The following is a 236,230-nucleotide window of genomic DNA, read 5'->3' on the forward strand; positions in this document are numbered from 1 at the left end:
TAAACCCTAAACCCTAAACCCTAAACCCTAAACCCTAAACCCTAAACCCTAAACCCTAAACCCTAAACCCTAAACCCTAAACCCTAAACCCTAAACCCTAAACCCTAAACCCTAAACCCTAAACCCTAAACCCTAAACCCTAAACCCTAAACCCTAAACCCTAAACCCTAAACCCTAAACCCTAAACCCTAAACCCTAAACCCTAAACCCTAAACCCTAAACCCTAAACCCTAAACCCTAAACCCTAAACCCTAAACCCTAAGCCCTAAGCCCTAAACCCTAAACCCTAAACCCTGAAACCTAAACCCTAAACCCTAAACCCTACGCCCTACGCCCTACGCCCTACACCCTACACCCTAAACCCTAAACCCTACACCCTACACCCTACACCCTCCAAAACCTACATTAAAAAATATACACATAAACCCTAAAAATAAATCTAAACCCTAAACCCTGACAAAATCTTGAACCCTAAACCCTAAATATAGTGCCATTTGAGTGTACACACATGGTGGCAAGAGTTCAACACAGTCTACCATGTTGTCTTCAACATATTGAGTGCAAGTGTTATTCCTAGAGCCAGGAATCCCATAGGAGCTAGTATAGTGTTCCACTATGTCTTTGGCAAGATCCCATGGCCATGATGGTTTCTAAAGTCAACATATATTGTAATTAGTCCAACCAAGTGGTTGGGAGGGGAGCGGCACGGTTTCAGTCACCTTGTGCACAACATATGGATGCATGGCAACTCCTAGAGCTCTGAATCCCATAGGAGCTAGAATGGCCTTGCAACACAAGTGCTCACATCCACAAGCTTCTCATAAACATTTGTATATTAATTTGATAGTCATGGTGGCTATTGTTGAGATTTAGCAACCTGTATGAAGGTTGTTGCAATAGTCACTATCCTTAGAGTGCATGAAGAGGATAATCACTATCCTAGGCAAATTGGTGCCACAATAGTGACTATCCTGCCTGTAGCATAGTCACTATTCTACCAGGGCATGACACAGGATAGTCACTATTGTACATAGGCACCAGCCAAAATAGTGACTATCCTGCCGGTAGCATAGTCACTATTCTTGCAGGGCATGACCTGGGATAGTCACTATTGTACATAGGCACCGGCCAAAATAGTGACTATTGTGCCTGTAGCATAGTCATTATTCTACCAGAGCATCACCCAGGATAGTCACTATTGTACACAAGCACCAGCCAAAATAGTGACTATCCTCGCCTGTAGCATAGTCACTATTCTACATGGGCAGAGTTCAAGATGGTCAAGATAGCTTCAAGTTTGCCTTCAGCACTTGGACAAATTTTGGATCCTGGTCCCGGGAGAATAGTCACTATCCTGAGCGTGCAAAATAGTCACTATTGTACACAGGCACCAACCAAAATAGTGACTATCCTTGCAAGTAGAATAGTCACTATTCTACATGGGCAGAGTTCAAGATGGTCAAGATAGCTTCAAGTTTGCCTTCAGCACTTCGACAAATTTTGGATCCCGGTCCCGGGAGAAAAGTCACTATCGTGAGCGTGCAAAATAGTCACTATTGTACACAGGCACCAACCAAAATAGTGACTATCCTTGCCAGTAGAATAGTCACTATTCTACATGGGCAGAGTTCAAGATCCTACTTGGCAGCATCAAGTCTACCTTCAGCACTTGGACGAATCTTGGAATATTGGTTCCGGGAGAATAGTCACTATCCTAAGGCGTATTAAATAGTCACTATTCTAAGCAAGCACCAGCCAAAATAGTGACTATCCTCGCCTGTAGCATAGTCACTATTCTACCAAGGAATCACCCAAGATAGTGACTATTCTGCCAGCCACCATCCAGGATAGTCACTATTTTCAGCTGCAGTTCGTCACCGGTTACGCTTCCGGAACATCCCAAACGACTCCGACACGAACCTCCGAGCGTCGAACACTTGCCAAGGCAATCCTTTGGCAAGACAAACAAGCTTAGTGATCCATGCTACAATACAACCAAGTCCCCTTTGCTCACCACCCTATGGATCTACCTTGGATTGGTTTGCACCAATTACTAGACCCCAACTCCTTGATCACTTGGGGGGACTTTAGCTACATTGTAGCTTTGATCAGAGAGCCATCTTTAGCAAATGGCCAAACAATGACCTTGTATGACACCTTTGGGAACCTTGTGCAGCAAGCGGCTGTGGCAGGAGTGTGGAGCAAGGCCACCTTTGACATTGCCACCCCTCCTTTGAGCAAGGGAGTGGGCAAGGTATTGGCCAAAGCCTACAATGGCATCCTTGATCCTCATGGATGGGATCAACCCCTGGACATCCAGGATCTAGCAATGAAGCAGCCCATGGAGCACTGTGTGGGGGTTAACCCTGGGAACCTACCATGGCCAGTGGCTGTCTCCCAAGAAGGATACCCATACTTGCTCTTTGGCAAGTGGAGACACAAGTTCAAGGAGAGAGTCCATGTGAAGGGAAAGTGGGAATGGGTGGACAAGAGAGATGAGCAAAGGATCAAGATTGGAGTACACAGGCTGGCGTGTTGGCTGGCACATGGGGACCCACCTTCACCAGCACATGAGTGCTGCCATGCTTGCCCCAACAAGCCATGGTGTGTGAGGCCATCTTGCTTGAGTTGGGGGACACACCTGGAGAACAATGCACCCCCTAGGGCCACAAGGAAGAGGAGAAGGTGAGTCATGTTGCACCAGTTTGGCCAACTTTTGATTGCCAGCTCATGGAATCATGGAATCTAGGAGTGCCAAGAGTTTCATTTCAATGTTTGGGGTCCCTAGGCAAAGTCTACAAGAGGCCAAGTGTTGTGGAAGCCTTAGCTAGGAGCACCTCTTTTTCAGGATAGTGACTATTCTGGGGTGTCACTATCCTGAGGATGATCCAAGGATAGTGACTATTTACCTGCATCCCTGAATAGTCACTATTCTGGCCGTCACAGGTCCTCCGGATTTGCCAAGCCCTTGGAGCCCGACAACGACTCGGGGTGAAGCCTCCTTGTTGAGATGAAGGTGAGCACTTTGTTGTGTTTCTCCCAAGCTTGGCTAGGATAGTGACTATTCTGACCTAGCAAGCAACCTCGTGAGCACTTAGGCGAATTCTCATGCTTCGGGGGCTGGGCAGAATAGTGACTATTCACGGGTGCCAGAATAGTGACTATTGCATGCCTCACCCTACAATAGTCACTATTGAACATGGCCAGAATAGTGACTATTGGAAACCAAGGTATCTTGGAGCTATGCAGAGCCTCTCACTTGACTGGCATGGTGTAGGGGGCATGCCTGGAGCTCATTGGGGTCCACAAGGATGCAAAGGGGGTGGGGCCAAGGGGGCACACCTCCAATGATTGCCTTAACCATCATGGAAGGCCCACCATGGGTCATTGATCATCATCCTACCATCATGCCTAGCCATGCTTGAAGTATTGTGGGCCTTGCAGAGGCCAAGCCCCCACTTTTATGTCAAGTCGGTGTCACAAGTAGAGTCCTTGAGCCTGAGTAGCACTAGGACAAGGTCTCCCTTGCCCACTTGTGGCCATTTCAACTTGGCTAAACCTCACACTCCTAAATATAAAGGGCAAATCTCAGATTCACAATTTGGTAGCAGGTTGAAAACCTGTCAAGAACCGGTTATGATGGCACACGCTGCGGATGACAGGTTCACAACCACTGCTCTACCACATCGGCATGCAACATCATTGAACTTATATATGACCCGTGTGGGATCTCTGTGTGATGCATGTCGACTTCCGGCGTGCTTCATGGCAACTTCCTGGTCGCTTCCCATGTCCTTCACACGTGCCCCTCAGACTTGCACGTGAATGGGTTCATATAGTTCATATAGTTATTGCACAGGTTATGGAGGCGTGTTAGCTAGCAGGCTCCATGTCCCGCGCAGAAAGATAGCTGGATACCCCAGAATTTTCTGCTCTGGCAGTTGGGAAGGTGTATAACGTGCTGACAGTAATGCTTGATTGTCCCTCTGCTTGCAGGTGAAGCGCCTTGCGAAAGGCATGCTCAACACGGAGAGCGCATGAGGGTCTGGAGGATCCCGACAGCTCGGTAGCTACTCTGAGTTAGAGGATGCTCCGGGCGAGAACTGAGCATGCGCAGCGCAGCCACTGCCGGGCTCTTTAGCAGCGGATGCAAGAAGGAACTAGATTGGTGAACAAAATGCAGGAATATGAATGAGTGTGGAATACTGTTAACTGAATGGTTGTAAATATATTTTTGTTGAGCATGGACTGAATATCTGTGGTTGTAGGCATGGACATTTTGTTGTTGGTGAACAGTGTGGAACCTTTCTAGGAAGTTCTGCGCTGCGGCGGAATTCACAAGTGCTTCACGTTGTCTTCACTGTGACTTGGTTGAGAATTGCTTATTGTTGTTTTAGGACACGCTTGTGATACTCTTGTGAAGCCTGAATGCTGCAGACCGCGCGCGGTTGCAATTCCTGATCCCTTCACATTGGGGTCACAAATTGATTGTATGGGAACTGGTAGGGAAGTTGTAATGAAGCCATTACGACATCACACGCGGCGGTTACCTTTTCACATCCAGTTCCCTTCCACATCAGCATGCACCTTTTTCGGATCCAATTGTGAACCTTTTGAGATCTTCACGGGATGCCTGCCGAATCCGGCGTTATTCCCCATCACGTCATGGCCACTTCACACGTCCTTCACACGTGCCCTCAAACTTGCACGTGGCTGGGAAGTCAATAGGAAGTGAGTGGTGCGGCCGTAAAAAAGCCATATACGCGTCACAATGACGTCACAACCGCGTCGCAACAGGGTCACAACCAGCATTTCAAACTTGGTTGTGAAGTTAGGCCGCTGGTGGCCTAACTTCACGACGGCGTCCCAACCCCTTCCTTGTGACTGTAACAACGGCTTCACGTCCACGTCACCTGACTTCACAATCACAACACAAACGCTTCACCACTGGCATCAGATGTGAAGTTCCTGGGAAGCATGTGTGAAGTTTCTGGTCCCCATAGTGTCAAGCTTGCTGCCTTTTTTGTGCAGAAGGTTGATCACACTCCGTTTCACTTAGTACGGGACATGCCCAGCAAAAAATTTGCTTGAAAGGCAGAGTTCAAAACTGCAGCCAGAGCGGGGGCGAGGACTCTCTCCGGAGGAGGCATGCCTGGCTCTGGCTCGTCCATGGCATACTGTGACAGCTCAGCAGGCAGACCTTGGACACTTGTGACACGGCCACAATGCAATTTTTGAAGCCCATCTAGCACTTCCCCAATAAGAAGGGTGCATTCAAAGCATCAGCATGGACGGCAGGATGGCTGCACAGGGTATTCCAGCTGGGGCAGCTCTGCAATTCGGGCGATTGCAAATTGCAACCCTCGCACAATAGCCATCCCACATTTGGACTAGCTTGAGCTGCTCGGGAATGCCAGACGGCTGGGCCCAGAGCTGCTTCCAGTAGGAACGGGGGTCAATGTGCAATTCATCTAGCAGGCGCCGCAAGTGTGCGAGCCGGTGAGCGCGCCGTTTGGTGCGGACGGTGTTGTGGTAGAGACGCTCCTGAGCATGAAGTCGGAGGGGTCGCGCCCGCGCGCGGCGCGGGCGCGCCGCGCGGACGTCCCTCTTGAGATGGCGCCACTCCGCATCAGAAGGCGCATCGACGCGCGCTGGCCGCCGTTGGCGCCCAGGATAGGCGTGCATATTCCTTGCGGCGGCCGCCTGTCGAATACCCGCATCAAGAGTCTGGAAAATTGCATCAACTGGCCCAGTCACTGCAAGCCCTTGGCAGGCCTCAAGGCTAGCACTTGCAACAACGCGCAGAGCATCAATCAATGCATTCCTGCTTGTTGGCTGCCACCTCACACGGGACGGTGGCTGCCCAACACATGACACAGGATCATCCTGTGATGGTTCTCAACCACATTCACTTGCAAGGTCATCTTAGTTGGGTGATGATCAGAGCCGCGCGGACGTCCCTCTTGAGATGGCGCCACTCCGCATCAGAAGGCGCATCGACGCGCGCTGGCCGCCGTTGGCGCCCAGGATAGGCGTGCATATTCCTTGCGGCGGCCGCCTGTCGAATACCCGCATCAAGAGTCTGGAAAATTGCATCAACTGGCCCAGTCACTGCAAGCCCTTGGCAGGCCTCAAGGCTAGCACTTGCAACAACGCGCAGAGCATCAATCAATGCATTCCTGCTTGTTGGCTGCCACCTCACACGGGACGGTGGCTGCCCAACACATGACACAGGATCATCCTGTGATGGTTCTCAACCACATTCACTTGCAAGGTCATCTTAGTTGGGTGATGATCAGAGTCCCGCCTGCCAATATTCACAACAACACTAGAAATCAGGGGCAACGTGCCAACCGAAACGAGAATATGGTCCGGTCTAGTTGCGTGAGTACTATCCCATAGTATGGGTTTTAGCCTTAAAGGTAGGCACTGCCTCCAGGTCCCCTGGCACTCTGCCAGTGCATAAGAGCATGTCGGTACCGGTGTCTTTGCAAAGATCTAGCAGGCGCACACCATGAGCACATACCCCTTCATCAGTGCAACCTCAAGCCACTATCAAGACTATCAGAATCAAGCAAGTTTCACACTCCAGCATTGAAATCTCCTGCCAGGAACACACTGCCCTGAGCACGAGCAGCAAGGAGCGGTGCATTGAGCCCATGTAAACCGATTGGTTAGGTCTAAGGGTTGCAATTGCCGTGAGCCTGCTGGGGGTATATAGCTCGAAGCAATCAACAAAGGTGTGATCATACAGCCAAAAATGGGAGACAGCTTGCATTTGAACTTGGATAGGGTATTCATGAATACCCTATCCAAGTGATCACTAACCTCGAGGGGATTACCCTGTAGCCCAGTCACATTGCCATCCCAACATGCCGCTAGATTCTTCATTTGAGTGGTCTAGACTGTTTGCTGTGAGCTGGCATTTACTGACTGGCCCGCTGGTTGCTGTGGTGCGTGGCGCAGCTGCCTGTTTAAGTGAAAGGAGCGCTCCCTCTTTGTAGCATCTCCGACCTGCTGAGCCAGGTTTTCCGTGTTCCTACAGCGGAAAATTTTGCCTCGACGAGACAGGATGGCTTCTCCAGAAGAGGTTGCGAAGGTATGTGAATGATCTCGTGGCGTTCCTGTTATAATATTTTGCCATCACGCATGTCCAGGTGCTGATGTGCCAAAACAATTTTCGCTTACGTGCAGGCTTTTCAGGAGCATTACTACAAGACATTTGACCAGAATAGGGCAGCTCTGCAACCGCTTTACCAGGACAACGCCATTTTGAGCTTCGAGGGCCAAAAATTCCAGGGCCAGGCTGCTGTCATCGGCAAGCTTACCTCTTTGCCATTTCAGCAGGTGAGAAATACAATTACTTTGCTTATTTGAAGTGATGTGTGGCACGCATTATGTCAAGATCGGACGTTTTTGGTTGGTTTCTGTTTTGATATACTGCGATGACACAAATGGGGAAGTTTACAAGTTGGGCGGGTGAAGATTGATCATGGCTTCAGCCATTCTGTGCTTGTGGTAGGTGAGGCATCACATCTCTTCTGTGGACGCACAGCCTTCGCTGAGCAATGGCCTCATCGTGTTTGTCACTGGCCAGCTGCTGGTGCGCACCCTCCACTCGCTCGCCTAGTGCCTGCCATGAGCCGACATAGCAATGATTACATTCGGTTTATACAATGCTGAAGACTGCCTTATGTGATGTGCAGGTGGATGGCGAGGCAAATCCTCTGAAGTTTAGCCAGGTCTTTCACCTAGCTGCGTCTGGTGGCTCCTTCATCATCACCAATGGTATGTTACGGTTTTATGCATTCCCTTTCAAAGCATGTCAGCCGCACCTATTTGCTAGGATTCTGATGCCTGCTGCAGAGGAATTCATTGGACCTCTGGCTTCTCACCAAAATTTGTACAGGAAGTCTGGGCACAGTAGCTTTACTGCATATATTTTCTATATGGATGGTGGAAATCTAGAGTAACTGTTGGCTTGTTGTTGTGCAGACATCTTCAGGTTGAACTATGCTTGAAATTTTGGCGAACAGCGGAGGCGTTGTCAGCAGTGCAACAGATCTAATCGCAAGCTCCATCAGAAAGGGCCCGGTTGAGATCATGAAGTGTGCGGAGACTTTGTTTCTATCTAGCCATCAAACGCTGTCATGTACTCTGCACTGAGACAGCCTTTCTTCAGCTGGCAGAGATCTCTTCCGTTTGTCTTTCTCATGAGGACAAGGGCTTGTGAATTGGCGTAGCTCTTCTACCATGCAGGCACTGCCGAGAGCTGGTGTGGTGCAGCGATGGGGATTTCATGTACAGATCATAGAAGCTTGAAGGCATGTAACATGTACTGCTGCTTCTGCGCTATACACTCACAGTGTGATGCCAAGTAGCGCAGCCCAAATGTCAAATCATGCCCAAGGCAAAGGATATGAGACCTCAACGGCCAAAACGAAGCCATTGCAGTGTCATCATTATGATCGACTTGATCATCATCGGATATCGTCATTTCGGTGCCGCCAATCTATTGAGCGGATCACAGAGGTGATATCCAGTGGACTTTCTGCATGGTGCCAGGCAGCTGCCTTGTGTGCACAGTCCATATTGAGCAATTTGCACATCATATAATTTTGAGACTATTTCCAGTTGTACTGTAGGCTCTAGCTAATTTCTCTATGGCTAACTGCAGCCCACCGTTCTTTACATGTACGGCCGATCGATCGCGTAGCCACATCATGAATGGCCCTGCTAAAACTCAACAAGATTCTGGTCATCAAAGATGCTAATTTTCCAACAGCTCTGTAGTGCAGATGCTGAAAGGACAGCACTGATCAGATCGAGCCACGTGTCTGATAGCCCACCAGCTCTGTGGCATTCCCTCCTGCTGGCGGTTCGGCCATGAATCGAGCTCTCTTCATCGCAGCAGCGCCTCTTGTTGTGACAACTTTGCGTATTCGTTCTGTTATGTGACGAAATATATTGAAGATCACACATTAAAGAGATCGCCACCATGAAGATTGTAGACAAAATGAACGAGTCTATAAAGGCGGGGAAGACTTTTTTCTCCTTTGAATTCTTTCCACCCAGGACTGATGAGGTGACAATCTGTTTCAATACTATTCCTTTTTCACGGAGAATCTTGATGAGGTTGTGTTAGCCTAAAACTCCCTCTGTGCCCTGAACACCTTTTTTCCTTTGAATGCAGGGGGTAGAGAATCTATATAGCCGCCAACATCGCATGGCAGCCTATGGTCCAACCTTCTGCGACATCACGTGGGGCGCTGGAGGCACTACAGCAGACCTCACCTTGGACATCGCTGCTAAGATGCAGAATACGGTGTGTAAACGCCTTTGATGAGCACTAGACTTAAGATCACAGGATTGTGGATCGTCTTAAAAATAGCATCACAAACCTTCGTTTGAATGCAGGTGGGTGTTGAGACCATGATGCATTTGACGTGCACCAACATGCCAGAGAGTCAGCTGGAGAATGCTCTGGACAAGGTGCGTTTGTCCCAGAGACCTGCGTCTGATCATTTGCATGGTAATGCTACGCTAAGCAGGTTCTTTGCAGGAATTCAGAATGTTGCATTGGTTGTTGCAGGTCAAGAGCTATGGCATCCAGAACATCCTGGCCTTGAGGGGTGACCCACCAAAGGGGCAGGAGACCTTCACAGTGGTGGAGGGTGGCTTCTCCTGTGCGCTGGACCTAGTCAAGTACATCAAGGCGAAATACGGAGATTTCTTTGGCATCACAGTAGCAGGCTATCCAGAGGGTCACCCTGATGCCATTGTCAGCAACCCAGAGGAGATGGACAAGGCATACTGGGCTGACCTCCACTATCTGAAGGAGAAGGTGTGTTTTGCTTTCAAAGTTTCTTCAGCAGGGCTTGCTAAATATCCTGTGGGCACGTAGCAGGGTTGCTTTCTGTGCAGTGGCACCTGAATAAGACAGTTGTGTCGTGCGCAGATTGATGCTGGTGGCGAGATCATTGTGACGCAGCTCTTCTACGATGTGGACCGCTTCTTCAAATTCGTGCAGGATGTCCGGTCCCTCGGCATCACCTGCCCCATCATCCCAGGTATGCTCAGCAGCATGCACAGCTCACAGCAAGCATGTCTGTCGAATCGTCCTCACTCTTAATTGACTGGGGGTGTGAACTGCGCAGGCATCATGCCCATCATGACATACGGCGGTTTCAAACGCATGACCTCCTTCTGCAAGACGGCCATCCCTTCCGAGATCAGCGAGCACTTGGAGAAGATCAAGGACAACGATGAGGCAGTGAAGGCCTATGGAATTGAGCTGGGCACCCAGATGTGCCGCCGCCTGCTGGAGGCCGGCACGCCAGGCCTGCACATGTACACGCTCAACCTCGAGAACGCCAGTGTCTCAATTTTGCAGAACTTGGGCCTCATAGAGAAGTCACAGGTAGGCCATCCTCCGTCACATTCTGCTCTGCTGGCAAGCCTCCCCTCCCTCGGTGTGAAGTTTCCTCATTGTGCTGTATCTGGTGCAGGTGTCGGCCACCGTCCAGGTACAAATTAGCAATGACAGCAAGGTCAAGAAGGGCACCGAGAAGGTGGAAGAGAGCCTGTCAAATGGCGCAGAACTAGCTGTCGCTTAATCTAGCGTGCTGATGTCCAGATTGAATCTGCCCTTAACATCTGTTAAGGGTTCCTGACCGCCGTACACATCGGCGGGCTCTTTCAGCTGGTTCTCATATGTCTTGCCGGCCCGACGCTTAGCGCCAGCATGGTTGCAATGACATTTGATTCCCTAGCCAAGTTGTTGTAGACCAGGGAATGACTGCAATTGTAACATTCCAGCAGAGATCTGCACAACACCGTGCAAGTGTCCAGGCCGTCAGAATTTGCATTTGGTAAAGGCTGGAGAATTATCCCAGCATGAGGCAACATTATGAGTGTCCAGACTAGTCCTTTGTGAAGCATGGCAGGATGCATTAGGTGCATTAATGTCACCAGGTGGGCCACAGCTGGGAGAATGCGGGCCTCGAGGCTGAAATTTATGATCATAAAAAAATCACGTGTTGGGCCTAGCATACTCGGCACAAATTACCTGAAGGGTGCATCAATTTGAGTGATTTCAATTTTACATGCTGCAACTGCAACGGTGCTGTTAATGTCAACATCAGCTCTAGCTACCTCTCTACCTTTGCACACATGCACTTGCATGCCAGTCTGGCTAGCATTGATGTCACCTGGTAATATGCAGGGTGCTCAAGTTGTTCAAACACTGTATTCAAGGGGACATGCCTGCTCTGCATGTATCTCGACATCACGATGTTCTCTCTGTAGGATTGGTGTCAACAGTGCTACAGGGTTTTAAGTCGATGAAATAGACAGCAACTCTATGCATGACAAGTACATCGCCTCTCCAGTGCAACATGCGTTAGTGGGCGCATTACTTGGGAATGGCATTCTGTAAATACTGCACATAGTCGTAGAAGCCGGTGGTCCACTGCAACCAAACGAACAGATGTCAGCAATTGTGCTCAATGGCACGCTCCTGAAAAAGGTAGCAACAAATATAAATAAGCTAGATCTGAGGATTGAAGATCCCTTGCACAGCCATATAAAAGACACCTGTATGAGCAGATGAAGGCTCTTCAGGATTTCACGCTCGCCACAGCGTTCCATCAAGCTTCAGAGAAGCCTGCATTGCGGTGGAACAGCACCGCACCTTGTCATAGGCATCGCGGATGGTGGCCTGCATGAAGGCAGCAGCCTGCGAGTCGCTCATCTCCAGGTGGAAGCGCTTCCTCAGATTCTCCACCGGCCGACCGCGCCCGTAGCAGGGCAGCCCGCTCTCAGCCATCAGAGCCACCGTAGCTATGATCCCCTCTGCCACGCCCCGAGCCTGCACAAGGAAGCACCCATTCTGCCACACAGATCCAATGAGACACAGTCTTGTGGACTGCTGGCAGGGCAACACGCTAAATTTTCCAGGTGCGTAGTTCAATTGTGAAGCCTCCTTTATGAGCTTATGGCATCAGTGTTCACAGCCTGCACCGTGCCAGAATATACAGCAGGAAGCATTAAGGCTCTTATTACCCTAGAGTCATGCGCCAACAGGTTGCGCATACGATGAGGACAAAATGAAAATCGGAGGAACTGATCTTGAGTTGCAACTAGGAAAAGTGAAGTGGGCGCCCACCGCAAGGAAGCCGCGCACGCAGAGGTTCTCAAACCGGCAGAACTCGCGCGACGCGCGGCTGCCGCCAGGGTCGACAAGCAGGGTCATCTCGTGAGACAGCTTGAAGGCGGCCGACTCGAAGCGCATGTTGCCCCCGGGCGAGATCTCCAGGATGAATCCAAAGTCGATGTGCACTAGATGCCCATCAACATCGATCAAGATGTTGCCGTTGTGGCGGTCCTTCGCCTGCAGCAGGAAGCACGCTATCGCGTAACTGCGCGCCAGACCACACAGCTGTGTTAGAAACCTCTGTTAGGGTGAAGAGAGAAGCTGCAGGCTGTAAGCAGACATTGATGGTTGATTTTAAGAAAATAAGATGTTCAAAGAAACATGACGGAAGAAAAGCAATATACAGCATGCCGTGCCAATTAAAGAACGTGAGGGATTAAGGACCATCCATCACAACAAGCATTATTTATGTGACTGCCTTTTGGAGAGGGTGAGACACGCACCCAGCTTCGGAGACGATGAAGTTTTGGCGGGCAGCCTCAAAGCGAGGGGTTCCTGGTGCCCCAAACTCGCGCCTGAATATATCGTAAAGGCCCCCATCCGCTGTCTCTCCCAGCCCGCTGCGCGAGTTGCAGTTGGGCACCACCTACAGTTTGAAGTTCCTAGTCAGTCTCTGCATTCCGAGCCAGCAAAGCATGTTCAAGGTGTGAGTCCCTGGGCAAACATCCTAGAGCACAAACAAAGGAATTTAGGACAGCAGCCTTATGGCTATAGGGCATCAGCGCAGGAGCAGGGTGAGCCAGGGGTATGGTGGTCTGTGAGCTGGAGGTAGTGCCAATTTAGGCGCCTATGGAAAATATGATTCATCTTGCTGTAAGGTGTGCGCACCTCGATGATGCCGCACTCGTAAGCAGTGGGCAGGACGCCGTAAGGCGCCAGGTACAGCGGCAGCCCCGCCTTTGCCAGCGCATCCTTCAGCAGGCCCACCTGCACGCATGCACGCAAGCTCTCATTTTTGCTGACACTCAGCAATCGTGCCCCTCAAAGCGTGCTCAAGCATAACCTCTCAGAAGAGATTTACACAACCTGCATGGCCCATGGACAGCATCGGAGCTGCATGTGCCCGAAATTGTGTCGACCGAGCGTCATCACCTCATCAAACATGGTCCTCAAGACCTTTCCAAGTCACACGTATTCTGACCAATACTGCACTGTCAGCGGTCACCACAGTGAGCACTTTGGATATGAGGGAGGCGGCGCACCACTTGCAGCGCGAGGACATCCTGCCGGCAGTCGTCGCCCACCTTGAAGATGCACGCCTGCACCCGCGCACCCTCCTCCTGCCGGTCCATGTCCTCCACCTGTCATGCAACCACAGGCTGCAGACCTCAGATGTGATGAGCAAGATTGACTCAATATTTGGATTTTACCCGCTTCAATCAAGTTGTGAGCGAGCACCCAATGGGCCAATAGCAGTGTAGATGGAGAATTACTCAAGATAACTTGATAGAGAATATGAGCACGGAGGGCTGAAGCTGCAGCAATGGCAATGATGGATGTTAAGGACATGCATGCATTTGTATGGGAGACAGGAAGTCGAGGAGTTGCACCTGAAACGCAACCAGGATGGGTACTTTGGCAGCGCTCTGCATCGGAGTGGCCGACTCGGGGATGACACCCTTCACGCGGTAGTGCGGGCTGGTGGGCAGGTACAGGTCATCCCGCTGTAGCTTGAGCTGCACAATACATCGCGCACATTGTCAGCATAAGTCGGAGCAGGACCAAGCATTCTCACCATAACTTTCAGCAGGACCTCCACACTGGAGAAAAAGATTTCCCAGACACTGCGGAATTATGAAGTGCAAAGCAAATGCAGCAGCCATGGTACAATTAGTGCATCAGTAGCGCACCTCGCGAGCAAGCCTGACTGCCCCGGCCTTGCGCTCGTCCTTTCGCACAGGATAGAGCGAGCCGCTAATGTCAGTCACGGCGTCAAAGAAGCTCAGCTCGGCCTCCAGAAACGCCAACGCATCCTCCGGCATCTGCTCAAACACCTGCAGCATACACAAAAGATAGCATTTAACCATCAAATATGGAAGAGAGCTGGATGATGCAAGGGGAAGCATACCATGGGAGCGCATGCGCAGACATTTGAAGAAGTACACACCACAATATCAGTCAATCACTAGGTGCTTGAATAAGTGTGGCCTAAATCTCAACCCGTCAAAAACCATGCAAGATGGCCACATGGATGCGTCTGCTTACAAGGGTACGCACCTGCTCCTGGACCTGGCCGGCAATGTCCCAGAGGCCGGTGTCTTGGGGAGGCTGCCAGCCAGATCGCTTGACTGCGGGAGAGAACGCCTCTTCCGACGGCTTTGCCTCGCTCCTCAGAGTGCACACCTGTTGTCAGGAAGCAAGATGTTGGACGTTTGAAAACCTTATCCCACATCCCAAAAATGTCATTCTCCCCATATATTGGACGACATCCTCCAGGCAACGCACCTGTCCCTACTCTCGGACCAATTTCGTGAGCGCAATCACACTGGAACAGTGCCAGAATGTCCAGGAAATAATGGAGACTGCATAATTACCGTAACGTGTAGGACATGATGACACAGCAAACGAATCTGCATCCGTGGACTATACGCAAACAATATATCTGTAGCATATCCAGGCAGAGCCGCACCAGGTGGTGTGCAAAGAGCATGGAGCGCTGCGCAGCGTCCAGCAAGAAGCTTCTGATCAGGCCGCCCTCATCGCGCCGCAGCTGCTGCACCAGCTGTGGCAGAAAGAACGCCACCTGGCACACAGGGAACATGCCTGAATTCCACAGTCACAAGTAGCCTGCGTAGGAGCCTATGCTGGCTTGGCAGAGGAACAGGGATGGTAGAGTGGTATCATCGGAAGGGTGAGATATCACTGGACTGGAGAAATTTGCGCACCTGTTCAGGCGCACAGCCCTGGAGGGAACGCAGCGAGTATGTGCGCACAGCCGCCGCCTGCCCTGCAGGTCCGCCCATCATCACCAGAGCCTGCACGTGCAAGCAGAATAGTAATGGCATTTTGTGAACTGCCACTTGCTTGACCATCAACTGATGACACTCTGTGAATGCACGGCTGCATGCTTCCGACTGTACACCTGGCCTCGCTAATTCTGCACAGGGATGATTAGCGGATTGTGTTTCTGCAGCATTATTACAATGCAGTCAACCAATTACCAGGAGGTGAGTGCCAGGGCTGAGTGGCAGAATGAGCATCGAGGGGCCAAAGGCACCTGTAGTAAAGGTGCAGGGGCCCAGTGCTTCAGGTTGGACAGTGCGCCGTCGCCAGACTTGGCAGCCGCAGGGGTGGCCAGCAGTGCTGCTGCCTCTGGTAGTGCCTGCAGCCGAGCCTGCGCCGAGCACTGTACCACTAGCACCTCCACTTGTTGCCGCAAGCTCGCTTCCACAGGGAACCTGTCATATCAGACACGAGTCCCATGAGGTGTACACATGGACAGCAGAGCACCCTTGTAATGCTGACGAAACCGCCTCCTATCAGGTACGGCTTTCAGTATTTATGGTTCCAAATAGGCTTATGATTCATCAAAACGAGCCCTCAGAGGCCACCTGTGTTCCTGACAAGTCAGCCTGAGCAAAAACTTCCTTGCAGAGTGGCACTGAAGATATGGGCTTTACCGGTCAAGGAGTGCAAGGGCGAGTCTAGGGTGGGTGGCCCATGCAGCTGCCGAGTGTGCACTCCATTGCCCTGGGTTGTGGCGCCTCTGGCGCGCCTCGAGAGGTGCCGCCCAGGTGTGCAGACGGTCGCTCTCATGCTCCATCAGGAGGCGCAGCAGTGCAAGTCTGTCCTGCAGCGACACCTGAACATACCCACACCTCTTCAGTGTACCATCAAGCCACACGTCATCTTAGTCACTGGTTTAGATCCTGAAATTCTGGTTGTATGATGCTTTGTGTGTAACTCAGGATGAAGTCATGCAGGACGATGTGATGTCAGAGAAGGAGACCTGTGATGAGCTTTTGGCTGGAGCCTGCTTTGACTGCCCTGTGGCACTTGGGGCCGGCCAGGTAGGCACAGCAGCCTCCAGGAGGGAGGCAAAGTCGTCCACAGCAGCTGCTTGCTCCCTGCATAATGCAAGATCATAAATTCAATACGCAGACACATCCTTTGCAGGTGTGATCAACGAGTGTCACTGACAGGTCGGGTGTGAGGGGGGAAATAAAGGAGATATGTCACACTCACCGAGCTTCTTCAGCACTCCAGCCCCCGAAGTATCCCACAGGGTGGCTGAACCACATAAGCGCTGACACCAGCACACTCTCATGCAACAAAGCTGCTGTGTCCCGCCTGCCAGTCTCCTGCCGGAACAAAATTTGCAACATAATATGGCAGTGTCCGCGATTGCACAGTGGTACAGAACGACTGGAGTCATTGGCAACCAGGTTCTCATGTTTATTGCATATGCTTGTGGCAGTGTTGAGCATTTCATCATGATGTAGCAAAGACCCTTGCCGATGACAAGCAAACAAACCTGCAGGTACCGAGCATGCTTGAGGCCCAGAAACAAGAGCCTGAAGCGTCCGCCAAGGGCCGCCGGATGCTGTGAGAGAGCATCTGGGTCCGCAAGAGACCGCTGGAGAACCTCGTGCAACGACTTCAACACAGTCCCTCCGGCAGAGCTAAATTCCTCAGTGGCCATCTGCAATTCAAGTGCTCACACCATCAGTCGATGAATTTCCCTTCAAGAGCTACTGCACTAGTCATGGCCACCTCCAAGAACGGTATTGAGTCAGGCATAAAACCAACTTGCTTCTCGTCCAAGGCATTTGATTCCAAAGCACGGGTTCAGGTCAGCAGCATTGCCTACCTGCCATGCTTCCAGAAAGAACGAGAGCCAGAGGTGGTGGCAAGCAATTGCGTCGGTCATCGCTGACAGGTCTGGCGGCGCGCCCGTGCTGTTCCGGAATGTACCGGCGTCGAAACTCGTGTCGAAGAGGCCAGTTCTTGCAGCAGCAGTCGCATGCCATTCCGCTGCCACATGTGAGAGCAGTGCCACCTGCCCCAAACATCATGTCTTTAATTCTGACCAACTTTGACTTCATCCATTTCTGTGCACAAAATATGAGCACAGGCGTCTGGCACACTCAGTAAATTGCAGCGCTGAGATTTCAAACACTTAAGTATCCACTGAGCCATCTCAACTAGGACTCTTTCTGAGGGAGACCTACAACGACAAAATTGCGGCCACAGCTGTGCGCCGATACCTGAAGAGAGCGGGCAGCAGCTGCGACCCAGTGCCAGGACACAAGCGCCACACGAAGCCGGTCCAGACGCAGGGGCTCTGCGCAGCCATGGCACAAGGCATGGAGCAGCTCTTGCTGACTGGTTGACGGGCTGCCTGCTGTAGCTATCAGTGCAGCTGCAGCCCTGAAGCACCTGCACTCAATTCATGCAGTCGAATAAGTCTCTTGAGAGACTATTAACCCTTGGAAACCTTCCATTGATCCTCCAGCTGTTTCTGCATGGAGTAAATTCAAGCATGCCTGCATGCACATGCTGTTCACGTGTGAACTTGAACAGACACTGACGCAGAAGTCCTAGCGTTGAGATTGTGCACGGTATATCGTGTCAATAAATAATGCCACTTGCCGGTTTGAGAAGGCAGGCTCGTCAAGAGATGGTCCTGCAGCGTCCAGGTCATGGGCTAATTGCCGCTGCAGCAGCTGATGGTCAGCTTTGTGTCCTGACCCCAGGCTCCCATTTGCACCCATAGCTCCCGCTATCAACCCCGCAATGTGTGCTTTTCTGGTGACTGTGAGCGTGCCTGTGACATAACGAAATACTTCTATTAGAAGTGCAAACCTAAACAGACCAGAAAATTGGGGAATAGTAAATTTGGACCACAATAGCGCAATGACATTCTAAGGCACAACCCCATCTCAAATCACCATTGGAAACCAGTGAAGACCCATGAGTAAGGGTGAGGACGCTCACTGGAATGGCTCTGCAGCAGCGAAACCATGGGGAATGCGGCGCGGCCTGAGGCCAATGTAGCCGCCAGATCAGCTGACAAACCGGGTGCATAGCCTGCCGGACTCTCCTGTCCCACAATGTAGAGTTCCTGCAGTAGAGCTTCTGTGTGGCTCGGAGCATGCACTGCTCCTTCAAAAATCACCTGCAGATTGCAGAGTATGGAGTAATGCGCTTGCAAAGAGCAGCTTTGCGTGCAGAAGTAATTGCCTACACAAGCATTTGACCACTCTCAGAATATGCATGCAGCATTTCTTCTGCACAATATAGAGCCCAAATGCAATGCTTATTTCTATTACCTGCTTCAATCTGTCGGTGAGTGCTGCCCTCGGATTAGCATGCAGGCTGTCATCTGAACTTTCCAGATTGCCAAGTGAGAAGTATATGGACCCCAGCAGCCTTTTCGACCACTTCATCCCAGAGAAGATCTGGAGTTGGCGCCCCAATAGCCGCCCTGTGCACCAGGTAGTCATTCAGTGTTCTGCAGTTAGGTCAGCTGATATTCTTGACAGGAACATTCAAGGGAATCTGTGGCTTAGCATTGACCAGGATGAAAAAGACTGGGTGTGCGTGTGCACACCAGAAATGGATTGGGTTCGATCTGTGCCAGACACCATTGAGTCGACAAGGCTGGTAGCCAAAGACTCTGCCGCATGCTTTCTCCCTTCAGGAGTGTCGCCCTGCGGAAACAAACAAAATCCTTGCATTGTCATATGTTGATACAATTGCAATGTTGGGGATGCAATGTGGGGTGAAGTGAGGTTTCTAATCCTTTTTGGAAATTGGACATTGGCTAGCAGTACACGTCAGCAAACACATATTGACCTCAAATTTTGTTTGCCACACTGAGGTGGTGGTGTCTCACCTGTATTGATGTCTGGCTCTGCAACCTTCTGGTGTAGGAATGGAAAGTTGCATCCAGAATGCTCTCAAGGAGCCTAGCTTGCCAGCCTGCAGGATCCACGCCCTGCATTGCAGCATTCCACACTATAGTCACAAAATCTGCTGAATGCCAGAATGTGAGATTTTGCCGAGAAGTCCCAGACCATCCGAAATACAGGAGCGCTGCCAGCATTGATGCATTTTGAAGTGGAGATGCCCTGATCTATTGTCAGGCATGAGTGCATTATAATGAAGATATGGGCATATCCATGTGTTCCATTTACTAGAAGGAGGCTGCCCTTACCTTCAGCCCATTCAGGAGTGCGTCCATTGGCTGTGGGTCATCTCGCCCAGGCAGAGGGCCGTAGGTGACACGCGCGATGTTGGCCGCAGCTGTAGCAAGCATCTGCGCGGCAGCTGTCGAGTTGCCAGCTGGCACTGCTGTGCCATTGCCGCGGCCCAACAGCTGAAGCAGGGCTGATGCCAGGCTTGGAGCGCTCCCCTTGCTCCCAAGCTTATTTAGGCGCACTTCCAGCTCTGCATCAGCACCCCATTAGTCAGCCGCATGACAGCAATTGAACTCAGCCAGACAAGGCTGTTTTGTCCGGCACATCGTCCGATTCATGTCTTGCGAAATCATCAATAAGGTAACATGGCAGTGTCGGGTAATGCACAGTGGCACAGAAGGACTGGAGTCATTGGTAACCAGGTTTTTAAATTCTCCGCTGTATTGCTGAGCCCGGCAAGGTAAACGTAGAGCAGCAATGTCTTACAAGAGAGAAAGCCGAGCTTAGCACCTGCAGACATGTTGGCTGTGACGAGGTCATCGCCGCCGCTGAGCACAGCTTCAGGCGTTCCCTCCGCAGCTAGCCTCCCTGCAGCTTCTCGCCAGCTGGACGGCCACTTCTGGGTGCTGGCTGCCCCTGACGGTGCCGCAAAGCCATGCACCGCAATGTATAGCCACACCAGGAGCAGAGCCTGTAGAAGACCAATAGCACAGGCCATGACACTTGCTGCAGCATCCAACTTCCCGCGATCTCAGCTTTAGCACTAGGTTGAGGTAAAGTCGTTGCAATAAAGAATTATGAACCAGTTGGCTGCATGAAGGCCTGGTGGTTCAGGTATATATGCACCTTTTGGTCCTCAATGTCACCACCATCCACGCTGTTGACCGATGCGCAAGCCACTGAGAGGGGGTGCAGCAAGGATCCAAGGTCACGCAGTGCACCCTGATCGGCGCCTGGCCCCAACACGAATGCCTTGTCAAGAAAGAGCGCCACCAGCCGTGAGCAGCAGTCCTGCCTGTGCAGCAAAACAAGCCATTTTTCAGTGTCCATTTCAAGGTGACACATAGCGTGGGACCATGCAACCCTCTCTTTTCTAGCAATGCTGTCTTCTCTTCCACAGGACCAAGCACGTAAGCAGCAAGGAAACAAACAATAAATTGGTATTCAAGAGATCTTTAGCGCACTTGATCTCATTGCTGGCAAGGGCAGCGCCGGAGGCGAGGACAGCCAAGGAGTTTGCCAGTGCACCAACGTGCGAATCCGCAGGGGATGCTTCAGTCCCACTGTTCGCTGCACCCTGACCCTGCCACATCAGCGCCGATGGCAGAGGCTCCGCAGGTCTCCTGAAGAGCCTGATGAGAAGCTCAGCTGAGCGCTCATAGTCCCACCTGCCCAACACCCTATTCATAATTCTGCATCGCAGCATCCCAATCACATGCCCGGAGAGTAAAGGAGAGACTATGCCACCTCTTGAGATTACAATGTACATGTACTGGGCAATGATCAGCAGATTCGATTTTACAGAGGCATTTGACAAGTGCGATGAGAGCGTTCGCAGCAATATAACTCACATGTTGCCTGCTTGCGCGCATGCAGAACCAAAGTGCCCGAGCACCAAGGCTGCCGTCGCCTTCACCGGGGGAGTTGCATCACGCAGCTCCCTCACCATGAGCATGGGGAACAGAAGCTGCGCTACCTCCTCATCATTGGCCCCCAGTGCCATCAACTCATCCAGTAGCAACAGTGCTGCCTGCGACAGATACACAGAAGAAATTTCAGCAGCCTCGTGTCTGTGGAAACATAACTTGTGACTCCAACATGTGCCCAGCATTCTTCCTCTGTTCTCTTACAGCAGCATTCTACACAGTCAGTACATTGTTGCTGATATGATGATGAAACAAACTGCCTTGGCCAGGTTGTAGGAGATCTATGGGAAGATCTTGCCTGCTGCTCTTGGGCAGCTGAGTCAGCCTCCACAGCAGGCTCGACAGTGAAGGCGTTGTTTAGGAGCGCCGCAAGCGAGGACTCCACAACGACCCGCTGCCCAGCTTCCCATGCGGCCACCAGGAATGTGGCAAAGCCGCCCACCGCAATCCTCAGCGCCGCCAGACCCATCTCCTGCTCGCTTTGGGGCTGATTCCCAGATGTGGGTCTCCAGCGTTCCATTCCCAGCCACGGTTGCCTGTCATATAGAAAAATACTATCTCATGCTCGGAATGCACGGGAACGGTGAGAAGACAAGGCTGCAACTGCAGCTTTTTCGGATCATTTGTAAGCATCCTCTACCCAGGTTGGCAGTTCTGGTCTCTTACGGCACAAATTTGCTGTACGTGGTATACTGTACTTTGTCATAAGCACAACCTGATGTATATCTAAAACAGAGAAATGCAAAGGTAGAGTCACACCTGGCCAAGGGAACCTTTGCAAGTCGGACAAGTTGAGCCCGTGAGAGCGCGGCAACCTTCTGCATGCTGGCCGGACGCCCAGCTTGCACCGCAGCTTGCTGCAAGCCGCGCATTGACCCCAGCACAGGCAGCAGGCGCTGCAGGAGAGCCAGTCGTGCAGGCTGACCTGGCGGCACAATGTCAGTTCAGCTACATCATGGTTATTCTTGTCAAAATGACCTAGGGACCTCCCCAAAAATGTGCTTCACTTGTCCAAAATTCGGCTGTGTTGCCCCACGGTGACTTCTGTGCACCCTGTGTCATCAGCAGGGGCGTCCGTGGCGTTCGTAGGGGTGCAAGTTACCTTCTCGAAGAGCAAGGATGTATGACAAGAGGGAATCTCCGACAGCGTGCAAATCCTCAAGGGTGTCCGAGAGGATCCCATCCTTACTCCCCCTGCGCGGCAGCACTTACTTTAAAGAAAGTTCAATGGCAAATTTCTTAAACAGAATACGCATGAGTAAGGGGTTGCTGCATGTTTATGAAGTGGCAAAATAGGAGATGAGAAGAAATCAACACCATTTTGAGGCTAGCAGAAGGGCTGTCTGGGCACTGAGCTCGGCAGTGGCTGTAAGAAGTGCATGGGAGGGGAATGCTGCAACCGTATTGTTGGTGCTGGGCCGATTGAATGCTGACAGGCTGCTTAGAATGTCCTGCAATTCCCTGCGAAGGTAATAGCAAGCTTAAATCTTGCCAGGACTGCCTTGTGCCGTGCACACTCAGACCAGATATTTTCCAGAACGTTACCTTTGTGAAGCTTCATAGACCTCACTGAGGGAACTCAGATCAATACGCGCGCCTGCTGCTGACTGTAGAGCGCGCACTGCCACTTGAACCTCAAAAGGTTGGAGACCATCTTCCCTCTTCCGTAGACCTGCATAAGAGGTACAACAAGAGTTGGTACATGTGGTTTGGCAAAGCACGCGCATCCTGTATCCCTCATCTCCAGGGAAGCACCAACTCTTTCCAACCCCTAGTTACCTGAGGCAATGGCATCCAGGATAGCACAGGCATTGCTGGGCAAAAGAGGCAGCGGCACGTCTGGGTTAGACAGGGCCTCCTGCAAAGCCTTTGGTGGTGGCGAGTCCTTTAGGCTCCTGCTCGATTAAAAAGTGATTGAAGATTAGCTCGTGCTCCTAGCAACGATTATCATTCATCTTGGAGGCATATTTGCATCAAATCGGTGTCGTATGGAAGGTGCTACAAGAGATCTTATGGTCTCAGACTATAAGATGTGCATAAACCGAACATAAACGAATCTACCAGATTACGTGCTTCGCACCAAACAACTGAATCTATTGTACTGAAATATTCTTTTGTTCCATACCTGACGACCACTGTGGATATTAGCTGACCTATCCTGTCTTTCTGGTCTTTGGACGTGCTGCCTGTGCGCAGAAGCGAGTGCAAACTGGCGAGCAGGGCTTGTAGCACACCAGCGTCGATCTGCTGATCTTTCTGCATGCTTCCCACAAGCGCATCTAAGTGATGCGACATTTTGTACAACGCGTTCAATGCTCCCTTTCAGGCCATGTCATCTGAAGAGCGAAGTCATGACGTCAGGTTTACCCGTTCGTCGTCACCCCGCTTTTCACAGAAACTTCAAATCAATTTAGATCGGAGTGGATCCACCGAAAACTGTGATTAGGCATGGACAATATGATCAGAAGATGCGCATGCAACGGATCCACTGGGGGAGGGCAAACGCTGGCCGCGGCCGCGCAACTTCCGAATCCCCCGCTTTACTAATTTCAGAACCATGTCTGCCTCGAACAGCCTTTTCATTAACATTTCGACGAGATTGTGACGATCCTCTCTCGTGCTGCATCTGTGAATCTGCCGGTGTGCAGCTAGGCGCCGGTTGCTCCGTTGTCAATCATCACGGGCGTTTCCTTGACAGGAAGTGGATCTTCTCGCTTTCGCCCTTCGCATTTATACATTGCTGCCAAGCAGGCATGATCCATCTGTTGTGATATCTTGGGAAGCGATTTCGCGTTCAGTCTCACTGTGAAGAATATTGAGTCTGCCAAAGTTTTGTCAGTCAGACAGAATACCCAAAACATGTGTCTTTGCTAGACCTCGGCAAGGCACTCCATCGACTTTTATCCAAGAGCGGTCATAGTTGGTACTATAGCACGTACCAGATCTGCTGGAGGCACCGTCCCTGCGAGACTTTGGGGGTAGATGCTTTCAGACAGGAAGCGACACGTGGCTTGGAAGACGTTACTGGTCCTGTCCCTCTGCTGCAGTGTTGCGCACGCTGATGGGTAAGGGCATTGTTTTAGTAGTTGAAATTAGTGTGGAAGGTGTATGGTGGTCATCGCACTATTTGTCACAAGGCCCAGTAACCAACACAGATTGTTTCTTAGTACAGCTTCACCTGCTTGCATGTTGCAATGCATAGCGTCGCCTATTATCGTGCATGTTTTATAATTGCTGGGTGTCCTTGCTGGAGTGGACTGGAGCCTTTCAGACCTGCAGTGCTTTGCAGAACTTGCTCCGCAGCATTGGACCTGCGCCACAGTGTGAAACCTTATTGATTCATGTATGCCACTTATTGACCATTTGCGAGAAAGGGGCGTTGCTAACAACCTCTCACTGCGATCTTTGCAGGTCAGAGAGGTATATCGAGGACACTGACCGTTTCCCCGGCTGGAAGGGGGAGCTGCCAGTGCCAATAATGGACTTCAAGGAAAGCAACGATTCGGATCCGTCAGCCCCACCCTTGCTGACGATTGGACTCGGCGCGGACGGAAAGGTGCACTTTCATGATACCCACCTGTCTTGAGCAGTACACCCCATTTGGGAGTTCCGTGGCTGACAAATGGGACCGCAGCTGTGCCCTTCAGGATATATTGCAGATTGGGAAAGAGGCCAGTGTTGCATCATGTATAGAGGGAGCATGGTCCAGGCTATAAATTATCTCCCTGCTTTTTCCCGCTGATAGCCCAAAGGAGGTGATATACTATGGACAAATGTTGCTGTTCCGCAGGAGGAATGGCGGGGAGAGGTGATAGAGGTATCGTGGTCACCGAGGGCGTTTCTGCTGAAAGGCTTCCTGAAGGAAGCTGAGTGCGAGCATCTGATCAGTAAGGTGTGCAACACTGTGTGGAGTGATAAACAGATTGGTCTGCTAAAGTCAGCTCGTATACAATGTGGAGCTGCACTGCATGTGTTGGGCTAATTTACAGCACGATTGTGAGGCCACGCATATGGGGGCTTCCCCAAACAAGAATGCCATTTTGTCCTCTCCATCTCTGTTTGGAAGACAAGCTGGAAACAATTTTCCAGATAGACCAAAAGTTTTGGCGGACAATTGGCTGGGAGGAGCGGAAATTTATTTGTCATCTGGTCTGCGCAGGCAAAGCCAAGCATGGTCAAGTCAACAGTGGTGGACAATGATACAGGGAAGAGCATTGACTCGACTGTTCGCACCTCTACTGGTACCTTCTTCGGACGAGAAGTACGTGACCTGTCCACACATGCAACCAGAGCTGTTTGTGCTCACTACACAGTCGAATATTAAATGTTACAATTGATTAGTCATCCATGCAGTGAGTGAGGTCCCTCCAAGCATCCCAAATACTTAGGCACCTGCCAATTGTTCCAGATTTGCCAGGACTGCCTTTGCTTTCTGCACCTCAGAAATTCTTCCCCTGGCCAGTAGCCAATGAGTTCTGTGTGAGCGAGCAGTCTCAGGGTGGGCAGGCCTGCAACAGTATACGAGTGTGTTGAGTGGCGCCTGAGGGGTTGGCGCATGCTCTTTCAGGAGGATGAGGTGATTCAGGGGATTGAGCGGCGCATCAGCATGATCACGCACCTGCCGGAGGTGAATGGGGAGGGGCTGCAGATTCTGCACTACGAGGACGGCCAGAAGTACGAGGCGCACCACGACTTCTTCCACGACAAGTTCAACTCACGCCCAGAGAACGGCGGCCAGCGCATCGCCACCGTCCTCATGTACCTGTACGCCTTCATTTTATCTCCGCTATGTTATTTTGAACTACCAATTCAGAATGATATGAGAAACTGGGGGAGGCTTCCTTTGTAAGCGCTGTATTAGAGTCCTTGCCTGGCTGGATGCGTGCGCTGGAGAGGTGCAGGCAGCGTGTCGTTGAGATTTTCTAGCGCCATGCAGTTCAGAAAATAGCAAGGAGCCTGAAATGTGGGTCTGATTGTTCCAGGACAACGGCGGAGGAGGGCGGAGAGACGGTGTTCCCAATGGCGGCGAACAAGGTGACGGGGCCGCAGTGGTCTGAGTGCGCGCGGGGCGGCGCTGCCGTCAAATCGCGCCGTGGCGATGCGCTGCTCTTCTACAGGTGCGCTGCTGGTTTGCCCGGCGGCTATGTCTCCTCTGCACAGATTGTGCCTTACCTTTAGAACGCCATTCTCATGCGTGAAGCGACATGTCCATGGAATGCCTATAGGCTCATTTCCCTGAACTCTGCCCAGAGGCTGAGCTTCTTTGAGTCTTTCGGTCACATGCCATTTGTTTTGAGTTGGTGTGAGGAAATGGAGAGGAGCAAATTTAAAGATCTAAGCTCAGGCTTCCATGAATTAATTGAAGTATTCCTCATAAGTCGCTTTCTGTATATGCAGCCTTCTGCCAAACGGTGAGACGGACCCGACCAGCCTGCACGGCAGCTGTCCGACCACCAAGGGCGAAAAGTGGAGCGCCACCAAGTGGATCCACGTCGGCCCCTTTGGAGGCTCTTCAGAGCAGCAACGCGCCAAGTGGTGCGGACCCTTGCACACTGCCCCTCTTGCTCTTTTGCCAGCAGTTCCCAGGTCCCTAAACTTCTAGCAAAGCAACTCTTGCTTAGGTGCAAACTTGTAACAAACCTCAACTTCTAGCAAAGCAACTCTTGCTTGGGTGCAAACTTGTAACAAACCTCAACTTCTAGCAAAGCAACTCTTGCTTGGGTGCAAACTTGTAATGATAAAAGCTGTTGGACAGGACAGCAGCACGCTTGCGTGGCAATTTGATGTGGTTGTTCTTGGGAGCTGTGCTTGTCAGAGGGTGGGAGATTTTGTTCAGTATGCAGTGCAGGCAAGGGTGTTGACAACTTCTATATGTCTGCAGGGGTGAGTGCATCGACGCAGACGAGCGGTGTTCGGGATGGGCGGCGGATGGCGAGTGCAAGAAGAACCCCGGCTACATGATGAGCTCGTGCCGCCTGTCCTGCCACACCTGCACGCCAGCTTCCAAGACAACCTCCACAGCCTAGACCGGCAGTGGCGCCAGCAATTCCACAGTGTGGCAATCTGGTGTTGCGCTGTGTTCTCTTTCAGTTTATCAGTAAAAAAGATCCGCTTGGGTGTTGGGTGCATGCTTGCAAGGCTCTGTACTTGTGGAGGCAGGTGGTCTCTGCACAGTAAATTACATTGAAGGGCTCTGTCTGAGGAAAGAATAGCAAACATGGAAATATTGATCATGACTTCTCTTTGTGTGCTTACTCCCCTTATTGTGCTTGCTATTGCCCTCTGCAAGAGGCTAATTAAACGCCAGTGTTGCAATGCTTAATAAGGTCAGGTGCTGAGGTAATTTGAGGCATCTGTGTGCATTTCTTGCATAATTAGAAGTTTTGAGATAGGTGCAATGGTGGCTGCATATCAAGCTTATTTTAGTAGTTTGTGTTTATCTGTGTGGAATCTTTGAAGACTTGCTATGTTTTCGGCATGTGTGTGCATTGCGTGTGCCGTCCTAGGTGGGGTGAGCTCGTGAATTCGTGCCTGGAATTCCAGACCCCCAATCATCGACAGAAGTGGGGCAATTGCATATCATTGAGCATATCAACTCGCAGCGGATAGCTGGAAGAATCTGTTGGTAACGAAAGGCCAAACTTCAGAGCTCTGCCTTGATTTCAGCATACCACTATCTCTAATTTAGGGGCGATTACACATGCATGTGCATGCATCACTTGATCAAACTGAGCTAGATGCACCAGGCCCAATGTCACCTAGCACAACCACAAAGGGGGCAAACAGGCCCTTCTCGGGGTTGCATGGTGGGGCATTTAGATGTGATGCTGCATACTTGCTATTTTCTTATTATTACACGCTTTTCCTGCCAAGAGGCAAGGTGCGTCCAGCAAACGAGAGTACAAGAGAGACGCACTCTCAAAAGCCCAAGTCCACAGCGGGCGTGTCCTCCGGGCCATCAAAGTCATTGTCGGACATCGCGTTAATTGGGTCCTGCGGCTCATCTGCGTCTCCCATGGACGGCTGCACAATGTCAGGACCATCATCCTTGCCCCCGCTGCCCACAAGACTCGCCACACTCGCTGCCGTCTTCTCCCGCGCCCGCTTCTGCTCCCTTTCCCACGCTGCGCCATGTGATATTGATCACTCATTACTTGTCTTGATTAGGTATTTCTATTGACTGGCTGCATGCACAGATGCCGGTGACATGTCACGCAGGTGCAGGGATCCTCCGGCGTTCCCTCCGGTGCGGCATCTACTGCCGCACTTCGCTCCACTTTAAGTGTTGCTCTTTAAGCGCTACAAGCATACATCCCACGTAATCACACGCCACACAGTGGCATATAGTAGGGTCTGGTCTTCCTCCAAAATATAAAGCTGGAAACCTTTTCAATCTTAGCCCCAAATTGCACCAGTTGCGCATGTAAATTTCCAGCTTGTTGTTGCCGGCAGAAGGCGGAAACATCTGAGTTTGCGCATGCCCTATCCATAATAAGCCAGCTTTGCGCGAGTGCAGCTGGGATTGAACTGTGCACAAACAGCTAGGTCCAGAAGGGACTGAATCTACAGAGCTTGCGATAGTACGATGCTTGAGCTGTTCAACTCAATGCAGGTGTATAGGGGGGTGGTAAACACTCATGGGAGGAGACCCATCCCGAAATGTGCAGCTCTATGCCAAAAAGAAACTTCAGCTCGCCATCCACTCCCCCTAGCATGATCTTCCACCTCACTGGGACATTCCCACCAAGAGTGTGGAAGATGTATTGCTTGACTCACCTTCCAACTCTGCGTTCCCAACGATCTCCTCGATGTCTGGCATGTCCTCGTACCTGTCCAGGTATAAACCATCCTTCCTGCAAATTTTCAGGAACAAAAGCTAAGTCTAACTGGCAACGTAGCACAGCCGGTCAGCACAGGATGCCCTCGGCTACACCAGCAGCAGTCTTCCAATGAGTGCCTGCAGCAATTTGAAAACACAGCAGAGCCAACACCAGGAGCAACCTGCACTCGATGGCGCTCTCCCTGTGAGTGTCTGCAGCAATTTGAAACAATGCTGAACTTGTCCTCTTATGCCAATAAGGCACCCGTGTCTTGTAGATGTTCAGTCAGACAAGCTTTTGACCCCAGTGCAGGAGTCAGGCAACCACCCACCGTATTCGCAATGTGAGAGTGGTCACATCTGTGTCCGCATTGATGCTCTCATTTCGTATGACCTGGCCGCGACTTAGCTCCTTGGTTTGCCGATCCAGCACAAAGACATTCTCCAGGTTCAAGGAGAAGTCTGCTCTCTCATCAGGATCCCTCAGTTCTACCAGATACACCCGCTCCACCTGCCAGCCACAGAAAGACTTGCTCATTCAAATTCTTTTATTAGGGAACGTCAAGACGCGGACTGCAGTAGCAATGAATACAGCCGGATCAACAATCTGCAGGCAGGCTGGCAAGGGCCTTTCACACTCGCCTGAGCTCTGTCAGGGGAGGCTCGAAAGAAAGCAAGGAAGGTCTGCATGCAATGCTTTGACTCACGGCGTTGCAGGGTTAGGAAGGCTCTATAGCTCACCCGCTGCCAGGGACTTTTGCCGTATACACTGTCACCAGAGTACTTCACAACCCAGGGCACATCCACATAGCGCACGGGTGATTCGGGCATGTTATCGCTGACTGTGGGCCGTGCGTATATGTCCAGCTCCAAGTCATGTACAAAGGCATCACGCAGGTCCAGCCTGCCTGCTGGATCAGTGAGAATCAGAAACTCGCAGCCCTCCTGCCAAGACAGGCAAAGATGCAGTGTTGAGATCTGCTATTTACGTTGGGTCCTTGGAAAGTGGATTGCAAGGTTGCAAGTATACAAGCCACATTGACTGAGGTCCTCGATAACGCCATGAAATGCCTCACCAATTGGAGCACACGATATGTCTTCCCTTGCAGCTCGATCTCTGTAGTCCCTATAGAGGACAACAGATTCAGATCAAGCCCATGTCCGCTCAGTGTCACACCGCAGAATACTTTTATACTGTCTGTATATAAACTATGTGATACACACCGCTGGTTGACGGACGCTCAGCCTCCACATCGGGTGGGGCTGCTGCTCGCAGAAGGTATCGCCTGCAGCGTCTGCCGCTGGCCAATTGTCTGCATTCTACTCTTTGTTTGGCGTGCAAAAACGTTCTTGCAATTGTTTGACTCATGTTGGGGTGGTGCACGATCCTAATTGGCAGAATAATATTACCAACTTGCTGGAATGAGCAGCTGCAGCCAGCCTTCTCCATTTTGCCAGGATACTTGGCCGCAATATCGACCTGGTAAGTTATGTGCAAAGCGAATGCCACTCTTTTTCGAGAAGGAGAAAGAATTTGCTATCAACGAATGAACAGAGATCATGGCGCAGCTGCGGTGGTTCCGGAACCGCGTGCAATTGCAAGGAACGCCTGCGAACGCGTTAATTGCGGAAACTCCTTTCTGTCGCGAGGTAAGTTCGGGGTTGTTTGAAGTCGGACTGTCCGTGTAATGTATGCAGTACTAGATTAAACGGATGCTCTAATATCCACCAGGCTGCACGATCAGCAGCACGAGAAACAGCAATCCGCCTGTTCTTCATATGATGGTCGTTAGCCCTGAAGGGCGTGGCATAAAAGGCTGGGATGATGCACTTGACATGTGAGACTCTTTATCGATCCCCATATGACTGCCCGGCGGCACAGAAGAGGCTGGGCCTGGGTCTCTGCCGTGGCCACCCTGCTCTGCATCTTGCAGACCACAGTGGTACTTGCAGAGGAGCATGTTCGAACGGGCCAACGATCTCATCGACTGCACCCAGAAGATTTAGATACCGTTTCCAAAGTGGTGCGTTCCTATAGAAGGACCCAAACCTTGTCAGGGAGACCCCAGTCTGCTGGTCAGATCACAAAAGTCTTCAAGCAAATATGCATTGCCACAATCAACAGCTTTGATTTCCTGGCTTCCGCATTCCGCATTGCTTCATTATACATTACGACAGCTGGCCTCCGCAACACTCTCCAGTGCGCAAAAGGAGAGATCCCTACTTGTTGCTTCTCATTGAGCGGGGCAACGCACGACCCACCCAGACAAGCAATCGTGAGCATGTCCATTTAGGCCTCCGCTGAGGACGGCAGCGCTGCAGCGACAGACGATGCGACGCACCAGCTGACGGCGGGGGCCATGCATCCAAAGAAGGTTCTGCGGCCGGCCATTGCAGCAGCGCACCACACAGCCCACCCACACGAGCACCACCACATTACTCACCGCGGCGGCGGCTACGGAATGACCGGGGACCGGCCGGCCTGCCGCGCCAGGGACATGTTCTCACAGTCTGGGTCGCTGCCGGGGGAGTGGGTGCCACACGCAGACACGGCATGGGCGGGTGACTACGAGCATGGAGAGTGCCCTCACTTTGCAAAAGATTTTGACTGCACCACGGGGGCCGGGGAGTTGTATCACCGCAACAAGGAACTGGCAAAGACCGAGTTCAACAAGGTCTTCCAGCCGTACAAGTGCGCCCTCGCTGCGCACCCTGCAGATGCTTGATCAGTTGCAATGCTCGATGAGTGCTGCAGACAAAGAAGCCATCATGCAGATTGTTATCTTGTCGGTAAGACTTCCAGCTGCATGGGGAGTTGTTTGGATTACTGTGAGGTGCTCCTGTCTTCTTCAAGGGTTTGGCCCCTTAGCATCTGCGCGCTCACCCTCCTGCGCATTATTTTGACGATGATGGTGCAGCCATGGCTTTTATTGTTGCCAGATCCTCTCAAATGGGGCAGTGTGATGAGGGCTGTGGTGTCTCGCTGCCGCAGGTGTGAGCTGCAGCCCTTCAGCGACAGGGGCTTTGACAAGTGCCTTGCGGGCCGGCGGCTCATCATGATCGGCGACTCGACCATGAATGGGATCTTCAGTTCGCTGGCGTGCCTGCTGCGGAATCGAATTGAGAGCGGCCGGCACATGCCGTGGGAGGTCTCTAACATCACCAAGATCCACGACAACATTGAGTACATGTCCAGGGGAGGGGAGGCCATAAAGCAGGTGGGTGGTATCTTTGCTTTTATATTGCTGACAAGGATTGAAAAGCATGTGCGCTCTCTTGTGTGTTGTGTCCATCGAACCTGTCACATGCATATCGAGCTTGGAGAGCTGCGCAAATACATGGGGCTTCAAAGGGCTCATGCATGCTGCTTCGCTGGAAGGAAAGGAAGGGTCTTACAGGAAACGAGCAAGTACTCCAGCGCGCGCTGATCTGTGTGTTGTGTGCATCGAGCCTGCCAAGTACGTATTGAATTTCACATAGTTGCAAAACAGGTCTTCAATGGCTAACGCATGCTTTCAAGGTGCCAGAACTCCATGGCTGTCAAGCGTCCTTACAATATGCGCTGATGTGCAGGTGACGGGGGAGATGTTTCTAGAGGGGGGAGGCGAGTTCAAGCTCTACGGCTTTGGACGCTTCAACCTGACGCTGTGGGACAAAGTGATAGACGAGCTGCAGCCCATCACAAAGCGGGACACCATCCTAGTCAACTTCGGTGCCTGGTACCACCGCTTCTTCTTTGACAAGGGCCCCAAGGAGTACCAGGCCTGGCAGCATGACATCTATGAGCTGCTGCATGAGCGTCTTAAAAACTACCCTGCGCAGGTGCGTGCATGACTTTTGCACAAAATAGCTTTTCTGCGATGTTGTATGTCTAAAACTTGTGCTGTGCTGCGACCTGCGTAACTTGGCATCAGGGGGTTCCCACCATGCATAACCTTTGAGGGCATTATGTCAGTCCTTGCAGGGCCGCAGAGGCCTGAGACCTGATGTATTGCGGCAAGCAGCAAGGCTCTGACTGCATCGGTTTCCTTGTTCTTCAGACACCCTGCGTCTGATCTACCGAACTGCCGTAGCTTGTCTTGGGATTGATAGGGATGCAAGACTGGCTCTCGATTGCACATGTGATACAAGGCACCTCTTGTGACTTCCTTTGGTCAAAAGATCACTGCAAAAGGAGGCTGATGGTGTAAAGTATTGTTATCGGCTGCTGCAGCACCTGAGGCAGCTTTCATCTGCGCAGGTCATCTGGAAGGGCTATACCACCTTCCATTATGATGGCGAGACGGGTGCTTTCACAGGGGTATGCTCTTCTCATCACTGTATATGCATGCATGCGGGTGCACAACTGTTTGCATGCATGTTGACGCAAATGCCCAAGCCTGATGGCAATTGGGAAATTCTTGGGTGCTTGTTGCAGTATTTCTAATTTTTTATGACAACAAGGGATTCTGCTGCGAAATCACATGAGATGTTTGTGCACATGCAAGTGCCTTTGATTCAGGAGAAAGGGAGCTAGCGTCTGCGCATCGTCAGCCAAGAAGGCTCAGACCAGCAGGCTGAGGGTCTCGTTGTCAAGTGTGGACGTGAAAAGATGGCTTTTTGTGCATGCAGGTTCAACAGGAGCTGCCAGACAGAATCCCGCCGCTGGATGCATGCAAACCCACCAAAATAGGAGAGTACTGGTTTGACCAGCATATGCACAACATGCTGAAGAGTTGCGGACAGCCTTGCGCCCACATTGGTATTCTTCCCCTATTTGAGGTGATCCCTGCGGCTGCAGCCCTGCTTCCTGCATATCTTCAACAATGTTCAGTATGTCACTGAATTGAATGTCAGAATGTGATTACGAGAACTGCCTCAAACCTTGCTTCCAGCCCTTTGTATTGCAGCAGCCTTCATTCCCAGGTGTTTATTTATTGACAAAGATTGCGGCACAAAGTGGGTAAATATGAGAGTGCAGCCTGGTTTGTAGGTTACAGTTTGGTGAGCTTGCAGCCCTCTCACGGGCATAAAGTCCAAGGTTGTCATGTGCCGTACTCCTTAGATGTCCACTTGCTGTGGGAGAGCCATGTTGTGTTTGCAAACCTCCTTATCTATCTTTCATAGCGCCTTTAAGATTTGAGTGTGGTTGATCAGGCCTCGCTGGGCGCCCACAATCTTCACCACGGCATATACGGCCGCGGGCGAGAGGAGGGGGAGATAGATTGCACCCACTACTGCCAGCATGCGCGAGATGTTTGGAGCACCATCCTGTACAACTACATGTGCGGAGGGTGACTGGACCACCAGTGGCTTATACCCAGCCTCCATGGAGCGCTAGAGCCTTTGACTCTAGGCACGCTTCTGCAGTTTCATCGGCCCACTGGTTGACAGGACCCAGTATTGTGGCCAAGGCATTCAAAAGATGAGCATCGGCATACTTATCAAAATAGGAGACCCGCCAATTGAGATTGTGGGTGCAATCGCGCAACAGCATCCAATCTGGAAGGGTGACTCTTTCACAGAATTTGAGAACGGCACATAGACGCACACATTCGTGCTAGCAGCATTGCCACAGCAGATAACACTACCCTTTAGGGGTGTTTCCTTGATGTGATGGCCTTACATGGCGAGGTGTTGGTCCATGGGGCCAGTTTTAGGCAGCCTTTCTGGCTGCCTTGAGTTGTTTGCTGGTAGCCACTGCTTTGGTTCATTGGCTAGGGCCAAGGCGCCACGTGCATGGGCCAGAGTATTGGTCAAATTGATACAGACCCAGAGCTTGGGTCAGAGAACTGACCAAAGCTCATTGCAGTGATTCAACTGCATTTTCAAGAACAGTGAGAGCCTCATATCCGATCTGACGGAGAAGTACCAGAGGCCATGTATGCTGACTGTCACCAGTTGGAAATAAGACAAGCGCCTTTATAACATCAACACCCTTATCTTTCAATTGCTGCATGGCAATTGCCATTAAGTAGCAGTGACCCTGTTGATTTCAGGGGAACTAGGTCGGCCAATGCAATTGCAAGCCATTTTGGCCGAGGTCTGCATTGAGGCAGAATGCAATTGCAGCTCCTTGAGTTTCAAGACAGTAGTATGGAGGGAGCAAATTGCTACGGTTTTTTTTTTCACAGGGCAGATTACACTGGAGGGAAAATTTGTTTGAGGTCTGCATGCTTTGTTTTATTTTCTGCATGCATGTGCATGCTTTCTAAGAGCCATTTCGGATCCACTGCATGCTAGAAGCAGCGTGCATGTTGAGGTCCGAGTTGCACAGATGCGCTCTTGAGCAGCATGGGTCACGATTTTGAAAGTCTGAGGTGTGCAGTGATTGACTGTTGCGCAGTGGCCCATCCAAATAGTGTTCTTGTTTATGCAGTAAATTACTGTGTGTAAGTGGCCATTGTGCATTCTCCCATCTAGGCAGTCAGCAACCTTGCACACATCTTTCTTGCATGACAAGAAGCTGGCTGCAGTGGAACAGCGGGTAATGTCCCTCTAAGCACCCTTTTTCATACAAGGCATATGATTCAAGAAGGTAACAGGCACATCTGCAATCAATGTCACATGATGAGCATGTCGCCACATATCCTTGCAAGTGAAAAATTCGAGTGGATTCTTCCAATTTGAACATAAGAGATGTCTCCTGTCGAACATCAAGCGCAGTTTTGATCACCTGCTCCTCAACTTTCTCTATGGGTCTTCTTTGCCTCATGCCGGCAATTTTTCTGTCAAGCTGCTATTGCGTACAGCTTCGATTTCATGCAGGGGGCAGACAGGAACGCCCCCAAACCGGTTGTCCGGCTTCACTATGTCCTCCACAGAGCACAGGGACTTGCTCAGATCCGTCTCCCAGTCAGAGGTGTTTACTCGGATCGAGCAGCGCAGGTGTTTAATAAATACCACCTCGGGTGGCAGCAGCTTCGGATCCCCCTGTATAAACCCCTCCCTAATTCGCCCCACATGGTGCACGCTCATTATATCCACCGCCAGAGGCCGCACCACGCTCTTGGGATGGCAGTTTCTCCAGTTGCACCCCGTAAAATTTGGCGTGCGCGGATCCGTAGTCCACACATCATACCCCTGGAAGGCCTGATAATCCACCTCCCCGTGCGCCAAACCCCCTGACCCAATCTTCCCCACCTGCGCATGATACATGTTTGTTACAGCAGATAGGTCCACCAGCAGCCAGCTTCCTGTAGATGAGGCTTTGTCCCAATATATTGCACGTGTTTTAGGCAAGTTACATCAATCAAAGAGGTGTCCTCTCAACTGCAACGGCAGTTGGTGAAGGAAACCCATAGGCGCTACTCCCGGTTTCACAGACGTGTCAGGAGCTCTAGAGCACCACAAATGCAGGGAGTCTTAGGCCTACCTTGACCATGTGGCAGTGTATCTTATACAGGCCTCCCCAGTACACCACCGAGGCCACGTCTGGCGCTCCAAACTGCTTTTCAAAAAATTGCTTTAATTTCACCTGGCCAGACAGCACCAACGTCATTGCCATCTCTCGTGCTTCTTGCAGCACAAATCTTTGTCATATATCTAGGGGCCAATCGCACTGTCCCCGCACAGGGACATTGCGCAGGGTGCATGCTTGCGGTGGGATGGCCAGGCAGCAGTGGTCCCCTCAGTAAGCTGACCATATCTTTGTCTTTTCAGTGGTTTGTAAGGGTCCTTTGGAATATTGCCATACACACACACACACTATGGGTGCATGCATACAACGTTCGTTGTCTTCAGCTTTACCTGACGTGGTTTGTCCATGCCAACAATGTGCACGAACTCGTCCCGGTCATGAAACATGACAAACTCAAATATGTTGCGCGTCCGGAATACGCAGTCGTTGAAGATTAGCCACTGCACCACAGACGCGCAGCTCATCATGTATTCTGACGAATGCTCAAGACACAGTGACATTAGAGCCCCAGTAAAACTATTGCACTTGTGAAATTCGCTGCTGAGATGTAAGGCGTGGTCGCAAACATGATGTCGCAGCTGATGGCTGCGGCCAGAATCACTCAAGTCCCTTCCATGATGCGCAGAAAAGATGCCCACAGTTGGCAGTGGTGGGCATGCTCTTTATGTATTTCTTTCAGCCTCCTTTCAACCACAGACTAGCAAATATTCCAAAAAGACCAGAGTTAAGAGCAGATGAATGACAAGCACTGACACTGCAGCTCGCAGCGCACCTGGCCGTAGTAGTGCTGGGACCATCTGGAGGGGTGGAAGGCTCTCCATGTGATCAGGTGGTGGCTTTGGAATTGCACCGAGCGGCGGCTGCCGGGCATGTGCATGTAGTCGTCGCGGTGCAGTATGAACTCTGCGACTGTCGCGTACATGTGAATTCCATCCACGCCCAGATCCGCATAGTACTGCAGCCAGTCCAGGAATGTGGGGGTCTCTGAGAAAATGGGCCCCACGCACATTCCCACCCCCTTGGCCTGCCCTTTTGGCAGCCGCTCCACCTCCTGCAGGCATGTGGGCAGAGCGTGTCAAGATTCATTTCAAAGAAAGTTTTATCTTGTTTAGTCGGACTCGTCTGCTGGCAGGATGTCACGTGTGACTCTACTTTTCCTCTGTATTTGCGCTCCTCCTTCCAGAGGCACGGGGCGTCCGCAGACAAAGTGCAGAAAAAGACAAGCTATGCGCATGAATGCAATCAAACTTTGGCTTTTTAGTGCCTGCCGCAACGATTGTGCCATTCCTTTTGAGATTCATGGTACCAGCCCTGGCCAGCTGAAAGTTGTGTGGGTAATTTGTTTGTGGGCGTACCTCCACAGGCCATGTGACCATGGCCTCCCCGTCGGCATCCTCGATGGCGACTTCCTCCAGATCGCTGCCCGGCCCGGGCAGGTTGCAGAAGATGAAGCACTCCCGCAGCTGCGGCTTGTCGCTCAGCACTGCAAAGGGCACCTCGGCCCGGGCTTTCACCCGTATCGTCTCCCTGTTTTCGCCCCTCACGCTGAATTGACAGGCGGCGACCGAATAGCACACTGTGTCCGGGTGCACCTCGGCATAAATGCGCGCTTCACCTGTGCAGGAGCATGATGACTGCTTCCACACCCTGCCTTTTTATCTTGTGCAGCCGATGGCTCTCTCTTCAGCAAGGCCCTCTTGGGTTCTGATAGCAAGGCAAGTTCTTTGCTGCAAGAAAGTGCAGGCCAGGTGGTGCTGATATACCTGACTTGGGGTCATGGAGGGCTGAAAAGACACTGAATGTGCCATTTGGAAGCTCCTTTTCCAGCAGGCTGCGTCCGGCCAATTGCAACCCTGCGCCAGAGACACATTCTTGGAAATCGGATATTCGGACAGCTGTCATCTTCAGCTAAAAGCCCGGATCGCAGAACACATCTTACCTGAATCTTCAAGAGTTTCCTCGTACCCTTTTGTGACGTGATACAGGCAGAGAGCCGCTACGAGGAACAACAGTGATGTCCCTGCAAGAACCCACAGCCTGCTAGTGAGATCGGAATTTCTGTAATGCAGGCCAAACCCAACATTATCATAAATTTAATGCATCTTATGAATCCTGATCGCAACGGAATAGCAAAACATCTCGTCGCTGGGGTAAGTACTAGAAAGTTTCAAGATCAATAGAGTAAAATTGCTTGCCTTTGCAGCTACGCCCCATTTAAGTACAGCACCCTGGCCTTGCCCAGGAAACGATCATCATCGAAGGAAGCAACAGCAAGGGCGATCGGTACTTCTCTTGGGCGTTGATGTCGGAAATTCATGTCGGAGTTTGCACGGGAGACGTCCTGATTTGGCTGTTGGAGGTGGAGCTGCGAGGCATCTGTTGATCCCCTCCCAATGGCTGGAACACATCCTTGCTTCCATCCTACTTCCAATTGAGTTCCTATCAATCTGTGAGTGAAAATACTTCCCATTGTACCTCTTCCCTGTGCGCTTCTTCTGCAAGCAGCTTGTGGACTTCTCGACAGCCTGGTTCGTCGAAAAGTATGAACATGGGGCCCTCGAGTCCATTGACACACTGCAGCAGCAGAGTTAGGAGTGCAAAGCCTTTCGGGAAGGCCGCCTGTACGAACAAGGGACTTGCAAACCACAGCATCGATTGCCAGAGGCTCAGGAAGGTCTGGGCCCATCCCATACATCTCTCCTGATGTGTACCATCATGATCTGGGCTGCTAATGCCTCAATTTTTTTTTCCCAGAGTTTATCAGATTTATCCCATTGTATTCACGACTTTGAACGGAGAAGGCAACTCCCATCATCTGATCTAGGGCTCGTCCTACTCACCTGCTTCCACACTAGTTCTTCTACCAGATCACGCCAGCTTTGGACAAAGCGGAATACCCCATGGCCTTTGAGCATATTTTTGCTTATATTGTTGGATGCAAAGCGGGGTGTTCCCACATCTCTGGGTACGCATGGTGCCTGACAGCCCTACTAAGAAGATGTCTTCTGATGGACAGAGAGCTGCGCCTGCCAGACAGCACAGTAGGCAACGAGGCAGCAGCAGGGGGACAGGCGTATGCGTCGCAGCAGTGGAGAGCGAGAAAGAGGAACGAAGGGCAGTGTCCACTTCACAAGACCAAAAAGAGAAGGAGCGGGGCCTCCATCAAGCCCTTTCCTTCGGCAGAGCGTGCGTCGCCAAGCTTGACCCTCATGCCTTCACTTATGCAAGCTCCCAAGCGCTCTATGATCACATGCGCCCGCATGCATGGTCTCTGAACGGCGCCACGAGTGTCGACAAAGACACCCCAGCTGGACTTCGTATGCAAGGCCCATTCCTGGACCACACATGTTTTCCTCTGGTCATTAGCCCGCCCAATCTGGAGGAGCACCTGAGAATTTGTTGCCATCATTTTCACGGCCTGCCCAATCGAATTGCAAGGGCTGTGGAGCTCGAAACAACAGCAGATTACATACTAAGCGAAAGCTGACGACCCGGAATTCTTGAAGCAAGCATACGTGCGGACCACTCTAGTTAGTGACCAGATGACATGGTGGAGTGTATATTTGTGTTAACCCCAGGAATATGTTGTCCAAACAGGAATGATGAAGTGGAGCAGGTATCCACGTCAGGGAATGGGGCATCCCCGGGAGTCGATGACGCGGACGCTGACGTGGCAAAGTGGACAGCCTACCTAGCGCCGGCAGCGGTGGTGATCGGGCTCGGGCTGCTTGTGGGCGGAGGCTTTGTGTTCAAGGGACAACTGAAGGAGTTCATCGACTACTTTGTGGAGGTGGTGGACACATGGGGGCCGCTCAGGTGCACATAACTCCAAGGAAAACTCCAACTGTGGGAAACTGTCACTGCCTGTGCCGGGATCCTTTCTCATCGGCTTGAAATGAGGAATGACTGTCCTATGTTCATCATTTCATGACAGCTCGTGCCGGCCTGTCATGCATCATGAATGAAGAGTGGATCTGTTGCATCATGGCCAGTCTCCCCCACGGATAAAATATATCACTGTGCTGTGTTCAGACTTCACTCCCACTTACCGTGCACTCAGTCCTTAACATTCAATTGCCATCAAGCCCAGGCCCACAATAGTCAACACTTCACAGCAGTGAGATCCGTGGCTTGGGCCCAGTTCTCAAAACAAGTCCGCATCTTGCGCAGCTCGTGACGTCACTCTCTTTTGCGCAGGTATCCTGCCTATGGGCTGGTCTATGCAGCGCTGGAGGTGTTGGCGCTCCCGGCAGTGCCGCTGACAATGACGGCCGGGCTGCTGTTTGGCGTGGGCCCCGGCGTGTGCGTTGTCTCTGTTGCATCTACTGCAGCCGCCACTGTCTCCTTCCTCATCGCCAGATATGCAGGTGTGTGACAAGTTGTCGCTTACACCCGTGCCACCACACCCTCTGCAGGTCTTGCTGAGTGACCTTTTGAAGGTGATAGCATTCTGCGGCAAGCTGAACTGCAGTAAACGGCTATGGGGTGTTGCAGCATTTTTTCGTTTCCCCCAACTGATGAAGTTTCCAAAAAATACGCAAGCAGTAATAGGATGCTGGCATGGAACAGAAGGAGTGACACATTTGGGATTCACAAAATTCTGCAGTGGGCATCTTTTTCAGGGCAGCTGCAGGAGGGTAAAAGAAAACTGGCAGAAACTTCATGCTGCCAACTTGCAGATGACTGGGAATAAAGTACGCCGCCGTTATTGCAGCGCTCAATTGGGTGACTCTGCTTGACAAAATTGAAGATCATTGCCGCCTGCCAGCAGGTCACTAAGCAAAGTGATATTGTCGTCGCAATGCGCAAACTCAGCATGACTGAACATCAGGTCATTCCCTGCCACTAAGCACGACTGATGTCACAATCGCAGCGCGAGAGCGGGTGTTGGAGCTGGCGCAGAAGAACGCGCGGTTCAAGGCGATAGACCGAGCGATCGGCCGCAACGGGCTCAAGGTGGTCACCCTGCTGCGGCTGTCGCCGCTGCTGCCGCTGGCGCTCAGCAACTACCTCTACGGCCTCACCAGTGTCGACCTGCCATCCTACGTGGCTGGCTCCTGGGCCGGCATGCTCCCCGGCACCATCGCCTACGTGGCTGCAGGCACGCACCTGTCCTCCTCGTGGATGTTGACGGGTTTTCTCCTCTCGTTGTCCTTTCTCTGTTCTTTGTCTGTTTTGTTTGCTGCTGAAGGAAGCCAGGGCAGGCCTCTTGTGATGTGTACCTGTCCTGGCCAGTCATTGGCATGGCTTTTGTGTGGGACGCCATCGAGAGTTTGGGACAGAGGTGGATTGCAAAGAGGTGCAAGACCTTGTATATGAGTGGGTTTGCGCAGTAGGGTTTTCCACCTGGGCTTGAAATGAAGGTTGTATGCCTCCTCTGGCACAACCGTGTACGCACCAGCGGCTCAAGCAAGCTTGCTTGGATGAACCTTTGTCTCGGTAATGGTCCAATATGTTCTGGTGTCCAAGGCAGGCGCTGCAGAGTTTCAAAATGACTGCAATTCAAAGGCTGGTTGTCACTCTGCACCAGCACCACTCTCGGCAATTCCGCGTAAGCAATAGCAGAAAGCAGCACAGTTAAAGGGCGCTATTGTTGCTGCGCCACGCAAATAGCCGGCAGAAGCTGCAATCTGATGGGTGCTCTTGTGGCTGCGCAGGCAGCTACGGGCGGGCGCTGTTGGACGGCAGTGGGGAGGGCCTCGCGGTGGAGCCGTGGCAGGTGGCGGCTGCGCTCGGCTTCACCGCCATTGCGCTCCTTTACCTAGGCCGCGTCGCCAAGGACGTGCGTTCCCTCCCTCTGCATGCTAGATCCAGCCTGTTTAGGAAATGTGTTTATGATGCTCAATCACAAGACAGCCCTTCCTGCATCTCTGGCACTTGCTTTGCCTGCATGTCTGGATTCCCCTTCTGTTTTTACATGCGTTTTTAGGGCAGCACATTGTAGGCCTCTCATATCTGTGGCCTCTGAACAAATGCTCCTGGAGTGATTGATGACAGGACAGCACGAATGACAGGTGCAAAGGTGGTTTTGTTTGAGTCGTTCTGATCTTGTGGTGCAGGCACTTGATGAGGCGGATCTGGAAGAGGAGGCATGAGTCCTGGCAGGAAATTAGTACTGATGACTCATGATGGTGATTATTGTGAAACCACACGGTTGCTACATTATAGTTGGCGAACGGTGGGGACATCCTCTTCGAGTTCAGAGCGTGCCATATTGGGCAAGGTCAGCAGCTCTGCAGATCTCATCAGAGCTTTTGGCATACATAAATCATGTGACAACTAGTATTATTCCTGCAAGCGCACCTGATGGCAGCTCACTTCACTAGCATACGAATACGTGTATTCTACCGTTATAAACAGATGTATGCTCCCAAGTGAGGTCTTCCAAATTTTAAATCAGGGGAGCCTTAAGAAGTTACTGTCTTGTGTGCCTGCCCATCATCTCAGGCTGGGTGCTCTCATCCTGAGCTGTGAAATATATTCACATTGATATTGATGTTGTGATCGACAGAGCGATTAAAGGTACAAGACAATCATGCCAGAAAAGCCAAGGGTCGGCGCGCAAAGCATACTATCGACACATGTGACATCACACCCAAAAATTGGACATTGCCACTTGAAGTTCTAAGGTAGCCTCCTAGCCTTATCAGCAAGACGAAATGAAACCTGCACTGCTGCACCAGCAGGCATGTACATGTACAGAAGAAGGTGAAAGCTGCAAATGCCTTCCTAAACATGCACAGGCTGGAAAAAGAAAGGCATCCACTGCCGGTCTGATGCTCTTTCTTCATCAAAAGAACATTCGTGAGGGACTCAAAACCAAGAGTTGCCTAATTCCCGCATGGTCAAAGATCCATTGCAGACTTTTTCATGCGTTCCAAGTGGGCACACAAGGGAATCCGAAGATACCTTTGCAGCAAGATGGCCATAAATGGCCTCAAAGCTGCTAAGAACCTCCTTGACCGCCCTGCACTATAGTATAGCTATGCCTCCCTACAATCTGAAATCACAAAACCAGGACCAAACATGCTGTCTGCCCCATTGACATGCCTGATGGTGCCTTTCCCATGAGCAGATACATGCCAAAACAACAAGTTGAGCTTTCCTATATCTGTTATTCGTCAGATTGGTGATACAGACTTTAGAGATTTGCAATTCCTAGCAAACGCCAGTCCCACCCTTTTGGGCTGCAGCTGTTCAGAAGCCGTCAGGGGCCACAGAATTACTCATCTTTTAGTCGATGCATATTGGGCACTTAAGTGCTTCCCTGGGTTTTCACATGGCGCTCAAAGCATTTCGACGGCGGAGAGGCAACCGCACAAGGTTCCTAAGGGCACTGAAGTCAACCACAGACAAGTAGGGGGCCACCGTGATCACCAAGAGATCCAATCAGGGATCCAAACATCCCAGGCCTTCCCATAGCCTGGCGCCTAACACTGAATGGGCTCTCTGTGCGCTGCCAATTACGCCCATCACACTCTCTCCAAACGTGCAAACTGCTTCAGCAGTCACATATCCCCCTTTCTGCGCCCATCTGATCTGCAGGGTGCAAGATCCCTCCTGGGATTGGCCAGAAAGTTCTGGGTCTCTGGGTTCCAGCCCTGGTGCGCCCATAACATTTTTGCTTGCCGGCACTTGTGCCAGGCAGAGATCGACTCTCTGGGGATTCCTGGAGGCATCCCAAATCGCTGTCTTGGCCATCCTGGACTTATATCTATATTATATATATATATATATATATATATGTCCGGGCTTTGCATCCCTGCCTTGCCTACCAGGTCCCCTCATGTGTAGCGGATCAACCTGGCACCTTTGTTCAACGCATTACTAAAGGATGTGTCAACCCCTTTTTCAGGGGCCGGAAGCGGCGGTGACTCGAGAGCGGTAGTCTCCGTACAGGTCAGAGCTCAGCAGCAGATTTGGAGTGCCCGGTAGCAGAGCAGATGACTTGATGCGGCCCTGGCCAGCCACACTTATGATGGCCTTGATCACCTGCAGAAACATATCTTGGTCAGTCACTTTCCATTATCTGCACCTCTGATGATCAGGTTGCGCTGGCTTGTTTGATGAGGTGCACCTCCTGCAAGAGTAATTTGCCATTCATGGCCAAGGAAATAGCAGGACCGGAGCACCGACAACTTGACACTTGACCTCTCCCACTCAATGAACAAGTCAACAAACCTTGCTTGAAATCGCGTCTCTGCTTAGATGCAGCTCATTTCAGGCTCCCATGAAGCACCTTTCAGTAACCCAGGTGTTGCTTGCCGCACATAGCACTACGACTAAAAAAGCTTCACGTTTTCCAGTTCCCAAGGCATGCACCTAGTCCATGACTGCATAAGGACTGAGAACAATGGCTCTCTATCATGGCAGGGGCGTGTAATGGTGCATTGAGGGGAGAAAGGATCAAGAGATTTGGAGCAGACCTGCTCGGGTGTTGCGCTTGGGTGGTCTGACAGGTAGATGGCTGCCACACCGGCCGCGTGGGGAACCGCCATGGAAGTGCCCGATGCCCATGCGTACGAGCTATCATTCAGCTGCTTGCACCGCCCTGCAGCACATCACTTCTCCTTGGCAGTTTGGCTCAAATGTTACATGAGGAGCTACGTCCCTGCAATGTAGAGTGACGCCAAGGCGCTTGTTACTGGATACGCACATCTGGCTTGAGCCTTTTGACACGCACGCCCAGGAACACATGCTGCGCGCATGTGCGGCCAGTTCTAGGCAAAGTGTTCAATGTGTCCATTTAGAACTTGACAGCTAGTTGCTGAGGAAAGCATGCTGCAAAGCCTGGCTCCTCATCAGCAGCAAAACCTCAACAAAGCCTTTCACGGTGAGAGATTCACCGCTGCCGCCACAGGCTGCAAGGATGTTGACGCCCGGAGCAAACAGGTCAATGCAGCGGCCGGTGTTGCTGTACTCGTAGATGCTGTCAGCGGCGGAAGTCTGCGGGCCGTTGAACTTCTGCGGGCCGAGGTCCGAGGCCGCCACATTGAGCGTGCCGTTGACGTTGCCGGGTGACATCAGGCAGCTGTCTACCGCTGAGTTCCCTGCCGCCACCACCACTGTCACCTGCACATGCAGTTAGAACTTGTGAGATCACTTATTTGCAGGGCTGAGACTTTGAGCACGAAGACCAGCGCCGAGTGATGATCCCTTTCTGTCACAGGCTCCGTGAGCATTCTTGAGACCATCAACTGCGCCGGCATGCGCATGCCACATGTACCGTGAACATACAAATAGACATCTCTGGGTTAGGCTCACATTGTGCAGTTAAGCGCTCTTGATGCCTCCTGCACATGTGTGGGAGGCGGCAGGGTGGTGACTCACCGAGTGATCCTCAATCAGTGTCTTCACAGTGTCACTGAGCGCATTGGACCATTTCCCCTCGGGAACCCCTAGGGAAAGGGTCGCTATCGCCGGCGATGCGTGGTTGGCCGCCAGCCAGTCCAGCGCTGCGCACAAGGCGTGTCATGTATAAATGTCGCATCAAGCAGCTATCATGCCGGCACTCAACAGCGACTGAATTGACTGCATTTAATTCAAGCCTGCTAGTTTCAAAAAAAGAAAAAATTATGTTCACTTGCGAGGCAGCCCTTCCTCTCCCTGATGCTCCCCTTGCTTGATGTCTGGAAGTAGGACGGGTGCGAGGCCTCTGCTGCACCCCAGCTACCAGGAATTTGCTGGGCGCATGCATGCTAATGCATGTGCCAGAACCTGCAACAAGCCACCACATTCCTCTGCTGCAGAGCTCGGGTGATGCATGTAAACTTCGAAATAAGAGCGCACCTGCCACCACGTCGCTGATGCGGCCGCTGCCGGCGCAGTCGAGAACGCGCAGTGCAACGACCGAGGCCTCTTTGGCAACGCCCACGGTGCGGCCGGCGGCGGTGGAGGCAACGTGCGTGCCGTGGCCGTCGCAATCGCTCGCGTCCCCGTCATTCTTGCCACCGGCAAAGTTACGCCTGAATTGGCAAAGCCCAAGGCATTGGCCATGGCCACAAATGTGCATCAGAACTCTCAAGGGGCGTCACTTTAGTGACACTCTTTTGCACAGTGCTGCTAAGATAGAGTGAACCACTGAGAGTCTTGAAGCAGACTGCCCTGCATTAGGGAGAATGACCTGTTGGCAGCTGGGGAGCAGCAGAATGCCCTGCTGTATATGAGGCAAACCCAATGCATTCTCAATGCAATCACATTGCGAACGCATCAGGATCCTGGGTAGTGAACACTACCCGCTCGACAAGGTGACTCTTCCTAGTGCTGCGTCGTGCTCAGGATCCTTTAAAAAGGCATGCTAATGCAACACTGCTTGTCATGGATAAACATAACAAGGGCATCAATCTATCATACACACATGTTGCAAAGCAGGGCAGCAGTGCACACCCATAGGAGGCGCGGCCGTGGCCCCCGTTCCAGGCCTGAAATTCCTGGTGGCTCTGCCTGACGCCTGAATCGATGGTATAGATTGTGACTCCCTTCCCCGTCCCCACAGAGCTCTGCCTCCCAAACCTGGTAGCAGTAAAGAATATGCTCGGTCTCCCATCTCTTTCTACTCACCGCTGACATGCCTTTCCTCGGCATGTCAGCCACCACTGCAAATCTGTATTTAAACAGATTTTTTGTGTGTCCACAGAGGCAGGAAACAATAGGAGTTGGCACTTGAAACACTCACCGCAGAGGTGTCTTAATCATTCCTCAATACAGGCAAATAACAGCACTGATCGGGGCATCACTTATACCGCAGAGGGACGCAGGAGGGCAGCACCTGTAGATGCCATCCAGGGTGGGGTCCTGCTGATCGATCCTATCCAGATTCCAGGATGCCTTTTGCAGCACCTGTTGCTTCACCCCCGCCACTCCCACTAGCGCCCCATCCGACCCTGCTCGGCACGACCCGGTCAATCCAGTATTCCCTTTTAAAAATAGACACAGTGTTTGCACAGAAACAGGGCTGGCTAAACATGCCGGTAATTGACGAGCAGCCCTTTTGCTACATTTCGATTTGGATCAGCATCAGGACAAGGTGCCTCTAACACTCTAGGGCAGCTTGGTAGCCCTGCATTGACCTGGCTGCTAGCTGTTCTTGCTTTGCTAACATGGACTCGTATATTATACTAGCGTTTGCAGGACCACGTTATACACAGGATTGTGAATTCAAATTTGATGGGACTCTCTTCAGATCACACCGGAATTGAAGTAAGATGACAGCATCCCTGACGTCAACAGACTGGCGGCTCCCTTCTGCACAGGGGCCGCCAGAGCCAACATCTGGGGCGAGTTTGTGGACGTCTCAGTGTTGTCTACACCTGCCAACTCCCCTGCACAGAAGTCATGTTTGTCTCAGTCCAACATTTCCATACCTGAGCTCTTTCAAAGCAGAAGTGAACACAAGCAGCTGTACCCTGTCTACCACTGTGTAAAGAGACAATTAATAGGCAAGAAGATTGCAGACATCAAGGCAGAGCCAGACCAAAGAGGAAGGGCTACCTCTTGCGCCACATATCGATCTTGGAGCCTTGTCACAGTTGAAAGTGCGTGCGTGTGCTGACAGCGCATTTACCTGTTATTGTTTTGTCGGCAATGGGGATGGAGTCCTCGTCCTTCAAGCCTCGGCGCTTCATGTGACCAGCAGCTGTGGGCGTTGGCCCCTCTGCCTTAAAGACCTGCACCACCGTTTCTTGCCTATGGTGTGCCTAGGAGAAAAACTGATTCCAAGCAAGCATCACCCCATGCTGACAGCACATGATGAAGGGGAGCTTCAAAGCTTTCATCCAGCATGCATGCTGTTGTCTCAGCCTGTCAGTCACGCCATGTTCGTTCCAGCCACTTACATATGCCCGTTGTCGACAAGTGGGACAGGCACTGAAAGCTTCAAGACTACACACCTGCATGTCATCCTCATGATACTGAATTCCCTGGCTGAAGCACTCCAGAAAGACTTTGTATTGGGCAGCTGTGAAACTGCCAGCCAGCCCTGCGCAGCGGAGCATCCTGGACTTAGCTCCAGGAGACCAATCCAAGGAGATGCACATCCATGTGCTGTGTGCATGCAGGGCCTTGTCAACTTTGGCTTCGTGAGACGGTGATGTCTCCATGCAGCTGGCAGGGAAGTCGCCATACTACCTGGAAGAGAAGTGCTGTACAATCTCGAGCATGCGCCAGGCATGTGACAGCTGGATTTGTTAGCAGCACTTAACAATTTATTGGCATGCTGCTTGGAGGTCACATTGCTGTGAGTGTCCATGGCAGGGGCATCTGTGCTGCTCCTGAGCAGCCCATCTCCTGAACACGCTTGCCAGGCTTCCCTCAGTGCATTCCAGTCCTGCACAGGTCGAAATGAGTTTACAGGATCTCGATAAAGGTGACGTTCTTCAAATGCAGAATCTGCGATTCCCTCCTCTACAGCAGCGTACCTTGAAGACCATTATCTTCTCGTAAGTGCTGTTCTCAGATGATTGTGCCCGCTCCAGGGGTGGTGCTGGCGCTTGAGAGGATCGTGCTATTTGGAGATCTCTACCAAATACGCCATGGGCGAACACAGCCAATCGGAGAAGAAATACGCAGTGTGCATATTGTCTTGACGTCATAGGTCATTCACAGGCCACAGCCACCGTCATTTGCACAAAGGATCGAAACGCTTATGCCCATCATCTTACTAGGCAGTGTACAGGAAATCACGCGTCTATCATCGCCATCAGAGCAAGTTGGCCCTTGAACCTTTAGGAGGAAGCTATCGATGAAGCCCGATGCTTGCACAAGATCTATTTTCGATCGCCAATCGGAGACGTGACGATTGAAAGCTTGCTATACATCTGTCATTCTTGCCTTGGTCTGCTCAGAAAATTGCTGCACGCCAGCGGACAATCTTTCGGAATCGGATCCCATTCTTGGACAGGCCGTTTGCGTGATGCGATGAGTAGGATTTATGAATTAGGTTCCCCCCACCCCCACCCGGGGATTGACCTAGGGGGTTTCAGAGGATGCTGTGTGATGTCTTCTGCACGCTCTCCTTCAGCATGTATTTTCAGCAGCTGTGCAGCAGAATAATGAATTTGTGTGTACCTGTGTCCAGTAAGAAAACAACCTCGTTCAGAACGCGTTCATTGCGATGATCATTCGACAGGTAGAAATGTTCATTGAAAATGTACAGCCATTTGGTCACTAAGGCAACGCAGGCAATGATGATCTATTTTTAAAACGGTCCTTGGTGAATAAGTATGCATCTACCGGTGCTGAGCTGACGCCTTTGAGGTACGTCCCTAAATGCCATCTTTTCCAAGGATGGTTATAGTGGGCTTACTTATGCACTCATTCACACTCTCCGTACAGCGAATTGTCCTTCTCTCGCATTGTTGGTTTGTAAATTACTGAAATGTATTGAATATCAACACCCAAGTCATAGTGCCCTGCATGCCACTTTTCTCTTGCCCTTTTCACCGTCCTTTGTTTGTGCAGGACAAGGATGTCGATCACAGACTTGCGACAGCTCATGATCCAGAGGTTAGGCGAGACGGCCGACATTATCACCGATTACCATTTGGGCGTTCTTCTGCGCGAGGGGATCTCATCAGAGGCTCACTTGAAGGTCGCTCGGGAGCGCGTGTTCACGACAAATGAGGGCGGTGATTTGAGCCCCCCGGTCATCAATCTTCTTCTGCAGCACTTCAATCCGAAAGGTATGCACACGTTCTTAGTAATGTTGTCACATCTGCTGTAATTGAAACCTCAATTGGGGTGTCTGCTGCCAAAATAGTAGATATCTGTGCGGCCATCAAATTGTGGCGACTTAGAGAATCTTATACTCAGGGTAGCTGTGTATGCAGGGTTTCAAGAAGAACCCCAATTCAAGCAGGCCCGGACAGGTACAATCTGCTGGTTCGTGTTTGCATGCTGCTTGCAAATGATGCCTTCATTAGGAAGAAGGGAGGGGATTCTCACACACATCATATTTGCATGAGCCTCCTCATGATGGCTTGTGTATGCTTTGCAGATCCGTGTCGTTCACAAAGCAAAGCCCTTGCTGCCCTGTTGGGGGAGCGACCAGATGCAGTGCCAGTCGAGAACATGCCGTTCTTCCTGACTGACATGGCAGGTCGCAAGTTACCTGTCGTGCCACAGGTCTTTTGGGAATTCTTGGCATCAGACTCCAGCTTTGAGGACTTGCTTACCCCTGCGGAGGGGAATCTGGTCACCTACTTCTCTGCGCTGCTCGGAAATGTGTGCTGCTCGAGTTCTTTCATGCACCTCCAATTGTCACTCTGAAGCCTGCCATTCAGACTTGTCTCGCATGCCCACACCAGGATCATGGACCTAGCTGCCCCTCCATTTAAGACACATTTCTGACATTGTCTGAAGGCAGGAATTCTTCCCTGGAGGAGCAGAAAACAATACAATGGTTATCTCCCAGAATTTCATCGGCAACGTATTGCATTTCCTGAAGAAGAACAGCGGACCAGGCTGGCATGTGAACTTTGAGTATGACCGCGATACAAGCACAAGTAATACCACATCCGCAATCAGCCTCCTGATGAACTGCCAGCCTGACTTCCATGCAACCCTAGACTTCCGACTGGTCCTCGTTGGGGAAGACAAGGTGCGTGTAATGGCTGCTGAAACATATACAAGTATCACGAGGCTCTAATTAGCTTATAAGCTGCTGGTGCTCGACTCAATGTCCTCAAATGGTGCGCATGGTTGTTCTCTGATGAGAAGGATGTCGTGGCAATAATGTGCAGGCAATGTGACTTCCGCTGCCATTTTGGATAATTGAAGGAGCATGCACATCTAGTATGGAAATGTCTGTGCAGGATCTGGGTGTGGGCCTCAAGGCGGCTCGAGGAGACCTCGTGAAGAAAGCCGTCCCACTGAACCCAACGCATTATGGCCCTGTGAAGTACCTGCTTGCCTACACCGCATGCGGGACGACGATCGGATTTCACTGGATGGATTTGGATGGAAAGGTGTGCTTCTGTTTACTTGACCACTTGCAGCGCAATAATATTCCTGAGCCGCGCTACATTGTGGCCATTTCCCTTCTTCTCATGCATACAAAGATATGTCAAAAATTTGTTTTGTGTTATGGTGCACAGGTGCACGACATGGGCAATGAGTTCAAATTCCATTTGGAGAACCGCATGCACCGTGTGCGCCTCCTCCTGCTGGTGGTGAATGTGTACCGGCTCTTCGCCTCCATGAAGCTGCCGGATCTGGCAGGGAGCGTCCCAAACAACGTTTGGGTTTCACGCGAGAACGGCAACAAAACAAAACGTGTCATCCTTGCATCGGGAGACAGGGGGTGGGTGCTCTGCTGCATGATAATATAGAAAAATGTGTGCTTAATTTGGGTGGTCACGGAGTGAAATTTGTGAGCTTGTGTCCATCAGCACCAGCCCTCCTCAACCCTCCCTATTGACCTGAACCCAGCTCTTTCGCGCTGCAGCGCTTATCGTGGGCAGCAGACAGCGCTCTACAAGCATATAGCTCCATTTGATCTGAGTGCATGTGTCCTGCAGCTTCTTGAAGAAGGTCAAGCTGGAGGGGGAGAGGAAAGCCAGAATGATGCTGGGCTTATCGGATGAGGACCTGAAGGCTGTGTACGATCTGGGGGACATCCGGAATGGCATCGTCAAGGTCGTCAAGACTATCGGGGACACCGACGCCGACAGCTACACCATCTGCATGCGCCTCCTGGGGCCTGACCTTGAAGTGGAGCCGCCAACATCCCAAAGGGTACACCCCTGCTTTGTCCCACCAGGGCACGTGTTTGGCTATTTTTGCTGCAGCAGTGATCCCAATACCATTTTAGAGGTGCAGCTGTGGGGAAGCAATCGCAATGATCTTTTCTCACCCTCAGTTTGCAGCTCCAGTACACATCTCCCCACTTTTTATGTGCTCTCCTGGCGCAAAGCTTATTGTGTTCTTACTGCACCGCAGGAATTCAAGGCGGTCGCCAAGGGCTGCTTGGTTGGCGTGCGGACGATGCATGACAAGGACTTTGGCCACTACGACATACGGGAGTCCAACGTGGCATGGGCGACGAATGCGGACCGCACAACGGTTGTCCTGTGTGACCTGCAGTATGCAGGCCGGCTGGGGGCCAAGCCGGAGAGTGGTGTCAAGATGCGTGACTGGGACGGCAACACGCTGGAGAAGGACGGCACCTACTCAGCGCGCAGCGACATATACCAGCTGTCGCTGATGCTGGAGCGCCTCAGCCGGGACAAGCCATGGGAAGCAGACGCCCAGCCCTTCATAGCAGCCATGCATGGCACGGACGGCAAGGACCCCCAGATGGCTCAGAAGCTGCTGGATGATGCCTACCTGAAGGGTGCTTGATTTGCATGTCTGGGGTGGCTTATGAGGCATTGAAATTTATGTTCTTGTGCGAATGAGCGTTTTTATGTCTGCCAACTTTCCCAACCAGCTGGGGCAATCAAATTACACAATCACGCAGCCACTTGTGGTGCTACATTGCTATCAGCCTGCCCTGAAGCTGCCCGTGGAGTGGTTGGACATCACTTCTTGAGCATGATGCATCATGTTGGCCAGGACAGGATAAGCAGGGCAGACCTGTGCACACGTGATTCGAAGGCATGTCACCAAAATAAAATTGCTCTGAGAGATGGTCATGGTAAGCCATTAATGGTAGATTATCAAGTTCACATCTGGGACGAAAGGGCGTGCATGGGATGTACATTTCATGTCACCTTTCAGCAATGTGCATGCGCGTGGGGTGTGTAGAGCCAGTCCAGACCGCTCAAACATTGCATTCCCCACGTTTTTAGCTTGCAACATGTCGCCAGCCATGAAGCAACATTTGCATGCAATGCGCAATGTTGTGAGACAAAACATTTCATCAGTGGTAAAGTCCAGCAATGATACATAGATGTACATAATATTAGTGCACCAAAAAAATCACGCATGCGGCCAGCCATAGGGGTCCAGAGCAGCAACAGATATGAATATGATCGGAATGCAGAGATTGCAGAAAACTCCTGAAATGTCACAACATGGCAAGCAATCGTCATACTGCAATTTGAAAGCCGCCTTTCTAGAGGACATGGTGAGCAGACATCAAAGCAGTAGCGAGCGCCAAAAATACATGCATCTGTTCATGTCCAACAGTCATGGGTACCAACACACCAGACAAATTCACTGCAGAATAACAGAAAGTGGTAGACTAGGCAGCCTCTCCTCTAAAGTACATATTCCACGCATGTATCGTACAGGCTGTATGTGGCTTGCACATTAACCAAAAGCACTGCCCTAGCAGCAGCAGCACTGCCACATGAATGCACACCACCGGCAGCACTCACCCATCTTCGTGCGCACCGGCAATGGCACATGCTTTCCATAACAGCACATCAGCAACGTCCCATGGCCAGCTCCATGCGCAGCAGAGCGACATGCTGACATGAATGCACTAGCCCCAGCCCCAGGATTAGCTATGCAGTGCGCGACATTTGCGTCAAGCGATAGCACACTCTGTGGCCGCGCTTTGCATGCATTGCAAAGCGGCACGCCGTCACATGACGGCACACCGGCGGCTGGTGGCAGCCGTTTCGGCGCCGGCCGGCAGCTCAGAGCCAGAGGACGCGCGGCGGTCGTCGGGGTTGTAGGTGTAGCGCGAGGTGTCAAGGCCGTACTTGTCCCGCATGCGCGCGCTCCAAGCGTCTGTCCGCGCATCCCCCCTCTCCATCGGCGACTCTGGCTCGCTGTGTGCCACATCAAGAAAGCGTGAGGCAGAGCCCCACAGATACCGTGCCTTTCACTTGACGGCTGTGAACTTGCAGGAACACAGTAGGTGCCTAGGAAATAATGGCCCCTGAAGTTGCAGATAAACTCTAGTACAGAAGACTCGATTGGCTGGGCGCTAAAGGATACCTGCTAAGCAGCGGCCGCCTCCTTCCCCACACCTCATCCTCGTCATCATCACTGCAACACACGCACAATCACTTCAGATGCTGGTAGTGCATATGGACCCTCCAGTCCTGTCAGGAGGATGCCTCAAGACAGCGCCTAAAGGCAGCGCATGTAGGCAACGGAGACCTCTGATGCAAGGTAGCTGTGGAGCACGGGAACGAGCTGTAGAGAGTGCTGCGCATCACCTGACTTCCAGCAGGCGCTGCTGTGCGGTGCTGAGGGCATATGCCAGCGCCAGGCTGAGCAGCTGCACCACCAGCACTGCCAGGCCGACCCACCGGCACACATCCAGCTTGCTCTTCACAAAGCGCTCGATCTGCATTGCAGAAAGAACACCTGTCAGATGCAGACAGATTCCTTCCAATTTAGAAATTGCATCATGACTCCCGGCCATCTATGCGCAGGGCTTCACATGGCCAACTGCCTCGGCAGTACTTGAAGCTCAAGAACATATCTGTGGCAACCAGAGCTCAGTCTAAGGCACACACGAATCTGTTGCACTCCTGCTCCCACAAAACTGTGCGTGGGATCTTGTATGCACACATCAAGTGGATTAGCCTTACTGTTGTCTTTCAACATTACAGATACCCTTAAAGAGGTGGGATCTGCACCTTCTTGACCTCGCCGGTCTCATCAGGCGGCAGGTAGCGCCGCCAGGACTTGTCAGTGAACAGCGCGGCTGCGACAACGGCCTGCGCCAGCAGCATGACCACGAGCAGCACAGAGTACATTCCCAGCAGCGCGCGGCTGTTCCACGTAACACCTGCCAGCCCCGACGCCGCTGTGATGCATGTGAATAGGCCCACGCCGCCAAACGCAAAGATGAACCTGCGTGCAGCCCAGGCAATTTCTAAGCATCCTCTCCTAAAAAATTGACGTTTGCAGCACAATTGGCCAGCGTCCGTGCATGCAAGGTGTGAGGCAGCGCGCTACACAGTCTTCACAGTCTGCACTCCTGTCAGGTTGGGCAGGTTTAGAAAATGCAGCGCAGGTTTAGAAATGCAGCGCACTACTCGACAGTAAAGTCCGCTTATCTGGAGTGTGCAAAGGCAGCACATGCGTCCATAAACAGTTGGGAAAGTAGGGGTGACGCGGGATTGGAATCCGGGCATGGGAAGGGCAGTGGAGGGAACGCGCCATGGGAAGCTGAGCTTGTGTGAGGGCGGTGGTGGGGAGGGGCCTGGCGGGGGGACACGTGGAGCGAGGGATGGAGGGGTGTCCCCACCAGGTGAGGGAAAGGCAGTGTTGTTGAACTTGAGAAACATGTAGACTGCATAGCCCAGCATGGCCAGGCCCAAGAGCGCCAGCAGGGCGTTTGTGAGCCGCAAGAGCACCCTGCAAACCAGGAAGGATGCATGATGCAGACAGGAAAGACAATTGCACGAAGTGTATGCGCGACAACCTGGAGGCAACAAGTTCGACAAAGAGAGACTTCGGTGGTCAGCGAAGTCTCCAATTTCTTCAGTATGAGCAGTCCACACAGGCGATCAGGATGGGTGACAACCAGAGAAATAAGGTAATCACCTTAGTGTGGACACATAGGCACCGTGACTTGGTCGATCGCGCTCTAAAACTTCGGATGTTCTCATCGTTGCTGAATAGTCACCCAAGTTTTAGTTGTGGCTTCCCCGCATGTACCGCTCACTTTTAACAAATGCTAACTTCAGGTGTCGTTTTAAGGTACCCTACGATCACAGCAGGCATGCATTGCCAGTCTCCTTCAGAGGCTCTTGGTGCGTTGAAAATAGCTGATCTTCAGGTCACAACCGCTGCTGATGAAGCACAATTTTATACTATGGATCTTCTTGTGATCGTGTGCTTTGAAGAGGTGGCAAGCTAAATTTGCGGCTTCTAGGGCATTTGTGCAGCTCGCAGGAAGGAGCGCCCTTGAGCAAACTTCGCACGTGCGGATAGCACCTGAAAGTTTTCGAACAATTTCGAGCATACGATTGTCTCACAAATTCAGGAGATTCTGAGATTATTAAATAGTCTTGTGAACCTCCGTGCGCTTGTGCTGGCATCATCGTGGAGTTTTTGGTGGCTTGCGGCAGGACGTGTTGCATCATACTGACTATTTACTGTGTTCATTACATCCATCCAGAACTCGTGTGACTGCGCCAGAAATCAAGAAGAAATACATTAAGAGTCATGAGATCAACGCATGTAATCCGGCTGTAGATTTTGGGGCAGATTGCAGCTCAATTGTGATGGATTGTACTGGTTTTCATCCTGAGGGAAAGGTAATCGTAATTGTATAGCTTGCTCAACTCATTTCGTGCAGAAATTCACCTAGATGCACACGTGTCATTCGGTGAATGGAACGCAATGCTATCCCTGGAGTGTTCAGTGAACTGGTTGTGCATCGAAATTTCTGAACAATAGCGTGCAATTGAATATGATCCCCATTACAGGTCTTTGAGAATCCTAAAGAGCTCTGGAAGACCGTGGAGGACGACAAGGAGAAGACATGGTATGCTCCAGCAGTGGAATACTGGGACAAGCAGCCAGCCTCCTATGATGGCGTATTGGCAGGTCAGTGGAGGCCTGCCCTTATCCTAAATCTGGCCAGTCTGATTCTGAACGCCTTGCACAGTCTTGCTGGGCAGCATGATGCTATGCAGACAAGGGCACCTCCGAAGATGTCACATTGACTGCGTGACCAACCTTGCTTCATCTGCAGGCCTGGGGCACTTGAATGGGGATGATATAGCGGACAGCAGGAAGTTTATTAGGAAGGTTTTCGACCAGCAGCTGCAGGCTGCTGAAAGCACAGGGAGGCGATTGGTGGCAGCAGGCAAGTCATCCTTTTGCCACCTGCTGGAGAATCAAATTTAGCTCTTTTCCATTCAACTGATGATACAGTGGTGAATCTACAACTGTAGATGACCATTGATCACAGTCAGTGAGCATCTCAGGCCCTCTCTGTTCAGCCGTGATGGCATGATTTCTTGGAGCATCTCTGTTGCAAGAATCATGTAGTTTGAGAAATATGATGCAGCACAATGCAGTGGTGGCAAACTTCTTGCCGAGAGGAATGGTACATCTGCGGCTGCTGCAATTTTGCTGGTGGCCCTTTCAGCCCCCTATTGCCAGTTTAAAGTGCCCAGATTGCCCAGTCTTCTTCTTTTGTCATCCTATGCTCCCCATGGGGTAGGAAGATGGCAAGTCCATCAAGATGTAGGGAGTGTAGCAGCCTTTACCTGCAGCTGGTCTGCAGGCGCAACTTGCCTCCTAGCACGAACATAATGCATCAATCCCAGGGGGCTCCCAAAAGGTCTCTTATATGTCATAATGTCGATAATCAATTAAGACTAATCGTGCCCATGCAGACTGTGGGGCGGGAGTGGGCCGGGTAACAGAGCAGCTGCTTCTGCATCACTGCGCTGAGGTGGACCTAGTGGAGCCCTCCAAGCACCTGCTGGAGACAGCTCAGCGCAACCTCACCTCGGCCGCGCCGAAAGCGTATCCGGCCGGCCACCGTGCCGCTGCGTTCCTGCACACCGGCCTGCAGGGCTGGAATCCAGAGCCCCAGAGGTGCGCCCAGGGACCATGCAAAGTTCTAGCCAGTGGATGCTGTTGATGAGTTTGGGCAAAAGTGATGGCTTCTGCTCACATACTTTTGATTCATATTTGCGCCACAAGCCTGTACTGGTATCTGCCTCAGAATTTAATGTAAGCGGAGTTACTGTTATTATTATCACGCATTTCCAGTCCTGAAGGACTGGATTCGTCAAGCAATTCCTGGAATAGGCTTTCCAGTCTTCTCGGGTCTTGTACTTCCTCCACACATATGCACGCCCAATAACATCAAGGTCATCCCTCACATAAGCAGAGGAATGGCTCAAAATGTGACCAACAGCAGGTATTGTATGTGCTTGAAGCTAAGGGATGGGATTATTTTTTTCCTGGTTTTGATCAGGTACGACCTGATCTGGATACAGTGGGCGCTCCTCTACTTGACAGATGGTGCGCTGCTCTTATAGCCCATGCAAAGAAAGTGCTTCATGTTTGCAGCGTTGTCTCACATTTCAAGGAAGCTCCATGGACCGAAATGGTGCTTCTTCTTTCTGGTCTACATCTGTGCTGTGGTGATAAGTAAGGTCTGGACTCCCCATGTTGAGGCCTAAACATAGTGATGGCATTGCTTAGAATTCAATTGCATGTGGGCGCTGCAGATGATTTGTTGGCGTTGCTGGAGCGGTGCAAGGGTGGGTTGAAGCCGGGGGGCTTGATGATATTCAAGGAGAACGTCTGTGAAAATGGCTTTGTCGTCGACCCGGTACGCTCCTCTTTGACACTTGATCCCCCTGTAACACTGAGACTTGTACATTTATTCTTCTAAGGACCCAAAAGCCTCAGACGACCTCTGAATGGGCACCCCATTCCAAGGCACCTTATGACAAGACATCCAAAGCAGGAATCTTGGAGGCAGTTCTTGCTCGCTCTATGGGGCATACTATCACTGCAAGTTCTGAAAGACAAGTGATGGGCAGAAAAGGAGAGCATACAATGTGGTAAAGTGTTTGTCTGTTCGAGGCACTCTTCCCACTGGATCAGGCCCAGGGCATGTGGATGCATGCAGGGGGTAGATAGTACAACAATTACTGAGATATAGTACCCCCTGATGCATGCCCTGCGGGGGATACTCAAGACCACTTGTTAGATGATTGAGATTAGAGCTCAGGCTACGGCTGAAGACAACTACTTTGTTTCTTCCGAGACCTTCGGGCCCGACATGGGCCAAGATATGCTCGACGGTGCTTGGGAGAAATGTGACACTCCCTCGTGGTCTTCAGTACCCCCTGTGCCCTGGCCTCCAAGGGTGGCAGAACCAGCAGTAGGAGTCTTGAAATTTTGATATATCTCAGATGTCAGACTGGCATCGCATGCATGCGCGCAGGAGGACAGCAGCGTGACTCGCAGTGACGCGTACCTCCTGGATCTGTTGAAGCGCGCCGGATACACTCTGCGAGGCAGCGCCCTGCAGCGAAATTTTCCCAAGGGCCTCTTCAAGGTGGGTGCTTGCCTTTCAATGTGGCCTTTAATTGGCCCGCCCCAGGTGATACCTCGGTCTAGCAACGATCGGTCTAGCAACAATTGGTCTAGCAACGATTGGTCTAGCAACGATTTGGGTCTGGCAATTGCAAAAGGAGGCGCCAGGCCCGCCAGAGTAGGCAACTTTGGCAGTGTGGTGGGAAGCAAATTGCTTGAGTGGATTTTGCAAAGGAAATGGAGAGTGGTGGCAGAGGGGCCAGTCTAGAGGAGCGCCAGAGAGGTTGTGGCCGACACTGTTATGGTCTGCCCAGATCCAAATCGAGCTGCAAATATAGGGGCGGGGGAGCTCGAGGTAACAGCGGTGTCTGATATAGATGAAGAGCATAGACCGAACTTCTTCAAAGCAAGTGCCGGCGTGCAGACCGCTCTAGCTTGGCATGTCATGGCCACAGAAGGGAAAATGACTTTGTGCACGCTGCATCAGCTTTCTGTCCAAAAGCAATGCTCAGGGCATTGCAGGCAGATTGGTCAAGTGCCATGGTAATTTGTCAAAAGGGTTGGCATGTCATTGTGCATGTGTGCACATCTTTGGAGTCGGGGTAATCACAAGTCTAATTTAGATACACTTAGATATGCAATAACCCCTACTCTAGAGGTGTGGCTGCCATGCTGTGCATCTTGTTTGAATAAGAGGGAAAGACGAGGGAAAGAAGAAAAGGGGAACGGCTTTCATCCTGACAACATCAATGTGATGTGCCACCAGGTTCGCATGTACGCGGCGCAACCAAAGGAGTGAGTTGCCTGAGACAGCAACTGCTTGATGTGCTTGCGCTTCAGAGCAAGGCCAACGAGGGGGAAGCCATGAAGCTCTGCAGCAGCCTGCGGTTGTTCCCTCGTTTAAGATCTAAGAACGAGAAGGGGCCCATCAAGAGAGAGTAGAGTTGGGGCGGTGCAGCAGCGGGCAGAAGAAATGATTGAATGGTAGCAATGGCTTGAAGCCCGTAGCGGTGCATGCAGCTATGGCTGCGGCTGCAGCTATGGCTACTGCGCAGTAGCCATAGCTGATACTGCCAATGATCAGTCATGACTCATGACATTGGTCCGATCGATCGGCCTCTCATCTGTGACGTTGCATTTAGGAATCTGTTACAGCCCGAATATTGCCTCATTAGCCCTCTCTGTGGCATGCTTGTAAGGCGAATGCTTTTAAATCGGAGATGATAGGGGTGATTAATATATTAACTAGTAAGTAATTACCCTAGAGATAAGGGAAGGCACGTGGGCTGACCTCGTGCAGATTATGTGATCACTGCAATATTATGGGGCGCTGATGTTGCTGATAGAGTGCTCTTCCGATGAGTCATGTATATCGCCACGTAATATTACCTGAGCCGGACATTGGTATTTGACCGTGGATGCAACACCACGGCAACAGACTGAATACTGCTTCATGGCTGTTCTCAAAGAGCATGCACAGATACTCATGTCAGAGGCTGCATCCTGGATCCAAGGTCCACACTTCTTGGACGGTTCGACCCGTGGGACACACGTGCCCGACCTTGATGTGCCCACCACAGGGTCTTCAATTCGTAATAATCAAGATCGGGACTCGGAATGCCAGCGGGTCGTTTGAAGTATTGAATCGCAGCGGCGGGATGTGGCAACCTTGCTCGAGAAAGAGGCAGCAAGGTACCTTGATTCAATCGCCCAATGCTACAACCTTGTTCCACTGTATCGTCACCTGGCCAGGGGGTATCTCTGCGCAAATGTTGTCGATGGATGATGGCTAAAGCTCGACTTGAAAGTCAGGATTCTGCCAGTGAACGCAGTCAGACCGTATTAGGAGCGATCTCGCCTTGAGGCGAGAATTGAAGACATCTCTTGAACATGATTGCCAGATTGTCCACGACACATTGGAACAGTTCCACAATCTTTGAAGCTTGGGGTGCGGATGAATGAAAGCGGCGCACAGCAAAAATATGCTGAGTTTTGAACCTAGGACGTCTGGTTGGCAGCCTGCTCGGGATGAGATAGATAGATAGATGAAACCTCACCTTTCCTCACAACCTTTTAACACTCGTTGCACCATGGCAGCCCAAACCATATAGGTTTGCCTAAAGCTTGGGCAGGCGGGGAGATGCATATCTGCAATTGTTTCACTCTTTGTGGGCAAAGATATTTCTCTTCAGCCTGATGTGTAGAGCAACCGGGTTGTCCTTGTACATACTTGCAAATGCCTGCATGAATGCCCTTCAGGCTTTGGTGGCACTGGCTGTAGCTTCACTGCAGATCCAGCCTTGCGCCATGTGCTGAGGTAGCTATACTTCATTCAAACTTACCTGTGCTTGTGCGTGCAGGTACTTGCAGGTCATGGCAAGCCTGGCTCCTGCTGCAGCTGCTGGCAGGCTTCCTGCCACAGGCGCTTAGTCAGCCGATCACCTTCAAGCGGGTGCCCACAGTCAAAGATGTTCCTCCCCAGGACCTGGCCAGACTGCAGCGTTGCCTAACCAAATGTGCCGTCAACACCAACGACCTGGTCACAGCCTTCGATGCAAACCTCACAGGTGCATGCACCAATCTCTACACATATGAACAACGGTATCACATTGCATAGTTTCTCATGTAAAGTCTGCGTTGTTGGGCAAGCTAATTTTGATCCCGCTGGTCGGGGGCGGTACAAATACCGGCACCGTGCCCGTGGTTTATCGGGTTTTGCTTGATCTGGCGAGACTAAGAAGGGGTGAAGATTTGTATTTTGAGTCAGATTTACCTGTTACTAGTGGTTGAGAGGTGCGTGTGGTGTGCTGTGACAGGGTGCACATTTGAGACCGGTGCTGCCTCTGGCTGCCAGATCAGGCGGTCCTGTTTCACCCCCTGCTTCAACCAGGTCCGCCCAAATACATTAGTCATATTAGAAAAACTGACGCTTCTTGGAGGTGTTTAAGTTCTCCTGGGCAGGGGGATTATTGTATATAATTCTGCATGATTGGCACTTGCAAGGCAGCCCTTTTCCTCATCTCTGGCGCTCGCTCTGCCTATCAACGTCTGTAAATCTCCTCAAAATGCCAGCAAGTTTTTTGAAGCACAAGGATATCTGCAAAGTGTTTTGGCTGCTGGTGTGCAGTTTCCCAATGGAGTTTATGAGAACAGATACAACCCGGAGCGGACAGGCATGTCCCTTCACTCTAAATTTTGAATCAGGGCTGCACATGAGACAAAAGCGCCTGAATGCCGAAGGAACAGTTCAGATATCCAACTTGTGCAAAGCGTAGGCTGTCTTTGGCAATGTGATCTTTGGTTGTGCCACTGAACAGTGTTTGTGTCTGCGCAGGCTTCGTAGTAGACCCGGATTTGCCCATGTCAAAGGTCACCAAAGGGAGCTTTGGAAGGGTGAGTGATCCTTTTCTCAGTATTTCTCATCCCCCAAAAAGACACTGGCCCGCAGCTTGCAGGGATCACGCTGCCGCAGCAATCATCACATGCTTGTTCCAGCCCTCAAAAGCTCATGCGCTGCAGCGATTTCTTAAGTTTGTCCTCCAGCAATTGGCGGGAAAAGATCTTCCACCTGAAGGATCAAGATGTGCATGCAGTTGAGATTCTGGACAGTGGATGGGGCGGTCTATACTCAGCCGCTGTATGTGCCAGACCTGGTCTTGAATGGCAACATAGTCAACCTCGTGTATGCTGCCACGGAGCATGCATCCGTCTATGCCTTCAACTCAGGTGAGACAAGCCTTGCACGCTTGAGAGTTATTGTGGAGCTCAACTCATCTCACAGCTCTCCAAAACCAAGTGTAACTACACTTGGTTTTGGAAAAACCTCAAAAACATGGAAAACCTCTGGTGACGAGAGGGTATCTCCATGACACATAATCGTTGCACCTTGTCCATGTGAGAGATTGCAGACTAGTCATCTGAATCTGGCAGACTTTTGTGAGAGGGGAAATTTTTCCTCTGAATGATCAGAGCTCCTGTGTCTACTGTGAATGCCTGAATGCAAGCATTCGCAGTGTAGTATCACACAGACCTTGCATGAGCATGCTTACTGTAATGCTATTGTGGCGATTCTGCGTTGCAGAGTCTGGGGACCTAATTTGGCGCAAGAATGTTTTGGGGGACAGCCCGATCTACCCGACAGATTTCAGCCCGCCCTGTTACGACATCGCCCCTGAGTGGGGCATTACATCCACCCCCTACATCAAACGCGACTCCAATACCCTATATGTAGTCCCCTGGACCAAAGAAGGGGGAAAATTTGTATACAGGTGCGGTTGTCACATCAAGTACCACCCTGGAATATAATGAATGTGGCTACAGTGTACTGATCAAGCTAGCATAGGAGTCAATAGCGTTTGCAGGCTCCTCAAAATGCATGCAATGATGGCCTGAGTTTGCAGCAGCAATGCAAGACTTCTTGCGCTCATGGCCAGGCCTGACTTGGATTCCTGCAGGACACACGCAGCCATTAGAGTGCAGCGGTCTTTTGTTTAATCATTCAATCATTTGAAAAACGTCTTCTTTGTAATTATTGCAGGATACATGCGCTGAATCTCATTACAGGGGCGGAAAAGCTGGGGGGTCCGTCCCCCCCTATCTCTGCCAGCAAGACCTTCCAGGACGGCAGCACCGCTACCTTTGATGCCAAACAACAGGTATCATTGCCCCCTCAGGATTAAGATTAGAGGAGTTTAGGGTGTGTTTGTCATGCCTCTGGAATATTTTTTAGCTTCTCTGTCAATTACCCTTCAGCTGCAGATATCCACATGAAGCCCTCATTGAGAGTCCCTGGTCCTTTTGCAATTCACCGTACGCAATCCTTCCTTTTGAGCCGTGTATGGCTAAAACTTTGGGTATGAATAACCAGATGATTTATCCATTAAGGTGTACTACGGATTAATGTAACCCTAAAATACAAACCCCATGTTATATATAGTGTAGAGGGTGAATGCGGCTGTTGTAGGTGCAGCGGCCAGGGCTTTCGGTCTACAATGGCCGGCTGTATGTGGCGTTCGGCTCGCGCTGTGATGCCTCCAACTACTATGCCTGGGTAATGGCTTTCAACGCCACCACTCTGCAACCCATGGAGGTACACACCCTGCCAGCCCGCCTGCTCTGCTATCTTTATATGGTGGCGCACTCCGCTGCAACAGTTCTTGCCTGATATGACTGCTATGGCTCTTAGCGATCTTGGTAAATCTTGCAAGTTCTCTTGCATTCCTCTGTGTTGCCTTCGTCCTGCCATTTGCAAAGGGCATGCTTGGCTGTGCATGGGTATGTGACATGTGTTGGTAGGCTTCGAAAAGGCTAGGCCGAGGCGGGTATGCGGAGTGTGGTGAGAATAAGGCACATTCTTTCCAAGTGGTGGATATATGGGACAGAGCAAGCAGTCTCTGATGGGCTTGGTTTTGCTTGCCTGTTCAGGTGCTGTCCATGCCTTACACAGAGCCAGGCAAGGGCCCCGGCATCTGGCAGGGCGGCGCAGGGCCGGTCTTCTTCAATGTGCGCTGCCCACCAAAATTACCCTCACCAGTCTATAAGTGTCGATGCAAAAGCCACCCTGCTTCAGTCGCTCATATCAATCGCTTGACAAGAGCAGCAAGACACACTCTGGCTTAGAGAAAGCACCTGCCAGGTGCCACAGCGTGCACCTACAAAGACCCTACACTTGACCATAGGAGTTGCTTACTGTGCAGAGTTAGGGCTGCAAGATTAGGGCGACATATTCAGATCAGATAGCATGAGACCCTTAAATTTGAAGGGGATGTTTTGAAGCGCCTGGTGCTGCTCTGTGCAGGGCAGCATGTTCCTTGTGACGGGGGACGGCGAATTTGATGTGTCCAGGGGGAGTTATGGCGACTGCGTCATCCGCGTGTCACTCCCAGACCTAAATGCGTGTACCCCCATCCACCTGTAGATCTGATGAAGCATCAGAGAAAGCCGAGCTGTCACTGTGAAAGTCTCTTCCAGTGCATCACAAATGATCTGTATGTGTGTAGATCCTTGCAAGGAGCCCGCCCCAGTCTTCTTACATTGGCGCTGTATGTCGTGCAATCACAATTCGACTTAAGAGAAACGTGTCATTGTCAAGGTTGCATCGCATGTTGCACAGCAAGCGAGCTTTTGTTGAGTGGTGGATTTTGAAGTCATCAGTGACAGACCACATTCCGGGAGTGACTGGACAATTTTGGGAGGGGAATCTCGTAGAAAAAAACCCTAAACCTTAAAAAAAATCTGGTGTCATGTACAGGTGGTGGATTACTTCTCGCCATCAAACCAGGAGGACCTGCAAGCAAACGATCTGGATATGGGATCGGCCGCCGCCATACCTGTGAAGGTGTGCATGCGCTAACCTCTCTGCCCTTAATTCTAATGCGTGCACCCAAAGTGAAAATTCCCGGCTCTGCCTCATGTGCGCCGATGATTCTCGCATAAAATTGCTCGCGTGCACTGTGTGTGGGAAGGGTCATGTTTGATGCTGCATGCCTATGACAGGCAGCCTGTCTTGGAGTGCCTCGCCGGCATATGCACTTACAAGCAGAAACTTCCTGTCCCATTAGGAGCATTCAACAGAGGGCTCTGCATTCTTGTAATGTGTCAGCAAACAAAAATGTTTCCATGTGTTCTATGTTCGTGCAGGGGAAGTATTTGTTCACGGGCGGGAAGGAGGGAGCCTACTATCTGCTGAAGGCTGATGCGCTGGGGGCCTATAACAAGAACAACAACAACGGGAACGGGAACGCGTGGCAGACCATCCCCCCTGCGGCCGCCAGTAATAAATCTGTTTCCATCGGCGCCGGTGGCATTTACAGCGGGGCTGCCTACTGGCCAGTGGGTGCGTGCTTGTCCTTCATTCAGCAAACAAGTCTGTTCTTTGCAAAGCAGGCACCGTAAATTGTAGCACCTGTGTACAGCAACAAGGAAAGCAAGCAAAATAACAGATGGTAGCTACCAGTGGACCATCTGCAAGAGATACGGTGTACCTAGAAGCAAGGAAGACGATGGACTGTAAAAAGTCTGCAGTAGGCCCACATGTCGATGCTTTTCCAGCATTGAATCTCTATGTTTCCTTTCGGGATGCAACCTTTAACGGTCTCTTATCTGCTAAATTGAGGGCGACCAGTGATGGCACGGCCAAAACCGAAGCTGCCAATAAGAACAGTACGTATTCGCCCTGTGGGCGTTGTATGGAGGAGATGATCACTGGGTTGTAGGTAAGAAGCCAAAGGACCGTCAAAACTCATGCAGGAGGCTTACATGTGGATGCTCTTTCAGAGTTGATTTTGTGTGTAGTTTGTCTCAACATGCAGCATCTTGAATTCCAAACCACCAGCAGCACACTTCATCAAATTCTCACAAGAGCCGACAGCTGCCGTCTTCAGCCGCGGTCAGCACCGATCTCTGCCAAGCTCTCAACTCAGTGCAGCCAGTGGAGGAAATATAGAGTCTCACAATGTATGAACCTCAATATTCCCTTTAAGCATTACGTCATGATTGCAGGCAATGGCCAGCTGTACCTGCATGGTGTGCGCGCCGGTGTGCCGCTGCAAAAGTATGCGTTCGGGGCAGGCGATAAACTGACGCTGGCAGCTTCCTCTGCTGTCGTGGGCAACTTCAGCAGACGCGCTTCAGTGCCCATCGTGTCTGCGGTGAGATACAGATCTGGAGAGAGGCATTTTCTCTTTTCTTTTTTCAGAAAAGGGAGTAGAAGCATGGGGCAAGTGCTGTGCATTGAATGGAAATAGTGGCAAAGAAGTCGGATTGACCCTCAGGCTGCTTGTTTGGTGCACTCTTTCTTTTGCTTTCTGCCACGCTCATAGTGAGGCTCTAGAACATGCAGTGTCCCGCTATCTGCCCACCGACTTCATGGTGATGAGCTTTGACGCCCATCTTTTTGTAGTAAGTTGGTGCACCCTCGGTGGAGACTTGCAACAAGTCTTGGTCTTCGCCAAATATCATCCTGAAAATCGATATAATGTATGCTGGATGATGACTCTCAGCATCAGAGTCAGGCAATGGATCCAGCCCCAAGTTTGCCTGGAAGCGACTCAAAGTGAGTATGACGGAGAGAATGACTGATTAAGTGACTAATTGGCAGGTATCAACTGATGCCAGCGAGGCGATAGTGTGGGAGATAGATTCGAATGACACTCTGTACGCATGGAACGCCGCTGACCTGGCGCCCCTCTGGAACAGCAACTCCCCGGGAGACCGTGCCGACTGCAAAAACTGGGTAAAATTTGCGACGCCCACTGTCGCCGGCGGGAAAGTGTTCATCGGCTGCGGCAGCAAGCTCGTGGCATACGGACCAAGATAGACATGTGTGTTTTACATGTCTCTTGAATGGCTTCTTGGCACACAGGAATTGGGTGTGGGAGAATGCCCTTGTGGGAAATGGGCGAGACAGGGGTGCCTGCTTTTGCATGATGGAAGCGAGCATGCACCCAAGCATGCCATGCAGCAGTGAAAATTGCATGCATGGGCACCTCCCTGCTGCTGTTCAGTGTCGATGCGTGCTCCTTAGTTCTGAGGGGTCAGTGATTTTACAGACTTACTGGATTTGGACCCTGAAGTTCCAGGCTGGATTGCAGCTTAGATGGAGAAAACTTGCAGCGACCTGAGTTGGGTGAATAATGGGCTGGCACTGCCAGTGGCAGTGGGTGTGCCCACGGGGTAACTTTTCTGAATCTCTGAAGGAGAATGAAAAACTGCGTATAAGGCAGACTGCATTATTCCATCCCAAGCTCCAGATATGGGATTGAGAAAATTTGTGTTCAGATGAGACACCAGTTTGTCTGATATTCTTTGTTATTCCGAGGTTGCCCTAAATTCTTGCTCCTAGCCCTGAAGCAGGTTGGCCAATCCCTTGGAGGGCCCTAGCGGGCTGTCGAATCCTGGGCTGTAAAACATGCAGTGCACGCTTGTGCAAGTGGATTACTACCATCCTCTCAATCCGAGAGGCAATCGGCGACACAATTTTCATCAAAACCTCCTATAAGGGGACTTTGCCTAAAATATGAAATGTTTGCATAACCCACTTTGAGTCTGATGCATTTTTAGAGATAAGCCAAGTGTTGCCGCTGAGGGATGTACTGATCAGGAGGAAAGAACATGTTGAAGTTATGAACCGTTGAACCAAATGGGTCCATAGTTACAGTCAAAGAATTCTCCACAGGTCTGAATGAAGCAAGCCTGTCTCTCAATATTCACAAAATGCAGAATAAGAACATGTTACATAGTTGCAATGCCTTCGAGTCGAAGCGCCTGAGGCATATTGAGCCCTACAAAGGGCAATTGAATAAACATTCTAGGTCAGTTCTGAAATAAGCAAAGAAAACACCTTATGGTGATTATGAGGAACTGGCAATGTGAGCGCAAAGAAACAAGCAAATACCAGATGTGGAGTTTTCATGCTACTTTCCAGCCGGCTATCCCAGACATTCGCCCAATTTCAAGCTTCAAGGCTTCGCAGCACTTTATCTGCAGCTGTACTCTGTCCTTCAGCATCAGTGCTGGCATGTTTACTTCACTTCAGCCCACAAACTTTGCATACTACCGTATTCTGCAGACAGCACTTTACAACACCCTGTCTGGCACTTCATACTGCCACGCCCACAGCAGTCACATATAACAGGGTTGACTCATGGGTTACTCCATTTCGAAGGCACTTCTGATGACAGGCGGCCGGCCCTTCGAGGGTGAAGGCTTCGCAGGCGCCGCTGCTGACACATCACTTCCCTGCTGCGCAGCTGCGAATGGGCTGAAGCCAGCTGGCGCTGCATCGGGTGTTTCCTGCATTTCTGCTCCATCCGCTGAAGCAAAAGGGCTCCTCACTTTTACAGCCTGCCTGGAAGCTGCTGAGGAAGCTGTGGTGGAAGCTTCCTGGGGCGCCTGATCAGGCGATGAGTCATCCTCGGACGCAAAGGGGCTTCTGAAGACGGCAGCAGGCCGAGGAGCTGCCCTGGAAGCAGCCGAGGAAGCTTCCCGCGTCGGCTGATCAGGCGCTGAGTCATTGTCCGAAGCAAAGGGGCTCCTGACGACCGCTGCAGGCCGCGCAGCTGCCCCAGAAGCTGCCGAGGGAGCTTCCCGCAGCGGCTGGCCGCCCGCCGACGCCCCGTCATCGGCTGCCGCGAACGGTGACATCACCGGGCTGCCATTCGGCCGCGCGGTGTTGCCTCTCTCCTGCTGCCCAGTGTCCGGCCTCGTCCGCTGTGACGCCGGCTCCGCCAAACCTTCCTCGCCTCCCCTGAACCCTGCCTGACCCTCGGCTCTGCTCCCCCGCGCATTTTCCCCGCCCGGCACTCCTCTGCTCTCAGCAGCGGCAGAGCTTGAAGCTGTCTGCTGCCTGTTGCGCGCGTCTGCCGGGGCATTCTCAGCGTCGCTGAAGTGGACGGTCTTTCTGGGGGCGCCGAGGGCATCGCCCTTGGCAGGGTATCCCCCAGGGGCGATTGCCTCGCTGGGAGGCAGCTCAGACACCCCCTGCTGCTCCTGCAAGGCCTGCTTCACTGCCGCCTCTGCCGCCTTGGCAGCTGCCGCGCTCAGGCTCTTGTTGCTCTCCATCACTGCCGCCTCCAGCTCCTGAACACCCACAAAATACCAATCAGCCATGACCTCCTGCCAATATAGGACGAGCCAGCATCACTCCCAGACTCTTATGCTCTCGGTAAACACTCGGAATTGCACTCTGCATTTCAAGACGCAAACATATGAAGCATGTCAGCAGAGTAACGATGTACATTGCGAGGTCCTAGGTGGCTGCAGCACTCCAGTAACCTTTATGCACTCTGTTCATTCTCCACTGGACGATGCCACCAAGCAATTATGAACCATATACACACCTTTCAATACAGTATTTCAAATACCTTTCATGAGCAGATTTCAGAAAGTCGCAGCAGACCTCTTCTGGGGCGTCGGGGATGGAGGGAACGCCAGGCGGCGGCGGCGGGGCCTCGCGTTTGAACGAGGTGGAGGTAAGGTATTTGAACGCGCTTGGAATAGTCACGCCCGAGCGCTTCTGCGGCTTCGGCGGCTTCTCGTCGGCTGCCGATGTTGTGGCCTGCCCACCGGGCGCCGTCGTGGCATGCCCCTCCTGCTTCGCTGCTGGCGCCTCGCCCGACTGCGAAAAAATGATTGCGCTCTTTTTGGGGCCTCTACTGCAGTGTGATCAGCAATATACATCACTCCCGGAATATGTCGCCAGTTTGCAATAAGTGTAGGCATGCGCCGATACATCTTCTACTGCACCGATACAAGACAGGAAGCTTTGGGCGCAGTCAGGGATTCTTCGTCATGGAAATCTTGTGCGTGCATTATGTGATCGCATTGACCTCTTGCTGAGCCAATTGGCTCTGCCTGGTCCAGCTGTAGGTTCCATGCAATGATGCTTTCTAACGAGCTTTCATAAGACTGATCACAATGCTGAGGAAGTCTGCAGCCCGACAGGCCACAACCCAGGATCAAGTAATCCTTCAACATTTCATTCATGCTTGCAGGAGGGCAAATGCCAGTGTTTCTATGCCACAAGATCTATTGTCTGGCTGTTTCCAAGTCGTTGAACCGAACTGCCCAATTGCTTGCTAGGTGGCTTCGTATGAGTTCTTTTCCAGTAGCTGTCAAATTTTTTCCACCTTTCTATCCCACAAAGTGTTCCTCACTGCCGCACGGCGACGCTGTCAAACTTTCAAATTCGAGAAATTGTGCCCTTCCTGACTTGCTTGCATGCACCAGCATAGACGCCCCATCTAAGCTTTCAGGAGGTTTCACTCGATCGAGGATTTTCAACAGGGCACCCACCTGCGCGCGGGCCAGCCCGGAGTTGGCGCGCTTGAAGGAGTTGTTGCGTCGGAAGGACTGCATGGAGAGCAGGCCGAAGGTGTTGGGAAGCACCATTCCGGCCGGCGGCTGCTTTGGCGACACCGGCGCCAGGCTGCGGCCAGCCGTCAGTAATTGCTCTGGCTCGCCCAGCGCGCCTGTTTTGCGCACGCGAAAGAGGCGGTCACTCTCATGAGATTAGCTTTCAGGGCTCTTCGGCTCATGCATGCCTGACTGTCCTTCTCAAGTCCCACATCTTGCACACAGCCGTCACCCCCCGGCGGCCTTTGGTATCCCGGTTGTCCACCAGATTAAGATACTGCTCAATGTCTGGTGTGGGTTGGATATTGCGAGGAAAACCTGGCACACGCTTGGCTTGATCTCGAGAAAGCAGAATGACATTTTCACATCCTGATTGGGATTCAAGAGCAGCGAGTAGGTCCACAATGCAGTGATGTCGAGTGAGCTTAACACCACAAGAGGATAATCTGTCGCAATTTGTGCCGGATCTCTGCCAAAGACAGCCATGCAGATTGAAGTAACGCTGAAAAAAGAGCGCAAAATGGCGCACGCTGGAGCAGGACAGCCCTGTGGAGGCGGCCGCGGCATCGGGGACTTCTCAAAAACGTGCGCATGCAGGATACTTATATAAGACACCTTGACTCTACACAGAATTTGGGGCTTCAAGCAAAGCAACACGGCGCGCACCTGAACAAGACAGCTCGGTCGATGCAGACGCGGCGCCGGTTGAGCCGTCTTCGCGGCTGCTGGCGTGCGGGAGCTCGACCATGAAGTCGACGAGTTCGCGCGCGCTCGGCCGCGCGTCGGGATCGTTGTCCAAGCACCGCGCTATCATCGCCTCCACGTCAGCAGGGCACTCCTCAGGGACCCTGCACCCATACTAGGATACTTTCACAATCTCCTTCAGAACTCAGACCTAAATCCTATTAAACACCCTGTTTTCACCCAAATCATTGAGCCCAAACATGCTGTCAAGGTGACGTGCACAGAGCCGAAACTTTTATGGCAATCTGACATGGAAGGGGCCGGGCGATCTGGAATTAGGTGTTGTACAATGTGTTTTGGAAGAGTATCCTGACCCAAAGACATGCACAGAGGCCATGAAGGTCTCAGACAGTGCATGCAAGGGTAACAGGGGCTCGAGAGCAGCCTCAGATGTTGCGCACTACCCACAGCTGCTGTGAAGACCAAGTGCAGCACAGACTCAATGCGCCAGATGTCATGCAGGAAGCGCAGTTGCATTGCAAGAAGCAATTGCTGGTCGGAATCTCAAGACCTTCTCATGATGTGCCGCAAACAACAGTGCCGGCCCGGCCGGGCTTGGATATGTCTTACTAGCGCACCTGAGGGGTCGCAGGTGGCGGCCGGGGGGTGCCTCCCCCGCTGATAGTTCCCAGAGCACGACGCCGAAGGAATAAATGTCCACCTTCTCTGTGCATGGACGCCCCAGCAAGACCTCCGGGGCAGCCCACGAAAAGGTGCCCACCTGCGCAGAGTGACACAGGAGCAACGCTGTTAATTCCTGCCTGAAAATTCAGGCAGAAAAGATTATGCATCAATGCTTCGCCCAGAAAAGTGTTCAATACAGCGTGGCATCATATCCGCTCAGGTGACTACCTCGCTCCATTGTTCGGAGGAGTGATTCTGTCAGCCATCGGTGTACCTCTCTCCTTGGCACACAAGTTTTGGCATTGCAGGTTTGTCGGAAGACCCAGTTCACTCCTGTAACGGATATTCAATGGGGCAAACATCAAATTTGGGCCAAGCAGCCCACCACAACCAAGGTTACCGCAGGCTGGAGAGGGAGGGAACGGCGTCTTACCTCGCGCAGGGTGGAGAGCCAGCCGTCCTTGAGGATTTTGGCGAGGCCCACGTCCGCGATCTTGGCCGTCCAATCGCGCGCCAGCAGAATGTTGGCGCTCTTCAGATCAAAGTGGACCACCCTGCAGGGCAGAGACAAAAGTGGTTAGCTTCAAAGTTTCTGCCAAGATGGTCAGTGTAATTGAATGCAACAGATCAATCTCACACGTCCCTTTTTCAATCCAAAGCAAGCTTTCTTCAGTAATGTTTACCACTGTGCAGCATTGCAAGGTTCACTTATCGACTGCGCTGTCCGACTGATATCAAGAAAAAGACACAAAGTGAAGTACCCAAAAAATCGTTGACGCCCCCAGTAAAGTTCAAAAATACTCTTGAAGAAAGGCAGAAGATATCAACGTGGTCAACAAAGGGAGACAGCCCACCGGAGCGCTCAAATTCTGCAGAGTCACAAAGCATCAAGCTAACACTCCTGGGTCCAAAATGTGGCGGATGGAAACACATCAGCCTAACTGGCCGGGGTTCATGGAGCAAATTGCAAAGTGTCGCGGTGCTCTTGCGAGAATGCAGGAAGAAGAGACCCCGGGCGATGTCCAGGGCGATGCGGCGCGCCATGCGGGTGGCGGGCTGAGGCGGCCGATTTTGCTTCTTTATCCTTTAAGCCATTTTGCTTTCCTTTTTCAACAGGGCTCAGGGTAGGGGCACGGGGTATGGGTGGCGCACTTGCGGGAGTGAAGGAGGAAGAGGCTGCAAGCGATAACCAGGGCGATTCTTCTGACCATGCCGGTGGCGGGGGCGAGGCGGCCGGGGTTCTCTTTCAATGGTATATTTTCTGTTTTGTTGTAATCTAAAGAAAGACAGGGAGTTAAACAGAGGGCCAAGAGGCAGTGAGACAGCAGCGCACTTGCGGGAGTGGAGGAAGAACAGGCCGCGAGCGATGTCCAGGGCGATTCTTCTGGCCATGCCGGTGGCGGGGGCGAGGCGGCCGGTGGGCAGGCGCTGACGGTACCAGCCGAAGCGCTGCGAGTGGGTGTCCTCTGCGATGGCATGGAACAAATCGCCGTTCTCCATATACTCCTGCACCAGGATCGTCTGGCCCTCCTGCGCGCACAACCAACAGGGGTGTTTATTTGGGGGCTGTAACAAAACATCAGGGAAAATTAGGGAGAAATGTTTATCATGTATTCCAGCAACATGGTTGGCCGGCCCTTCTGCGCGCGCGCATGTAACGCAGGGCACTTTATCAGGTGTATTTTCCGTGGTAGACTCTTAATATGGCGTGCCAAGGGGGTTGGAGAAGCGCTAAGTGCCCCAAACTGGCAGTTGACAAGCTGCCGTCCTGTGGTCAGGGGCCAGCTGAAAATCTCAGCGGTGCACCACACAATTGTTCAGGGGGCCTGTTTAGGAGGGCACCCCTTCTTGAATTTGGACAGCCCTTGGCTATTCTGAAGACATCACAAGCTGCAAACGGCGCCCATGCCTCCAATTGCCACTTTCACCGCAAACAATTTGCCGCCCAGCAAATGAGAGCCGGTTTCACATTCTCTGCTCTCGTCATGCGCTCCAGAAAAGCCTTCGGCCAGTCGGAAACACACTGTCGTGCATGCTAGCATCTCTTTGGAGCAGACATTTCTAGCGACCACACACCACTGAACAACATTGCAGTGACTTGGCAGGCGCGCACCTGCAGGCAGGCCCCGATGAACTGGACGATGTTGCGGTCGTGGCATGAGCGCAGAATGAATATCTCGCGCCTGAACGCCTCTGCGTACCGAAGCTGGTGCTCCGCCGTCACCTGTGGCATGCATGGCAGCATGTGAGCAAATTATACCCTAAACCCTAAATACACTGAACCCCCAAACCCTAAACCCTAAAAAATAAAAAATAAAGGCAGCATGTGAGCAGTGCATGTCATCCCATGACACCCTGCACGTTTTCAGATGCAAAATATACTGTTTTCGCATCATTGCTGATATTGTAGACTGGCGCGAACAGTGCAGATGTGGCTGCACAACAGAATGATGAGAAACAAGTGCACCCGAGACAAGTTTGCTGGACAAGAGGTGCTGTAACAATGGTGCAGGGGGGAAGAGATTGAGCAAGTCACCTGGTCCGTAAATATCTTCACCGCCACAATCTGCACGCCCGTGCGCGTCGCCTTGTACACCTGGAGTTCGCACAAGATCACCTAAGATTAGGTGATACGCCAAATCGGGCAAGCTGCCAATACAGGAAACATGCAGGATCGAGCATCAGACAAAAATTGGCACACGGTGCGCTAGATAAGCCACCACGCGAGATCCAGGCGGCAAAAGTTGAACGCTGTCAGAAGACAGAAAGTGACAATGCACAGCCATGTAAGACATTACAAGGTACAGTAAATGACTCTTTGCCCTTCAGGCATTGGTAAGACCCCCCATATGAAGCAAACCCAAGCAAACAGATGACAGAAACACTCAAAACACGTGAGCCCAGCAAAGCACTGAAGGCAGGCCAGAGCCTGAAGCAAATGAAAGTATTTTCCGTGCAGCCTCACCCGGGCGGACGCGCCGGATCCCAGCTCCCACTCGGAGCCGTCGGTGCGGCGGCAGATTTCAAGCTCGTCCGGATCAATCTCCCAGTCGGACTTCATGCCTGGCAGCGTCAATGACTTCCTGCTCATTGAAGCCAGCGCCAGCGCCTCCTGCCGGCAGAGAAGATGCCCACTTACTTCAGGTTTGAATCTGAATTTAATTTCTAGCCGGGTATTCTTGGGTCAAAGTCAATCTTGGGAAAACTTGCACTCATCGCCTTCTGTGCCAAAGACAGAGGTACCATTGTGAGCGCTGGAGAGACAACCTACAGGAGTCTTTGCATGTTGCACCAAATGGGACCAGTGACCAGTAAAGAATGGCCCCACCAGATAATGGAGCATACTGGACCATAACGTGATCGAAAGATAGACCATGCACTAAACCAAGCAGCACCGAGCTGGACCGTTGGACTAGACCACGAAGAATTAGATGGACCAACAAGCAGCACCGAGCTGGACCGTTGGACTAGACCACAAAGCAATAGATGGACCAACAAGCAGCACCGAGCTGGACCGTCGGACGAGACCAACGAAGTTTTAGATGGACCTACAACGCTGATCATATTACGTCCCACCTGTGCGGAGATGCCCCCTCGGCCGGAGACGAGGGTGTCGAGCATGGAGCGGACGGTGGTCGATCCGCTTCCCGACGTGCGCATGTCGCTCTTGCCGCTCGACCGCGCGCTGTGCATGCTCTGCGCACTGTCCTTCACCGGCCGCTCACTTCCCTGCGCATGCGCCAACATCATTGTGTCTCAGGTGCCGTCCAAGATAATGTGTTACAAAGTAGGGGACTTTCTGCGTGTTTCCGAGACAGCTTCACCGGCCGCTCGCTGGCGTGAAGCATGCGGCCCATGCGTCCCACTACGGTTGCTTGCCAATGCATGTTCATAATGTACATTGTGCATTGTACATTGACAGTTCTGTTGCCCGTTAAGTTGCTGTGATGCCTCTCATTGCCTGCCAATGCCTGATCATGAGCTGCACAGCGCTGAGAGAGGCAGCTAGATGGCATGGAGATATCTGAGATGCTTAAAATTCCAGAAAAGCATTCTTGCCAGCTCTTCCACGAATTACCACGCATGCACGACCAATTTGGCCAGGCTTGAAAGGGACCTTTGCTACAATGTAATTGTGTGGTCGGCATGAGGTGAGCTTTGCAAGGATAAATTCATTTGATATAGGCACTCGGGCGCACCGCTGTGCTGAAGCGTTTCTTGTTGCGGAAGAAGAGGTACGCGAAGACGGCAGCGGTTACTATCGCCACGACTGCGATCGGAATGATGATCACTCCCACAAGCTTTGCAGTCCCCAGCCCGCTCGAGCCTGTGAGTGCACCCTTACTTAGGCCTATTTTAAGTAGGATTTTGGGGATTTGAATATTTACCATAAAACCATAAAAACTCTGGAATACAGGCCACACAATCAGAATTGCACAACCTCGCACAGGAAAGCCTTGCTTCGACTGTTTATTAAGAAATGTATGGCGGGGCAATGGCAAGGTGCAGGGTGTGGAACCCCACATGCAGAGTCACGAGTACCGCGGGCAAGACAGAAAATGAATTTGGCGGGCCTAAGGTTGGCATGCATGATGAGTATTGTCTGCATCGGAATAGTTCCATACTCATGTAAACCCCTCAATTGTTATGTCATGTTAACCTTTAACTCTCAAATAAAATAATATAGGAAAAAGCCCCCACGCATATGACACAACCACAGCTCCTTTTTTAGTCAGGGCCCCCTGAAATCAGCGTGGGGTTGACATTGCCTCGAAAGATTCCATTATCGGCAAAATCCCTAATATAAAACAGGGGAGTTGAGGGGCGCTGACCTGCTTCGGCGGTGGCGACGCCGGCTTCAGGCGGGGGAGTTGCACTGTTGGGAGAGGGTGAATATTTTGCGAGCTGCACATAATCGATACGGAACCCCTGAGACTGGAACAGTTTGACCATCAGCCCCGTTCGGATGAAGTAGGACAACTTGTCCGCTATTATCGCCGGCCCCTGCGCACGACACAGTTCCCCTGTCATGCTCTTAGATTTTTATCACTCGTTTTCCCAGTCCTGTTCCTGAAGATTGGGTGCGTCAAGCAGCACCTTGGAACTTGCTTTCCGGTCTTGTTGGTTCTTGTACATCCTCTAGAAGTGCTGTGCTATCAAGGCAATGCTCATATGCTCATTCCAGCTCCTTGATGGTCTGCCTCTACCCCTAATGCCACCGTCATACACTCCTCCAATCGGAAGTAATGAAAAATCACAGCAGAAATACGAGGCATAATGCATGTGCCACATCTGCCCAGAAAACCACCCACGCATCCACAATTCTCAGGATTTCCCAGCAACTGTGGCATATACCTTACAGCACGGCATGAATTGAAGCAGTTCTGCTCAAAGGAAGTGCTGATCCAGAATAGGTAAGAAGGCCTCACCGGCGAGGGAACAGCAAAGACTTCATAAGAGACGGCCAGAGTTGGCACGGGCCCGAGATTGGCGAGCGCAAAGTCATCTGTAAGATTTACGGGGCCCGGGGCGGGGGCGATAACGGGGGGGGACCCCTGGGGGGCCTGAAGCAGGGAACGGTGCCGGAGACAGTGCGTGCCCGCGGCGCGCGCCCCTTCCCGTAGATTGCACAACTCCCCGGCCCTTCAGGAAATATTCCCACATTGAGCAAAAAGTGCATGCAAGGTGTATAAAGCAGTCTGATCGCTATGTCAGAAGAAAGTGCCGCCTAGCAATCTCTAAATAGTTTCAACACCGCTTCAGCAGGTGACCATGCAAGTCTGACATGGATGCATTCGCAACCTGTTGGTTCACCCTACCTGCATATGCTTAATTTGATGTAAAGTACTAGGAATTAAGCTGGGGCACTGGGGCCTTCCATGTCTTGGTAGCAAGCGGGATTCAGTCATAAAATTACAGAGCTTGCTTTGGTCTCACCTGGAAGCTAGGCGGCTTTTCCAGTGCTGGTGCTGCTCCTCTAGGCTGCCACCCAGTGACTCACCCTCCCCAACCTGCCAACTGGCCCCCACCTGGATTTCCTCTTCTTCCTGCATCGCGCAAAATACAGTCAGAACACCTGAGCCTCGCCGCCGCATGACAGACCAGCAGGTTTCGAGAACTTCGACCTTCCAGACAATGGATGTCCGAAAGTTTCCGCCTCCGGAACCGAAGTAGCCACAGTCGAGCTCACAGGTGCAGAGAAAGCCATTTTTACATGGGCAATCTCCGAAACCAAGCAACAGTAACCACTTATGTGGCTACTTTGGTTCCGGAGGCGGACACTTTCAGACATCCATTGTCAAGGCAAATGCCTGGCTTCTGTATCCAACGATCGGGTCCTTCAGTCAGGCTGCTTCGCAGCTTGTCAACTGCATGCGAAGACCGGAGTACCAGTGTGGAGAAGGCAAGGCACACTCGGCTTCCCAGTAAAAGCTTGTATGACAGGGGTAAGGGAAAAGACGGCATAGTCTTTGGTGTAGGAAAGCTCACATCAGGCTGGCCGGCCCCGGGCACGCGGATTCTGACGAGGCCGAGTCTCGTCACCGTCCGGTCAGCGCTTACTCGCTGCGACCCCTTGGCGGCCACCAAATCTCCCGCAGTTTTCTTTGCGCCCCCTGAACCCTTGCCCTCAATTCCCGGCAACCCTTTGCCGGCGGTAATAGCCTTGGACCAACCCTTCTGCGGCTGCCCATTTGCTGCGGTGAAATCTGCTGCAATGGCTGCTTCTGAACCCTCCTGTCCCTTGCGCGGCCGGCCGTCTGCTGCTGCCACTGAGCCGGCTGCAAAATGCCACCAGAGCACCGTTCAGTGCCATTTTCAGCAATATGTAGAATGTACACTTGTCTCCAGCACCAAATGTAGCATTGCCATTTTGCAGACAAGCAGGTAGAGGTTGAACCACCTATGTCTAATCTGCATCCTTTGCCATGAGAGAAAATACAAATCGATACAGCAAGCACATGCCTCGCCTTGTAACTTGTTGCCACTTTTGCTAGCTCAGCAGGGAGCACCCAGTACGATTGTCAAGACGTTTGGTGCTTGCTGTGAAGCCTACTTGTGATATTTTTTGCTGTGAAGCCTACTTGTGATATTTTTCACAGACAGACACTACTGCCGAGTGCCAGACGTCCTGGCAATCACAAATGGGTTCAAAATCTTTCGGGAGGCACTTCCGCCTCACATTGGGACCCATGCAACATCCAATCCATCAATTCGCTTTAATCTGAGACTGCTGCTTCATGCAAACTCTGCTGCCAAACCTGGCATGGACAATTGCCCTTCCTCAGGATCCCCCGATTGCCGATAATTAGGACCGGCAGTCTCTGCCGCGAACCCTGGAAAGCGCAGGTGCCTCACCTCGGGATCCCCCCACAATCTTGGGGTGCCCTCTTCTAGTCACAGCCGCGTCGGCCGCTCCCGAATCCGACAGCAGCCGCCGGCGGCCGGTGCCGCTCGGCAGCGCCAGCGGTTTCAAATTTGAAACGTCGGTGACGGCAGTGTTCTCCGGGGTGAGGTAATCCACGTCCCCCGTGTTGAGAGTATCCGTCAGCAGCCGCGTTAGAGCCAGCAGGAAGTTACCGTTTGTGTCCTGCCCACCCGCAGCACGCACTACTAAGTCCCACGACAGACTGTGCACAAGTCTTGACAGCACATTAAAGCACCGTGGAATTGCAGCGCTCACAAAGGATTCATACTTCCAGCACTGGCGCCTCAGATGACCACATCAAGATGTACCCTTTGTCCCGGCCACCTAACCCTTGGTGCATTGCATGCATGGCTTTCTTTTGCGAAGCATGCAGGAACCGAGCACAACGTGAGACAAAAAAAGACGCTCAAGTAGGATACATATTCTCTGACCATTTGTATCAAATCCAAAAAATTAACATCATGTACAGTCAACAGAGGGCAATCGCGCACCACTGCATCGTAGCCGGTGAGGACGAGGGTGAAATACACGTTGGTCTGCGTGCCGTTGGGAAGTGATTTCGCCATCGCCGCTGGATCAAAGGCCGGTGCAGGCGCCAAGTTCACAACTTCGCTCTTCAGCGCGTCCTCACCTGTGCAAGCAAACGGGGTTGGCTGGAGCCGGCTTATGAACAATGGGGACTGGATGCGGGTTGTGAAATGGACACATCAGCAGGAAAGGACAAGTGACTTGGCGGTATGGGTGCAAGCACGACTGAATTAAGGTCTTGGACCTCGCAATTTCTAAGCATTACCACCAGAATATTACTGGTGTGCGTGCACAACTCGGCCATGTAAGCTCTTGCTGGTTGCCACCAGGAGATTTTTCCCCTTCAATGTAGGGGCAGCAGACATCTGACCATCCGGCTGCCTGACAAACTTCCTTCAATCAATTCTCCGCCACGTCGCAAGATCTCACATGTCAGATACAGAGAGCCCCGTTGCCGGCATCAGTCACCTGGGGGCGCGACGGCGGCGGTGTAAGCGTCGCCGGGTGAGTCACCGCGCATGGAAGCCAGCAGCTCCACTCTGTCTATGTCCAGCTTCCGCCGCTTGAGCCGCGCAGCATACACCCCGGTGTGCACGACGTCCCTGCAGAACAGCAACAATGAGAAATATGCATGCCAATCCTGAAACAGAGCAGTATGCATGTGACGGCAGAAGGGCCAGCATCTGTCTGCATCCTGGCGGCATGTTGCTCCTGGTCAGGGGCAGGCATTGTAGCTGGTTCCAGCTAAACCTCCTTGAAGGAGAGTCCCCCAGTATTGGCTACTCCCTCATCCTCAGAAACAGATCAATGCAGGGCATTGCTCAGATAGGCCTCCGCTCTCCAAAGGTCCCTCCAGCAAAGTGGCCACGCCCGGCTCGACTGAAAACTTGCTACTGAAGAATTGGTTCTGAAGCTCAGACTTCAGTTCATGTTTGGTGGAAGAGCGGGGAGGCGATCAATAGATGTCTTTGCAAATTCCCCCAAGGAGTTGCTTAACAACCATCCATTTTGCCCGTGTAAGGCCTGTGAGGGCCTGCCCTTGTGAGGGCTCTGATGTCTGCCTCAGTCAGCTTGAGAGCAGGTGGGAATGCACACCTGATGAGCGCCTGGCCCTGCGTGCCATTGATGTCCGGGGGAAATGTCAGCAGGAAAACGGCGCGCATCTTCGGGTCGCAGGCCGACTCCGGCGGCGGCGCGTAGGCCGGCTCCGCTCGCAGCGCGCGCCTCGGCACCTGCCGGCATGATAAATCCGTTATTAACAACCCCTGCAGGTGGAGTGATGTATCACACGACGTCTAAGCAGCAAGCAGCGTTGCAAAAGTAAGCACCCTTTGCCCTGCATCAGAGCGCATGATTGTCCTGTCCATGAGTGTATCTCCCTAAGAGGTTGCACCCAACTGGAACATATTTGTTTTGCCCCATCCTTTGCGCGGAGCGGAGTTGCAGGTAGTGCACCATATTGCTCGCAACTTGCAGCTTGCGTGTCTTAAGCAATAACTTCACTGCCCCAGTGCAAGACCGGTCTGCTGCAAGCTCCCACCTAGCGCTCACTCACAGGTTCAACATGCCAGGGACTGTCGCAATCAAATGTAAAAATGCGCACCGGGAAGTCAGCGAGAAGCCGGCGGCCGCCGCTGGGTGCAGGGGCGCCGGACGGGCTGCCCTCCCCGGGCAATTCCGGACAGCTGGTCACGTTTTTGTATGCGACTGGGTTGATCCCCTGGTACGTCACTGGTAGCACCTCTGCCAGGGTTGACCGCATCAGATCCACTGTGTCATCCGTCGCCACCGCCTCTGGGCCTGTCAACTGCGAGGCGCAAGCATGCAAACTATTGTCATGGTCTGGTCTATCAAGTGTTTTACCACATAAATTTCCACCAATTGGGCACAAAACACCCCTTGGTGTGGCTCTTCTGTTGCCAGGACCACAATGTGGCTTTGCCAGAGAGCTCAAACAAAGAGCGGGTTGCATCGACTGCCGAGCAATCATGATGAGAAGGCCGGGCACGTGAGGGTAGCTGCGTACTGCAGTCCCGCAGCGGCGCTGCCGAGCGCAGTACAGCTCGACAAAGACTGGGCATCGTAAATGTGCTACGAGCACACAAAAAGCCTGTCCCTATGTATGGCATGTGACAACAGGAGCTTGGCAAGCAACTTTGTGTGGTAGAAATGCAGGGAAGTGCAGACTAAATCTCACCACAAGAGATAACATGTGTCGTCGCATGCACGCACCTGCAGCTCAATCTCGGTGGCGCCCGGAGGCACGCGCGTTTGCTCCGCGTTGACGGGCTGCCCCGTGCCCGGCTGAGTCAGCCCGATCCAGTCATCCGGCGACGCCAGCAGCAGCGGCGCCGGTGTCAGCACCGTAGAAGGACGCGGAGGGAGGCCTGCGGATCCGTAACGGGGACATCAGAGTTCATATTATTGTTGTTGTTATATTACATTCTAGAGAACTCTTGGCAGCCACCTGAGGCTCATTGGTCTTGTCGGCAGTCTGTTACTGCCCATCTTCATATCACAAATTTCGCATGTTTTAACAAAGGAAGCAAAGTTGGCTTGGTGCAGCCGCGTTCATGCAGTCATGCCTGAAGCGGCCTGGCAATTTGGTAACCCCTTTTATGACACATCTGGACCAGCACTATGAGATGAGCCCAACAAGGGCAGGAAGGCAAGGACTGCATGTAGACAGGCCTCGCTCTTTCCTCTGCAGTCAAACAGCTCGCAATGTATGCATGGCTGCAGGACTTGCAGAATGCGCAATTCTTGATTTCCGTTTCTCCCTTTCTGGTCGAAAACGGGATCAAATAGGCTATATGGCAGCCTGCCAGCTGCAAAGAGGGTCTCACCTCCAGGCTGTGCAATACATGAGCCGAGGAGGCACAAGCATAGGGCGGCAGCGCGCGCTGCACTGCCCCCGCGCGCCCCTTTGAGCGGCATATTGCCTGCTGCTGGTGCCTGTACTAATTGCTGTCGTTTCAAGGCTGAGCTCCCTTGCTTCAAGGCCGCGCTTATTCTTGGGCTCCAAATGTTGGCCTTTTCCGCAATGAGATTCCCACTGCTCTGTGACGGCTGCTGCTTTCGCTTATTGCTGTGATGCGCCTTCCTGCTTGTTCTGCAAGTGCCTGTCTTTCTCCCGTCTGTCTCTTGAGAACGCCAGTGGCAAATGCCCCCAATTGCTTGTTTGAAATGGCTTTCAACTGCTAGCCATATTGGCTGCTGTCAACGGAGTGGAATGCCGTGCTAACCAGGCTGTATCGGTGGGAGCAAAGGCACCCCACAGGACATCTGAACTTTCTAGGCTCTCCTCCAGACTACCAAGCTTTCACGGTCTGTTGGCTTCACTCTTGGACCTGCAGTCAAGACACAGGGGGCCCCCTTGGAAACAAACCATGGATGGCTGCTGTTGACTTCGGATGTCCGGGAGAGAAGGATGGGTGTTGGAGAACAAGTACCCTTTCCTTGGACAAGAGGGCAGCACATGCAGGATGCATTTGCGATTATTGTAAGTGCTCATTAGAGGCAGGACATTCATCAGGCACTCTGCAAACGATCCTAGGCACAGGAGCCTCCAATAGACAGAATGATCCCATTGGTCCACGTGTGCCAGCAGAGAAGTGGGCAACCCCAAATAAGCTGCGTAATATGTCACATCAAGTGTATCTAATACCACGCTTCCAAAAATTAGCATGCACAGAGGATGAGGTAAACCCGCCCTCCCAGAGAAGCTGAGCAGGATTCTGAACAGAAAAGCAGAGGAAATTTTCGTCTAGTTGAATGCAGGCTACCTCGTCAGTAGAGTTCCCTTGAACACTTGTTGAAAGACGTAAACTCTGCGTAAACTGCCCATGCTGCGATCGCACTTCCTTGTCCGCTTTGTGCCATACCAAGGTGAGCTTTATTCAAGACGCCCGCGCAGGGCGCTGATCCCTCTATTCTTCTGCACAAATGCACCTAGCCTTTACAGAGTCTCGGAAAGGACCGTCCTTTCGACATGAACCTTGGAGAATGAGGGATCATGAGTTTTCACCTCCTCTTCATCCCTCGAAGCCCTCGGATCCGGAAAAGATACGCATGGAAATTCCCACGTGGCGATTACGAATAAAGCGGATAGCCGAAGGAGAACTTTAGCCCGGTGGATAGGGATTGCACGTGTCATTTCACTATTTGAAACACGCAAAAGTAAATGCAAAGATTTCCTGTTGCCTGTAGAATTTACTTCGTTGAGATTTGAAGTCTTGGAGTGAGCTGTGCCGACGACGTCTCTGCGTGATTTGGTAGCCTGCTGTTGATGTCCTCTTGATCATTGAAAATTACCTGGAATGCTGCAAGCTATACCATCCGCGGACACTTGCTCGGCATCTTTCCATTGGTGCGTTGAGTTTTCATCCAGAGATCACACATCGTGATCTGACCATGAGAGGGCCTCTCCTAAATATATACTCCCTGTCAGAGTCTAAAAAATGACATCACTCACAGGTTTCCCAATAAACATTTCCAGCAGCGATCGCAGCCCACCTCGTCAGTGAGAAGGGCAGGAGCTCAGTGCAAAACTCAAGGCAGCAACACAGCAGGGCTCTCCTGCACGCAGTCAGCAGCTACGGGCCACAGGCGAAGGCGCAGCATGGTCTGCCAAGCCAGCACGAGCGCTGCAGATGTCACGCAAGGCTCCAAAGACCTGCTCATCGTTGGTGAGCAACCACCCATTTTGAACCACTGTGACGTTTGCATGCCAAGCGCCAGTGCTACGGTGTCTCCTCGCTTAGGGGGACGATTTGCAGTGCTCCTTCTTTAGTCCTTGCTACAGTGCATGCAAGGGGCTTGGTTTGCCAGAGTTGTGCCATGATTGCTGTTAGCCAGGTCCTTAGCAAAACCACTGTAGCTTGTTTGACAAGGGGCACGATTTGAGGCGTGCTCTGCATGCTGGCAGGGCCAGGAGTGCTGGGGTCCTATCTGGGCAAGGTCTGGATGGAGCGCTTCCCCTCAGCAAAAGTTGTGGGCCAGACAAACTCAGACACCAGCCATGACAGGTGCGAGCAACAAGGATATTTGTACTATCAACATGGGACTCGAGAGCACTGTGCAGCATTTATCTGAGCTCCACCTTCTAGTATGTACCCTGTCTCTCGGGTGATGGGTCATCCACTGCACACCCAAGATCGCCATTTTAAACCTTTGCGCCATCAATCAGCCATCAGGGCCGATCGGCTTGCTTGCCTGTACTGTATGTAAGAGATGCATAAAAACATTGGTGCAGGCTGCGGAAGCTCAACATTGCACCGCGGACAAAGGACGCAGCAGGGAGCGAGCGCTTCCCCTTCGTTGTGTTTTCTGCGCCGCCCTCCGGCAGCGCGGATTACGTCTCTGAGGTGCGCCACCAGCACAGATCCCCGGTTCAAATCTCTATCCGCAGCGACATTTTTGCTGACACTTCTCTTTTAGGGCAAGCAGGGTGCAATCGCAATTTTTGAAGGGCAGGCCATGCAAGCCCCTTGGCGTTGTGATCAGGTTTGCTCTACATTTTGAGGCAGAAACGGTAACGTGATAGACCAAGCAGCTGTGGCTCAGTAATTGGAGACTTGCCACCCGTCGCAAAGACGGCCTTGTCATGCCTCGCAAGGCCGTCTCCTGGCCAGGCACTTTAAGAGAACAATGCAGGTATTCAAAAGAGTCATGCGATGCAGGTGAAGGCTGCGCTGCAGCTGTGGGACGGGGTGGGGACGTTTTTGTACACGGGGAGCGCGGGTATCTACGCGACGGAGGACGGCTCAGAAGTTAACGAGTGCTCCGCCACTGCGCAACTCGGCAAGGACGACCGCACCGACAGGTAATCAGCCTGCGCTGGATTATTATCATTGCAGGTCAGCGAACCCAAAGCCAAGGGCCATAGGGCATACACGAAAGGCATCTGCAGCCACGTCTGCGGGGCCTTTTTGGCGGGGCTAGATACCCCTCTCTGAAGCAAGGGGATTTATCTGCTCCTTTCTTTGGGAAGGCCTGTAGGTGGCTGCTGCAGCAAGCACTGCAAATCAAGGCAACAAGATCAGAGCTCCAGCCATTGTTTTCTTTCTCTGGACAGGACAAATCTGCAAAATCTTGTGTTGTGGCTGCAGTCACTGTGGTGGTGATCTGCTGCCCCAAGGCACTGAGACAAGCGGATATTTCTCAAGAACCTTGTGGTGTGACCAGACAAATCTTGGTGGAGGAGGCTGTGTTAGACGCAGGAGGCTGCGTTGTGAGGCTGGCCGGACTCTACCATGCACAGGTGGGAGCTTTCCAAAGCAACAAAGATGCAGCATTGAAAGACTGTTTTGTTTGGGAGCCTTCGTCAAGGTTTCTAAACCTTCTCCCGGTCAGCAAATGATTTTTCTGACGCAGGTTAATCAAGGAAAGATAAAGAATGAAAAGACGGTTTTGTGCTCGACTGCTCCGAGCATTTAATCTGCGCCTTAAAATAAGCAGTACCTGCATTGCATTACTTAGCAGTACCTGCACGGCATCAATGACATGTGGGCGGTGCTACATGCAAGCCACTGCCAGTCATTAATGTTCTGCGGCACTGAGAATGTGCCCATCGAGGCGCCTTCAGCATGGTGTTGTTGCTCAGATAGGTTAATATATTCTTCTGGTGCTTGTCTGCTGCAGAGGGGGGCGCACACCTTCTTCCTGAAGATGGCCAAGGTCGGAAGGTGGGCAGGCTACACGGTCAACCTCATCCACTATGAGGACGCCGCTGAGCTGGCGGCTGCGGTGCGCGTCCTGATCAGGCTCCTCGCACTATTTTCTATTTGTTGGTACCCTATGTTCCTGTTTTTACATATCCTTCAACCCTGAATATGCATGCATTCTCAATTGGCTTGCAAAGACGTTCTTTCTCCTGTCGTCTTCATGATCCCCTTGTGTTTCTGATGAAGCTGTGCAGGCTTTGCATGCAATGCAGGCATCCTGCTCTATCCTGCAGAATGCCTGAAAACCAGAGGTGAGAGATTGAGATGGAATCAGAGCTCAATGTAATCATGGATGCTTGATTTGGCTGCAGATTTTGAGGGGCGACGGAGCGAGTGAGTTCTATAGAGGAAGGGTGTTTTTGGGCGCGGATGGGGTGCCTCTGACCTTTCAGGTATGTTTTTGTTTTGCTCGTACCTTACAGACCACAGTCAAGCACAGGCGCATGCTATGCTGCTCACAGCTCTTTGTACCATACTTACGGTGTGCATACTTAGCCCCGGCTGGGCGGTACAAAGACTGAGCACCGTGCCCATGGTTGATTAGGTCTTGCTTGGATCTGGCGATTCCAAAAAGGCGTACAGCCTTTCCATGCAGCTTGTCTGCATACGCACCTTGCCTTCGGCAGGAAAAGCCTGTATTAGTAGTAATACTTTGCAAGCATCGCACAGCCATGACCTGGCATGTCTGGAGGGCATGTGTTTGGGGTGCCCCTTAAAGAGAAGGGAGAATGCAAGACTTGAAGGCATTGCAAGCGCCAAAGTAGGCGAAAGGGCTGCCTTGAGGTGTATCCAGAGTGCAGAGGACAAAAGATACATCTTCTGGCCCAGGAGCACTTCCCATCATATTGCATACATGCATTCTAGTTTGGCCTATGTGATGGTATCTCAGCTGTGTGCAATCTGTAAGGCTTGACATTGCCATTTGGTGAATGTGTGCAGGAGATGATGGATGCAACCATAGCCTCAGGGGCGTATGAGGGGAGCGTGGAATTCACGGGGAACGAAAGCAGCAACAAGGGGAAACTGTTAAACGCCAGCACCACACGAGGGGCCTTGCAGTGGACCCCCCGCTATTCATCATACCAGGCTTTCATGGCTGCTGGCGCCAAGGATTGGTACACAGAGTCAGGCCTATTTTAGACTGATGTTTTTAGTGCGAAGTTATGTGGTGTTGTCTGCACCACATTTGATTCAGCGGTGACCAACAAATGTGCGAATGCTTAAATACACACTCAACAGTCAAACGTGATATATATTGGAAAGCTCAGCCGCGCAATGAAAAGCTCTGGCAAAAATGCCCAATCATACACGCTATACACAAACAAGCAGATACAAAGGCAGGTGATTAGGGGCACATGCAATTGTAATGCCACGGACATTTGAAGCTGCGCAAGCACAACTATCTGGCACTGTATTGCAAAACAGTGGGTCGTTCGACTAATCGGAGTTCCCTCCTCCCCTGGCTGGAGCTTCAGGGCAGCTACGGAGAGCAATGCATGGTATTATCTCATACTCTGCATGTTTGTAAACCTTTTACACAAAGGGCAAAAATAAGAAATTTGCAGATACAATATATTGTATCCAAATTCCACATCTGCCATGTCACCAATTGAGTTGATGCCCACGGGCTTGCCAATGCTATACAATGAAACTACCTAGGTGCCAATCCTGTCCAGAAGCTTCCAATGATCCCAAACAGGCACAAGGGTGTTTGCCACAATTGCACCGCTGGCAGCCACAGCTGGCACGCCGATGCCTGGGAACGTGGAGTCGCCACAGCACAGCAGGCCTGCAGACAATTCAATAAATTAGATTTCATGCGTTGCAAACCTTTGATTTTACGATGCCCAACGTCTGACATCCAATGCAACATGATTTTCCACTGCAGTTGATCGCCCACAATACAGACGTCTGGTCCTTCTGCAACCTTTTTTGCATACTCTGAATGGCTCATTCTCGCAGAGAAAACAATGATTTCATTATGATTATCATTATTATTACCATTATTATAACACGTTTTCCAGTCCTCAAGGACTGTGACATTGATGTTCCAGATCTGATACACGTCAGCTCGTGCTAGGTCAGTAAGGAGATGGCTTTCTTCTAGGCACGAGGTACTGTTCTGGGCAGCAAGCATACGAGCCAGTCTATGTTGTTGCGTGCCAGCACCTGCGCGCACATGCCGGTTGTTACTAATCGGTGGGTCTGACCTGGTATGGGAGTGGTTGGCCCTGGGAAAGTTCCCTGGCCTGCCTTGATGGCGGGGCCATACGTTCCATTGTGCCTCCTGAGGAAGTGCCTGTGGGTCAGGGGCGTTCCAACCTGCAGCCAAAACGAAGGACTTCTTCACTTCATGCGGCTTTTGGTTATGCACCCTCCAGAGACTGCTGCAGCTCAGGAACTTGAAGAGCAGGAGCTTGAGCATGCTGTAAAAACTTAGGAGTCACTCAGTCAGGTACCAATAGTGAACACCGATGTGGCAAGCATGTGAACAGAGATGTTTTCTGTCACAGAAGTGTGTCGCTCTCTTGTTGCTGCATGATTTTCAATCGCCAAGCAGCCCTTACTCTTATCTCTGGCGCTCGCCAAGCAACCCTTCCTCTTGTCTCTGGGGCTCGCACTGCTTCAATGCCTTCAATTCTTCTTGTTTAGAATGTGGCCATGAGCATCAGGATGGAAGAGCAAGCGCACCATCTCGATCTCTGTGCGCTGTCTGATGTCGGGAATGATCCTCTCCACAGCCTTCCACAGCACCTGCGACCGCTCCTGCTTCTGCGCCTCATACTCGGGGCTGCCTCTCTCCAGCCCTGCAAACAGGAATCACAGCAGCCCCTCTTAAGGATTCTCTGGCGCCCTTGCAGATGGGCAAAACTTCAAGCTAGGCGCTTTGCAAGCGTGCAAGACAGCAAGAAAACACGCTGTTTTCTCATTTTGGACAGTCACAAGAGCCACACTTGCTCTGCCATGGTGCAGTTTCAGCATTGCCAAACATCCACGTTCTTACCAAGAAAAGGACAAGCCAAGTGGCACGCCTGAGGGGTTGACTCACCACTCCAGAGGGCAAACGGTTCTGTGGCAGGCAGGTAGGCGTGAAGCGTGTGCTTGCCAGCTGGCGCCAGGTCAGCATCCATCACCGAGGGAATCGAAATAAGCACAACATTCTGCATACAGAAGAATGTAAGTCACCGGCGCAGGCCATTTGAATGCATCCTGCCAGAAATCTGCTCTGGATACGCTCCTAATCAAACCAAGGCCAGAGGTTTACATGCAACTGTTTGTATTTGAAACATATGGGGTTGGGGTTTAGAGATTGAGATATGAATAGGGATTTAAATACAAAAGTTGATTGGTCCCCCTTTCCTGTACCTGCCCAGGCTGCAGGGCATATCAGAAGGGGTTGTCAGAAAAGGCGCCCTCGAGATCGCACGCCACACTGAGAGACTCGGATCGCAGCAAAAATGTTCAATTCATTTTGAATTTGAGGCTTGCCTGTTCTGTGTCGACGCCGCCCTCCCAGCTGTTGACCACGATGTGGTGCATCTCCAAACCCTCCAATCCCCTTGCATCAAACCCTAGGTGAAGGTGCATGAAGCTGCGGTTCAAAGGGATCTCCTGCAAGCAGTGGACAGCGTCAATCCAGCCACTTTCTAGCTGCACACATCAGACCTGCAGCTTTCCATCAGTCACACACAACATCTACAAACACTTCCCAATGTTCTAAGCATCACACAAGTGCATGATGATCATGCTAAGCCAAAATGCAACAGGGACATTGCTTTGCATGCATATGTGGTGGTTAAGGCAGCCACGATAGACAAAGGCAGAGGTTGCAGAGTCTGATATCCATACAAGAAAAAGACCTGGGCCAATCTCACATATATGTCGTGTTTAATTGGATTGGTTATTTTGGAAGTTTGAGTTGAACAATAAAGAGCTCACCGCTGCATTTTGGAGCATCTGCGGAGTGACAGCAGAGGCGGGCAGAAGACTCTGGGTATCCCAGAGAGAGGCATTTGAAACAACAGCCTTGGAAGCCAGCACGCGGCTGCCGCCCCGGAGGCTAACCCCCTTGGCACGCCCACCCTCTAGAATGATCTGATCCACATGCGCGCTCAACATTACCCGGCCTCCCCGCTTCTTTATGCCCCTGCCCTGACAACAGAAAACAGCAGTCATCACTCAGCCAGTAAGTCTGGAGTGTAGCATGCCTTCCCCAAGGCATTAGAGGTGTGTCTTCTGCCGAACAGACCGCCGGAAAACTTTGGGATGGCTTGGGTTTGGAGATCTGCATCCTTTCCATGCACTCGGCATACAGACCCCTTTGTTGTTCTGAGAACTTCTGTAGGAATAGACCTTGATTGCTGTAGAGAACGATATCAGAGCAAAGCTCTTCAATACAAATCGCCCAAATGCTTATCCCAGTGTTAAGTAGTCTTGAAGCTCGCAAAAAACTTGGACCAATATGATTTCGGGTCAACACATTGCAAGAAAGGTCATTTTTGACGAGAAGAACTGAAAGGAGAACTCAGGTTGCAACTGTGTGAGCACCTGATGAGCGCCTGTACGATAGCTTGGCTGCCGCCGCGGGGAAATTCAAGGCATGCGTTCGGCTGGTACCACTCGTTGAACATGAATGCCACCTCAGCTGCTATGGTGCCATCCGCTGGCAGACCTGCATTGCGGCACATAAAACATTTTGCCAGGTCCATAGGAGCCAGAGAGTGTTGCTTAAATGACATGTCTCATGCAACATTGCTGCATTGGTTTGGCAGCTGACGATTGTGAACATCAAGAGTGCCCATGCTGCTATGAAACCGAAATCCAATGCAACTCCAAAAATTGGGACACAGCCGTGGGTGCCATTATTCTTATGTATGAAGCTACAGAAGTTGACTTTTTTGAATTGGGTCGGAGGCGCTTGCCTGAGAGGAGGAAGGATAGCAGGTCCAGCCAGTTGCGCACAAACTTGTCCTTCACAACTCCATCTACAATGTCACTGAAGGGCCCCACCAGCCGCCTGATATCCCCGCCTCCCTGCACCAATCAGGCTCGCTGTTCAACAACAGATGTTGCCCACTGCCAGAGCGGGCACTTGCCTGCAAGCAAGGGCTAAGTCAACACTGTCAGCTCAAGAATGGAAGCTTACTACTGTCAATCACAGCTAGAATTCACAGCTAGTGAGCAAAGACAAGTAAAGAAGGTCATGGCAACTGCAGCAGCTGCGGCAGGCAGCGCGCAAAGGCAGTAAAGTATCTGACGCTGGCTGCCAGGGAATATGCATATTACTCTAAGTTACGGCCAAAACATTTGACTGTTTGAGTATTACATTGTCCGAAGCATGGCGGTACCTGCAATAATTGTGGCAGGTAGCGCGCAATTGTGACGGCCACGGCCGGGTCCGCGCGCAGCGCCGCTGGCGGTAGCGCCGTCGCGGCGGCCGCCAGCGGCTTCATCACCCTCTGCAACTCCTGATGAGGCGCCAGCATTTTCAATATCAACCCCAAGGCCAGGGGTCCCTGGCGCATGTGTGTTTTACGTACAAATAAAATCCCCGTGGGATCCGTATATGCTGTCATCCTGTGACTGGTGCCCTCAGAGGCTCCGAGTCAGAGTTGGTCTCTTAAGTGATGATGCATGCATGGTGTCAGCATGGTGCTGCTTGGAACTTTTGAAAGAATCCCTTGCAGTTTGACAGCACGAATCCAAATTCAAGGAAAAAGGAGGCGGAATCAGGGGGCGTACCCGCCACTCTGGGATGGCGCTCGGACTGACTTGCTGCAGCACGTCCTCAAACTCGGAGCCGCCAACCTTCGTCATGAAGTCTCCCTCAGGCAGGAGAACGTTCCATTTGTTGTAGGTTAGCAAATCCAGCGGCTCATCTATGGCCTGCAGCACGTGCGCGATAGGATTCGCTGCGCGCCCCCTGCGCGCCAGATCAGGCCAGCATTGCCTCAGCCAAAACCTGGCACGACACCCTTTTTCCCCACAATGCTCGAATCACAGGCTTGAAACCCCAAGGGCCAGAGCGCAATGAAACATCCACAACCTTAGTCCCAAGCAAGCAGAGCGCTGCGCACATCTTGGAGTGCCAGAGAAGTGCAGGTGGTTGACATGCCAAGAGGGTGGCACTGCTTGCAACCTCCCAGCAAATCCAATACTGCCGCAGCGCCCAGCTTGCTGGACAGGTATATTGCAGGCATCAGCATAGAAACTGCGGTGAGATGCGCCTGCAGTACCTTGCCGCCATGCCGGAGTAGAGGCTTGGACCAGACTCAAAATGGTACCCGTCCTGCACCCATGCATGCGCCGCGCCTCCCGGAATACTGTGGCTCTCACACACCGTCACCTGCATGCAAGCATAATGGCTGATGAAGCTGTGTGGCATGCGAGCAGGCTCCCCTCTTGCAGGGAGCATGGAGTCCACTTCAATGCTTGCAGATCTGTTCCTGCACAAGGCTTGTTGAGTAGATTTGCTTCTTAGGTAAGGGTGCGATGCGTTGCATGGCAATGCAGCCACACATGGAACTTTGTCACAGCGACCTTCAGCTGATCAGGCTGCATGTGGCGTGGGTTCAAGATTCAAAGGCGGCAAAGTTTTCGTGGATTCACAATGACGAGGTCAGTCTGAAACTCCTCAAGCAGAGTGACACAATTAGAAAGAAGTGAGCGAGGCACCTTCACGCCATATTTTGCCAGCATGGCTGCGCAGCAGAGGCCGCCAAGGCCGCTGCCAATGATCACGACTTCTGTTTTGTGTGAGCGCGAGCGCTGCTGGCTCTCTGGGCCCAAGGCGCCTGTTGTGGCAGCTTCATCCAGAGTACGCGCACTCGCCTTGCAGTATGCTGAGGATTTTCTGCAGGACATGTGATATTGTTGAAAGATCGACGTGCGGCAGAGCCTGGTTGAGTATGTGTCTCTACTTCTTTGGTCACAGGGAAGCATCTGTTCTGGCAGGGTCTTCAAGGCAACTTGTGCCAGACATTACCTCCTCTGTGGAGAATTCCGGCAGTTCTTATTTTTAAAGCATAGTTCTAGGGCACCGCACAGCCTGGTGCATTTCACAAAGCCTGCAACGCTGCTGCTGCTGCACATGCCGCAGTGCACCAACATCGTGGTGGATGGCCCACGATAGTGATTGGCCCCAGATTCCTACTCTTGGAGATAAGGAATCATAGACTGCATTGATGGCTAGGTGTAAGACAATGAGACCTCATCCAATGCCCATCGGAAGTCGGCATGGCCGATGTCCTGACGAGTAGCCAGCGACGAATCACTTCAGCTTGAACACGGACAGTAGAGTATTTAACCAAAGTTGAAAGCCAGTCACCTCACGTCCTCTACACGTTTGATGACATTTTGGGTGTGTCGTGGCGCACCTGGCTGGAGCTGCGGCCGCCGCTGAACAAGAATAGAGATGACGGAACCAATCCGCGTCAAATGTGGTGTACACCATTACTTTTGCACTGCCAAAATCTACGACACAATTATTTGCGAACATAATAGCACGCGTGAACTTGGGATTTTGCTGTGACTTTGTTTCATAAACACTGAAAGCAGTCCCAGCCAGTGTGACGAACAAAGCTTACAACCTATTTCTGACACCTCGCAAGCTATACAAACAAGTATTTTGAAAATTGGTAAATTGAAAAGGCGTGCCGGACTCTGTCCTGTACTTGGTGGGTGCTCCCCCGATCTGGATGATCTGTGATACGAAACATACATTATTTGATTGCACCGATCTATTAGACTATAAGCAAGGCTACAGCTCTATTTGCATGATCTGAGATGAGGTCAAGCAGGAAGTCTCATCTAACTGACACTCCTTTGCGTATGCCCAGGCACCGCACCATGCTGCTCAGGCAGCATGTCCTGCGACTGACAGCACACAGCTGCCGCCCCTTTGGTGCATCTATGTCTCCCTGCAGCATCCAGACGTCACGACATGCGATGAATCGCTCAGCAGGAGGCGCCAGCAGCTGCCGACAGCATGGCGCTAAAGGCCCATGCTCCCAGGCGCTAGCGCCCTCGAGGAAGCCGCAGCAGCTGCTGCTTGGCAGCTGCGCCGAGCTAATGCGCAGCGCGCACAGCATGCAGCGCAGGGGCTTCCGGTTGATGCCGCCTGTCTGCATGGGACGGCGCTCCGCCAAAATTGCCGGAAGAAAGGTGCACCCTTGTTGCATCGCACATGCTTCTCAACATCGATATCTGCTGCAACTACCTTGCATCGGATGGCATGGTTCTGGTGCTATGAAATGCTCTTGAAGCCAAGATGGTGCCAATTGCTGCTGGCACCACGTTCCCTGCTAATCACACACAGTGCAGAGCATATCAGGAACTCCAGCCTGTGGATCACGGGGCTGTCAGGACTCGGCATGAGCCCAAAAGAATGCACGACAGCTTGTGCTTGACAGATTTTGTTTGCATTTGCTGTGCAGGGGGCTCAGGATGCTAAGAAGGCCAAGGTATGGGGCACGCTGGCCAAGAAGATAGTGCAGGCAGCAAAAGCAGGCGGGGCAGACCCGGCAGGAAATGCAAAGCTGGCCGAAATCATAAAGGCGTGCAAAGCCGTTGAGGTGCCGAAGGACATCATTGACAGAAACCTCAAGAAGGCAACTGAGAAGAACCAATCAGACTTTCAGGAGGTACGCCACAGAATGGATGCTCCTTTGGTTGCTGAGGGGCTGCCTTGGAACGTTGTTCTGTGTGTGCATGATATTTTGTGCACCGCCTACTCCAAGATTTTAAACGCTGAAAACGACCACTCGATAGAGCTTTTGTGAAGTGTGCGTGGTCGTGGCATGCTTCTTTGCAATGCAGCGGAAAAGACAAACCTCTCCATAACATTATCTGAGATGTTAGGCAGCCCTCAAGTAGGTGTTCACTGCTTGTGATGTCACCTCTCAAGCTACGACCTGCATAGGGCTGTACTGGAATGTATATGCACCCCTCAAGCTATGACTTCATGTACCTGCCTCATGGGCGTTCAAGATTGTAATCAGGGCTGCTCTTTGACACTTGCAGCATGCGCGCAGGTGACTTACGAGGCTTACGGGGCTGGAGGTACGGGCTTCATAGCGGAGTGCCTGACAGACAACGTCAACCGATCGGCAACAGATGTGCGCACGGCGATAGTCAAAGCCGGCGGTAAAATGGCCGACAGCGGATCGGTGCTGTTCAACTTCCAGCGCTGTGGGGTGGTGCTTGTGACAGGCAGCTCTGAAGAGGAGGTGACGTTCTGCCATGAGCTGCAGCTTTGCAGCAAGCAGGAGTCAAACTGTAGGAGTCTTTTTGCACTGAGATTCACGGATTACTGAACGGATGGTATGATTGACTTTGTTGCTCCAGCAAAAATAGACTTTGCACTATGCGAAGACAGGCGTTCAGTGTTGGTCAAGGAGCAGTAAAATAACGAAAGCACGCTCTAAATAGCTTTCTTTCTCTTTATGGCAGGTCATGAATGCTGCTATGGAAGCGGGGGCAGATGATGTGGTGCCTGCCGAGGGTGAGGAAGGGACTGTCGAGGGATATAAGGTATGTGTGCATCACCAGATGTCAGACATGATGAGTGTAACATATTCCTTGCACATACAAAGAAGCTTGCTCTGCCCGCATGGTTGATGTGAGGCGCGTCCTTGCCCGTCTGCAAAGGTCTTCATTATGCAGAGAAGGATTGGGCGCTATAGTTCATAGGCCAAGCAGAGTCCCTGACGCACCAGTGAGGCACAGAAGCTTCAGAAGACTGATAGCGGGAGCTGCCGGCATGTGCGCGCAGGTGCTGACGTCACAGGAGGAGTTTGCATCTGTGAGGGACTTCATTCTGGAGCTGGGCCTCAAAGTGGACCACGACAGCTCAGGGCTCATGTTCGCCCCTCTCACCTCCTTGGAGGTGCTGCCCCAGACTCCGAGCCCCTAGAAACCCCTGACTTTTGTAGTCCCATGGGATAACGGAAGCGCATTCTTTGTCTAACGCCAAGCAAGCATTGCAAAATGGAGCTTACGGGGTCCTTCCACATGCAAGCTTCTAGACTGGGTAGCACGAGGATGTATAGCATGAGCTGTACCTGCTTTGCATGTGAAGGCCTCTTGAATTGTTGAATAGTTCTTGATTGGATGCAAGATTGCTGTCCTGACAGGTGGATGATGCGGCATTTGAAATCAACGAGGCAATTCTGGACCGGCTGTTGGCAGTGGACGATGTGGATGCTGTGCATACAAATTGTGCAGGGCTGCAGCATTGAACACGGGGTGGAGTAATGGTTATATACGGAAAATGTTGTGTGACGTGGCATGTGCTTGCTTGGGATGAAGAGGACTACACAGCTTTGGAATGTGCGAATGCCAACAATTGATGATCCAGCACTCTCTAGAAGCAGTAGTACCTAGCATTCAAAGCAAACACAGTGCACATGACTTAGGTATTGCTGTTCCAAGAAACAGAACGCGCACAGCGCTGGGATTCTGCAATCTCATGAAGCTTGTATTGCAAGACAGGCGAAAGCTTTGCCATGGACATCAATCAAGTGGCAACAAACCAGCAGCGAAGAACTTGGTGACGCAGATCGCATCTCGTCCTTGACGTTTCGATAGATTAAAGGCCAATCGCAATGATCAGCCCTTGCTGACTGGTGCTCATCAGTATTGCATCATGCATGCTTACTTGATCAAGAATGTTCTGAGAGCGTTGCTTAGAACTTGCTGCATTTATTCTCAGAAAACTCTGTTCTAAATAAACTTCTGGATTTTTCTTGATGATTTCTCAGTCGAAGTCCCCATAGTGTGATGACGCGCATGGAGATGTACCGGTCGTGCAGGGAGCTGTGCTTTGTGCTGGTGGGAGGCCGAGAAAAGCCGGGCTCCTTATAGAACTCTGCCTGCGAGAACAAATTTTTTAGGTCAATGTGGACTGCCTCACTCTCCTCACTGAAGTATCTCTTGCTCCTGTGCTCTTTTGTGCTACCTTTTCCACTTGCATCTTTTCCCACTCCAATTGGTCCCCCCGGTGGTGTTCGCATCAGACTGGGTGCAGGGAGAGGTATCAGCAGATGTCTGCAGTTCAGGCGGCACGAGGTGCACCACTTCCTGGCAGCATCAGGGGGTGAGCCCACTGTTGCAGCCTTCAGGGGAGCGCTGTGGGAGCGCTATGCGCATGTGGCCCTGCAGCGCGGGGGGAGCTTCAGCTGCAGGGATCTGCAAGACGCAGAAAGCTGGCCCCTTTGAGATTGAGCCAGCCATGCAGCAGCTCTGTGGATTTGTGGGACCTCCAAAACATCACCACAGAGCTTGGCAGCGGCGTGTACGGCTGGGGCAGGAGCAAGAACTTGCCAGCAATCGATGCAGTCGTCCAGCCAGACAAGCTGTTCCAGATCACTGTGTCCGGAGACCACAGGTCAATGCAAAGGGCCTGCTGGCCAATGCTGTGCTTGCAATGCGAGCCGAAGAGCGGGCAGTGCAGCTGTCCTTTGTGGTCCCGCCGGATGTGTTCAGCAGCTACACAAGGCAGACCTTGAAGCGAATCAGGGGAGACCTTGCAGCAGAGAATGTGGCCTGTGCAGTCAAGCAGTTGGTTTTATAAGTTATCTGATTTAGACACACCGGAGACAATTGTGCAAGAGATCAACAGGTGGAAAACTGACAATGAAAAGAATAGTGTGGCCAGTGATGCAAAAGAATTCACAGCATTCAAGATGCACTGCATCTTAAATGCTGTGCATCTTGATATGCTGTGATCTTCCCTGATATGTGCTTGGCAAGCACATGTCAGGGAAGATTGCGATGTCATGCAACATACAAAGGTGACCTTGTGAGCCCGTGCATGCTAATGCTTGAGAGGTAGATGGTCATGTGCAAAGATGCACAACCTTTTCAGGGGCGGTTCACTGAGCCCCTTGTTTAGAGTTCTAGGATCAAGTGGCTTTGGTCAGAATAGCTAGATTGGCTTCCACCAGTCAATTTAGATATCACAATACGTATTCACCATAGACTTGGTGTCTGAGATGGCACCGCCAGTTGAAGCCATGGCTGACTTGTCAGGTCTCAGGTATGCTGCAGGAAAATGCCCACCACAAAACTCGAACTCCTTTATCAATGACACTTGCCATTATGGTCTGTCTTGCCAACACCCCAAAGTGCTAGCCGCCTCGTGTCAGAAACACTCAGATGCGTTCGCCTACAGTACTGCCATAAGGTTGTTCGGCCCAAAACTAGATCAGCATTTGCAGAATGGACGAGACCTTACAGGCTCCCTGGCTTGCAGTGGATTTCAGCACTCCAGGACAAGAGCCTTCCTCGTTTCCAACTTGATCATCTTCTCCTAGATATTGACATGCCACTGCAATGTTTGACCTGACGGTCAATACACTGCCCTTCTGCATGCCTCAGCCAAATGACTTGGTGCGAGTCGCTGTCGCCAGCAGGCATGCACACAACCTGCACCTCTCTTGCCCGCATGATATGCCTGACAGGCTGCACAGCGCTCACCAGTGAGGCAGCGGCCGGAGGCAGAGGCAAGATTTGCTTTGTCAAAGCACAAGGACCTGCAGGCACGAGCACACATGCATCGAGACCCATTTTGTTGCCGAGCAAAAGAAGAGGCACCACCGAAGGCACCACCCTCAGCACAGGAAGAATCTCAGCCATTTTTGTGCTGGAAGAAATTGTCTTATCGCACAGAAGACTTCAACAAACTGCGCTCTTAAGATTGCATTGCACCATTTCATGAAAACCTGCATTTACTGGAGGGACAGCACAGCAGAGTCGTGCGTTCATGTTTTCTACACCACTCCACACACGTTGTGTGCATGAAGAAGCAGAGTTGCTGAGGTGAGCGATGACTCACCGGCGGCGGTCACGCAGCCGGTGCGGGGGGGGGGCGCCTCATTATAGACACAGCCATTGAAAGGTGCTCAGGTAAAGATGAGTTACAGGAGCGATGACTCACCGGTGATGTCACCGGCGGAGGGGGCGCCTCAGTAGACGTAGCCCTTCTCGAAGGTGCGCTCGCCGGCGTCGGAGGACTCGGTGGAGGGGTCGTACTTGCCGAGCTGCGCGTCGCTGTTGGCCTTGGCGCGCTTCAGCAGCGCCTGCTTTGCAGCGTCAACATTCTCCGGCTGGCCCTGTGGGAGCAATGGAAACTCTTAGGCGCTGGTGCACTTGGTACAGGACAGGGGCTCTCAATAAGAATCCCTGGAGCTGAAACAGCTTGATGCGGCAGTAGATACTCTCAGAAAGCACCCACCTACACATCTGCATCGTGATCAAATTGTTAATCAGTTGTAAGCATTTGCAGGAACAGTGTGCTTCACTCAGGGCATAGCAACGAAATAATGCCACGCAGATCATCTTAAGATCATCTTACACCTGTTCAAGATCAAGTACTGGACCGCTGTCAAGGAATCAACCAGAAATCACTGGGGGGCGAGGGTAGAGGCAGAGGCCGGCCTGGATGTCATTTCATTAGAGGCCTCTGCCTCTGCCCAACAGTGACCTCTAGTGGATCCCTCGAGGGCGATCCAGTATTTGATCTTGAACAGGTGTAACCCGAACTCCTACCAGCTGCTGTGGTTTTCAAATCTACTGATCTACAATGTTGGGATTGTTGACTTGGGACTGATGTGTGCCTTGGGGGTAGATTGACGCCAACCCCCAGTAGGATGCTACGCCAGTCTGGGCTTACCAGGAGCCTTCGAATGCCAGGGATCGCAAAGAGCTGTGAACGGAAGGAATTTCAAGGCTGATGGCTGCGCCGCACCTTCCATGTCTTGAGCACGGAGTTCTGGAGGGCGCGCGCGTAGGAGAAGGACACATGCCACGGGTTGGGGGTCTGGTTCATGGCGTTGAGGTTGAGGGTCGACTCCAGCTCAGACTGTCCACCAGACAGGAACATGATGCCTGCGCGGTCACAGACAAACAGCATTCAAAAACAACAGTGCCGAAGGGGGGACGATGAGCACCACATATGCTGTACAGGCCCTACAAGCCAGCAAGCAACACGCCATGTACAGGTGTATACTTGGGAGGGGGCAAGCGCCAATGCACACTGCTCATACATCACCCAGTCTCCGCCGCCGGCTCTTGGCTGATTCAAACTTTCCTCACAAGGAAGGCTTCAACAACTCTTTGCATGATGGTCACATGCGAGAGCGATCACGTGTTCTTTGCAACACATTTGCGAGCGCTGATACAGACGCACGCCGGGCAGCATCTAAGCCCTACATGTATGCACCCTTCTTTATAAACAAGGGGAGTTTGAATAGGGGCCCACCTGGCACGGCGGGGGGCACGCGGCGCTTGAGGAGCTTGAGGGTGTAGTCGGCAACGACCTCCGGCTTCTCGCGCTTTGGGGAGTCTGCGCCGGGGGTCACCATGGAAGGCTTCAGCAGGATACCCTCAAACAGCACCTGCGCAGCGCATGGCAACCAAACCTCGTCAGCTACTTGGCACACACAAGAGTACGCCACGAAGTGCTGAGGGTGACGTTGTGGCATGACTTCCCGGTTCCGAGGATGGACCTGGGACATGAATCAAGCATCTGTTGGACAGCTGCCACCTCAGAGGTGCCCAAAGACCACCTCAATTCCTTGACCAGATGCAAAGGACCCGGCATCATCACATCAGCCACCCTGCATCAACAAGAGCGCACTAGCAGAGCTGAGCACTTGCTCAGATGGTGGCAACAGCCTATGGTGAAAAAGATAGACCTGGACAGAACAATGGAAGGACATTTGGACAGCCCAGAGGACTCGCGACTGCCTAACGCCATTCCAGAGTCTTGTCAAGGTCCACAGGAACCCTCCACCTCACCAGCCCTAGAAGGTAGTATTTCAGACAGTTACCACTGGTGCTTTGGCGTGCACACATTTGAGACAGGGTGCGCGATTGATCCAGAAACAGATATATCGGAACACTCTGCGCTACTTTGCCTGTGCCATTTTCACGCCATCTGTCGGCGTGGGATGAGAGCAGCCACTGAGTCACACAGCGGTAAGCTGCCCAAAACCCTTGCACCTGGAGAGAAGAGCAGGCGCACCTTGTTGTCGGCGAGGTACTTGAAGGTCTCGGCCCAGATGGCCTCGGCGACCTCGAGGGTGGCGTCGATGTCGTGCTCTCCGTCCAGCAGCACCTCCGGCTCCACAATGGGGACCAAGCCAGACGCCTACAGGCCACATTTCTCATCACATCAGTCATCTCGTGTTATAAGACGAGTCATAACTCCTTGTGAAATGACTTAACCAACACTTCATTTCGTAGGTGCGTTCGACGCCACAGATTGCCCATAAAAATAGCTATCTCATGATGCATCGCCAGTCATACTGCATCACAGGCTCTCTCACCAAAGAAGTGCGGAAAAGGGCGCCCAGGAATGCATGAGATTTCCCGAGCCACAATAATGGCTGCCACAATCCCCAGCGGCTGCCTCGCAACAGGAGATATCAGAGAAGACCCCTCCACCAGCCGCGCACAACATGCTGCAGAGGTATGAGAGTGGAAGGATGCCCACCTGCGCGATGGCGGCGTAGCGGGCGAGGCCGTAGGCGGTGTCGCGCAGGGCGATCATGGATGGGCCGGCAGGGATGGAGACCACGCCGCGCCACTTGGCGAAGCGGGCTCCGGCCTTGTAGTACTCGGCGGTGCGCTGCGCAAGGCCGTCAAGTCCCTGGCACCAGGACTCGTTGTTGCTGTTCACCATGGGGACCAATCCCTTGTCCACCTTGATGCCTGCACAGCGCACACAGCATGGATTAGTGTGCTTGATGAATTGTGCGGTTGCCTGCAGACGATTTGTTTAGAGGGAAGACAGACATGGGGACACGCAAAGAAGTCAAGGCAGCTGGTAGGCAGCACGATGGCTTCTTATTGATAAGTGCCAGCAGGTCCCCGGTGCGAAAGCCTGGCTGCAAAGGAATTGATGAACTTTCACAGAAACGAATACCTGGCGAAGACAAGAACACATCTACCATGCTTGCTTCCAAATTTTAATATGAAGATTGGCCAGCATGGTGTTCGATGGGCCTTGCCAGGAACGAACCTGGCACGATGCCCTGCTTGTTGAGCTCGTCCACCATGGTGCTGCCGGTGGAGGTCTTCTGGAACAGAGTCTCCTCGAACAGGATGGCGCCGGAGATGTACTGGCCCAGGCCTGGGGCGGTCACCAGCAGCTCGCGGTATGCCTGGCGGTTGGTCTCGGTGTTCTCCAGGCTGATGGATTCCAGGCGCTTGCCGCAGGTGGCGTTGGACTCGTCCATAGCCAGAATCCCCTTGCCGGGGCTGGCGATTTTCCTCTGCAGCCGTCACACAACCGGTTTACTAGGGCGCTCCCGACATCTACCCTAACACACCCCTGGTGCCCGTGAACCGCACTACAAAAACATCCCCACCGAACCTGTTACTTTGCAAACAATATTACGGGGCATGCATCATGCAAAGGCGCCCAATAGACCGTAATATTGTAACTTTCCACCAGAAACATCTGTAAAGCTTATCATCAAGCCCTAAACTTCTCCCCTGCGTGACATAGAAAGCGTGATCGCATGCTGGGATCCGCAGACCACCCTATCTCCTTATCACTGTTGGAAGTGCACCAGCGCAGATACTTTCTGAGGTGATATTCCTGGCAGGCCTATCCATGCTTTCCCTAAAGCGCAGCCTGCTGGCTGCCTGAAAATGCCTGCTGCTACTGATGAAATTGCAAATAGCCAGCGGCTGATCGAGATCTATACTGAGGCCGGGGCGGCGCACCGCGGTGGCGATGAGCTCCTCATCGTAAGGGCCTGCTCGCACACGCAGAGCAGCACGGCTAACTGGTGTGCGACCAGCCTTGGCGACCGGCAGGCGGGGCCCGGAGAAGGTGGGCTTAAGGGTAGTGGCGGGCAGCATCGTAGCAGACTTCACAGGACGACCTGAACCGATGCAAGGGGAGAATGGTTTGCCTGGTGCCTGGCACCTCTCATCCACAACCAGCCGCTGGCAGGCAACGCCCCCGATCGGTGGGGGTCGATCATGTGTGACCTAGTTTGTGTGATCAGGATACGCTTCAAGCTAATCTCGGAAGATTTATTCCCAGAAACGCTGGCCCAACACCGATCAAAGAGCTTCGGAGCCTTGCTTGGTGGTCTCAAGCGGACTGGACACACTTATAAGCTTCGCAGTCTTGTCAGCCTGTCAGAATCCGACAAGACTGCGGTAATAGTCATTTCAGCCAAAGTCTTGGAACCGAGGTTCTAATAGCCAAACTTCGTGAGTCGTAGACTTACGGCTTAAAGGTGTGCGGAGTAAGGTTTTGCACACTATCTCGGCCTAGGCAATGCTGAAGAGTAGGTGCCCTTTAAAGCCTACAGTCGCTTACGCGTCTCTGGTGAGGTCTGCAAATCTGCACGTCTCGAGGCCGATACAGTCAGGTATGTCTTTATTGAGCATTGAAGATCACCGTCCATGTCCATGCAGCGAAGCTGTGATACTCCTGGATGTGTGGCAGGATTGAGTTGCCATCTCACCTTTCCTTTGCGTCAAGGTCGTGCATGGGTTCTCCATGCTGAGGTCAAATCACAGGTGCTCATATTCTTCTGCTACATGATTGTTACCCTCAGGAAATTATGTTGATTTGAACCAGTAAATTTTGCTACTGACCGCATTCTCAGTGGGCTGAGTTGTCTCAACAGGTGCAGGAGGAACGCCACTTACAAGGGGTGCCTGATGAATTATACGAGACTGACTACAACGTGTGGCTGGATGCTGTAGCTCATCAAGTGCGCGCAGGCAACCTTGCCACTGTGAACAGCGAGCTCCTGGCTGAGGCGCTTGAGGATTTTTCTAACATCAGCAAGGCAAAAGCAAGAGGTCTTGCCGCAGAGGTGATGCCCCCTTGTTTTTACGGACGCTGCGTCCATATTTGCTGCTCATCTTCATGGCAATCTAAAGCTGGACCAATGGGCAGATAATGACAGGCCTGCTGAAGCTGGATTATTGGGGCGCTGCCAAGGCGGAGCACAAAGAGAAGTGGGTCTCACAGGTGAGCATTTCTGCAAATGATGTTCAAAAGAGGCATGCAAGCTCCCATTCAATATTCACATTATGAACACTCTTGTAAGGCATTGCCCTGCTGAGGGTTCTTTGGTGTAGATCTTTGACTGGAGAAATGACCTTGAGCACGAGTTAGAAAATTCAGAGAGTGTCCGAGAGCACCTCGAAGATGACAAACAGTTTCTTTATGAAGTAGCCGCCAAGTTCTACGCAAGCGCTGTAAATCGACCAGTGAATCTGGGAGGTGCTGGGGGAGGTGCTCTGCCACTGCCGTATGCATGTCCATACACACTTGATCAGGTACATTTACTTCACCACTTGCTTACCTCCCTGTCTTGGTGAGGTTTAGGATCGAACACAAGGTTTTGTGAGACTGCCGGGGGTTCACAGGCTTCTGCTTTTGTGCGCCAGGTGCTGGACTTTGACTTTGACGGCATTGGCTCTGCTGCTGCTGCCAAATAGGAGAGAGATTGCTATTCACTAGTTCTAAGGGACATCAAGCCCTCTAGTAGCAATGGCTGGCCTATATAACATGACGTTCTCATGTTAGGAATTTTGCTCCAGTTGGTTTGTTTTTGGCAGCTATGTTGTATTACGGTGAACCCCATGGTATGAAGGTTTCGGCAAGGTTACTATGCCTTGCAATTGATTATTCAATAATGGTCACTTATGAGTATAGCGGCTTTAGTGGATGCATAATTGGAAAGTGGAAAGAGTTCACTGGGGGCAGAGGTAAGTTGAACTCCTACCAGGTGCTGTGGTTTGCAAATCAACTGATCTACAATGTTGGGATCGTTGACTTGTGACTGATGTGTGCCTTTGGGTAGATTGACCCCTTCTGGGAGCAGCTAAGAGTGGAGAAGAAGGTGGCCAAGCAGAATTACCGGGAGCCACCAATGGCGACAGAGAGCCTCCCATTCACTCTTGCAGAGGTTGGTGTGTCCTTTGTGCATTGTCTCCTTTTATGCCTCCCTTGCAGGCGTGTGTGCTGCCTTTGCAACAGAACTGTTGAATTTACCAGAACTCACATTTGAATTCAATCACTTCTTGTGATATGTGTTCCCAGGTGCTAAATGGAGACTACTTTGGCGCTTGAGCGGCGCAAGGAACACTCCATTGCCACAGAACACTGGCACCCAACTAATCGCAAACTCCTGAAAGCCTTTATTGTCAGCCCAGTGTCGACTTGCTGCCCTTGCCGGGAGCGCTAACCTGTTTCCTATGGCTGGTGCCATGCTCTATAAGGGGTTGGATTGTGCCAAAGGTTGGGCATGATCATGAGGGAACAATTTTGTGTTAAGACTGGTGAGTGGCCAACACGATCGCGGCAATGCTTGTCGCGGCAACACTAAAACGCTTATTTTCCCATTCTAGGCTCCATCAAACATTTGGGTCGTCGTGGATTAATGTGGCCGTTCACACCTTGTGTGTATGAGTGCTGCCAGACCTTTTCCATCTTTTTATTCATGTACCATGCAGCTGCCATGCGCACATGCATGGTCAAATGTCAGCTCTATTTGAAGCGAATAGGTGATATAACAGGATCGAATATGTATTACACGTTTTGCAGGGAATGCATGCATGTATAAGTCATAGGCTAGTAAAGTCCAGTGCATTGTCTTATTGGTGGAAGCGCCCGTGCACGATGGACTCATGTTTTGTCAGAATGTTTTGGTGAGCTTTTGCAGACAGTTTAAGGCAGTATGTAGCTGCACTGCTACAATTCTTCGACCGGGGTACCCCTAGGGGCCTGATGAGCGTAGGGGGAAGGACTGTCCTTCTCAGAGATGCTGTGAGATGTGGCATTTAAAATAATCGAGATTACAAACTGTCTCAAAACCAAGCATCTCAGCGCTACACAACTTGACATGCCAATCAGGGAGTACAAATGTTTGCAAAAACAGAACACAAGCTCGGTCAATCCCTGGGACCCCACTGGAGCGTTCAATGGAGGGACACACCAATTAGCTTGGTCCTACCTGCATTCGGCTTCTGCCCTACATGTGGCAGCGCCTGCGCAGCTTCTCTGCTCATTCCTTTAATAATTCAAGTGTAGAGCTCGCATCCCTTCTTTTCGTGATATCTGCAATGCCGTGAAGATCAGGTGTTGTCTTCTGCAGCTGGCTGCTGGGCTGGGTGCGTGTCCAGCACCATCTGCCATGTCACTGCGCCAGTGACCAGCTGCTGCACCAGCTCTGCCACTGCATCCTGGTGTACCCTCACCTGCAGTCACAAGACACGGCTTTCACTCCCTTGAAGATGTACGCACGGTTGTCCGGACCTACAATCAGCAGATTTGCTAAGGCATCAGTGCGAGACCCCAGACAAGAAAGACTGGAGCCAGCTGCACTGCGCGAGGATACATGCACATTCATGTGTCACAAGATCCGTGCAAATACGACTCCCGGGAGCATTGCTGTGATGGTGATCTGGCTGCTTCCCCTCTTCTAAAGAGATTTGTGTTAGACACTTAGCTGCTTGCCATGCTTGGCCTGAAAGGCTCGTATGTACCTGAGCGGTAGTGTCGCGCTCGCGCAGTGTCACGCTGCCATCGCCATCGATGGTGGTCCGGTCAACCGTTATGTCATACGGCACGCCGAGCTCGTCTGTGCGCGCGTACCTCTTGCCGATCGTCGTGCCTGCGCAGAGAAAGCAGCAGCATCGCACGAGTGTGCAGACCTTCCCTCAAGCGTCGGCAACTCCGCACAGACTCAAACATGTTTGCAAGTAATGGGACTTGCCCCCTTCCACCTGAATGCAAGGAAGCGGGGACTCCAAGTGCGCAACCCATGCATGCTGTCCATGACCTAGCAAGGGCCTTTTTAGGACGAGCAATAACGGGATGCCATGACACAGAAAGCATCAGCAGCAGCTGCCACATGTGCACATGCAGTACTCGGCCCTGCATGGTGCTAAGATTTGAGCCAGGGGGAAAGATCCAGGAAATGGATGTCACCTGTGGTGTCGACGGTGTTGGCGAGGCCTGCGCGCGTTAGTGCGGCCGAGATGGAGCGCGCGGTCGCGTTGAGCTCCGGTTGCTGCACCAGAGGGAACACCGCCGCCTTCAGGGGTGCCACAGCCGCCTTGAACCTGCGCAACATGACAAATTGCTTTAGCATTGATTAGTAAGCACCAACACATTGGCTACATAATCTACATGACAGACACAATGTGGCTTTTCCAAAGAGAAAAACGTTTGCTCTTCTGTCCACAGGCGACGGCTGATCATCATTTCTGTCCGCGCTGATTGACTTGTCTGCATTCTGACAAGAAAGTGTGGGCTCCCCACAGAGCAACTGGCAGCACTTCAGCTTGTGGTTCTTTAGGATCCAGCCTGTCAGGGTCCAGGATGGATGCAAAAGGGGTGTTTGACGGCACAGAGCACAAGGTGAGGCCGAGAGGCATGCTGATGTCAGATGGTACTGTGCGTCGCGCACCTGAAGACGCTCTTGTCCTCGTTGCTCTCGCGCGCATAGTAGGCGTGCTCAAACATGCAGTAGATGATCCTGCCGATGCCAAACGAGGGCTCGATGACGGACGGGGTGAATTTCCTGCACACAAAGAGAGCCGCGCCTTTATAATTTTTCGAGTGTCATACTCTGCTCTGCAGACATCGTTGCAATGCCAAGGGTAGATAAGTGCGACTCAAGAACCGGGCTTGCGCAGCATACCTGCATCAGTGGCTTTCAAGGGCCTTGTGAGAGGGCAAACACAATCTGAGGAGTGGCCATGCGATTCTCAAATACAGCAGCAGGCAGAAGTTGCAGCACACAAAGCCCGGCATCCTTGCATTCCAAGACAAAGCATGCGAGTGGCTACTGCGTCCTGCAGCAGGGAGTAGCCCAGAAAATCACAAAACCCTCAAAATGTAAAAGGGAAGAGATGCGCGCACCTGCCGCTCAGCTTCTGCTCCTCCTGCTTGATGTCCAGCAGCGCAGGGGTCACCTCAAAGTCCCGGCCGCCAGCCGACACCGTCGCCGGCTTCCCCTCATCGAAACTGCAGCGCAGATACACTTGTTGTCACCCATTGGACATACCAGAGTCCTCTCTGCAGCTTTCCATCTGCAGCCTGGGCTACTAGCTTCGCCTTCGTTGGACATTGCAGCGCAGATACACTTGCTGTCAAAACACTGGAGGTTTAAAAGGTTCCTACAGCCATCTATATGCACACTGAATTGCTGTGATTCCCCCCACAAGACTTACACCACCGCAGATACACTCCATGTTACAAATTCTCACGTTCCAAACTCTCTTGCAGCCTTTCCAAGTGCAGATTTGATCGCAGGCTTCCCCTGACAGTATCTGATCTGCAGACACACTCGCTACCACAGCAGCAGTTCCTCCAAGGAAATCCTGCAGCGGCGCTGCGAGCAACTTGGCAAACTCTGAAGATAGCACGAAGCTTGTGCAGAGCATCTCTGACTTCACAGGCACAACGTCGTACCTCTTCTTTATGCATGCAGCGTCCTCCTGAGTGAGAGCATCCAGGGATTCTTGCAGCGGCTTGCCCTCCTTCTTGAACTGCTTGCCGATGGCCGCCTTGTTGGGCTTGGCCACCAGCACCTGCCAGCATGGCAGCCACATCAGCAATAGGAAATACCATACCATTAAATACAAAGCGTTGCCAAGACACTTCTTGGAGCTGCATCGGCTGTGGAATAGATTAGGTCAGGGTGCGCAGCAGCACAGCACAGTACTGCAAGCATGCCAAGCCCAGGAATGGTGGCCACAGTCAGAAGTTTCAAACAAATGAGAATTATAAGATCCTGCTACCTGCAAGTCAGCAACCTGTGAAAAGCCCACCTGTTCGTATCGCGGCTCTGCAAACTTCTCGTACGCTTCCAGCGGAGTCTTGCTGGCTGCGCTGTGCGCCTGCAATTTCACATTTAAAATATTGCTCGTAATGTTCGTTCTTCAAGAGTAAAATTGTCTCTCACAGCTGATGCAGAACTGACCAACACCTGCCGAGGCATTTGGTAAGGATCCTTGTCATTGACGGAGGGCAAATTAAACGATAAAATCGAAAGCCCAATCCCTAAAACTCCCTTGAATGTACAGATGCAGAGGGGAATGTACCATGCACTCGCAGGTCGTAGGCTGACGGGTCTGAAGTGATGGTATTTCAGATGGTGTAGGGTTCGGGGTGATTGCTCAGGATTCACAAGGGTTGCAGAGGGGAATGTGCCACGCACCCGCAGGTCGTAGGCTGACCGGTCTGCAAGGCCTACGCACTCAACCCAGCCATAGGAGCACTCCACCTCAGCGTCCCAGCAGTCTTCTGCGTAGTGCGCCATCTCATTGGGTAAGTGCTGCCGGAAGCGCAGCCGCTCGGAGGCGATGCCTATGCCCACCTGCGCGCATGTGCCGGGCCGCCTTAGTACGTCCACAGTACTTGCAGTGTGAGGATGAAGAGCATAAGCATTCCAACTGCAGGACTCAACATGAAGCCTGGTGACTTGCTGCACAGCTGTGTGCACATGCCTGCAGCAGCTCACTGGTCCCAAGTATAAGTATTGCTGCCCCCATGATTTGCCGGATTCTGAATTGCATGCCAGCTTGCCTATACGTGTGAGGGCCCCTGCAGGCTACAGGGTGTCAGGGCAGCATGGTGCACACCCCCCATAGCTCAGACGCAGAGGATCCTCAAGTATTCTCTCATGACACACTACTAACAGTCTCGGAGGCAGCATCAAATATGCGCTCGAATCCAGTCAAGCTTGTCGGCTATAGAACACTATCTGCATACATCAAGATCTGCCTGCACTCCTTCCCTTGGTGCTGGCTGGGGAGAGGCACTTGCAGCAGATTACAGGGCTCATGAAGCATTTCGGGACTACAAATGACCCACCAGGAAGAGGTAGGTGCGGCCTATGAAGTAAGCCAGTGTCTGGTTGGCGATAATCTTCTGCGCTACTGCATCGCCCAGGCTCATTGCCTGCAGTAACAGGTGTGGCACATTTAGACATGGGTTCAGGGCTTAGAGTGTAGGGTTTAGGGTTTGAAAAGGGATTAAAAATAAAAAAGGTAAACCCTAGATTTACATCATCTAATCATCCACGCCTCCTGCCTGATCCTGAAGCAACCCTGTGTCACAATATTCTGAAGCAACATATGTACACGGCCAACCAAACCCCTGGAACAACCTGGTGGTCATGCCTCAAGCGCCTCTCCACAGATGGATGACTAGTGTGCGACTAACAGACTATGAAATACTCTTTTCTGGTGTTGTGCAGCACTGGGTCTGGAGGTTGACGCACCTCTGGCCGCTTGGCCTCGTTGGTCTGCAGAGCACAGCTGAACAGTAGCGGAGTGACGTCCTGCACGCTCGCGAATTTGGGGTGGTCCTGCACACCAGGCACGTCTTTTATTCGGTGATACAAGCGCGGTAAGAGCCACATGTGCTGTGCTGCGTCCCTCCTCGGCAGAAAAGAGCTTGTCTTGCAGAAGCTGGTCTGCACAGCTTGGCTCGCTGCACACATCGCCTGTGCTGAGAAGCAGAAGTAACACAATATAGCCCTTCCCTGACAGGACTTGTCACCAGTTTTTGTAGGGGCAAGCAATCAAGGCCCCCTTCAGAGATTGCCTAGTATCTCATGCTGGCACAATAGAGGCCGAGGAAGACATTTTCTATGCTTATGACATTGTGTCCAGCAGTGCTAGGCTGTGTGCTGATGCTGCATTGATGCTGCAATGGCACAAGTGAGTGACTGCTTGAGAAGGCGCACCTTGTCATCGGGATTGACAAAGTGCTCGATCTCCGCCTGGGTGAATTCGCGCACGCGCAGGAGGCCGGCGCGCGGCGAAATCTCGTTCCGGTACGACTGGCCGATCTGCGCAGCTGCGAATGGCAGCTTGCCGCCGTTGTAGTACAGAAGGTCCCTGCAGGAGCATAACTCAAGCAAGTCAGCTAATTCCTGAATGACCTGTGTCATCGATACTGCTTGTGCCGGTGTTGCCCAAATAAGGTAAGACCCTATGCCTTGCTTTCATCATGACAAGCGGCTTTGCTCTCCGCACAGCTTGCCATAATACTGAAGCAAAGCCTTCGCCTGAGCGACTCGAGCAAACGGCAAAATGACAGATGCAGCTGAAGATGGCATGCGTGGTAAATGTGCGCCCTAAACAAAGACGTTCTACCAGCAACAAAGAATGCTAGGAAGGAAAACAGAATGCCCTGCCGGATGTCAGGCCGCCAAAAGAATTAGAGCTGTCAGCAAGATAATGCAATGTGAGAGAAAAGGTGCGCACTTGAAGTTGACAAAGATGCCCTGCGCGGTCTCAGGCCGCAAGTAGCCGACGGTGTCGCCCTTGGGGCCTATGGAAGTTTTGAACATCAAGTTGAACGGAAACGGCGCTGAGATGTCATTCTTTGTCTCGGGCGCCTTCACGCCATACTTTGTCAGCGCTGCACCCAGGCCGGGGCCGTCCAGCTCGTCTATGCGCGCCAGCACATCCTCCGCCTCCTGCATGCATGCAGAATGGTTTAAGACAATTAGAAACACAAAAAAAGACAGGTAGAAACCAAAAAACTAAAGGAAATTACCGAAACCCCTCTGCCTTGAAGTCTCGTCCGTTTCTAAGAATATTTCCGTATGCTCAACCCCCTGAGGACTGCAACGATGTCCCTCTACTGCGCACTATGGAGCATCTGTGCACTTACATTACAGGCTGCAATTCAGGCAGGCTGCATTGTATTCCTATGAAGTGGTGGCCAAGTCTGCTTGTTAGAAACTCTTGCCATGCAAGCTTTCTACAAGAAACCCATTGACAGCATGTACAGTATCCACTCTGTGTGGGCACTCAATTATAAAAAGAATTCAGCATGCTACCACTTCCAAGAAATTCCAAATGAGACACAGCAATGGGCTCCCCCCACGGGAGGTCCACAAGAAAGTTTCTCAGCATTTTGGGTACAGCGCATGCTTGTGCCGTGCATGTTCCTGGCACTGCAGCTCTTTGTGTTTTAAGCTTCCACAAGTTGCCCATCATCTCTGATTCCCACAACGCACCGACATCATCTTGGACATGGGGGATCCAGAGGAGCCCTGTACTTGTGGCATGACGTTGAGACAGGGATGCTAAGACTGAGGCAAAGGACGCACCGACTTCTTCTCTGGCATGAGGCCGGCCTTGGGGTCTTCGAGCAGCGCTTCAAGCGCTGCCTTCAGCAGATGGTCTGCCCTGTGGCAGTCGCCAGTCTTTGCGTCTGTCACCATAAAATCCGTGAAGCGGTCCACGTGGCCGCTCGCCTTCAGCACCGCCTCGGGCGTGACCGCAGGGCACTCCACCTGCCATGCCATGACATATTTTTAATCACCTTGTAGGTCCCCACCTATGTGCTAACCCAGCGTCATCATTATCATTCCTACTCACTGGATCCAAGCAAGACCCCATGAGCCATGGGCATGGAGGAAGATCCCGACCCTCTGCTATCCTTGTAATGCCACCCCACAACACCCTGAACGTGGCATTGCAGTGCTTGCATGCTTGCTGATGTATCAGGGCACCCCATCTGCCGCGCCACCGCACATCGAGTCAAATGCTGTTGCTTGCATGTCTGCCTGACAGAATCCAGTGCACCTCACAGTACTTTCACTGGGTGTGCATGCACGGGCTGCCTGATTACCTCGAGCATGGACTCCTCCAGGATGAAGTGTTGCCTCCAGAGCTGTGTGACGTTCTGCTTGATTGCGCATCCGGGGGGACCGAAATCATAGAAGCCCGCCACGCTGCCGTAGATCTTGAACGAGGGGATGAAGAACAACCGTCTCTCCAGCACATTTGTCTGCCCCCACAACTCAGATCGTTCAGATGCTGACATGGCCAAAAACCGCCGCTCGTTGATGCAGGGTAAGTTGTGACCTGGAGGAAGCGAGCAAACACGCGTATAGAGGTAGGTTGTTGCTGAGATGGGTTGTCAACGAACAAGCAGCAGCGGGTGACTGCGCACCATGGCAGCGCGGAAGAGCTCCTTGGCACTTGGGGGTGCCTTGGCATCTTTCTTCTTGCTTTCCTGTAGATAGAAGAACAATATATTAAAGGCAATCGTGGGAACTTTCACACTCTAATTAGTATTAGGGAAGGTGGGACTACTGCAGTTCTGGTGGAACATCCATCTAAGCAGATCAGTTGTACACATGGTACCATTAGCCATTTGCAAACACATTTAATGATTGTAAAACGTTAAATTATAATTTTGGGGATCATAGTTGACCATCTTTGGACATACCGAGCCTTCCTTCACCGCAAGCTTCTTCACGCCGTCTTGGACAGCCTCTACAGCTGCCTTCGCAGCACTAGCCATCCTGTGTCACAACGTCTACCGACGAAGAATACTAAAAAGGGTGTGACGCTTTGATGTTAGGAGGATCCCAATAAAGCTTTGTGTTTCTTGTGCAGAAAGGATTGGGTGAGACCAATGCTCAAGCACAAGCGTTGTCTGAACGGCACGATGCTTCTGTGCAGAACTGAAGTCTCTCCGATCCAGATCCAGATCCACCACAGCAGGATTTAATGTATTAGAAATGCATCTCTTGGGCATTTGCATGGAAGAAGTGGGCAGCTGAGTGCAGGTGCCGGTCTGCTGTCGCGTTCCTTGACGGCTAATCGTAGCCTGATCGGGCAACAACCAATACAAACTTCAAAGCTGCGTGGTCTGCACTTTATGTGTAAATCCCATTTAACGGTGGACACACGAAGGGCAGAGTGATATCTCAAGAAGCTGACGCTTATCTTTGGAGCTCTCACGTCGCACAGCACGTAACGTGCCAAGGGGATTGAAGAATCTTACGGACTACCAAACAAGCCACAGAGTACAGGTGACTATCTTACTTGCAAGATAGACAGAAAGAATTTAACATAGTAAATTGGGTACGAGAGGAAGGTACAGAGTTTCAACCCCAGGTTGCAGACTTGCAATATGGCCATCTTGTTGTGGAAGAAATGTTGGTAGACAGTAATATAAGCCTGAGAGTGCACTGAGGTACAATTGTTCTCACCTGCCTTTGTCACTTTCAAGGGTACCGTGAAGAGGCGCGCAGGAAAAGCTGATATTTAAGCTAGGATCTTTCAGACATCCAGGCGCACATCTGGGCAACGCCCTGGCCCAGGCCCAGGCAGCGTCAATGCAGATTGAGATGCGAAGGACGGCGTTCAGCCTCCTGGTACTCTTCCAATTTGCAGCGCCAGGGCTGTGCGCAGACAGCAGAAGACACCTCACCCAAGGTGGGCATCCCTGTGGAGCACTGCTGGTTGAGTAGCCGGTGTTGCATATGAAAGTGAGATGCTGAATTATCAGTACCCATAAGTAGTGATACGCTGTGCTGTGGGCCGCCATGTTGTGCGCATGGCGATGACAGCTAGCAAGAAGGTCCTTAGAGGTGTGCAACAGGGGATCTGCCGATAGGAAAGATTGGAGACAAAGGGGGTTAAAATTGGGCTCGCAGGGGGCCCACAGCAGCCACCACTGCTGCCGCTGCCTGCCTTGGGCTCGTACAATGCGCAACAGCAGGCGTACCTGCCACAATTGAACCAGCCGGGGCCGCAGCAAAGCTTTGCAGCAGCGCAGCAGCAGCAGCAGCAGCAGCTGCTGAGACAACAGCAGCAGCAGCAAACCCAGCCAAACACATCCTTTGACAACCTAGTGAAGACTGCAGCTCCCACCGGTGGCCCAGGTATTGGACAAAAAGCTGGCCTGGCTTTTCCTGTGGGTCGTTCTCTTTGTGCTTGTTGCTGCTGCAAGACTAACAGGCAGCACATTTCCACTCTCGATTGTCTCATTTCATCACTACTTGCTTAATCATTTTTTCACCTAAGGCATTCTAGATCATTTATAAATGCTTGATGGAAAGAAAGTGGATGACGGGAAGCATGCTGCGTTCCTGAAGCTGTTCTGAATTGCAGGGCTGGCACAAGCGCCTGCTTGGGCGCCGGCCCCCGCAATCACCTCCTTCAGCGCCTTAGCGCCTGCTGAAGGTAAGATATTCCATGACACTGGCAGCACGTGCAGACATGGCACCTGGCTGTTGCAAAGGCGCTGCTTACCAGCTCCTGTCAATCAGACCTGCAATGCACTTCTCAAGCTTTCTGACGGTCAAAATGGCTACCAAGCATTGGGCATAAATCAACAACTCTCATGAAAGTCGCGTGATACAATTTTTGATTTGCGCATGCAGGCAATGGCTGCACACAGCAGGCTGCGGGGTTAGTAACCGGCGCATGTTTTGACTTTTTGGCCCCGTTCCGGGCCGATTATGGGCGCCTGGCCGCTTACGGCGATGCCGAGTTCCGGCAGGCAGTCGCGCTGGGAGCCACGCCGAGCGACGCGTGCTGCGAGGATGCTCGCGAATTTGTCAGCGAGGTGAGTCACCCATGACAGCGCCGCTTTTTTTACAAGCGCATTGAAGTACATGCAAGCAAGTGCTGGCTGATGTGACAGCCCAGTGCACCGGCCAGGGCTCGTGTTAGCTCTCTAGAATTGCCCAAAATGAGGGCCCTCAGCCCCAGGTCAGCAATGCAGCCATGGCAGCGGATGCATTGTTGGACATGGTTACAGCAGGGCCCCTGTGTAAGATTTACTCTATATCATTTTATGATAAGGCTGTGGCGCATCAGCTGACAAGCACTTCATTGCTGTGCAGACATGCGGCTGTGATGTGCGCGTCGCCTCGGCTGCGCCTGCGCTCGGCATGCGCCCGGAGGCGTTCCCGTTAGGTGCGCTGCTCATATATTGCTGTCAAGGTGGAGTTCAAAAATACTCTAGACATGCTGTCTGCAGCATATGGCTGCGCACAGGCATAATATTCCGCTGGCTGGATGCGTACATTTTACCCTGCATGACTGGTGACAGCACGCGCTCCTCCTGCTAGCGCTGCCGAGTTGTTGTTCATATCAACAGCTTATAAATACACAAAACGCTGTCATCGCCTCTCATGCAAAGACACAAAAGATTGCTGTCCGCATGCAGCTTCTATGCACAGCTAAGAACACGCTGTCGGGGCGCACACATTAGCAATGGCAGTGCAGCGCGCCGCAATTGTCCGGATGTTGCATACATGTGAAGTTGACATTTGCAAACAGTGTGTGCTGTGTGTTGCAGTGGCGAAAGCACTGGTGATGGCCTGCCCGAGGTATAACATTGTGGACCCCTGCCGGTGACCCCCCAGCTAGCAAGAGCAAAGAAGGCAGTAAGCTGCAGCGCTGTCAAATTGACAAAACTGCAATCGATGGGAAGTAAAGCGCCGGCGCCCGTCAGGCATGAGAGGCGTTTGTCAGAATTGAGAATGTCTAGCATTTGGCAATGCTACTTTTCATAATGTGCTGCTGTCTCCATGGCGGCCTGGCAGATCATTACCTTTGTTTACGTTGTAGGGAAGGGTAGAAGGGTGCATCTGCACAGGTAGATGTTTATGACGTGAAGTTTACGTATGTTGCTGATTAGGCAAGTACAACAGAGATCCAAGACGTTCAAATGTACTGCCGACAGTTCCAGGGGACGTTCGGAACCTGCGCATGTCGCCAAATTGTCGCACTGTGCTGCTAAGGGCCCCGATTTGAACTCTTTGAGCGTCCTGTTTCATTCGCTTGCCCTATTTTTACCGGGGAGCCGTAGGTCGCTTCTGACGTGATGCAATGCAGCTCCTTCACGATGTCGTGACCACGATAGAACATAGTCCATTACTTGAACAAAAAGTATATATTATAGCATGAATGCTATTTTGACGGTTCGGGGACATATTCTTGCTATGGGTCTGCTAACACTGACCCTGGCAACAAGTCTTCACAGCTCAGCACAAGGAGCTTCACTCAAAGACCCCATCATTGAGATAAAGGATTTCATAAACAGCACTAGTGCCCATTTCAAAGGTACGGGGTGCATCTGCACCAGCTGCTGGCTTGCTGTGGTTGCTGCTGTGCGTTGTGGTGTCATGTAACAAGCATGTCCCAGCACGTCTCACACGTGCAATACAGGGACTCCAGAAGAAAATTCCTCGAATGGATATTTGACGCTTACTCTGCGGCTCAACGGTCCCAACTACCCTCTGTCTGCTGAGCAGCAGTCAAGTCTGCTTGACGCCATCGAAGACATCCTTTACAGTGAGACAGTCGTGAGCGAAGTGTCAGCTATCTAGCTGGCAGACATGAAGAGCTCGCCGATTTCCGACTACATCGAAGGAAATACGGTGACCTCTGGCTTGCAAGCTTTTTCTACTAGTGGCACAATGGTTGCAAAGCAATCAAGCTTGTCTCTCAGCACTTCGTTCTGTTGGTCTGTTTGTTTTGATCAAATTCAACCCAGTGATATTATTTTTTAGAGCTTAAAGTGGATTTAGTATGATTCAAGGCCACAAGGCAGCGTGGCAGAAGGTGGGAATGTCAGTGAGCAAGTCTTTGTTATGCCTTACAGAGCACAGCGTCCACAACAGCATTCGTGGTGTTTGCCCCATTGCTAGAGGAACATGTCGGGGACGTGGTCTCGGCATTTGAATTCGTTACTCAAAATGGCATCCTTGCAGACACGCTCTTATCCTCGGCAGGCCTCATCAATGCGCCCTCAACGCTCCTCCTGGATTTTGCCTTCACAGCAGGTCAGTAGCAGAGCCCTCCCAGTGAATTTTCTCCATTAAATGCGACGCAGGCACAATCAGGAGCAGCCAATGCAGGGTGAAGCAATGCACTATGACTGATTGCGACGCTGTCAACAGAAGCTTTACTATTGCATACTGCCAATTCTCTAATGGCATTTTCGGCCCCGCAAACAATGCTCCCTTGTCTGCACATGCTGCGCAAGCAAACACCTGCACGTGCGCCGAATAGGTGCCATCTGCGTGACACTGTTGCCGCCCAAGCAGTGCGCATGAGATTGCAACATTTGGACCTTAGCTGGTAGAGTCAGCGTTGTTTTGATGCCATGGCCACTCTAAGGATTGCTGATGCCGCACAGGGGCGTACAGTCAACCAGGGCCCATCAGCATGGAGCCCGGCTTCGCCCCAGTACCTCCCAGTGACCAAGGTGAGAGGCACTTGCTTCCTCCATGCAGCATGTTGCGCAGGTCTCAGCTCTCTACAGCAATTCTGCAGAGCGGCCATAGGCAGATCTTTGTCCTATCATGATCATGTAAGGCCGTGTCGAGATGACCGTCTGTCAGAACACCTTGATGGGAGGATTGCTCATGGCTCACATGGCTGTGGCTAAGCATGCATGTCACAAAGAAGACACAAACTTCCTGCTGCAGGTTCCACTGCATTTGGTGTTCGGCAAGGTATCATATGGTCTGATCAGCGCAAGGCAGTGTCCAGATGCATAATGTCAAGAACGCTGGCAGACAGCAATGCTTGTCTCAGCATGTACTCATTGGATGGCTAGGCCAACAAACAGCAAGTCACAAAGCCGCTAACGTTTCAGATTTAAGACGCTAACGGTTCAGATTTGAGCTCATGTTTGCCTGCGCTGCAGACATTTCTGCTGCTGAGATTCGGGAGATCGCACGCTCTTTTGCTCACCTGCCGCTGCTGCCGGTCAATTCTTCCTCCCTCGATGCTGCCATCGCTTCATTCCCCGGGCCAGAGGGTGCGCGACTCAGGGTTTGAGATCTTAGCACTGCTAAGATCCATGTCTTGCTCACTTCAGTGCTAGCAGCGCTGCCGGTATCCCCATTTGCAAGCCGGGCTCGTCTGCTAGATAAGAGAGCTCTTTTGAAATGAAGAGCTCCTGTCATGAAAGTCGGCTTTCATAGATATTATTCCCCCGCTCCTCTCATTGTCAGGGGTAATTGACAACTACCCCCTGCTGGATTTCAGAGTCCAGAGGTACACAAAAGTCCATGCTGTGAAGTGTGACGTGTGAGTGTAAAATTTGTGCAGTCACAAGCCTGTGATGACAAGATAAAAGGCCCATAACATTGGGAGCTGAGTGATCTTGTGGTGTGTGCAGCCGCGGATGCAAATGTGACCATCCAGTCTGTTCAGAAGACGGCGGAGACAGCTGCACTGGAGACCATTACCAGCATGCAGGTGCCCCTTGCATGCCTGCACTTTCTGGGCCCATGTCAAGCTTCTAGATTGCACCAAGGCGCCAGATTGCTGACTGAATATTGCCAGAGCTTTGCAGTGGCAGACCTGCCTGTCAGTGTTTGAAGCAAATCATTGTAGTGAAGCTGCGTCCAGCAGAACCACTGAAGACAGACTGCCTTTGAGTGCACCATTCTCTTTGTGACCCGTCCTCCTCAAGCTCCTGTGCTAGGCTTTTTTTTTGCACTCCGCCCCTTCGTTTAGCACCTCTCCATCATGCCTACCAATTTACCTGTAAGGCAGAATCAGAAGTGCGGCCTTGTGTGCATGCAGGCAAAACTGGCGGCTTTGAAAGCCGTTGATGTGAGTTCTCTGTCACCGGCTGACTCAGAGACACACAGGCTGGACGTGCGGGTGTTGGAGCTGCAAATAGAGGATGAGCAGAGCTACCTGGAGACTGTGCGCAGCTACCTGCCATCACTACAGCAGGTGCGCGCACATGCCAGGCGCATGCGCAGGGGTATTGTTAGGCGACGGACTAGAACACCAGTGTGCATCCTTGAACTCCAAGGCGGTGCTTTTGTACCTGCGGCTTGCTTCTCATCAATCAACCATTTGCACAGCTACCTGTCTTCGCCAGAGCAAGTTTCTTTTTGTCACTCCAAATTCTCAATATCCAGTAAGTCGCCACTATAACCTTTCCCCCCCCCTTGTGCCAACTGTAAGGTTGTTCGGTTGGCCGCGCCCACCTGTTCTTTTGCACCCCTTGCCTCTTGAACAAGCCGGCTGCAAGCTTGCTCCATCACAGATACATGCCCTCCTTTTGCCTAGGGAAATGTTTGTGCCGCTGCCCTGACGCTACCGGCAAGAAGGCCTGATCCCGGGATTTTCTGTTTGTCCAAATTTTGGGTTCTGCTTCCAACATACTCAGCACGCAATGCTATAACAAGCCACAAGAGGATTTGTAAGTATTTGCCTGCCAGGCAGGACCCGTATGGCAACAGCTCATCTACTCTGCTGCCATAGATTAGTCAGAAGAATAGTGATCAAGACATAATCATTACTAATTTGCCACGCAGGATCCGGACGGCGACGGCTACGTGGAAGCTGACCTGGCAGTGCCGCTGGCGCCATCCGTAACGGGGCGGCGGCTGCAGCAGGCAACGCCGTCGACCGCCCAGACGCTGGAAAGAAGCAACAAGGAGGTGACTCAGAATCTGCAGAAGCTCATCGAGACCAAATTCACGCAGAGATTCGGCGAGGAGCTTATCAGGAGCGTGGCTAAGGGCGCTGTGAGTGGCATACTCAGCAAGATCCCCGTGCCCATCGTGGGCGAAGTACTTGGGTGCGTACCTTTGAAGTAACTCTTAATGCATGCCTGCACGAGAGTGTTGTGCTTGCACCATGCATGTTGAGTGGGTGCATGCATGCGTGGTGCTGAGAATCGATAACACATCAGATTGGGTGCATGCATGGGTGGTGTTGAGAAGTGATAACACATCATAGCTGGTCTGCTTATTTTATTTGGGCTGTCCGGCTTGATAGTGAACACATACCTGGGATGAGAGGTCTAATGTGAGGATTATGGCAGAAATGAGGGCACGGCAAAATCCTGACTTTTCGTTTGCGTGCAGGAATCTATTTGGGACGCTGATAGACCCGCCCCCAGAGGAGCCCTGCGACCTTACATGCACCTGGGAAGCACTCAAGTCACGGGCCAAGGACCTTGTGAAGAGCCTGCTCCGCGTTGAGGTGCAATTTCAAGCCCCACTTAGATTTCAAAGAGTAATGGACAGCATCAATTGCTGCTGGTGAAACATCAAGATCCCCCCTCCAAATAGAAAGGATTTGCCACTAAGGAAAAGGCTCTTTAAACTGGGCGCAACCAACTGGGCAATGCCCCCTGAAGTAAGCCTAAATGACGTTTTTTGGAATTTATATCCCTAGACCCTAAACTTTACAAATCAAAAAACCCACAGGACCAGAGGAACCTGGAGAGACAGCTGGCGGACATCCGAGCGCGCTGGCAGGCGGTGAAGGTCTACGACGGGCTCACCTCCTGCAGCCCCCCTGGCACAGCCCCGGAGACTCGCCGAGAGCAGTACGGCGTCCGAGTGACCGCGCTTGACGGCACCCTTGTCGGCGCCGAGGGCAGGTGCGAACGAAATAATCCAGGGGTTTCAGAAATGAGCCAGGGTTTGGTTATGTAGGGCTTGTTGAAGATTCCAGATATTCGTCACGTAGGGCTCCTCTTTGCAATGCCCAATGATCTAGTATGACATCCAAGTAACCGCGCTTGACGGCACCCTTGCCGGCGCCGAGGGTGGGTGCGAATAAAATATATGCTCGGGTGCACTTGATGGCATTTCTGCCTTCGTACTCTCTTTCTGTATCAAATGACTGTGGTGCCTTTTTGCCCGAGACAGGCTTGCCTTTTGCACATACCTGCTGCGCATATTGTGATATGTAATCCCACCTGTCATCTGGCCAGAGAATTACATATTCCAGGGGGTTAGAGATCTAGTGCTTGCATGTAGGGCTCCCCATGACCAAAGTGTTTCTGCATCCAAGTGTTGTAGCTCGACCGGAAATTTTGCTGGCGCCGGGGGCAGCTGTGAATATAGTTAACCATGCGGTTATGGAGTTGGCCCCAATGGCCCCAACCTGCAGCAGATGCACGCATGAAATATCTTTGTGCGCAAGTCTGCTAGCGCACAACTGGCATGTTTGGCGGCTATCGGATGCATCGCCGCCATTGTGAGGCCAGCGTGCAGGGGAAGATAGCGGGGCATCACATGGTTTGGTTTTGCCCATACTTTCATGTCTTCGGCTTTGCTTGTCCCAACACATGTCTGTAAGTGTCCATGTAGTCATTCTTAGCATCCATCTTGGTGCATTCTGGTGGGATCTTTGATGCCCCCGGATCTCGAGGCGTGTGAGGGCCGCTCCATTGGTGACTTGAAGTGCACCTCACATATGGTGCATGCTCCGTAGGTATCTGCCTCAGGTTCGCAACAAGACGCCGGATTTCAGTAGGGATGCTGCGGCGTACCTCAACTACCTGGTGGACTGGGGGGCCTACGCCTGGCGCTGCTTTCAAAACTGGCGCTCAATTTTGAGTCCACCTACTGCAGACCGCCCCCAGAAAACATTGCCGCCAACAATGTCCAGTCCCTCAGCGTGAGTCCCTGCCCTGCATTATGTACTTGAAGACACTATATTGGCTGAAAAGGAACCTAGGCCACAGCAGGGCTCTTGCTCTCTGCCGCGCAGTAATCCTGCTGCTCTACCAACGCATTGTCAGCCGTGCTTAGAAAGATTGACTGCTTGTGCAGACTGCAACGAAGAGTTATGTGGCGGCCGTTGCGGCTGCGCGGCAGGCCGCAATCAACCAGCGGCGCGCAGCCGTCACCATTGTGGCTGCCAACTGCGGTGTTTGCAGGGAGCCCTTTGCAAACTTCAACTACTACTACCGAGACTTTGATGTGAGTGAAGGCCCGGGTGCACCACGCCTTTCATGAATGTTACTACCCGTGGCTGCAGATTTGTTTCACCTCTTGGCTGCACAGCCGCTGATAATTGTTCGGGGCCATGTTGAAACATCCCAGTGCATGCATGCGATAGGCTTCCTGCTGTCTCAGACAAGCGCACTTGGTGTCCTCCATTCCCCAGACATGCACAGGCTCCACCGGCTGCTTTGGGGTTTGGCTTTGAGCTTAAAGGGTCTACTGGGGGGGGGGGGGGGGGGGGGAAACCCACATAAGCTTGTTGCTTCAAGCGCGCTCTGCATGTGCAATGGCATTACGTCATGAGAGACCTGCGCTCAGCAGATCGGCGGGAGGGCTATGCAAAATAATGTGCATTCAGAAAATTCAAGAAATGTGTGTGCAGGTCTCTGTGACCGTGAAGGACTCCTTTGTGAACGAGGGTTCGGAGACGAAGCATTTCGTGAAGTGTGTTAACCTCCCTGTGAGTGACGCGGACGAGCCTGGCAACCCCTTCTTCCAGAGGTCGTTCACCTTCAACAGAGCCTGCGGCAGGGTCCAACGACAAAACATTGATGAGGTGCAAGCACAGCAAGACCGGGTGCGACCTACGCCCCAGCAAACTTAGGCAAACAATATATAGACAAACATCATTGCAATACAATGCAGTATTACAACAGAGGGCCCCGGCTGGCTGGGGATTGTATACAATATTACACCATGCCCACGGCTGGTTGGGTTGTCTTGGATCTGGCGAATCGAGGAAAGGGTTGGGAATATGGCAGCGGGTGGCAATGACAAGGTTGCAAAGGTGTGGACGTCCAGAACAATGCTTCACCCATGCCCCCGAGGATGCTGCATGCTTTTGAGGATTATCATCTCACTACAAGGTTTACTATGGATTGGTCAGCTCAGTACGCCTGTTGCAATGCAGGTGTTTGCGCTATATGAGAGGCAGCTGGATGATTTCCTTAAACCAACCCTGCTTTGGGCTCAATCCTTTGACCCATTTGCCGTGCCAAAGTGACAGGCGCCAACGGGAGACTCACTAAGAAGTACCTGCTGAGTATATGTAAAAGTTGGACTCATTCATCAGCCTTTGAGAATCCTATGAAGCTTTATCGGAGCTAGTTTGGCCTTGAACAAGATGGCTACCAGTGCGACAGTATGCTGGACATGATGGCCTAGGAGACCAAGTCAGTATCATGTGTCACTATGACCACTGCAAGTTGCCAAACATGCAGAAGGCCATATGATGCAAAAGCAATGCTTTGCTCCCTGCCACAGTTTGTGAATTTGAAGTCCTGCTGTGAGTCACAGCTTGTGACGAATCAGTTGGCCGGTCTGAGCACCAGCTGAGGACTTGTCTGTGCTTGCGCTGACACAGAAAAGACACCTTGGACGTGTAGATGACATCTAGATTCCACGCAGGGGAGATTGTTTGATGCCATGCAGCTTTGCAGGAGGCATCAGCATCCCGAGCATCTGCTGCTTTGAGACGGGCAGCATGCGGTCGTGTTGTGTTGAGGGTGCCATGTCTGCAGAACAGCATCTAGATTTCCCGTAGAAGGTTTTCCGGACCTGCGATTTTAATGCCGCTTTCTGCATGGATCAGCACGCTGTGGAGAGTCCGGGAGCTTATGGATGTATGCATGCATGCATGCATGCGGGCATGCATGCACATGGCTAGATTAGCCTAGCTGAAAGAAGGCTGCAGAATTATGAGGAAAATGTTAGTACTCCCCAAGCGTTCTGTATCATCATGATGATCATGGCAAGTTTTTAAAATTAATGTTGGACTGCAAACACCCTTGACAGCTCGACAGCAAGCAGTTCTGTTACAGGCATCTGCAGACTGTCTTCACATTTGTCATGTGTCTTATAGCAAAAAAGTTGCTCCTCTGACATTAAAGGCGGCGGCTCTTTTAATTTCAAAGAGGATATGCCTCCCTTTCAACCTGAACATGTGTAAAAGGAGAAACTTCGGCTCATTCGTCCTATCATTCCAAAGCCCAATATATTTCTTTTGACTGCTGCACAATCAGGACACTTGGCAGCCTTCTAACTCTCGTTGTAATTCTCTGCCTCAATTCTTTCCCCAACGCCGGATTTGCCTCTTGTGCTTGTGGTGACTCGGCGACTAATAATCACTCTAATCATTATCATACCACTGACTAATGCCTGAATTGTATTCCATAGGTTCAAGCAGAGAAAGAGCATGCAGTGACCTTCACCGCGAGCTGGATCATGATTGTGAAAGACAGCGACGTGCTGGCAGCCGCTGAGCTGTATGTAACTGTCACAGGCCCGGTGTAATCAGCGGGGGTGGACACCTGCAGGCAGCACGCAAAGAAAATGCAAAAAAGGAGGTGCAAAATCAAGTGCGCCTTCATGTGAATGATATCTGGAGCAGCGGCTACAAACGAGGGATTTAATGTGTTTCTAGCACTTAATTCCTGCTGGCCAAATTGGCCACCACTTGCATGTGTAGCCTCTGAACGAGGCTTCGTGATCCCTCAAGTACGGACTGCAAAACCCAGAAACGGTCCCAAAAGAAAAAACCCAGCACTTGTCCTTGCAGCAATTTTGGAGCCCTACTATAAACCCTATCAGAAACCCCTGAACAAAGGGGCGCAAACCTGCACGAGGTACAGGTCCGGCTGCGGCGCGTACGGAACAATCGCCGTAACAGCGGCAGTTACACCGCGTGACGTCTGGATTGTAAAATTTTCCGGTGCCGGCGCGCCGTTTGCGTTATTGTTGCCTCCCGCCGACAGCAGAAGCATGTTGTTGATCTTGTCGCTCTGCGCCTGCCCGTTGCTGAACTGCATGTTGATTGCGTACAGCTGGGCGGCTGACGTGGCGTTGGCACCTGCCTGCACCTGCTTGTAGGATGCGTTGGAGGCGGCGATCCCGGCCTGCATGCATGCACAGCATTGTTCATCAACATTCACAATATTTTGAACAGCACCCAATTTGCTGCACACTGCCTCTCATGCCAGTGCGTATTATAGGGTGATGCAAGGTTCCTTGAATGTTGGGTAAGACTTGCCGTGCAAAAATCTCGCTGTGAAAAGGTGTTCATCACACTACTTGTGTCAACATGCGTTAGCATGCACTTGAATCACAGGGCAGATGACATATCTTCAAAACCAGGTTCATGCGGGCATACAGCAAGGCGGTGTTGAGAGGGTACCGGGTAGGGATATGTGCTGGAAGGTATGGCTATGTAAGGCAGAGGCCCCGCTGCCGGCCCGGCATAAGATTCTATAGCGCTGCCAGCATCTGTCGCATTCTGCATTACCAGCACCCCTGCATCAGAGCACAAACAGTTGTTCAATCCTCTGGTATCAGATCCGTAGCTTTCTGTCTCACCAGAATCCCTGCAGCAGAGCACAAGACATCTGTTCAAGGCTTCGGCAACCAAGCAGGACTAAGAATTCGAGAATGATGTCACAGCAGCCATCACTGGAGGTTGTGCCAGAAAATATCAGATTCTCTCTGCATGAAAAAGGGAGAAACCAATGTTCTCTATATTTGCAATCATTTTCACTTTCCATCCAAGCCGCCATTGTGGAGTAGCATTGAGCACCACCAAAACATAAACGAATCTAAAAATCCTCCTCAATCAGTGCCAGATTTTGCTCTCAACGCAGAACTCTGAGTGAAAATGCTACCTGTGATCGTTAGGGGCCCGTGCTTGACAGAAACAGGCTGAAGGATTTGAGCAGCGTTCGTTTGCAGCGCCGATGACAAGTTCAACGCTGCTGACTGGGCGCTGGCAGGGATCGCCACCGTAAACGTCAACGCCAGCTGGCCGGACGCCGGCGCGCCACCTGGCGCCTGAGCTGGCGCTTGTGGCTTATTAGCAACCGCCGTTGCCGGTGCCACAGTAGGCGGCGCAACCACTGCACCAGTCAGGCTGTCATGAGTAAAATAGTCTCGATCAATTGATCTCGAATTACTTTAGAAAGATGTGTTCTTTGTGCGGGAGACCTTTTCTAAGTGGCTAAAGTATGCGGGTCAAGTGATAGCTGCTTCAATATACTACAAATGCCATGCCCAAAAAGGGCACTTGCTAGTGACACCCATTGAGTAAATACTACTGAAGGCCCCACTGCAGGCTTTGTCTTGATGTCTCTCTGTGACATACTCAAATATACATACTGACATCCGCCAAGCATCTTGGAGATCTCATGCATTTTAATTGCCACACCTGTGGGAGCCTCGGCACTCGGCCCCCACATCGCGCTTTCATCTTTTCAAGCCTAGACAGGTACGAATTTGAATTCAATATTTTGCAATTCAAATCCCTTGCATGCAACTGGCCGCACCTGTGGGGGCCCCGGCACTCGGCCCGGCAATGGCGACGTTGTAAGCTTTGCCGTGCACTTTTTGCGCGATCAGAGTCTTGAAGACCGAGGCTGGGTCGCTGTTGATAGCCGTTGCCAGCGCCTCTGCTGCGAGCTGCGCGTCTGCAAATTCCTGCACCCCGGGAAAAAGTAATATTTATGGGGGTGCCTGTAGACAGGTTGAATATTCCCAAATGGCAGACTTGACAAGGTAGAAGAGACAGCGGTGCAGCTTGCTCTGCTGTCCTGCATTGACTGGAGACACAGAGACTGAGATAGAGTCGTCACATGTCATTCTTAAGTAGACCCAGCGAGCTCATGCATCAAATAACCAGTGGCAGTACTGTAGTGATATCCCAGACGCAGAAGAGTCTCTCTCTGTGTGGATTAATGGAAGGCCTTTTTGCTAAAAATAGAATCCCGTTGCAGCGCATGCCAGCTCGGGAGCTGAACAGATCATTGTTGCGTGTTGGGCGCCTTTTGTCCTATGATTGTGGATGAAGCACCCATGCAACACTACGTCTCCAGGACTTACAGGTACATAGTAGCGCTCCCTTCTTATGTCTACCAGGGTTGTCTATTAGAGCTTTCCAAATGTTATTTAGGGTTCAGGAGCCCTCTCGTACGCTATCATTCTGTCTACATCATGATTTGCTCTTGTGCAGTTTTAGATGAGGTGGCGCTGACCTGGCTTGTCCTGGGTTGATCGCCGGGGAACGCCACTGAGACATTGAGCACCAGGTTCTTGCCAGAAGCATCCTCCATGTAGCTTATCACGGCCAGCGGCTTGCTCCGGACATATGCATTCACATCCGTCGTGATATAGCCCTGCAATGCAGCATAAGGATTTTGGGCTGGAAGCAACACACATAAGCTAGATTATAGAATTTGAAGCCACAGAAGTGGCTAAAAGCTGGAAGTATTAAAAGTTTCTCCTGGAATCAGTAATTTTGGACGTATTTCTGCTGAAAATGGATGGAAAGTGGCTTCTTGCACCGGTAATTTAATTTCTAGAAGCCAATCGGTGGCTTCAAACCAGGACAACCTCAGGCACTTCATGCGCCACAAAATTGCTTGGATTATTTGTTGAGAGCCACATTGGCTTCAGAACGCCACTAACAGAAACCCTGACCGCACCTGCACATCTGCGGAGTGGCCGGTTGCGCTGATGTCAGACAGAAGCAGGCTGAAGGTCACTGTTTGCAGCGTCCGCTGAGAGGCGGGACCGGGTGCCACCGGCGGACCGGTGACAGCTACAGCCGGTGTCACTGCAGGAAGGAAGGAAGGAAGGTTACACATCATCCAGCCGCCTAGGGCTGATTAAATATATTGAGAGCTTCCAAATGATCATAAGAACCTGTGACGAAATGTGCATCAGTGATACTGTCTAACTGCCGCATGAAATGCTGCATGGTCTCTGAAATGTCTGCACCAAACAAAGAAGGAACGGCCACTGCAAGACACATAGCAGGAAACTACTGTTTCTGCTGTGCATTCTGATGCATGCCGCTCTTTCTGCGAGCCAAGACAAGCTTGGCAGGTATGATATGCAACTTGGGGAGCAGGAATGGATCTCACTAAACAGCACTGCTCAACACACTTGAGATTAAGTTGCATAACAATTGTTTAACTTGTTTGTTTGCCTAGCAATTATCACAGTCGTTCAATTATGTCGATAGTAATTGCCAGTGACTAACAAAATTATCAGCACGCAAAATGCAGATGGTTTGGGGACCTGGCAATCTGGCTTCTTCATGCAAGGTGGCTTATTCATGTCTGAAAAGTGACTGGATTTGTGTGACATGGACGCTTAGTCACCTGCCGGTGGTGAGGACGTGGCGGGTGATGTTGGTGCCGGTGTGGGTGATGATGTGGCGGGTGACTGCTGCGCAGCTGGCGATGACAGTGCAGCCGGCGATCCTGTGCCACAAAATCATTAGTCACGTCAGCAATAATATTTCTCATCAACTTTCCATTCTTGTCGCCCTACGCCCTCAATCCATAAGTCAGCAAGCACAGGGTCTTCCCAAGTGCACACACCCCACACAAGCATATCACACCCCCCAAACCATCATTAAATCAGGCCTTGGCTGACGGGGGGTGGTATAAATACTGGGTACCGTGCCCACGGTTGCTTGGGGTCTTGCTTGGATCTGACGAGTCCAAAGGAATCGCGGCAGCCTTAAACTGCAGCTTGTCTGCAGGACGTACCTTGCCTTTTGGCAAAAAAGGCGTGTGAAACAATAAAAAAAATTATGCTTCAATCATGGACTCACCTTCTTCTCAATGCCACAAATACCCATCCTTTATAACTACAAGGTCCACGTCATAATTGTTACCTGTCTCCAAGGACATCGTAAACATCATGCATTGGATTGTTGTACCGCTCATTCAAAAATCCGCACCCCCGGCGGTGCGAGACACATTTAGGGGCCTTCCTGATGTCTAAAATACCAGGGTCATGCTTGAACAGATTGGGCTTTCGAGAGCTCTTCAAATCTGGTCTCAACTTATCATAGGGTTCATATATGGGAGATAAGGTCTTATTCAAAATTACTTGTTTATTGCGGGGTTTAAAATGAGCACTACTGTATCCAAGAATTATTCGCACCAGTGTCATAGCCGGGTGAATTTGTGTAGCCGCCGGGGGGAGGTGCTGACTCAGCCGATCCGTAGGCGCCCCCCACAACGCGCACAATTGTCTGCAAGGCAGCAAATACCAATTTGCATGCACTGTGTGGACTCTGACTGGAGAATCCTTCACGTCTTGCTCCAGGCATTGTGTGAGATTGTCAGTCAAGTCTGAGCAATCCATTGCTCATGCAAGGCCGTTCTCTGATTTCTTCCACCATTGCATGCATGAACATGTTTGCGCACCAGGCTTACAACAACTCACCGCTTCGCTCATAGGCAAGAGTGTATTTTCTGGCAACTTGCTTAGGCGTACAGGGCAGCAGGTCTCAGTGTGACACAGGACACAGCAGCTGTCTCTCACCTGGACATCTGAGGCGGTCGGCTGCGCGTTGGATTTGGCGGCGGCCGTCTTGAACACCGGCTGAGACGTGTCCGTCAGCGCAGCAGCAAACGCCTGCGCCAATGCTGTCGACTGGCTCACCTGCGGCAGTATGGCTTTTAGTAACGAGTGGTGCGGTTAGTAACGTTAAGTACGGTTAGTAAAGGTTAGTACAAATCAGTAACGGTACACTATAACCCAATTCTGTCAAGTTCTTCTTAGCAAAATCAACAGTAACGGAAGGTGGCTGTCATGGGATGCCATGCCTTTGTTTGAAGCTCTGACGCTGTCTTCTATTGGGGCTCAGTGTTAATGAGCTATACCAAAAGTAAAGGATGTGTATTTTGGCAAACACCCCCTTGGCAGCGGAATGCAGGTTGATCATTACTAATTGCAGCATTGTTGGCAAAATTTAATTGCAAATGCTCAGTGCAAGGGTAGATCTTATGTTTACATGCAGCTCATGCAAGTTGTATGTTGGACTTTGTCCTTGACCCTCCCACGCTTTGATGCAGGTAGCACTTCGAGACTCTCAAGCCCTTCATAACGCCACATAGTTGGCAATATCTCAGACTTCGCATCTTTGGAGACCCTTCAGAGTTCCAGACTGATGCCATATCTAGCAGATCTGCGCACCTCGTTGTTGCCATTGGGCACCAGGCTGACAGTCACATTCAGCGCCCAGCTCTGGCCTCCGGTTAGGGGCATCTCCGTCACCTTTGACAGCCTGTCAGTGCCCAGGTAGGCCTCTATGTCCTGTCAATCAGTCAACCACATATTACTAATATTATTACTATTAACATAACTTATTATTATTATTGTTATTTCTACGACAAGAAATGATTATTATTGTTATTATTCTTATTATTTAGAGACCTGTTGGGAGCCACCTGAGGTTCAATGGTCTTGTTGGCAGGCACCCTGTCACTGCGCATCTTCATATCACAAACTTATGATGTGTCTGCGTTCCGTCAGAAACTTGGCAATCCCAATACTGTTCTGGCCCAAGAACGCATGCAAACAAGGTGGTATAGATCACATTCAAGACAGGGCTCATCCGATACCTCCTCTGAATTCTCTGAGTCAGCACCCACATAAAGGTGCCTCGTGTGTGCCTCTCGTATGCAAAAGACAGCGAGGTTGGAGAATTGCAGCTTGTGGAGGAACAGTAGTGCATGAGGAAATTGTGGCAAACTCAACGACGTGGTTTTGCCAGTGATATTGCACCAAGTTTTAGTAAAATGACGCAGTAGGGAATGATACGCATTCTTCAGTGATGAAGGGAGAAAGGAAACAGACCTGCGCTACGGCTACCTCAATGGGGCGCGCGTCCTTTACGGACGCCGGTGCCAGGCCCGGGAATGTCAGTGTGAAAATAACTGACGGCTGCAGCGCAGGTCCTCCGTTTGACGGTGTTGGCCTGTCATGCACATATGGCCTGATCAGTGATCTGTTGAAAAAGTCTGAGAGAAACGAAATGCCCTTGTCTTCGCATGCAGGATAATATGCTTGTGCGTAGAGCTTTGAATCACGATCGCAGCAACCGCCCCAATGTTGCAGACAGCAGAAAACTATGTTTGGAAAATTACTTTGCATCCTGACGTCTCAGTTGCAGTGCCAACATCATTGGAACCAGTCACAGTGCACAAGTATGTCGTCACTTGCACTAATATGCTCGAGTGCTGAGCGCTTCTGGATGAGGTACGCGCATGTGCAAGCACATGGTCAGGTGGCAGTATAAGATCAGTCACCCTGCTGCAGGGGTGGGTGTAGAAGATGCGGGTGAGGGTGACTGGGCGCTGACTGGACTCGACGTCGGCACCGGCGACGGTGTGGCGGCTGGCGTCGGCTGCGGTGACTGACTGCTGACCAGACTGGGTGACTGTGTGCTGACTGGACTTGCTGAGCTGGCGGTCGGCGGCAGGGTCGCCGTCGGAGTCTGCGCCACAAGGGGCGCCGATGGAATGGAGGGACCCCCTGACTGGACCACCTGACCAATGCAGTGCACACATCTCACATGATGTATGTATAGTATCAAAAATTCTACATAGTACCCAGATCTTTCATGTAGAGAAAGGGGGGCCGCGCTACGCTGAGATGTTTTTGATGCATGATGTTATGCCTTTAGCCCGTAAAGGGACGTCCAAGGCACATACGGCCTGAAATGCAAACAAAGCCATTCTGACAGCTGCTTCTTGTCGTAGCTGGCCAGGAACAGTCAATAAAAGAGATTTTTGTCTTTTATTGTCTGGATGAGCAAGGAAATGAGCAGCTCAGATGGAGGCATTGGGAATGAAGCCCTGGGCGCACCTTGGTGATGGTCTGGATGTTGGACACTTTTACGGCCCCCATCTTGGCGACCAGCCCAAGGAAGACACTGGCCGGTGATGTCCGCAGACCGTACGCCAATGTGACCGCCTATAAACAGCACACAGCCCAACTCTTTATTTGCACACATCATGCTTACACTCGTTTCAAGTATTGACACGTCAACCCATGCCACAGCTTGATTCACACATTAAGCATTGCCCATGAACTATGCATCCTTCGCATGTGCACTCAAGCTCTGTTGTACCATAAATAAACAATTTACACCGTACACCAGACATCAGACCAGACATCAGACACCAGACATTATTGTAGGGGCTAGACAGATATAAAAACCTGCAGAGAGCCGGCATCGGTGGCGCCGGTGAGCTGGCTGTTGGTGGGGTACACCACCGTAAGGTTAATCGCCAGGTTGGGCCCCGAGGCGTCAGTCACCGCGCTGACTAATGGCTGCGCAGTCATGACACACAGTGTTAGCAAATATTTAAGCACCTCGAACTTTCCCGTGCGTCATCGCGTTGGGCGCAACAACAATTGTGGGCGATTAGTAAATTCTGAGACTGGGACTCTCCAAATTTCAACTTGAACTCAGAAGCCAGTGGCGAACTGCTAGATCATGAACACAGAAGCCTTGCTCGGGGAAGGTTTGGTGCAGATTTCGAAGTGTTGTCCCTTGGAACTCAAAATGCCCCGTAGACTAAGCCAGGATTGTCTTCAAGCATCCCAACTTTGCATGCCATGCGAAAAGGGGTGCCCAACCTCAAATTATCTGAGCTTAGTATCAGTAACAAATTGAATGAGAGCGCTTGAGATGAGTAATCCACCTGAGCGCCGCCGACATAAGAGGTGACATCACTCGCCAGCACGCTCGCCCACGTGGAATCTGGTGGTGTGCTGGAGAGAACATTAGTCAGCGTCACCGTAGCAGTCACTGTCGGCTGCAGAGTAGGAGTCCCCGAGGACCCTGCACAAAATGACAGGGAGACAAATTAGCCGAAAAGAAGAAATGCCCTTATGGAAGGACGCCAACAGATCTGAAAAGGAGCCAGTCGACTGTGGCCAACGCATACCCGAGGACCATGCACAGGAGAAGAAATCTCTGTCATGCAAGAGGGTTCATATTTCTGAAACACAGCAACATTTGAGACGTATGAAACGACCCTGAGGATTTGCAGCAGAGCAAGACATAGGATGGCTTTGCCCTGTGTCCGCCTGGTCTTAGCGATGCATGCAAACAATGTACTGCTGACTTGTTGTCATGGATTAAGTCAGAGCATGCCTTGCTCTGCTTTCAGAAGGTCTTTGGTGTGGCTTGGTTGTCAGGAAATACACAAAAAGACCCATGCTTTTGATTTTGAGGCAGGGGCAAGCAAGCACATACCTGTGGTGTACGGAGCAGCCACCTGCACATTGGTGGCGCCCCCCGTGAGGGCAGCAGGCGGGGGGCCCGCGGGGGCAGCGGGGGGACTGGGGGTGGCAGCGGCGGGGGGACTACTGGCCGCAGCAGCAGGGGGACTGATGGGGCTGACCGGAGGCTGACTGGACGGTGACGGAGAGCTGCCCGGAGACTGCCCGGAGGCGCCAGGCGGGCTGCCCGGTGCGGGCACAAGTGGCGGCAGCGGCGGAGCCGGTGAGAGATTCGAGCCTGCCACAACCTGCATCGGCGCGTTACAAATCAATCAGAGTATCAAGCACGCGGCTCCTATAAGCTCTCAGTTCCACGCTTAAACTGGTGTCAGTGCTGTGACATACTGCGTGCCTGATTTGGGCATGTCCCCGCCAATTTGATGATTTGTACAAAAGTGACAACAGTCATTTATGGTCAATAACGAGTCTGAATTGCGGCCCCAGTCACACCACACGCCCCACTGCCGCAGTGGCTGCAGGGCATTGCATGCATAATGATGAATGAATAATTGATGGCAACTCCCAATCTTGAAGACCCTGATGAGAGCTTGCCTGCACGATCTTGTCGGATGTCTGCAGGTCCGTAACGGTTACGGGCCCGTCCTTGGCGATGACTGAGCTTAGCAACGTGTTCGCGTTCTGCTCCAGGTCTTGCGCCAGGGTCAACGCAAGAGATGTGGAGTATGACTCCTGCATGCGCAGCTGAACAGTCACCAAATTTGCGCCACACCCAAACTCACATTATCTTCTGGTCAAGGTCATGGCAAAAAGAAACTGCCTGAAGCCACAGGTGGGAGGTTTAGATCGGCGTGAATAAGTGACTTGTATGAGCAAGGCAGTGTGAAGTATGCAATCAAGCAAAATGCCTTACACCCCATAACTAGACGTTCTTTGCTGTTGTTGCAGACAGCAGCAGGTGCAAGAAGCAACTCCTTCAATCATTTATATGCAGGCAACCTGATTCTGAGCTGCCATATTGAAGTGCATATCAGCGCACCGTGTCTGACAGCTGCTTGTTGGGAGGGAACTGCACTGGCTTTCAAATATTCGTCTGCAAGGAGATTGCAAGTGAAACAAACTGCCATTTGAATTGCAATATTGGGATTCATGAAGCGCACCGTGTCTGAGAGCTGGTTGTTGGGAGGGAACTGCACGGAGACAGAGAATGCAAGGCCCGCGGAGGCGGCTGCCGGGGTGTATGTGATCTGCACCGGGGTGGATCCCAGCCGTGATGTCAGCGCCGCTGACAGATCAGCCTGCGGGCATTTTTCCCAAATATCAACAAAAAAAATTGTCGCTGGCATTATCATTCAGAGAAGCCCCTTGGGGCTCATTGGTCTTGTAGGTAGTCTGCTCACTGTCCATCTCCACGTTGCACACATTTCATGTAGTTTGATTCCATTAGAAGCTTGCCAACCACTTTGGCCCAACGAGAACAACGATAAATATCACAGGCTGTTCTCGCCAGAGGCAAGGTGTGTTGGCAAACAAGCTGCAAGTGAAGGCTGCGGGGAATCATACAGGAAAGCAAAGGCCTTGCAGAGTGTGGTGTGTCTAGAAGATAGTGCAAGTAGCAAGACAGGAAGGCCTAATGCAGTGCACAAAGATGCACAACAAGTGCCTTATGGATCTCTGAGCTCTGAGTTTGCCATCATTAAGATTCTTATATTATGACATAGCAAAAGACAATCGGAGAGCAGATTCTCAAGGACACGAATATGCGAGTTCCCTTCTCTGATAGGCTTTGCATTAGAAAAGGCAGAAAAGGAACTCCAATGCAGGAGTGAGAAGGTGGCCTGCCTGCAGTGAGGTGGCAGATGAGCTGGCGGATGCAGAAGGGAACGTCAGTGTGAAGGAGACCGTGGCCTGCTGAGTTGGCGACGTCTGCAGCAGCCTGTATGCACATGAATCAATTGCATTCCAAGCATATCTCAACTTGCCATTGAACCCTCTGGTATAAGCAGAGTAGAAAATGCGCAGTTTGCCCCGGTTGGCAGGGGCCGGTGTAAATACTGAGCACCGTGCCCACGGTTGATTGGGTATTCCTAGGATCTGGGTAGTCCATCAAGGGGTAGGGTAAATTTTGGCAGCCTTCATCTGCAGCTTGGCTGCAGCCGCACCCTGTCTTCTGGCAGGAACAGTCTATCATAGCAATTGAGTCATTGTCATTCTTGAAACGAGGATAAAAATATCTTGGGACTTACCTTCTGCGGCTGCTAGGACTGCTACCAAGACGACTGGACGTCACGTTGACATCGACGGGGGCAGCATAAGCCCGGATCGCTGCAATCACATCTGAAGCAATAGTGGACACCTGCGCATAATTCACCTCCAGCTGTCATTTCTACTGTACTAAACCTTTTACTAAAGCTTGCCTCTTGGCAGGAAGAGCATGTAATAATAACAATGATAACCTTTTATGCATTTGAGCCCAGAGGTATGCTTTACCCCGAAAGAGATTCCTGCAGGCCACTCCATGTTAATTTATACAAGAATTGATAGAACCGGGAGCCAACAAGCAAATGCAATACAGTGTCCAAGAGGCCATTCAGCAGGATGTCTGAGGTATGCCGCAGCTTATTTGGAAGCTGTCAGTTTTGAATTTGAAAGCGTTACCTGATCAGGCTTCAAGGTGCTGGCGAGAAGGCTGGTGAAGGTGGCTGTGAAGGAGACAAGCGGCTGGCTGCTGCTGTAGGGCGTGCTCAGGGAAGGCAACGCCCCCGGAGACTCCAACACCTTGCCCCAAAAGAGATACCATTTTGCAGTTTGTAAATCTGGCGATGTGACAACTGCTGCATGCAAGTGATACATGATGATTCTGGAAAGCCTAGACCAGCACCTAGAACACCCCATGCTTGCTCTGAGTTCCATTCAAGGCTGCAGGTAGTGACTTCCTTGGAATTTTGACACATGCAGGATTCGATCCTGACTATTTTTGGAAGCAGGCACTGCATGGAAAAGGCCCCCAGAACAGCCCATCCAACCCGGGGAAGCTCTAGATTTTTTACGCGAGGCGGCAGGTTTCAGACGGGGTTTTAATGTGTAGGGTTTTGGTTCCCCTGAGGAGTCATGCACACCTGGGTAATTGTCTCGCAGGAGGAGGCAGAGCCGCATTGAGAAACTTTTGGTGGAAGCATGCACTGCACTCTAAAGAAACCATGCAAGCCATGCAAGTTCTGATTCTGCCACGCCAGATCTAGGAGTTTCACCTTTGAGAGGTATGCGCACCTGGGGAGTTGTGTTGCTGGAGCAGGCAAAGCCGAGGCATGCAGGACCAAATCCCGCCCCTTTCTATTTACTGGCAGCTTGCGGTGAAAGATAGACAATCCCCGAGCTCACAAAAGGGGAAAAGGCAGAACATAGACTTCTGTTAATAGATTATGCTAAAGGTAAGATGGGCCTCAAAGATCCTGAGGCTATCGAAAAACGGATGAGAAATGACGAGGAATGGGATCGATTCCTAGAAGCCCCGTTTAAGCCACGCAACCTCAAAGTCTGGCTGCCACACGCCAAATCAAGGATTTACATCCCTAAGGGGGGTGCACACCTGGGGCGTTGTGTCGCAAGAGCAGGTGGAGCCGAGGCTGCACACGAGGTCGGCTGTGAAATAAGTCGGCCACTGCGCGCTCACAGCCGCGCCGCCCGGCTGCCCGGCGTACTCGATCCCCCATCCCACCGTGTCATATGCGCAGCTCTGCAGCAACATAACAGCATTCAGTATGGCATCATGCACATATTTGGAAGTTTCAGCTCATGATGCATTTGAGACATAGCAAGCAGCAGTTGCAAGCCTTTGAAGATATACTTTAAGTAAATTCCATGTCTGTTGAGGCTTTCAATGCAGAAACTCCTCGAAATGAGGCGCATGCAGGAGAGTATTTGGACGAAAGATATGAATGTCAGCAGATGCTGCAAGGGCGACTGTGGACGGATGCCATATATCCTGGGCAGCACTGACTTACCATGAAGAGGTTCCTGTGCTTCGCCGAGCTGCATACACAAACAACAACCTTACTCAGACACCCACATGCAGCTGCCTCACTTAATGCCAAACCAGCATTTCTTCCATGTGCACTTTCACTTGCGCACACTAATAATTCTGCTTCCCTTGCACAGCACAGCATGGCACAGGCAAATATCTGCCCTCATTAGGCCTTTCAATTCTATGTAATCAAGCAAGAACGGGAGCTTCAGAGAGGAAGAGAGCGCATGCAAAGAGCAGGAGCAAATATGACCGTTTGGATTTGAGCAAAAAGGGCCTGAATTAGGCCCTTTTTGTAAGGACAACATGGCAACATTGCTCGCATGTGACAATACCCAAAAATAGTACAATCCAGGCCAGCAACCGGTAGGTGAGTCATCGCGCAGCTCACCACATGAATTGCACGACGACTGATCGCACGTCCGTCCATCCGGCGGCGATGAGTTCGCTGACAAAGGTTGCTGATGGAAATGCATTCTTGATGCGGTCGTAGGGGCTGCTGCTGTTCTGGGAATAATGGTTGAAGAAATTTGTTGCGGCCATGTCGTTCGAGTGGGTCTCAGCCACCGCACTGCACGCACAGACACTCCATTATTTAAGTTTGTTAATGGATCAGGGAATATATACGAGCATTCTTGAGGGAGACTCCAGGAGGAAAACACCAGCTGAAGTATACATGCAGGTTTTGCCCTTGGATGTTAGGAAACAGTAAGCCCAGGTTGACATGCGACACTTTGAGATTTGACACTATGGTGTGGGCGCCAAATGTGGCCCTGATTCTGGCTACACTGAGTTTCTTGTGCCATGCCCTGACACACTGGTTTCCCCAATATATGGCTGCCAAGAGGCAAGGTCATCTGCAGACAAGCTACCATACGCCCTACCCCTTGATGGACTCGACAGCTCCAAGCATGATCGAATCAACCTTGAGCACGGTGGGCAAGATTTGTACTGCCCTCCGCCAGCCAGGGCCAACGTTGAATTATGTTGCCTTCACATAAGGCGCTCGCCATTCATGAGTCAGCGGTTGTCAGCTGGGAGCTCTCTTAGGAAGTCAGAAAGACTTGATGACTCGCCTGAGTACTGGGTTGACCACCCAGGGCGGCCGCGGCGGCTTGGTGACATCGATTTGGAAGTCTGCATAGTTGCAGACGCCGTTTATGACTCCAGCAAAGGAGCCGGGGGACGTGCGAATGGCATTCGCGCACTGTGCTAGCTGCAGGCACATGGCACAAGAGGGTCGAACAAAAATCTCAGGTGACTTTTAGCGTTTTGGAGACCTTGAAGTTTTTCATGCGAAATGCCAACAAGCCCCTGGAACATCTGCAGATGCTCAGAAAGCCTGTGAGACTCTGTGGCACATCTGCAATGTATTGAAGTAGACTTGTCAGCAATATCCACGGGTATAAGCTAGTCAAATTTCTTCATTACATAGAAACCGAGCAGCCCCACGCAGCGGACCCTTGTTATCTCTTAGGACCTGGGGAGGGATGCCCCACACCTGCTGTTGCACGGCTGCTGCGGTGAGAGCGGGCTGAGCCTTAGTAAAATCTGCCGTTGGACACAGTGCTTGGCATTGGGAGTCGCCGTTGCAGGTGGGGCCCGAGGTCGCGGCGGTGGCACTCTGAATGCTCAAAGCGCCCGTTCCCGATGCCGTAGGTTGCACCAGATGCGCAGCCATCTCCGCGTTCGAATATATATCCCCGACCACAGGCGTCTGTGACGCTCCGGATATGTGGAAGAGACAAAGCACCAGTGCAGCTACACCAAAGATGCCGTAACAGGGCCTGCCTGGCCGTGGCATCATCCGCATTGCTGCTGTCACATGCATTGGGAGTACTTCAACTTTCAATAGAAAAGATTATTTGTATCATTGTTGGTAGGATTAATTCGATTGCAAGGACTCAAATCTATTCCTCACTAAAGACTCCTCCTCGATTCCTGATCCTTAGCGTAAAGACGATGTAAATATCACCCGTGAAAGGTGTAATACGGTAATTCGATATCAAATGATGCAATTGGGGGATGATCTCACATAAAGTACCATCGCATGGGCGACGAAATGGATTGAAGAACACAGCGAGCGCAATAACGCATCCTGCCACAACGGTGACTCATCGTGGCAGGCGTTTCATAACGTGCAGGTGAATGCATGGATTTCTTTTGACCCACCGCAGGTGGTCCAATACGATCATATTCGAATGCGCAGATCAACAATCACCTCAGCTTTGCATGCATGATCCTTGCCCTGGAAGTGCCGGGCCACAAACGCTGGCGCCCCTCTTGTGCGGTCGCCTTCTTAAGTTAAGGTTTAAATTTAAATGTGTTCTTACTCCACCACTTCTGATGCAATTCCCGTTGCAAGAACGGCAGAAGGTGAGGAAGCCACCATGGGGGCAACTTTTGGAACCTGCAGAAAATGCCAGTGCCGGTTTGACCCACGCCGCAGCTTCGATGCCACAAGGTGCTGGGGCAACTACCAAGTAATACTACAAATACATGTGCACCAGGAGCAGCTGGCATTCTGGCCTCGCAGTGACAGCCATCAGATCGTGGATCCAATAGCTTTCAGGGGAAAACATTCAGAGCCATTCCGAACATGCAAGGTGACGTAACTGCACAGTCACGCTGACATAGTTCAAGCACAGGTTGCTCCAAGTGTTGTGAACCTTTCTGATGTAAAGGTCACAGATAAGTGCACTTTAAAAATACTGACTTGTCGGGATCCGCAAATAGAAGACCTGCTCCGAGAGAAAGATCGTGGTGAACAAAATGGATTTGGCAGCTTCACAGCTGGTCGTTTCTTGGTATGTTGAAAGTCTACTTAATTGAGGAACTGCATCTATGCATGGATAATATTCATCAGGCGCAGCCAGCTCAATCTATTGCTGTCTTCCGCCAAAACGTTTTCGCCAAATCCTTGTAAGGAGCAGGGTCATGGACATCGATCTATCCTCCCTCGAAGCAGAGACACGCTGTTCTGTCTGCCTCGGTGAGCATTCTACTGGTTGCCTCAAGTCTGTTTGCATGAGTTATGTATTTAAGCGCCTTGCTCTTGACGAGGACACCCTTACTTCCTGCTAAGTTTTAAGATGTAGCTGACACCTCAACCCTTACTCTGTGCAGGGATCGTCAAGAGCTGCCGCCTGGTTTCGGGCTGCATGCACCGCTTCTGCGCTGACTGCATCGAGAAGTGGCTTAGAGTGGCCAGGTGACTGCCAGCCATGACTTCCCTCCAGCCTTACAACACACACACAGCTGTGAGCTTACACGAGTTTGCCTGAGGACCAGTGGTGTCTCATTGCTGCCCAGAGCACTGGTGCACTGTTCTGGTTGTGATGCTTAGCGCGCTCACTCTGAGAATCATCTGATCGCCCATAAAATTTGCCGGATGCCTCATTTCTGTTCATGTCACTCACTGACTGTCTCACTGAGTGTCTGACTTGGAAGCACAGGACACAAGAGAGAGTGTGTGGCTGCCCCTGTGGTGCTATATTTGCTGCTCTTTACTTTTGACGGTATTCTACAAAAGGTGAAAGGGGTTGTTGCTGTGTGCAGCGAGCCTTCGTGCCCCCAGTGCCGGGTGCAGATGCAGAGCAGGCGAGACTGCAAACGAGACGTGCGCTTTGACCGCCTGCTAAAGCTGCTGTACACAAACCTGCGCAGCTACGAGGCACAGGTGCACATCTCTTCCTCCCATTTGCCTAGCTGCAAGGAGATTCGCAGGCCCGCTGAGCGCACTTTAGCTGCTTGGAGATCCATCGCTTGACAGTTGCCAAGCAGATGCTGCCAGGCTGCTGCTAGCACTCTCAGGCCAACTGCATTGGACTCGTCTGATGAGTGCAGGCAGCTTCAATCAGACGCTGCTATAATGCCAAGCTTTTACGTGCGTATATCATATGGGAGCACCCTTTTGCAATAGAGCCAATTGTGAAGGTCAATAAATAAATCTGTTGGCTTGTCCCAATTAAGAATCTGCTGAGCCATCGTTTGGCAGAGAGAACTTCTGGTGCATGGTTACCAGGGATTCTGATTGACTCAATTGAACACTCATTGCTTTTATGTCCCCTGGCACCTGCATAGAGACATGTATTTATAAACATGCGCAATGTTCTGGGGCAGGTGTACGATCCGAAGGCAGAAGTACTACAGGAGGCAAGGAAGACCGGCCACGCGCTGGCGACGGCTGCGGCTGCGCAGCGTGCAAAGCGCGCGCCGGCAAAGCAGGCAAAGCAGCGTAAGCCGCCGGCCGCCCCACAGGTGCATTTAGCTGTCTAACCCTGAAGTCACTTTCCTGCAGAGAACATTACTTAATTCCATGCCCATGCAAGACACAACGGCCAGGATTATTTGCTGTCTTGCCGGCCGGAAAGCAGCGCCGGCCGCCGGCCGCTCCGCAGGTGCACCCGGCTGTCTGTAACTTTGCGTGGATCATCACCCAACACATGGAGCACTCCTGCCTGAAACATCCTGCAGAAACATGCTAGCATGCGTTGCCATCAGCGCTGTCACCATGGACAGCTCCCCGGTCAATGCCATACTGGAGAGACTAGCCAGCATGCATTGATAGAGCGGCCATGCAAGGAAAAGTTGCCATGATCCCGTGCTGCTATGTTTGAGCGCGGCAGATCATAAGCACTTGTGGTTAGCAGTCGCTGCATCGCTGCATGCTGACTGCCCTTGGCTGCCCTGTCGCCCGGTGTGGATGCAGCTTTCAATGTTTGGAGTAAGAATGCCGCTTGATTGATGTGTCTATAGTGTCATTCTGTGCCCTATGTTCTGCCGGAGGCAACCGAGCATGGGACACAGGTTGACACAACTGACTGATCGAGCGACCACATTGTTGCAGAGAAGCATAGTTGCTGCAGCGTTGGGAGACTATTATGATGGCAGATTGTTGTCTGATCGCAGGCGGCTACTGGATCGCAGGCGGCTACTGGAGGCATGCATGCAGCCACGGATGGCAACTCGCCCTATGCTGTGATAGCCCCCAGCAGCAACATCCCCAAGGTTGGTAAAGCATGCATGCCTTTCCTGCCTCTCCTGCATATTTTCTGCTTATTGCTGCATGTACTGAGGACTGAGTAGACTAGGCCACGCCTTTATCATTCCTGCTCATTTGCAGTGTCCTTGCAGCCTGTCTGATTCATCCCGCCATCAATAAATGTAGCTGCCCTGGTGCTCTGTTTCCAGCAACTTCTGGAGTTGAGCGTGTGGATTCCAAAGCCTGGATTGTTTAGTTTGCAGCTGTGAACCGTGAGTGATGCTGTGCTGAAGCTGCAGGTGAATCCAGTGGTGAAGGGCCAGCAGCGCAGCGCTCAGGAGGCGGACAAGCTTCGGTCAGACAGTCCCTCACCGGCGCCAGGTAAATATACTTATAATGGTATATTTGTAAGCTTACACTCAATTGTTCAACCATTTTGAGGTGCAATCCACGCATCTTCACACCCTTCAGGCTTTAGAGCTTGTCACCTCTGAAGGAGACTTTGACACAGGATAAAACAGGAGTCTCACCACTATGTACACTGTGCTTTGCAACGACAACCCTGTGATCATGATTAAGCCCTCCATCCTCCCTGCCCTTGGACCACCGCACTGACGCAGTGTGTAGATTTTCCTTCATAACACAAATCCTTAAATTCAGTCGGAATCCACCGGTCGGGCGATGGAGCAGACTTGGAGATTTCCCTGACAGCCCACTTTGTCCATTTCTAAGTATCACTACAGAGTCTCAGTGACATGCAGAGGCATCTGTTCGATCATGTCTAATGCATTTTTCTGTATCGAGCTGGGGAGTGCTCTTGTTTCAAGCTCTCCAGCTCCGTATCTGCTATTTAATGTCAATTCAGGCACACAATTTTCTGGTGCCCTGACGTTGGCAAGCACCTCTTCAGTATCAGGCAGACTTAGGTGCCCACGGTTGATTGGGCCTCTTGCTTGGATCTGGCGAGTACAACAAGGGGTAGGATTGTGGCAGCCTTTATCTGCAGCTTGTCTGCAGACTGCACCTTGCCTCTTGGCAGAAAAAGCGTGAATAATGATAATAAATAATCATAATCATGATCATGATAAGTATAATTTGGATGCGCAGGTGCAGCGGCGTCTGCAGCAGTTGCAAGCAGGAGCGAGCCGCCGCCGCCGACAGCAAAGCAGGAAAAGGGGGGAAAGCGGGCGGCCTCTTCAGCGCGCAGCAGCGGACAGCCCAAAAAGCAGCGCACCGGGCAGACGCCAGAACCCAGGCATGTCTCTTATCCTTGGGATCTGATTTTTGATGATTAAAGTTTTGGCTATCCTGGCACAGCTCTCCTAGAGAGAGCCTAGATATTGTGGGTGAGGATGAGGCACAAGACTCTAGAGCCCAGGCATGTGCTTCTGTCCTCGTGCGATCCCTTTTCACAGCCGCCGCATGCTGGCATGCAAAATGACAAACGTTGAAGTTTCTCGCTTTGGCTAGTGCGGCTCAGTCCCTTCAGAATGGGTGAGGCACAGGACCCCAGAGAGGAGGCATGCACATGTGTCTCTGTTGTCACGAACCCTTTCAGAATCCTAGCACTTGGCCGTTTCTGGGGCGCAAGCCTGTAGAAGAAATGATCCCCTCTTGGGGCTCGTCATCATGGCTGAGCGTTTCTGGAGGGACGATGAGCTAGGATAGTGGGGCGCAAGAAGGTTTTGTTTGGCTGCCTCTCTAGTGGCCGTTCGAATCGCTCCGTTGCTCTTCTTCAGTGGAGTCTTCCTATTGCAAAAGAAACAAAGGAAACAACCTTGTGTTTTGCCTTTGACTATGACGGATCCCTTCTTGGAATAGGCTGAGCTCGAACGGGTGAAGCAATGTAGGGAAAGTGTTGGTGCTTCGCTGATGGCGGCACAGGCATTGTCAGCAGCAGTAAATAAGCAATGCAGCATTGCACTTTCTGATCTTGTGCTGGGTGCGTGCAGCAAGCAGCCGTCGTCGCCGGTGAATATGGCGGACGCAGAGCGAAAGGCAGCGCGCGAAGCAAAGTCGGTTGCGGCTGCGGCGGCCTCCGCGGCGGCCGCCGAACGACAGCACACCAGTCCCATGGTGGAGGTGGTTCCTCTAAAATACCTTCGCAGTTCAACAGACATTGTGATGGCTTTGCGGTGTCACATGCATGGCCTGAATGGCTATGCATGCTTTGCCTGTTATGCTGCCATGCCGTGCTTAGCAGCTGGATGCTATTTGCCTTGTGATATGGAGCAGTGACTTGTGCCTTGGTCCATATCTCAAAGGATGCCCTTCTGTGTCCGCGCTTGCATTGCGCTCAGGAGTGTTCTTGCAGCATACAGCAACAATGAATCACCATTCGGCAGCGCAGCCCTCACAGCACCAGGGAACCATTTTGCACTCAATGCAACACCATCCTTGAAGCTATCTTGCGCTGAAAAGTGCATATTGCTGGCAGGTGCATCTGCACAGGCAGCAGTCGATGGCGTCTCTGATAGAGGAGGCTGACATCACGCTGCTGTGCCCGACCGGGCTGACATTTGGGCAGATGAGTCAGCTGCTGAGTCAGCGCCATGTCAGCCTGCGCGGCCGCCAAGTGTTCTACCGCGTTCGCGATCCCTCCCAGGTCTGCAGCGTACCCCTGAACACATTTTGCAATCTTCCCTTCTTAGTTTTACTGCCTACTGCATTATCAATGGCACCTTCAATACCGCTCCCTTACGCTTGATCTGCTGTAAACAACCTCCTTTGCAGATTATGTGAGAATGGCATTGTACATGTGGACACTGATGCAAATATTGAATTTGAGGTTTTGCACCAAGTGAAGGATGAGACCTTGCTACTGTGAAGGTATTTAAGCATGGCAAGCATGCATACACCCGGATGCGAAAGCATGATATTGAGGCTTGCAATGGTTTGGCTTGGCCCCGGCTGGCGGGGGGCGCAATATATACTGAGCACCGTGCCCACGGTTGACTGGGTCTTGCTTGGATCTGGCGAGTCCAACAAGGGGCAGGATTGTGGCAGCCTTCAAATGCAGCTTGTCTGCAGGACGCACCTTGCCTCTTGGCAGGAAAAACGTTTAACAATAATGAAAATAACATTATTAATAATTTTAAATTGGCGCGTTTTACCATGCAGCAGAGCGTGGCTGCGAGCACGGTGCTGGAGAGTGAGACAGTCGGCTCTCTGGCGGCCAGGCAGCCCAATTGCCGGCAGGATCTGCACGTTGAGTTCGTGGCCACCACTGCTGGCGGCTTATTGTCATGAACCCTGAAGTCGTATCTGTGTCAACATGCATGCTGTGCGTTCATGTGATTGTCGAGTGTACAATCGAATGGATGAAATTTATTTCCAGTGGCCGGTCATAAACCAGCACACGCCACAGAGCAGGAACCGTGCTGCCCGCTCTTGTTTCAAGGGCAGATGCGTGAGACCTAGTAAATTTAAATGTAAATTTTCCCCTTCCGCTAGTAATCTTTGGCCAATCCATGGATGACAATCTCCCCCACATGTCCATTTGTTTAAAGATTTTTTATCTTGCCCTCCATTTAGGCAATTATTCGAAAGTCCTACCCATCCAGATCTGGGTCAAACAGGACCTGTTCCTGATGAGGCGTGCTCATCAATTTCTTCAAAGCCTCGCCTCCGCATGTGAAATGGCCCACATTCACAAACGCTCCGCGTCCCCTGAGCGAGGGAGAAAACCTCGCCAGATACTTCTCTGCCGCCGCATCCGCCTGCAGCCAGTATCTCTCAGCTCAGCGGCACTCCTTTTCCTTCTTCTCAGCAGGCGCACAAATGAAGCATTCATGGCATGCAAGTAGCAACATGCGCTCGTGCACCCCAGCACTGAAAATATACAGCAAAGTCTGCAGACAAGATTGATCACTCCCAAGAGCAGAAACAGTCTGCCGCCAGTGAGAAGCCCACACTCGGGCAATGCTTCAGATGAACAGGAATGCCGACACTAGGTAAAATGAGTTCCATCTACAGCTTCTCGGGAGTTTGGCGCATCAAGAAAATATAGCAGCGCACCAGGATTGTCTCGCAAACAAATTCCAGCTGCAGGGTGGTGTCGTTGGGCAGGTCAGTCTCTCCGAATAGGTGCTCCTCTGAGCCGTGCAGGTCAAAGGGCGCTCTCAGCCGGGCGCTGTCCTCCCCAGTCTTCTCTGCCAAGCACCCCACCTGCCATGCCAACACATGCATCACTGGCCTACTGTAGCCTACACTAGCTACAAAATGTGAGAATATGTACTCGGGCAACTGGCATAGCTGCAGGTTGCAGGTTCTTGCTCTTCCGGCACGCAAACACCAAAGCATACAAGGTGGGAACTTGGGCTCTCAGAGCAGTCTGATAGCATCAATCACGGTGTGTAGAAAACAAACTGCAAGGCTGACAAAATTGCTTATCTTGCAACAGGGCCTCGTGGTATCATATGGCATTGGATCTCCAGTCTCAAGCTATTGACAGAGTCCAGTGATGACCAAATGCCAGGAAGTGCTTTGGAGCATGCTGCAAGAAGTGCAACTGGGCAGTTTTGGACGTGAGGCTCCTCACCGTGCGTTCCAGTCTTTTCCAGTGCTGCAAAACTTGAAAAACTTGCTTGTGCATGGTGTGCGTGCAAGGAGGCAACATCAGCATGCCCCACTCACCTCGGCCTCGGAGATCAGATTCAGCAGGGTCACATGCATGAGCTTCCACTCAGCGTCCCTGGTGCACTCCCTCTGTGACAGGATCTCCCGACCCATGATGCCCAGTGTCACCCCGCTGCTGATCAAGTGCCCTGCACAAGTATTACACCCCTCAGCTGCATTCGATCACATGCTCGTTTAACCCTGACTGATAAATCCCAGCTGTGAAGGCGCTGTAGCAGAGTTCTCCTGTGGTGCAAATGGCCCTGGCTGGGCAGGCGCGGTGCAGAGACTGAGCAATGCGCACATACATGATCGGATCTTCCTTGTATATGGTATGGGGAGTGCAAGGAGGGGCAGGTTGTGTGGCAGCCTGCTTATGCAGCTTGTCTGCAGAAGCAGACTTGCCTTTCTTGGCAGGAACGGCGTACGGCATTTAACAGCCTGACCATGCACGAAGCCTGCAATAGGGAAGGAGCCAGTCCAGCACCTGACAGGCGGCCATCCGGCAGCCAGATGAGGTAGCCAGTGCCACTGATTGTGTCTGCTGCCCCACTCCCCTCTGCAGCTTCGTCCTCTAATGAAAGTCCCGGCTCTGAAACCCGTGGAGCCTGCCCCTCAGCGCAGGAAGCACTTGGAGCTGCATCCCTCTGCTGATGAGTATACTGCAGGGCCGTGTCCTCTGCTGCGCTCTGCCTGCTGTGTCCATTCTGCTGGTGACATGCTGCTGGTTCTGGTAAGGGACTTTGTAGGACAGGGTGGTCATCGCTGGGGGCTGGGGGCACAGGTGCGCTTGCCTCTGCTGATACAGTGGGCCTCTGTCTCGTGTTCCAGGCGGTTTGCTGTTCTGGCAGCGCTTCTGCCTGACAAGGTGTGCCTGGAAGACCGTCTGTGAGAGCTGCCTCTTTGCTGCTGCTGGACACATCTGCCAGGCTGGCACTGCGCTCTGCCTTTTCCGGTGTGCTTGCTGCAATTGGCGGGTTAGTGTCCTGCATATTAGCTAGAACTACATCAGCTGAATGAGCAAGAAGATTACAATGCACCTTCTGCACCGACCTCGTTTGTGATCTGGGAATGCCTCAGACATTATCGGTAGCATCTGTAACATTCTACATAATAGTACATGCATATTCGCGATTAAATCAGCAAAAAGAAGACGTCAATACGATTATTGTATGACTAATGAGATATAGTGGCCTGATACATTGTTGATGGAGGACTGACCTGTCTGAATACTTCTGTAACTACGAGGGACGCAGAGGCTTCTGATGTCGACTTTACCGAGACCTCACCGCCTTTCTTCTTCTTTTTTGTCTGCCAGGGAGACACCTTGAATTCCACGTCCTGCGTGCTCGCCGTTCTCACCTTCGGCATGCCGATCACAAACCACAGGACAACAGCTTCTGAAAGTGGGCCCACAAACGTCTGTGGCTAATCTAAGTGCATATCTTAACAGAAATTGATCTTTTACAAGTCTCATGCGAGTGATTGAGAAAGCTGGACTTCACATTGTTTGTCCTTCTGTCAAATCAGTCACAGTTACATAATGGCAGCTTCCTCCACCTTCCACGTCAACCGTCAACATGCCATACTTCCAATCTTCGCTCCGACCAGTCCAAACCCGATCCGCCCCAAGGACAGCGCTAAGTACACTTTATCCATTTGGTGCCGTAAACTGATTGAGTCCCCATCACGAGGGAGCGTCAATATGTTCATCAGCAAGGCGCCGACAAAGTTATTGCGTACCTTGCCAATCATGATGACACACACATTTGCAACAGGTTAACATGCTTACATCAGTGATTGCAGGACTGCCAAATGTAAGATCCATTACTGCATGGGTGCTGTCGTGCCATGCAGCACCCTCCAGATGCTGTGTAACCTCTGCCTCTATAGGCAATGTGAGCAACAGCTGCCTCCATTCTGCCTCTCAGCAAATCTCCTTCAGCACATCTTGGGATGCCCAAAACGCCAGTCGCTGCCAAGGCATCCCATGCCTTATGTAGGGGCTGGCCTGGATGTTTCTAGGACCCATGTCAAACCCGGCTTCTCAGCGTCCCCGAGATGCTGGGTTCCCTTTCATGACTTCCGCAAGCACCGCAGCTGCATTGGCGCTTGCCAGATTTTAATATATATGACTTCTCACGCAAGTGCGAGGCCCTGTACGGCTCCAAAGCAGTGCATGCTCAGAAGACGCGCAGCATCGCGCGGTTCATGAACCCCTGGATGAGCTGAGTCAGCGCTCCCCCGCTCACCAGCAGGAACCAGGTCTGCCACTCCATCACTAGGCTCAGCCAGCTGCCTGCACCAATACACAGGCACATTAGCATTCATGCCATCATTGGATCCAATAAAGAGACAACTCAGTTATGACGGAGGGTTTCTGACCCCATTGTAGCTGTCTTTTTAACTCTAAAACACCACACATTCATGTCTATAGCTGATTGCAGCATGACATGCTGACATGGCACGCCCGCATGTCAGCAACAAACCCCAAAAGCTAGCTTCACTGCACCCCGATAAGTTGTCGGCGATAATGTCCATGCTGGTAGCCAGCAAAAGCCGGCAATAGTGTGAGGCAGCAACTTTACCCTTCTTGCCGGTAAAGTCTGTTGGAACATATCAGAGAGTATGTCCAGACCCACACTGAACGACCCCCTTGTGTTCTGACCACCAGTGGGTATCCAGAGGTGGCATGGAGACACACTAGATACCACTTGGAAATTGCCCATTGGCGAAGCATCATGTGCAGCGTCAGCCTCTGGGCTCAAAAACAAAATTTGCACCAAACACATGCGACATTTCATGTGCTTTGCTGTGAACGGCCATTGGCTGCTCTGCGCACCATGAGAAAGACATTGTGTCCTTCATATCTGACTGACCGCAGGCAGTTTGCTCACTAGTCCTTTGCCCAAGCCAAGCTTGTCTTTTATGCATCCCTGCTGGGCATGATGCAACAGGGTGCCCCATATAGAAGTCGTCTGATTACTGGTAACCAGAGGAGCACAATGTGCATGCGCAGAAAATGTCTCCACAGTGTAAATGCCATATCAGACTACGTCGCAAAGAGCTTGCGTGGATCTATAAAGCCCATCAAAGGGTTGGATCCGATCGGAGTCTGTGGCATCCTTCGCATGCAGCATTTCTGTGGACGCATCTTGCAAGAGGAGCGGTGCGTGATCAAGTGGTTGTACTTAGTTGTAGTGATTGATCAAAGTCGCTGTAACAATAGCCCCTGGGGCGCGCGCACCGGTGGAGGAGAGTTCGATGGGGGTTGTTGATGTCGCACCCCATGTTGTTCAGCAGCTCCCAGTCAATGTGCACCAAAATGTCCTCCGCCCCCCGCCGGCTCGCCACGACTAGATCATCCCCCAGGTAAATCACCTGTATTGGGAAGCCTGGCCGGTTCAGCAAAACTCAGCAGTGCCATGCAGAAGGTCTCTCAAGCCTGGGAGAGAACTACACAGCATGCGCATCGATGAACGGTTTTTTTTCTAGAAGGAAGCATAGTGGTGTTGATCGCAGGGATGCCGTGTAAGCCACCCCATCGCAGAAAGCTGCTGACAGCTAGCCTGCTCAGAAGGCGCTGTTGGCAGCAGGGCAGACTTCCTTTCTGATATCCTCCTTCTATGAGCACTGGCTCAGGTTGAGAGCCCCGGGGTAGGAGCCCTCTCAAGCACTGCCCTCAGCCTCCTTGAAGGAGCGGTGCCCAATCAACTAAAAACCACTCTGGCGAAGCATGGACTAGACGGTGAGAGCATGATTCTTTATTTTTTTACATGGTTGCTTCTTCTTGCTGCTCGCGATCAAGAGTCCCTGGACTCACCCGGGGGCTGGTCCAGTGGAATCCCAGGGCAGCAGCGAGGTCGTTGTAGCGCACATAGCCTTGAGGATCCACCAGCACTCTCTTGGGCACTGCGGTCCCGCGTTGGCCGGGCCGGTTTCGCGCGTGCTTCTTGGGGGACACCCAGAGGACTCGGGGCTTCTGCGGGCTATGTGCGCCTGCACATGCTCAAGTCAGCATCCCATTGAGGTTTTTCGGTTCATTAGTATGGTGCATCTGGCATGTTTCATGCTTGCCAATCAATGCTGTATGCATGCATGTGTCCTGCGGGATTGAGGAAGCTGTACGGGATTGGCAGCGTGTGCATCTGGATGCTCTTGCTTGGGTCTGCATGAGTAACATTTCTACTGGGCCCCAAACTGGATCAGGTCCAATCTCAGGCCGCTGAAAAAAGGAGCTAAAAGGACCAAGGATTTGATATTTACGGTGGGTAAATGACAAGAGCTGTGCGCGGCTGCTTCCTGGGGTGCACAGCTGAGGGTGTTGCTGAAGGTGTGGGGTGTGCACAGCAGAAAACAATATAAGGGAAGAATGTGAGTCAGACGTGCTATGATGCACTGCTTCCCTGCAAGTCACAATGCAACTCAACTTCATGAGGCACGTTGCATCCTCTCACCTGCTGTGGCGCCCCTGTTTGTGATCCAGTCGACGTGCGCTGGACACAGATCACAGTTCTCCAGTCCCTCTCTTGTGGCGACTTGCAGATCGCCGTCATTGATGTAGCCATTTTTGACGAGCTTGCGAATATCTGCCGCCCCAAACTTTCTCGCACCATCACCTAGAGCCCCTTGCAATGCCATCGCACAGCTGATCTCATCCTCTGAGGCGGACCGTGCGTCCGTCATGTTGCTTGCTTTTTCAGATCATACATTTGTTGCTTTTGTCCCAAAAGACTCCGCGCAATCGATTACAGTTTTAAAAAAATAACCTTTTTGATTGAAATGTATTTCCTTTTAGATTCCAATATGCCAACGTGATCATTTTGCAGGGCTTGCTCATTCTTGGAGGAGGCAAGGCTAAGTTTGGAACGATGTCGTGCATGTGGCCCGCATGATGTGGGGCACGTGACGTGCACGATCGAGATGAGCTCCTCAGGAAATGCGCACAAGCGCGACAGGTTGTTTGGACAAGCAAACAAGCATGCTTTCAAAATCGCACGGTTTTGAAGACCTTGCTTTGGGTTCTTAAGAACGCCACCAGTGCAGTAAAGTTGCATGCTTCAAAGAAACCTCACGAATGTGGGGTTGTGTCCTCGTTCATGTCATTGCATTGAGACGAAGAAAAGTAAATATACTTCCTTGGGGTTGTCACCGTAATAACTTGCACTGCCTTATATTTGCCTGGGAAGTTTCGGAGCACAGCAACTACATATAGCCAGACTCGACACTTGCAGCTACACTGAGGATCATACACTTGTTGAGGCAGTGTTCTCTTCTCTGAATAATTCTAAGCGTTGGACGCACTCTCCTTAATATCCCATGCAGGTTAAATAATGGAACCCTTGAAAGGACCTCTGTACTCTTTGGATCTCTTTGGAATTTCCTCGGCATCCCGATCGAAGCCTGAGGTGCAGGATTGAAAGCTGTAGGTCGTCACTCTTTGAGCCATTGTCATAGATATGAACTAAAGGCAGAAGCACAGGGTGCGGTGAGCAAGCTAGCCTGCTCTTCACCTTGCATCTCACATCCAGCTAGCCCACCCTGAGAGTGCAAGGTTCTTGAAGCAATCTTTCTAGGCGGGGAATGAACAAAACCTTTGCCAGGAAAATCTTCCAGCGGCAGATTACCCTTGGCCTCGGCTGGCGGGTCGCGGCATAAACACCGAGCCCCGTACCCGCGATTAAGAAGGTCTCGCTTGGATCTGCTATGACCAACGAGGAATAGGATTTTGGCTGCCTTCACCTGCAGCTTGTCTGCTGACGCATGTTGCCTCTAGGAGGGAGATCTTTGACATATAAGGCTCTTCAAAGCCTAGAGACTCCGGCTTCCTTCAATGCCACGGTCTCAGACTTGGTACCGCAAAGCCAGCTTTACTTGCGCATGTGCCAGAAGCTGCATATGCCACTCGGTCTTCTTGGACTGTCAGTATGTCCCAGCCTTACTTGTTCCAGAGGATTGTGCCGTAAGTTTGGTGGACAAATGTGCGCCTGTATATCCTCGCAGCGCAGCACAGGTGTCTTGCACCTCCATACGCATGATGACCGGGAGCGAGGATGCTCCATACTGGCTTCCAGTCGTGTTCATTGACAAGTTTTGGAGGCTCCGTGTGCCGCGCATGAGTGGGAAGCTACTTTGCAAAGGATGCAGAACGGCATGTGGAAATCCTTGCCCCAATGCCCTGCCTAGAGGAGTTGGCATTTTTCGGCAATAAAGTCCATGTGTGCTTGGACTACCGCACTGATGCAGTGTGTAGATTTTGCTTCACAAGACAAATCCGTAAATCCTGTCGGTATCCACCGGTCGGGCAATGGTGGCAAGCAGCAGCTGAGAAGATTTTTTGTGACAGGCGTGGAGAGTGTGACCATGTTGATCGGTGTCATGGACAGCTCTGTGGCAAAGTTGGAGGAGATATGCAGCAGGGGCGCACTTTCAAGCTATCCCGTCTTGCAAGCAATGCAGATCACTTTGAATGCACGGGGGAGCAGGCATACTTCTGGCCTTTGCAGCGGTGTGGTCAATGATGAGGACGAAGAAGCCAGTCATCATTATGGCAGTGGCTACCATAGGTGACCTGGCAATGGCGGCAGGTTAAACAGCCGCACATGTGATCAGCTCACATGCATGCCTGAGCTCTTGATCAGAGGATACAGCAGCAATTTGAAGTTTCGTGCAGTTTCTGGAAGTACAAAGCAGTTTGTACCTCAGCAAATCTTGTCAATAGAATCTTCACACAAAGTGTGACTGGTGCCAATCTTGGAAAAGGGAGTTTTACCACACAGAGCATGTGCTTGCATAGTGCTCACCGTTTTGACACAGAGATCTGCATTGTGTCGTGATACACACATTGGAGCATTTGCGGGGTGTTGAGCTGGATCTCTGGCACCTCTTGGCCCTTAACCCCTGTCACTCCCGGACCTTGCAAAAAAGGCATCCTGACGGGGGGGTTTAACTCGCATCCCTTGCAGCTCTCGTAAGACATTGACTCTTAAGAGCCCGTCGCGAGCTAGGGTACGTTCCTGTGTGACGAAACTTCTTTTTGCCTTTCTGCAAATGCTCACGCTAGTGACAATGCGAAATGCACATCTGTTGAACATAGTAAGATCTGTGTCTTGTGCTTGCTTTCCTTAGATTTCAGGTGGCAAGCAGATCTACGAGGCTACAGAAGAAGCTGCTCATTTCAAGTGAGCGTGTTGTTAAGCACTTGCTGTCCTTTGCAGGACTGAAGAGCCAAGTTGACCAGATGAGAGGAGGCCTCCCGTCAGAGCTATGGGCTCTTGTTGCGCAGTACCTGTCGACACGAGACTGGGCAGGGTGTTCTGGAACATGCAAAGCCACCGACGCCATTCAGCCGCTGAACATCAGCCTACAGGAGTCCGAATGGCCGGCCCTGCGATGGTTGATCAAGCACTGTCACAGCGCTGAGATGATGTCCCTGGACGTCCAAGGAACGGGCTGGGAATCTACGCTCGAGCATGCAGACATGAGGGCAGGGCCAGTGCAGCTGCAGTGCTTGTCTGTCAACTCAGGCGCCCAGCTGTTGGCTGAAAGCCTTTCCTCGTTTGTCAGCTCACTGGCAAATCTGGAAGTGCTGCATTTGATCTCATTAACCCTGCCGAATTTGTCAGCCCTGGACCATCTCAGGCATCTTGTGCTGGGGCGCACATCCTGGGACAGTGTGGCATTGGAAAGCCTGTCAGCTCTGCAGAGCTTGGAGACTCTGTCTCTGTTTCATATCACTGTCTCAGAGCCTGAGCAGGATGTGCAGCGTGCACTAGACCTGCGCATGTGCCTCAAGCTGCACTCGGTCTTCTTGGACAGCCAGTTCGTACCAGCCACTCTTGTTGCAGAAAATTGCGCATACAACCTGGTGTCTAAGAGTGATAAGGCGCCATCGTTCTGCCAAGATGTGATCTGCACTTCCATGCACATCATGGACAGTGAAAAGTGGGTGCCTCTGTTGTTCCTCCAGAGCTTCTCTAGGCTTCGGGTGCTGCGCATTGGTGGCAGCTGTTTTGCAGGTAACGGGCCCTGGCCAATGGGCATTGCAATTACTGCGCCCATGCCCTGCCTAGAAGAATTAGCGCTCTTTGGCGAGAGCGTCAATGTGGCCATCACTGGCATGATGCAGCCGCGCAAGTTCTTCTTGACGGGCTTGATTGACTTTGGTTTGCGGATCAATGCCATGGACATTTTTATGGGAAGGATGGAAGAGGTCTGCCTTTGCGGTCCGGGTGAGGTACCTGTGACCTCTCCTACTGCACAAGAGATGCAGAGGGTATTGGAAGCACGAGGGGCCAGGTACAGCATGCAGCCATTGGCGGTCACGTCTGACATGCTTCCTTGCCGCCCGGTGCTCAGCAGTGACGAGGCTGCTGAGATTCAGGAGGCCTTGAAGGGACTGGTGGCAGTCGGCTTTGGGATTGACAAGTCCAGGGCAGTGCCAGATGTGTCCTGGGTGTGCTCCTGCGATCAGGGCGTTGACTGCAGCAGATGGCAGAGAGCTGCAGGCCTGCCAAAGATTGCCTTGAGGCACGGATGCTTGTGCTAGCCGTGGAACAATTGTGAAGCCTGTGGGAACTCTGGCCTTAAATACTGAGGAACAGAGACCTTGCAAGAACAGAGACAATTGTGGCAGCTGTCAATGAACTGTGGACTATGAACTTACGAACTGCGCTGTTAGAGTTATTCACATGAAAACATAAGAACATGTTCTGATTTATTTTAGCGATGGCATTGAGTATGTCATGGAGTCTGCCTGTGTGCACTGCTGTCTTTTGGCCGCATTTCACTGGAGGGCATTTTCAAGTTACTTTGCTATAGACAGACAAAGGTCAGTCAATACTGCTCATGCATGATGCTTCTGTTCCCAATGCAAAATGTCTAAATGTTTCCCTTTGAAGATATGCCTATCAGACAATAGCATCCCTTCCGGTCATACACACAGTACTGCAATTGTGCAAAGTATAGCATCACATAACTGCCGTAATGTACATCACGATCTACTCTACAAAAGCACGCCAGTGTCCTCACGTTCTGATAGTACAGGTCAGAATAAAGTTCCGTTATTGACTAGTTTCCTGTAAACTTTCTTCCAGCTCTACCAAGGAGAGCTACAGTCTGCAGCTGTAGTAGAAGGGGCAGTATGATCCCAGTTTAGCCACAGCAGGCTTTCCTCTCAAATGTGAAAGGCAGCACGAGAACATTGTATCAAGGCTGATGCGAACAACATATCAGGGGTGTTCCTTAAGAGTTCCTAAAGAGGCAGACACTCCTTCCCAAAACAGCAGGCTTCAACTTCCGCAAATGTGGCCACCATGGTTGCTAGTGGCCCGCAGTGCTCACGCTGCTTTTATGATGCAGCGCTGCAGGGCTACAACATGGTCCCCTAGATTCCCGACTGCTGTAGAAGCTTGACACAAAGCCCGGCAGCGGGGTCCCCTGCTTCGCTCATGTCCTGCCTTGCTGACTGCTCTCAGTGAGTCCGGAGATGCACTAAAACCCAAAACCTCCTGCATGATCTGATATCTGTGCAACCTGAAATGCGGAGCTTTTAGACTGCACTGGACGCTCTTAAGTGCATCTGCTGCTCTTGAGGCTCTCTCGGGCCCACAGCAAACTATACTGGCAGCATGGCACACTGTCTTGATGGCCACTGTGAGTGTTTTACCACACATCAACCCTTACTGCTAGACCTTCCCCATGATTCAGCGCCTGCATCAGAGGAGGCGCTCTGTCTGTGCGTTGATGAAGGCAGACACCTCTGTCATGATGCCTCGCAGGCTGACTGGATATCGGACCGGATGATAGCGAGACCTCAGTGCTCTCACAGCCCTCCTGCAGAAAACACCACCATGTCACTTCTCTGAATATCCCTATCTGATACAAAGTTGATGGGAGCTCCGCTTTCCTGCTTTTCTGCCTGATTGCGTCAAAATTGATCATAAACTTCTTGCGCGTCATGAAAGACTTCTCAATGCTCTTACAGCTCCCATGCAGGTCAATTGAAGCCACACAATGCTCAGCTGATATGTCCTGCTTGACAAGCTTGCATGATCACACCCAGCAGCGCCTTTGGCTATTGCAATTGCTGTCTGACGAAGTGCACAAGGGAGTTCAACATGGATGAACCCTCCCGGTCGGAACATTCCTTTTCATGCGCCAACACGAAATTAAGAAAACCAAAGTGCTTGTGGACTGCTCAAATAAGATTGTGGTGTGCTCCCCCACCTGCGATCATCTCCCGGGCGCATCCTGCTGACTTTCCGCAGGTCCTCTCTGGCCTCTGCGTAGACACCCTCCAACACCCTGTAGGGGGGAGACATTTGTAATTTTATAGAAGTTCTTTCTACATCTTGCAGGCTTGATCAGGACCAGTCCTTGCATATCCTGCAAGTGATGCAGGCATACTGAGCACATTTGCCACCTTCTAACAAGTCGCAGCCTGCCAGTCAATTAAAATGGCTTGTGGTGTGCACAATGTGTAGCATTTTTAAACAGACAGAACTCCTTTGCAGGACTCGTTCTGCAGAGCGAGAGGGGTTGAGCACACCTATTTTGTGCCTCCTCAGCAGGCTCTGCAGAGCTGTTCACATACTGGTATTCTGGGTAGGATGGGTGGCCAGAGTAATAGGCAGATTCCCTGTACGCCCTCTCCTGCTGGTGCAGCTCCCATATGGCGATCCCAACGAATATGGCCATGACACCAAAGCCTCCCAGGGCTGCAAGCGCCACCGGGTGCATGGCTGAGGCTGGTTTGCTTGGAACCTAGTACAGCTTCATCTGCGCGACCAAAGTCACTATTGCATCAGGAATGCACTCAAATACTGCTGTAGTTTCATTTAACAACGAAATTGTATGAAGCATAGTGCGTATGAAAGCTGCGCTGCAATGCACAAAGGCTAGGAGCATCTCCGATGAAGCTCAGCATCTCTGACCTGGCAAGCTTCCTAACGATGCCAAACTGCCTCGAACAGCGAAGGCACACTTTAAACGGCTTTGAAATGAATAAAGTCAGAAATTCAGCACCCAAGGCTTCAAATATACATATAAAGTGCCTGTGTCTGTCTGTGATGGTGATACTAGTGCTCCTGTTTTCTGAGCTGAAAGAGAACCGTCTTGCTAAGAAATTTATTTACCCGATTCCAATAATGGATGACTGTATCCCAGTCCCAACAGCCTGTCGGCAATCACTCCTTTTATGAGCTAAAGAGAACGTGAAGGTGTAGAGAAGAGATCACGGACGTGCAGTTTTCGATACGCCTGTAGCTTTGTCAATGTCTGGCAGTCTTGCAAGCTCAATAAGGCGCAGCAATGATTGGCAAGCCTGCGTGACGATTGCCTCTTCAGCGTCTGGGTTTACAGCATGTGACTGTCACGTGCTGGCTTCATGCAACTGCAACTGCATCGAGGGGCACGAATGGATGCATTAACACATAAACCCGATGCGAAAAAGAGCCTTCACAAGGCAAGAATCGGCGCGGGACAGTATAACGCATGAAAGTGTGATGAGTTGGTTTACGTGCACAGAGGAGGAATAATTGTTGCCAGTACCCGCCGTTTAGGTGCTAGCTAATTACAAGCTTGGCTTTCTCCCAAATATGATTACAGCAGCTCATCAACACAGCACGGGATTCATCAACGCTTCCAGACCACGCCGCCTTGCTCCTCAGAGTCAGACGGACTGTTTCAGAGCCCAAATGTTCTTGACTTCCAGGTAAACCTAGCCGATTTGCTTGGTTGCAAATATACTTAAGGGACCTACCACACAATCATGTGACGACACATGAAAAATACGGGCGCGTTATCAAAGGTTGTGCGGGCGGGTGAAACCACGAAGCACGATTAAACGTCGCATGCCAGCATCGTCACGAGGATCAAAAATATTCTGCAGCGCTGAAATGAAGGTAAAAGCTCCTTTCCATTTCATCGCCCTCCTATACACGCCCTTGCTGTTGAGTTGCAGACGCTTCTTAAGAGTCGAACGAGTACCTTTCATGCACGATCCATTCTCAACGCGTCACTTGTTCTGCAGGCGTCAGAAGTTTTCGGCCGAGAAGCAGAAAGCAGTTCCTTGCAACGCTGGCTTCGAATTCCACCCAACAACATTCTGGTGCTGCTGGGGAGTCGAGGCGTTGGGAAAACTACTCTGCTCCGACCCGTTCTCTACAATGCAATAGACAATACCGATTTTCTCCCCATCTACATCGATGGCAGGTCATGGCAGCTGTCGGACACCAGCTTGTTGGTCAACAACCTCCAGGGGAAAGGTTCAACGGCAGCAACGTTGCTGGCTGCTTCCGTGAAAGATGTCCTAGAGCGCATTTGCAACGTGTTCTCTACAGACAAGGAATCAGAGCTGATCCGGGATAGAGAGATGGCCAATATGGCAATCTTTCTGAATTGGGAGAGCCAGCACCTCACTGATGCCCTGTCAGTCTTTGATGAACTTTTCGCTCTGTATAAGGCTGGTAGATCTCCTGCCGCCAACTGGCCGGTGATCTGCATCGACTCGGCGGATGTTTGGATTGGGAAGGAGCAGGACACGGGCAGCCCTGAGAAAGAAGAGGCGCTGAGGGCGCTCCTTGCATATTTTGTGAAGGTAAGCATGCAGGTGTCTCCTTGCGGCCAGCAGAGAGTATTTAAGAGTGAAGCTGCCATTTTTGAGTTTCTTGAAGCAATCTGTTGGGGGCTTTGCAGGTGACACGGCAGGATCATGCTGCACATGTGATTTTTGTCACGTCAGACTATGCTTTTCTGCAATGGCTTGAGACTGGTAAGTCTTTATATTTTACCAGTCACTTTGCAGATATCCACATGTTCCTCAGCCCCTGAAGTTTCCATGGCTGGCTTCCTGCTGTTGTGGAAGCTGCTAATTTCTGTAAGGCAGAAGTGCATCATTTGCAGTTAATCTTGGAGAAAGGCTCATGCTTAACTCTGATTCAGAACTTGGCCCTGGAAGCATCCACACAGAGGTCATAGGAGACTTTCCTGAGGACGAGGCGCGCAGATTTCTGGCAGACTGCGCCTTTCCTTGGAGCGGGAAAGCACCGACGGTGTCTGATGAAGATTGGGCGAGGGTGCACAGGGTACTACCTAGCAGGCCTTGAAAATCCCCTGAATACATCTGATGTGTTTTATAGTACCTGGAGCAACCTAGCCAAGGGACTCTATGTCAGGTTGATTTAGAGTCCCTGACCTAATGAGACTCAGATGCTCATGGCATGCACCTGTGTGGCAAGCCCTGTGGGACAGCAATGTCTGGAAAGTATTATGAATAAATGTCATCTGGAAAGCAGAAAGATATTGTGAGCGGCATGCATGGCAAGTGTCTGTGCAATCATGTTGGGGTCTTGGGTGCAGGTATGTGGAGGCAATGCAGGGAATCTGATGGGTGCAGCTGCCTTATACAACGGAGATTGGGACAAAGGTGTGCAGCCCTGTTGTTTTATATTGCTTCTGATATCCTTCCATGCGAGAATTCAGCCATGCCGACAATGAAACTGTTGTCATGGTACACGCCTTTGTTTGGGTCCTGGAGAGGCAAAGCGCATGGGCAGACGAGCTGCAAGTGCTGCCGATTACACGGCTTTCAACCGGCAAGAGACTGAACTTCTGACCCATATCTGTTGCCCTGATGACCTCGCCTGGGCACTGCAGATCTGGTCTCAATGTGGAGCCCTCTCTCCTCATACATGCACCTCGCTCTGCATGCATGCGGCGCATGGACGGGTCAGCAATATAGTACAGTCATCAAGCAGATCTTGAGCTCTCCGCACCATGCGGTGCCGCTGCCAGCCGTCTTGAAGAGCATAGGACGTCCCGCGCTGGAAAGCTTGCTGCGGATCCAAATGCTGAGCTACCGGCTCCTCTCGGGTGAGCGCTGTGCATGCTTTTGTAGTCAGGTCTTTCACTGGTGCATTTATTGGTACAGGACGTGCTGGAGGGTTTGGTACTTGAGATTTGATGAGTTCCGGCACAACACCAGGCTGCAGACTTTTGTAGGCCCCGCAGACGTGGCTGCAGGCGCCCTGCGTGTATGCCCTATGCAATAATTATATATTCTGCTTGATTGCTGGTGTAGGGTGGGCTCGTGACCTGCCCGCAGAGGCGCATGGAGAGTATCTGGATGCTGTAGTTATGGCGCCTTCTGCGCTGCATCTGTTCTGCATGGCACAGCTAGAGGAGCGAGGGATGCTGCAGCCGGAGTCAGGAGATGAGTCTGCAAAGGTGAAGCCGCTATTCAAATTCAATCCTCTCTATTGGCGCTGCCTTCTCTGACTTGCATTCTACCTTGGTGTAATTCAAATAAAATTTCAATTATGCCCATATATATTAGTACATATAAGTTGTGACTGGCATGGTGCTTCACGGTCCGAGGTAAATAAAAATGGGAATGCTATGATCATAACGGTTTGAAACTTACGTTGATTGATGACTTTCGATAGTGTGCTCCGGTGCTGCAGGAGCCCAAGGTGCAGAAAGACACCGACGCGCCAGGTTTCAATTTGGACGATCCAAGGCTCAAGCAATATGACCGAGGCATCGAGAAGATTGGGGCCTGCATTGCAAAGATGGAGGCGCAGATCAAGAACCTGGAGTCAGCTGCTGAGATGTTCAAAGGCGAGGACTACGGTGCTGAGACTGAAACATGGCGGCTTGCAGCAGAGAAGATGCAGGAAGAGTTCGTGGAGTCTTGGATTTTGAAGTCAAATTTGAGGAAAGTGGATGAACTGCTGCACCGCTGTAGTCTGGCAATGATAGAGCAGATGTCAACTGCCCCCGATGCATGAAAGCCGCCATGCTGCATGTACTTCCAAAGAGACTAGACCATACAATCAACGAGTCGTGAGCGTTAACGGCAACGTTGGGCGAGTTAACGGCAGCTTGGCATGCAAATGGCCTGCCGTGCCCAAACATGAACAGTGAAAGTTTCACTCTGCGCTTATGAGTTTGTGTACTTTCTAATAAGGATCTTGCCGAAACAGTCTAAGTTGCGGCATCATGGAGCTGATCTTAACATGTCACGTGGTTCCTTCCTGCTTGCACGTGATGTTGTTCTTCATAAGGCTAGGAATTTCCAAATATATACAAATATAAAGCAGCAGATCCAAGAAAAAGCTGGTTTCTTGTCATGCTAAGAGGTCCGTCGCTTGCGCTCCGTGCAACACACATGTCCGCTGGGAATCCTGGGCAAGTGGCCACAGCTCTAAAGAGCGTTCTCGAAAGGGTAGATAGCGCTGCACAGCGATCCGGAAGGAATTCTCAGGTAGAAGGAGGGTCTAATTACTTGCGCACAATGACTCCCCGTTTCCTGTCACGGACTTCGGCAAAACACATCGGCATTCTGGAAGCGTGCAGTACTTGGCCATGCTCCTGCGCTCTGTTGCCATATCTCGATATGAAAACCCATCAGTATGTGATTTGTTCTTGATTTAATCCCAAACTGATGACTTTCTTGACAACCAATCTCTGTTTGTGTACAGCCGAGATTAGTGGCCATCAGCAAAACAAAGCCTGTGGAAGCGATACAGGAGGCGTACGATTCTGGCCACAGGATATTCGGGGAGAATTATGTTCAGGTGATGCAGTGGCTTGTGACACGCTTGACAATTTGGGCACAGTCCAATGTCCAATTGGGGAGGACACAGGTAAACAATCTACCTGACAACCCAACATTTTGCCGCAGGAAATAGTGGACAAGGCTCCAAAGCTTCCAGATGATATCAGGTGGCATTTTGTAGGGCACTTACAGTCGAACAAAGCCAAGACATTGCTAGGTGAGCATCTCCTGGTGCCCTATATAAAAAAGAGCAGGCACTTTCCTTTCAGGGATCCTTGTAAAATTGCGGCATCCATGCGCTGACATTTTCCATGTGCAGACGGAGTGCCCAATCTTGCACTGCTTGAGACTGTGGACACGGAAAAGGTTTGTGGAGGTTTCCCAGGTCCATGCCTGTTTCTGTGGGCAAGGCCTCTCACCCGAATTTAAAGAAGATAATGATTTTCTTTTATATGCATACTGTTGTATGAGCTGCAAACGTATTTCCCAACATGTATGCTGTCTCTCAAGTCATTGAATTTGTCATAATGCAGCTGGCAAACAAGCTGGACAGCACACTACAGCAGCTGGGGCGGGCGCCCCTGCCTGTGTTAGTGCAGGTGGGTTAATGCCGGCCAAAAACCAGCCGATGTGTCACAATAAACATGGTATGCATGCCATGCAACGATCCTGATCTCGTAGTCCCGAAAGCCTCGCAAAATCTTCTTTTTGAACGGGCGTAGAGCATGGTCCGCCCCGTCTGCAGCTTGAATGAGGCTTTGTGCATCAGCCTCCCCATATTCAGATGCCATATTGGAAGGCGCTGCATCCGCTGCTTGACGCAAGGTTTTACGCACCAAAGCGGAAATGAGCTCTAGGGGCCCATGCTCCCAGCGCAGGAGACTGCACCATAGATTCCATCACCCCTTTGACTCCTCCCAAAGAGGAGAGGGCTTGCTTGGTCGCGTTTCATGCGCTGTATTTCCTGCGGTGTAAACAATGAGCATTACGCCCACGCTTATATTGGCTCTTGCTTGGGTCTGGCAAGTGCAACAAGGTTTAGGAAATCTGCAGCCTTCTGTCAAATGCAGCTCGTCTGCAGGCGCATTCACGTCTTGCCTCAAAAGCTTCTAATAAAACAAGATCTTGTGCTGCGAAGGTGAACACAAGTGGGGAGGAGAGCAAGTATGGAGTGGAGCCGAGCGAGTGCACGGCGCTGGCGAGGCACATAAGCGACAGGTGCAGCCACCTGCGATTCGCCGGGCTGATGACCATTGGCCAGCCCGACTACTCCTCGCGCCCCGAGAATTTCCAGGTGCGCGCTGCACACCGCGACAGATCAGGCTCTTATTCTCAAAACTCGCAATCCCAATCACGAAGAGCCCCTGTAGCGCAGCGCCGTCGATGGCGCATATCAATGCACTGTTTTTGCTCCTTCTTCGCATGTGGGCACAGCGTCCTACCTAGGCGCAGCACTGCATGCGAGATCAGGTTTCCGTGGCAGAGTGTTCACTTCTGGCCCAAATGCTCGCGCATGATCAGGCTAACAGTGCTCTGGAGGGGGTATTCTAGGCAGAGTGTGTCGCCCAGCGCACAAGATAAAGCTCCAGAGCTTTGAGGTTTGTGTCATGTTCTGGCGTTGCGGTTGGAGGCTTTAGGTGATGCCAGATGCCAGTTGCAGCTGCATCTGAGCAATTTCCAGTGCCTGGGATGCCAAACTCTCCGTCCTGATCCCAAGGTCACGGGATCTCTTATAATTGTGCTGCACCTTGTCACAGCTGCAGCTTGAAACTGCAGCGTCCCCGGTAGCATAAGCTCTATCGGGGAGTTCGACAATACAGGAGCTGTAGGGGGGAGCGTTAAAGCAGTGTCCTCCCTGGTAGTCCATCTAGCTTGTGTGGCGGCGCGCAGTGTTTGGAGGCGTGCAGAGATGAGGTCTGCAAGGAGCTGGGCCTATCTCCTGCTGATGTGGAGCTCAGCATGGGCATGTCTGGCGACTTTGAGCAAGCGGTGAGTCACCCTCCTCCATGCACTGTGAGACTGTGAGACGTCATTGGTGTTTGCATGCAATCCCCTGAATCACCAACGCCAGCTCAGCGCTGATGTAAGCGCTCTTGGCCAGCTCAGCATGGCGCGATGTGCATGCTGCGCATGCTGCAACCAGCGCTGCCATGCTGGCAGGGAATATTATCTCGGAAGGGGCTTCTGTGAGGGTGAACATATATATATTTGCGCAGGCACCATACTGTCGAAATTATTGCTACTCTAAACCATCATCTAAATCATCTGGCACCGTCCTTGAGACTGCGAGCAAAATAGGGATGGGAAACACAGGAAGCGCTCTGCCTTGGGTTTTGCGCTTGCCAGTACTATAGGGCAGCTTTGCGGCTCTCACTGAGAGATTGTCTGCTTGGGTGCAGATTGAGATGGGCAGCACAAATGTGAGGGTTGGGTCCACCATCTTTGGAGCGAGGGACTACTCCAAGAAGCAATGACAATGCCCAAAATTTGTTCTGACATGGCTGCATTACTTGTTGGAAGGCAGTGTTGTTGTTGCTCATCTTACATGGTGGAAAGGCAAGAGAAAGCTTCCATTAAGTGATCGATCAGGTTGCACCAGTGAATCAGTGGCAGTGACATGTCAAACATACTGGAGCTTTTAACAATGGCAAGTTATATGCATGTATGTCATGGGCAGGGCTCGCATGGGTAGGGCTCGCAAGAGCAGAGGCACCCGCGGGGCAACAAGCCATTCTCAGTCTGATTCACGGTGAATCATTCACCTAAGTGAGCTTGTAAGAATGTTGTAAAACTCATGGACTATTCCTCGATCATTATGATCATTTAAACACAGCCCTTACAAGTATCATTTGATCACGTAAAAGGCTCACTCAGTGGGCTGGGGCAGGCAGAGCGGGCGGCCGCCGGTGGCAATTGCTTGCGTACACAGCATTGACGGTAAGATCCATTTCGTGGTGGGCTTCATCTTGCAGAGTGCACTTTGCATGAAAGAGCAAACAAGCATCCATGCAAAAGAAAAAAAGTGCAAAAAGGGAAGTTTCGGAGAGAGGTTTCGATCCTCTGACCTGTGGGTTATGGGCCCACCACTCTTCCACTGAGCTACTCCGAATGTCTCAGTGTGAAGACTGCGCATCCAATTTTACTTGGACGGTCGATGCACAATGTGAATTTCTGTGGCTACTGTACCCGTCACCCAATGGCGAACACTTTCTCGGAACATTTCAGTATGTTTTGCACAAATTCCGAAAGACATTTTCCATCTGCGACGGTTGTTACTGATTTACGTATGCAAGCATTTGTTATGATTTTGGCAAGGTCCTTCAGGCACGAATAACCAGCAGGTGGCATCCCTGCACGGTGATATGCCAGGACGCGTCGCTCCATTAGCTCCAGTACACATACGAACTATTTGTTGTATACGTTACTGGTAGTAAAAAAAAATAGCAAGGGAGCTGAATTGCTGCATTCTTTTTGTTGAAGCTGATGGAAGCCAACATCAGATTGCGTCGAGCCCTCACCACAACATCAATCTGCTGCAACTTTAGTTCAAGCATCTTATGCCTGCCGCTCTGCATTTATAGCGTGAGCATGGGCCTGGCATTAGTCTCAAATCAGCACAATTGCAGCTCCTGTCTCTAGCTGATCTGAAGGACCCAGATTTTCAAGCACTTAGTAGCTGTTGAAGACGGCAATTTTTCAAGTGCACTCGATCACAAGTGCAGTATGATGCAGTGCAGATATGAAGCTTTCGCAGGAACGTTCTGGCGTTGGTGCCTAGCTGGCACGCAAGGCCAAAACTGGCTGAGTCAGTCCCCAAGATGTGATGTCTGGTTCTCAAAAAGATCCCCACAATTCTAGCGAATGCCTCCTACTCATACTCTGACGCTTGGGGCAGCTCGCATCATGGAAGGCGCTATGTGGCCTAATATATACTGGCCATGAAAGTGCTGCATGAATCTGGTCTCAAAGTGCCATATAATCAAAATCAACCCTCACACTACAGATTACTGGATCAGAGCCGCTCTCACAGCCGTACAGCTGCTGATCAGCAACTCACTTGTTCTCTCCCCTTCTGCAGTGGCTGTGTCTTTACTTTGCTGCAGGGTCTGCATCTGCCCGGGCAGCTGCACCTGACAACGGTGCAGCAGGCTGATCCCATAGTCATTGCCGTGCACCAGCTGCCAGTGTCACTTCGCAAGGTCCTGGCCCGGGAAGCCAATGCCTTTGCGCGGCGCTCCGATGAGAGTGAACATTACGGAAGCCAGGATGCCCACAAGGATTGGCACCGCTAGGGCAATGTTGGGAGGTAGGCAAGCGCCAAAGAAGCAGGTGCTCACCGGTGGCGTCAGCATGGACAACGTGAGAAAGGTCAGGACCGAGATTGACGCGTGAGCCCAGTCGACCCCAGTCCTCTTGTACTTGGAATCCCACGGGGACGGTGGCTGTTGGATGTTATTATCGCTAGCAGCGGCTACTGGGTGTGCATCTAGCAGTGCATCGTGGGGCTGTCCGTTGCGGTTTGGAGCTTGCTCTTCATCTGTTACGGGTTGTTCCCCAGGAGGATAGCCGTACTCCTGACGAACGCCTGCCCACCACAGTCCCTTTCGGGTGACAACGCCGTAGCAAATCCTGCCTCCTGCATCAGTGATGCTGTCGGTGAAGGACATCAGGAAGCAGCACGCCGCCATGATGCCCAGAAACACTCCAGTAAGGACCTGCCATGCACAACACGGCAGCCAGGATGTCATGATCACTCAGGATGAGCAGCAAGATGCAGAGCTTGGCATCACCATCATTCAATAAAGCAGGCCTGTGATGATGATTGCCAGGCTGCAATCGTGAGTTTGCTCTGCAAACTGCAACGCAATGAGAAGCAACTTTGTACTGTTGCAAAGTGCTGAGCAGGTGGGGCACCGTGACGCACGTATTGCATGATGCCGCAAGTGCCGTTCTTGTCAGGCACCAAGGTTGTCAGAGGCGCCAATAATTGGAATGTGAGGAATGTGCCAGTGGGCATAAAGTAAGCGAGCTTCGTCCATGGGTCTGAGGACATTTCTGGCCGCTGCCAAAGGGCCAAGGCTTTTAGAGTGTCCAGTAGGGTACCTATGGCTGCTCCTGCACCCCAACACCATGCGGCATCCGCTCAAAAAACCAGCCTTCGAATTTCTTCGTCTTCTCTGTTCCTTATTCGTGCAGTATATTTGAGATCAATGTTCGGAGATTTCCAGCTAGCCACCAGCGTAGCCAACATACGCTGAACCCCGTATTTGAAGGTTGATGAAGTCTTGCGTACAATTGCTGGCAACACTCGATGCAATCTGGAAATAAATTTTTGGTATTCAACGTCAGGCACTGATCTTTCTGGATACCCCGTACAAAGGTTACCTGAGATCTGATCGACAACTTGGAGTGGTTTGTCAAAGTTTTGAGTGCAAACCAGTCGATGTTTGCGAAATAGGCACTTGTACCGAATCACAACACCAAAAGTGATCGGCACTTTTACTTTTCGAATAGGTTCGAACCGATCAAGGCATCAACGTCATTCAAATAGACCCCAAGGCACTCTAGAAAAGGACAACGCCTTTCGATTGCACTGCTTGCCCCTCAGTCGTGTCACAAATGCCACAAACGGAATCCAACTCCTCTGCTGTTCATATCTAGAGGACGAGATTCGAATCTGTACATCGAACTTCTGACAAGTGTTTCTTTGTTTCGTTTGTACCCGCTCCCATCGAAAATTGCTTTGAGAAGATCTGTTGACAGGTGTGCCCTTTATGTTGTGACATACATTCCCATTCTGTTAGATCATTCCCAGGGGTCATCCGATCAACTTTTCAGTCTATTTTTGCCCTTTCTTCTGGATGCAAAACGAGCATTGTAACAGAGTTCGCACTTGTGAAGAGGTTCTCTGTTCTGACTGCAGGGAGAGAAAGATTAGGTATGCTGCGAACATCAATACCGCTGGTCAGGACCTTGTACAGAGCCCTGCCCTTGGAGCAGGTTTCTTTGCAGAATCTGTCAGCAAAGGTTGAGCCTTGCGCTTGCTCAGGTCGCTATCAGAACACCAGCAGTGCAGCAACCGGTTCTGCTGATGTCCAGAGAAAAGCCGCGGTGAGCATTCAAACTTCTGTCCCCTTGAATTGCACGGCGTGCAGCTCCACTGCTGCTTAAAATTTGCTTCATCTCTGCACGGTGGACCAGTGAGGCTCTATGGTTCCGCTTGTCAGCCACTCTTCATGGTAATCCATGGCAGAGTTTTTTTTCCACCCCTTTGTGGAAGGACACTGTCGATGGGTGACCTTGGAAAAGTGGCTAACAAGAGACTTTCACACCTCAAAAGCATTGGGTCACAACACTGGCAAGAAATTTCCCCAGGCAGCTCTGGGCTGTGTGCCACTGGCAAGTCCACCAAAGGTCCAATTAACTGGCAGCTTTCATGACACATTGTATGCAGACACACTGCCTTCTTCGGCAGTCACAGCGCCATAATTCAAATCAATGCAGCCGAAATCAGCCCTGCATTTTGTGCGCACAGGTGAACAGGCTGCTGTACAGAAGCAAGCAGCGGGGCTTCCTTGAGATGGATCTACTGGTGGGCCTGTGGGCAGAGAGGAACCTGCCCAGCATGGATGACTCACAGCTGGCAGCCATGGAGACCGTTCTTGACCAGGAGAACCCTGACCTCTTCAAGTGGCTCACTGGGCAGGAGGAGGCTCCCCAAGCCATGCAGGCCAACCCAGCATTTGTGGTGAGCACCTGTCGGGGCACTCTGTGCGGGAAACTGTTTCCATCATCTTGGAAGGGATGTCTGAATTTCTTGCTGTGCCAGCTAGGGAGGCTTGACGCAGAGGGTCATGTTGGTGCTGCCATCAGAAATTGGCAGCCCTCAACCAGCAATTTTTGCTAATTCTTGCAGTGTCAAGCATCCAACCTATCATGTCTGAGGTGTGGTGCTCTTCGAGCGCATGTCTTTGTCATGGCAGGCCACCTTCATCAGTCCGGCCATGATCCTCAACCAAACCTGGCAGGGGCTTTGAATGTATCTGGGATGGCCAGTAGCTGAAGGGCTCCACGATTGAAGTGGCTCACAGGAGTCGCATGCGATGCGCAGGACATGAAACATAACGTAGAGGAGCGCCTAGCGGCTCACAGGGACAACGCTGCAATGTCACAGCCGGGCAAGGACTGGGTGCGCGGCTGGGACGACTGGAACAGGTAGAATTTGACTGCTCCTATCTGTTGTAGCCTGCTCTGAAAGCGGCCACATTCCCAAAAGCTTGAAAACTCAAATTTCCGGTTGTTCGCTCGGTATATCCCAAGCAGGACACCCCTTCTTGTGGATGGATTGGACTGTGCAACCGATGGATAATAGGAGGCTCTGCACAAAGTCCGAGATCTGATATTTGCATGTCATCTGCCTTTTTGCTTGCATGTCCGCCTCACAGGCTCAAGTAGGATTTTGTTCTGCAAACTATACTCTGCTTATGACTCAGGCAGGCTCATTTGATTACGCAGTTCTCCGGGGCCCAATGCAATGGCCGCCCCCGAGCGCAAGGAGTGAGTGTCTGACTGCGCTGGCAGCAGCGCGGATATTGCAAATAGTTAGTAAGGACCCCTTCAGCTGCGGCCTGCATATTCTAAATACCCTCCGAACTCAGTCAGCAGAGGATTTAATCATGGCTTGTGTTGTGGCGTGCCTTGCATTTGCAGTTTGTTATATTCCTCTGGTCGTTAGTACCCAGATGACTCACTGTTTGTGAGGGGATAGGAGTCATTGCGACGCGGTGAGGCCTGTTCAAAATTTCAGTTGGGCTTCACAGCAGGGAATTCTGGCAAGTTGATTATTGCTTTTGTCTCTTGAGTTTGGGGATTCTGGAGATCAGTTTTGTTACTTTTGCCAGTGATGTTGAGATGGACTGATGAGCTGTATTTCATTCTGATTGCCATTCGAGGCAGATTTGTTGGCTGGCCTTCATCCATTATTTGCAGCCAGAGAACTCGGAGGCAATTTTGGCACATTGTCATGTCTGCTTTCTGTGGCTTACAGATTTCTTTCTTGTTGCTTACAGATCAGCGCTGCACAGATGACTCTTCACTGCCTGACAGGACGTCCAATAAGACAATATCGTGCCAAAAATGGCGTAAGCAGCTGATTTCAGTTGCGCTTAGGTATACTATAGTGGTCTTAGAACGACCATTAAATTATTTATTACCATCAGAAATTGGTGTTTGTAGGTTTAGGTCTTCTGTGTTCTTGCCTGGAGGAATATTGTATGTCATGACCAGGTTCATCAGATTTGATGAATGTCCAATGAACATGCGGATGCGGCTCATGTGCAGAGCACACAATATTGACGGGCATTGAGAAAGATCCTTTCATTGCAATTTTTCTTTGACTTTGGTTGGGAAGGTTTGCTATGGTGGTGGCACCCATATCTTGTGAAGCTCCTCTGTGAACGTCTCAGGGCTTTCGGGCATGTACAAGTATGATGCATTTATGTAACAATTCATAAAGATGCAAGGCAGCACTGTCACGCATGGCTTGCCCACACGCATTGCGATGCAAAAGGCTTCACCATGGAATGCTAGCACTAGCACTACAACATTAGTATGGGACACAAAGACAGGCTGCTTGAGATGAAGTTTGACATGCTGCGAGTCTCTTGAAACCTGCTACAAGCCGTCTGAGCTCCAGAGCAAGACCAAGATTATTCCCCTGACAAGGAAAGTCAGACCCTGCTGCTATTGCATGAGCAGCAGGTCGCACCCTGGGCATCACAATCAACTGAAGAGACACGAAATTGGGTCAACTCCAAGCTAGCAGCACATCATAGAATTCCTAGAGGAACCACTTCTTTCACACAAATGGCCGACAAAATTTAGTGCCTGTGAGGCATGGTGTCAGGCTGTGTCTTGTGCAGCAAAGCTCTGCCTCGCCGCCAGCAGTGAAAAGTGAATGTTCGGGACCTGTGCACCTCCAATCGATGCCTCAATCCCAGTCGCTCACTAGGAGAGACCCACCCCACTGACACACCCCTCTGACACACCAAACCAAACAAATCTTTTTGTTTCTTGTTCTTCAGATCACACGAGAGTCTCCGGCATGCCATAAAAGCCGCGCAGACCACTAGCCGTCATGTCCTGTGACATGATGGGAAGAATACACCTCGTGCACTAAATGCGACCCAGCAATGCACTGAGATGACCAGTTGATTGTGGGTTGTTACAAACAAATGGCCGCTCTAGATGTTTCTTAATGTGAGCAGCCCTTGTGGGGTACCAGAGATGAAACTATTCCCTCTTTGGGTGGCCATTTTTTATCCTGCGCATAGGAATGCTTACATCTCATCAGCCCCTAAAAGGCCGACAGATCTGCAGTGCTTCCATTTCCATGTGGTCGCATTTTTCTTGCGCATAGAAATGCTGACATCTCATCAGCCCCTATTGGGCTGGCAGGAATGCAGCAATTCCCCCTCTCTGTGCGGTGATTTCTAATTCGCGCAGATTCAGACATTGTTTTCGTTGCCAGGGGCCTGAGCATCTGCTGCTGGAATGTGCGACTGCGCTGTTGCCAATAATTCCTCCAGCTTGCCTGGCACCTTCACCCTGCACATGCACAGGTGATCTGGTGTCAGGCAGTGAATCTGCATATGCATGTGTGATGCCGTATGCAGCATGCCGAAGTGATGTGTCTCGATTTCGATCACAGTGTTCCAAACAGCAAAATCTGAAGCTGCTCTGGCCTCACAGCATGCACAATTAGTGGCAACTAGGCATACAGCAATACGAGAAGGCATACACAAAAGCTCTCAAGGACATTTTTAGTGTGAGTGTTGAGCGATTGAACAGACACATCAGCATGTTTCAGTGTCGGAACCCAGAGCCAGATCAAACACTAGTGTCGTTGCCGTCTGCTGGCGGCAACAAGAGGCCAAAAGGAATTGATCAAATCTTCCGCGCACCTGAAAGCAAATGTGCCAAGGTGGCCGCTTGCTGTTACCCCACCCTCCTTGCCTTCTTCGTCCTTCTTTGCAGGTGTGGCATCTGAATTCGCTGCGGCATTCACGCAGGCAAACGTAGTGCCCTGTGTGAAAAGAGACCAATTGATAAACGAAGCTCGCAAGGTGCGGTGTTTGCCATGTCATTCTTTGCAAGATTAGGCAGTCTCTGACCCAAAACATGCCCTGGCCAATGCAGGAATGTCTACGTCCCCACAGATTTCCCCAGCAATACTCATACCAAGTAACTTCTCAAGAACATCAGCCAATAACAAGCATCCGCCATGATGAGTAGTTCAAGCCAGATTAGGACCCTGTAAGCAACCCTGGAGTAATTCCCCCCTAACTGAGGCCATAAATAAAAATCTGAAATAGTCGCCCCACCTTGCCGCCGTCCATGGGAGTGAGCTTCATGCCCGGGAAGAGGTTGGCGTTGAGCAGCAGGCGCAGGTTGCCACGCTGGCGCATGACTAATCGAGCCTGCCCCCCACCCGCCACATTCACCCTCAGCTCGCCCCGGCCGCGCTCGCGCCACTGCGCGTCGATGAACTCGAACAGCACGCCGTCGCCTGCGCCCACATGCCGGCATGCATTAGTCACCCCTTGCTCGTCTCCCCACTGCCGACTGGCTCCAATAAAGCCCAGCGGCAATCAGACGCGCCTGCAAAGCGTCTGCTTGTTGACAAAAGCGACATGATAGCACACAGGGCATACATCTTGTAATAGCACACAGGGTAACAGCCTTTTCCTTCATATCTATACCTGTGGACCCTGGAATCCAGATGAGCGAAAATGCTAGAACGCGATGTGAAAGAGAAGACGAAGGGAAGCCTCGTTTCAGTTCATGGGGCAACTCTCAGCGATTGAGTGTGTCTATAAAACGCAGGGTCGGGGATACAAAGAGTGTGTAAAGTCCTGGTCTGCGCACCTGAGAAGACACAGCGCTCCTCTTCCTCCCCAGTCACCCGCTGAGGCTCGGCCTCCGGCAGAGGCAACACCGCCGGCCGCGTTTCCTGCCCGCCACCTGCGCAGTGGTCATCTTTTACTAAGAAACAACACAAGAGAACCCATCGTGTACTCATTAGTAGCTGGTGAGATTGCGCCGTCTCCAGTCAGAACATGGAGGCCCAATCTGAGCCTTGGAGGACAATTGCGATGCCTCACCTGAAAACAGTTCCAAGACCATGACTATGTACCATGAAAGCAGGAGATAAAGTGCCGCATGATACTATGCAAGACCTCTCACCTGACACAGAACACTGCTTGCTCTCATTTGTATTCAGGGGCTATGAGAGAATCTGTATCAGGTAGGAAGCCTTCTCATGGTATCAATGCGGCATTACTGCAGCGACATCAAAATCCGCATATCCACAGGCTTGCCTGGCGGCTCAACGAAGCAACAAAATGAGAAAGAGAGCTCAAGTCAAACAGCAGGGAAGGCTCACCAAAGACCGAAGATGCCGGGAGGTTGTTTGCACCAAATATATTCTGGACACTGGGGAAGCTGCTCGCAGCTGCCGGAGTCGTGGAGAAGGTGAAGCTCGATCCTGTGCTGGCACCTGCAGGCATATGACCAAACTCTTCGATTTTTAATCTTTTCAAATCCTGTGCATCCTGCACGGTACATGGCTAAGTGCTCCATGTCAGAGAGTATGGCTCACTACCGGCATAGAATGACATGTTCAACGAGAAATCCCTTACCAAATGATACATGTAGATGGGTGACACATGAGTGCAGAGCCTGAGATATAGAGTTGGGGCCATGCAGCAGAGCACTGCACCTGTGTTGAAGGAGAAGCTGGTGGAAGCTGGCGTGCTGGCCTCGGCGGTGCCAAACGCAGGCGCCGCTCCGGTGGAACCTGGAAGCAGACACCACAACCTTCAGCTCCATTTTGCGCAACCTTTCAAGCTCTCTCATGGCGGTCAGAACAGCTGCAGCGACAACCCTTTGGCTCAATCAAGCCGCACGCTAGCCTAGCACAAAAATTTGCATGCCAGTCAAGCAATAAAGCAGTGCGCTCAAGATACCTTCTGTTTTGTAATATCGTCTTCGTCATACAGAGACAAGATGACTCACCGAGCGCGCCAAAAGAGGATCCGTTCCCGAGCGCGCCAAAACCCCCCGAGGCGCTGAATCCGCCAAAGCCGTTGCCCGCGGCCGCGGTGCCGCTCGCGAGACCGCCAAAGCCGGAGCCGCTCGCCGATGCGAATGTCGCAAACGCGCTGCTGCCGCCCGGCTTCTCGGGCGTCTCTGTCTCGCCTGAGCGCCAAAGATACACTCATTGAGCGAATGCTGGGATTTAAACGAGCTTCAGCATGCTCATCTGGTGGGTGGGTACAAGAAGGAACCTTATACTCCCCGTGAGTATGCAAAAAAAATGTTAATTGCCTGTCAAGGACGCCCTCTTTGCGTCCATCTTCATCAGAACAAAAGATATATAACCCTGCTTGTCTGCTGCCATGAACAGGCAGATGTGGACAGTGTAATGTTGTCAGCAAACGCTAAAAATTCTTGCAGAGCAGGTTCCGTCGGTCCGGCATGCATCCATGCATTGAGATGTGCTAATGGCATATGAAGTATTGGTATGACTGCCATGCGCACGCCATGTCTTTCTGCAGTGACTGCAGCCGGACCGCCTGCTGCACAATTGAATTAGTCACTCACCTTCCTTCTTTGCTGGGGCCTCTGCAGCCTCTGCCCCCTCTGCCTCCCCAGATGTCTTGGCTGCTGCACCGTCCGCCTCCTTCTCACTAAGCTTCTCCCCTTCCTCCTTTGCTTCAGCCACCGGCTCTGGTTGTTCTGCCTTCCCGGTCTTCCCATCCTCTGCCGCTGCGGCTGCTGCCTCCTCCTTTGCCGGCTCCTCCTTTGCAGTCTGCATGCCACATGCAAGCCCCATCACCGCTGATCTATACAGGTCCTACTGCATGTCCTTTCTACGCAATTTGGGAAGCAAGAGGTCCGTTGGCATACCACTTTGTTTACTTGTGGGCTGTCAGCTCCAGCGTCCAAAATGCAGCAATTCTCATACTTTGCCCTCAACAGACTGAGTGGGGAGAGTGCTTCCGTCTACAGTATATGTGCAGTTCACATCCGAAAGGTGAGCATGCATGAGTACAGTCTTGCTTGAACGCAGAGCGCATGCAAATGGTCTGCTGCAGCAGAGTACACACCTCTGGCGCAGCGGCTGGCATGGAGGCAGCAGGCGCTACAAGCGACACGCCTGCAAAGGGGTTCCCTCCGGCAGCAGGCGCAGTCAGGGAGATGCCCGCGAAGGGATTGCTCGCCGCGGCCGGCGCGGCGGCTGTGGTGGCCGGCCCGGCATCGGCGCCCGGCTCCGCTGCAGCCGGTGGCGGCGGCGCGCTCGGCGCGACGGCCGCGGCAGCGCCGCGGCGCGCCTTGAAGATGCGCCGCTGCTTCAGTGTCCCCTCGTCTGCACGCCTGAACTCACCAGCGACCACCTGCGCGTGCGAGCTTTTGATTTAATGGTTGTTTAACATTGCACACGATTGAAGCTTCTCCCCTGCCGCCGAGTGGCGACGAGGAAAGTGTGAAAGCTGTTTCCCAGCATGGGTACGAAACTTTTCGAGGGGGCCCAAAATTTGATTACTTTTGCTGATAAAGTGTAATTAAGTGCAACCTTGCTGAAGTCTCTCCTAAACACTCGTCTTGATTGGCAATATGCAGCAAGGAGACGTCCGATTACCCACAGCAGTGCAACCCTCTGCAACAGCTCTGTGTCACACAGGATTGGCTATCTGATACAATCTCAATTTTGCTGGCCAGCAAGAAGGGTACAGTTGGCAGATCGGGCCACACTGGATGCTATTGAGTAGAGATTCTGCGCACCTCTTCATCGCTGTCTGAAGGAGGCTCCTCTCGGCTGAGCTGGCGGGCTCCAGAGCGCTTCTTGGCTGATGGGATGAGGTGGTCTGTTGGACGCTTAGACATCTCAGGCTGCTTTCTAAATTCTTGGCACCACCTTAAACCTGTGGAAGAATATTCGCCTCACATATCGTAAGACTGCATACTTCCACTGTTTACAGTGCCAGCCACCTTGCAAGATAAGCGAAACACTCCTCCATATCTGTCAGGAATGAATTTCGCCTTGCAAACAATTCATATGCACTTCAACGCATCGACGCATTAATTTCACTAATTACGCTGCTGAGAGGCAGAATTGAGGACACTTGTTGGCAACTACCTATTGCGCTTAAGAGTCCAAAACGAAAGCTTCACTGCTCTTATTTATCTATCGATGGCAATGTCTTGAACAATGCATTGAATGTATTTCGAATACACCCGTACCTCTCAAATGACGCGCTGATGCTTCATTCAAGAGGTTTGCCCCACTTTTCAATTCGCAGCACGACGCAGCTATAAGGTGTAATACGTAAAGAGCTGACTCGTGCGAGCAGCCGGACTTGCGATGTAAATAATACAGTGCTGCTCCTTGTTTCAAACACCTCAGCACGTGTGCTGTTGCTGCGGAGCAAGGCAATCAGTGATTGAATGCACAGCAGCAGAGCAGCCAAGTTTGGCGTCGACGCCACGTCGGCATGCAGATGTCCTGTCCGAGAATGGTGGGCATCGTCGATCGGCGCCCAGACTCGCCCTGCTTGGTGGCTGAAGGGCTGCGAGAGAAAGGTCTTCAATCTAGAATCCGAGATCTGCATTTGATTTGGGCTGGATTGGATGGAAGAGTTCGCTCTTGTCGGTACACGGATGATGGGCTGTACCCTTATAGTAGTATCTGACCGGTACACAACGAGTCGCATCTGACGCTTGCAAGGCTGTTTTCCCGTAGAAGTTAACATTTGGAGCTCTTTTCAGCGTGCCGACGGGACAATCCGGTCTTGGCGCAATCGAGACGGACGGGGCTGATGGCGGCAGGGGAAGCTTTGCGAAGGGCCAGCCTTTGCATTCTCCTGCTCTTTCCAGCACTGTGCATAGCTCAGGGGTTTAGTGTAGACCCTAAAAAGGATCACCACCGACAGTTGGCGTCTTCGACGCACCTGGGGCAGCAGGGCGCTGGGAAACACAAAGTCAAGGCACTGGTGGCAGTGATGGTGAGCCCGTCTTTGTGGAACAAGCAGGGTGGCCACAATCTCGACATTGCAATTAATCTTCTAATATGTACGGTCACTCAAATCTGGATCTGTTCGTGCAGAGCGGCTTTGGCGAGAAATACTCCGAGAGGAGACAGCATCTGCGCCAGACCTGGTTTCCTGGCACGCAGCAGGAGCTGGACAGGTAGCGAGTGTGATCACACGAGCATCCAGTGCATTATTTTAGACTGGCATTGCTGCTCGTTAGCTGCTTCTTGGAAGTCAGCTGCTGGTAGGGCACAAGCACAGAGCAGCTGATGGGGATCCAGGATAGCAAGTGTTACAGCACAGCTTGTGATGTCCCAGGTTGGAGCAGGAAACAGGTATCCACATGCGGTTTGCAGTGGGCGAGGCGCCAGAAGAGGCTCGGGAGCAAATAGCAGAGGAGCAAGCTGCGCATGGCGCCTTTCTGCACATCCCACTCAGGGTACGTGCTTCCGCTCAGCCTAGCCTTGCCCACCAATACCTGTCCGAGCGGCCACTGCAAGCTGCAGGGCTGAGTCCCTTCATTAGCAAATCAGAGATATGAAGCATGGTACCAGTCGTTGATAGGTGTTGCACTGTTCAAACAGACTGTTCTGAAGCTTCTGCGCATGATATTTTGGAGAAGCCAACTTATTTTTTGTGCTGTTTGCACACAAACTTGCGTACTGTGAGCTGGAGTCACCCACGGCAGGCACAACCATGGTTATGAATCTTTGAACCCATGCACTATCAAGCTGGGTGACTACAGGATGACTACTCGGCGCTGTCGTACAAGACGCTGGCGCTGTGGCGGCTGGCTGAGGAGCGCTTCGAGGCGGATTACGTAATCAAGATCGACGATGACAACTACGTGCGACTGGACCGATTAGCGATCGCTCTCGACCAGTGGACGGACATGGGAGCAGGTAGGCTGTGTTCCTCTGCATATTTCACATTACTTGAATTGGAAAGGATGTGCCACCCGCCAGGTTGCTCATCCCTATTCCACATGCATGGATAGGTTGTGGCGTCAGCTTACAGTGAAAGGTTGTTCTGGAAGGTGCACCGATTGCTATCTTGCCCTGTGCTCCCCTGTCTTACACTTGCTTGTGTGCCGCTAGCTGGTTCAAGCCAGGCTGTTTTGCAGCAGCTTTGTCTTTCACCACTTGTCCAATGAAGTGGAGACTTGACTCGATAGAGAGGGTTGGTCTTGCGTAGACATGACTAATATCACTGATTTCTGAGCTGCGCTGCGCTGCGTGCAGAGTACATCGGGTGCTTCAAGTCGCGCGGCCGGGCACAGAATAATTCGGATCCCTCTGCGCGGTGGCACGATCCGCACCACCCCATCTTTGCCGAGGACAACAGGTCCGACATTCATCCATCTGCCAAATGATAGATCCCAGGAACTTCCTTTTTCGGGCTGTGAAAACCCTTTACAAGGAAAATGATCCCAAAAAATCGCCTCCTCTGGCAGGGTGCAGGATTCAATACTGTGCATGTGCATGCTTGCTTGCCTTGCTCAATTGATCTGTGCAATGAAGGGTCTCTCTTGCAATAGCTTCTCATGACCATATTCGAATTCTGATTTGACAGCCGGTACGCGGAGGGGCCGTTCTATGCGCTGCGCGGGCGAGTCACCTCCGGAATTCTGCGCGCCGGCATACTGCCGCGGCTCGGCGGCCCCGAAGGTTAGCAGTCTTCCTGTTTCAACTTCAGATTCAAATCCAAGTTTAAACCCCTTCCTCCCCAGATGACATGTTATCGTCATGCTGTGCAGAGCCTGCACCATCTAGACCAGTCTTTGGGTCGTTTGAATGTGTTCGTTGCAAGCACCTGCGCAAAGCAGGCCAATCTTGGGAATGCAGGCATTGCAGCAACTCTGCGGCCCCGGAGGCACACTGCTTTAGCATGTGCACACCACCATTGCGTCTTTATGCTGTCAATGTATTCTGTCACTCGCCATATCCGAGCAGAAGAGTGCTGCATAGGCAAATCTGCCAGCATCCGTTCAGGTGTATGCGGCCTCAGCCATTCAGTGGAAGGCATGTGCAAGGGCTCAAATACGGAAACAATTGCTTTCAACTGAGATCGTGCAAAGGCCCCTGTGCGTTTTGCTGCGCTTCAAAAGGATGCAAGCCTGCTGCCTGCAGACATCCAGCACCTGGGATAACTGGCCTCTGTGACTCCTGGTGTCACTTGAGTGGCTATGAGAACCTTTCATCAACCCGGTGCATTTGCAGCGCGCAGACGTTCCAGGTTGGAAAGCCGTCATAGCAGCGCTGCTCCGACGCACCTGATCCCCATGGATTGGAGACACATGTAGAAATGAAGAATTCAAGGAAATCAGGCATGTGACTGCTGCACGCAGACATGATGGTGGGAGCGCTGATGAAGGCGTTCAATGTGTCATGGTACGACGACCGGCGGCTGTGTCACATGGAGGGATGCACATCGGCCATGATCGGATTCAAGTGGGATCATGCAGTGAGGGATTACTTGGATCCTGCCCTGCGGTCCCCCACGCTGTGCTGCCTGTCACAGCGTACCTCCCAGCAGGTCCCCCCCATCGACGAGTGCACCCACCCCTCGCAGTACACCCAGGTAAATACACCCGTCCCTCATCATGTGCAAAAGTCAAGGGTCACACATGCGAAACAGAACGGAACAAAAAGCGAATGCAGTGGATCAGAGCTGATTCTTTGACGGTAGCTAGGTGACCTGAAAAATGCCTGTAGCTAGATGTGCGCTGTGCTGTGCGTGCAGCATCCAATCCGTTGAAGCACTTTTGTGCTCAACGCATGTGCTCAGCACTTCTGCCCACTTCTGCAACTTGCATTAATTAACTCAACATTTGCAAGCGGCGAGCCTGCAGGCTAATTTTGCGGTCTTTGGACTCTTGAGCCTGTTGAGCTGAGCTTTCCAGACTGCTGTGCTGAAAGTCCTTGCCCCGCTGCAGCAAGCGGGACAGCAGCACGACCAAGCCTGTTGCTTGTTTTTCTGCCCCTTGAACAGCATTTTGGAGTCCGCATCACAGTGTTGCTTGGTGACTAGATGTCTTGAGATTTAATGCAAGTTTACTTACGCGCGCAGGAGGGCCTGCGCTGCCTGCACCTGCTGCACACGGACGCCACTTGTGCGGCGCCGACGCTTACTAACGGCCAGCTGGCGCTGTCCACGTTCTACAACTACACTGTCAACCATACCTGGATTGCTGACCGGGCGCCGCCCGAGCACACCTGGCGCTTCCACATGCAGGGCCACTTCAGGCATGGCACAGGTGACTGACCAGGGTCAGTCAATATGATGCAATGATGACTGATCAGGTTTTAGTATCCACGAGGGACCAGTATGCTATCCATCTGAGAGCAGCAAGGAGTAGTAAAACCTGCCCCTACACGGCAGCTGCAACTGAGGGAGGCTGATGCCAAGGAGGGTGTGAGCGGCGGGCAGCCCCACTAGAAATAAAATTTGATGGGGATTTGACGGGTTGAGAGGATAGCATCCAGGGTGATGGAGGCCCAAGCGTGCCCACTTGCTGTTGTAGCATTATGTGAGTGATATCATGATGGGAATTTTTGTGACGATCAATAATGTTCATTTGAGATCATAAAAGGGATAGACAGTAGCCCATTAGCTTCTTCTGTTGACTCATAGCTCTGTTTGCAGGCATGGCTAGGGTCACCCAAGTAGGGTGGCTAGCCAGCTGGGCGCCTTTATGTGCAGATAGACTTCTAGTTAGAGGGACAATAGATAGCAAAAGGGGCAAAAATGGTACATTGGAGGAGCGCCCTACTCATCTGAAGAAAAATATCTATAAATTATGCTGAGAGATTCCTATTTGACATCACTGTCGAATTTGGATGTTTGCTTCCTGTTTGGAGTATGATCAGAGGTGAGGATTGAGCTTAGCGAGGCGGACCTTTTGTGATGCTTGTTTATATTATGTGCATTTGATAATCATGTTTATATTTTTGAGGGATCACCCGGGAAGCTTACAGGGGAATAATCCGAATGAGGGCAGCCAGTGTTGTGCTGTCGGACATCCTTGAAGAGCGGTGACAAAGTCATCAATGATCAATCGTTCTAGATTTGATGCATATTGAATGCAGATTCGAATGCGTTGTTCTTGCAAGGCGTAGAGGGCATCATGACATGGTTGCCTTCATTTAAGTTGACCTGTTCTTATTGCAGCACTAGCAGCACATCAGCTTGAAGCCAAAAGGGTATTGATCATGATGCACAACATGGTGATGAGGCATAAATCTAATTTTTGAGTCACAGAAAGTCCGTCTGAGCAAGCGCAGTTTTGATTTTCTCACAGATCCTGTGATCAAGTTGTTGGGTGACATAATGCTCTCAGGGCTCCGAGCTGTACAGTTCAAGATGGCCCCATGAAGAGGCAATGCCATGTATGTCATTGTTTGTAGAAGTTCAACCAATTGTGCATCTGCGCATCACGCATCATGTTTGATCATCATGATGGCATCATGATGATCAAACATTGTACACTGTATGTGGCACATTGCGGAGACTATGAGACCATATACAAGACCCTGGAAGTTCCTTGGCCACCGTGGCAATCATTCGCACAAAGACGCTCCCGCAAAGTTCACAAGTTCTCACATTGCGCAGTGCACCCTAGATGTGACAAGCCGATCACAAAACAAGCTAGTTGTCATGGGCCGGCCATCCCACTCACAACCTCACAGACTGCAGACCATGATCGATCCTAAATACACCGGGGCAGGCTAGTGACATTCCCAGTGCTCCGGCAGGTTCCGCTGCAGCAAGGCTGGCCTGTAAAACCACAGAGTTCGCCCCTGGCGATGCAGGTTCCAGAGGATGTCGGGACGGGTGTTAGCGTTGTGACAGGTGCGGCGCTTGTCTGCGGCTGGGTTGCACTTGTTGTGGCAGCAGCGGCTGACGATGTCGGCGTTGGTGGGGTGGTTGGGGGATTGGTCGAGGGAGCTGGAGTGGATGTAGGCAGGGGTAGCGCGGTTGTACTTAGGGTTGTAGGGGTGGTTGGCGGCGGGGTTGAGGGTGCAGGGGTGGATGTCTCAAAAGCAGCCGCTGGAGTTGTCGATTCTGGCGAAGGTGTTGTGGTCACCTGAGCACAAGAGCAACTTTTCTTTCACTGTCCTGACTTGATGTTTGTTTGCAAGCAGACCAGGCCGTGAACAGTTTGTGTCAGAGTGCGAGCACAGGAAAATGGACAGATGGGTCCAACAGAGTCTACAAAAACAATTGTACAAGATTTATTGCGTATTGATACCACCTATGCGACCTTCACAGTTTGAATGCCCTGATAAGAACACTGCACTTCACCTGCTACTCCTGCACAGTCTGCCTGATGTATTCGATTGCAAATTTCTAGATAACATTGTGACGAAGACTCACGTACCTGCTTCAATTTCTTGTGTTGCAGCTCCAACAAAGCTTCCTTCAACGTGTGCGCCAGACCCTGCGCATCGCAGCATTGTCTTTCAACTTCGTTGCCTCATTACTGTCCTAAATCTTACGTTTAAGATTATATGAGCAGTATGGTTCGCTGCACTTCTACAGCAGTACGTTTCCTGGCAAATGAAGACTGAATTCCAACGTCTGTACATCCCACGTTGTCCACGGCCAAGAGACCCACCTGGAGAGGGTCGTCAAAGGTGAAAGCATTTTCTGGGTTTGGAAGTGGAAGAATTTCTGCAGAGGTCGCAGAAACGCAGTGCACAAAAGAAGTGCACAGAAGCAATGTCACCGCACTAGTGCCCAGCAGAGCATGCATTACATTAGAAGCTTGGACATGCTGTACGTCTGCTGCCGCTTCCCGATGTTGCTTCTCATGTGTGCTCACGAACCGTGAAATTTGTCGGGGTGAACTGAGTTCACTACTCAGCTGTCCATCTCACTTTCGAGCTGACATTGGTGACGTGGCGGATTAGTCACTTTCTGTAGTTTCCATTCCAGCCAATTGAATGTCAAGGATGTAACTGCAGATGCGCCCATTTTACAATCACCACACTCCGCACAGTGTTGCAGCATGCGCATCAATTTGATTGGGTGTTCGTCAGCAAAATATCAAAGCTTGAGATGAACGGTCACTCTTATGCTGCTGTGGCCACAGTGCGCCCTGCCAGGCACAGTGTGTATCTGTCTTTTCCAACTCAGCTGTGCATCTCACTTTCGAAATGACAACGAGATCTAATCAGAGATCTAGATCGGCCTGATGAGACCTCAGTCAAAATTCAATTGGGGTGGCCGCTGGCCCCTGTCATCACTGCTGACTCATCAGCCATGACTCATCAGCCATGCAGCGGGCTGGCTTTCGTTCGCTGCTTCCGCCGAGCCCGGTACACGTCATGAGCGGGTGCCAGATTGTTGCCTGCCTCGCCGCCACCGGCCTCAAATTTCAAATTCGAATTCGCGTCCGCGCCGTCCGGCCACGGCCGCTTGCGCGGATCTGCCGGGCCCGCATCCGGTGGCCGCAGCACTGCAGTAAGCAGCAACGTCGCTAAAAGGGTATTTTCTATCGTTTGGGAAAGGGTGAGCGGCGGTATATATCTTCTGACATCATGAAGACCCAGAACATTTCTTAAAGCGGGTGCTGCTGCAAAGCTGCCAGGAAGCTGAGCTGAGCTATGTAGCGCGGGATGTGAGATAAGTCATGCGCCGGCACAGGTGGATATGCAAGCCGACCATTTTGAGAGCACCCCAAAGGAAACAAGAGTGATCGCCCAGCAAAGCATGCCACTCTCTCTTCGGTCTCCCGCTGGCTTGCTCGCCTGCCAAACAGTGCGCTGCAAGTGCAAAGTGCAAAGTGTCCGATGTCCCAGAGAACATTGAGCTAGGCAGGTCTGCAGGGGCATCTACAGCCTTTTGGGATTGAAGTCTGCCACCAATGTGCTCAAAATTGTTATGCTCAGCGCACACATCAGTGGTGGCGTCAGCGAGCCAAGCGGACCTGCAGGGGTGGCTGCACGTGCCCTATCTATGTGGCCCCCGGCCCTTGAAGTCACATTTCCTTGCAATGCTACTGGAACAGCTATACTACTATAGGGTTTAGGTTATGCGTGCATGCATGCGATGTCCACCTGGCGGAGGTGGCAGCGAGGATTGCTGTTGGGGAGGTGGCGAGAAGCTCAGGCCGAGGGCGGCTGCCTCGGAGGCGGCCAACGCCGCTGGAGACAGGTCCGCTGACATCAGCACCTCTATCACCGCGTCCACGTCCACCGGGTTCCCCTCCAACGCCTGCAGGACAATACATTACAAAATTTGTCAAATGAACTTCAGAATCAAGTGGTTTGCCTTGCCAGGTCTGCTGCGGAGCAATACATTGAAGGAGCCACATAGGTATGCCTCCAATTTGGGTGCACATGACTGATTGCAGGGTCACATATCTCAGCGACAACTGCTCTCTCTTGCAAGATTTGCTCCCCAAAGGATCTGAAGTGTCACTGGGCAACTGCCTGCAATGCCTGCAGGCTCACATATCTCGGCAATAGCTGCTTCCCCTCACAACTCCTATTTCGAAGCTACTGTAAATTGGCACATCATCATGGTGTCCTTAAGGTTCATGAGCATCCGCACCCTGCACGCCTTCTCAGACACCCCTTCTTCTCTTTTGACACCAAGCCAAAAGAGCTTCACAAAGATTTGTGAGACTTTCTTGCAACGTACAGACCAGAAAATGCTTACATGAACAGGCGGCAGAGCGTTCATGAGGTTGCCGAGCTCGCGGGGGATCTGCGTGATGGGCTGGTGGGGCCCCCCCGGCGGTGGCGCCAGGACGGGGGGAGGCCCCCCTGCCGGTGGCTGCCGGAGTCCCCCAGGCAACGGCGGCGTTGCCTGATTTGGCATCACCGCCGCCGCCGGAGGAGGGAACGCCGCCGGAGCCGGCGCCGTCGCCTGAACATGCACAGGCGGCGCCTGAAGTGGCGGCTGGCCGGGCACGACGCCCCCAGAGGCCGGGGGGCTTGACCCTAACCCCAGCAACTGAATCAGATGCTGCCGATCGCCGTCTGTGCACGGCCACAGGTCCATGTACCTGCGCATAAAGCCCCTCTTTTCACCCTTGCCTCTGGGCTCCAACACAACATCTCCACCCCTAGACAAAATGTCTTGCACGTTTTTGCCACGCTCAGAGGTCAAGCTGGCTCCGTTGGCTCTCGTGCCTTAAAGTTAGGACACTTGAGGGCATTTGTTGCAGGCCACCGGACGCACAGTAGTGCTGATTAGGGGGAGTATTTGGCTGCTTTGATCAAGAGAAAGTGACACAGCTAGAAAACTTTGAGGCAGGCAATGCTTTATGGCAGCGGGCATCTCACATGCAAATGTGTGTGCAATGCTGTGAGAAGAAAGGAGAGAGCAGAGCAGCACTTGAAGTGGATTTTATATGACCTGTCTGCATGGACTGCTTGGAGCAAAGCCCAGGGACAAAAAGCAGAAAGCTGACCTGTGCTTTGAGGGAGTGGACAGCAAAGGACCCATATGCATGGGATGATCACAGTAAAGTCTAGATAAAAAACAGAAGCAGCATAAGTCGTGCTCAAGAAACTGAAGAAGTTACCTGTACTTGAGGAGCGCCAAGCGGACTGTGTCGGTTGGGGGCGGGTCTCCGAGGGCGCCCCTCCGCCTCTGCTCCAGCTCAGCCACCGCACCAAACTTGCCCATCTGGTACTCCACCTGTGATTTATTCACCCTCTGATGTCATGTGATGTGCCAAAGAGCTCTTGACTACTTATGTTCTTCAGGCTATACGCCATTGTCGGGGGCCGCAGTATACGTCCTATCCGGGACACAGCAGGTGCGACAGGACTGGAATTGATCAGTGACCGAACTAGCCCATCTACTCTTGTGTCTTAACTTGGCCACTTCTATCCCTCAAGTGCACATGCGACGCTCTATTGAGCCAGAATCCTGGAGTCAGAAAACTCTTGTTGAGAAGAACCTGGCAACGCGCTGAGAGGAGCGCAAAGAGAAGAACTTGACAAAAGTCTTGTTAATGTGTCAGCCGGCCAAATAGAGTAGCCCAATGGGCTTTTTCTAACAGCACTATCGTGACCCCGGGACCTCTAATCTGCACTTTTTACTCTGAAAATCGCTGGTGAATGAAGCTAAACCCCCACCTGGATGTATCTGTCCCACAGCTGCTGCTGCAGCCCCTGGTCATTCCCCCCCTCGGCCGCAGCCGCCGCCGCAGCCGCCAGAGCGCGCTCAAAAAGCTGTTTTGCGTTGTCGGCGTCACCAATAGAGAGCAGCCAGTCAGCGTAGGCCAGCACATAGCCTGCCTCGCCCAGGAAGGCCTTCAGCCCGAGCTCGAAAATGTTGCGTGGGATCTTGTCTGATCTCTCCGACTGCCATTCCATCAGTGCGTTCGCTGCGTAGACCTGCAAAGGCAAGAAATCGCTGTACTCAACTCCCCATGCAACAGAACAATAAAGGGTGTATGAGCTGCTGGACGGACAAGTGCTAGTTACTGAACGCCTCCTTAAGCAGAAGCCAAGCACTTTGTGTTGTCGCAGGACCAGAAAAAGGGCCTTTGAGACTTGAGACGGCCTGATGTCGCGCCTCAAGCAAGGACAGGGGACATCAGAGCACCTGAGTTGTCAGCACCCTGAAGCCATACCTTAAGAAAAGCAAAAAGCATACACATTCCGATATCTGTCTCCTATACAGTTGTGCTGAACTCTTCAATACAGAAATCGAGGTAAGCAGGCTGCATCCACGTCCAAAGGGTCCACACCCAAGAGTGGCCGCTCTGCAGGGAATCCAAGAGAGGTATGCGTGCGTGAAATGGACACATGTTGATAGTGAGAGCATTGCGCCTGCCACTACTATGTTGAGAATCGCGCCTGGCAGTGTACATGTGCTTGTCAAGGGCCCTAGCTGCATGCGAAGCATCAGAGGTTTGGTGATGAATACAGCATGTCTTGCAAAGCTGGAAATGTACCTGCCAGGGGCATTCGGGCCATTTTCTGCAGCGCACGAAGAGTTTGCGGCTTGCGTTGACGCTCTCGGCTCTCCGCGACCAGCGCATATACTGCACCCACGCCAGACCGCCCAGCTCTGGCGAAAGCTGTACAACACAGCAACAGTTGATCATCAAATATCTAATGACTTGCGTGCCCCAGCCCTGAGCAGTGGACAAGCATTCAAAGAAAGGAAGAGTGCAAATTGGGCTGCAGCTGCCGATGCAGTGTTGCTGCCTGCATTGTGGCAGCAAATTATCATGTCAGGAAGATTGGCAGCTGCTTCAGGTGAGAGATTGCGTCTCAGGCTGCAAACTTTGACATTGTGCAACACAAAATTTGAACTTGTGATAGCAACTGCCAGACTTTGCATGCTGCATGTCTCTTGGCTTCTGAATGCTGATGTGCTGCTCTTATAAGCAGCTTGGCAGAACAGCATTGCTAAATTTATGGCATTACAGCCTGCTCAATATCAGCAATACCAGCCGTCCCAGCCAACTGCAACACTGTGAAATAGGCAGCTCCATTCAGGAAGTGGCAGCCGTCCACCTTGACATGAAAAATGACAGACCTTTGTCATACCGAGATTGTCGGCGTCTGACACCAGGGTACATGTGAATGCAATGTAAGGGCAAAGAGAAGGTAGAAGATGCAGAGGCAAAGATGTCAGCAAAGGCACATACGCGCTGCAGCGGTGCGACAGAAGCAAAGGCCCATGTGCACGCCATGCGCAGGCCATGCAGGACACACCAAGTGACACACACCGATGACATCAGCGCGGCACATGCGCGCACCTGCGGGCTGGCCGCCTGGTCTGGCGGGGCGTCCTCTTTTGGCACGAGGCCGGCCACGAGGTCCTCGTAGACGCGGCGCGCGGCTTCGGTGCTCCCCCGGGACTCCTCGAGATCTGCCGCCGCAAAGTGGAGCAGCAGACAGCTGAACAGCGCCTGATCACAGCATGCACACACCCTCAGGAGACAGGCCCTCGGTCTTCACAGTCAGAGGGATACCATAAACACTCTGCCGAGATGCAACAACTGCAACAAGCAAAGATGATCCCTGGCAGCTGCAGTTGCCCTTACTGCAGCTGGGAGCAATTTGCGCACACATTCAGGATGCAGGGCAATTTCCAGAACTGGCCACGCCAAAGGGAGAGGCATACGTTTGAGGGAATGAGAGGAGATTCCTGGACGATGCCATCACTGCAGCTGTGACAATGATGGTGGGCCATCACCGTTCCTAGAAATGGCGCTGTGTTCAGAAATGCTCCCGTGACACACGATGCGAAGATGCTCCAATGTATCTGATTGAGGCGTCAGGGATGCCCCAAAATAGGAAAGGATAACAAAGGACAGTCACCTTTCTGCCCTGTCCGAGGACTGAGGCGGCTGCGGCCGGGCCGCTGCCGCCCTCAGCCGCCTGCCACCTGGCAAACTCCAGCCACACCTACGCAACTTAGCTACTCAGACTTTCCCGCTCAGCATGAGTAAGCACAAAATGCGTGTATTGGATATGTGCGAAGATTCCACATACAAGAGGCAGCATCTGATGCACACGGTCCGCAAGGCCATCATGGTAGCGTGCCCAGGACTTGGATATTGTTGCAGCATATTTTGGAGCCGCATGCTGCAACAATCTACCCCGAGACACTCGATCGCTGCCCTTGTCACATGTAGGAGCATCAGAACGCTCAGGCATGAGAGATAATGCCTCGGGGAATATCTGCAAAAGGCCATGAGCACATGCATCATGCATCATGATACGTTCCAATGCTGCACCTCATATGCCGAGATCTGGCCTCTCACTGAAGGTGTCTGTCTTTGTGCGACCTCCAATTCTTCGCTTATTCAGAATAGTTTACCTCAGGGAAATGTCGCAGAGGCATGAGCGCCTGCTCATAGGCGAGTGCCACGCGCGTTGCCAGAAGAGGCCCGTCCAGGCGTTGCCCGTTCTGGCGCTCCCACATTATGTAATCGCGCCATGCAGATGCCTGCGACGCCTGCGCAAGGCCGCCCATGCCTGCGCATCGATTGATCCCCTTTATACTCCCCTGTCAGGAACTTAATCCGCTGGACCCTAAGGTGCCAGCTAAAATCAATGCCCCTGGTAGGAAGGGCAGGATGTACAGACAGGCCCAGCTAGTCATGGAACGTTGGGGAGTGTAAAAGACCTCGGCCGCTTATGCAAGCTGGCAGAAGAGCGGGAATTGATGCAAAGCTGAAAGATCTGGCATACCAAAGGAGAATAATATTCGTTCACGGGAGCACCACAATGGCTGCATTGAAGGCAAGATGGGGTCTTGAATGCAGAGGACTTGATAGATACGCTTGAAGTTCCAACGAAAACATGTTAAAAGAGCAGATGGGCTCACCGGGAGGCACGGCGAGTGCGTTAGGTGCTATTGGCTGCAGTAATCTTGCGCGCTCTGCATAGGCCTCCCGAGCCGCCTGATATCTGTTCAGCCCCCAAAAGTTGATCATTTTCATTACCCAAAGTAGTAGTGATTTGATGGCAGAAGTTTGCAATCAATTACATGCAGGTGTCACTTCTGCTCAGGGACAGACAAATTTGCTGCACCCCAGGGATTTTCAGACAAAACATTCACAGGCAAAAATGAACCATGAGCTCACGCAAAACTTTTTTTCAGACCTGCAGGTCAGCCGGAGTCCTGCTTCCTGACAAGGAAATTTCGGCGCCGGGATAGCTTCATAAGAAGAAAGGAACACCCAAAAATCACAGAAAGCCAAAAAAGAAAAACAGATTCAGGGTCACCTGGGGCGTTGCTCGTCCAGGATGCGGCGCGCGAGGGCCTTGTTGGAGCCGCTCTGCTCAAACTGCTCGTACGAACGCCACAGCGCCTCCAGCGAGGCACATGGGACAACCAGCGCCCGCTGATACGCCCGCCTGTAAATTAACAAATTATGCAAGTTCCAGTCAGAATGTTTGATTTTGAAGGTTAGCTGACAGTCAGGTGTGCATGTGTGGTAAATATATGCTTTGTTGAGAGGGCAAGGCGCCCGCTGATTCGCTTGCCTGCCCAACATGTAATCAAGAGTGATTCAATTGGATAGCAGGGGGCCATTGAGCTAAGGATTGCGCTTTCTGAGCGCACTTCTCGCACTCAGCGCACTCAGAAAGCCTGACAGACATGTTTGCATTTGCTGCATGCATGCTACGGTTGCAGACGGAGAGCATGGCTCGTCCACATTGGAGGAAGCAACATTAATTCAGGCATCGTTGAATAAAGTCAGAGCCCTGTTCCTGTGCATGCATGCTCACATACAAATCTGATACGGAGAATGCCATTCAGACGATTTGCAGCTAAAAGTTGCAATAGCGAGCGAAACGTAGAAGCTGGGGCCAAGGGTAGGGTCTGAGGGGTTGGGTGCGGAACAAGGGTTGACCGACCGCACCTGACCAAGGTGAATCGCTGGGTGTCCTCCTGGCCGGCAACGCCCCCGGAAAACAGCGTCAGGAACGCCGGCGAATTGACCGGCGGCCCCTAATCACACCAACATACTTCAGTGTCCACCAATGCAATGAATAACACATAATAATACATCTCAGCTCGTCAGCCTCATCTGAGTTCACACTAGCAGTCATGTGGGCAGCTGAAATTGCAGGCAGGTGCAATCACTTGCAGCAGCCCCCAGAGGAAGCAGATCAAAGCAAAGCGGCTGTTGCAAATGGCACACTTGGCACAATTTGAGGTGCAAATGCCGAGACTGAAGAGGAGATGTCTCTTCACAGGTCAGATTTCTGGACAGTTTGTTTTCTTTGAACTATTGACCCTACCTGCAAGAAAGCGATGTATTCCTGCCAGAGCGGGCCAGCGCCAATGTCAGCGCCGATCTTGTCAAGTGTGAATTCGAAGGCTTTCCTGACCTCGTCCATTCCATCCGGACCCCTGGGCTCATTGATCTGCGCAGCACAGCACAGCGGGGTCAGTCATGCTTTCCCGAGCATTACTCTTCAAGTCTCCCGCGCTGTCTGCGCAGCGGTGCTCACTGTCCTGAATGTTTGAGCAAGTGAACCTTGATTCGCACACATTACTGGTGCTTGCAAGCTACTTGACACGGTAGCTAGTGAGATTGCCTCTCTTCCAGAAATGCATTTCTGAGAGTTTTCCAGCCTGACTATACGTCCTAAACTTTAATCAAGGCTCAGCTTCTTCCCACAGGGCATGAAAAAATGGCATCTCTAGGGCCAAATGACAACTTGCCACACGGCGTCACTTCTGTGTTGCCAATAGTGCTGTAAACTGATGTATTGGTATGTTGTGCGGCATGCCTGCTTGATGAAGCGCAGGTAGGTCCGCCAGAGGTCCACACTGAGGCAGGTCAGCAGGCAGCGGCTGAACACAGATTTGGCGCCCGACACATTCCCTGCTCGAATCTCCGCCTCTGCATACCGCTGCCAATAGAGGGCCTGCACGCAGCAAAGCACACCCAGCTCGCATCCAGAACTTCTCGCACTTCTCAAAATCACATAACACCTTACTGAGACTCTCTAGGTATGTGACAGCTTGCACGTGCTATATTTCCAGTGCGCGGGTGGCACAGGGGGTTCATCCATGCAGAATATGGCTCCCATGCTGAGACATGTGTTATGCATGCATGTGTAAACGTGCGCTGGCAGATGACATGCTTTGCTGCATTTTGTGGCCTTTTGTCGCCAGGTTTGTCCTGGGTGCACCGCCAGCAGCTGTAGCTACTAAAAGGATAATTGCACCATTGATTTCAAAGATTGCATGCGTGTCTGGGCTCACCGCCGTGGGAAAGATCTCCAAAAATTCTTCCAGCACTGCCTTCTGCTCAGCAAGCAGCTCTGGGGTGGGCGACCGCTCTGCAGCCTCGGAAATCTCTGCCACAAGCGCCTCCCATGCTGCTGTGTCCCATCTCTCGAGCTGAGTACGAGCCCTGTATCCTGCCACCTGCCATATTATTTATAACGTGAGCACGCTTGTTTGGCTTTCCAGAAGGGACTGTAATGGCTTGTGTGTAGACAGAAGCAACTGAAGTCTTGGGTGCCAGTGTTGCCGCCATACACAGTCATATCACTGCGGAACGATTAGCATTACTGTAGCACTATGTTGAAGCGTTTTTTAGCTTCTCACCCTGTCTCGTAGCCCTCGATGGTTATGCTGCTGCATGTGGACCTCAGCGGTTGGTCCCTTCCTATCGACAGATGCAGAATTTGTGCCGATCGACAAGATGATTGTAAATGTCCAACAGCATAATCTTAATGTTCTTGGCAATTACATGTTCATATTAGCAATGTCTGCTCTTTCGATGAATACATGCATAGCTGTGCACCTATCATAACAACTAAATCCCTTCTCGAGCACTTTGTAAAAGCATTATTTGGTTGTTATTTTACTGCACCATCCGTTTAGACTGCACACGACGCCACTGTACTGGCTGCCGCTCCTATTATAAGGTCAGATTTCTGTCCTTGCAGCTCCGCACAGTGTGAGGATAGAAATTTTCAAGAGGAAGGTGCAGGAGGATGGCTGTTTTACAGAGTTTGCGAAAGCTGCAGGACCACAAAGATCAGCCGCTCACAGCTGTCTTGAGAGGTAGGCCATAGCCTGACTTGGCTATTGGCATGTCCATGCATGTCTTACTCAAGTTGGATCATGTACTTCGCTGATGGAGGTCAGGAAATTTGTGTCACTTGGTTGTGACACCCAGAAATGAGACAACTGACATCAGCATCGGTCTCTTCACGGTTGCTCTCACAGTGTCCGGCTTCCCCATATCCTGCCTGCGCATGAAGGACGCTCATGCATTGTCATCTGTCCTTTCAGACCGTATCATCTCGGAGCTGCACCGTCTGCGAAGCTTGATTCAGTGTCGTGATCATCGCCATCTTGTAATCCTGGTCGAAGATGATGTGATACAAGTGTTCTTTGGCTGGTGTGCGTGGGCGGCTAGTCCGGAAGTCCAACACCGCAAAGTCGTGAACATGGCCTTCCTGAATAAGCTTGTGGTACGTGCCGCCAGCTTCAAACCTACAGCAGCCGCGCCACCCTTTGCACATGGCACCGAGGTTGCAACAAGCTGAACATGACCATGTATATGAAAGTTGACAAGGCAATACATCAGCGAAAGGCATCACCAGGGGCCCACCTTTTCATGTGTCCAGAAGCATCCTTGCCATCTCGCATCAACTCAATGGCCCAATTGAAGTCGGACAGAAAGTCCACAAAACCGTTGATGCCAAACAGACGGCCAGCATCTGGGCTCAAATGTGTGCCACGTGCAAGCAGTGTCATGGCTGCCCTGTCACAAGTTAACAGAATTTACTCAGGCAAATAGATACTTGTTGAAGCGACCCCAGGAGGCCAAATAGCACAGCCATTGAAGCCTACCTGTAGAACTCATTCTGCCAGTGTCGCTCGTATACATTGCCCGTGCGGTCCCGCGAGAAGGACTTGGACAGCTGGGCAGGCGACATGCGCTCCACCACCATCGCAATGAAGCTGGCAATGCCCGAATTGACGCAGAGCCTGAGAATCTCCAACAGTTGTGCAGAAGTGTTGACGCATAAAAAACACCTCGTGCAGTCTGGACGGGAAGCTGAACATGCGCCGCTCCTCCACGAGCTGCCCCAAGCGCACCAACGTGCCAGCCAACTCACGCACAGGATCTGTCATGTCATCTGCAGAAACCTGCATCAGCAGCATTCCAGGGCTGTAGAAGAAGGGATCTCCAGCTGCCGTTTGGGCAGCTGCCTTATAAACACTCCCCAAACAAGCAGAAAAATGGTTGTTTATGAAACAGTGGTTACCTCAGAACCGGCCAGCAGGAGACGCAGCAACTGCACAGCAGCCTCCTTCTTTTCGCGCGCTTCTGCATCTTTCGGGATGGACTCCAAAATCTTGCGGTACCTAGGCAGCACAAACATCGTGTATGTGTGCCCATTCCCTTCCGCACGTGCCAAGGCAGGTTGCACCAAAAGGCATGTCATGGCTTGGGAATGGAGTGCCAGCCAAACACTATTTAATAAGTTGACACACCTGATCAAACTGCGTAAGCTTTGAAAGCTCAGCAGAAAGTCAGACGACAGCAGCAGCCGCAACACTTTCTCCTCGCGTTGTGCAACATTGACGCAATTCTGCAGGCCTTGCTCCTCCAGCCAGTCAAACGCATGGACAAGCATCCCTGGCTGGCAGTCTGTGAGCTGCAACAAATGCTCCTTGATGCTATCTGAGAAGGTCCAACCATGGAAGGCGACCCAACCGTCCCAAAGCTCCTGGGCCTCTGCCGCATCCAGTTGCACGGAGACTTTCACCTTCTCTGTGGGCCTGTGCACACCAAGCAACTATAAGGCTTGCCTGCCATGCTTTGACATGTTACAGTGTGCTTCCCTTATCAATCAGGTGCGGTCGGACTTCTTTCCATCAACCGTTTGCCAGTCCTAGTGCCAACAACCTCCCTGGATTGACAAACCAGAGGTTAATTGCAAGGCCATCTAAGGCTTACCTGAGGCTGATGACTGCACTGCCATCTTCCCAGTCACCAGGTGTGCGGACATGCGTCTCAGGCCCCAACTGCTGGATGACGTCGCTGCCCCATGAGGATACGATGATGATGCGCACTCCGGGTTTGTCAGTCTTCTGAGCATCTTTCAGGATGTCCCACAGCTCGTTCTCCTGGCCGAAGCCGACCTGTGCCTCGTCAACCAGCAGAAGGTTTGGCCGACGGTCAGGTGACGAGCTGCCAGCAAGCTGCCCTTCAGGGGATGGCGGCGGCGACGCTGCACAGATGCTGTCAAAGCTGACACCCGGGTAGGCACTTTCCCAGATTTCCGCAAAGCTTTTCCCGGGCAGACCACCATGCTGTGCCATAGAGCTAAGGCTGATGTAATATACGCCCTTGAAGCCGCCGCCCGAAGTGCAAGGCACCCCTGCTTCTGCTGCCGCTGCAACCAACTGGCACAAAGAGGTTTTCCCGCTATGAGGCGGACTCCTGATGAGCACCGCTCCCTTTCCGTCTGCAAGCTCGCAAGTGCGCAACACTGTCTGCTGGCGGGGTGTGTGGTAACGTCCCAGACGTGCCTTGATCCCCTCTGACTCATGGCCAACAAGCTTTGCCCTCCCAGTGTAGGCAACACCTGTGCACAGAGCAGTTTAAAACGCTGCTAAGCACTGCCAGACACATGTTGAATCCTGGATACCTTTACAACACTGAGCAAGTCAGCTGTAGCAGCAAGCGCATGTAAGCTGTGCAGCTCCTGACGACACCGCAGAGCCGATATGTGCAAGCAACAAACACAGCATGCAAAAGTGTGCTGCTGCTACACACTGCTACACACTACCAACTGCCAGCAACACACCACCGAAAGCCAGCAGACGCCAGTAGCATCAAGCCCAACACGGCCAAGGCTCGCAGAAACAGGGTGGCAACTGTGCAGCTACAGCAGGATCTCAACGGTGCTGTGCAGCTCTGGCCAAGCTTTTCCTAGTGCAGTAAGGCAAAATGGCTGCCTGTAGCTGCAGCGGAGGCCGCCACAAGCTGCTGCAGACTAGTCAGGTCCTTACAGAACAGCCATGACACCACCAGGCACTAGAGCTGGAGTGCACCTACCTGTCTGCTCTTGCAAGTGCAGAAGGTAGATGGCGCCAGGAGTCAGTTCGCGCCGCCCTGCCAAGACAAGGCTGCCATTGGCTTCTGTCAGCTTGCCCACCCAGGCTGTTTTGATCTCACGAAGAGCGTCCTTCGCTTCAGCAGCAGTGATAGGGCTCGATATAGTCTCGCTGGCAACTTTAGCCTCGCCTTGATACACTTCCACAACCACGGCCTCCATGCCCCTGCAGTCGAGCCAGTGCATGTGTGGAAGGTTCAATCATGATAGGCCCAAAAGTACGCAACAAAGATTCAAGCGACACCACATTTTTGACAATGCTGCTTGTAGTTGGATAGTGGATTTGTCGGTTAATTTAAGACATTTCCTGTGGCTAAAAATAAGTCCTACTTCTGGGCTCTGCTCACGTCCCCCATGCCTCGCGGTCCATAGGATTGGTCAAATAAGTGTTATTGGTAAGGCAAATATCGAAATGGTATATTTACATCGTTATGATGAAGTTCTAGATTGCATAGTGCAAAGCTGCTTCGCAACTTTCCATCTAAAAGGACAGTAGATGGCTACAACAAGTATCGCACACCTGTCGGACATCCACGGAGAGTCAAATCTGAATCTGAAGATATTAGAGGAGAAGGAGGAGTCACCTGGAATCTGGTGAGCTATCTCCGGTCGTCTCTGCCTCAGCTGATTCCTGTGCAATATTCACCTACCTGACGACACTTGTGTATTCAATCACATCGACGCCATGGCATGAAGTGCAATCTGCTACTAAGACTCCAGAGAGATTTGGCCGCCAGTTACTGTACAATGTACATGAGAGACCTTGCTAGGTGTGAAGCAAAAGGTGTGTGCTGGCAAAAAAGGCTAAAACTGGCGCAACATGTATGACAGGCTAAAGATACTTTGGCGATCAGGGTGAAGGGTTTGGCCTTCGGGGAAGCCTGTTGGTAACCAGTGGTTTCGGGTTTTGCTACTTTGTGTATCAGTTGAGATTGTGCTTCCCTGCCATCGTGTGCAGTTGCATTGGCAATGCATGCAGCCTTTGTACATGTACAAAGGCTGCATACCAGTACTCAGTAGGCTAGGCTAGGCTAGCACTATTGTAATGTAGAGTCTCCAAGCTCCCGAGTGAAGTGAGGCTGTCAACGCCATGACACAGACAGCTTTTGTGGAAGTGAAGCATAAGATGCACTTGAGCGGCTTCAGCTACGTACTGACAAAAGGCACCAAAGCAAAGCAGGTCCTTGACTGCCCGCTGGAGTTGGGCAGTCTCAGCCACCTAGGCAGCCTGTCATCGGAGGACCTTGCACCCGAGGGCATCTTGGTCCCAGACGGCTGCAAAGTGCACATTGACATTCATGAAGGCAGCATCAGTCCTGACCATCCCCTTTGGAAGCCTATGAGCCCTGGCTTGCTGCAGTCCCTTACCTGGCAAAACATCAGATCGTACTGTGCGAATATTGACAAGGCTGATTTGCCGCATGTGCTTTCTGATGACAGCCCTTGGCGGATCAAAAGTTTTTGGTGTGGTGCACCTGCAACACGTGCAGAGCACTGTCTGCAGAGCAGATCGAGGTCGTGAATATCATCAAACAGCAATCAAATATGCAAGCACGAGCAATCGCAGGTATTGTAAGCAAGGAGTGCATGTGAGAATCATGCCAAAGTAGTTGTAGAGTCACATCACTGAGTCACATCACTGCAAACTTGCAACCTGCAGGCAAGCATGTCCAGCCCATTTCAAGTGCCACTGAGCTCATGATTATGTGTGCCGCACAATGTTCCATGGAACACTTCGAGGAATTCATTGAGCCTTCAGCGTAAACAGAACCTTCCACCGATCAAGGAGAAAGACAATAGTGCACATGTGCCTTGGAAGTGTTCTTTTTCCAGACTGTAGTCAGGCATTTGCAGTCCAATTGTGAGGGATAAATTCTTTTCCGACTTTACTTGCAATTATCTGACAACCTCTCAAATTCCGCCAAGCATCTTGTTCTGTTTGATCTTCTGTTCCGAGTGCAGGTAGGGCTCCAATTCAGGCACCGCCCAGACCTCATACTCCCCGTGCAACGACTTTGAATACCCCTGGCCCTGCAGGAAGCTGTCAAGATGCTGCGCCTGCTCAGGGGTTGCCATGTGATTGTGCACCTCCAGACTCAGCAGCTTCAAACTCCCCAGCCAACCCCTAGCATTATCCCCCTCGAAAACCTTCCACTCCGCCCCCTCAATATCCAGCTTTGCATAGTCGAATCCCCCCGCCAACCCATACTTCCTCATCAGACTTGGCACGCTTGCAGCTGTAATGGTGTCAGCTGAGGGCTGCACAACCTCAAGAGTCCTCCAACCCCAATCAAGGTTGTCATCCGAAGGCACAATCTTGAGGTTTGCATCCTTATCCCAGAGGCCGGTGCACTCAACGTTCACATTGGGAAAAGCCCGGGTGTTGACTTGCAGCAGCCAGCAGTTGCCGGGCTCTGGCTCGAGTGTCACAATGGTGGCCACCGGATACATGTGCGCCAGTAGCATTGTTGCTACTCCCATGTTGCCGCCGCCTGCATGCATGCAAGCCAGCATGCAGTGAGGTTCGAGCAGAGCAAAGCAAGATGATCAACTGATGTGTTGCCTTACTTTGAGCTTGTTCTGTGTGAGAGTTCATTGAGGATGTTTATTACGTGGCTTTTCTCGAGTGTACCTCTGATTGTTTAAATTAAGACAATCAAATTAGTCCTGAACTCATTGGCCATGCAGCATTCACTCATCAGTGGGGCGAACTTAAGTCTGTGTGAGAAAAGTACTCGCCTTCCAGGATAGTGGTGGGCGTCCAGGTAAGGCTTGCCAGAAACTCGCTGTACTCGTCAATCATGTGCACCAGAATGTCTGCGTCTGAGCCCTTTGGGCGCAGCATCATAGTACCCTGACAGCATCCTCTGCCACTGCAAGGGACGCCATCGATTTGCACCATCACGTAGGGATGGAGCGTTTCATCCATCTCCTTCATGATCTTGTAAAAGTCATCCGCGACCAGCCAGCCTCTCTCTTCGTCCGGAACGACGTTGTCGTCGATCCTGTACACCTTCTGCCTCACGCACAGCTTTTTCTGCCCTGGTGCACCTGCAAAAGTTAACTTAGTGAGTACCGGAATCAATTAACGTCAGATCAGAGCAGATCGTGCTGGAAAGGAAAATTTTAACAATAAATGCGTGTATAGTACTGGTACCTGCAGGGTGAGGATGGTGGTGATGTGTGGCTAATTCCAGCTTTCGAGCAAATACAAAACTCCATGATAGTAGAATAGTGACGACTTTCAGCGCTGCAAAGCCTTCTGTACGGACCCTCATCCCAAGATCGGAATGGGTGTCTCTCTAGAAAGTGGATTGGGTTTCAGGCGCCTAGCTACAGCAAGCACTCCTAGCTCCCGCTGCAGCGCGGAATGCATGATTGGCGCTCTATTACACCCCCCTGGAAGTTAGCAAGTCCTGATCATGTCTAGACTTCGCTGCTTGCCGTTCCGGAAGACGCTGCTTTTGAGAGCTCTCGGGATTCGTAGTATACTCACCCCTAGAAATGACCCTACCGGGGAATTGTTAAGCCTTGGCGATTTGCATGCAGATTGGCATGCTTTGTGTGAGCGTTCAACATTGCGCAAATTGGCCATCTCCCAAAGCCATTGTCCCTGATGAGATGCTTTCACAACGAACAACTCTCCCCTGTAGGAGGGCATCAACCGCAGCTGAGTACTCGAGTATACTGTACGTACTGAGCTCACTAATTAGTCATAACATAGTCTATAGAGTCTTGAATTCTTGGATCAAGACTTCCTTTGAAGATCTCGTCAGCTCATGAAATCGGTCTGCTAGATTCAACAGTGCTCATCAGAATCATCAGAATCATGCCTGTCTGGGGCCTGCCACAACGTTCCAAGCCTTCACAAGAGCCGAGTCTCCTCCCTTTTTCAACATCTCTAGTCTACTGTCATCCTGTTGGACATCCGTACTCTGCACTGTAGCCTCCTACCAAAAATTCAACTGGCTCACTAGAATGCAAGAGAATTTCATGTCATCAACAGACCAAAATCAGGCGCTGGCAATTGTGAGAAACAGATCGTGCTCGTGCGGGTGCAGTGCCTTGAGTTGAATCCTCCTCTGGTGCGCAGTCAGATCCAGCGGCTTCCTCCACAGGTGCAGGAACAGCTGACCTGCAGAAATCCAGTAAAATTTTTGTTTAGGCCCAATGAAATGCATCAATCTGTGAGGCAGGACAAGTGTTCGCATGTGGCTCACGTTATCAGAGCTGTGTTGGGAGAAGTGCTTGGGATCGAGCACCCAAAATATCTGATCAGCCTCTTTGGATGGCAACGACATGATGCATCTTCCTCTTTCCTCTTTCTAGAAGTACTCAAGTTGCGGAGGTCAGAAAAGCGTTGCACACAGAAGAAGCAAAGCAGAACACGCAAAGTAGACATGCGTACATGAGCCCCAAAAGGATGTGGGCTCAAAATTACTGCAATCTGTCACTCTTGGCTGGAGTTCCCATGCACCCAAACAGGCACTTCTGTTGCATCCAGGTATGTACATAGCAGAAAACACTAAAGTATAAGCACGGAAAGCAAAGACAGGGGGAAAATCAAAGGGCAGACCTGCGCGAGGGGTGGGGTCATCCGGGGGAGATGACGCATCGACAAGGGTCTCTATTGGCGCGAAGGACCATCCAAGCACGCTCATCTTCCGGCTGGCGCTCTTCCAGTGCTTCAGCTCCACATACACCACCGCCTCTGCACCACAACGCATGTTCTCACATTCAAGTACATAAAAATAGAAAATGTATCAAATATCAAACAGGGGGTAATGTGCAAAGGCAGGGGTGTACTCCAGCTCCACATACCCCAACGCTTCAATCTGGGCAAATATCGAGTGTCAAGTACTGTAGAAGCCAGGCCATGCTCCCAGGGAGGCTCTGTCAAGAGCTCATTGCCGAGTTCACCGCACCTGGGAAGTTAGGAATTCTGCAAGCAATGGGGGCCCATCTTGTGCGCGGGAAAGCATGAAGCACAAACCATTGCCATGGCCCTGACCAGCAGGCTATTGCGTGCAGAAGGCATGGCTAATCGTTCAACTTCTAAAGACCGTGTTTTTTAGTTCTGGATCGCACCGGGTGGCATCTGGCGCATGGGCGTACGCAAGATCACAGTGTGCCCCGCGCCGACGCAGCGGCCGCTGCGGTCGAAATGTCCGGGAGGGGTGTCTTGGGGCGATTCAAGCGGCCGGCCGTCTGCGTCGTGCAGCGACACGCAGAACACCGGCCGGTCGAGCGGCTTGCGATAGTCCAGGTTGGCGCGCTCTATTGTTATCGCCAGCAGTCGCACGCCGCCTGAGACCGGCACGCCAAGCAACCCGTGTGAGAGACAGTCATGCATGGGGAAAAAAGTGTGGAAGACACTCACTGATAGATTTTGCATATGGAACCTTAGTCAATCGTTATAAGTGTTTCGGACTGGCAGGATGTGGCAGCAGTGCCACGGGGATTTTTTCGGCTCCTGAAAACGGCTCTGTATGACCGCGATAGTGCGGAGAGACTGATGGCGCCGCTTCTCCGATGATGGGGAATAGCTAAGTTTCCTTTAGAGGATTTGCTGCTGCCACTGCTGCAGAGAGACAGAGGATGTCTGAACTCCAGCAGATCTGAAACCCTCTTACAATGTCTAGAACAAGCAACCACGCAAATGAAGGGCACCTGCAGAGGGCCCGGATCGCAGGGTGGGCTGCTTGTAGAGGCTGACAGCGCCTGCCGGCTGGTGACTCGGCGGGTGATGAGTCATCGGGTGATGACTGGGCGGGTGACTGTCCGGTGACAGCGAGCGCGGTGTCGTGGCCCCTGAGCCGGGAGCCGCCGGGGAGGCGCGGCGAGGGCTCGGGATGCCTGCACAACATGCTTGACTCTAGAAATATATCTCCAAAAATTTCCATGTGACCTTTTTAACACTGCCCCTTGTAACACTTTCATGTGCCTGCAATGCGCAAGTGTATCTTCTAAGGTAGCCAGGGTGCCAGTTCAGATCTTGGATGTGCAACGGACTTCCCGCAGACATGTTGCAAAGAGAAACAGTGATACTGGAGAGATACCCTACTTCTAATCTCAATTGACCTTCAAGCATTTCAATTCAACTGTAGTCGGATCCTAGGGTCTGTGTGCTAGGCAAAGCATGAGAAGGCGTACCCTCTCTGAGGCTGCTCCTTTGTGGCCAGGTGGACAGCAGGTCGGCCGTCTGGGGGCGTGCCTGCTGCTGCCCAGACGGCGGCAGTCCCTGCGCGTTCCCTCTCCGCGCACCTGTCCCGTTCAAAATACGCGCCTGCTCCCGGCCCTGAGTCACAGATCAGACATCACATGAGCGTAGATGACACCGCCCAAGCATAATGGCAGGACACAGATTAGCTTTAAAAATGACTGCGTGGGACATGCTCTGATTGACTGACACCAAAGCCCTCGGCGGGATCCCTTTTAGTGAGCAGGCACCAGCACACAATACAGTCACACATATCACTCACTGCAGTCAGAGGCAAATTTGCGTCGGCAGACAAGCTGCATGAAAGGCTGCCACATACACTACCCTTTCATGGACTCGCCAGATGCAAGCAAGACCCAACGAATCACTAAACTGGAAATATTGAAACTTGCTTGGAACAGATGGGTTTGCCTCACCTCAGCAGAAGCGCTGGCGGCTCGGGTTGGCGGCCGGGCGCCGGCATCGCCCCAGGAGACAGGCACTGACTGCGCATGCACCGGGGGATGCCCGTTATCTGCCGCCCAGGCGTCCGGCCGCCACTGTGACTCGTTTGAATCCATATTCGAATTCACAACGGGAGCGCGCTCGAATGGCTGCCACTCCTCGTCCGAGGCGGTCGACGTGTCGAAGAGCCCGGATCCGTTCGCATGGCTCTGGGCCCTGAAGCACCGTGCAAATCATAGGTCAGGCACTGTGTTTACAGGAAGAATGCAGACGCAGGTCTGTAAGTTTGCATTGCAGGAGATGCCAGTCTGGGCCCTGAAGCACCACAGTGGAATTTGACATGTGCCCTACATCAGACCCTGTATAACACTACACATTCAGCAGGAATGCAAAGACAGGTCTGTGGATCAGCAGATTGAATTCTGAGATGCAGGGATCGTAGAGTGTGGACCTGAGGCCGTTGGCAGGCACGCCGTCGAATGGGCGCCAGATGTCGCGGGTGGCCTGATCTGGCGCGGGGACCCCCCGGCCGAAGGGACCCCCTACGGCTGCGGCGGCCGCGCGCACGGCCGTCGGGCTCGGGGCAGATGCCGGGCGGGGATTACCTGCACCATTGGGATCTTTTTTGTCAGAGATATTTCGATAGCAAAACAATTGCTTGTGTTCCTGTGAAAGAGATCCTCTAGGCTGGCATGATTGAGATGTGGATAGAAGCCTTGTGAGACGGAAATCCAGGAGAAAGATTCGCGCAAAGCCACAGTGTGGCAAAGATATGCACCAGGTATACTTTTGCAACATCGGCCAACACCCTACTCTACTCCAGCAAGCAAATATTGCTACCTGCGTTGTCAGCTTGAACAGCATACGATAGTTGCAGGGACCCCACCTGCCGCGCGGCCGGCCCCGAAGGGCTGCCAGAAGGAGGGGCTCCCAGCCGGCAGCGGCGGAGAACGCCCCCTAACGCCCCCCGCGCCCGCCTGCGCATGATCCCATACTCAAGATCACCCGTAAATTGAATCTGAGCTTGTGATTTGAGAAGAAGGCACTGCACCCAATGGCTTCCATGCCAAGATGATTGTTGCTGTGAGCCTGAACCTGTGCTTGCATGACCAGGCAAAGCAATCAGCAAACGCCATCAGCGCACACCATGACAGGAATCTCGCGAATCAAATATATCATTTTATATTGCACACTTCTCCTGGCAGAGGCAAGGTGCGTTTGCAGACAAGCTGCAATTAAACTTGATGAACTTGCCAATTTCAAGCAAGACGCAATCAACCGTGGCATGGAGCTCAGTATTTGTACCGCCTCAGCCAGCCGGGGCCACTTATATGTGAAGGGGTGAAACATGGTCCTACCTGCAGCGGCTGCTTCAGGCTGACTCCCTCTGGACTGGCCGCAGCCTGATCAGGCGCCTGCTGCTGCGCCGCCTTTGCGCCAGCTGCCAGCCGGAGTATGAGATCGGATGGCTGCCGCGGCTGCGCCTGCACGTTCGGCGCGTTCCCAACCTGCCTGTCAGCTGCTTGCAGCTGCGTGGCAGGATCTTGGAGAGGTTCGTTCCCAGTGACTGCAGGCTGTGGCAGGAGCTCCGGGGTGGGTGGAACTAACTCGGGCCAGGGCAGGAGTTGTGGCATGCTTGTGGCTGGTGGCAGCAGCTGCTCTGCTGGAATGCCCAGTAGGTAGGACACCTGCACTAGGGGAGTGGTGTCTTGAACACCTGAGCTGGCTTGTGGAAAGCAGAGATTCTCATGCAGACTGCATTCCTTGGCTTGCTGACGCCATGCATGGATGCTCGGAAAGCTGCTGCCACGTCACAGCAATGGGGACATCCCTCTGCTGATGCAGGCTTTGCCCGACTGATCTTTTCTCTCTCTAATCCAAGGATTTATACCCAGTATTATGCAGAAATCTGCATTCCTGAATTGTTGTCACCATAGACAAAGAGACATGCATTGCACTTGGCACTCTTGGATGCAAGAGGGAACGCGCCTGCGTGAGGCCGAGGCGGGGCGGCAGGGGGCGTCCCTTCTTCAGCATTTTCAGCAGGAACATGAAGAGCATGAACTGCGTCTCGCTCAGCCGTTCGGCGGCGTTCCAGTCCGCCAGCGCCCACACAGACTCGAATGGCTCTTTTAAACGCAGCTCCCTGTGCACCATCTCTGCGTCCTCCCTGGACACCCCTCCCAACTTCGCGTGCCCCTGCGTAGCAGACCACCCGGAATTTGAAGAGGCGCTTGCTGGTTTTAAAATTCATGCATGCAGGTCTGCAGGGGCTTCGCTCTGAACTAGCATGGTCCGCACATAGGCGCTTGCTCAGAGACTCCCTAGTCTCTACTCTTAAGTCACCTGTGGCTCTGCTGTTGTCTTTAGCTCTCCAGCAACTTATTTGCTCTATCAAAGTTGGGCAGGCCGTAAGGAGGTTGGCCCCATTTTCTCAAGTGCTCCTCTAGATTGGGCGACTGGCTATGGTGTTTCAAACCAAGAAGCATAATTTGCACCCTAAATCATGAAGCTGCACCCCTTCCTTGCTCTGATAGGTGCACCGTGTGGCAAGAAAGAGCCTGCCAGTGATGCGGCCCTGTTTTGTGTGCCCCCTGCACAATGTACTAGTGTTGGCTTGAGGGATTTGGTGCATGGTATGCTTGTGAGTTTTGCACGGGTCCAGCTTCGTCTGCTGGGGAACAGTATGCTCTGCAGTTCACACTTGCAATTGGTACTGCAATTGGAGCAACCGCTGGGCACTAATGGCCGGATCTCGTGACCAGACGCAAACAAGTACAAAGCAATTGGATGGCAGCAAGGCTTGGTGCCTGGATTTTATTCTGCAAGAAAAAGAGACTGCGGCTTGCCTTGGAATGGAACGCCCTGCGGCAGCTGTCCTTGTCCGCCTGGCGCATGGGGCGCCATGTCAGCGCCACGTCATCCGCCGCCACTACACTTGGCCCCTCACAGCCGACCTCGCTGCCCTCTGACAAACTGCAGACGATTGAACAGGCATGAAATTGTAAGTGAGACTTAGGCTGCATGTCCAAAATTTAAAATAATCTGCAAGCAATCACCCACCTTCCAGCAGGTGCTACTACATCTGACAGTGTGTATTAGAGTTAGATACACTAAATCTTGATGTTTCCTGCTATACAGGGTAGATCAGCCGTGAAGTGTGTTGCAATCAGCTGAGAGGTGACATACCTGGAAAGCTCTGTCAGAGACCGCAGGTGATGCCCCATGTCATGAGCTGGCAGCAGGGAATGCCACGCCGGGTTTACGGCCGACACTGCCGGCGGCGGCAGCGGCGGCGGTGGCGCCTCGCGCTTTGGCAGCAGAAGGGGGAAGTTCGTGGTCCCCTCCGTCCATGCAGGAACCCCCGGCGGTGGCTGCTTTGCCTGCACGTCACAACATTCAAGTCTTTCGCAGGAGTTTTTGACTCACTCATGCAAAACCTGTGTGCAGCATTCAGGACGCTCAGCAGTCAACAGCTCTGAATAGAGCAGTTCTGACAGAAAAATCTCGCAAGGACGTGACAAAGAGTACACAAAGATTGTGTATCTCACACGTACCGTGGTAAATTGATTTGGAAGCGGATTCCCTCGGCTGCAGGAGGACCCCCCGGCGACGGCTGATCCGGAGGTGGGAGGACCGGCTTCTGGCAGCTGCCGGGAAGCAGCGGCGCCCATATCGGTGGAGAAGCCGCAGTCGAAATCCGCCAGTGGCCTCTGCAGCTGCCCTGGAGTCTGCTCTGCTGAGGTGGAGTGCTGGGGAGGGAACGTGCACTCCGCCTCTGGGAAACAATAGTCCCATGAAGCCGCCTGGTCCCCCTGTTCTGTGATTGCTGGGAGAGTGTCTGCAGGTGCAGGGGCGGCTGTGACAGCGGCGTGAGCGGGGAGTGGGGCCAGCGAGTCAGCGGCAGAGGTTCCTGATCTGTCAGCAATATCTCTCTCCGGCTGCCGCTGCTGCCGCGCATGAATTGGCCCTGCCGCTGCGGCCCCAACCTGCAATGCCCCAGCCATGGCAGAATCAGATGAAGTTGAAGATGAAGTTGAATTGCTCCAAGTGCATGTGATAGAATTCCTGCCCATGTCCCGTCTATCAGCACTCAAATGTCTGCTGAACCCTATTTCCCAAGCCACTGTACTGCACTGTAGCTGCCACAGATCCTGCCACGTCTGGGACCCATGATACTGTAGTACTCATTCTGAGACCCGCAATCACTGGTGTCGTTCAGTGCCTTCATCTACACCATGTCAGATGGGCACCTTGGGGTCCGGTGGATAACATGTGCAATCCAGTCCTGCACCAGCGCGTCAGGACAGTATTTACAGGCGTAGCACTGATGAAGGTCAAAATTGCCCAATCCCACATTTATTTCCTGCCGGCTTGTCACTCGTCGGGGCCTGTCTTGCCTGGGGCATGCCGAGGACTTCAGAGAGGATGACATCGACGGGTCTGGCGCGCGTTCCCTCCAGCCACACCCCCGGCGACGGCTGCACCTGGTACAGCCATGCGCCACTCGTCTGATTTGGCGCATGCTGACCTGGCGCATGTTGAGGTGGCACATCCTGATCTGGCGCCTGTGTAGCCTGCACCTGCATGTTAGCAGCGTCCAATGAAAGTCTGCAGATTCACAAGATCTTTTGTGTCTAAAGCCAACGAGCTCCGACTCTACAACATTCCAGCCTTTGCCAAACTTGTCTGCTTGGTGATATCTGCCTACAGAAGTGCAGCATTGCCGATTGAGATGGGTGGCGATGGGAAGAGGCCAGCCAGGCTGAGAAAGCGCATGAAATATGACAGGCTCAACAACAACACCGGGCATGCAGTCACAAGGGGGCAGGCGAGCTCAACGAGCTCATGATGACATGCAAGAGAACAAAACAACACATGAAATGCAGCAAGCGTAATGAGACCATGACAGCATACGAGGCTCAAAAGTAAAATCTAAGATGCTGTGACAAGAGGGGAGGCAAGCTGCATAAGCTCACAACGACACACGCGAAAAAATAGCAAAACCTGGGATTCAATGCCAGGCAAGCTAAAGAACATGTGAGACTCAAAAAGACCACCTATGATGCAGTGAGAAGAGTGCAGGCAGGCTGAAAACTGATGCTGATATGCAAAAACAAAATAAAGAAACACCTGCGCTGCAGCGGCGGCCGTGGGGCTGCCGACAAAGGGAGGCGCGGAGGAGGGCCGGGGGTCGTCGAACAAAAACGAAGGCATCGAGCGCGAGCGGGTGTGCGCTGCGAATGCGTTCACCGGGCTGCACGGCCGCGACAGGCCCCGCGCAAATGGGTTGCCTGAATGAGCACAAGGGGAGCCCTTCAATAAGCCACATTCCTGCTGTGCATGCTGTCACAGGATGCCCATTCTGAAATCATCTGGTCAACTCTGTAATGATCGGAGGACCCATATATGCATTTAATCCGTATGCATTCTGCACTGTGACAGACAAGCACAATCTCTCTTGAAATTAATATCAGCCAAGTGTGATACACTGTACAGCCTGACGGCCGATTAAAGGGCTGACTCAAGGGCTAAGTATAAGGATGGTGTTACAGATTCATGCAGTGCGCGAGGACACCGTTTCAGATGTGACATTTCAAAAGACGGCGAGATATGGGCAGATGAAGAGGTTAGCGAACCTGTGTTCAGGGACACCAGTGGCTCCTGAGTCTGCGCATGAACAGGTTGCTGCTCTGAATGCCCCACGCCCACGACAGCTGAAACAGCCACATTGGCGCCCTTGGCAGCTGGGGCTGAGCTGGCGTCCTGGTCTGCATCTGCAACCGACGTTCCCTCCACCGGTGCGCGCGTTGCCTGATCTGGCGCCGAAGCCTCGGGCTGCCTACCCTGGGCAGAGGACAGCTGCCCAGCCTGCCCACTTTCCTCTGCCGCCTCTTCTGGCACGCACCCCACCTTGCTGTCTACTGGGAGACCTGCAGCTGATAGCGCTGTGCCGCCGAATGCCGCTGCTGTGGCAAGCTCTGCTTTGTGATCGCTGAGCGCTGATTCATCCCCATGTGCTGACAGTGCAGGTGGATCTGCAGTGCCTGAGGGACCACCCACAGTTGCAGAAGTCTCTGAGGATGCTATGCCCTCACTAGAAAAGCTGTTGCTGCGGCTGCTGCTGGCCCTCTTTGCGTTCGCCTTTTCTACTGACTCTGCGCTGAGCAGCGTCGGCTGCGCAGCTGCCGAGGGTCCAGCCTCCTGTTCCAGCAGGCAGACAGATACTTGCACTGCTGTGACAAACCCGTACCTGTGTAAGCCGTCATGCTCATGCCTGCAGAGCCGGCACACAGGAGCACGCAGAGAGGCACGGTGCTACGCATCTATGCATGTTTGGTTCTTGACGTGTGGACAAGACCATGATGTGCGCACCATGTGCGATGAGTCTGTGCTGCCCTGGGTGGCAGTGCTGAGCAAATCAGATGTTGGTCCATTCATGGTGTTTCCTAGACCTGGTCCGCCCCTCCAAGCACCCAGTATCCCTGCACAGCAATGCCTTTGCCTTAGCACAGCAAAGCGAGCCTTTCATGCTCGCATGGCTAAGGTACCTGCCAGGCATTGCGACAAACTGCAAAGCAAAAGGATGACAATTATCTGAGTTTTGCAGAAAAATGGCTCCTACCTGAGTCTGCCTTCTCTGCTCCAGCTGGAGCTGTGACAGATTCACTAGGCCCCTTCGTGGATTTGTTCACAGCCTCAAACGCTATGCTTCGCCAGACCTCCTTGCTCTGAGAGCTGTGCAAGGCTGATGAGGAGAGCGTGTCAGCATAGCTGCTGCCACTCACTGGCCTGCTTGCCCACTTGGGAGCTGAATCAGCTGGATTGGATGGTACAGTATCCTCGCTTGTGTCACTTAGCACATGTCCATTCTGCTGCACCTTCCCCGCAACAGACTCAGGCTGATCTATGTCATTTGTTGGCCAGTGTTGCTGGACGCTGTTAGGCGCGGCTGGCGACGTCGCTTGCGTGTCTGACTGTGGCAACATTAATTTCTACCTAGTACCGGATTGCAACAGGCATCAAGCCCGGATCTTTGGCCTTGCTTATCGTCTCGGACGCTGAATAAGTCCCAACTGCCTACTCCAAGAAATAAGCCTAGACCAAAATCTTGCGCCTTGGGACAGCTCTAAGTTTTGTTTAAATCAATCAAATCAACAGCTCTTGTTGTGGGACAGTTACAATGTCGTAGGCAGCTCTTGGATATCACAGCTGTCAGAGTAACATCAACATATCAGTGTCACTCCTACGCTGGTTTCAAAGCACGCTTAGCACACTATAACATGCATAGAACGATGAATAAACACACGATGCTCCTGCCATGCAAATTCGGTTTACATGTGCATTGACCGTTGTGAGATTGCGCTTGTGTGATGGAAATTTGAATTGCCACGGTCTTAGACGGCGTCATTTATTTTTGTCAACGGACTAATCATCTCCTCGGTTTCCCGATCGGATCCCAGTTGTTGCTACTTGTAGGGATCGCTTGTTCTTCGACTGAGCTGTACACAATCGTGCGTTCAGATGTAAGCTAACAATTCATATTTTCAAGGCGGGAAGTAAGACTAGACATCACCATGCAGGCCTACCTGGCCACTGATGGAGTGACTTTCGAGGCTGTGAAGGAGCAGCTCATTCTGCTTGGCCATGACATCCCAGATCATGTCATAAGAAGCTTCCTCAAAGACGGCAGCACGAAAGCAATGAAGGAAGCAGCTGAGTTGGGTCAGAGTGACAGTGCAGAAGCGCGTGATGGAGTCAGCCTTCCATTTCTATACGATCCTACAGCCGATCAGCAAAATCCTCAGGGCAGTGCGCAGTCTACTGCGATCCCGATCGAAAGTCAGAGCTGGGCAGCAGGCAGCCTTGACCACTGGGATGCAAGCCCTGCGAGCCAACAGGGCGTCGTTAGTAGTCCTGGAACGTCATATGCATCCTTTCTTGTGGATCTACAGCCGTCAGATAGCCACAGCAGCGCTGCTGCGCGAAGAAGTCTTGATCGGCTTGAGGTGTCCTTTATAGCATCTCAAAGCGAACAGCAGACAAGCGCAGCAGTGTCAGATCGAGGGAAGGATGACGAATCACGTCTGGAACAACGAGACAGTGAGGCGGGAGCCTATCCTCAAGAATACAGCTTAGCATACAATAGCGCAGATACGCTGAATGCAGCAGCAATTGAAGTCAGTGGCGAGCAGGTGTGCGGCTGATTCTCATGACATCTACATTGCAGGCTTCTTGCGCATATGGCTTTTGAATGATCTGTATTTCAGGTTTTGGTAAGATGCTGGGCCTGCGACGTTATCGGAGTTGTGCAGAATTGACACTGCCTTGTATATGCCTGGCATGAAGAGAGACCCGTCTCTGATACTGCACTTCTAATGAGCTTCACGGCCATACACAAATGCTTGCCACTTCAGGAGGACAGCAGATCTCGGGCAGAGGAGGCCGCAGAGGGCCAAAGCCAGCCGCAACACGCCGGCAGTCCTGTTAGGTGATCACGAACTCTCAGACATTTTCTGCAATACACTCAGCCAGAAAGAGACTTGATGCGTCTTCTTGCAGGGCCCCATCAGTTCCAGCCGGGTCCACTGGAAGGAGGTTTGCCTGCCTGGAGTACATGGTTAATAAATGGTGCCAGTATGCCATCAATCCAAATTTTTGCTGAATTCCTTAGGGTGGATTGCGCAGGGATTCAGCCAGTGTCGAGGCACGGCAAGACTCAGCGAGTTTGCAGACAGAGGGGCCAGAGCACACTGCGGCAGCTGCACATGCAGCGAGTGATGTCAGCATGCCCCCATCCTCTGTGGCCCTTGCACGCAATGTCGACAGCCACAGTCTGCCCTCTGTATTCACATTCGGAGGCTCTCACGTCCCATTTGCCGACACACTTGGATCAGCCAATATTGAAGCAGGTCCCAGCCTGGACGAGGCGCGCGCAGAACGGCTTGCAGCTTCGGAGCAGGGTGCATCCCCGGTCCACAGGGGCAAAACTTCTTGGGAGCAGGAGGATCAGGGAAGCTTCACTGCAGCTGACGTGTCCAGTGCCTACTCTGGCATGTACGCTGAGCTGGCAGCGCGCGCGGCAGTGCTGGCAGCAGAGCTCCCTAACTTCGATCATGGCCTGCACCGCGGCCATGACTCAGCGGCAGCTGACTCAGCCTGCTTCGGCGGGGACGCTTACTGTGGCGGCGGCACCGGGTTTGACGGGGACGCCTACTTTGGCGGCGGCGGCTCCGGAGCCATTTTTGGCGACGGTGCCAATCCTGGGGACGGCGCCGCGTCCGCCTACTTTAGCAATGCCGCCTGCTGTGGCGGCGGCACCTATTGGGACACCGAGCAGCCGCCGCCCCCGCTGCCGGGCTCAGTTTCCGCAAGAGAGAGCCATTTCTTCTGCGGCAATAGCATCCTGGACAAGGTACTCGGCCACGGAGATGGCATGCCAATCAGAGCGGACTCTCCTGGTGTATTTCCTGGCGGCAGGTCAGTCCAGGATGAGCGCTTGCAGACAGGTGCATCAGCGGAAGTGCCGGCTCTTGAGCACAGCAGAGGAAATGTGGGCCCGGGGCAGGACGGGCTGCATGGAGAGAGGGAACTCCCTCGCGTGCCATGGCACGAGCTGCTGCTGCACGCGCCGCTGTACCCCGAGAGGGACGCCACAGAACGGCTGCCCGGCGCCGGCCGCTCGCCTCGGCGCGCCGGCAGCTCAAATCGAAATCTCAGCGGCCAGAACAGGCGAGCAGCAGGAGCCGGGGGGACAGCAAGACAGTGGGTGGACGTCGGTGCCCGGGCACATCCTCTCAGCTGCCAGCCTGGTCCTCAGCTGGCGGCTGACCTGGCATCGTCCCGCGTTTATTCATTGCAGCCGGCGCCCCCGGCACGGGAGCGGCCGCGCTGCAGCCGGAGGGCAGCGCATAATAACGCGGACGCACACGTGTCAATTCCCTCATTTCCTGCCTCGGCGCGTGTGTTGAGCACTCAGCGGGGGAATGAAAAGGGCGCGGCGGAGAAGTGGCCGGACCAGAATCGGCCGCAGTCGGCGCCGCAGCGGACCCCCCGGTCTGCGGCCGGGATCCCCCGCTCGGTGGTCACCAGCGTCAAAGGTGGGGGTCCCTCGTCATGACCGCAAAAAATCCTTGAGCAGTCTTTATACTGTGGTCACCCTTGACTAAAGGTCCAAACAGTCCTCACTGAGCCCCCACCAAGGGGAGTAGAATACTGTAGGAGTTAATGTAGGGTTCTACTCCCCTTGCCCCCACTTTCAGGACAAGCTTTCGGCGAAAGAAAACAGAAGGTAAAGTGGGATCTGTGGATATGAGCCTTTTGCTGTGCAGGGCCCCGGAGGATGGACAGGGTGGCGCGCTGGCAGCAGATGCAGCAGACCTGGGCTCGCGACCCCTTCCTCAAGAACGGCGCTGCGGGCGGCAACAAAGAGGGTACAGCCCCTCCTGTGCAGTCAATGGCTTTCACTTGTTTTTGCACAGGCGTGGAGCCTGTTACTGCGCTTGTACATGTCTTCATTGTTTCGTTGCAGCCAAGCTTGTTGCTACACGATGGTGGGATATTGAGAACCAGCGTGGGTGACCTCTTGGGCGCATTGCCTTGAATATATATTTCATCAAGGATATTCTGTCAGGGCATCATGCCATATGTGTTCTGTCCTGCTTGTACCATTCCTTTCATAGTACTATACGTGTGATTGCTTGCTGCTCGCACTGCCTTGTATGTCTGTGCACACTCCTGCTTACATTGCTTTTGAATTTGTCTGAGATAGCATCAAGTAGTCACAGGTTTGTGGTGCGCCACAGGCAAGAGGAAGAAGATAGGTTACAGGGAGGCGTTTGGGGAGGTGCATGCGGCCAACGACGAGATGCGCAGCCTCTATGTCCAGCTGGCCACCAGCTCAGTGGCGTGAGGGCAGAAAGGCGTTAAAGTGTGGCATGCCTTGCGCAAAGGGACCCACCGTTTGTGACTGTTTGTCCCAGGTTGCAAAAATTTCAAAAGCGATTGAATAATATGCAGAGTGCAGCAAAGTTCAACTTGAGAAGTTCAACCTGAAAAGTTTTCAGATATATTTGGTGATTTATTTCTGAAGCTATCACCTTTCTCAAAGGATTGTGCAGCTAGAGATCAAGGAGACAACTGTGTACACAGCTTGACTTGTAGCTGCAGACTGATGCTATATTTTATTTTACACAAGGAGAAGTTGCCCAGGATGTTGGGACTAGAGATAAGCACCTCATGCCATTTCGGCTTCTTCTTTCTATTCAGATCTAGGCAGGCAAGCGACCATTTTTTGGACAAGTGCCCAGAAATCGGGGAATTGATCCATCATGAAGGCAGTCCTTAACTTTCAAAGGTATTCAGTCTAGATATGTCTCTCAGAGCCCTGCTGGCAGACTCAGCAGAGCACTCTTTCACTGCCTTTTCATTCTTGTCCACTATGCTCAACCAAGGTCTTTGGCCCTGCGCAGACACCCGTTGACTTGTCAATATGAAAGACAAAGAGAGATTCTGTGCTATTGACCACTTTTGGGATCCATCATCTCGAGAAGATCGAATTGAACAAGGAAAAGAGATACCATGCAGGATCCACCACTACGATACAACCAGCTTCTGAAATGTCACTCCCCAGTGCGGGATGCACTCTGTTGAACTCATGGAAATAATCGTGCTTCATCTTCTTATGAGCCAGGTATGGGTCCAATGCATCTGACCAGAAGATGTCAACGCTGACTGCAGCAGCAATGCCAAGCTCAGCCTTCAGCAACTCTTTCGCTTGGGCCGACGTTTGGCACTTCATGAGGGATGCCCGCATCACTTTATGGACAGAAAACTGGTCTTTCTTGCTTTTCTGCAGGAAGACCTGTCATGACAAAGCAACAAGTGCTTGAAAATCTGAAGGTTGACCTGACCCAAGAACCTGTAGGAAAAGGATTTGCTGTCCATCCCGAATACCTCAATGATATCGCTGTCTGGCATAAAGATCTCAGGAATGAGGAATGTTGAAAAGCGCTCTTTCTGTTCCTTTGAAGGCCAGTCTTGTCTGAGTAGCTGCACGGCACACACAGTGCGTCTTACACAGGCAACCCGGGCTTGAAATACTAACGATTAGTGTCCTTGCCTGCAAGTGTGACATGATTCTCGCACCCATTTGAGATTGTCTTGACCAGAAGGGGAAGCGATGTGTAGCTTGTAGTAGTCATACCAACTGTCACTTTCGTCATCCCTTTCGTTGTCTCTACACCTCACCGTTAAACCCAGTCGAGCTCTCTGCTGGCTCCTATTCTTGCAAGATCCTCCGATACCACAAGCAGGCGTCAGCAACCGACACAAGTGAGAACACATGCCATCTGCAGTGAAACTCCAGGTGCCGTTGGACATTGATTTCTCACATTGTTGTCTGAGAACACAAAGTGCAAGGTTCCTTGGGGTACAATATTCTTAGTTTCAGCATTCATCCTTCGAAAGCATGATCATCAGTGTTCCAGTCATGATCAATAGTTGGCCCTATAGGGCGTGCCATGGCGTGCCCTAATTGGCTAGTTTGGGCACCTCATGAATCAATTGCAATGCGTTGTGAAGGTCTGCAAATTGCACTAGCTCGGCAGCAATGCTAATGCTTCCCGTCTGTGAAATAAGTAAGCATAGACAGAGCTGTCTTGTATACCCACTTTCTAATCGCTTTGCGCCGCGAACAGTATTGATTCTAGCTAGCTCAAACAGTTCTGTGAGGTCACCCACGGTGGGCTTCTCGCTGTCAGCCTGATCTCTTGCTAGGAGGCCCTCTAACTCCGGCGATATACTCAGAATACCTTTGAGGATTTATAATTTGTGCCCTGCATGGACTTGATTGTGCATCCAAATTCAATGTACCGTGGTCTGGATCCAGTGGATGTCTCTCTGTCGTTTTTACCTTTTTATAGTTCGGAGGAGGTGTGTACTTGATGCCACAAGCGTGTACAGCAGGCGTGTTGAAGTCAAATATCTCATGGGACCACGCGGGCGCGCGCGGCTGGCAAGGCAGGCAAGGCAGGAGGAGCTGGGGCGCCCAGGCCCATAGCGCTGGCATCTGAGCCTGCCGCTGCTATTAACTAAAGCGGATCCACTACACATCTCTTTAACTATCAACAGTGATCATCATCTACCCTTTGGTTAGTAATTCTATGAAGTCATTCAGCGGACACACTTGCTTGCAGCGCATACATTCAACTCCTAAAAAATCGTAGAGAACACAGTGAGCTCATGAGCGCCATGCACAGTTTCAATGCCACCAAATTGCAACTAGAAAATCGCCCGCTATCATACACTTCCTCCCTCAGCATGTTCAAAGGTGGTGAAAACCAGACCAGGATGGCATGGAGCACAGGACGCCAGTTCTCACCTGTGGATCTCAATCTAGTGAGGCCCATCACAGATCCACCATCAGCACGGTGTTGCAAAACGCACCTGGTCCTTGAAGGACTGGACAAGCGTGTAATAATAATAATAATCACAGATCCACGGTTCACCAACCCAAAGATCAGAGGGTGCCAAATGCGCGGTCCCCAGCATCGCCCAAGCCAGGCACTATGTAACCCTTGTCGTTCAGCTCCGTGTCTATCATGGCTGAGTAGACCTTCAGCCCTGCACAGAGATACGCAAAGATTCAGCCCTGCGCAAAAATGACGACACAGACTGAAGTTCACAGAAGTATTATAGGAGTCCTTTGATTGTGAACATAATGAAGATCGCCTGACAGGGCAAACGCTTTCAAATCAATCAAACAAGGTGACCTCAGCAGGACCGATGTGCATCTTCAATTGTCTGCGATGAGTATGATGAGAGCCAAGCAGCAATAGCTGCTGTGCTCATCAGACCACAAGGCATTACTAGCTGCATCCAATCGCTGGGGGCATATAAAGCTGTCTACCTCGCAGGTTATTCATTGGACACGGATCGTGCCTAGCATGTTTCAATGAGTAAAATAAACAGCGGCAGTGAAAGGAGAGCAGCTGCACCTGGGTAGCCCTCGGACAGCTTTTTGAGGGCGACTGGCGCACAGACAACTGTCACGATGCGGATCATGGCCGGGGATGCGCCGCGCGCGATGATGTCATCCAGCACCTGCACCATTGTGCCACCTGCGTGCCATGTCAGCAACATGATGTCAGCAGCCACACATGCGTGCTGTTTAACCCACTCCTTACATAGGGGCAGTAGGAACAGGGCTTTCCTGCCTTCTGGGTTCTGTCATGTCTCCTAAAGAGCAATGGGCGGCACATACTTGCAAAAGCCAGCAGAGGAGATGCTCATGCTTTCATCTCACTGAGCAGGGCATGGGAGAAATCCCATGTCCAAAGTTCCAACCCTGAGGGAGTCAAGACGGGCAATTGCATCTCTTGTAGGAAATCCAACGCTGCTCAAGCTTTGCTATGCACTGTGCATGCATGTTGAACAGTAAATCAGAAGGGCACCTGTGGCGAGCATGGGGTCCACGACGAGTATCCTGTCATCTGCATCCAGCTTCGCAGGCAGTTTATTCAAGTATGCGGTCGCCTGCGCGCACCCAAAACGCAAGGGTCACACACAGCAGGAAATTCTTGCTTTGCTGGATCATCTTGGACGCTTGCTCAGGTGCTCACGCAGGAGTAACAAGCAGCCACACTCTTCTCCTCTGACTTGCTGAATCAGATTCAAGATGATCATTGGTGTTCCTGACGAAAGCCAGTATAGCAAGTGCAGTCTTCTCAATGTCTGTAAACCCTATCATTTACACATCTAGGGGGGAAATAAATTGGGAAATGTGCGGAGGGGTGGTGTATGCCGCACACCGGGGGCACGGACCTCCAGCGACGACTCATCCCTCACGTAACCCACGTGGCACGTCTGGGCTCCCGGCAGCACCGTGGCAGCTGCCTCTAGCAGTACCAGCCCTGCTCGCAGAATCGGCACCACCTGGCACAGCAAATGATGCAACAATCAGTGGTAGTCTAGATCTGCACTTCTTGTTGTTCGGTGGTGCATCTGTGCGGTCAAGGCTCTGTTGAGATTGAATGCGCTGATTTTCATTCTCTATCAGCCCTGCGCACAGTTGTGGCACCACCCGCCATTGCAGATATAGCAACAGCACATCAATTGCAGTCCAAGTGGATAGCTCTCAGACAGTATCACAAATGCTATGGGGCCAGGGCTCAGGGCCCAGGGTTGAAATGCCAAAAAGGCGCTCTGTGCATTGCAGGGGTCTATCCAAACGCCGCAACAACCTCCGACTTGTGCATAGCATGGCAGTCTAGTTGTGCCATTGACCTGAGACTTGCCATCTGCGGTGAAATCAGACGGTGACCCTTTCTTCAAGAGGGCCCAAACACAATGGAGAAGGGCTGGTAGCGGCAAAGATATGGCCAGGGCAGGCGTCAGAATTGGAGGGCAATCCGCTGAGCGTGCATCACAGACAATGCCTCAAGGCCTGCTGAGTATGCAGCGCCTGTCAAGAGCACTCATCATCCGCCCGCCCCGGTCAACACCCCTCCTTCCCCATACACACCTCTCAGCGTTTCAGAACTCTGCTCCGCTGGTCAGAACCTCACCACACCATATCAGCCTCCTCCACTAACAAGCCAGGATCCCATCATCAGGTTCAAGGGGATACAACTTGCTACATAAGCGGCGCCATTTTGGCGGTCACGCCATGCACCATGCATGCCCTCTGTGGGTTCCTCTTAAGGGTTCCATGCCCTGAGACATCCACACTGAGACAGCCTGCATTCGCCTCAAGGTAAGTGTCTTGTGTGGAGGTATTTACGCGCCTTGACTGGTCGCCCGGGGTCAAGAAATGCCACGTCGGCGACGCCGCAGGGAGTCTCTGCCTGGCCCTCCAGAACAGGCAGCCAGTCACCCTGAGCAGTGGCCTCGTAGATGAGTAATCTGCCCAGCTCAGCGAGCGCGCTCCTGAAAACTGGCGGAGGTGAGAGCTTGTTGCGCGCCACTGCCAGCCAGTGCTTCACCAGGGGGTGGCTGGGGACATACACCTGCAGTGGGGGAGAATTACGTTGTCAAGCTCAGTGCAAGGCTCTGTGGTAGACGATGGAGGTAGCCAGGAGGAGGGCCGCACGCCATTATGAGAGGTTACCGGTAAATTTGAGGGCACTGTGTGTACTTCTAGCGTATGGCGGATGATCGGGAGGTCCTCATGCCTCGAAAAATTGGGTTGAGCAGAGCAGACTTGGCTTGAGACTTCTGGTGCGTGAGCTGCTAGTACTGAAGATCGAAGCAATCATGCGGCTCAATGGATACTCGTTTTATACCAAAACTACTCATATTGACGTATGAGAGCGGAAAAATACCAGCATTTGCTGCTTTCCTGAAGGTGTTTGGGATGTCACAGCCTGCAGGCCTCGCCTCCTTGCCAGTCGATGCTGGCATCCACCCTTTTGATGAAGCCGTGTATTCAAGGAAGGCAAGATTAGCTGCCGCAAAGGCAGGGCTTGGGTGGGTGAGGGACCCATCGAAGTCTTCCACGACAGAGAACACTACTTTTCACTCCCCTTTTCCATTGAATCTATTATGTATCACAGTTTCATTTTCTCGAGTCGCAAGATTTTGACTTGACAAGGTCGAGAGGACTGCTTGGAATGGAGAAGAGGGGTGGTGGATGGCGGATTGGCCCAGCAGCTTTTTAGGGCTTTGTCTAGAGCGGTTACAAGGGCGTTGAGGAGTTACATATAGGGTCTCAAGGCTCCGACGAACAAAGCGCCGCTCCAACAGGCAACAGGCATCCTCGAGAACGTTATGAAACACTGCATCAAACGGGTCAGTTGGTGACTAATTCTGCAATGTAGCAGCTTTAGGCACTTCGCAATACAATTGGCCCGAAGAAGAGCAGCTTGAGCCATTGGGCTCGGACTCTTGGGACGCCTGCGGGCGTCTTAGAGAAGTTCTAACAGGTGAGGCAAGTTGAAATTGCATGCATTTCACAAAGAATCACGATAAGATCTATAATTGACAGACAAGCCTGCGGAGGATCATTAGCTCCCCCACATTCACGAACTTCAATCGCGATGTAAGAGACTGAAAACAATCTAGCTTGTCTAAAGTGACTCTTTGCGCTTGAGATTGTCGTTGATTACGACAGGGAACTCGGTCATACAACAAGCAATATGCGTTCGGGTAGGAGCTGTGTGCTTGGATTCCTTCTCGCCGTCTCCAGTCAAATCCTGTTGTGCACAGGTGACCTGACTTTACTGAACGAGACCTCCGTGTGCCTTAGAATATGAGAACCTTCGAAAATTTGTATAACAGGTGTTATTTGCCACCTGGTAGATTACGAAAGATCAATTCCCAGCAGCTGAGCTCCATTGCTGTGCTAATATTGTGGCAGGGGCAGCGCCAGTGGAATTATACATAGATGCAGGCAACACAGACCCATCCAATTTCACGGACACTTTAGGCCACACCTGGTTGCCAGACCAAAGATATACAGGTCCGCACTCACGCATCTACAGTCCCCATCTTGCATTTACTAGAACACTCCCGTTTAGTGGTAGCATGTTGATCTATGCATATCATGGGAAAAACACCACCAATGGGCTGTGCTGGTAATGAAAGGTCTAATTAAGGGCCTGCATGTGGTTACAAACGACCAAGGAGATGATAAACCACACATTAAGATTGGTGTCTCAATGGATTTGAACAAATGCATTGAAGCTTGTTGGCGCTCACGGTTCGATGGGTAGGAGTGCCTGCATGGAGGGCTCAAATGTAATACTACTCGATTTGCTGATGTGCATTCATGAAGGGGTAAAACATCTTATGTATATGTAGGTGGGGGCACCGAAGGGTTTCAAGACCCAATTACGGGCGCAGCAGACGGCACAGGCGCCATCTACCAGACGAACCGGCTGGGAGGCGGATTTGAATACGAATTCGGCCCCACCGAGGGCCTCGCGGCAGGCCACAATTACACGGTCACGCTGCTGTTCTGCGAGCTGTACTTTGACAGCCCCGGCCAGCGGCTCTTCTCAGTGACTGCCAACCGGAATAAATCGCTATTGACCAATTTGGACATCTACTATGCTGCAGGCGCGTACCCTTGCGCCACTTCCTGGTGTAAGGTAGCACATTTGCGACCCCTCAAGGTTCATTTATCCCTGCAATGGCCTCTAAGATCTACCCTGTAGGCTCGGGGAACTTTTTGGGGCATGTTTACCGGGGAACTTCCCGCATGTGGCTTGGAAACGCTTGCATGCGCATTATCCTACTTGCTGCAAATGTCTGAGGAAGGTATGAGGTCGGTTGCAAGAGCAGTACAGTATACGCCAATCTTCCAGCAACAATCTATTACGAGGGTTTGAAAGCGCAGGCGGCAAGGACGTGCCGCTTTGGGAAACATTCCAGATAGCAGCTGACGCAGCCGGCGCCCTCTCGTTGCAGTTTACAGCCACGGTCAACAACGCCGTCCTGGCCGGAATCCACATCAGCAGCGGCGCGGCCATGGGGGCGTCCCCTCCTCCTGCCAAGCCAGCGCTCCCCCCGGCTATGGCCTCGGGGGCCCCCGCCCTGGGGGATCCCCGGCCAGCGGAGCCGCCCGGGTCCGCGGCGTTCTCTCCGCAGCCTGCGGCCGCGCCTGGGGGTCCGCCCCCCGCCGTGGGCCCCCCTCCCAGCCATGCGGCACCGCCGCAAGGTCCGGGGGGTCCCATGCATGTGCCAAATGGGGGGCCCGGACAGGGCAGACCCGAAGCGCCGGCTCCAAGCCCGGGTCCTGTGCCGGCCGCCGGAACACCACCGCCAACCCCTTTGGTAGGGGACCTTCTGCATTGACTGCAAGCTTGCGTGTGCGTTGCTTGCCTGTCATTGCTGCAAAATTCTTACCTTATTCAAGAGTCTTTTGGTGAATATACTCTGCTATTTCAATTGTGATAGGATCCATTCAAGTCAGATCAGAATTACACCTCAGAGTGATTCAGGCCAGTTGCATGCATCTGCAGTACAGCCCTGACACGGTGCAATCCGCAAGTATTGTACCTTGGTGAACTTCTGTTCACACTAGCAGACTGGACTGAGACAGCCTGCAAGTTATTTGTTCTCCCCTACTGTCTGCGTTTCCCTTTGATTAATAGCTCTCACTTTTGCTGTGCAGGCCAATGAGTCACCCTCCACATCACCCTCGCCCGCAGCAAGCCCGCCACCCAGCAGTCCACCCCAGAGCCCCACCCCGGTCGCCTCGCAGGCAGGATATCTTCTATTGGCTCCCTGAAGCCTATGTGGCTCTAAACAGAATAAAGCATCAGATGTAATGATGTTCCGGGCCCTTTTTGGCCAGTGGCCACTCATTGGCTTTCAGGAATTTGTTACACATGCAAGAAGCTAAAGTTCCCCTACTTCAGGCCCAGAAACCCTCAAAAGCGCCAGCTTGGAGGGATTCCAGTCAGACAATTCCTAGTTTTTGGCCACTTCTGTGGCTTCGGCCCAAATTCTCAGGCAAAGTTTTGAAGCCACAATGGCTTCACGCTGGATGTCCTGTGAGAATCTCAAGATATGCATGGGCAGTGGAAGACTACCCACAAGACCAATGAATCTCAGATAGCTCCCAACAGGTCTGTAGAACATAATATTTGTGATGTATGAATGTATATTGGTAACCTTACAATATGAGAAACACTGCTTGCAGGGAACACCCATGCAGACGACTGGAATATCTGCGCAGTCTGGAGGAGTGCTCTTTGTGAGCAGAGGTCAACTGGCCGGAATCGTTTTGGGAATGTTCTTCGGGCTGCTCATGATCCTGCTCATTGTCACTGCCGTCCTGGCTCTGCTATCCCTGGTGAGCCTGCTCTTACTTGGAGAACCAAGTCTCCCTTTGCAAAGTGCCAGCTCCTGTAGGTGCAGTGCTTGCAGCTGCGCAGCTCCTTTCTTGTTTCGGTCATGTCAGCGCCACACAACGAATCTGCCATAAGTTGAGGCAACGCCGGCAGATCGACAAAAGAAGATGTCTTGGCCCTCACCTTCACATAGTCAGTGCTCAGCAAAGTTCGGGGTTAGTGTGCTGTGAGAACAAGCTCGAGCTCAATTGAGTGTTGAAGAAAATTATGTCACTGCCATTGTGTGAGGAAGTATTGAGAGGTTGCTACAACGCACCTAGCTCTGGAACAAGCGTGGTTTAGTAACAATTGTGTGCGCGTGTGCAGAGATACCTGCGCAAGAAGTTTGGAGCAAAGCCTGGCGGAGCAGTCCAAATTGATGCGCAGGCCTAGATTACATCTTAGAGAATAATATCTTGAGAACCCGTTTGTCACATTCATTTGGGTGGGTTTCAAGGGGAATTTATTGTGAGGAGACTGCTGTCTTGCTTCCCACATGGGAATCCTAGGATGCACCCATTTGGCCAAGTCCAAGTGAACAGGCCGCGCCTGCTGTTGTTCAAGACTTGTTAAGGATTGAATATTAGTCCATTTGATGGCCATGTGACCCAGGGTCGATTGCCTTGTCAGATTGTGGGCAGGATCCCTTTCTGTGTGATCAGCTCCGGAGCTGGATCTAGTTGATGGGCAGACCTGGCTCGGGCATAGGATAAGTTGCATGGCTGCAGGTGACCTTGTCTTGCTGTCTTGAACATCTATGATATCTGCCTAGAGAACAGGACCCAGAATTCTTACTGTCCATTGAAATCCCCACTGTCCTGCATGCAATATTCCACCGATGAGTCTTTATATGACTCATATGCCAGCTCATCTAGCAGTGCACTTTGCTGCTTGCCTCATACAGTGCTTTAATCTTATGTGACACCAACTGTCGTCCTTAAAATTCAATAATCGCCAATCAAGCTCGCCTGGTCGCCAATTCGAACACTGGCCAGCTTTTGTCAGCCGCACGAAATCGATTTCTGTCACAGGTTTGGCAAATTGTGTATATGACAGGCACGCCCCCGACACACTCTTAGCCTAAACATTGGTGCAGATTGGGTAGGAGAGTAGGAAACAAAAACAGAAGGCAATGTGCAAAGAAAATTTTGGACCCAGCACTGCATGCACGGATACGGCACGTGATCACACGGGAACCTTCAACCTTGGACCCGTCTGAGCGAGTCGTCTCGCACGTTCAGGCATTTTGCAGTCCTCAAAGGAGGACTGAAACTCCTAATCGGATGCAGTTCTGCTCTGCAGCGCTCGTCAATCGTCCCTTCGTGCCACTGCCGTGCCCGCAAGACACGGCATCTGAGGCATGTCCAGGCGTCAATAGAACGGTGATGTCCTGATATTGCTCAAAAAGCACCCGCAATCAATTAGATATCAATTTTACAACTGACTTATGGGAACGCTATGCTTGCTGGCATCACCAGCTTCGAAGAGCTGGCCATGTCTGGGACATGTCAGCTTGTGCGAATGTCAGCCCCGATATTGGCAGTGATGCGATCGACCTTGTTTCATCCCATATAAATACTGTGTATTTGAATGGTATCCTCTTAATTTATAATATGACATGCAGGCTTCGGAAACTTGGTAGCCATGGCAGGACGGTGGAGCAGTACACCCTTCGTTGTAACATTGCTTGCGCTTTTGGGTCTCACAACTGCAGTGTTAGCAGGTATTTGATTCTCTTGAATGTATTAATTCAACCATGAGCGCCGACTTTCGGTTATTTGCTGGCCTGAGGACAAGTCCTGTTTAATATTTGAACATTTGCCAGAGCTGGGTCCCTGAAGGAAATTAATTGCTCTGCGCAGAGTACCAGCCGGCTGTGATCAGGATCGATGCAGGAAGCCTGGACGGGGCCGCCTTAACCGACACAGCTGACAACACGTGGTCGAAGGACTACAACTTTGTGGGTGAGTCTGCTCAGAATGCCCCGTGAGACGATTGCTGAAGAATGCAAAATCCAGTGAAGATCCAATTCTTCTGCGCGTTCTGCCAGTGCATATTGCGCCTTAGAAGATATAATGAATTGAAGCGCGTTGAAAAAACACACCTTGAAACGAAAAGCAGGGTTGCAGAGACAGCCCTCCCTCAGGCACTGGGACAACCTTCTGTTTTAACTATGAAACAGACAGGCAGACTCGTGACTAGCATGAACCGGTGCCATTCGTGCCATCACGCAGGCTTGGCACATATGGGACAATGCACTGTGCTACTCATTCTTCACCTATTTTTCACCCAGCAGCAAAAGTGGTAATCGGTGAACAACTGGACTGTACTAAATGCATTTGTGCAGGCGGCAATGCAGACAAGTCGAATGACTATATTTCGGCGGCAGCGGACGGTGCTCACAGCGTGTACGGGACCTGCCGCACCGGCCAAAATTTCCAGTACGGGTTCACCAAGGCAGATGGGCTCATGCCAGGTGTGCTTGTCAAGCTCTGCACCCGTGCACCCATGCAACACCGGGAGAGTCGCAGCTGCTTAACTCACCATAACAGAGCCAAGTTTAGTTGCTTGTGCTGAAGTGCGCTGCAACCCTTGCCTTTCTGGGTTTGGTCGTGACCGCCCAGCCCAAGAACATCACCTAAAGAATTGCCTCACCTCGAGGCCACCCAGTTGCCAAAGGCCAGAGAATTTCAAGAAGCAAGGACTTCCAGAGATGCATTCCTGCATTACTGTTCAGGAAGAAGGTGCCTCACATGGGTCTGTCAATACGGTGGCAAGCCGGCACGGTATTTGGGAGATGGACAATATTCAATTGCTTGAGGGGAAAATGATGTAACCATTTCAGACGTGCAGGACAGGTATAAAAAGCCGCAGTATGGTTCATTGATAGGTCTTTCAAATGTGCAGGTGGCACGTATACACTGGCGCTGCATTTTGCTGAGACATATTTTGAGGCGGCTGGTGCGCGGGTCTTCTCAGTGGTCGTGAATGGGGAGGAGAAGATTGCCGGCCTGGACATCTTCTCACGAGCAGGTGCGCACTGGATATCAAGGGGACTAATGTTATATATCTTGAGGGTGAAGTAAGGTACAGAATAGGAAATCTCATAAAGCTCTGAAACGGAATGTCGCAACTTGCACGGCCAGGCAGACTAAAGTTGAGCACATTTAGAACGCATGCAGAGTGCCTTGGTTGAAACTCAAATTCATGTTCAAGCCTTCTACTTGAATGCTGTGCCGACCCGGCTAGCACAGCATACACCAGCTCCTCAAACTTTATGTTGCCCCAAGAAATGCATTCAACTGCTAAATCTGAATTGCGGTGTAACGCAATGGTCTGCCCTCCTTTTCGCAGGGGGTAAGGACGTTGCACTGGTGCTGCATGTTCCTGTGACGCTGGGCTCAGACGGCGTTCTCTCCCTCATCTTCTTCGGCACCACAGACCGGGCCACTGTTGCAGGCGCGCTCCAGTTTCATTGATTGTGGACGCCGCCCTCCTGGCGGCCGCTGCGCTGTGCGCGCTGCGGCGTCGGCACTTTTTGTTGCCGTTATGTCAAGTTGCCGCTTTGTCCTAAAAGACGTGCATTGAACACCATAAAAAGTAGGCTGTGTGGGGCTTGCTCTGTGTGGTAGCTGGTTGCAATGCAGGGACAAGCCAAAGAAATTGCCCTTTGCCAAACAGAGCATTGTTTGCAGCATGTAGAGCAGTGCCATTGCGTTTGGTGCGTAGCTTACTAATGGCCAATCATGCACACAGTCAGAGGGGAAACCCATCAGGTGGTTTGACATCAATTCTGGCTTACAGTGGCTGCAGATTTAAGGCCCTGCCAAAAGAGTTCTGGCACTGGAAAGGTGATGATTAGTAATGGATATGTCACAAGTGCAGGCATTGAGGTTCTGGTGCCAGCGCTGATGCGGATCAATGCTGGCGCTGTGGATGACTACACAGACAGCGATGGTGCCGTGTGGGCCGCGGATCACTCCTTTGTTGGTGCGCTTTTTTGGCCGTTTTTGCACCGGCTACCAAGTTGACAGTGTGCTTGAGTGGCCTTCTAATTGGTGCACTTCTCTTGATCAGCGAGGTCCATGAGATTGAAAGAAAAAAACCCCCGCTGATCATACTGCTCTGGTGCAAGAAAATTGGGATAAAGGGCTTCAGCAAGACATGCACAAATGGGCATGTGAGTATGCCTAACATTATCCACTGGTCTTGCAAAATGAGAATACCCCCTACATTATTGTAATTAAGGGGGTTGCTGGTGTTTAATGCAGGGGATGGAAGGGAGGCAACATTGGAGGCAATATCCGCGCCAGAAGATCGGCGGCCGATCTATCAGGACAACCACCTGGCGCCCGAGTTCAGCTATGTGTTCTCACCTGCCGACGGACTCACCCCTTCTGCCGGCTACACTGTTGTTCTGGACTTTATCGGTGCGTTCCTCTTGCGAAATGCGCCATGTTTTGTCATATATATTAGGCTTGTGCAGTTTTGATTTGTAGTGTTTTAGGTGACACAATTACGCCGTAATTCGTGACATGATCAAGGGGCCATTTTGCGGTCATCCACCTTCACGTCATATCTCATATATTGTCATCATTACCTGCTTTCCGTTTTGAGAGACTAGATGCCAAGTTAGCCCTGAGGCTCTGCTTTCCATTATTCTCGATCCTTATATGCACTAATATAGAAGATCGATCTTGTCAGCGCAGGGTACCTTGTTATTCATTGCTGCAAGAGTAATAATCGAAAAGAAAAGTCATGTGTCACTTAGGTTGGGTGTGGGTGTGCATGGGAAAGGGTGATGCAGTGTCTACACGGAGGGTTCAGAGTGTGGGAATGCCCTCAATAATCACCCTACCAAAAACATCTCTATAAGATTAAAGGCATGTGACATTCAATATGTATAATAATATTATAAATATCCCCCCCATACTCAGAGGGGAACATGTTGTGTGGATATGCAGAGCTGGACGCAACAGCCCCAGGCACTCGGCTGTTCGATGTGCAGATCAACGGACAGCTAATGCTGCAGAGCTTCGATATCTTTGCTGCAGCAGGTACATCCTCGTGTGACCATCCTCCTGTTTTTCTTGTGCAGATATGTGGTGCACCCACAGTGCTTTTCAATGGTCGTCCTTCAGCACATTGATATTTGCCCCTTCATCAAGTGTCCTCTGGCATTCGTAGCATGATTCCAAGGTGCCACAAACCTATAACCGTACTCAGACTGAACAAGGTCTTATTATTATGTAAAGGACACAAGCCGTTCCAAGCCGCGAGGATCAGGTGCTTTGCGGCAGAGTTTCTGTCACAGCCTTCCAATCTAATCTATCAACGACTACTTGGAACTGAAACAAAAATGAAAATATCCCAAAAAGGTGAGCTGGGTGTGACACATTGCAGGAGGGCAGCGTTTTGTGCCGGTGAGACGCCACTTTGATGTTGTCCTGGGCTCCGGGGGCGTTCTCATACTCACATTTACGGGCGTGCAGCGCAGTGCAACCGTGGCCGGCATCGAGGTGTGACAAGCATGGCTTAATCATCCTACTAGATGATTAAAAACACCTGCAATAAAACATGCCCTGTCGCCCATAGCTCAAGAGCAAATTGGGCAGACCTTACACCCATGTACACCATCATGCTTGCATGAGGGTATCTTCTGCAGATCTTCAAGTGGACTCTTTTCAGGAGATCTGTTGAAATGATGCAATGTTGCTGCCAACCCGCAGATCTACCCTGCGGTTCCAGTAGTGGGTGGACTGCCACCTCTTGCACCTGCCGCTGCTCCTACAGGCGACGAGCAGATCTCAGCACCAATTGTGGCACCGGCCTCGACACCCGTTACGGCACTGGCGCCCGTTACGGTTGCTGAGCTGGCGCCGGCGACAGCGCCTGTTAAGGCGACGACTTCAGAGACCTTTACGGCACAAGCACCGGCACCGGCTGCGGTGCCAAATCAGGCACCAACAGTTGCGCCTATTCATACACCGGCAGTTGCGCCAGTTCTGGCTCCGTCTCCGGAAACGTTTGAAGAGTCAACAGAATCCTTCTATCAGGTTCACGCGCCAGCGCCAGCTCAGGCTCCGGGTGACGAGCCCGTACACGCATCAGCACTCAAGCCTGATCAGGCGATTGCTCTTGATTCCCTTACGGCACCAAAACAACCGCCAGTTCAGGCACCGGCAATGCCGCCCGTTACGGCACCGCAATCTGTGCCTATCCAGGCACCAATGCCAGCTCCCGTACCACAACCCAGTGTTGCACCCACAGCCCTGCCATCAGAACATATAACTGCCGTTCGAGCTCCTTTCATCCTGCAGCCCACTGCGGCACCGGCGCTGCAACCTGTCATGGGAGACGACTCTGCTCCTGTCCAAGCGCCCGCCCTCCAGCCCTCTTCAGCACTACCACCGCTCAAGGCTGCTGCTTCCCGGCCAAACGGCGCGCCCGCTCCGGCGCCGCTGCTAGCTGCGCAGCTGAAGCCGGTTCGGGTGGTCACCTTGGAGCCTTCCGACATATCTGCACCCGCATCTGCACCGGGGCCTATGATGTGGCCACTGTCTGTTCCTGTGCCGGCGCCGCAGCCATTGCCTGCCGGCGGGCCCGACCCGGAAGGTGAGAGGTTTTCTTCTCAGCTTGCTTGCCTCTTGGTTTGCAGTCCTCTGGAGATGGCACGATCAATTCAGGCAATCATGCATTCCGTTTTGATATGGTCGCGAGAGAAAGAATGGAAGTGGCGTGCTTGCAAGGGGAAAGGACCCGGATGCATCCTGTGGCATTGAATGGGTTGATGGGGTTGCTTGAAGGAACTCTGTGATATAAAATTGACCGTACTGCATTCCATGCAAGTTGCTCATGTGCAACTTGCACTGGAGGAAGGCTAATAATGTTGAGTGAAGAGCGCATCAGTACATTGACCATCTATGAGTGCATGCAATGCAGATGGGACAGGTGAAATCTGCGCTGCACAGATACCCGATCTTGGCCAGCAAATTTCCACTCTGCTGCTCCAAGAATACCAGATCATACTTGAAATTCTGCAGAAGGTTGTGGCAGGTGATCTTTTTGCACCTGGCCTCGCAAAGCCTCAATTCCCCAACACCTCAATTGACTGCCTATCTTGAGCCGTGCATAGCATGTATGAGCACCTCCCTGCACCTCAAAACAACGCAAATATTGACTCGGATGTGCTTTGAAATATTTGTGTTTTTTTATTTATGAGACTATTTGCGTGCAAGCAACACTTGCTGTTGAGTGTCCGGTCTGAATTGGGCTCCACTGCAAGTGCTTCAACCAGTGCAACTAAGCTAATATTAGTATCATTGCATTGTAAAGACCCTTTGGGAGCCACACTGAGGCTCATTGGTCGCATAGCAGTCTGTCACTGCCCATCTTCATATCACAAACTTCTCATATGTCTGCATTCCGTTCAAAATTCAGTGCAAGTAGGAGTGAGAACCGGTGGTACCTGCAGGTTGGACAATTGAAGACGAGGACTATGCATTCCTGGTCCCTCGGGTGTTTGAGAGGGAGGTGGCCTTTGGCGACCCATGCCGGGAGTTGCAGGACCTTCAGAATACCAAAAAGCAGTACATGACAAGGATTGGGCTCCTGATTGAAATTCTGGACAATATGGTCCCCCCCGGTACAGGGGGATACCCCCAAACCCCCGCCCCTGTGCCGGCCCCGGAAGGGCTTTCACAGGTTAATACCCCGGCAGAAGCGCCCGTTATTAATCCCCCTCAGGGTACCGGCGACAAAGCTCCTGCCACAGCACCTTCAGGACTTGAGGCTCCTGCACCCGGGTGAAGCCCGGTTCTCTGTCTTAGAAATACTCTAATCTTCTTCAGGAGCGTTCTTATACCGATGTCCTGATAATTGGGGTGTGGAAAACATTTTCATTTCTGTTAGTGTATGCCAATGCTGATGCTGTTGCGAACTTGAGATTTCCAATGGACCAGTGAGCCACAAGGAAGCAGATTAAATTTTGATGACTCATAGCGGCATAGCAAGCCACCGCTTCTTACTGGTGCATGTAAATCTACTAAGAGCTCTTCACCACACAAACTGTAACCGACCAAGCTTGCATAATGCCAAGAAATCGCCATCCAGAGCAGCTGAGAATAAAAGGATAAAAGCTATGCTTTATTTCACTCTTTATTTTTGGAATGCATGCAGGCCGTCAGGGCCAAAGGATGACGGCGGTTCACAGTGCCCCCATTTCCCGGTGCCAGCATACTCGGGCCCAGAGATCACATCACTTGGCATCGTACGGGTGGAGCTCAGGTAATGCTTTTCAACAATCTGCACAGGTCCTACTATCAGTAGCATGTGTACGTTTCATATGTGGCCAACGGATTGCTGAAGCTGTCAAACTGCATGCATTCCCCGCGCAGTGGCAATGTGTGTGTGCAAGTACATGGTTCATTTTCAGATGGCCACAGAGTGACATTTGGCTGATCTGTCACACACCAGCCAAGACCCAATTAATTGCGATTGTGGGCACTTTTAGCCATTAAATTTGCTGGCCCACCTACAGTCATTGGTAGCAGACTTAAAAAGGAGTGTGAGAGGATCAATTATTAGTGTTCAAGCCCAAAATTCTGGTCTACTTGCGTGCCAGGTATGACGAGCCATTCGATGCGCCAGAGTGTGCGCCCAGTTGCCTGATGAGGCTCGGCTGCGGGGAAGCTTCCTTTGACCCGGCTGAGGAGGGGTGGCCGATCTCACGCGGCGTTGTCTTCGAGCCGAGTGATGACCGCCGAACCTACACCACCTTCTTCTATGTGAGCTCGCTCTTTTACCATTCGTTCAGGATAACTCTTTTTTTCATGTTTGTTTTCCCTTGGGAAGTTTGATGCTTCCTCTCATTATTCATCCCTGGGAAGCCTGGTCAACTCATCTCATTGTTATTCCTTTGGGGACCTTGGCTCAGTCTGAAGCCTGGGAGTATTGGCTAATTCTTATGTCATCGTTGTCTGCCAGGTAAGCAGTTTATTGAATCCATCCATTTCAAAAAGCACTGGTAGCATCTGGCAAGCATGCTTAAATCTTGCGTTGGCTGAACAATGTCAAGAAATCCTTGGTAAGAGCATCATGTGCATTTTAAAGGGAATTTTTCAGCCAACAATGAGTGAGCCCAATTGACACATACTTTTTTCTGGTGCAGTTCCCTTTTGCTGCAACGCACTTCAACCAGCAGACCCAGCTACAGCGGAAGGAGCTGGCCAGGGTCGACCAGCTGGACGCATGCATCGACTACATCAGCAACCCATGCGACATGACATCAGCGACCCGCCTCGCTGACGTCACCTACGACCCAGTGCACCCCACGTGCTCAATCACTAAGATCTCCGAGCGCTTCGGCGAACCGGACAACAACACAAAAATCCGGAGGCGCCTGATGGAAGCTCCCGGAATCCAGCAACTCTACATCCTCATGCTCTTCAACTTCAGCAAGCCCGGTGAGTTCATCCCCCCAATCAAATCTTTCATAAGTTCAGAAAATAATTTTTTTTAATCTTTTTTGCTCGAGAATACAAGGGAGGCTGTGTATTTTGGTTCACAAGATGAATCTCTGCCTGCCCTGGGACAACATGCTCTTTTTCAAGAGGGGGAAAGTTCGCATGCCACAGGTCAATATGGCCAAGGCACCATTAGCAGAGTTCTCAAAGCCTTTCTGTGCAAGCGTGGCCTTCTTGTTGGGATTGCCAAAAGGATGCAGACTGGTCAGTAAAGCACCATGTAGTGATAACCAATAAATTATTAGTAATCTGACAGCGCTGGTCTGCAGTGGCGAGCTTCGGCGCGGATGATATCATCGTGAGGGGCGGCGCTGTCAGCGAGGTGCTGACTGTGCCCAACACTAATACCACGCAGTACATTGTCTGGGTCGCTGTCATCTCCGGCACCGGTTCCTTCAGCATTGCCATCCGCCCAGGCAAGCCTCCATGAATAGATGTCTTTGTTGTTTGTTACTGTTTGTTACTTAAAATTAGGGTTTGGGGTTCAAATCCATAATCACAAACCCTACAATTAGAAATATACATTTCATCGACCAAGGATTAGAATCCGGATACTGGTGACGCGAGACAGCGCAGTGCCTTGAGTGAGTGCTGCCGCAAATTCTCCATTATGGTTAAATGCCAAATTCCATCGAGGTACTACCAGTAGAAGTAGAAGAAGACTCAATGTGGGCTTGAGCATGACATGACATGATACTGCACATGCTTGACAGACCAAGAACACTGTTCAGGTTTCTAACCAGTGAGTAATGATTAGTCATTGTCGGGCATGAAGAACAGTCGGGTGCTGTGACGCAGGCAAGGTTCAGGATGCGGCAGGGAACGTTCTGTACTCCGACCCCACCTCGCCAGAAATCTTCGGAGTTGACAGCGACAATGGGCAGTACACAATACCCGTCCCAGGTGATTGCCAGCTTGACTGCCAACTTCAGATTACAAATCTAATGTGATAAATGCACCGGTCCGCACTGACATTTGACAAGCTGCAGCTGCACGAGATCCAAGTGCAAAATCTAAAGCAGAATTGCACATGCCTTTCCCCCTTGCTTCTAGAGCTGTGAAGCTCCCGGGCATGCCCAGGGTGTGCCTTTGTGTACAGACCTCGTCTCAAAGATGGAATGTGCAGCATGTGCCACACATTTTGAAGTTACTTGCAGCAGGTAGTAACGGTTCTGGCTCTTTTTCGGCAGCTGGAGGGAACTCCACCGGATCCAGCAGCATTCTCACGGCCATGGCGGGCGCGCGGCTGAGTCGCGGCGCAGTCATCGGATTAGTCGTCGGTCTCGTCATGGGCTTCCTGCTGGCTCTCGTCGCCGTTGTTGCGCGGCGTGCCATCTTGCGTCGTATGAAGTCGTCCTATCAGGTATGCAAATTGGCAATGCTGCCTTATTTGCAGCTTTTACATGGATATATGGATACTGGGTCATCGTCATTAGTCTGGACATGGCAAGTAAGCTATCTCCTGCGGACACTCGATGTCTGAGACATGCCCTTCAAAGCCTTGAGCTTTTTCAAGAGTGTTGCAGTGATGTCTCATGTCACACTGGCGGCATGCATGCGTGGCAGCATTTTAGATGCAGTGACTTTTCACACGGAGGGGCAGACCTTCCTTCCTGCTTTGGAAGTGAATTTCGAGCATTCACTGTCTCCTGCTTTGATCATTGAGCAGATTATCTGAGCGGGCATTTGTGATCTGGTACCAGAGACACGAGGGCAGCGGAGAGGCCGGTGGTAAATTAGGACAGGGGTTACCACCAAAGATTGTGGCCTTTGCTGGTTCGGTCACTCAAAAGACATCCGTGAAGGCACCGTGATGACATGCTTGGAAACAATATATTTGGGTTTTATTTCACATTGGCACATGCTTCTTCATGTCACTAGATTCAGGGCAAATTGAGAGAGTCTGCAAGCCATGCAATGCAATTTGTTGCTTGTTTTGTAATGACCTCTACGATGTTAAATAGCTTTGAAGTGTATAGACTCCAGAACTATAAGTGTCTGTGTGGTTGGCTCCCCAAATAGAATTGAGATCCTACCAGGATAAGACTTGTATCCCATTGATTTGAACTCTGACCAGTCTAAAATTACTGCTGGTCCTATGCATGGCACTCCTTCCTACTGAGGGGATGCTCAAACCAATGAACGAGAAGCCATCTTTTACTTATTTGCAAGGCTCCTAGACTACACAGCAGGCTCTAGCTGACAGTCATATTACATGATCATCATCTGGCATTGGGTGACGGTTCTTTCCCACCGGGATTCTCTATCCGGCATAATTAAATTAAATGCCGGATTGCCATCCAGCAAACCAATCGAACACTTACATTACAAATTGATCAAAAGCAGCCAAAAGGGAGGAAGGAAGGAAGGAAGGAAGATTACATCACTCCAGCCGCCTAGGGCTGATTGGATGAACTGGCAGCATCCAAATAATCAAAACAATCCATCACAAAATGTGCAACACCAACAATGTCCAACTGCCACATGAATTGCTGCATCGTCACAATGGCTGCACCAAACAGCCCAGGATATCTGTCCCGAACAGATTGCAAGGCAGGGCACTCAAACACAAGGTGGCGCTCATCCCCAATAACCTGCTGGGCACAACGCATGCACAAACGCTGGGGCCGGGGAATCCTTGCCCAGCGGCCCGAGACATTGGGCAGACTATGACAACCCATCCTGAACTTCAACAGTATACGCAAGCAACGGGCACTCAAAGGCTGCTGTAAGAGCTGGC

The 236,230-nt window shown here is 51.8% G+C and overlaps 38 protein-coding genes and 1 non-coding gene across 39 annotated transcripts; 18 read left to right on the top strand and 21 right to left on the bottom strand.

The window, feature by feature from the left end:
- Positions 1–5,471: 5,471 nt before the first annotated feature.
- COCSUDRAFT_58053 (hypothetical protein) lies at positions 5,472–6,075 on the bottom strand (the record flags this gene model as incomplete). The annotated part of the gene is made up of 2 exons (XM_005644305.1): positions 5,472–5,703; positions 5,957–6,075. 2 exons carry the CDS (start codon positions 6,073–6,075, stop codon positions 5,472–5,474), a joined length of 351 nt encoding a protein of 116 aa, XP_005644362.1.
- An 880-nt stretch (positions 6,076–6,955) lies between these two features.
- Positions 6,956–8,348, top strand: COCSUDRAFT_30882 (nuclear transport factor 2). The gene is made up of 5 exons (XM_005644306.1): positions 6,956–7,099; positions 7,195–7,347; positions 7,523–7,603; positions 7,707–7,788; positions 7,996–8,348. The coding sequence occupies exons 1-5, from the start codon at positions 7,073–7,075 to the stop codon at positions 8,019–8,021; spliced, it is 369 nt and encodes a 122-aa protein (XP_005644363.1). The 5' UTR covers positions 6,956–7,072; the 3' UTR covers positions 8,022–8,348.
- Positions 8,349–8,943: 595 nt separating this feature from the next.
- Positions 8,944–11,047, top strand: COCSUDRAFT_30887 (methylenetetrahydrofolate reduct). Its single transcript, XM_005644307.1, has 7 exons — positions 8,944–9,085; positions 9,194–9,325; positions 9,418–9,492; positions 9,593–9,844; positions 9,959–10,070; positions 10,158–10,420; positions 10,509–11,047. Exons 1-7 carry the CDS (start codon positions 8,999–9,001, stop codon positions 10,614–10,616), a joined length of 1,029 nt encoding a protein of 342 aa, XP_005644364.1. The 5' UTR covers positions 8,944–8,998; the 3' UTR covers positions 10,617–11,047.
- A 366-nt stretch (positions 11,048–11,413) lies between these two features.
- Positions 11,414–16,007, bottom strand: COCSUDRAFT_19170 (phosphatidylinositol 3 and 4-kinase family protein; the record flags this gene model as incomplete). Its single annotated transcript, XM_005644308.1, has 13 exons — positions 11,414–11,470; positions 11,693–11,869; positions 12,167–12,419; positions 12,658–12,800; positions 13,043–13,141; positions 13,417–13,515; positions 13,765–13,890; positions 14,065–14,208; positions 14,432–14,557; positions 14,844–14,957; positions 15,100–15,189; positions 15,432–15,612; positions 15,835–16,007. Coding segments are annotated over 13 exons (1,782 nt in total), but the record flags the coding sequence as incomplete, so codon positions are not given.
- Positions 16,008–23,608: 7,601 nt separating this feature from the next.
- On the top strand, positions 23,609–27,629 carry COCSUDRAFT_25518 (hypothetical protein). Its single transcript, XM_005644309.1, has 8 exons — positions 23,609–24,067; positions 24,414–24,558; positions 24,793–24,894; positions 25,162–25,263; positions 25,570–25,766; positions 25,985–26,119; positions 26,400–26,534; positions 26,884–27,629. Exons 1-8 carry the CDS (start codon positions 23,985–23,987, stop codon positions 27,026–27,028), a joined length of 1,044 nt encoding a protein of 347 aa, XP_005644366.1. The 5' UTR covers positions 23,609–23,984; the 3' UTR covers positions 27,029–27,629.
- A 291-nt stretch (positions 27,630–27,920) lies between these two features.
- COCSUDRAFT_44249 (hypothetical protein) lies at positions 27,921–29,652 on the bottom strand (the record flags this gene model as incomplete). The annotated part of the gene is made up of 4 exons (XM_005644310.1): positions 27,921–28,126; positions 28,779–28,855; positions 29,154–29,332; positions 29,563–29,652. The coding sequence occupies 4 exons, from the start codon at positions 29,650–29,652 to the stop codon at positions 27,921–27,923; spliced, it is 552 nt and encodes a 183-aa protein (XP_005644367.1).
- Positions 29,653–30,683: 1,031 nt separating this feature from the next.
- On the top strand, positions 30,684–34,098 carry COCSUDRAFT_44250 (hypothetical protein; the record flags this gene model as incomplete). The annotated part of the gene is made up of 6 exons (XM_005644311.1): positions 30,684–30,845; positions 31,116–31,513; positions 31,814–32,039; positions 32,395–32,643; positions 33,433–33,582; positions 33,958–34,098. The coding sequence occupies 6 exons, from the start codon at positions 30,684–30,686 to the stop codon at positions 34,096–34,098; spliced, it is 1,326 nt and encodes a 441-aa protein (XP_005644368.1).
- A 1,123-nt stretch (positions 34,099–35,221) lies between these two features.
- COCSUDRAFT_48697 (hypothetical protein) lies at positions 35,222–38,468 on the bottom strand. The gene is made up of 8 exons (XM_005644312.1): positions 38,416–38,468; positions 38,160–38,240; positions 37,984–38,073; positions 37,576–37,835; positions 36,993–37,271; positions 36,550–36,660; positions 36,176–36,277; positions 35,222–35,943 (listed from the first exon to the last, which is right to left on the bottom strand). The coding sequence occupies exons 1-8, from the start codon at positions 38,432–38,434 to the stop codon at positions 35,512–35,514; spliced, it is 1,374 nt and encodes a 457-aa protein (XP_005644369.1). The 5' UTR covers positions 38,435–38,468; the 3' UTR covers positions 35,222–35,511.
- Positions 38,469–39,767: 1,299 nt separating this feature from the next.
- COCSUDRAFT_44252 (hypothetical protein) lies at positions 39,768–42,315 on the top strand (the record flags this gene model as incomplete). The annotated part of the gene is made up of 5 exons (XM_005644313.1): positions 39,768–40,036; positions 40,418–40,587; positions 41,094–41,354; positions 41,878–42,002; positions 42,280–42,315. The coding sequence occupies 5 exons, from the start codon at positions 39,768–39,770 to the stop codon at positions 42,313–42,315; spliced, it is 861 nt and encodes a 286-aa protein (XP_005644370.1).
- A 1,756-nt stretch (positions 42,316–44,071) lies between these two features.
- On the bottom strand, positions 44,072–46,710 carry COCSUDRAFT_19136 (subtilisin-like protein; the record flags this gene model as incomplete). The annotated part of the gene is made up of 6 exons (XM_005644314.1): positions 44,072–44,212; positions 44,647–44,771; positions 45,067–45,292; positions 45,551–45,675; positions 46,010–46,185; positions 46,607–46,710. Coding segments are annotated over 6 exons (897 nt in total), but the record flags the coding sequence as incomplete, so codon positions are not given.
- A 3,905-nt stretch (positions 46,711–50,615) lies between these two features.
- On the top strand, positions 50,616–52,558 carry COCSUDRAFT_44254 (hypothetical protein; the record flags this gene model as incomplete). Its single annotated transcript, XM_005644315.1, has 5 exons — positions 50,616–50,816; positions 51,031–51,183; positions 51,313–51,518; positions 51,736–51,952; positions 52,157–52,558. The coding sequence occupies 5 exons, from the start codon at positions 50,616–50,618 to the stop codon at positions 52,556–52,558; spliced, it is 1,179 nt and encodes a 392-aa protein (XP_005644372.1).
- A 1,189-nt stretch (positions 52,559–53,747) lies between these two features.
- Positions 53,748–55,734, bottom strand: COCSUDRAFT_44255 (hypothetical protein; the record flags this gene model as incomplete). The annotated part of the gene is made up of 6 exons (XM_005644316.1): positions 53,748–53,937; positions 54,107–54,157; positions 54,331–54,461; positions 54,757–54,973; positions 55,400–55,480; positions 55,670–55,734. The coding sequence occupies 6 exons, from the start codon at positions 55,732–55,734 to the stop codon at positions 53,748–53,750; spliced, it is 735 nt and encodes a 244-aa protein (XP_005644373.1).
- A 370-nt stretch (positions 55,735–56,104) lies between these two features.
- COCSUDRAFT_30891 (hypothetical protein) lies at positions 56,105–60,537 on the top strand. The gene is made up of 8 exons (XM_005644317.1): positions 56,105–56,385; positions 56,557–56,677; positions 56,826–56,939; positions 57,475–57,679; positions 58,065–58,111; positions 58,321–58,424; positions 59,046–59,159; positions 59,904–60,537. The coding sequence occupies exons 1-8, from the start codon at positions 56,353–56,355 to the stop codon at positions 59,934–59,936; spliced, it is 771 nt and encodes a 256-aa protein (XP_005644374.1). The 5' UTR covers positions 56,105–56,352; the 3' UTR covers positions 59,937–60,537.
- Positions 60,538–68,785: 8,248 nt separating this feature from the next.
- COCSUDRAFT_67597 (hypothetical protein) lies at positions 68,786–83,249 on the bottom strand (the record flags this gene model as incomplete). Its single annotated transcript, XM_005644318.1, has 23 exons — positions 68,786–69,715; positions 70,035–70,253; positions 70,931–71,106; positions 71,657–71,838; positions 72,313–72,455; positions 72,792–72,912; positions 73,692–73,888; positions 74,472–74,582; positions 74,895–74,954; positions 75,324–75,470; positions 75,935–76,087; positions 76,558–76,685; positions 77,191–77,362; positions 77,788–78,001; positions 78,296–78,405; positions 78,848–79,137; positions 79,715–79,946; positions 80,276–80,415; positions 80,781–80,914; positions 81,408–81,544; positions 81,916–82,119; positions 82,545–82,699; positions 83,159–83,249. 23 exons carry the CDS (start codon positions 83,247–83,249, stop codon positions 68,786–68,788), a joined length of 4,446 nt encoding a protein of 1,481 aa, XP_005644375.1.
- A 1,980-nt stretch (positions 83,250–85,229) lies between these two features.
- Positions 85,230–88,177, top strand: COCSUDRAFT_19021 (hypothetical protein; the record flags this gene model as incomplete). Its single annotated transcript, XM_005644319.1, has 7 exons — positions 85,230–85,339; positions 85,567–85,678; positions 85,994–86,136; positions 86,499–86,574; positions 86,955–87,065; positions 87,376–87,429; positions 87,977–88,177. 7 exons carry the CDS (start codon positions 85,230–85,232, stop codon positions 88,175–88,177), a joined length of 807 nt encoding a protein of 268 aa, XP_005644376.1.
- A 515-nt stretch (positions 88,178–88,692) lies between these two features.
- Positions 88,693–94,358, bottom strand: COCSUDRAFT_30895 (FAD/NAD(P)-binding domain-containing protein; the record flags this gene model as incomplete). Its single annotated transcript, XM_005644320.1, has 13 exons — positions 94,023–94,358; positions 93,713–93,890; positions 93,274–93,383; positions 92,780–92,960; positions 92,386–92,505; positions 91,922–92,071; positions 91,586–91,677; positions 90,977–91,184; positions 90,542–90,649; positions 90,087–90,198; positions 89,729–89,844; positions 89,248–89,359; positions 88,693–88,826 (listed from the first exon to the last, which is right to left on the bottom strand). Exons 1-13 carry the CDS (start codon positions 94,145–94,147, stop codon positions 88,693–88,695), a joined length of 1,746 nt encoding a protein of 581 aa, XP_005644377.1. The 5' UTR covers positions 94,148–94,358.
- An 806-nt stretch (positions 94,359–95,164) lies between these two features.
- On the top strand, positions 95,165–97,275 carry COCSUDRAFT_37977 (DUF28-domain-containing protein; the record flags this gene model as incomplete). The annotated part of the gene is made up of 6 exons (XM_005644321.1): positions 95,165–95,200; positions 95,473–95,679; positions 96,070–96,264; positions 96,488–96,568; positions 96,810–96,923; positions 97,171–97,275. The coding sequence occupies 6 exons, from the start codon at positions 95,165–95,167 to the stop codon at positions 97,273–97,275; spliced, it is 738 nt and encodes a 245-aa protein (XP_005644378.1).
- Positions 97,276–98,891: 1,616 nt separating this feature from the next.
- On the bottom strand, positions 98,892–103,949 carry COCSUDRAFT_34109 (fructose-bisphosphate aldolase). Its single transcript, XM_005644322.1, has 8 exons — positions 103,772–103,949; positions 103,062–103,314; positions 102,534–102,751; positions 102,063–102,188; positions 101,298–101,433; positions 100,785–100,924; positions 99,975–100,149; positions 98,892–99,570 (listed from the first exon to the last, which is right to left on the bottom strand). Exons 1-7 carry the CDS (start codon positions 103,907–103,909, stop codon positions 100,003–100,005), a joined length of 1,158 nt encoding a protein of 385 aa, XP_005644379.1. The 5' UTR covers positions 103,910–103,949; the 3' UTR covers positions 98,892–99,570; positions 99,975–100,002.
- A 3,188-nt stretch (positions 103,950–107,137) lies between these two features.
- COCSUDRAFT_54477 (glycyl-tRNA synthetase) lies at positions 107,138–114,356 on the bottom strand (the record flags this gene model as incomplete). The annotated part of the gene is made up of 15 exons (XM_005644323.1): positions 107,138–107,275; positions 107,564–107,691; positions 108,009–108,142; positions 108,490–108,603; positions 108,945–109,049; positions 109,497–109,615; positions 109,856–109,924; positions 110,245–110,403; positions 110,901–110,987; positions 111,310–111,396; positions 111,778–111,931; positions 112,301–112,515; positions 113,155–113,340; positions 113,679–113,837; positions 114,282–114,356. 15 exons carry the CDS (start codon positions 114,354–114,356, stop codon positions 107,153–107,155), a joined length of 1,914 nt encoding a protein of 637 aa, XP_005644380.1. The 3' UTR covers positions 107,138–107,152.
- Positions 114,357–115,188: 832 nt separating this feature from the next.
- Positions 115,189–124,573, top strand: COCSUDRAFT_44263 (hypothetical protein; the record flags this gene model as incomplete). The annotated part of the gene is made up of 19 exons (XM_005644324.1): positions 115,189–115,276; positions 115,498–115,725; positions 115,955–116,026; positions 116,227–116,411; positions 116,692–116,764; positions 117,150–117,204; positions 117,492–117,495; positions 118,458–118,638; positions 118,995–119,063; positions 119,508–119,621; positions 119,985–120,064; positions 120,395–120,550; positions 121,141–121,406; positions 121,696–121,813; positions 122,041–122,216; positions 123,056–123,125; positions 123,397–123,546; positions 123,953–124,147; positions 124,481–124,573. 19 exons carry the CDS (start codon positions 115,189–115,191, stop codon positions 124,571–124,573), a joined length of 2,373 nt encoding a protein of 790 aa, XP_005644381.1.
- Positions 124,574–125,534: 961 nt separating this feature from the next.
- Positions 125,535–140,309, bottom strand: COCSUDRAFT_58075 (hypothetical protein; the record flags this gene model as incomplete). Its single annotated transcript, XM_005644325.1, has 28 exons — positions 125,535–125,543; positions 125,775–125,879; positions 126,186–126,464; positions 126,743–126,858; positions 127,224–127,454; positions 127,881–128,031; positions 128,586–128,726; positions 129,036–129,166; positions 129,717–129,818; positions 130,510–130,600; positions 130,894–131,013; positions 131,548–131,667; positions 132,211–132,331; positions 132,663–132,901; positions 133,222–133,329; positions 133,576–133,689; positions 134,064–134,203; positions 134,621–134,894; positions 135,205–135,336; positions 135,765–135,902; positions 136,507–136,540; positions 136,851–136,960; positions 137,263–137,382; positions 138,194–138,340; positions 138,609–138,636; positions 139,020–139,199; positions 139,693–139,844; positions 140,109–140,309. The coding sequence occupies 28 exons, from the start codon at positions 140,307–140,309 to the stop codon at positions 125,535–125,537; spliced, it is 3,834 nt and encodes a 1,277-aa protein (XP_005644382.1).
- Positions 140,310–141,565: 1,256 nt separating this feature from the next.
- Positions 141,566–144,907, top strand: COCSUDRAFT_58076 (hypothetical protein; the record flags this gene model as incomplete). Its single annotated transcript, XM_005644326.1, has 8 exons — positions 141,566–141,620; positions 141,755–141,839; positions 142,187–142,307; positions 142,751–142,888; positions 143,005–143,028; positions 143,540–143,638; positions 143,912–143,993; positions 144,720–144,907. The coding sequence occupies 8 exons, from the start codon at positions 141,566–141,568 to the stop codon at positions 144,905–144,907; spliced, it is 792 nt and encodes a 263-aa protein (XP_005644383.1).
- Positions 144,908–145,241: 334 nt separating this feature from the next.
- Positions 145,242–146,861, top strand: COCSUDRAFT_58077 (hypothetical protein; the record flags this gene model as incomplete). The annotated part of the gene is made up of 4 exons (XM_005644327.1): positions 145,242–145,279; positions 145,565–145,694; positions 146,050–146,217; positions 146,733–146,861. The coding sequence occupies 4 exons, from the start codon at positions 145,242–145,244 to the stop codon at positions 146,859–146,861; spliced, it is 465 nt and encodes a 154-aa protein (XP_005644384.1).
- Positions 146,862–147,163: 302 nt separating this feature from the next.
- On the bottom strand, positions 147,164–149,221 carry COCSUDRAFT_58078 (hypothetical protein; the record flags this gene model as incomplete). The annotated part of the gene is made up of 4 exons (XM_005644328.1): positions 147,164–147,331; positions 147,630–147,779; positions 148,248–148,378; positions 148,717–149,221. 4 exons carry the CDS (start codon positions 149,219–149,221, stop codon positions 147,164–147,166), a joined length of 954 nt encoding a protein of 317 aa, XP_005644385.1.
- A 1,191-nt stretch (positions 149,222–150,412) lies between these two features.
- On the bottom strand, positions 150,413–152,915 carry COCSUDRAFT_58079 (hypothetical protein; the record flags this gene model as incomplete). The annotated part of the gene is made up of 4 exons (XM_005644329.1): positions 150,413–150,528; positions 151,454–151,610; positions 152,053–152,228; positions 152,687–152,915. 4 exons carry the CDS (start codon positions 152,913–152,915, stop codon positions 150,413–150,415), a joined length of 678 nt encoding a protein of 225 aa, XP_005644386.1.
- Positions 152,916–157,945: 5,030 nt separating this feature from the next.
- COCSUDRAFT_58080 (hypothetical protein) lies at positions 157,946–158,969 on the bottom strand (the record flags this gene model as incomplete). Its single annotated transcript, XM_005644330.1, has 3 exons — positions 157,946–158,063; positions 158,457–158,534; positions 158,779–158,969. The coding sequence occupies 3 exons, from the start codon at positions 158,967–158,969 to the stop codon at positions 157,946–157,948; spliced, it is 387 nt and encodes a 128-aa protein (XP_005644387.1).
- Positions 158,970–163,332: 4,363 nt separating this feature from the next.
- Positions 163,333–166,593, top strand: COCSUDRAFT_34111 (hypothetical protein). Its single transcript, XM_005644331.1, has 8 exons — positions 163,333–163,494; positions 163,712–163,807; positions 163,915–164,005; positions 164,108–164,154; positions 164,322–164,387; positions 164,927–165,082; positions 165,679–165,777; positions 166,188–166,593. Exons 1-8 carry the CDS (start codon positions 163,399–163,401, stop codon positions 166,260–166,262), a joined length of 726 nt encoding a protein of 241 aa, XP_005644388.1. The 5' UTR covers positions 163,333–163,398; the 3' UTR covers positions 166,263–166,593.
- A 232-nt stretch (positions 166,594–166,825) lies between these two features.
- On the bottom strand, positions 166,826–166,897 carry COCSUDRAFT_t59. Its single transcript has one exon. It is a non-coding gene; the product is annotated as a tRNA-Met (tRNA).
- A 1,078-nt stretch (positions 166,898–167,975) lies between these two features.
- COCSUDRAFT_58082 (hypothetical protein) lies at positions 167,976–168,927 on the bottom strand (the record flags this gene model as incomplete). The annotated part of the gene is made up of 2 exons (XM_005644332.1): positions 167,976–168,503; positions 168,910–168,927. 2 exons carry the CDS (start codon positions 168,925–168,927, stop codon positions 167,976–167,978), a joined length of 546 nt encoding a protein of 181 aa, XP_005644389.1.
- Positions 168,928–169,998: 1,071 nt separating this feature from the next.
- Positions 169,999–172,307, top strand: COCSUDRAFT_67604 (hypothetical protein; the record flags this gene model as incomplete). Its single annotated transcript, XM_005644333.1, has 5 exons — positions 169,999–170,010; positions 170,324–170,536; positions 170,900–171,003; positions 171,304–171,393; positions 171,858–172,307. 4 exons carry the CDS (start codon positions 169,999–170,001, stop codon positions 171,347–171,349), a joined length of 375 nt encoding a protein of 124 aa, XP_005644390.1. The 3' UTR covers positions 171,350–171,393; positions 171,858–172,307.
- A 987-nt stretch (positions 172,308–173,294) lies between these two features.
- On the bottom strand, positions 173,295–177,735 carry COCSUDRAFT_44268 (hypothetical protein; the record flags this gene model as incomplete). Its single annotated transcript, XM_005644334.1, has 10 exons — positions 173,295–173,394; positions 173,751–173,872; positions 174,171–174,355; positions 174,715–174,810; positions 175,232–175,345; positions 175,568–175,645; positions 175,864–176,046; positions 176,452–176,659; positions 176,958–177,245; positions 177,634–177,735. The coding sequence occupies 10 exons, from the start codon at positions 177,733–177,735 to the stop codon at positions 173,295–173,297; spliced, it is 1,476 nt and encodes a 491-aa protein (XP_005644391.1).
- Positions 177,736–178,667: 932 nt separating this feature from the next.
- Positions 178,668–182,144, top strand: COCSUDRAFT_44269 (hypothetical protein; the record flags this gene model as incomplete). Its single annotated transcript, XM_005644335.1, has 8 exons — positions 178,668–178,853; positions 178,955–179,037; positions 179,199–179,319; positions 179,626–179,782; positions 180,122–180,224; positions 180,453–180,547; positions 181,228–181,460; positions 181,950–182,144. The coding sequence occupies 8 exons, from the start codon at positions 178,668–178,670 to the stop codon at positions 182,142–182,144; spliced, it is 1,173 nt and encodes a 390-aa protein (XP_005644392.1).
- Positions 182,145–188,050: 5,906 nt separating this feature from the next.
- COCSUDRAFT_2050 (Suf-domain-containing protein) lies at positions 188,051–193,643 on the bottom strand (the record flags this gene model as incomplete). The annotated part of the gene is made up of 10 exons (XM_005644336.1): positions 188,051–188,236; positions 188,800–188,925; positions 189,613–189,765; positions 190,178–190,264; positions 190,680–190,863; positions 191,591–191,722; positions 192,232–192,320; positions 192,614–192,730; positions 193,046–193,246; positions 193,587–193,643. Coding segments are annotated over 10 exons (1,332 nt in total), but the record flags the coding sequence as incomplete, so codon positions are not given.
- A 5,581-nt stretch (positions 193,644–199,224) lies between these two features.
- On the bottom strand, positions 199,225–200,894 carry COCSUDRAFT_34113 (hypothetical protein). Its single transcript, XM_005644337.1, has 3 exons — positions 200,625–200,894; positions 200,207–200,518; positions 199,225–199,959 (listed from the first exon to the last, which is right to left on the bottom strand). Exons 2-3 carry the CDS (start codon positions 200,313–200,315, stop codon positions 199,379–199,381), a joined length of 690 nt encoding a protein of 229 aa, XP_005644394.1. The 5' UTR covers positions 200,316–200,518; positions 200,625–200,894; the 3' UTR covers positions 199,225–199,378.
- Positions 200,895–201,480: 586 nt separating this feature from the next.
- On the bottom strand, positions 201,481–210,572 carry COCSUDRAFT_58088 (hypothetical protein; the record flags this gene model as incomplete). Its single annotated transcript, XM_005644338.1, has 18 exons — positions 201,481–201,602; positions 202,044–202,178; positions 202,556–202,774; positions 203,138–203,323; positions 203,621–203,765; positions 204,104–204,347; positions 204,583–204,736; positions 205,018–205,108; positions 205,490–205,819; positions 206,097–206,330; positions 206,650–206,725; positions 206,994–207,107; positions 207,321–207,514; positions 207,689–208,120; positions 208,550–208,714; positions 209,265–209,425; positions 209,771–210,335; positions 210,507–210,572. 18 exons carry the CDS (start codon positions 210,570–210,572, stop codon positions 201,481–201,483), a joined length of 3,633 nt encoding a protein of 1,210 aa, XP_005644395.1.
- A 1,632-nt stretch (positions 210,573–212,204) lies between these two features.
- On the top strand, positions 212,205–215,043 carry COCSUDRAFT_58089 (hypothetical protein; the record flags this gene model as incomplete). The annotated part of the gene is made up of 5 exons (XM_005644339.1): positions 212,205–212,234; positions 212,549–212,622; positions 212,820–214,231; positions 214,463–214,564; positions 214,937–215,043. 5 exons carry the CDS (start codon positions 212,205–212,207, stop codon positions 215,041–215,043), a joined length of 1,725 nt encoding a protein of 574 aa, XP_005644396.1.
- Positions 215,044–217,220: 2,177 nt separating this feature from the next.
- COCSUDRAFT_34114 (uracil phosphoribosyltransferase) lies at positions 217,221–220,723 on the bottom strand. Its single transcript, XM_005644340.1, has 6 exons — positions 220,454–220,723; positions 219,917–220,138; positions 218,955–219,065; positions 218,585–218,666; positions 218,129–218,251; positions 217,221–217,754 (listed from the first exon to the last, which is right to left on the bottom strand). Exons 1-6 carry the CDS (start codon positions 220,457–220,459, stop codon positions 217,651–217,653), a joined length of 648 nt encoding a protein of 215 aa, XP_005644397.1. The 5' UTR covers positions 220,460–220,723; the 3' UTR covers positions 217,221–217,650.
- A 543-nt stretch (positions 220,724–221,266) lies between these two features.
- COCSUDRAFT_44273 (hypothetical protein) lies at positions 221,267–224,359 on the top strand (the record flags this gene model as incomplete). Its single annotated transcript, XM_005644341.1, has 6 exons — positions 221,267–221,336; positions 221,488–221,589; positions 221,931–222,215; positions 222,469–222,789; positions 223,841–223,929; positions 224,294–224,359. The coding sequence occupies 6 exons, from the start codon at positions 221,267–221,269 to the stop codon at positions 224,357–224,359; spliced, it is 933 nt and encodes a 310-aa protein (XP_005644398.1).
- Positions 224,360–225,610: 1,251 nt separating this feature from the next.
- On the top strand, positions 225,611–227,445 carry COCSUDRAFT_58092 (hypothetical protein; the record flags this gene model as incomplete). The annotated part of the gene is made up of 5 exons (XM_005644342.1): positions 225,611–225,629; positions 225,829–225,930; positions 226,314–226,442; positions 226,874–226,999; positions 227,321–227,445. 5 exons carry the CDS (start codon positions 225,611–225,613, stop codon positions 227,443–227,445), a joined length of 501 nt encoding a protein of 166 aa, XP_005644399.1.
- Between the last annotated feature and the right edge of the window lie 8,785 nt (positions 227,446–236,230).

This window comes from Coccomyxa subellipsoidea, assembly GCF_000258705.1.
Source record: "Coccomyxa subellipsoidea C-169, whole genome shotgun sequence".
Lineage (NCBI taxonomy): Eukaryota > Viridiplantae > Chlorophyta > Trebouxiophyceae > Coccomyxaceae > Coccomyxa > Coccomyxa subellipsoidea.

Excerpts from the sequence above, each read along its gene's own strand:
- COCSUDRAFT_30882 (XM_005644306.1), top strand. The coding sequence starts at position 7,073 with ATGGCTTCTCCAGAAGAGGTTGCGAAG. Across the intron at positions 7,100-7,194 it reads CTCCAGAAGAGGTTGCGAAG|GCTTTTCAGGAGCATTACTA; the intron begins GTATGTGAATGA and ends GCTTACGTGCAG. Across the intron at positions 7,604-7,706 it reads TTGTCACTGGCCAGCTGCTG|GTGGATGGCGAGGCAAATCC; the intron begins GTGCGCACCCTC and ends TGTGATGTGCAG.
- COCSUDRAFT_30887 (XM_005644307.1), top strand. The coding sequence starts at position 8,999 with ATGAAGATTGTAGACAAAATGAACGAGTCTATAAAGGCGGGGAAGACT. Across the intron at positions 9,326-9,417 it reads CTGCTAAGATGCAGAATACG|GTGGGTGTTGAGACCATGAT; the intron begins GTGTGTAAACGC and ends GTTTGAATGCAG. Across the intron at positions 10,071-10,157 it reads CACCTGCCCCATCATCCCAG|GCATCATGCCCATCATGACA; the intron begins GTATGCTCAGCA and ends TGAACTGCGCAG.
- COCSUDRAFT_25518 (XM_005644309.1), top strand. The coding sequence starts at position 23,985 with ATGCTTTCAGACAGGAAGCGACACGTGGCTTGGAAGACGTTACTGGTC. Across the intron at positions 25,264-25,569 it reads GTACCTTCTTCGGACGAGAA|GAGGATGAGGTGATTCAGGG; the intron begins GTACGTGACCTG and ends ATGCTCTTTCAG. Across the intron at positions 25,767-25,984 it reads GCCACCGTCCTCATGTACCT|GACAACGGCGGAGGAGGGCG; the intron begins GTACGCCTTCAT and ends TGATTGTTCCAG.
- COCSUDRAFT_48697 (XM_005644312.1), bottom strand. Across the intron at positions 36,661-36,992 it reads CCCAGCACTACTACGGCCAG|TGGCTAATCTTCAACGACTG; the intron begins GTGCGCTGCGAG and ends TCTGTGGTGCAG. Across the intron at positions 36,278-36,549 it reads GCATGGACAAACCACGTCAG|GTGAAATTAAAGCAATTTTT; the intron begins GTAAAGCTGAAG and ends CTGTCTGGCCAG.
- COCSUDRAFT_30891 (XM_005644317.1), top strand. The coding sequence starts at position 56,353 with ATGGATTGTACTGGTTTTCATCCTGAGGGAAAG. Across the intron at positions 56,386-56,556 it reads GTTTTCATCCTGAGGGAAAG|GTCTTTGAGAATCCTAAAGA; the intron begins GTAATCGTAATT and ends TCCCCATTACAG. Across the intron at positions 58,112-58,320 it reads GCTCCTCTACTTGACAGATG|ATGATTTGTTGGCGTTGCTG; the intron begins GTGCGCTGCTCT and ends TGGGCGCTGCAG.
- COCSUDRAFT_34109 (XM_005644322.1), bottom strand. The coding sequence starts at position 103,909 with ATGCTGCCCGCCACTACCCTTAAGCCCACCTTCTCCGGGCCCCGCCTG. Across the intron at positions 102,752-103,061 it reads CAAGCAGGGCATCGTGCCAG|GCATCAAGGTGGACAAGGGA; the intron begins GTTCGTTCCTGG and ends TGCGCTGTGCAG. Across the intron at positions 100,150-100,784 it reads CCGTGCTCAAGACATGGAAG|GGCCAGCCGGAGAATGTTGA; the intron begins GTGCGGCGCAGC and ends TTGCTCCCACAG.
- COCSUDRAFT_34111 (XM_005644331.1), top strand. The coding sequence starts at position 163,399 with ATGTCCGCTGGGAATCCTGGGCAAGTGGCCACAGCTCTAAAGAGCGTT. Across the intron at positions 163,808-163,914 it reads TCGGGGAGAATTATGTTCAG|GAAATAGTGGACAAGGCTCC; the intron begins GTGATGCAGTGG and ends ATTTTGCCGCAG. Across the intron at positions 165,083-165,678 it reads CGCGCCCCGAGAATTTCCAG|TGTTTGGAGGCGTGCAGAGA; the intron begins GTGCGCGCTGCA and ends GGCGGCGCGCAG.
- COCSUDRAFT_34113 (XM_005644337.1), bottom strand. The coding sequence starts at position 200,315 with ATGATGCTGCGCCCAAAGGGCTCAGACGCAGACATTCTGGTGCACATG. Across the intron at positions 199,960-200,206 it reads GCCCACCACTATCCTGGAAG|GCGGCGGCAACATGGGAGTA; the intron begins GCGAGTACTTTT and ends GCATGCATGCAG.
- COCSUDRAFT_34114 (XM_005644340.1), bottom strand. Across the intron at positions 219,066-219,916 it reads ACCCCGGGCGACCAGTCAAG|GTGGTGCCGATTCTGCGAGC; the intron begins GCGCGTAAATAC and ends TTGCTGTGCCAG. Across the intron at positions 218,252-218,584 it reads GGACCCCATGCTCGCCACAG|GTGGCACAATGGTGCAGGTG; the intron begins GTGCCCTTCTGA and ends CATGGCACGCAG.